The sequence below is a fragment of the Daphnia pulex genome, chromosome 12 (assembly GCF_021134715.1).
Source record: "Daphnia pulex isolate KAP4 chromosome 12, ASM2113471v1".
Taxonomy (NCBI): Eukaryota; Metazoa; Arthropoda; class Branchiopoda; order Diplostraca; family Daphniidae; genus Daphnia; species Daphnia pulex.
Window position 1 is genome coordinate 4,918,343 of NC_060028.1, and position 253,539 is coordinate 5,171,881.

The 253,539-nt window shown below is 40.0% G+C and overlaps 12 protein-coding genes, 8 long non-coding RNA genes, 113 other non-coding genes and 1 pseudogene across 140 annotated transcripts; 91 read left to right on the forward strand and 43 right to left on the reverse strand.

The window, feature by feature from the left end:
* Positions 1 to 19,245: 19,245 nt before the first annotated feature.
* On the forward strand, positions 19,246 to 20,278 carry LOC124209965. The gene is made up of 4 exons (XM_046608216.1): positions 19,246 to 19,327; positions 19,388 to 19,662; positions 19,729 to 19,903; positions 19,972 to 20,278. Exons 1-4 carry the CDS (start codon positions 19,246 to 19,248, stop codon positions 20,223 to 20,225), a joined length of 786 nt encoding a protein of 261 aa, XP_046464172.1. The 3' UTR covers positions 20,226 to 20,278.
* Positions 20,279 to 21,210: 932 nt separating this feature from the next.
* LOC124208770 lies at positions 21,211 to 22,866 on the forward strand. Of its 2 annotated transcripts, XR_006880586.1 has the most exons (7): positions 21,211 to 21,557; positions 21,637 to 21,796; positions 21,857 to 21,923; positions 21,998 to 22,052; positions 22,198 to 22,322; positions 22,381 to 22,603; positions 22,677 to 22,866. It is a non-coding gene; the product is annotated as an uncharacterized LOC124208770 (long non-coding RNA). The 2 variants fall into 2 exon arrangements; XR_006880585.1 differs by having other exon boundaries at positions 21,211 to 21,796.
* An 18,570-nt stretch (positions 22,867 to 41,436) lies between these two features.
* On the forward strand, positions 41,437 to 42,419 carry LOC124208861. Its single transcript, XR_006880665.1, has 3 exons — positions 41,437 to 41,537; positions 41,605 to 41,687; positions 41,750 to 42,419. It is a non-coding gene; the product is annotated as an uncharacterized LOC124208861 (long non-coding RNA).
* A 3,360-nt stretch (positions 42,420 to 45,779) lies between these two features.
* Trnas-gcu lies at positions 45,780 to 45,862 on the forward strand. The gene has a single exon. It is a non-coding gene; the product is annotated as a tRNA-Ser (tRNA).
* A 120-nt stretch (positions 45,863 to 45,982) lies between these two features.
* On the forward strand, positions 45,983 to 46,054 carry Trnaq-cug. Its single transcript has one exon. It is a non-coding gene; the product is annotated as a tRNA-Gln (tRNA).
* Positions 46,055 to 54,977: 8,923 nt separating this feature from the next.
* Trnas-gcu lies at positions 54,978 to 55,059 on the forward strand. The gene has a single exon. It is a non-coding gene; the product is annotated as a tRNA-Ser (tRNA).
* Positions 55,060 to 55,705: 646 nt separating this feature from the next.
* Positions 55,706 to 55,778, reverse strand: Trnam-cau. Its single transcript has one exon. It is a non-coding gene; the product is annotated as a tRNA-Met (tRNA).
* A 436-nt stretch (positions 55,779 to 56,214) lies between these two features.
* Trnak-uuu lies at positions 56,215 to 56,287 on the forward strand. The gene has a single exon. It is a non-coding gene; the product is annotated as a tRNA-Lys (tRNA).
* A 126-nt stretch (positions 56,288 to 56,413) lies between these two features.
* On the forward strand, positions 56,414 to 56,495 carry Trnas-gcu. The gene has a single exon. It is a non-coding gene; the product is annotated as a tRNA-Ser (tRNA).
* A 652-nt stretch (positions 56,496 to 57,147) lies between these two features.
* Positions 57,148 to 57,220, reverse strand: Trnam-cau. Its single transcript has one exon. It is a non-coding gene; the product is annotated as a tRNA-Met (tRNA).
* Positions 57,221 to 57,855: 635 nt separating this feature from the next.
* On the forward strand, positions 57,856 to 57,937 carry Trnas-gcu. The gene has a single exon. It is a non-coding gene; the product is annotated as a tRNA-Ser (tRNA).
* Positions 57,938 to 58,057: 120 nt separating this feature from the next.
* On the forward strand, positions 58,058 to 58,129 carry Trnaq-cug. Its single transcript has one exon. It is a non-coding gene; the product is annotated as a tRNA-Gln (tRNA).
* Positions 58,130 to 58,566: 437 nt separating this feature from the next.
* On the forward strand, positions 58,567 to 62,595 carry LOC124208786 (annotated as a pseudogene).
* Positions 62,596 to 63,170: 575 nt separating this feature from the next.
* On the reverse strand, positions 63,171 to 63,243 carry Trnam-cau. Its single transcript has one exon. It is a non-coding gene; the product is annotated as a tRNA-Met (tRNA).
* A 435-nt stretch (positions 63,244 to 63,678) lies between these two features.
* On the forward strand, positions 63,679 to 63,751 carry Trnak-uuu. The gene has a single exon. It is a non-coding gene; the product is annotated as a tRNA-Lys (tRNA).
* A 126-nt stretch (positions 63,752 to 63,877) lies between these two features.
* Trnas-gcu lies at positions 63,878 to 63,959 on the forward strand. The gene has a single exon. It is a non-coding gene; the product is annotated as a tRNA-Ser (tRNA).
* A 120-nt stretch (positions 63,960 to 64,079) lies between these two features.
* Positions 64,080 to 64,151, forward strand: Trnaq-cug. Its single transcript has one exon. It is a non-coding gene; the product is annotated as a tRNA-Gln (tRNA).
* Positions 64,152 to 64,611: 460 nt separating this feature from the next.
* On the reverse strand, positions 64,612 to 64,684 carry Trnam-cau. The gene has a single exon. It is a non-coding gene; the product is annotated as a tRNA-Met (tRNA).
* Positions 64,685 to 64,748: 64 nt separating this feature from the next.
* Positions 64,749 to 64,821, reverse strand: Trnar-acg. The gene has a single exon. It is a non-coding gene; the product is annotated as a tRNA-Arg (tRNA).
* A 297-nt stretch (positions 64,822 to 65,118) lies between these two features.
* Trnak-uuu lies at positions 65,119 to 65,191 on the forward strand. The gene has a single exon. It is a non-coding gene; the product is annotated as a tRNA-Lys (tRNA).
* A 126-nt stretch (positions 65,192 to 65,317) lies between these two features.
* On the forward strand, positions 65,318 to 65,399 carry Trnas-gcu. Its single transcript has one exon. It is a non-coding gene; the product is annotated as a tRNA-Ser (tRNA).
* Positions 65,400 to 65,519: 120 nt separating this feature from the next.
* On the forward strand, positions 65,520 to 65,591 carry Trnaq-cug. Its single transcript has one exon. It is a non-coding gene; the product is annotated as a tRNA-Gln (tRNA).
* Positions 65,592 to 66,051: 460 nt separating this feature from the next.
* On the reverse strand, positions 66,052 to 66,124 carry Trnam-cau. Its single transcript has one exon. It is a non-coding gene; the product is annotated as a tRNA-Met (tRNA).
* Positions 66,125 to 66,188: 64 nt separating this feature from the next.
* On the reverse strand, positions 66,189 to 66,261 carry Trnar-acg. The gene has a single exon. It is a non-coding gene; the product is annotated as a tRNA-Arg (tRNA).
* A 297-nt stretch (positions 66,262 to 66,558) lies between these two features.
* On the forward strand, positions 66,559 to 66,631 carry Trnak-uuu. The gene has a single exon. It is a non-coding gene; the product is annotated as a tRNA-Lys (tRNA).
* Positions 66,632 to 66,757: 126 nt separating this feature from the next.
* Positions 66,758 to 66,839, forward strand: Trnas-gcu. Its single transcript has one exon. It is a non-coding gene; the product is annotated as a tRNA-Ser (tRNA).
* A 120-nt stretch (positions 66,840 to 66,959) lies between these two features.
* Positions 66,960 to 67,031, forward strand: Trnaq-cug. The gene has a single exon. It is a non-coding gene; the product is annotated as a tRNA-Gln (tRNA).
* Positions 67,032 to 67,491: 460 nt separating this feature from the next.
* Positions 67,492 to 67,564, reverse strand: Trnam-cau. Its single transcript has one exon. It is a non-coding gene; the product is annotated as a tRNA-Met (tRNA).
* Positions 67,565 to 67,628: 64 nt separating this feature from the next.
* Positions 67,629 to 67,701, reverse strand: Trnar-acg. Its single transcript has one exon. It is a non-coding gene; the product is annotated as a tRNA-Arg (tRNA).
* A 297-nt stretch (positions 67,702 to 67,998) lies between these two features.
* Trnak-uuu lies at positions 67,999 to 68,071 on the forward strand. The gene has a single exon. It is a non-coding gene; the product is annotated as a tRNA-Lys (tRNA).
* A 126-nt stretch (positions 68,072 to 68,197) lies between these two features.
* On the forward strand, positions 68,198 to 68,279 carry Trnas-gcu. Its single transcript has one exon. It is a non-coding gene; the product is annotated as a tRNA-Ser (tRNA).
* A 120-nt stretch (positions 68,280 to 68,399) lies between these two features.
* Trnaq-cug lies at positions 68,400 to 68,471 on the forward strand. Its single transcript has one exon. It is a non-coding gene; the product is annotated as a tRNA-Gln (tRNA).
* A 460-nt stretch (positions 68,472 to 68,931) lies between these two features.
* On the reverse strand, positions 68,932 to 69,004 carry Trnam-cau. Its single transcript has one exon. It is a non-coding gene; the product is annotated as a tRNA-Met (tRNA).
* A 64-nt stretch (positions 69,005 to 69,068) lies between these two features.
* Trnar-acg lies at positions 69,069 to 69,141 on the reverse strand. Its single transcript has one exon. It is a non-coding gene; the product is annotated as a tRNA-Arg (tRNA).
* Positions 69,142 to 69,441: 300 nt separating this feature from the next.
* Positions 69,442 to 69,514, forward strand: Trnak-uuu. The gene has a single exon. It is a non-coding gene; the product is annotated as a tRNA-Lys (tRNA).
* Positions 69,515 to 69,640: 126 nt separating this feature from the next.
* Trnas-gcu lies at positions 69,641 to 69,722 on the forward strand. Its single transcript has one exon. It is a non-coding gene; the product is annotated as a tRNA-Ser (tRNA).
* Positions 69,723 to 69,842: 120 nt separating this feature from the next.
* On the forward strand, positions 69,843 to 69,914 carry Trnaq-cug. The gene has a single exon. It is a non-coding gene; the product is annotated as a tRNA-Gln (tRNA).
* A 460-nt stretch (positions 69,915 to 70,374) lies between these two features.
* On the reverse strand, positions 70,375 to 70,447 carry Trnam-cau. Its single transcript has one exon. It is a non-coding gene; the product is annotated as a tRNA-Met (tRNA).
* Positions 70,448 to 70,511: 64 nt separating this feature from the next.
* Positions 70,512 to 70,584, reverse strand: Trnar-acg. The gene has a single exon. It is a non-coding gene; the product is annotated as a tRNA-Arg (tRNA).
* Positions 70,585 to 70,881: 297 nt separating this feature from the next.
* Positions 70,882 to 70,954, forward strand: Trnak-uuu. Its single transcript has one exon. It is a non-coding gene; the product is annotated as a tRNA-Lys (tRNA).
* Positions 70,955 to 71,080: 126 nt separating this feature from the next.
* Trnas-gcu lies at positions 71,081 to 71,162 on the forward strand. Its single transcript has one exon. It is a non-coding gene; the product is annotated as a tRNA-Ser (tRNA).
* A 120-nt stretch (positions 71,163 to 71,282) lies between these two features.
* On the forward strand, positions 71,283 to 71,354 carry Trnaq-cug. The gene has a single exon. It is a non-coding gene; the product is annotated as a tRNA-Gln (tRNA).
* Positions 71,355 to 71,814: 460 nt separating this feature from the next.
* Positions 71,815 to 71,887, reverse strand: Trnam-cau. Its single transcript has one exon. It is a non-coding gene; the product is annotated as a tRNA-Met (tRNA).
* A 64-nt stretch (positions 71,888 to 71,951) lies between these two features.
* Positions 71,952 to 72,024, reverse strand: Trnar-acg. The gene has a single exon. It is a non-coding gene; the product is annotated as a tRNA-Arg (tRNA).
* A 297-nt stretch (positions 72,025 to 72,321) lies between these two features.
* Positions 72,322 to 72,394, forward strand: Trnak-uuu. Its single transcript has one exon. It is a non-coding gene; the product is annotated as a tRNA-Lys (tRNA).
* Positions 72,395 to 72,520: 126 nt separating this feature from the next.
* On the forward strand, positions 72,521 to 72,602 carry Trnas-gcu. The gene has a single exon. It is a non-coding gene; the product is annotated as a tRNA-Ser (tRNA).
* Positions 72,603 to 72,722: 120 nt separating this feature from the next.
* On the forward strand, positions 72,723 to 72,794 carry Trnaq-cug. Its single transcript has one exon. It is a non-coding gene; the product is annotated as a tRNA-Gln (tRNA).
* Positions 72,795 to 73,254: 460 nt separating this feature from the next.
* On the reverse strand, positions 73,255 to 73,327 carry Trnam-cau. Its single transcript has one exon. It is a non-coding gene; the product is annotated as a tRNA-Met (tRNA).
* A 434-nt stretch (positions 73,328 to 73,761) lies between these two features.
* Positions 73,762 to 73,834, forward strand: Trnak-uuu. The gene has a single exon. It is a non-coding gene; the product is annotated as a tRNA-Lys (tRNA).
* Positions 73,835 to 73,960: 126 nt separating this feature from the next.
* On the forward strand, positions 73,961 to 74,042 carry Trnas-gcu. Its single transcript has one exon. It is a non-coding gene; the product is annotated as a tRNA-Ser (tRNA).
* Positions 74,043 to 74,162: 120 nt separating this feature from the next.
* Trnaq-cug lies at positions 74,163 to 74,234 on the forward strand. Its single transcript has one exon. It is a non-coding gene; the product is annotated as a tRNA-Gln (tRNA).
* Positions 74,235 to 74,694: 460 nt separating this feature from the next.
* Trnam-cau lies at positions 74,695 to 74,767 on the reverse strand. The gene has a single exon. It is a non-coding gene; the product is annotated as a tRNA-Met (tRNA).
* Positions 74,768 to 75,201: 434 nt separating this feature from the next.
* Trnak-uuu lies at positions 75,202 to 75,274 on the forward strand. Its single transcript has one exon. It is a non-coding gene; the product is annotated as a tRNA-Lys (tRNA).
* Positions 75,275 to 75,400: 126 nt separating this feature from the next.
* Trnas-gcu lies at positions 75,401 to 75,482 on the forward strand. The gene has a single exon. It is a non-coding gene; the product is annotated as a tRNA-Ser (tRNA).
* A 120-nt stretch (positions 75,483 to 75,602) lies between these two features.
* Positions 75,603 to 75,674, forward strand: Trnaq-cug. The gene has a single exon. It is a non-coding gene; the product is annotated as a tRNA-Gln (tRNA).
* Positions 75,675 to 76,134: 460 nt separating this feature from the next.
* On the reverse strand, positions 76,135 to 76,207 carry Trnam-cau. Its single transcript has one exon. It is a non-coding gene; the product is annotated as a tRNA-Met (tRNA).
* Positions 76,208 to 76,641: 434 nt separating this feature from the next.
* Trnak-uuu lies at positions 76,642 to 76,714 on the forward strand. The gene has a single exon. It is a non-coding gene; the product is annotated as a tRNA-Lys (tRNA).
* A 126-nt stretch (positions 76,715 to 76,840) lies between these two features.
* Positions 76,841 to 76,922, forward strand: Trnas-gcu. Its single transcript has one exon. It is a non-coding gene; the product is annotated as a tRNA-Ser (tRNA).
* A 120-nt stretch (positions 76,923 to 77,042) lies between these two features.
* Positions 77,043 to 77,114, forward strand: Trnaq-cug. Its single transcript has one exon. It is a non-coding gene; the product is annotated as a tRNA-Gln (tRNA).
* A 460-nt stretch (positions 77,115 to 77,574) lies between these two features.
* Positions 77,575 to 77,647, reverse strand: Trnam-cau. Its single transcript has one exon. It is a non-coding gene; the product is annotated as a tRNA-Met (tRNA).
* A 434-nt stretch (positions 77,648 to 78,081) lies between these two features.
* Positions 78,082 to 78,154, forward strand: Trnak-uuu. The gene has a single exon. It is a non-coding gene; the product is annotated as a tRNA-Lys (tRNA).
* Positions 78,155 to 78,280: 126 nt separating this feature from the next.
* Positions 78,281 to 78,362, forward strand: Trnas-gcu. The gene has a single exon. It is a non-coding gene; the product is annotated as a tRNA-Ser (tRNA).
* Positions 78,363 to 78,482: 120 nt separating this feature from the next.
* Positions 78,483 to 78,554, forward strand: Trnaq-cug. The gene has a single exon. It is a non-coding gene; the product is annotated as a tRNA-Gln (tRNA).
* Positions 78,555 to 79,014: 460 nt separating this feature from the next.
* Positions 79,015 to 79,087, reverse strand: Trnam-cau. Its single transcript has one exon. It is a non-coding gene; the product is annotated as a tRNA-Met (tRNA).
* Positions 79,088 to 79,521: 434 nt separating this feature from the next.
* Positions 79,522 to 79,594, forward strand: Trnak-uuu. Its single transcript has one exon. It is a non-coding gene; the product is annotated as a tRNA-Lys (tRNA).
* A 126-nt stretch (positions 79,595 to 79,720) lies between these two features.
* On the forward strand, positions 79,721 to 79,802 carry Trnas-gcu. Its single transcript has one exon. It is a non-coding gene; the product is annotated as a tRNA-Ser (tRNA).
* A 120-nt stretch (positions 79,803 to 79,922) lies between these two features.
* Positions 79,923 to 79,994, forward strand: Trnaq-cug. The gene has a single exon. It is a non-coding gene; the product is annotated as a tRNA-Gln (tRNA).
* Positions 79,995 to 80,455: 461 nt separating this feature from the next.
* Trnam-cau lies at positions 80,456 to 80,528 on the reverse strand. Its single transcript has one exon. It is a non-coding gene; the product is annotated as a tRNA-Met (tRNA).
* Positions 80,529 to 80,962: 434 nt separating this feature from the next.
* Trnak-uuu lies at positions 80,963 to 81,035 on the forward strand. Its single transcript has one exon. It is a non-coding gene; the product is annotated as a tRNA-Lys (tRNA).
* A 126-nt stretch (positions 81,036 to 81,161) lies between these two features.
* Trnas-gcu lies at positions 81,162 to 81,243 on the forward strand. The gene has a single exon. It is a non-coding gene; the product is annotated as a tRNA-Ser (tRNA).
* Positions 81,244 to 81,363: 120 nt separating this feature from the next.
* Trnaq-cug lies at positions 81,364 to 81,435 on the forward strand. Its single transcript has one exon. It is a non-coding gene; the product is annotated as a tRNA-Gln (tRNA).
* Positions 81,436 to 81,895: 460 nt separating this feature from the next.
* Trnam-cau lies at positions 81,896 to 81,968 on the reverse strand. Its single transcript has one exon. It is a non-coding gene; the product is annotated as a tRNA-Met (tRNA).
* A 439-nt stretch (positions 81,969 to 82,407) lies between these two features.
* Trnak-uuu lies at positions 82,408 to 82,480 on the forward strand. Its single transcript has one exon. It is a non-coding gene; the product is annotated as a tRNA-Lys (tRNA).
* A 126-nt stretch (positions 82,481 to 82,606) lies between these two features.
* Trnas-gcu lies at positions 82,607 to 82,688 on the forward strand. Its single transcript has one exon. It is a non-coding gene; the product is annotated as a tRNA-Ser (tRNA).
* A 120-nt stretch (positions 82,689 to 82,808) lies between these two features.
* On the forward strand, positions 82,809 to 82,880 carry Trnaq-cug. The gene has a single exon. It is a non-coding gene; the product is annotated as a tRNA-Gln (tRNA).
* A 461-nt stretch (positions 82,881 to 83,341) lies between these two features.
* On the reverse strand, positions 83,342 to 83,414 carry Trnam-cau. Its single transcript has one exon. It is a non-coding gene; the product is annotated as a tRNA-Met (tRNA).
* Positions 83,415 to 83,814: 400 nt separating this feature from the next.
* On the forward strand, positions 83,815 to 83,887 carry Trnak-uuu. The gene has a single exon. It is a non-coding gene; the product is annotated as a tRNA-Lys (tRNA).
* Positions 83,888 to 84,013: 126 nt separating this feature from the next.
* On the forward strand, positions 84,014 to 84,095 carry Trnas-gcu. Its single transcript has one exon. It is a non-coding gene; the product is annotated as a tRNA-Ser (tRNA).
* A 120-nt stretch (positions 84,096 to 84,215) lies between these two features.
* Trnaq-cug lies at positions 84,216 to 84,287 on the forward strand. Its single transcript has one exon. It is a non-coding gene; the product is annotated as a tRNA-Gln (tRNA).
* A 429-nt stretch (positions 84,288 to 84,716) lies between these two features.
* Trnaq-cug lies at positions 84,717 to 84,788 on the forward strand. Its single transcript has one exon. It is a non-coding gene; the product is annotated as a tRNA-Gln (tRNA).
* A 460-nt stretch (positions 84,789 to 85,248) lies between these two features.
* Positions 85,249 to 85,321, reverse strand: Trnam-cau. Its single transcript has one exon. It is a non-coding gene; the product is annotated as a tRNA-Met (tRNA).
* A 2,027-nt stretch (positions 85,322 to 87,348) lies between these two features.
* Positions 87,349 to 87,430, forward strand: Trnas-gcu. Its single transcript has one exon. It is a non-coding gene; the product is annotated as a tRNA-Ser (tRNA).
* A 120-nt stretch (positions 87,431 to 87,550) lies between these two features.
* Trnaq-uug lies at positions 87,551 to 87,622 on the forward strand. Its single transcript has one exon. It is a non-coding gene; the product is annotated as a tRNA-Gln (tRNA).
* A 1,055-nt stretch (positions 87,623 to 88,677) lies between these two features.
* On the forward strand, positions 88,678 to 88,750 carry Trnak-uuu. Its single transcript has one exon. It is a non-coding gene; the product is annotated as a tRNA-Lys (tRNA).
* Positions 88,751 to 89,078: 328 nt separating this feature from the next.
* On the forward strand, positions 89,079 to 89,150 carry Trnaq-cug. Its single transcript has one exon. It is a non-coding gene; the product is annotated as a tRNA-Gln (tRNA).
* Positions 89,151 to 89,610: 460 nt separating this feature from the next.
* Positions 89,611 to 89,683, reverse strand: Trnam-cau. The gene has a single exon. It is a non-coding gene; the product is annotated as a tRNA-Met (tRNA).
* A 2,027-nt stretch (positions 89,684 to 91,710) lies between these two features.
* Positions 91,711 to 91,792, forward strand: Trnas-gcu. The gene has a single exon. It is a non-coding gene; the product is annotated as a tRNA-Ser (tRNA).
* A 120-nt stretch (positions 91,793 to 91,912) lies between these two features.
* Trnaq-cug lies at positions 91,913 to 91,984 on the forward strand. The gene has a single exon. It is a non-coding gene; the product is annotated as a tRNA-Gln (tRNA).
* A 1,055-nt stretch (positions 91,985 to 93,039) lies between these two features.
* Trnak-uuu lies at positions 93,040 to 93,112 on the forward strand. Its single transcript has one exon. It is a non-coding gene; the product is annotated as a tRNA-Lys (tRNA).
* A 126-nt stretch (positions 93,113 to 93,238) lies between these two features.
* On the forward strand, positions 93,239 to 93,320 carry Trnas-gcu. The gene has a single exon. It is a non-coding gene; the product is annotated as a tRNA-Ser (tRNA).
* A 120-nt stretch (positions 93,321 to 93,440) lies between these two features.
* On the forward strand, positions 93,441 to 93,512 carry Trnaq-cug. Its single transcript has one exon. It is a non-coding gene; the product is annotated as a tRNA-Gln (tRNA).
* A 460-nt stretch (positions 93,513 to 93,972) lies between these two features.
* On the reverse strand, positions 93,973 to 94,045 carry Trnam-cau. The gene has a single exon. It is a non-coding gene; the product is annotated as a tRNA-Met (tRNA).
* A 634-nt stretch (positions 94,046 to 94,679) lies between these two features.
* Trnas-gcu lies at positions 94,680 to 94,761 on the forward strand. Its single transcript has one exon. It is a non-coding gene; the product is annotated as a tRNA-Ser (tRNA).
* Positions 94,762 to 94,881: 120 nt separating this feature from the next.
* Trnaq-cug lies at positions 94,882 to 94,953 on the forward strand. The gene has a single exon. It is a non-coding gene; the product is annotated as a tRNA-Gln (tRNA).
* Positions 94,954 to 95,693: 740 nt separating this feature from the next.
* LOC124208857 lies at positions 95,694 to 96,820 on the forward strand. Its single transcript, XR_006880661.1, has 2 exons — positions 95,694 to 96,281; positions 96,356 to 96,820. It is a non-coding gene; the product is annotated as an uncharacterized LOC124208857 (long non-coding RNA).
* On the reverse strand, positions 96,337 to 98,326 carry LOC124208856. Its single transcript, XR_006880660.1, has 5 exons — positions 97,702 to 98,326; positions 97,465 to 97,627; positions 97,324 to 97,366; positions 96,638 to 97,269; positions 96,337 to 96,563 (listed from the first exon to the last, which is right to left on the reverse strand). It is a non-coding gene; the product is annotated as an uncharacterized LOC124208856 (long non-coding RNA).
* Positions 98,327 to 99,001: 675 nt separating this feature from the next.
* Positions 99,002 to 99,083, forward strand: Trnas-gcu. Its single transcript has one exon. It is a non-coding gene; the product is annotated as a tRNA-Ser (tRNA).
* A 120-nt stretch (positions 99,084 to 99,203) lies between these two features.
* Positions 99,204 to 99,275, forward strand: Trnaq-cug. The gene has a single exon. It is a non-coding gene; the product is annotated as a tRNA-Gln (tRNA).
* Positions 99,276 to 99,735: 460 nt separating this feature from the next.
* Positions 99,736 to 99,808, reverse strand: Trnam-cau. Its single transcript has one exon. It is a non-coding gene; the product is annotated as a tRNA-Met (tRNA).
* Positions 99,809 to 100,242: 434 nt separating this feature from the next.
* On the forward strand, positions 100,243 to 100,315 carry Trnak-uuu. Its single transcript has one exon. It is a non-coding gene; the product is annotated as a tRNA-Lys (tRNA).
* Positions 100,316 to 100,524: 209 nt separating this feature from the next.
* Trnas-gcu lies at positions 100,525 to 100,606 on the forward strand. The gene has a single exon. It is a non-coding gene; the product is annotated as a tRNA-Ser (tRNA).
* Positions 100,607 to 100,726: 120 nt separating this feature from the next.
* Trnaq-uug lies at positions 100,727 to 100,798 on the forward strand. Its single transcript has one exon. It is a non-coding gene; the product is annotated as a tRNA-Gln (tRNA).
* Positions 100,799 to 101,853: 1,055 nt separating this feature from the next.
* Positions 101,854 to 101,926, forward strand: Trnak-uuu. Its single transcript has one exon. It is a non-coding gene; the product is annotated as a tRNA-Lys (tRNA).
* A 328-nt stretch (positions 101,927 to 102,254) lies between these two features.
* Trnaq-cug lies at positions 102,255 to 102,326 on the forward strand. Its single transcript has one exon. It is a non-coding gene; the product is annotated as a tRNA-Gln (tRNA).
* A 460-nt stretch (positions 102,327 to 102,786) lies between these two features.
* On the reverse strand, positions 102,787 to 102,859 carry Trnam-cau. The gene has a single exon. It is a non-coding gene; the product is annotated as a tRNA-Met (tRNA).
* A 2,027-nt stretch (positions 102,860 to 104,886) lies between these two features.
* Positions 104,887 to 104,968, forward strand: Trnas-gcu. The gene has a single exon. It is a non-coding gene; the product is annotated as a tRNA-Ser (tRNA).
* Positions 104,969 to 105,088: 120 nt separating this feature from the next.
* On the forward strand, positions 105,089 to 105,160 carry Trnaq-cug. The gene has a single exon. It is a non-coding gene; the product is annotated as a tRNA-Gln (tRNA).
* Positions 105,161 to 106,215: 1,055 nt separating this feature from the next.
* Trnak-uuu lies at positions 106,216 to 106,288 on the forward strand. Its single transcript has one exon. It is a non-coding gene; the product is annotated as a tRNA-Lys (tRNA).
* A 126-nt stretch (positions 106,289 to 106,414) lies between these two features.
* Trnas-gcu lies at positions 106,415 to 106,496 on the forward strand. Its single transcript has one exon. It is a non-coding gene; the product is annotated as a tRNA-Ser (tRNA).
* Positions 106,497 to 106,616: 120 nt separating this feature from the next.
* Trnaq-cug lies at positions 106,617 to 106,688 on the forward strand. The gene has a single exon. It is a non-coding gene; the product is annotated as a tRNA-Gln (tRNA).
* Positions 106,689 to 107,148: 460 nt separating this feature from the next.
* Positions 107,149 to 107,221, reverse strand: Trnam-cau. Its single transcript has one exon. It is a non-coding gene; the product is annotated as a tRNA-Met (tRNA).
* Positions 107,222 to 107,855: 634 nt separating this feature from the next.
* On the forward strand, positions 107,856 to 107,937 carry Trnas-gcu. Its single transcript has one exon. It is a non-coding gene; the product is annotated as a tRNA-Ser (tRNA).
* Positions 107,938 to 108,057: 120 nt separating this feature from the next.
* Trnaq-cug lies at positions 108,058 to 108,129 on the forward strand. Its single transcript has one exon. It is a non-coding gene; the product is annotated as a tRNA-Gln (tRNA).
* Positions 108,130 to 108,869: 740 nt separating this feature from the next.
* Positions 108,870 to 109,996, forward strand: LOC124208849. The gene is made up of 2 exons (XR_006880654.1): positions 108,870 to 109,457; positions 109,532 to 109,996. It is a non-coding gene; the product is annotated as an uncharacterized LOC124208849 (long non-coding RNA).
* Positions 109,513 to 111,502, reverse strand: LOC124208848. Its single transcript, XR_006880653.1, has 5 exons — positions 110,878 to 111,502; positions 110,641 to 110,803; positions 110,500 to 110,542; positions 109,814 to 110,445; positions 109,513 to 109,739 (listed from the first exon to the last, which is right to left on the reverse strand). It is a non-coding gene; the product is annotated as an uncharacterized LOC124208848 (long non-coding RNA).
* Positions 111,503 to 112,177: 675 nt separating this feature from the next.
* On the forward strand, positions 112,178 to 112,259 carry Trnas-gcu. The gene has a single exon. It is a non-coding gene; the product is annotated as a tRNA-Ser (tRNA).
* A 120-nt stretch (positions 112,260 to 112,379) lies between these two features.
* Positions 112,380 to 112,451, forward strand: Trnaq-cug. Its single transcript has one exon. It is a non-coding gene; the product is annotated as a tRNA-Gln (tRNA).
* Positions 112,452 to 112,911: 460 nt separating this feature from the next.
* Trnam-cau lies at positions 112,912 to 112,984 on the reverse strand. Its single transcript has one exon. It is a non-coding gene; the product is annotated as a tRNA-Met (tRNA).
* A 434-nt stretch (positions 112,985 to 113,418) lies between these two features.
* On the forward strand, positions 113,419 to 113,491 carry Trnak-uuu. The gene has a single exon. It is a non-coding gene; the product is annotated as a tRNA-Lys (tRNA).
* A 284-nt stretch (positions 113,492 to 113,775) lies between these two features.
* Trnaq-cug lies at positions 113,776 to 113,847 on the forward strand. The gene has a single exon. It is a non-coding gene; the product is annotated as a tRNA-Gln (tRNA).
* Positions 113,848 to 114,307: 460 nt separating this feature from the next.
* On the reverse strand, positions 114,308 to 114,380 carry Trnam-cau. The gene has a single exon. It is a non-coding gene; the product is annotated as a tRNA-Met (tRNA).
* Positions 114,381 to 123,412: 9,032 nt separating this feature from the next.
* On the reverse strand, positions 123,413 to 130,314 carry LOC124208771 (chaoptin-like). The gene is made up of 11 exons (XM_046606641.1): positions 130,114 to 130,314; positions 129,008 to 129,335; positions 126,590 to 128,478; positions 126,440 to 126,499; positions 126,051 to 126,353; positions 125,484 to 125,740; positions 125,170 to 125,401; positions 124,970 to 125,095; positions 124,780 to 124,890; positions 124,465 to 124,700; positions 123,413 to 124,189 (listed from the first exon to the last, which is right to left on the reverse strand). Exons 2-11 carry the CDS (start codon positions 129,327 to 129,329, stop codon positions 123,937 to 123,939), a joined length of 3,789 nt encoding a protein of 1,262 aa, XP_046462597.1. The 5' UTR covers positions 129,330 to 129,335; positions 130,114 to 130,314; the 3' UTR covers positions 123,413 to 123,936.
* A 10,302-nt stretch (positions 130,315 to 140,616) lies between these two features.
* On the forward strand, positions 140,617 to 143,083 carry LOC124208772. Its single transcript, XM_046606642.1, has 13 exons — positions 140,617 to 140,840; positions 140,910 to 141,059; positions 141,130 to 141,207; positions 141,291 to 141,316; positions 141,384 to 141,509; positions 141,646 to 141,721; positions 141,824 to 141,898; positions 141,980 to 142,062; positions 142,151 to 142,268; positions 142,404 to 142,491; positions 142,656 to 142,674; positions 142,735 to 142,766; positions 142,848 to 143,083. The coding sequence occupies exons 1-13, from the start codon at positions 140,687 to 140,689 to the stop codon at positions 142,939 to 142,941; spliced, it is 1,119 nt and encodes a 372-aa protein (XP_046462598.1). The 5' UTR covers positions 140,617 to 140,686; the 3' UTR covers positions 142,942 to 143,083.
* Positions 143,084 to 143,708: 625 nt separating this feature from the next.
* LOC124208773 (serine/threonine-protein kinase/endoribonuclease IRE1-like) lies at positions 143,709 to 146,450 on the reverse strand. 4 transcript variants are annotated; one of them, XM_046606646.1, is made up of 5 exons: positions 146,091 to 146,449; positions 145,734 to 146,013; positions 144,938 to 145,663; positions 144,297 to 144,870; positions 143,709 to 144,235 (listed from the first exon to the last, which is right to left on the reverse strand). In XM_046606646.1, exons 4-5 carry the CDS (start codon positions 144,805 to 144,807, stop codon positions 143,796 to 143,798), a joined length of 951 nt encoding a protein of 316 aa, XP_046462602.1. In that variant the 5' UTR covers positions 144,808 to 144,870; positions 144,938 to 145,663; positions 145,734 to 146,013; positions 146,091 to 146,449; the 3' UTR covers positions 143,709 to 143,795. The 4 variants fall into 4 exon arrangements, with proteins under 4 accessions (XP_046462602.1, XP_046462600.1, XP_046462601.1 ...); XM_046606644.1 differs by lacking the exons at positions 143,709 to 144,235; positions 144,297 to 144,870 and having other exon boundaries at positions 146,091 to 146,276; positions 146,337 to 146,448; XM_046606645.1 differs by lacking the exons at positions 143,709 to 144,235; positions 144,297 to 144,870 and having other exon boundaries at positions 146,115 to 146,450.
* Positions 146,451 to 146,569: 119 nt separating this feature from the next.
* On the reverse strand, positions 146,570 to 147,847 carry LOC124209966 (caspase-8-like). The gene is made up of 4 exons (XM_046608217.1): positions 147,837 to 147,847; positions 147,462 to 147,742; positions 147,320 to 147,406; positions 146,570 to 147,250 (listed from the first exon to the last, which is right to left on the reverse strand). Exons 1-4 carry the CDS (start codon positions 147,845 to 147,847, stop codon positions 147,225 to 147,227), a joined length of 405 nt encoding a protein of 134 aa, XP_046464173.1. The 3' UTR covers positions 146,570 to 147,224.
* On the reverse strand, positions 147,660 to 149,319 carry LOC124208775 (serine/threonine-protein kinase/endoribonuclease IRE2-like). 2 transcript variants are annotated; one of them, XM_046606648.1, is made up of 5 exons: positions 149,204 to 149,319; positions 148,878 to 149,071; positions 148,698 to 148,811; positions 147,891 to 148,624; positions 147,660 to 147,819 (listed from the first exon to the last, which is right to left on the reverse strand). In XM_046606648.1, exons 1-4 carry the CDS (start codon positions 149,238 to 149,240, stop codon positions 148,571 to 148,573), a joined length of 399 nt encoding a protein of 132 aa, XP_046462604.1. In that variant the 5' UTR covers positions 149,241 to 149,319; the 3' UTR covers positions 147,660 to 147,819; positions 147,891 to 148,570. The 2 variants fall into 2 exon arrangements, with proteins under 2 accessions (XP_046462604.1, XP_046462603.1); XM_046606647.1 differs by having other exon boundaries at positions 147,665 to 147,819; positions 148,702 to 148,811.
* A 6,250-nt stretch (positions 149,320 to 155,569) lies between these two features.
* On the reverse strand, positions 155,570 to 166,774 carry LOC124208776 (neurogenic locus Notch protein-like). The gene is made up of 14 exons (XM_046606649.1): positions 166,426 to 166,774; positions 165,721 to 165,799; positions 164,870 to 165,340; positions 164,294 to 164,427; positions 163,453 to 163,800; positions 163,024 to 163,371; positions 162,066 to 162,698; positions 161,697 to 161,995; positions 160,533 to 161,625; positions 159,704 to 160,470; positions 158,996 to 159,631; positions 157,534 to 158,925; positions 156,911 to 157,466; positions 155,570 to 156,847 (listed from the first exon to the last, which is right to left on the reverse strand). Exons 1-14 carry the CDS (start codon positions 166,496 to 166,498, stop codon positions 156,015 to 156,017), a joined length of 7,662 nt encoding a protein of 2,553 aa, XP_046462605.1. The 5' UTR covers positions 166,499 to 166,774; the 3' UTR covers positions 155,570 to 156,014.
* Positions 166,775 to 175,808: 9,034 nt separating this feature from the next.
* On the reverse strand, positions 175,809 to 190,059 carry LOC124208777 (WD repeat-containing protein 47-like). Its single transcript, XM_046606650.1, has 14 exons — positions 189,845 to 190,059; positions 189,160 to 189,302; positions 188,587 to 189,091; positions 187,582 to 188,033; positions 187,389 to 187,510; positions 187,135 to 187,245; positions 186,791 to 186,851; positions 177,955 to 178,122; positions 177,783 to 177,886; positions 177,256 to 177,425; positions 176,967 to 177,137; positions 176,747 to 176,892; positions 176,464 to 176,682; positions 175,809 to 176,391 (listed from the first exon to the last, which is right to left on the reverse strand). The coding sequence occupies exons 2-14, from the start codon at positions 189,259 to 189,261 to the stop codon at positions 176,245 to 176,247; spliced, it is 2,478 nt and encodes an 825-aa protein (XP_046462606.1). The 5' UTR covers positions 189,262 to 189,302; positions 189,845 to 190,059; the 3' UTR covers positions 175,809 to 176,244.
* Positions 190,060 to 190,221: 162 nt separating this feature from the next.
* LOC124208778 (selenocysteine-specific elongation factor-like) lies at positions 190,222 to 192,535 on the forward strand. Its single transcript, XM_046606651.1, has 9 exons — positions 190,222 to 190,577; positions 190,636 to 190,680; positions 190,760 to 190,806; positions 190,866 to 190,988; positions 191,050 to 191,313; positions 191,387 to 191,745; positions 191,828 to 192,032; positions 192,095 to 192,269; positions 192,332 to 192,535. Exons 1-9 carry the CDS (start codon positions 190,346 to 190,348, stop codon positions 192,490 to 192,492), a joined length of 1,611 nt encoding a protein of 536 aa, XP_046462607.1. The 5' UTR covers positions 190,222 to 190,345; the 3' UTR covers positions 192,493 to 192,535.
* LOC124208779 (syntaxin-6-like) lies at positions 192,436 to 194,369 on the reverse strand. Its single transcript, XM_046606652.1, has 7 exons — positions 194,163 to 194,369; positions 193,899 to 194,068; positions 193,508 to 193,662; positions 193,349 to 193,426; positions 193,102 to 193,268; positions 192,917 to 193,011; positions 192,436 to 192,836 (listed from the first exon to the last, which is right to left on the reverse strand). The coding sequence occupies exons 1-7, from the start codon at positions 194,195 to 194,197 to the stop codon at positions 192,760 to 192,762; spliced, it is 777 nt and encodes a 258-aa protein (XP_046462608.1). The 5' UTR covers positions 194,198 to 194,369; the 3' UTR covers positions 192,436 to 192,759.
* Positions 194,370 to 230,044: 35,675 nt separating this feature from the next.
* Positions 230,045 to 233,493, reverse strand: LOC124208859. The gene is made up of 4 exons (XR_006880663.1): positions 231,864 to 233,493; positions 231,306 to 231,521; positions 231,008 to 231,135; positions 230,045 to 230,937 (listed from the first exon to the last, which is right to left on the reverse strand). It is a non-coding gene; the product is annotated as an uncharacterized LOC124208859 (long non-coding RNA).
* Positions 233,494 to 233,501: 8 nt separating this feature from the next.
* Positions 233,502 to 236,137, reverse strand: LOC124208858. The gene is made up of 4 exons (XR_006880662.1): positions 235,470 to 236,137; positions 235,154 to 235,359; positions 234,969 to 235,086; positions 233,502 to 234,898 (listed from the first exon to the last, which is right to left on the reverse strand). It is a non-coding gene; the product is annotated as an uncharacterized LOC124208858 (long non-coding RNA).
* Positions 236,138 to 243,973: 7,836 nt separating this feature from the next.
* Positions 243,974 to 251,302, forward strand: LOC124209759. 3 transcript variants are annotated; one of them, XM_046607916.1, is made up of 6 exons: positions 243,974 to 244,220; positions 245,340 to 245,493; positions 245,577 to 247,636; positions 247,714 to 250,208; positions 250,278 to 250,790; positions 250,876 to 251,302. In XM_046607916.1, exons 1-6 carry the CDS (start codon positions 244,193 to 244,195, stop codon positions 251,053 to 251,055), a joined length of 5,430 nt encoding a protein of 1,809 aa, XP_046463872.1. In that variant the 5' UTR covers positions 243,974 to 244,192; the 3' UTR covers positions 251,056 to 251,302. The 3 variants fall into 3 exon arrangements, with proteins under 3 accessions (XP_046463872.1, XP_046463874.1, XP_046463873.1); XM_046607918.1 differs by lacking the exon at positions 243,974 to 244,220 and adding an exon at positions 245,084 to 245,204; XM_046607917.1 differs by lacking the exon at positions 243,974 to 244,220 and adding an exon at positions 245,098 to 245,247.
* On the reverse strand, positions 251,234 to 253,494 carry LOC124209760 (phosphatidylserine lipase ABHD16A-like). The gene is made up of 9 exons (XM_046607919.1): positions 253,229 to 253,494; positions 252,923 to 253,154; positions 252,726 to 252,843; positions 252,503 to 252,644; positions 252,309 to 252,432; positions 252,086 to 252,216; positions 251,915 to 252,009; positions 251,569 to 251,848; positions 251,234 to 251,496 (listed from the first exon to the last, which is right to left on the reverse strand). The coding sequence occupies exons 1-9, from the start codon at positions 253,466 to 253,468 to the stop codon at positions 251,359 to 251,361; spliced, it is 1,500 nt and encodes a 499-aa protein (XP_046463875.1). The 5' UTR covers positions 253,469 to 253,494; the 3' UTR covers positions 251,234 to 251,358.
* Positions 253,495 to 253,539: the final 45 nt, after the last annotated feature.

The following is a 253,539-nucleotide window of genomic DNA, read 5'->3' on the forward strand; positions in this document are numbered from 1 at the left end:
CAAACTACAATAAAATCTCAAAACACGCTGAAAGCTTTCGTTGCCTTTATTGTTATATTTCTGATACCAACTGACACTACCTAATCAATAGCAGATGCTGCTTTTCCTATTTATAAAAATAAAAACAAGAGATTGCGAAAGGAACAGTACTAGCTGTCACAGCACTGTTATTGTTGATAAGTGCAGTGAAGCGTCATAATTTATGTTTTTCTTAAATGTAGCCTATATAAAAAGCAAGTAAAATTGAACGTTACTTTTATTTCACAAGAAAAGTAGAAGCTTCTCTGTCTGCCACGTGGAGTAATCATCATCATGAAGTCTACGCGGGCTTATAGCCCAGCAGCACAGCAGCTTTTTTTTGCCATATAGCTGAGAAAGCGAATAAAAAAGAGTGATTCTCAATCCTATGGTTGTACGTGTGCATTTGCGTGGCTCATCATTCAAGAACGTCAGTCACGGGCTGTCAGTTTTTTTTTCTCTCCGTGCTCTTTTCACGCGAACGTGCGCAATAGGCGTGTAGCGCAGCCAACCCCATCAAATAGAAATTCGACCGTAGTCATCGTTGCGTATCAGTTCATCCATTCCAGTATATACCCAAGTTGCTACTACTGCGCATTGCCATCGCCTACAATCAGCCTACAATTATTTACGTAGGGTGTGTGTGTGTGTGCTGTGCAAATCGTCACTTTTTATTAGACGTTCATTATTGACTCAAAAAAAAATTTACAAGGGTGTCTACAAAAATAATCTTGCACCAATTATTCAATTAGTCTATTTTTGCTAGACTATTCATCCCACAATGGTAGGGAGAGGGGGGGGGAGCGGTACGTGGACACTTTGAAAAGTAAAACAATCGAAACAGTTGAGCGGGAAGAAATGTATTCTGATGCAAATTTTTGATTTTATGTTACCCTTGGTTACCCTTCATTCATCAAGATTTATTCTTTTGTATTTAACAGACTTGTGTGACTATAGAGATGATAATGCATAGAATGCAGAGTATTTCAACGACGTTGAATTATTCAAAGAAAAATACATGAGTGAAAACTGTGGGCCGTCGGGACCTGTTTTCAGAAAGGGTTTCAAAAAAACCCAAATGAAAGAAAAACATACGTAAAAAATCCATCAACGCAAAGGAAAATGTAAAAATAATTTTGAAACACAAGCGTTGTCACATAAACAGCTCTGGAGTACTGCCCTAATGCAGAGGTGATGACAAAATAGAAGTTTCAAACGGCAGAAATGAGGAGAGAATCTCGCACAACACACACACACACTCACTCACACACACACACGCACACAAACAAAAACGAATAAGAATCAGGCGAGAAGTACAATTTGGGACCTATAGTAGGTTTATAGTATAGTGCGAGACACGTGTTGGTAGCAACGATGTGGAAAACACGTTTTGACACGCTATCATAAGTATCATATGCTCGGCGGATGGGTTGGTTCTTCTTTAGGCTAAAAATCATGTACTCCGGCGAAGGGGGCTGTGGATTTATTTATATGTAAAAATAGATTTATGAGGTTTATCCTTACACCGTTACACAATGCGCATACGGTAAGGTACCATGTTTGTGTCTCTCCCCGGCCGAAAAAGAGGAAATGAAACAACAAGAAAAAAAAAGAGAAAAAGAAAAAGGAGGGTGAACACTGTGAACACCAAACAGGCGAGAAACTGGAGGGCGGGAAGTGTGAACTCGACGACAGGCTCATCAGCGTTCCCTAATCGAACCGAACTGGAAAGCTGCAACGCCGTTGTTTGCTGAAACAACCCTTGACAACGAGTAGCCTACTTCATTAAGGCCCCGTGGTAAGGAGGCGGAATGGTAAAAAAAAAAAAAAAAAAAAAAGAGAAACAGAACCGGATGCTGACAAGTTTACAGGAAGGATGTCAGGGAATTGAGTCCACAACACCAGCAGTTGCATCAGCCATCAATACGGGTAAATGTGAAGATATGATGTGCCTATAAAAAAGAAACATAACTCGGTGAGATGTCTCTTCTCTCAACATCAGCAACAAAACAATCTATCAGCAGTTCTGGATATACCTATACACTATATAGGTCAAACACATATAAGTTAAATAACATACCTAGAAAAGTATTTGCATTTATAAAAGTTGGAAAAAAATAATGAAGTAATAAGCGAACTTCAAAGCGGGGTATAGTTTTGTAAACTTGTTTAGTTGTGCAAACTATAGATACGGTACCTACTTCCCGAAAGAATTGATGTTTATTTTTATTAATCATTTATTTATATTTAATATTTAGTAGTGATCAAGTTTTGAATGAAAACACCGTGCTAGAAAAACGGAATGGCTGTAATGATGAAACAGCTCGCTGACGAAAGAATGCTATTTACCGGAAGTAGGAAAGTAACGAGAAGGAAAACAACCAAATTGGGAATTGGGGTACGACTGATGCGAATTATCAGCCGACTTTCTCATCATGGGTCTTGGAAGAGTATTTGACTAACGAAGATGAAATGACAGGATATAGCCTAGAGTAGAGCGGCGAAAAGGACTTAGAAAAAGACGCAGGATATGCCCCACATATGGGATGAACTTGAGAGACTAAGTTGATACTTGAGAATAAGGGTTACAAGTTAGTATGGGGGAAACGAAGAATGTCATACGCAGTTTTGATCGCCAAAGAATTTAGGAATGATGACTTTTGCTTTGGCACCTAATTTATAATTCAACTAATCATTTTTAAAAACAATTTTGATTGCATTTAGAAACATCTTTGAGATTTGTTAGAAGTTACATTACGTCGTGGTAATGCCGGATGGTATTTCAAGGAATAGCGATTGAATCAAATTGTCATCGTAAGCGTTTGTTGAATAGGTGGATTTTGGTTGTTAATCATTGATTTAAATGACTGGAACAGAAAAACCAAATTAAATTACATACATAAGCTATTCTAAGAAGTTATCATGTTTGTTTGTTAAAAACACCGTTAACTTATACATAGTTTTATAGATGCAGTGACCTTTCCATATGGATAGCCGCTATGATGGTGCTCAGATATTTTGGGCGCTATAGGTGTGACCTTTACTTACTATAGCGGAGTTAACTGACGCGTATGCGACCTTCCCCTCCCCTATAAACTATTTTGATACTACCAAATTCAAATTCAAATGTAGGCCTACTCTCCAATGGCTCCACGCAGTGACTCTATACTAGATTGCAGCATTACGGATTTGTAGCATAGCGGAGCATACTAGGATTTGTAGCATTACTAGATTGTAAATTTTCTTGGTTACCCTTAAGTTATGACTTATGTATGACACGCCGAAAATGAAAGTATGGCACGCCGAATCATGGACTACTAAAGCTAGAGGACGGGACTCACGTCCTATCCCGCCGTGTTATAGCTTGTCGGGTGGATTTTTAATCATATTTTTTTAAGAAGGGTCAATCGATAGAGATTTAAAAAGCTATTCTAAGTCTCCAAAGCACCTTTCTTGTGAAGATATTAAATTAAAATATATTTGCGGTTAAATTTTGAGGGGACGGGAGAGGTGTTCGTTGGTTGTCTCCACCTAGCGCTAAGAATTCTAAACTATGGTTTTTAGAAACAAACAGAATCCAGAGAATCACCATAGAATCACAGATAGCAGACGCACCTAATCAAACCAAACCAAAACAAAACCAGAGAATCATAGAGTGGTAAACCAATAATCACCGCTAGGCGGCGACAACTAACGAACACCTACGTCAATTTCTAATTAAAATATCACCGAAATTAAATATTTACCGCATAGGGATAATTTAATAGACTGTAGCTCATTTTTGAAGCTCGATTCATTAAAGTAACAAACAAAAAATGGTAGCCGACATAGGATTTGACGAAGTGACCGTCCTCTAGCTTTAGTAGTCCATGGCCGCATCCGTCACCAAAAAGAAAGAAAAAAGTTTCAGCGCAACGTCATCTAGCGGCTAGAAATATAACTGTACGCAAAAATTTCCTTTTTTTAACCTCCAAAACACGCAAATTTTCTTCGCTTTTTCGTCGGTAAGCTACATGCATCAGAGCTCAAAGGCGTCAAAGCCTCCGAATAAAAAACCTTAATAATTTCATCTGGATTCAAAGGAGATGAAATGGGAAATCAATATAAATAGGCTACGACGGGTACGTGCCTCAGAACTCAGACGACTCAGACTAATAAAAGCGCTTGTAACCTCGAAACTTTTTAAAATTTTTTGGGACCCTTTTGGCGTGCCACATTTTGTTAACTTATCCCCCTAAAAAAATGTTGCTTGAGTAGCCATCTATTGAGAACAACCGACAACCAAACCTCCCCACACACAATAAGAAAGAGCACAATGGGTAATTATACTCACGAAGATAGGTAAGTTTGTCTTATTTTTGTAATGAAGTTCGATCGTTCAATCCTGAAACAACAGGTAAACAATCGTCCTATTAGAACTTTTGTCAAAGTAGAAGTTTTGCCAGGTAAGGGGTTCTGAGATTCCTCACTAGTTTTCTCTAGTTTCAGAGGCCCAACAGGGGAAATAGTAAAAAAAAAACTAGATTTTTCATTTAAAAAATAAAAATAAATTGACAATCAAGGTTCGAGAAATGGGAATGCTTTTAATCTTCTATTCATATGCGATTTTAAGGGAAAAATCATAAAGATAATGTAATTTGGGTATTTGAAAAAATCGTGCTTTTTGAAAATTGCACCTTCCACAACATTGCCTATTTTTTTATTTAATACACCTAATGAAACTAAACCAAAAATACACAAATGCAAATAATTAATTGGTGCTATAAATGAAAATTCCGAATACGGCCTCGGCGAGTCACACAAAAACGTCAAGTCGGTTGACTCAAGCCGTTCGAGTAATGCAAAACATGATGTTGACGACTATAAAATGTCATTAAAGGCGAAATTTTAAAATCATAAGGAATTTTTGCTTTGTATTTCAGAGGCGCAAAAAGAATTTAGAAAATTGGAAAATCTACCTAGTTGTTTAAAGTCAATTTTGTGATATGCGAATAAACTGTTTATTGTAAACACGGTATGTTTACTATAAACATACCGTTGAAGAGGCTGGATGCTAACGTCTCATAGCTTCATATTAATTTTCCCTGAGAGATTTACCTTAGTAAAGCTAGAGGGCTATTAGCCAGTTATTGGGCCCTAAACTGTTTGTCGTCCGTGCGGTTGGTATGGTGAAATCGGGGGTACCTCCTGTGTTTCTAATTTTCCTTTTTTCGATGGAAGTATAGCTCATTCGATTCAGCATGTTGAACTACGTGGTATAGGACAATTGCCATCGTTCAATTTTTCTTTGTAAAAAAGTTCTGGCGGCTGTTGAGCCATAGACTACGAAGTAAAGACAACAATCGGCTCCATAAGCCTGAGAGGAATCGTCTGAAGCGATGCGCGTGCTTGCCGGTAGGGGTCAGGTCGTCCGCCTCTGGAAGGTTATCATTTTTTTTGCCGTTTCCCTACTATACGTGATTCACACACACGTATTTTCGGGCATTTCTAATTCATATGGATTTTTCGATTTTATACCATAATTTTATATAGCCCTTCCCCGTGCCCCGTGAATTTTTAATTAATTTTACTTAAAAGTTCGTTTGCATGAAAAAGTTCTATGTTTCCCTTTTCTGTTTGAATAAAGCCCCCACAGCAGTGTTGCAAGATGGAATATTTGATTTAAAAAAATCACGCAATACTGTTTTGAGGGCTCTATTCATACGGAAAATGGAACGAAAAACGAAAAGAGGTGTATACTATCGAATACAGATTCCATCTACTGATTCAGCTGCGAGTCCATCGAAAACCCCAGCGCATATTCGAAACATGACCAAAGAATGAACCATACCACAGAAAAATACGACAGTTCCTTGCAGAAAAAAACTGACTTCTAACTACGAAACACTGCTGGGACTAAACACATAAATTGACGCAAGCACACAAGCACACAATTTGAAATAAGAAATCTAACCGCAAAACTCTTCCTGCAATCTTCATTAAAGGGTATTGTTTAGGCAATAACAACGGACTCGTATTAAGGGGAACGATATCAACGGTGTCAACGAAACCCTTTTTTCAGACTACAGAATATGAACCACACTTCTCAAAACCAAACCGAACCGAGGTGGTGGATTTCTTCCACCACTCTATACATACTTAAAAAAAAATCTGAAATTGTCAATGTCACAGCAGTGTAGGCCTACTGGGTTACGGCACTGAGGGAGGCAAACACAAATAATACCTCGAAGCTCTAACCAAAACCAACTAAAAGGCAGAAAAGAAAAAAAAAACTAGAAAAGCAAAAAGGACGATCCCCTCAACCCACGCAGTAAAGAAAAAACAGGAAACAATCGCATCACATGTGTCAACTTCAATTGATACTTATAATTGCCATCTTACTCACCTTCAAACAGAAATAAATAAATCTATATCCAAAGGCCACCGTTGACATAGTAGCCAAGAAAAGCATGGGAGTTTATGGTATGACCCAGGTAAACCCCCCTTCACTCACCTCTCTCCCATGGGAACGCGCAATCCCCCTCCCCCCCCCGGCTTAGCAAATGAAATAATGGGAACCCTTCGCACAACGCGATTTGTGTTGTCAGTTAACGAACCTTGTGGATTGAAGCACAGAGAACTTGTGACATTTTCAAACTACTTCCTTAAATGTCACTTCTTCCACATCCAGTCCTTTTTTTTTAAATTTTCGCTTTTGACTGTAAGTTTAGAAGATCATCCAGTTCCTTCTATGACAACGATATTTCAACAAAATTATGATTCATTTTTTACAAGCGATCTTCCAGTTCATGGGGTAACCTAAATTGCCCTATTACGTATTTTTTTGTGATCTGCTAACGCAAAATCCTACCTGAATCACTACTGCGTGACGTTGTAATCAATGAGTCGTATGCGATTGAAGATACCATATCATATTTAGCCGTATTTAGCTTCCTTTTTGGTCAGGAAGATCTTGATATGAACTCAATACAAGTTATAATAAACAGAAGTGTTAAAGCAAACAAAACAAATAGTTAGTAACATTCTTTATATAATTTTTTTTTTGAATTGTCCTAATGTCATTTTACCTTCTTCGTCAACCTGATACCAGTGCAAGTTTTTGAGCAAATAATAAACAGAAGATTGGTTGTTCCAGTGTCTCTCCAACAAGAAGTAATCGACGGCATTCATGATGGCCACTTTGGTGAGGTAAACTGTCTTAAAGGCGCAAAGTCGACCGTTTATTAGCCCGGTAGTGACGCTCAAATCTGGAATATGGTGGCCAGCTGCCCTACATGTTAAACGCATCGTCATCACAATAATCCAACCCAGCCGCTTCGTCCTGTCCAGTTGCCAGTTCAAATGTTCCAGCGGGTGTCAGCCGACATTTTTATGTTCGTAGGAACCAACTACAACTGTTAAGAATGTAAAATGCTTGTGGGGTGTCGACCCTATTACAACCTCAAGTTAAATGCGAGAATAACGACACTTCTAGAATTGGTATTCCTTCCTCTGCGATGGTTTATTGTACACTAAATAATTTACAGCATAAATGCGAATGGTTTAAAATAGGAGGAAAGGAACAATGGCCAAATGGGGGTTAAACGGCGGTACAGGGGGCCACCTATCGGGGCCCCCTAATACAGTAGTCATTTAAATATCGCGGCAATCGAGTTTGCCAGCTGATCCGAGTCGTCGGCTGTTGGGCATCGATTCTATTCCCAACATACTCCCTACCAGAGTCCATGCGATGCGGCTCGACTTCTCCGTCGACTGGATCACCGACGGCTTCGATAGCTGCTGGAATAATTGGAGCTGGATCAACTGGAGTTGGATCTTCTTCCGACTCCGGGTCTCCGTCCACCGCATCAACATCTTCGTCTAAGTCTTCACGTAGCTCTAAATGGTGAAGACATTGAATAGCTCGATTAATTAGATTACCGTTTGGTGTTTTCAGTGTAGCTGAACGGACAAGCCCGTCTCGGCTGGGAATGAGTTCTTTTACGACCCCAGTTTTCCACATCAGACGTTTGGTGAGTTCGTTGTGTATTACGACTACTTCACCGACACGGATTTTTCTTGTTGCTTTTCCTTTTGAATGGAAGTTGTCAAGTTGTAGCAGGTAGTACTTGACGAATCGCTGAAAGATGTTGCTCACATAATCTCTCCTATTCTTGTCGAGTTGTACGAGTGTTGCACTAGTAGAGTTGGGAGTCATCAAATTAATTGCCGGCTCCGGTGTAGCACAATTTGATCGCCGATTGTTTAAGAATTGATTATAAATGATTGGGAGCGGATCGTCAATTCCTTCTCCTACGTAATTGAGTGGTTGCGCGTTGATTACGCTCTCAATCTCAATTAGACTTACTTCAAGTTCGTCATATTCCAGGCAAGATCTTCTATTGGAGCGTCGAAGTAGATCTTTACCGCTCCTCACCATTCTCTCCCAGAATCCTCCCCACCACCCGCAAGGCTTGTAGAAAAGATCCAAAGAGTTCCTCTCATTGCAAGAAGATCGTAAATAGATGGATCTGAACGAAGAACGTTTAAATGGCGAGCTACACAATGGAAGGTTTGGGCGTTGTCAGAGTACATGACGGAAACTGGCCCTCTCCGTGCTGACAATCGACGAAAGGCGAGTAAAAAGGAACGCACTGTCATGTCTTTAGTGAGCTCTAAATGCACTGCTCGCGTAACGGCACAAGTGAATAAACACACAGAACTCTTTAAATGCTTAGAACTCATTACGACTTGCGGCGATAAATCGTCTAGTAACAATTCTTGAAGTTCAACATCCCCCTCCGCTGGAACTGCCGGATCTGGATTTGGATTTGGAGCCTCTTCTACGGCGAGTGGCTCCTCTTCGGAATCTTCTTCGACTACGGCTGGATCAGCAATGATGGGTTGAACTTCGGTCGTCTTTTTTCTCCTCTTCCGCACTTGCGGTGGCTTGTAGTAGAGTGGCCCGGCGAAATCGACTCCAGTTATGTGGAATGCTTGAGCTTGTCGGAGTCGGTTGAGTGGAAGTGGAGCGGATAATTCGTTGAATGGTTGCGAGGTTAACTTCTGACATTTCACACACGCGAACCAAGGTTTTCGAGTCATTTGATGACCCTTGACTATCCAAAAACGCTCCTTGAGTTCCGACAATGTTGTTTTGACTCCAGCATGCTCGAGTTTCTGATGTTTGTCTATAATGAGAAGAGAAACGATAACATGATTACTGGCAACAAGATGATTGGCTCAGTTTCTCGATCTCTCAGGGCGAGTGCTATTCTCCCGCCAATTCGGATGAGTTTGTCCCTTTCATCCCAGATTGGATTAAGCAACGCGATCTTTTCTTTGCAATGAATTGGTAGGTTTGCTTGAAGAGAATTAAATGATTTGGGATACCTATCCCTTTGGAGCTGCCTATAAATAAGTATCTACTGTCATCTGGTCGACTGTAATTTCTTTTCCGTTAACTGGAATTACTTCTTGGAGAATTTCTTCTTGTGGAATCCATTCTCGTTTCCGGATCCTGTTGATAAATCTTAAGATCCAGGCCGTCCGTCGTAGTAGTTTCTGCCACTTGGAAATCTTATCCAGATGCCATTCAATTGGTTGAACTGGATCGATGATGACTGCTGCTACACTGACGATCTTGCCATTCGATTCTGCTTCAATCTCTTCTTGGATTTTGTCTTCTGTCTCTGGAGAATCTGGCCATTCGTTCTCCTTTCTTGAAAGCCACGTTGGGCCGTTCCACCAAAGATTCGAATGTACCAGCGCTGGCGCTGGCGCTCCCCGCGAGGCGAGATCAGCTGGATTTTGGATCCGACAATGACGCCACCAATCCGGATTTGAAGCTTTGCGGATGGATTCAACCTGGTTTCTCACGAATGGCTTCCATCGATTTGGGTCTCCACGAATTCAGCCGAGTGTGACTAAGGAGTCTGACCAATAAACGGTCTTCCAGTGCTCGATATGAAGAGAAGTTCTTACTTTTTCACCTAATCGAATGGCTAAAAGAGAACTTAATAATTCAAGTCTTGGCAATGTTACTTTCTTTTTCGGCAGTGGAGCGACTCTTGTTTTGCTGACTAGCAGAATCACGTAAGGTTCTTCATTTTCCTTTTGGAGCCGGGCGTAAGCAACGACTCCGTAAGCTGACTCCGAGGCGTCTCCAAAGACGTGAAGTTCTGCCGATTTGATCTTGTTTTTTGAATAGCCAATCCAACGTGGAATTTGAAAGATTCTCAAATTCCTTGAGACCACTCATCACCACTTTCCATGACTGTTGGATGTCTAGGGGCGCTTCGTCATCCCAACCTAATTCTTTCTCCCAAAGTTTTTGATAAATAATTTTTAAGAGTAAAACAGTAGGTGATAAAAACCCGATTGGGTCAAAGACTCTGGCTGAAATGCTGAGAATCTTGCGTTTGGTGATGAATTCGCTTAAATCTTCGACTGCGGTGATGATGGTTGATGGATTGAACTTGAAGGTGTCGGATTCCGTATCCCAGGAGATTCCTAGGACCTTTTGCTGGCCATCCAAGGTTGGAGAAAGAATGCCGACTACTTTGTTGCTGAGTCCTTTCTCCGTCAGGAACTGGCGTGTTGTTTCGTCGTTGGTGGCCCAGCTTCGCATGTTAAGTTGAGCCTCCTTGAAAATTTCGTCCGTCTCTTCGACTCGTGTGATCGCGGCTGGTTCGTCGTTGGCTCCTCCAAGATAGTCGTCGACGTAAAGCTGCTCTCTTAACTGCTCCACGGTTTCTGGGAAACGAGATTCGACTGAAAGCAAATGCTTATTAACAGTAACTCCTAATAAAAATGGACTTGAACTGAGGCCAAACGGCACTCTTTTCCATTTGTATGCAATTAAAGGGGAGCCAGGAATAGCTGGCTCCTTTGGCCACATTAATCTGACGGCTTTGGAATCTTACGGCTGCAGCGCGACGTTTAAAAACACTTTTTCGATGTCTGCAATTCACGCAATTCTGTACATACGGAATCTCATCAGCTTGACAAGAGATCCGGGTTTAAATTGGGTCCAGTTTCTAAAACGTCGTTGAGGCTCGGACCGAATTTGGATTGTGCCGCTCCATCAAACACTGGACGAATTTTGGTGGTGTTTTTATCCATCTGGTAGACTGGATGATGTGGAAGGTACGTGTGGAGTCCATCGTAGTTAAAATCGGCTTCTTCAATAAAATATTGATTTTTCAAAAGCTCGATCTCCTTGGTCTTCAAGATCTCCAGGTACTTTTCGTAATTTTCCCACCATACTCTCCAATCTGCCAGCTGCTAAATGAAAATTTCTCTCTAATCTCCACCAATCTGTTGACCATGGAATTGGTGTGCAGTATCTTCCGTCTTCAAGGCGATTGATTTCATCACTGAAGGAGTCGAATCGATTTTCCGGCTCTACTGCTCTTCCATCGTCTAGATTTGCAAAATTTTCTAATCGCCAAAATAAAGATAGATTGAAATTAGTTTGCTGTTTCAATTCAATTTTGAAGCTTTGTCCTTGTCCTTTTTTGTTGTTGGAGTTGCTGAGAAGTTAACATGCTCCTCATTGTAGTTGACTGCTCCAATTTCAGATCTTGAACGTTGGAGACTGTAAATTTCAGTTTCCTCGTGTCCAGGTAGGACTTCGGGCTTTCTAGAATGAACTTTCGTTGAACTGAAACTAGTTGTCGTGAAGGTAGTTACCAGTGGCATCGGATGATTTTGAACTTGAATTAGCTGCTGAATGATTTTCTGTCCTTGAATAGATGGCTTTTCTTTGGAGGGACCGGCAATCATTCGGCCAAGCTTCGTGTTGTAGGCTCTTAAACCACACGGCCTTTGAATGGCAGGTTCGTTGGTAAGAATCTCGAACATTTGATCGATGCCAACCAAAATTTCGACTGTGTCATCCTTTTTTTTTCCTCTCAAAGCGATCGTCCGCCATTTTTTCATCCAGCATCCATAATTTTCTTGCGAAATTTTTCGTTCCGTACGGGCCTGCATCGGCTAAATAATCAGACTCTAATGCAGTGATTTTTATCATTGGGGCTCCGAACCAGGTGCCCCGCACCGACATTTCCACGACGTTTGTGATTTCTGCCGGATTGATTTCCTTTTTCTTGAACACTCGGGTGGCAACATTTTTGACTGCAACAATAATCAGATTTAAACGTCGAGAGATTTCTTTGGTCATCCAGGAGCGATGACTCCCGTCATCCACGAATAAGATGGCGCGGGTTTCCTCTCCGTTCGGCCCAACCACTATCACCGTCGCCGTTTTGACTTTAAAGTCGGAAAATCCGTTGGCACAAGCGGTTGTGGTGATGGCGCTGCTTCCGGTCACTGTTGCGCCTGAAGCTGGCTGGCTGGAAAATCTCGTCTGTTGTTTGTCGCACAGGGCGGTATGATGACTGCCCTTGCATCTTCTGCACTCGTTGGTTGACGTGCAGTTGATTGTTTCATGCGTGTCACTGAAGCATTTGACGCATCTCTTCATGGCTGTGATGATGGCTTTTTTCTCTTTTAAACCCATCGTACAATGGGAAGGGTAGTGAATTTCCCCACAGTAGATGCACGGCCTGCTGCAATCCGGATACAGCTTCGGTCCAGTTTTAAGCGCTGCTGTGTTGTTCCAAGTCTTCTGTTTAAAAGATTTGCTGTTCTGTGGAGCTGGATCTGTTCTGGCTCCTGCCGCCAGTTGCGATGCTTTCGCTGGATGCGATATGACGGGTTTGGGGTGCTGTGGAACTGTGGATGACTTTGTTTTTTTCTGGTTTCATCCTGCTGAGTCTTTCGACTGCCTCCACTTGCTCTCGGATGATTGTTATCACGCTCTCGATGTCCGTTGCGTCGTTGGTTGCTGACTTCACCCATTCCGCTTGAAGGTTTTGGGGGATCAGTTTTATCAACCTTGATCCAAGGAGACCTCCGAAGGTGGCTTTTGCTACTCCTAAAGTTTCCAAAGCATTAATGTTTGATTGAATTTGTAAATAAAACATTCTTAATGCTGCGACGTCCGTTCCATCCTTCACTGGTTGTAAGGAGTCCAGCTTGTTGAAGTGGGCATCAATAAGGACTTTTGGCTGACTTAGTTTCTCTTCAGTTCGGCAATGGCGATCGTGTAATTTGCATCTGTCAGCTCCAGATTTTCTACAATTAAATGGGCCTACCCTTTGAGATACTCCTTCAAATAATCAAACTTTTGCACTGCTGTTAGTGATGAACCGTGAATTGCTGCATTGAATGATTCCCAAAATTGGGTCCACTCAAGAACGTCTCCTTTAAAGTGCTTCATTTGTCTTTGTGGTAATTTCGTGGTGGCTGTTGTTGCTGGAGTGTTTGGCACTCCTGGTGCTGGATTGGCTGTTGGAATGGCGGCGATCAATTGCTGCATAGAAGCTGCATGTTGTTGCTGTTGTAACTGAAGAGCGGCTGCATTCTGCTGTTGTTGTTGTTGGAGAATGTTGAGTAGTCTCTGCTCCCTTCCCTCCTCCTCCCTCTTCTTTTGTTGTTCTTTTTCTTCTTTCCTGGTTCTCTCTTTTTCTTCTCGCCATTCTTTTGGTTTGTAGTCCATTATAACCTTTGCATCGCTTACTTCCTCTTCTGTGGCTGCGACGTAATCGATTTCAGCTTGCAATTCTTGATCTGTTGCTTCTTCCGTCACCATGTCTTCTTGAACCTACAGTGTTAGAGTTTTGAATGATTCAAATTTTTCTCTGAGCCGTTTCTCTTGTTCAGTCAATTCACTCGAGGCTCTTTCCGACATAGGGGTGGATTGGTAAGCTCTGATGAAGTTGATGATGCGGGTTACATGTCATTTTACTCCTTTTCTTGTGTTTTTGGCTGTTGGAGCCATTCTTCGATACGGTGGCTCCTAATTAGCTGATGCGATGAGAAATGTGAGAGAGAATTAGGTTTGATTTCTGACTTTACTGGGTTGATTAGCCTTTTGCTTTGTTGCTCTGCTGAATGCGTGCTGTATGGCGGTCTTCTGTTGGCTGCTTACAACTAGCAATAAGTGGTAGATCAAGCTTCCACACTGAACAAATGGTTGGGTTCTCAGATCAAGCTGCTACTCCAACTGGCCGAGAGATTTGATTTGATTTTGATTTGATTTGATTTGATTGATTTATAACGCGCATTATCCAAATAAAGTTCTAATGACGCGGAAAGTACAGTCAGGCTAAGAGTCACAGAAAAAGCATAAGACACATCAATCGAAAAGGTGCTTGAATAAAAGAGAACGAAACTTGGGGAGTGTGGTGGCATTACGAACAGCAAGAGGGAGTCGGTTCCAGATGGAAGGAGCGACCTTTGCAAAAGATCGATCACCAAGATTAACATGGCGAGTGCGAGGAACGCAAAGTAGAGCAGATGAAGATGAGCGTAGGCTGCGTGAGTTTTCAAGAGGAATGATTAGACGAGTCAGGTAAGTAGGTGCGGAGCCATGTAAACAGCGATAGGTCAGGGTGGCAATACGAAAAGTGATTCTGTCGTTGACACAGAGCCAATTAAGGGAGCGCAGATGGGAACGAATGCTGTCTCTCTTCCTCACACGAAGAATGAGACGAGCGGAAGCATTTATCACGCGCTGCAGCTTAGAGAGCAAAGTGCCAGGAAGACCGGCGAAAAGAGAACAGGCATTCATCAGGCAGATTTAAAAGGAGTCTCATTGAACAGACTCCAGTTAAACTATAACTACAATGTTAGTGAAGACCGGCAAATCCGTGCTCTTTAAAAGAATTTTTTATGTGACACTTATTAAGCTTGAAAGCTAACAAACGTTTTTTTTAGGGAGTTCTATGGGATTTAATGGAAGAGCATAGTACTTTGCCGAAATATCACTTACACGCCAAACTTCTTTTTGTTTACTTAACTCAGAAGCACGATAAATGAAATAATCTGTGCTAACATACGGTTTACGAAAACCAAAATCCAGATTCATAAATTTCCGTCCAACTACTAATAGCGTATTGTTTTGAAACTCGAAGTCGGTACAAACAACCGCTGATCTATTTTTGATCAAACAAACATTGTTCGGAAATTTATTAGAAAGAGAATAGTTTTTGAAAATTAATTTTTTGGGCCATTTGTCACCATTATTCCAATACTTTGGACTGTCATCATCACTGCTGGAAAACCTTTTTGAGGCTTCAAGATCAAGTTTTATTTTGTTGTCGATAATAAGACCACAAGAAGTAGTTGGCAACTGATATTTGGATTTCTCAACTAGTCTATTTTTAATTTGTTCGGGTAGTAAAAATCCATTTCGAATTATTCTACGAAAGAAACTCAAAAATGATTCAAACTCAAATGCACTATTGGCTTCTACTGGGTTCTGAAAATTTGTCAAACCTTCATGTAAATGAATAATTTGGTGACTTACAAATCTGCAAGGAATACCCAGGCCAGTCAATTCCGAAGAATATCTCTTCAAAATAAATTCTGCCTTTTTTTATATCAGAAGGGTTTATTTTTGTGGAAGTTTTGTAAGCACCAAGTAACATCATTGCATATTGAAGAAGCATTATATGCTCTAGTTCGTCTTCTTCAACAATCCCATCAAAAACAGGGTACAACAAGTAATAAAGAAATTGACGTAGGACATGCCCTTTATACTTTCCACTTTGAGAAAATGAACCAACGTAACGATCAAACTCGTACGCTGCGGCAATGGTGATAGAATTTCAATCGCTTTTCTACTTGTGCTAATTGAGTTGAACTCAATTTCCCCTCAAGAGGATTCGATGCGAAACCACCAAGTTTTCTTAAAAATGCCGCAGATATCATAGTGTGCATAGCTTGGATTCTCTACATCTTTGACGTGTTCATCAATAGAAAATTCATTGGTGTGATAACTTAGGAAATCATCATCAGTACGAAGAGGAGCATCTACATCTGTCATTATAATAATTTTTTTAACCATTTCTCCCCTTTGGATGCACCTGTCACAAGCCCAATAACCACTATGGCCTTTGGTACCTTTTAAATAGCTTCTCATTGGGCTGTCGGCTATAACGCATCTTAGGCTGGCAGTGCAAGAACGTAGAGGAATAACATCGTCAATGTCAGGGCAGAGTCTGTCAAATTCATTCAACATTGGTTGCAAAAAAGAATGTACGTTTCGTGGTTTGTCCCGCCCATGATAGAATCCGATAATAAATGGTGTTCGTCTATCGTCATTTGGGTTGCTACCTGAAAGAATATTTAGTCCTTTTTGTTGCTTCAGGTTCATATGATTCAATCTAAAATATAAGTATTTGTAGACTATTTCATCAGACGTATACAGTATTTATGGATTTTTATATTAGCTTATACCTTTTCTCGGAATGGAATCGGTACCAATGGTGGATTTTCTCTGAAAATGCTGACAAACTGAAAGAGATTTGCGTCCTTGTGCAAAACACCCGGAGAATCACAGTTTAATGCGCTTTCTAATCCAAAATGGATGTACTTTCTTCCTTCCTCCAACTCCGTAGATTTAGGCAAAGTTCTAGTATTATTACTGCCATTCAACCAGTCCCGACCATCAATTTTCAACAGTTCTTGTCCAGTACGTGGCAGACAATCATAATTTGCTGGTGGTTTGTAATAGTTCAGTAATTTTAATAAATATGTCAAATGACTGTGTTTTTGATTGATGTATGTGGCAAAATGACGAAGAATTGTAAGCAAAGACAATTTCTCTTTTGTGTTCTCTTGCATTGCAATCAGCTCTTCGTCATCGTTCCAAGCGGTATATCAAAATCCATTAGTTCATCGTCCGAAATTGGCTCTAGCTGGAAAATGTCTTCGGTATTTTATGTTTCAATTAATGGTGATGCACAGGCTTCATTGTTGTTGACGCGAATGCAGATGTTGTAACTACTGAGTAGTGATGGGTATTCCACCAAAAGTACCTCCCATTGGAGTTGCCTCGCCATTTTCACGCCATTCGCCTAGTAAACTTTCTGCCGTCTTGCGAATTTTCGTTTCATAATTAGGCATCAAGCTACCGAGTTTCCGTTTTCGACGACGCTTATTATTTCCACTAGCAATCAAAAATTGCGTTGATCTCTTCATCAAGAAGCTTGCCAGAGGGAAGAGGCATATTAATAGCTTAAGTTAAATTATAACGGTTAGTAAGTTCCTGTCACAGTGGAAGCTTGTTTGTTTAGCTATAATTTACTTCTAAATAACCGATATCCGTAAAAAAAGTTAAAATAAAGATATATTTCGTAACACAAATTTATTTACAATTAATACTAAATAAACTGAGAACAACGTAGAAACAATACGGAATGTTTTTAGATCTGTCAAATATTCACCGTAATATTAGGTTACAAATTGAACTGTTCGGAATTTACTTGATTGTCAAAAGTCAAATAAGGCCCGATAAATATATTTGTAATTAATTGTAAACATAAAGAATAATGCTTCTATCCGCTCCTATTATTGCTCAAATTGATTATGGTGACAATGTGCTACCCTCTATGAGGTATTTTTAAATTTTTTTATGCACCTGCTAAATTTTGTTGTGATTAGACCTAGCTGGGCAATTAGCCTATGTCAGCTAGGCTTCAGTACTTTCTCAGAATCTATCTAAAGAACAGATTAATTACAGTAAACCGGCCGCGTATCAACCATCATCCTATTTATAAGGTAAGCAATTCCCCTTTGATATTTTCTGAATTATTGAAAATTGCCAATATTTGATACCAAGCACATTCTAGTCATAATCATAACTAGTAAACGGGATGGAAACTTTATGGTAGTCGTGGGGCAAATTAAGGTTTCAGGCCGTTTTTTTAAATCAGTTGTCAGGACTAATTTTGCGAATGTATTTTAATTTTCTGAATTAATTCTTTGTAAAACTAATAAGAAAAAAAGATTGCTATTGAAATGCAAATGTCTTTGTATTGAATGATGTCACTGGTTATTAAAAGCATAGCCTATTTCAAACACGTTTTTCTGGTTTACAATGTGGCCAAATGCCGTACAATGCTATCCATGCTATCCTAGTTAGGTCTATCCGATGTCCGATTAATTACTTTTTTCGTCCACAATATTCCAAGTTACCAAAATCAATTGACAGCAGCAGACTACACGACTAATGCACTTATGCAGTCACTCATGAGTGTACACACAGCAGGTAAGGATTAGTTGTTTTCCCTCCCGCTGAGTGACGCATGCATCGTTGTAGTATTATTTGCGTAAACGATTTAATACTGCACCAAACAAACGATTTGAGTACTGCATTGAATTTTATAATGACCTCCACCTAATTTTATTTATATAATGAATGATATGATAAATATGATTTGTGTACTCTAAACAAACTTAAAAAGCCTTTTACAAGTAGTTGCAGAATTCAAAAATGGTGCGCTGGGAAGGAAAATATTATAACGTAGACGGCACTGGGAATGTCAAAGACCCTCTACTCTTTTTTATAGTCAACAGTCCTATTCATACAGCAAGTGCTCGTGGTTCCCATGACCGTCTTTTTTCCATACCCACTACCTGGATGAGCGACGACAAGTCGACTTTTCTACATCCACCAATGGATCTGAAGGTTGGAGGAATCAATTTTTGGGACTGGAGTTTAATAACATTGAAAAAAAGAAGGTTTCCGGAATCCAGGACCGAGCTTCAAATGTCAGACTTTTTAACAGAAGTTGACTTCCCAAGTAAATATTATATTGTATATTATTAGCTTGAGATATTAAAAAAAATAAATATATTTTTTTCAATTTTCACCTAGATTCATTTGAAGATTCGAAAAATGAGATCTCGTCCATATTGAATCTCTCTCCGGTGGAATCAATTATGATTTAAAAGAGCGTACTACAACTCGGGAATACTCCCAAGCGTAAAACCACCAGCCCAGGAAACACCAAAGCCAGTGGAGAAGAGGAAAAACAAATATGAAGTTAACTTAGCTTCTCCTAATCATGGACCTTTGAGCAAGAGATTGGATAACACGTCCACTCCTATATTGGCGATCAAAAATTTTCAGAATCGAATGGCTGCGACATTTAATGCTAATAGTAGCGACTCAGAAGAAGCATACAACGAGGATTCTCAGTTTATTGGTAATTAAATCCTTTTTTGAATGCCTCGATTGCTTCTAGTTGGCTGTGTTTTAATCATATACTTGTATTGTACTTGTCATATTTGTAATTTTTTATCAAGAAAAATCCAAAGGTGAACAAGAGGGTCTCAAATCTGCTGCCAAATCAAAAAACATTTTCACATATCAATAATTCAGGCGATTCGGGTATGTCATCATATTTCGTTGATTTAAACGATCGTGATCTTGATGATATAGGTGATAACATTCTATTGGACCTGAATGTTAAAAGTAAGCAATTATTGTTCAATATTCCATATTGCTTTTTATAATTTTTTTTTCGTTATATAGCTTTACCCTCGGCTTTACCCAAAGAACCGTCGGTGAGTTTGGATGACGGAAACTTGACAAGTTACCGAAAACTCCTGTTTTCTAAATTAGACCTGATTGTAAAGGGGCTAAATAGTTTGCAAAGCGAAAAAACACGCAATGCCGTTATTTTTGAAGGGAATTTAGTCAACTTTACCAAGACTTTCACTGATTCCGTAACTCTGCCTTTGAACGATTATTCCGAACTAGTCGCCTTAGATTTGGCGCTTGGAAGTGTCGAGCTTTCCGTCAGCATGGTATGTTTTCCCTTTTCAATTATTTTCCCACTTCAAATTTCTCATTTTTCTTGTTTTATCTAATAGGTTGGAGTATTCGTCCAACGCTTAAGAACTTACAATACAGAAAGCGGAGTTTCCAAAAAGTTGTGGAGTTCGATTTTGTCCGGAACGTTGGCTATAGGAATTACATGGAAAGTTAGGCTTAATGATGCCCGTCCAGCTTATGGGCACATGATAAATCTCGTTGCCGTCTTAGCTGGTTCGTTTCAGAATTTTATGACTAATAATGTGCTACATCTTAGTATAACCTTTTATTTTTTTTATTAGTAATAATTCAATTGATTATGGAATCAACAGAGAAGACCTTAATTACAATATTGAAGATGATCAAAGTTATCCAAGATGGGCGCAGAAATGTTGCCTGGTCTTTCAATACAAAAATAGGAAACAAGCAGCGTAATGACCCCGTTCCAATGCGGGAGAGTTCTCTCAAAGATCAGCTTGACTCTGATACTGTCACCAAAATAGATGCACGGATTACAAAAATTACAAAATCCTTTAAGACGTTTGGACTAAATTAAATCAAATTATGTCCTACTGTGTTTCTTTGTTTCAATACATATTTGAAACTGAATCTATGTCTGTTCTTTGTGAGTTAACTTTTTTCGGTAAACCTGGCAACCGCGTCAAAACATCTTGAGTGAGTGAAGAACAGACGAATGAAGAAAAAGTGTTACGTTGTTTGATTTTGTGATTGTTTAACAAGCGATCCACGAATCAAGTAGACCAAAATCCCGGAGCGGCTTTCCTGATCTAAATCCGGAAAAGGCATTAAAAATCTAAAAAAAATATAGCCATGTTCGTCTTCGCACGCCGGATTTACCTGCGTTTGCAGAATGACGATTTCCCCCCCCCCCCGCTTAGGAGTTATTTAGCTTTAAAGTTTGGTTTTTTTGAATTTTGTCAGAAAGTGGGGGGCTTTGACATCCATTTTCGAAAAAGTGGGGGAGCTAGGGAAAAAACTAATTTTTTGAAAAGGTTAATTGCAATCTCAACCACCAAAATCCAAAAGGAATTTCCTTTCCGGATTTTATTGGTTGAGATATTGGCCGATGTATAAGACCTTCTGCTGGCTTCCGCCAGGAGCGCAGCGGACCGTACGAAAAAATGGCTGCAAGCCAGGGAGGGAAACTAGCTAAATAATCCTTTCACTAAATTGGTAATATCTCAACCAATAAAATCCGGAAAGGAAATTCCTTTTGGATTTTGGTGGTTGAGATTGCAATAAACCTTTTCAAAAAATTAGTTTTTTCCCTAGCTCCCCCACTTTTTCGAAAATGGATGTCAAAGCCCCCCCACTTTCTGACAAAATTCAAAAAAACCAAACTTTAAAGCTAAATAACTCCTAAACGGGGGGGAAAATCGTCATTCTGCAAACGCAGGTAAATCCGGCGTGCGAAGACGAACATGGCTATATTTTTTTTAGATTTTTAATGCCTTTTCCGGATTTAGATCAGGAAAGCCGCTCCGGGATTTTGGTCTACTTGATTCGTGGATCGCTTGTTAAAGAGCAGAATTATACTAGTTAAAAAAACGAGTGTTTATAAGTTACGCCATAGGTCCCTCGCTATTATTGTCATGAACTTGGGAAAATTTCTTCTTCTCTTTGCTGTTGGGAAATCTGCTGAGAATGGATCTGTTTACATTCAATTCAAAATCTAACTTCATTTTTATTGACCATATTGACATTTCTTTTCTTTTTCATCAAGTTACCCTACCGAACAGGACAACAAACATGACAAGCACGTCAAATGGTGGAACAAAGTAAGGAGTGTCTCATCCAAATCAGCAAATTTAAATTTTCTCTTGTGATATCAGGACTTACAAAGATTTTACAGAGGGTCAATGAATCAGTAAGTTTGACAGATTCTAAATATCACCAAGCTCAGAAAACAAGCAAAGAAATCATGTTAATATGTCTATTTCGAACAGAGAACACATGGTCCTGACTATGAGAAAAATTATTATGAATCATTGCTAATTGTATTAGAAACTTTAGAGAAATTCCTAAGTGGCCAACCAAAAGATACAACAAGATTTGATGAAGCCATGAATGTTAAACTGTTACTGCGATAAATCTGCCAATTAATTGGTAAACAAACTTTGAAATTAAAAAAATATAATAATAATCAAGTTTTAACTATTGATGCAGTTTTGCCAAATGAAAATCCACACTCACCACCAACTTTTCACTATGTCCTTGTTGCTTCCCTCTACAGGTGAGTTCTACCCGTTTTTAGTGTTTTTTGGTTTCGTGCTCATAAAACTAAAATTTCACAAATCTTTTCTGTAGAATTATCACACAACAACTCTTTCATCCATCATGGACATATGTGCAGTTATGCCAGGTAACCGGCTTAATGTTGTAATTTTGTATCAAATTTCATGTGTATTAAAAACACTGTTTATAATACTGTTAATCGATGTAGATACATGCCGTTCATCAATTCACATCATTCAATGTTCACTAATGTTTGTTTTTCGTTTTTACAGAGTTTGACACTAAAAGAAAAAGTAAATCCACTGAAGAACTTCAAGGAGAAAGCGTCGGTTCTTACAAAAACTTGTTATTGTCCATGGTCCGATTGATTCACGCTAATCCACTGCTCATGTTAAACGTAATTTGTCTCATTTAAACTTAATTTAAAGAAATATTTCATTTATGTTATTGTTTAGAACCAAGGGAAAGCTGGACACGAATTTCAGAACTCTACACTAGAATGAATCAATGGTCTATTCTCGCTGGTTCATCAACCTAATATGACTGACATGGCACAGGAGGCCATGGACGCTTTACTAGTGCTTCATCAGCCAGAAAAGATTGAAATGTGGAATCCCACGTCCAGTTTTATCATCAACGTCTAACCCTTCAGGAGGAGTAATTGATCGCAAATCTAATGTATAATTATATAATTTGTTGTAAGATCAAATCAAATTGTATCAATATCAATTAACTTTTCTTTTCGTTCTAGCTTGTGGTGAACAATTTAAGTCAAATGCAAGATAATAATCAGTACTGCCCAGTGACTTCGTTTGTGGGACATCTCTGCGGCAGTTGTTGTGTGCCAACGAAAAATTAGGCAGAAAAATCCTTGAAGACGTTTGGACTAAATTAAACTATAAATGATGTCCTACTGTATTTCTTTTGTTTGAATACATATTTGGAACTGAATTTATGTTTGTTCATAATTTATCAAATTTAATCGTGAAATTCATTCATAATTTTTTATTAAAAAATAATCTTGCATAATGTTTCTAAAATAATAGAAATTAAAAATAACAAATAAGCGAATCATAAAAACTGCGTCCCAAAAATGCATATTTAACGTAATAAAAATTATTTTCGTTAAATAACCACAGCAGGAATTTACGATTAAAAACATAAACTAGTACAATTAATATGAAAATTAAACGGTTTTCTCCTTGAAACCATAAAATGGAATTTTCAAGTATTCGTACCATAAAAAACGGAAATTTTTTTTGAATCACAATGGAAAAATATTTGTCGTTAACGAAGTTAACGAAGTTAACGAGAGAAAAAGAAAAAAATGGCGCGTTTCTGCTGGAAGAAGGGATTTTAACGTTTTCTCTAGACTGAAGGAAAATTTACGCTCTCTAAATGCAATTTAGGGGTAAAGGGAACCCAATGCCAATGCTTTCACGTGATTCCAGAGAAACGAGGTATAAGAAAAAATTAGGCGGCTTTATCAAGGCCGTCTGACACGAGAAGGATGGGACAGAATGCTTGATATTGGTAGACTTTGGCAATATGACAATATTTAACGAATCAGGGCACTCACGTTTCGTGAGAAACGAAAATTCAAATAGCCCTTATTTGTTAGATACACAAAGCTAGCAACTGTGGTCCGTCCGGTGGGTCCGTTGATCTCTGGCAGCGCTTTTGCAGCATCATTTCACGTCCGTAAAAACTCCACGAGCCGAGTAAGCGACTGCTACTACTACTCCAACCACAGCATCCGACCCGGAGCTGCCTATGCGCCTGCCGCAGTCGCTCTGGTCGCCCGTACTTCAAACCTACTTAACGTTAGCAGCATAATCGAATCGACATTTCTTCCTTTCTTTAAAGTTCGTGGTATCGTGAACTTAGGTATCGTATCGTTTCTTTCACTTGTTCTGTCATAACGCAGTTGTTTGCTGGAACCTCTTATTCGTACTTCCACCTATCTTGTTTTTCATCTCTCGTTCCTATCTCCCAATTACCGTAACTCGTCTTTCCGCTTTCAATCCCATACTCACATTCATTTGTCGTCATTCATCTCACATTCATTTGTCGCCATTCATTATTCATTTGCATCAGCATTGTTTATCTTGTTCTTCTCATCCTCATTTCCCTCATGGCTACTGCCTCTCTCATACCTGTGCTTGTTTTCCTCTACTTGTTTTACCTTCACTGTTAAAAAAAACCACATAATACAATAAAACATAAGAATTTATTGATGATCGCCTGTATAGTCGAGTTATGAAACTAAGATACAATTTTCGAAGGCTATACACAATATTGTTTAATTATGGCCTTTTAATCCTGTATCAGCTTATTCATTCTTCAAACCTGTCGGTGTGCTAGTCCGAGAATACAGTGGAAATGGCTCTTAAGCAACTGATTACTTGTAGTAGTTTATTGCAATGTATGGGAAAATGACACATGCTACCTTCGACAACCTCCTACGCATAGATGGTTACACTGGCTACCTCTTGCTCCTTCTCAAAGTATACTTAACACAAGAATCCTATGGCTTTTTATTTTTTGGTTGGCTTCAACACGATTCCGAAATGACCATTTAGATTCTGCTTCACCAAAAATTTAAATTCATTTTCTTTAATTAGCAGGAATCAAGTAGGTTAACATTTTGGAAGGATCGTGTAAAATGATTTGATCTTTATCCAAATAGGTTATGTGGATAGTATGCATGTAGGTTATTTGGCAGTATGCCAACTGAACATACTGCCAATTATTTGAATACGATATCCTTCTTTTATAAAATTATTTGAAGCAAATAAATAAGAAATTCATAGTCAAGTGAAAATATTTTGATATTCATGTACATTTTAAATATTATAGACCAAAACATACTTGGGATATTGAATGCAAACAAGAAGTATAGGGCTATAGGCATACTACCAATTTTTTGAGAGCGGTATTTTAATCAATGATTTGAAGCAATCAAGTAAATTCAAAGCCACGTTAAAATATTTGGCAAAAAGCCTGTTCGTTGGATCGCCAAAATTTCAGCGTTGTTAGCAGCATTGTTCTATTCCGTTGGAGTAGCAGATTCTACGTGATGACAATCACGGCAATTTTAACAGCCAAATTTGGATCGGTGGATTTACATGCTCCACAAGATCAGCAGGATTAACAAGCTCCAAAGAAGGAACATGTCTGGATGAACCAGCTACATGTTGTTATCGCCTAGCCGGTGCCACAGGTTGCACAACACCCTCGAGTTGGTCTTGTTAGACTTAAACAAAGGCTTGGTCAAAGGCTTTCTTTACTGGAGTGGTGATGCAAATAAAAATAAACATTTAAAATAAAAATGCCTTTATATTAACATTTATCATTTGTTATTCACATCAGGTTTCCTGAAAGTTCTATCCCTAACGAGAAATCTACGCAACTTTTCCGCATTTCGATCCGACGCCATGTATACAACCTCTTGTTAGTCAGCAGTTTGGGAATTCCTTCGACGATGAAATGGTGTATTTGGTTTGACGAAATCAGTCCTTTAATTTCGTCTGCATGGTAATCATAATTTTTTTATTTTATAAAAAGTATAGTAGTTCAATAATTGACTTATAAATAAAATCCCGTCTGTTCAAATGGCTACCTCCACAGCGTTTATTAAACCAACGGTGCCATTACTCTACGATACTTTTGGTGTGGTTGGACATTTGGAATAGGCTAAATCCTTTCGGAATAGGCTAAATCCTTTCGGAGTAATGCTGTCAATTCAATAGTTGAATTACTAGTCCGTAAGTCGTTTGACCACTGTCTGGATCTCGATCGATTATCTCCTTAGATCTTCTTTATAAGATATTCTGCAAATAAAAATGCATTGTTGTTGCCGTTGGGATCATGATGCGATGAGTTTCATATCGACAAGTACACACATTCCAGCTATGGCGGAAAAAATGGGAGACTTTTTTTAAAAAAATATGTCTTAACATCATGTTACCAAAGTTTTGGCATTTTTTTAGGGGTAGCAAAGTCAAGAGGAAAGTCGGGAGGTATTTAATTTCGCCATGTATAGGTAGCCAGTGTCGGCTGTATGCGTAGCCAGTGTCGAAGGTAGCGGGAGTGTTTTGGTGTCCAATTCATAGCTATAATTGGCCGTTTCCCGTATCTGGTGCAAACTGTCGGTTAATTTTTCGTTGACTTTTTCACGGAGCAGTCACCATTTGAACGAGATCCACAGTCTAAGGATGCGTCTGGCCATTTCAATGTTACCGTGCTATTTTGCCGGAATGGGATTTGGTGGCCTATCTTAATCGTGGTTTCAAAATTAAAATGTCGGAAGACGGAGAATGAATCTTCTTGAAGGTGATGACGGCTACGAGTATTACGATAATGGTCCACTCCCCCCACCACAAAAAAAAATAAATAAAATGGAGTGGTTCATGAAAAATTGGTTAACCAAAGCCCCATCTCCATCGAAGATGGAATCTCTGAGGACTGGAAAAACAACAGTCACTCAACCGTTAATCCGTTTCCCATTATCTGAGAGAATTCTTTTATAATGTTTAGATGACTGGAGAATTTCTGCTGGCAGCTTGGCTATAAGTTAAACGGTCGACAGCTGTTTAAGCCAGCTGTTAGCCTACAACAAAATTTGTTGACGAGAAGGAAAACAAGGAAGGAGAAAAAAAGAAAGGTAAGTTAAGGCATTAACTTTATTACAAGCAATCACACCATCAATTACTAATTGCATGTAAATCGCTCGACCTTAACTTAGTGATTTCAAAGCCAATCAACCATAAAGTTACTGACAACCGCAAATACTTGGCTTGTCACGCTTTCTTTCTCTACTGGCCGACTGTATAATGTTTGGCGAATACGCTGACCGAGCGTAAAATTGTTTCGATTGATGAGGAGGCGGCGAAGGCATTACAGAGGACGAAATCCTGGCCTAATACAGTTCTTACGTCAAAAGGCAATCATTTCGTTGTAACGTACATAGAAAATATTAGATAACGGTGGCCGGACTTTCGTATATCAGTTTAATTCGCCGTAGTTAGTAACATTTTTGGGCCGAAACATGGGGATTTCGTGCTACTTTCGTAAATTCCACGTGGTGGGATACGCCCCTATAATGCAATATATCTGTGAGTTTCGTTTAATAGTTACTATGCTGGTTCTTTAACCTTGTGGACGACGTGATGTAAAGAGAAAGGCCGCACAAGTTGCGAGGCCGTCTCTAACTGGAACCAATAAAAAATATATAATTATATCCTAATTATATTCTTGCTGTAGTTTGCAACTATTTTGATGAGAAACGAAGTACATGTAAAGTTAATATCTGGGGGTGACCAACTGCACCAGATTTAGACGGATCGTATACCTATGGTTTGAGAGCCATCCACGAATGGTGCTCTGGAACTCAAATTGCAAATGTGAGAATATTGTCACTGTCACCTTACGAGTACACTCTTCGAATAACTAATTCAGTGGAAGTACTCAAACTGGAGGAGAGAATACTTGTATTTACTACTATAACGTTTATAGAGCAACTACAAGAGTATCCTATTGAGGCTAGCGTAGGTCTCGCAAGGCAGTAGGCAATAGGCAGACGTGACTACGAAAGGACCACGTGGTCATTACATGGTCAAACAGATATCCATCTGTTTGACCAACCCAGAAGAAGTGAATCGGAAGTAGACAAAGTCTACTTCTAGGCTGAAAACAACATGTGTTATGCCTGTATTTAAGTAAACTGGCCAGAACTACATAGATAACCACTAAACTCCTTATCCTACATGACAACATTATGTTTAACATTAAAGGTATAAAACTCAGATTATAAGTTGGTTTAAGTTGGCTAGAAATTTTGAAAATTTCTTGTTCATAATTCGAAACCGAAATGCGTGAAAGATCGACTCGATAATGTTAACTCGAAATAAAGCCACATTATAATCGCTTCTGAACGTCGTTCAAATTCAAATCTGCTGATAAATAACCTTCCGACTCGATCAAAAGAGGCAACCGTTGGGATCGTCAACAGGCGATCCTCAGTTGAATCGAAGTATTTTTAATTTTAACTATATGGTCGCTCGGTAATATTAAGAAAACATGTTCGCTTCTCAATATTGTTTTGGAAATTCAAAGCCAAAGGGCAAAGAAGCCAAGGCAACTGAATTTGATTCAGAAAATCGTGGACAGATACCGTAATATCAAGCGAATCTTAAATTCGCTGTGGTAAAATAACCATTTTAGTTTAATCATTCAGTAAATAAATTAACCGGTTTGGTCAACTTATGATTACGCTAAAGGTGTAGCGAATAATAAAGGGAAATGCGATCCAGCGAAAGTGACGCAGGCGCAGTCGATCCTAAAGTTGCCTTTGCAATTTGCACGATGGAGAAACGCGCTCATACCCAAAGAGCAAGTAAACTGAGCTTCTTGATCGAAAAAGCGGCCTCTAATGAAGAAGTGGTGGTAGCTCTAGCTTGTGCTTGAAGAAACCTATGCTGAGGTGACTAAATTGAACGGCAAAAACAAGCAAGCTGGGAACCTGAGCGAGCGAGGAGCAACAATTGGCAGCCACTCAATGGACGGCAGAGGTGTAAGAGCTGTTTAATGGATGCAAACATGTGGCAAAAGAATATATAAGAAAGGAGAAAAGGGACAAGACGACAGATGGCGACGAAAGGGCGATAAATGCCAAGAAAAGAAGAATTGAGTTTCAAAATCAACGCCAAAAAGTGTTTATTAAAGAGCAGTCAGTGTTCATTAAACTGGCGGCGTAAAAGACGTGCGCCAACGAACAAGGGTAAACAATAAGACCATACCTTGCAGATCGAGTTCCAACACCAGCTGGAAGACTTTACGTCCACATTTACGCCGGGGTTATCATCAACCAGACTGCATTTTTAGCCGGATAAAGAGAAGATACCAAGAGGACATTTGCCCAAGACTACTACCAAGCCGTTCAACAGGGACCCTCGGAAATGGCGCGAATTTTCACTGATTTAACGTCATTTAAAAAATAGCGAAACTTTGACGTCATTTAAAGCTATCGTTCATGACAGTTACATGCCTGATGAAAATGATTGCACAGCGGGATTACCAGAGGTTAGGAGGAGAGTGTCAAATATATTCAATACGTCGGTCGTTTATAACGTAATTTAGGAAACACTCATTCGTCGATTCGGTAACGTACAAGGAATCATTCACGAGTACATTCAAGAATTGCTAGCGTTCTAGCCGTTTAATGCAGGAGATTTATGGGCTCTTATTAACATGGCTGCATTGTCAAAGAAGCAGTGACGATTGTTGATCAACAAGGTGGATCATCGTAAAATATTGTCAGCCAGTTGGTGTGAGTACTCCCAAATGAGTTTCAGAGAGAATGGGGCAGATTCGCTTATCCACTTTGACCTAGTATCCCTGGATTGGCAGAATTAGACAGATCAAAGGATCAAAGTAAGGTCCAGTCTATTTCGTGTACGCATGAAAGTGTACGTACCGTCTAAACGCGTGGCAACTACCGTGTATTTTATCATCTCCTCCTTATAGGGCCGTAGGGGAAGGGGATTTACATCACTAGACGACAACAGAAACTGTTTAAATCGTGTACTCTATGTTATGTTCAAGTTATTTAACCAATATTTAGAAGAGATAAACGATTTTTTATTAAAATTTTTAGATAATCGAAATTAATAAATATACAGGGTTTTAATTATACATTAGAGTCCATCTTGCTTTTATATATAATATGTACCATTTATCTATATTATATCCTGTATACGATGTATATAATGTATAAGACGACATATGGAGTTTCATTCTGGAAATGCAGTTCTCTTTGTTGAATGTATTTCCTAAATCCATTTTGTTGAAAGGGAATACAACAAGACAAATCGAAACTCTCTTGAATTGCCGAGTGAAGGCTTTTACAAAAAGAAACTCCAATTTTCTTATATGTCTCTGTTGGTCCACATTTGTCCACGAACCACTTGTAAAGACCCCATTGAGCACACCACCCCAACCTGTGTTTGACGCGTTCAAATAGATAGTCAGATCCGGATCCTTAGCAACATCGGCCTCCCGTTACATTTCTTTAAATTAGAAAACCACATGGCATAAATTTTAGAGCAGTCATCTAACGAAATCAGTGAGTTTAAGTTATTTTTGAACCGGAAGAGACCGTCAATATACAACCTTTGCAATTCTATTTAATGCGGGTGGACAAAAGGAACGTTTGCCCTAATCGCCCAAGCAAAAATACCAATGACTTTGGCTATCTCCCATAGAGGGGACAAATTAAAAAAACATTAAAAAAGACAAATAATTTTGTCCACTTTCTCCGACCACAAGGAAAGTCAAAGGTTTTGATACTGCCATTCTCACAGGATGGCTCACGTTCTCACCATACTGACTTAACTTTATGTTTACCATTTTCCAGAGAGGATGCCAAATATAAACCGCGAGTTTAGTTTTTATCCGCTTTATTCAAGTTTGGTTTAGTTTATGGGAACACTTGAATACACATACTGTGAAAAGGCAAAATTGAAATATAAAATAGTTTCTCATTAATGTTTGTTAAGTAATCTTTTGGTAAATCTTTCTAAAAGTTCCTTGGTAACCAAAAACTCTCGCTTTGCCTCAACTTTGCAAGAATTCAAAAGCAAAATATTGCCCAAATAAATAAAAAGTCAATGACTGTGATTGAAGGAAACTCACAAGGTTTGTATTTTTTTAAATAAAAGGGGGTGGATGCAAGGCTAGCGCTTTGAATTGATAAAGCTTCACCCCACCTGAATTTGATGAATTTTTTGACTTCCTGGTGAAGAGGCACGGTAAGATACGCGTACGTCAGATCAATTTTTGTAAAAAATCCTTGGAACGAATTATCTCCTAATTAACTAACGCCTTCCGTTTGAAAATGAGGCTAACAGAGATATTTGTTTAAAGCCTTTAAATTTACTATCAGCCTTAAACCACCCGATTGCTTGTGATAATTAACACTCCACTGACAAAACACTGCTCTGAGTCCTCGACTGGCTCAATGGCTTCTTTTGTTACAAGGTTCTAAATTTCCTGATTGCAGAGGGCCCATTGACTTTCCGACATTTTTATGTTGATTTGGCTACTAGCCTGAAACGAGCTGACAAAAAATTCTAATTTCGTTCCCTGACTGATGCTCTGTAAGATTAAGGGAACTTTCGACAGTCATTTCCAAGATTCATCAAAATATCGTAATCTACCTCTCATAATAGACGGAGTTCCTAAGGTACATTTCGGAAAAGTTAAAATTACTGGCCTGGTATATGAGTTGTTTTCTCTTTTCCTGTTGAAGGTGAAAGTTTATCCTCCATTATAGCCTTTGCTATAGCTTCCTTGTCCAAAACTTCCTCCACTATGATATCTTTAATTAAGTGCCACATTAACCATTGCCGCTCGCTCAAGGCCTTGATGAGATCCATGGTTGCTACCACTATTACTAATGCTTCTAAGGGTTTTGTTACCTCATTTACCATGCTCTGGATGAAGTGGCGATGATGAAAAGTGAACCGCACTGCTGAGGTTTGAAACGATCGGTCTCTTTCACAAAGAGGAAATTTAAGGTCCAAAACTTTAAGCAAGTTTTCCCGTCGTAAGGGTTCCCATTGGAACTATTTTGAGGCGAAGCCGCAGTATCAAAACGATTATGGACGAGACAATGAGAGGCCTGTCAACTATATCCAACCAGATTCGTTGGACTTTGAGCAGGGAGAAGAAGAAGAAGGGGAGGTGTATGTCGACGAGGAAGAATGGAACTGACAGCGGCAGTCAAGGCGACCGTGGCTACTGAGCAATCAAGGGCAAGACGAAAAGCGGAGCGATCAGCAATCGGAACAGAAGGCAGGAACTTCAACAGAGTAGGATGGTGCAGCTGAAGTCTTCCCTCCGTTAGAAGAGTCAAGTCATTCGAAGCCAAAAAAGTCACGAGCTCAATCCCCGGAAGAAGGCAATGATAATGTCACGTCCCGTTCTGTTTGCCTTACTTTTGCTTACCAGCCTTGTGTCGCTTGGCGTCCTTAGATTTAGTCCAGATCTTACTTCACTTCTCGTCTGCTGAGCACGCTGAGTGGATGCTAGTTCTCTCTTCTCCTGTGTGTGAGTTAATCTCTTGCTTGTGTGCGTGTTAGCTCTAGCTTGTGTCTGAATGTGTTAGTTCCACTAGGGCACTATTGGTTAGGTTAGTGTAGTGTTTAAGACAATTAGTGTAGTTAGCCAATGGTGAAGGCCACCGTCTTGTTCTGTGCCGTGTCGTTGACCAGCATTATGGTGCTTTTTACAAGTGGTTTTCATCAACAAGTGTACTGAACTAGATTACCCGTGACAATGGTGGAGATGCAGGGTACAGTTAAACTCGTTGATTGAGAACAATTTACATTTGATTTTGTGTGTGTGAAACAAAACTTGAACAAATTTGTGTTGGAAGATTGAGGCGTCCCATAGTTAACGTTTATGTTACGTTGCATATATCGTTCGCCCTCAACATAAACACTTCGCTGCTTTTTGTGTTCATGTATCGTTCCAAATTATTTGTGTGGCACGATTATCTGTTTCTTTTTAAATTTTGTAGGTTCGTCATTGTGGAAAATTAAATTGATTGGAAATTTGGGAATCGACGTATCAACGTTGAGTACGTTGGCATGCTGCTGAGTCATCCAAGTGAGTTGGGCCATCCAACGTTTTTCCCAATTACGTCTTGCCGACGTTGGCCTTGTGTTGCGAGCGAAGAATTTTTGATTCATAAATTCTTTGATATTCGTTTATTAATTCTATTCTGCTTTTTATTAAGATTTGAGTCGAAGATTATTGGCTTTTGGGTCTTCTTTTTGGAAGTGGATAATCCCGTTTTGATTTGTTCGTGAACCAGACCCAAGGGCTGGTAAGTTGTGTCCCCTAACCCTCATAGACTTTTTCTTACAGGTACTTGAGGCTTGATAGCCGTTTTGATTGAGAGTGAGAGAGCATTGGTTCCTGTTTTTTTTGTGAGTCTTTGACTCTTCTCTTGTTGATGGCCACTTGTTGAATACCCCCCACAAAACTTATTGATTGCGAGTAGCTTCCTCCCTATTTTCGACTATTAGTTGGGATTGGAATTGGGTGGCGTTCGGGGCGAATATTTGTCACATTTCCTTTGCTACAGTAAACGAATAAAATGACTGGTCAGGACCAAGCGGGTCACGGGGAATTTGTACTACCAGATAACGGGCCAGGCAACGACGTTCACCCTCCAAATCTCGAACAAAACGTTCCGCAAAACGTACTAGGCGCTCCCAACGTATCTCCAGTAATTCATGTGGGAAATTTTAGGGAGCGGGACCCTCCAGTTTTCCGCGGGTTGCCACACGAGGACGTGATGGAGTGGATCCATAAGTTCCAGCGGGTGTCGGCTTTTAATCAGTGGGGCCCTGTCCAACAACTTCGACACATTGAATTCAGTCTAGAAGGGTTGCAGCAACATGGCTATCGGGACTACAACCTCGTCCACAAACGTATGACGGGATGATAGCAGCTTTGCAGGGAGCATTTTGGCACCACAACTATGCGATGGAATTAGAATCCCGATTGCGAGCTAAAAAACCCGATGAGCCGGGTCATACTGTTATGACATGATCTATCTATGCTCAAGAGTCGACCCGGGGATGACCGAAGAGCTTAAACTCCAATTTTTATTCCAAAACATGGAACTGGCGTTGATGCAAAGAGTGTTTCCCCAAATGGACCAGTTAACAACCAATGAGCTGTTCCGGCGTCTTCAAGCTCATTGCCAGGCCTCGCTTATTGCGGAGTGATCCATCCCTGTAAACAATATCGTCCCTGTGCCACCCGTAAACTCAAAGGAGGAAATCGAGAAACTCGTACGGGACGAGGTATCAAAGAGTCTGGATCCAATTGTACGTAGATTGGAGCAGACAACGCGTACAATGGGAACTGCCGGGGGATCGGGATTTAATTCAAGGATGCGGACACCAGAGAAAGGGCGAAATTCGCAGTGGAAAAATCGGGATTGTCCGAATAAACGGACATTAGACGGGCGGCCAATTTGTAACAATTGCGGGAGTCCAGGGCACCTCGCGCGTAGTTATCCAAAAGGGAAAGGCTGTTACAATTGCGGGGATCCCGGGCATTTTTCACGTCAATGCCCCAAACAAAAAAAAGATGGTGGGTCCCCAAACAAGCAATAGCCAAAAGATTTGACCCAAAAACCGGCTAATTCCCCTAAACGTCAGTCAAACTAGAACCGGTGGCAAGGGGGGAGCGTGCCACCGTTGTTTTGAATTTTCCCCAAACTGATTCTCGTCGCCTTATTCTCAAACAAGTTGATTGCCAGGGGCAGGGTGTTAAAGCCATCATTGATACGGGATCCGGAGCTTCGTTAATTTCTCCAAAATTTTTGCCGAGCGTTGGGGATTGAAAATTTTAGAGAATGGCAAGGACCTCGATTGTAACTTATGGATGGGAAGACGTTAGAACCGAGCGGAATGGTCAAGTTGAGAATCCATGTAGAAGGGCGTTTGATTTGGGTCATAGCGGCGGTGAGTGAAATGAATGGGTTTGATCTGTTGTTGGGGAATGACGCGTTATCGCAGTTGGGTTGCTTCTCGGTCCAACACAACGATGCTGGGGTGGGGTCCTTCTCGATAACGCCCACAACTAGCGAAGAGAGTCCAAGGGGGGAGGAAGGCTATATTGTGAATTCTGAAACTCTAAGCATCCCTGCGTTCTCAATGATGCACGTTGACGTTGTCGTTCCACAGTTGGGCGGGCAAAATCTAGGCCATATGGTAGAACCATCTCCGAAAGTGATGGCGGATCAGGGGGTTTCGATTGGGCGGATCTTGCTACCATCGCGTGTAACTGGTGGGACGCATCGTTTTCCCTTAACTAATTTCTCTTCGTCTTCCCAATTCATTCCAGCGGGAATGTTCGTTGGAAAAATCCTGTCCGTTGATCAAGTCTTGGATGAAAATCGTGAAGGTGATCCCACTGCTGTCCCCACCGAACCGTCGTTACCATTCGCGAGTCGAGTCAATAAAAATCTGGGAGATGAGGATCGGGAAAAAACTGTCGCGTTGCTGAATCGATATCTGCGTTGTTTCGCCGCATCACCGCATGAGTTGAGTCGTTCGAACGTATTAGTTAGACACGTAATTGATACTGGGAACCATTTGCCCGTCCATCGGGCCCCTTATGCTAGTGCGTGGCGTGAGCGCGAGTTGATCAACGATCAGACTCAGACCATGATGCGGGGTAATGTTATCGTCCCTTCCAATAGCGCGTGGGCTGCACCAGTCGTTTTGGCCAGAAAGAAAGATGGGGAATGGCGTTTCTGCGTCAATTATCATCGGTTGAATGCGGTCACAAAGAAAGACGTGTATCCCCTCCCAACAATTGATGATGCCCTTAGTCGAATGGAAGGTTCGCGCTATTTCTCCATCCTAGACATGCAGGCGGGGTACTGGCAGGTCGAGGTCGACGAGCAGGATCGGGCTAAAACCGCTTTCATCACCGCGGATGGGCTGTTTGAGTTTCATGTGATGCCGTTCGGGTTAACAAATGCGTCGGCAACGTTCCAACGAATGATGGATGTCGTCTTGGCAGGCCTCAAGTGGAATTCTTGCCTTGTCTATTTAGACGACATCGTCGTCTTCGCGCCCACTGTTTCTCAACATCTAGAGCGTCTGGAGTCGGTCCTCCAACGTATTGAATGGGCGGGGTTGAAACTGAAGTTGTCAAAGTGCTCATTCCTAGAGCAATCTCTTTAAGTCTTGGGCTTTATTGTAAGTGGCGAAGGGATTTCTCCAAATCCCGAAAAGATCTCCGCCGTGCGTGATTTCCCTGTTCCGCAGAGTGTAAAAGAAGTACAAAGCGTCCTTGGTCTTATTACCGGAGATTCGTCCCTAATTTCACTGTCGTGGCCAACCCTCTCTCGAATATGACCAAAAAGAACCAACGTTTCTCCTGGGGGGGGGAAGAGCATCAGCGTAGCTTCGACGCTATGAAAACCATCCTGATTTCCCCTCAAATCTTGGCCCACCCACGGTACGATTTGCCGATGGAAATCAATTGCGATGCCAGTAATTATGGGGTGGGAGCCGTCCTTGTACAAAAAACGGAGATGAAAAACACGTCGTTACGTACGCGAGCCGCCTTCTGAGCAACCCGGAAATTAATTATTCAGTATCCGAGAAAGAGTGTCTCGCTCTTGTCTGGTCCGTCCGTAAATTTCGATCCTACATCTGGGGGCTAAATATAAGAGTGGTGACGGATCATCATTCTCTTTGCTGAATATTGAAGAAACGGGATTCGTCTGGGAGGATTGCGCAGTGGAGCCTTCAGCTCCAAGACCTTGACATTGAAATAATGCACCGTAGCGGGCGCCTTCACTCCGATGCAGATGGGTTGTCACGGGCTCCAACGGGTTGTCCCAAGGAAGAAGAGGAGATTCTTCTCCTGAATGTCACTGTGGTTCCGTTTGCGTTGGATATCGGGTTGGCCCTACGGGAATCTGTGGTGGGAAGGCATCTTAAGAGGGATGAAAGATACACCGCCCACTCTCGGGATTAAAAAATTGATTCAACCCTATGAGCTGAGGGGGGATGTCCTTTATCGTCGTCGAATTCGTGGTGGGGTGGTATCGTATCAACTCTGTCTCCCCAAAAGCCTCATCGAACAAGTGCTTTTAGCCTGCCATAGCGACGTTACCGCTGGACACTTGGGAGTGACGCGCACGACGTATAAAATCCAACAGCGATATTACTGGCCGGGAATGCGACGTCAAATTACTCGTTTTGTGCTCTCATGTGTCGATTGCCAAACGAAAAAAACAGGCTCAGGAAGCGCCTGCTGGTCTTATGCGTCCGATACGCGTTAGTCAGCCGTTTGAGAAAGTGGGGATTGACTTGATAGGCCCTTTCTCTCTCACTAGCGCCGGGAATCGACACGCCATTGTGGCTGTTGATTACTTAACGAAATGGACAATTTGCAAAGCTGTTCCTTCTGCGTCGTTCAAAGAAGTCGTCGACTTCTTTGTACGGAATGTAGTCCTCCAACATGGTGCCGTGCACCTGTGTTCCTAATCTCCGATCGTGGAAAATGTTTGACGGCCGATTTCTCTGAGGAGCTTTTCAAAGCCTTGCAGACCAATCACTTTGTTACGGCTGCGTATCATCCCCAGTGTAATGGGTTGATCGAGCGGTACAACCATACATTGTCGGAAATGCTCTCGATGTACGTAAATTCAGTCCATAACGATTGGGATGGGTTCATTGATTTCGTCACGTTCGCCTACAATACGAGTCGCCAAGAGAAGACTGGGTTTAGTCCATTCTTCCTCTTATATGGGTGGGAGGCCGTACTGCCGATTGATGTTGCGTTAGGAAATAATCCAGAAAAAGATTTAGATGTTGGTGATTCCAGTGACCGTGCCCGTACGCTGACGACGAAGCTCTCCGCTATCCGTGAAAAGGTGAAGAAAAGGATGGCGATTGTTCAATCAAGACAGAAGAAACGGTATGATCGCCACCGCCGACAAGTGAAGTTTGCTGTAGGCGATCCGGTGCTCGTTTATCGCCGTATTCGGAAAAAAGGACGCACGACGAAGTTTCTGCATCGTTATTTTGGCCCCTACCGTATAGTACTGTACGTCGAGTAAGCGATCTCAACTATATCGTAGAGCCACTGTATGGGAAGAAGAAGAATCAAGATTGTGTTCATGTGTCTCAACTAAAGCCGTTTAGGCATAGTGCGCCGAGTGGAAAAGTGAGCGTTAAATCACCTGTAGTCAAGACACCCGTTTCAATTATCAAGAAGCAGACATCGGAAAATCAAGTGAAAGAAAAGACGCCGAAAGTGGTGCGGTGGTATGATTAGCAATCTCGAGCTGTGGATCAAGAGCAGCATTGCAAAAAAGACACTTCATCAACAACTGGATGAAGTGACGAAAGAGTGGGCGGTCATGTTCTCCGCTCCCGCCGAAGATTGAAGTCCCCGACTTGAATTGACCTGTAGTTTGATTGTGTGATTTGTCGTGTGGCCAAATTAACGTGTTGATTGTAGTATCATGTATGTTTGGCTTCTTGAAATAATTTGATTTTGTTGTGTCGTGAAGAGGTTGGACCGTCACGACCGAGTGAAGCTATGCCGTGAAGTGGTTAGACCGTCACGGCATAGGCTTTCACTGTGGGGATCCTGTGAGCGCGCGTGAGAGGTTGGAAGGTGGTTCCTTACAGTAATACTGGGAAGATGGTAACTTCCAACAGTGTGCGGAAGCTTCCGAGGAGGATGTGTCTTCCTGTGTGTGTGTGTCTGTTAAGTAAGATGTGCACTTAGTTTAAGCTAGTTTAAGTTTATGATAATTTCGGTGGTTGGGTAAAAAATCAAAAAAACAAAAAAACAAAAAAATGGGAACTAAGATCATTTGCTTTTCGGTCGTATCCTCTATGTTCAATGATCAGGACGATCATTTTTTCGTAAGGGGGAAAATGCCACGTCCCGTTCTGTTTGCCTTACTTTTGCTTACCAGATGAGCGCTAGATGGCCTTGTGTCGCTTGGCGTCCTTAGATTTAGTCCAGATCTTACTTCACTTCTCGTCTGCTGAGCACGCTGAGTGGATGCTAGTTCTCTCTTCTCCTGTGTGTGAGTTAATCTCTTGCTTGTGTGCGTGTTAGCTCTAGCTTGTGTGTGAATGTGTTAGTTCCACTAGGGCACCATTGGTAAGGTAAGTGTAGTGTTTAAGACAATTAGTGTAGTTAGCCAATGGTGAAGGCCACCGTCTTGTTCTGTGCGTGTCTTTGGCCAGCATTACGGTGCTTTTTACAAGTGGTTTTCATCAACGAGTGTACTGAACTAGATTACCCTTGACAATATTCAAGAACCGTTAATTAATCCGTGGGAGGTCAGTGAATTAGTTGCCGGTTTGATGACGAAAGGTGTCACGACCGAACAGTCAAAAGCTATTTAAAAAAAAACATCCCCTGAATTTCAGCGACGAGTCATTTTCCCTTAGGCCGCCCAAACTCGATGGTTTCATGCAAAGGAGGGCTAAAGACAAAGATAGGCTGAAGGCGGTTTATGCGTCGGAAGAGCCGTTGGTCACGACTCAATTGAAGATCATGGACATTGCGCCTCCGCTGATCGATTTGTACACTCGAGTCTTATCCTTAGACGAAGGTGAAAAGAAGTCTATTGCGACGGAGAGTTTACTGGCCGTGTTGCAGCAGTGGGCACGAGCCTATCACCACATCACTAAGCAAAGAAGACGGGCGGTGGTGTCTTTGATAGAACCCAGCTTTGACTTTTTTTCGGCCGATCCTGAGGCCTTTGCAGCGGAGAGGGAGGCTCAAAAGCTCCTTTTCACCCAGAAATTCTTGGAGAGCATGTTGAGAGAGGCATCCCAGGATGCAACACTGGCCGCCACATCAAGGATTAGATCAGTAAAAAGGAGAATGGCGGGGCCACGTTCGGCCGATCCTGAGGCCTTTGCAGCGGAGAGGGAGGCTCAAAAGCTCCTTTTCACCCAGAAATTCTTGGAGAGCATGTTGAGAGAGGCATCCCAGGATGCAACACTGGCCGCCACATCAAGGATTAGATCAGTAAAAAGGAGAATGGCGGGGCCACCCCAGTCCAATCGTGGTCCGGGATCGAGAAGACCAGTGCAGCCCCAGCAAGACAGTCACGATGGCATTGGCAGCAGAGGGGGACGTCCGCAATACAGCAATTCGTGGTTAAGAGGTGGAAATAGGTAGGTCTTAATTCCCAAAGTAAGAATAGAATCAGTTCCCGTAGAAAAAGTAGGGGCCCGTTTATTGTTTTTTGCGGATCGATGGAAGGAGATAATGGATGACTTGTGGATTTTGGAGGGGTTGTCAGAGGGGGTCAAATTCTATTTTGCTAATTGTCCAGTCCAGCGTAGTGTCCCATGCCCAGTAGCTATGTCAAGGGAAATGAAGAAAGTCTGCGACACGGAAGTAAGGGAGCTACTAGCTAAACAAGCAAAAGTAAAAGTCACAGACGGATCGCATGCGTAATGAAGCGTCCGCTTAGATAGCGCGCGCTGAATTATTATACTATTTTATTTGAATTTTTTTTACACATACCATACATAGTCATGTGCGAAACAAGCACTATAGTTATTTTGGCCAAGCTTTTATTGTATATGCTTCATGTACTGCGTCTTCCATTATTATAATTTTATTGTGCTTAAACCAGCTTAATTAGAATTATGAAGCTAGATTTAGAGCTACAAACACGTTCATTTGAAGCTGCCAATCTGGAATGTTTCTCACCTTTGTTCTCAATTTGCAAACATTTATCTATCTATATATAATAAAAGAACAAGCTTTTTTGGGGAGGAGCTTATTCATGTCACGGATAATGTGTCAACACAGGCTCCTCCCCCCCAAAGCATTTGGGGGAGGAGCCTGTGTCTGTCACGAACATTTGGGGGAGGAGCTTATTCATGTCACAATGCGAACGCTGTGATTGGTCAGTCGCAAAACACCAGATGTCTATAGCATCGCCGTGATGACGCAATCTTTGATGACGCAGCAACCAGCATCACCACCAGATGTCTATAGCATCGCCATGATGACGAAATCTTCAAGTAAGGTACTGGGCAGATTTCCCAAGATAAAATCTATTACGGGCAGATGATTAAGCTACAGAAAAGCGAATAGCAAAACAGTCCGACTTTACGCTAGACCAAAGTTCCCCGGATTTGACCGGGGTTCAGGTTACTCGTCTATATAATAAAAGAACAAGCTTTTGTGGGAGGAGCCTATGTCTGTGTCAACAATGTGTCAACACAGGCTCCTCCTCCAAAATAAAACATGCCCAAACATGCCCAAACAAATCACCACCAGATGTCGTCGCCGTGATGACGAAATCTTCAAGTAAGGTACTGGGAAGTTTTCCCACGATAAAATCTATTACGGGCAGATCGTGCTACAGGAAAGAGAATAGCAAAACAGTCCGATTTTACGCTAGACAACAGTTCCCCGGATTTGACCGGGGCTCAGTCTCTAGTCTATATAATAAAAGAACAAGCTTTTGTTGGAGGAGCCTGTGTCTGTGTCAACAATGTGTCAACACAGGCTCCTCCCCCAAAATGGAACATGCCCAAACATGCCCAAACAAATCACCACCAGATGTCGTCGCCGTGATGACGCAATCTTTGATGACGCAACAACCATCATCACCACCAGATGTCTCGCCGTGATGACGAAATCTTCAAGTAAGGTAGTCACTGGCAGGTTTCCCACGTTACAATCTATTACGGGCAGATGATTAAGCTACAGAAAAGCGAATAGCAAAACAGTCCAACTTTACGCTAGACAAAAGTTCCCCGAATGGACCGGGGCTCAGGTTACTCGCTATTTAGCTATAACTACAGCTATACTATATGTTCCGGAGAAATTCTGTCTTTGAGCCGATTTATTGCAATCTGGCAACGTCCTCGCCTTTATTTCTCGCTATCACTATATTTTCCTATTAGTCGTCTGCTTCTTGCACGTTTTGAAGTCGAGTGTGACATTCTGTTCTCGAAAATCACCGTTACTTGTCTTTCTTTCTGTGATTTCTGTTCGGTCTTTGTCTCACAAGGTTAGTCCAACGTGTTGTGTTGTATGTACATACTATTTATTAATTTCGTGTCATTTTATTATCGCAGTTCACTCTGGAACTATTCTGCCTTGCCTTATTTCTGTGGTCAAATAGCCTGTGAGCCATTTTGTTCTATTTTCTGCTTTGCAGGTATTGCCCTATTCTGTTTATCATGTTAGTCTTATTTTCTAAAATCTGTCTTTGCCTTTCAGGCACCATCGCTTATACCATTGCTACGTCAACATCGTTATCTCATGCATACAAGCATCCTGGCATCAAACATTTAACTCGCAATACATCCATAGAAAACCCCACTGCCATTTCCAGCTCTAATTTAGCTCCCGAACATTTTGGTCCTTCGAACCGGATCTTTAGTGAACCATTTGGAGTGGAGTTGTCACCAAGAAAGTTGATGCCATTCCACATGCTTCTGACTCGTTTACCCTTCTAGTCAAAGCATTCCAATGAGCTTGTTGTCAGCACTTGCAACGTTAGCCAGGCATTCTTCTGCTGTTCAGGTCTTGGTGGTCAGCTTCTTCTTCAGCCAACACCATCATCGTTGGCCAGTCATAATCCCGCTACACGAGTGTCGTAGCCAGCCCTCCACAGCCAACATTTACATAGTTGGCCTGTCATCATCCCGCTGTTCAACTCATCGTGAGCAGCCATTCAACCTTATTCAGCCATCATTTACATAGTTGGCCTGTCATCATCTGCTGTTCAACTCATCGTGAGCAGCCATCCAGCCTTATACAGCCAGCATTTACAACGCTGGCCTGACAACATCCTGCTGTTCAAGTTCATCGTGATTAGCCATCCAGTCCTATTCAACATCCAGCATTTACAACGTTGGCCTGACAACATCCTGCTGTTCAGGTTCATCGTGACAGTCAGCTTATTCAGCCATCATAATCATTGTTGGCCAGCCAGTAATCGTGCTGTTCAAGTTATCGTTGGCAGCTCTCCTCAATATACTCTCCACACAGTTCATCAATATTGAACCAAATGTTTTGACTCGTCTACCTTTCCAGTCAAGGCATTTAGCTCACCGATATTGAAACAATTGCTTTCGGATCGTCTACTCTCCTAGTCGAAGCATTCTATTCAGCATGACACCAGTATTATAAAATTTCAGTTTACTCATTCAGCCGTCTACGCCTCTAGTCATCTGCGGTTCATCTCTATTCGGCTCATCAATATTGAACCACTTGCCTTTCGACTCGTCTACCCTTTTACTCTTCCAGTCAAAGGCATTCAGTCCATCAACTGCTTGACTAGTCTACACTTCTGGTCATCCACAGTCCAGCTCTTCATGTTTCAGCCTCCTGGTTCATCAGTAAACCACTTGCCTTTCGACTCGTCTACTCTTCTAGTCAAGGCATTCAGCTCGTCAATATTGAACCAATGCAGTTGACTCATCCGGTCGTCTACCCTTCTAGTCATCTGCAGTAAAGCTCGTTCAAGTTTCGTCTCGCTTCGTCAGCTCTACTACTTTTACTTCCGTCAACGCAGCTCGAGCTTCATTTTAGTCGTTCCATTCCTCTAGTCAATCGCAGTCTGACTCGTCCTCTCTCCTACTCTACTGCATCTTGACTCGGGAACAATTCACTAGATTATCAGTCTATTATTTTTCTTCTGTCAATATCACCAGTCTATTATCCTACACTTCTGCCAGCGTGATTTGTGTTTTGATTTCAGTCACATGCCTTATTCGATTCAGCCAATTAAATCAGCTCAAGCCCAATCAGCCCAAGCCCAATCAGCCAAAGCCCAATCAGCCATGCCTAGTCCCGGTTTTAGATCCAGCCAAGAAGAAGAAGAAGGCCGAAAGGTTAATCAATCTGCTGGACATGTCGAGCTCACGAAGAGAAGGAGGACAAGCGTTCGCAGTCAGATCACCTCAACGATTCGTCAGATCCGAGCCAACATCGATCAGTGCGGATCACGGGGAGGTATAACCGGTCTAGTCAAACACCTCCAGGATTTAGCAACGACATCTACACTCTTGCATACCCTCTTGCTAACAGTAGAAGATGCAAATGAGAACGACAGGCAAGAGGAGAGGCATCGGTCGTATGTTCAACAGATTGGTGAAGCGGTTGCCGAAGCCGAAGAACACCTGAAGTCCAGAGCTGGGGAATCCCCTTCTGGAGTCAATAACAGTATCAATCAAGATTCGAAACGTGGAGTAAGAGCATCATAAGAAGAAATCCGTGGGGCGCAACAGACCCGCACACAAGCAGAGCAGTCCAGAAGAAAAGCAGAAGATGCTTTACAGAAATTGCAGCCAGCCGATTCCGATCTCGACAAACTCTCTTCAGTCAGCAACGGAGGTCAATTTCAACTCTTTTCAAGATTGGCGGCTGAACCGACACCACCAATTCAGAAAGCCAGCGTATGTTTTGCTGCTCGTGTCAATCAAGTCTCTTCCAAACACTCGTCAATGTCACACATTTCATCTAAATCCGCTTCACACCCGTTCTGTTTCAAGAGTGAAGGGGAGCAAAGCCTGGAGAGCCATGGAGCTTTCAAATCATCTTCTGCAGGAGAACGTGTCAGCTTTCGCGTAAAGCATCGGCTGTGTTTCGGTTGTCTGAAACCAAGTCAGTCGATTCGTGTCTGCCATCCACGGAAGCTCTGCAGTCAATCCGGCCGCGCCTTACTCTGCGACGCGCTACTACCTGACGTCAAGCGAGCTAATTCCCACGCCTCCATCGTGGTATATCCAGCTACTCTACTCAGCTACAACAAAGGCTCTCAACGAGTGGAGATGGAAGCAACTCTACTTTAATGCAGCAAGGATTTCCCAGCCTCTTGAAACTTTGTGATGATCATCTTATTCTTTCCAGTTCGTCTCCTATCCTTAATGTCATCAGAGTTAGAAACGTCATAGACTACCCTTGCAGCGAAGCAGTTTCAGTATGGGAGGCTCAGTTCATCCTACCACATCCATTGTCTGCTCAACTCTGCCAACGGTGGCCACCGATACATCCATCACCGATTGGCCAGTTCCGAAGAAACATTGGAAGGATCATTTCAATCTATCAGTATCAACGACCTGTGGTATGGTAGCCATTTTGATCGGTGATGGTCTTCTTCCCCTAGTCACAGCTGTCAGAGCCAACACAATCATCAGATCAACCCGATTGGTCCAGCCTGCCGACGCGATGAATCAGTCCCGAGAAACAGAAAATTTCGACACCGAATACCAAGTCACGGGAATGTCCGAAGATCATCGAAAGGCCGTCTCAATTTTAGATGGTGGAAACCGAAAGTTCAGTGCCGAGGTTTGCGTCAAGAGAACGCTGTCCGATGACAACCTGCTCCTCCAAGACTGGATTACAAATTAATCCGAGTTCATCCAGTCAGTCGTAAGAGAGCCACACATCCCCTGTGTCTTCTGGAATGTGCGCTGAAGAATTGCTGTGCTGTGCTTTGCTGTGCTTTGCTGTGCTTATCCTTTTCAAAACGAAGCACAGTTTAGTATTTTGCTCTGTCTAAAGTTGGACTTGAATTTTTTCAAGAGGTAAAATGAAACAAATACCCCGAATGAGGTTCGAACTCACGACCTCGTGATTATGAGACTCGCGCGCTGCCTACTGCGCTATCGTGGTGGCCATCGTCCTTGAACGCTATAACAAAGTGGTACCAACTGTCTTCCTTGAAACGCAAGCAAATCGAGCTGCCAGGAGGCGAACCTGGGATCTCCTGATCCGTAGTCAGGCGCGTTATCCATTGCGACACAAACCCATATTTTGCAACGAACAATACTAATTGAAAGAAACAACTACTTGTTTTGGAAAGAAAGCGATCAGGTTTGAATCATGTCTTAACTAGTGAAGTCATGTTTTAAGCCTTTAAACAAACCCCCTGTTACACGACGAACAATACTAATTGTAAGAAACAACTACTTGTTTTGGACAGAAAGTGATCAGGTTTGAATCATGTCTTTACTAGTGAAGTCATGTTTTAAGCCTTTAACAAGAATTGAATTTATTATTACTGTTCATACGATCTTCACTGAATTGTTGATAGGGAGGTAATACAGCCCGGTTAGCTCAGACGGTAGAGCGCGGGACTTTTAATCCTGGGGTCGAGGGTTCAAGTCCCTCAACGGGCGTGAAACGTGGGATACTTGATATGTGGTGGTGTTCGATACGGGATAATTATTCTGTAATTCAATGGTGCAGATAAACTGAGATAATCTGGCTTTAGATGAAAAACGTTAAAGAATATAATGTCGACGTGGTGACCGAGCGGTTAAGGTGATGGACTGCTAATCCATAGTGCATTGCACGCAAGGGGTTCGAATCCCATCCTCGTCGAAAGGAGTAGTTAGGGATATTGGCAACTGTAACGCACTCCAATTGCTATGCAGTGATCAGAGGTTCATAGCATTTCAATGTAGAAACTTAGTCTTCAAGCCACGGTAGGAAAGTTATTAAGGTTCTATGGTGTAATGGTTAGCACTTCAGACTCTGACTCTGACAATCTGAGTTCAAATCTCAGTAGGACCTATTTTACTAGATAGCGAGATCGTTGCAAGAAAGGCCAGTCAAGACTTTTTCCCACAGTGCAACCCTCTCTTTTATAGTTTAAGCACTGCGTTGCTGATGGATTAGGGTACTTGATTATGGTGAGTTATTGTACAACAGTACGTTATTACGCCAGGCTGTTGGAGGGTGCTGTACATGTTCGTTGCAAATCGTTATTTCTTCAAGTCACCGCCATTGCCACTTCAAAGTATGTCTGTTTGCATCCATCCCCAAATACATCCGAGGGACACTATATCTTGCAAACGGCCTACAATTAGCAAACAACACTTTCGTAGTGGCGAGCACAACCCCATCGACGTAAAAACCATAATCGACGTAAACACCACAACCCTTTCTATCCTTTTTAAAACGAAGCACAGTTTAGCATTTTGCTCTTTCTAAAGTTTGACTTGAATTTTTTCAAGAAGTATAATGAAACAAAAGCCCCGAGTGAGGTTCGAACTCACCAACATGTGCTCTCCAACTTAAGACAAAGCTTTGTCTGAAACTTTTTCATGTAACAGACAAAGACATGTCTTAAGTTTTCCTTATTTTTATTACATTGCCTCCTTATATTTGTTATACATTTATTTTATCCCTTTTCAATTCACAGCATAAACGTCCAAACGTTTATATTCCCTTTCATAATTTTCTAAAAAAATTTCTGTTTTAATGGTATGGGTGACATAAAAAATTTCAGACAAAGACATGTCTTAAGTTTTCCTTATTTTTATTACATTGCCTCCTTATATTTGTTATACATTTATTTTATCCCTTTTCAATTCACAGCATAAACGTCCAAACGTTTATATTCCCTTTCATAATTTTATAAAAAAATTTCTGTTTTAATGGTATGGGTGACATAAAAAATTTCAGACAAAGACATGTCTTAAGTTTTCCTTATTTTTATTACATTGCCTCCTTATATTTGTTATACATTTATTTTATCCCTTTTCAATTCACAGCATAAACGTCCAAACGTTTATATTCCCTTTCATAATTTTATAAAAAAATTTCTGTTTTAATGGTATGGGTGACATAAAAAATTTCAGACAAAGACATGTCTTAAGTTTTCCTTATTTTTATTACATTGCATCCTTATATTTGTTATACATTTATTTTATCCCTTTTCAATTCACAGCATAAACGTCCAAACGTTTATATTCCCTTTCATAATTTTCTAAAAAAATTTCTGTTTTAATGGTATGGGTGACATAAAAAATTTCAGACAAAGACATGTCTTAAGTTTTCCTTATTTTTATTACATTGCCTCCTTATATTTGTTATACATTTATTTTATCCCTTTTCAATTCACAGCATAAACGTCCAAACGTTTATATTTCCTTTCATAATTTTCTAAAAAAATTTCTGTTTTAATGGTATGGGTGACAAAAAAAATTTCAGACACAGCCTTATCTTAAGTCGCAGAGCATATGTTGAGGGTTGCACATTTTGAGAATTTTTTTTTCTTTTTACCTTAGCATTTCTTTAAAAAACTTAAACCTTAGCGTAAAGCAATTATCAAGTTTACTTCAAGATTTGAAAAAAAACATTTTTTGAAAATTCTTCCCATTTTCATTGTTGGAGCTTGGATACGTTGCTTAAAAAGTCGGTAAATTTTTAATGTGTAGATATTCACACATGGCCTCCGGCGGTAAATTTTCAGGGTAGAGGCTGTGTTATATTGACTCCGGCGGTAAATTTGCAGGATAGAGGATATTAACGTTTTGCCTCCGGCGGTAAATTAGTAGTGTAGAATATTTCACGCATTGATTCCGGCTGTTTTTTTTTCAATATGTATATTCTTTAATTTTACTGTTTAGTTTTGTGTAAAATTTTTTTTTTCGCGAAATTTTGACTTGTCTGAGTCATGGCTAACAAAAGCATCCGTAAAAAAAAAATTATCCTTATAAAAAGTAAGGCTATAATTTCAATCGAACCATAAATCTGTTTATTTCCAAGCCAGTGCTATAACCATTATGCTATTTCAGATTAAAATTTAACCATTTAAAAAATATATAATACTTTTTCGTCAACGCCGTGTTTTTTGCGAGAAAAATTTTCTATCACGATATATCGTCGGGACCGCACCTTGGCTGCACCTATCCATCCCCTGACACGCCGTTTTTCACGATAATCGATGTAAGCGGGAGTGGGCTTGAACCACCATACTTGACATCTGGAAGCCAGAGCCATAGCCACTACACCGTCAGCTGCTAAGATTCTGTAACCTTTGCTAGATTCAATTGGCCTCCGGCGGTAAATTTGTAGGGTAGAGATGTTCACGCATTGCCTGACATAGGATATTCACGCTTGGCCTCCGGGGGTAAATTCGCAGGGTAGAGCGGCATAGCCTCCGGCGGTATCCTTGTAAGATAGATGTGATGACATATTGCCTCCGGTGGTAAGCTCGACCAATCACAGCGTGCGCTCACACCTACAGACAAACAAACAGACAGATACACAAACAAACTCCTCCCCATTTTAGCCCTTTGCGCTTTATAGACAAGGGACTACAAGGGAATATTATATATATAGCGCTACTAAGCGAAAGGTAAACGCGAAGATTACATATGTGCGATATACAGTGGGTACCTAAAGTATCCGTACGGCTGAGAGGAGCAGTACGGAAAACGCGTTTTTCAAAACGCTCCCATAAATTGAATTCTCGTTGGAATGCAATAAAAATTTTTTGTAAGGTTAAGATTAGGGTGGGGTTTCATCTGATTTTTTTTTGGAATTTTTCAACAACGCGATATGTGGTTTTTATCGCGTTGCGAAAGTATCCGTACGGCCGAGAGGCCTAGTAGGGAAATGGGCTTACTTTGGAGGCCTCTTATTCGGTAAATAAGTAACATTAAAGGGTGGGAAAGTTCTTAAAAAAAAGAGCTGCATTAGCTCTATATGTGATCATAAGATCACATTTTTTAAGTTTCATTTATAGTAATGAAATCAAAAATGAAAACACGAATTATAAGTTTTCCGTTTTCTTCCCCTCGATTCCCCATCACCAGTGTTGCCATATCAAAAAATATTTACCCTTTCTCTTTCTCCCTCTTCCGTCCAAGGGAAGAAAGAGATTTTGGGACATGGCAACACTGGTGATGGGGAATCGAGGGGAAGAAAACGGAAAACTTATAATTCGTGTTTTCATTTTTGATTTCATTACTATAAATGAAACTTAAAAAATGTGATCTTATGATCACATATAGAGCTAATGCAGCTCTTTTTTTTAAGAACTTTCCCACCCTTTAATGTTACTTATTTACCGAATAAGAGGCCTCCAAAGTAAGCCCATTTCCCTACTAGGCCTCTCGGCCGTACGGATACTTTCGCAACGCGATAAAAACCACATATCGCGTTGTTGAAAAATTCCCAAAAAAAATCAGATGAAACCCCACCCTAATCTTAACCTTACAAAAAAATTTTATTGCATTCCAACGAGAATTCAATTTATGGGAGCGTTTTGAAAAACGCGTTTTCCGTACTGCTCCTCTCAGCCGTACGGATACTTTAGGTACCCACTGTATTTTATATCCAGTCAGATTTATTTTAGATATATTTTATTTATGAGAAAATTTATGAATGCTGAAAGTTGTTTTAGATATATATATTCGTTTTAGATCTAGCGCTATATATTAAGCGCGCATGGCGCTAAAAAATAAATTGAAATTATCTTTCGCGCGATGATCTAAATTACGCGCAATTAATTCCATCATATTATAAAAGAGCGATATAAGCGCTAAAATAAATATTTAGCGCTACATATCATACAAACATAACGCGCATCGCAATCAAGTCAATTGCTCTAATAATTTATTTGTACTTAACTTGTGAACGAAGCGCTAAATTCGTAAATTTACGAAACGCACAAGCGCTGAAATAAATAGTTTGCGCTAATAAACGCGCATCGTATCAAATATTATTAAATGGGCGCGACAATGAAAACGATTGCGGTGACTTGTCGGACGAGTACCGAACGCTTGTCCGTTATTTTAGTGCTTATCACGGATCCGGCCATCCATTATTTTAGCGCTAAGTACCGCCCGTCAAAAAAAACAAAGTCAAATATTTCGCGCTAGATCTATATTGCTATCTAAGCGAGCATGGCGCTAATAACGATAAATTTTTCCTTAACTTTTGAGGGATGCGATAAATTAATCGCAATCAAGTTTAATATAGTATAATTTATGAAACGAAGATAAACCGCTATAAAAAATCTTGAGCTCGAAAAATTACGAAGTCAAATAGGCTAATTCGTGCTAGATCTAGTGCTATGTAAGCGCGAATAGTGCTAATGTTTTTTTTATTAACTTGCGCACGTTGCGCTAAATTTATTCTAATTTATTTCATCCTATTATTTATGAAACGCGCAAGCACTGAAATAAATATGTAACGCTGCTTACCGCGCATCATAATCAAGTAGGCTAAATTGAACTGTCGCACTTCTGGCAAATTTTCGGCTGAAATAAATTGCGCCAAATTTTGAGCATCACACGTTACTTTATCGCTAAGCGTCGCCTGTCCACTGTTTCAGAAGCTCGCTCCATGAAAATAATTACGTTAAATATTTCGCGCTAGATTTCTCGCTAATAAGCGTGCATGACGCTTATGATTTAATTAAGATTAACTTACGCACAATTTGCTATTTATTGTTATTTAATATTCTTTGCCATGAATTTTATCATAATAATAAAGAAAAAATTCAATTCTATTAAAAAAATTAATTCATATAGCTACTTAACGCGCATCGAATTAAAGTAAATACAACGGAAGCACATCCCGCAAAGTTTGGGCTGAAATTTATTGCGGTAATATTTCGCCGTTTAATTCCGGGATTGCAGTACTGCCCCTTTGCGACTACATGAACCACATGTGTGTCGTTGCAAGCAAGCGGTAGTCTCACTAGTCTGGCCAGCACGGAATTTAAGGGTAAAATATTATTTTAGCACTTGCTCGTTTCTTAAATTTTATGATGATATTTATCGTGCGCTATTTAGCTTATCGCAAGCAAGTTATCCAGATCATTAGTGCAATGCGCGCTAATGAGCTAGATCTAGCACGATATTTTTGAATTAATTATTTGCGCGGAGTGAGCCGCCTAAAACAGTATAGACAGGTGGTTCTTCGCTCAGAAACGGACATTAGCGCTAAAAAAGTCAAATAATTCGTGCTAGATCTAGCGCTATGTCGCCTGTCCGCTATTTCAGGCTGCTGGCAAAGCGGAAATAACAGCATACACTTTTAAACGCGTAGTAGGCTTCTAATAATTTACTTGCGCTTCACTATAGCACGCGATGCCGGATGCGCTAGGCCTATACTTTATCGAAAATTCATTTCGTCAGATTTATTACGAAACGCGAAAGCGATTAAATAAATATGTTATTGCGCTACCTAACGCGCATCGCACTAAAATTTATTTAACAGGCGAGACAAGGAAAACGATTGTGGCGACAGCGGTCAGACGAGTAGCACACGCACCCGTCCGTTATTTAAGCGTAATCGTCGCCCATCCCGTTCTTGGCGGCTCACTGCACGAAAAATAACGAAGTCAATTATTTCGAGCAAGAATTAGGGATATCTTTCTAAGCGCTCATGGCGCTAATGATTTATTTGTGCTTAACTTTTGCGGGATGCGCTAGACGTAGCGCTATCAAGTTCAATATATAATTTACGAAACCCGGATATCCAGGTAAAAAAATATTTAGCGCGAAATATAGATTAGTCAAATATTTTGCGCTAGATCTATAGACTGGATCTTGCGCGATGTAAGCTCGCATTGCGCTTGTCATTTACTTGTGATAAACTTGTGCACGATAAGCAAAATTTAGCGCGGTAATTTTCATTATTTTATTAGCGAAACGCGCAAGCGCTAAATTAAATATTCTGCGCTACTTAAGGCTAACGCACATCGCATTTAAGTAAATTCAACAAGCGCGCTTCTCGCAAATTTTGGTTTTGAATTATAATTTGTTTTATTTATTGAGTAGCGAGGTCTCTCGGCCGTAAAGAAAAGCCGTCAACGACGGGTAGCCGATCAACCGGGACAGATCGACCGTCGTGAAACCCATAATCGGACTAATCTGTGTACGTGTCGTCGCCAGCAAGTGAATTTTATGGTTAAAATATTAGCGGGATAAATTTCATATGAAAATTGATGAGAGAGCTCGTTTAGTGTGATGCGCGTTAAGTAGCGCACAAAATTTTTTAAATCGCGCGTAAGTTATGTAGAAGAAAAAAATTAGCGCAATGCGCGCTTAGTAGCGCTATAGATCTAGCGCGATATTATTAAATTAATTATTTGTTTAGAGCGAGCCGCCCAAAACAGTAGACAGGCGGTACTTAGCGCTAAAATGGCGAACCGGCCCGCAATAATCGCTAAAAGTAGACATGCGCGTGACTGTACATTTCTATACAGGCCAATAGATCAAATTACAGGCGCATTTTTAGCCTATGTGTATGCGTCTGCAAGATGCGCAAAATTTAGCGCCATTAATTTCAAGCCAAAATTTACGAGAAGTGCGCCCGTTCATTTTACTTAAATGCGATGTGCGTTAAGTGGCGCTAAGCGTTTCGTAAATTATATGTGAAATGTATTGCACAGAATTTAGCGCATCGCGCGTGCGTTAATCTCAATTGAATCATTTTCGACAAGCGCGCTTACATAGCGCTAGATCTAGCACGAAATATTTGACTTATCGATTTTTCGCTGAAAATATTTATTTTAGCTGGTTCTCCTCGTTTAGTAAATGCTATCAATGAACTTAATTGCGCTTCGTTTAGCGCAATTCACAAAAGTTAAACAAAATGCAATCATTATCGCCATGCACGCTTAGATTAGTGCTAGATCTAGCACAAAATATTCAACGAAACTGTTTATTGCTGTGCGAGCCGCTTAAAACAGATGACGGATTTTGCTTAGCGCTAAAATAACGGACGGACCCACAATAAGCACTAAAATAATGAACGATCGTGCGCTACTCGTCTGCCCCGTGACCGCAATCGTATTCGTTGTCGCGTCCGTTTAATTAAATCGTGCGTGAATATCCTATGTCAGGCAATGCGTGAACATCTCTACCCTACAAATTTACCGCCGGAGGCTAATTTAATCTAGCAAAGGTTACACAATCTTAGCATCTGACGGTGTAGTGGCTATAGCTCTGGCTTTCAGATGTCAAGTATGGTGGTTTAAGCCCTAGCCCGCCTACATCGTTTATCGTGAATAACGGCGTTTCAGGGGATGGGTGCGCGCAGCCAAGGTGCGGTCCCGACGATGTATCGTGATCGCAAAAAACACGGCGTTGACGCAAAAGTAATATATATTTGTTAAATTATTAAATTTTAATCTGAAATAGCATAATGGTTACAGCACTGGCTTAATAATAAAGAGATTCATGATTCAATATCATTTATAGTCTTACTTTTTATAAGGATAAATTTTTTTTTTACGGATGCCTTTGTTAGCCATGACTCAGACAAGTCAAAATTTCGCGAAAAAAAAAATTTTTACACAAAACTAAACAGTAAAATTAAAGAATATACATATTGAAAACAGCCGAAAGCAATGCGTGAAAAATTCTACACTACTAATTTACCGCCGGAGGCAAAGCGTTAATCTCCTCTATCCTGCAAATTTACCGCCGGAGTCAATATAACACAACCTCTACCCTGCAAATTTACGCCGGAGGCCATGTGTGAATATCTACACATTAAAAATTTACCGACTTTTTAAGCAACGTATCCAAGCTCCAACAATGAAAATGGGAAGAATCTTCAAAAAATGTTTTTTTCAAATCTTGAAGTAAACTTGATAATTGCTTTACGCTAAGGTTTAAGTTTTTTAAAGAAATGCTAAGATAAAAAGAAAAAAAATTCTCAAAATGTGCAACCCTCAACATGCTCTGCGACTTAAGATAAGGCTGTGTCTGAAATTTTTTATGTAACCCATACCATTGAAACAGAAAATTTTTTAGAAAATAATGAAAGGGAATATAAACGTTTGGACGTTTATGCTGTGAATTGAAAAGGGATAAAATAAATGTATAACAAATATAAGGAGGCAATGTAATAAAAATAAGGAAGACTTAAGACATGTCTTTGTCTGAAATTTTTTATGTCACCCATACCATTAAAACAGAAATTTTTTTAGAAAATTATGAAAGGGAATATAAACGTTTGGACGTTTATGCTGTGAATTGAAAAGAGATAAAATAAATGTATAACAAATATAAGGAGGCAATGTAATAAAAATAAGGAAAACTTAAGACATGTCTTTGTCTGTTACATGAAAAAGTTTCAGACAAAGCCTTGTCTTAAGTCGGAGAGGACATGTTGGAACTCACGACCTCGAGATTATGAGACTCGCGCGCTGCCTACTGCGCTATCGAGGCGGCCATTGGTTTTGAACGCTATAACAAAGTGGTGCCAACTGTCTTCCTTGAAACGCAAGTAAATCGAGCTTGCCAGGAGTCAAACCTGGAATCTCCTGATCCGTAGTCAGGCGCGTTATCCATTGCGCCACAAACCCATGTTATACGACGAACAATACTAATTGAAAAAAAAACAACTACTTGTTTTGAACAGAAAGTGATCAGGTTTGAATCATGTCTTTACTAGTGAAGTCATGTTTTAAGCCTTTAACAAGAATTGAATTTATTATTACTGTTCATACGATCTTCACTTAATTGTTGATAGGGAGGTAATACAGCCCGGTTAGCTCAGACGGTAGAGCGCGGGACTTTAAATCCTGAGGTCGAGGGTTCAAGTCCCTTATCGGGCGTGAAACGTGGGATGTGTACTAGATATGTGGTGGTGTTCGATACGGGATAATTATTCTGTAATTCAATGGTGCAGATAAACTGAGATAATCTGGCTTTAGATGAAAAACGTTAAGGAATAAAATGTCGACGAGGTGACCAAGCGGTTAAGGTGATGGACTGCTAATCCATTGTGCATTGCACGCATGGGTTCGAATCCCATCATCGTCGAAAGGAGTAGTTAGGAATATTGGCAACTGTAACGCACTCCAATTGCTATGCAGTGATCAGAGGTTCATAGCATTTCAATGTAGAAACTTAGTCTTCATGCCACGGTAGGAAATTTATCAAGGTTCTATGGTGTAATGGTTAGCACTACAGACTCTGACAATCTGAGTTCAAATCTCAGTAGGACCTATTTTACTAGATAGCGAGATCGTTGCAAGAAAGGCCAGTCAAGACTTTTTCCCACAGTGCAACCCTCTCTTTTATAGTTTATGCACTGCGTTGCTGATGGATTAGGGTACTTGATTATGGTGAGTTATTGTACAACAGTACGTTATTACGCCAGGCTGTCGGAGGGTGCTGTACATGTTCGTTGCAAATCGTTATTTCTTCAAGTCACCGCCATTGCCACTTCAAAGTATGTCTGTTTGCATCCATCCCCAAATACATCCGAGGGACACTATATCTTGCAAACAGCCTACAATTAGCAAACAACACTTTCGTAGTGGCGAGCACAACCCCATCGACGTAAAAACCATAATCGACGTAAACACCACAACCCTTTCTATCCTTTTCAAAACGAAGCACAGTTTAGTATTTTGCTTTTTCCAAAGTTTGACTTGAATTTTTTCAAGAGGTAAAATGAAACAAATGCCCCGAGTGAGGTTCGAACTCACGACCTCGAGATTATGAGACTCGCGCGCTGCCTACTCCGCTATCGAGGCGGCCATCGCTATTGAACGCTATAACATAATAGTACCAAATGTCTTCCTTGAAACGCAAGTAAATTGAGCTTGCCAGGAGTCGAAACTGGAATCTCCTGATCCGTAGTCAGGCGCGTTATCCATTGCGCCACAAACCCATGTTAGACGACGAACAATACTAATTGAAAAAAAAACAACTACTTGTTTTGAACAGAAAGTGATCAGGTTTGAATCATGTCTTTACTAGTGAAGTCATGTTTTAAGCATTTAAACAAACCCCATGTTACACGACGAACAATACTAATTGTAAGAAACAACTACTTGTTTTGGACAGAAAGTGATCAGGTTTGAATCATGTCTTTACTAGTGAAGTCATGTTTTAAGCCTTTAACAAGAATTGAATTTATTATTACTGTTCATAAGATCTTCACTGAATTGTTGATAGGGAGGTAATACAGCCCGGTTAGCTCAGACGGTAGAGCGCGGGACTTTTAATCCTGAGGTCGAGGGTTCAAGTCCCTCATCGGGCGTGAAACGTGGGATGTGTATTAGATATGTGGTGGTGTTCGATACGGGATAATTATTCTGTACTTCAATGGTGCAGATAAACTGAGATAATCTGGCTTTAGATGAAAAACGTTAAGGAATAAAATGTCGACGAGGTGACCGAGCGGTTAAGGTGATGGACTGCTAATCCTTTATGCATTGCACGCATGGGTTTGAATCCCATCCTCGTCGAAAGGAGTAGTTAGGGATATTGGCAACTGTAACGCACTCCAATTGCTATGCAGTGATCAGAGGTTCATAGCATTTCAATGTAGAAACTTAGTCTTCAAGCCACGGTAGGAAATTTATCAAGGTTCTATGGTGTAATGGTTAGCACTTCAGACTCTGACTCTGACAATCTGAGTTCAAATCTCAGTACGACCTATTTTACTAGATAGCGAGATCGTTGCAAGAAAGGCCAGTCAAGACTTTTTCCCACAGTGCAACCCTCTCTTTTATAGTTTATGCACTGCGTTGCTGATGGATTAGGGTACTTGATTATGGTGAGTTATTGTATAACAGTACGTTATTACGCCAGGCTGTCGGAGGGTGCTGTACATGTTCGTTGCAAATCGTTATTTCTTCAAGTCACCGCCATTGCCACTTCAAAGTATGTCTGTTTGCATCCATCCCCAAATACATCCGAGGGACACTATATCTTGCAAACAGCCTACAATTAGCAAACAACACTTTCGTAGTGGCGAGCACAACCCCATCGACGTAAAAACCATAATCGACGTAAACACCACAACCCTTTCTATCCTTTTCAAAACGAAGCACAGTTTAGTATTTTGCTTTTTCTAAAGTTTGACTTGAATTTTTTCAAGAGGTAAAATGAAACAAATGCCCCGAGTGAGGTTCGAACTCACGACCTCGAGATTATGAGACTCGCGCGCTGCCTACTGCGCTATCGAGGCGGCCAACGCTATTGAACGCTATAACATAATATTACCAAATGTCTTCCTTGAAACGCAAGTAAATTGAGCTTGCCAGGAGTCGAAACTGGAATCTCCTGTTCCGTAGTCAGGCGCATTATCCATTGCGCCACAAACCCATGTTATACGACGAACAATACTAATTGAAAAAAAAACAACTACTTGTTTTGAACAGAAAGTGATCAGGTTTGAATCATGTCTTTACTAGTGAAGTCATGTTTTAAGCCTTTAAACAAACCCCATGTTACACGACGAACAATACTAATTGTAAGAAACAACTACTTGTTTTGGACAGAAAGTGATCAGGTTTGAATCATGTCTTTACTAGTGAAGTCATGTTTTAAGCCTTTAACAAGAAAGGAATTTATTATTACTGTTCATACGATCTTTACTTAATTGTTGATAGGGAGGTAATACAGCCCGGTTAGCTCAGACGGTAGAGCGCGGGACTTTTAATCCTGAGGTCGAGGTTTCAAGTCCTTCATCGGGCGTGAAACGTGGGTTGTGTACTAAATATTTGGTGGTGTTCGATACGGGATAATTATTCTGTAATTCAATGGTGCAGATAAACTGAGATAATCTGGCTTTAGATGAAAAACGTTAAAGAAAAAAATGTCGACGAGGTGACCGAACGGTTAAGGTGATGGACTGCTAATCCATTGTGCATTGCACGCATGGGTTCGAATCCCATCCTCATCGATAGGAGTAGTTAGGGATATTGGCAACTGTAACGCACTCCAACTGCTATGCAGTGATCAGAGGTTCATAGCATTTCAATGTAGAAACTTAGTCTTCAAGCCACGGTAGGAAATTTATCAAGGTTCTATGGTGTAATGGTTAGCACTTCAGACTCTGACTCTGACAATCTGAGTTCAAATCCCAGTAGGACCTATTTTACTAGATAGCGAGATCGTTGCAAGAAAGGCCAGTCAAGAGTTTTTCCCAAAGTGCAACCCTCTCTTTTAGAGTTTATGCACTGCGTTGCTGATGGATTAGGGTACTTGATTATGGTGAGTTATCCCTGAGGTATATTTATATACGAAGGTCCTTAACAATATAGGGTGTGGGGTATAGGGGGTAGGGTAGTAGTAGCTAGTAGTGAAATTCAGAGGGTTTAATGTCCATTTACTAATCCTTTATACGTTTCTTCCCTGAATGACCAATCGTCACCAAATTTTGTACATAATTCTGTCAAAATTTGATACATTGCGTAGCGGGGTTTTCATTTGTTTTTATTACTGTTTTAGAAATTTAATTTGCGTATGTATTACCTAGCTGGTTGCCGAATCCAAGTTAGTGAATTCGCTTTGTTTGCTTAACCTTCTAACTGTCAGTGTAGTGCAGTCAGTTCTCAGTGTCTAGTGTCAACAACTTGAGAAAAATTGTTTTCAGAAGAATTCTTAAAGTGTAGCCTACTGCTGATTAAACTGGAAAACTATTTCGAGCAACATCTAGCAAATTCTTTGAATCATGACAGTAGAAGAAACCCTTCGGGTAATCATTATTATTAGAGTAACTTCATAAGCACAATGCTTTCTCCTTCAATGTGTTTTTATTTTAATACGCAATTCAATACGAGTAAAGAGAACAAAGTGAAGAAGAAAAAGTGAGATTAAAGTGGTTTGTGATAAGTTATTCTTGAATTTTAACAGTTTTGATATATTTTACTAAATTTTACAATGTAGAGGCCAAGTATACCTGCCAAGTCGTCAAAGAATCTGGACCATTTGTCAAATTTCAGCTAGAGTGGCACTTGCCACAGCACAGTACAAATCGGTATGTCAAATTTGCAGACAAAATTCATAGCGCCTGCTCTGCTCAACTTCTAATGCCATATTCTCTTTGAAACACAGCATGCATGATATACTCAACAAGCCAGGAGCTATCAACACCCTTCACCTGACAATCACAAAATTACAGGAGTCTGATAGTGGAAAGTACCGTTGGGTTGCCAGAGGTGAAAAGCTAACACAGCTTCAGCATTCAGTTGATATTAGTATATTGCCAAGTAAGTGTATTAGATTCTTTCTATTTCTAATATATTTTATACTAGATGGTTTATGTTGAATTTTAAAACATTCAGGAAAAGGAACTTGTGGAGATAATATGTTTACGTTTTCTTCCAAATCTTGCATAATTTTACAATGATAGAGGCGGAGTATACCTGCCAAGTCGTCAAAGAATCTGGACCATTTGTCAAAGTTCAGCTAGAGTGGCACTTGCCACAGCACAGTACAAATCGGTATGTCAAATTTGCAGACAACATTCATAGCGCCTGCTCTGCTCAACTCCTAATGCCATATTCTCTCTGAAACACAGCATGCATGATATACTCAACAAGCCAGGAGCTATCAACACCCTTCACCTGACAATCCCAAAGTTACAGGAGTCTGATAGTGGAAAGTATCGTTGGGTTGCCAGAGGTCTATTACTGCCATCAAAGTTTTTAAAATGATTTCATCCGTTTCCAAAAAAACTCTTCATCTTTCATCAGCACAGAGACTTTTTGTTGGGTAAATAAGTTGTAAAAGACTATAAATGAGTTAAAACTAAGCGTACAACATTTATATATACGTTTGCCCGCTTTATAGGAAATCATTTGTTAGATTTTGGGTGGACCATCTATTATTCAAAAACCTATTGCTCAGCCAATTAATTTGGCAAATAAACCTATTTTAGGTAAAAGTTAAAATTACTTATGATTTGATGGTTTCATTATTTGTTTATCATATTTAGGTTATATGAAAAGCAGCGAAGAAAGAGTTGCCTTGGATAATGCATTCCAACATAGGCAATCTGCTGTTGAAGAAATTCCAATTGTTATTGATGGCAAAGAATATTGGACTGATGATGTTCATTTATCAGACAATGGTATTCTATTTCTTCCGTTTTAAACCACATTTATTGACGTGCTTATTGTGTTGTTTTTTTATATATTAAATTGCAGCTTTCTACCCATCAGAAAAAGATCGCGAAATTCTGCTATGCTACTCCCGTAATTTACTATTTTAAAAAGGTGTTATTTTTGTTTCTTAATTTTTTATTTCCATGGAATTAGGAACTACTTCAAAAAGCTATTGGCGTTTCAATTGAAAGCCAGAAGCGCGTGGGAGAAGGTTCCTTTGAATAAAAAAGTTGATATTTTTTTTAAAGCGGGAGATTTGGTTTCCACAAAATATCGTAGTCAACTCAATGCATCTACCATGCTGGGACAAGGCAAAGCAGTTTTTCAAGCTGAACTTGATGCAGCTTGTGAATTAGCCGATTTTTTGCGGTAAAACAAATATAGAACATATTGGTAATCATGACGTTACTTAAGAAGTTTTATCAAAATAGATTTATTGCAGAGTTTGCTCAACGATTGTATGATTATCAACCAGTAAACGTTGATCCTTCGATACAAAATTCGGTAAAATATTTATTTACATTAAAGAAACCATAAACTTCAAGATTAACTTAATTCATGTGTAGATTCGACATAGAGGGTTGGAAGGATTTATCGCCGCTATTTCTCCATTCAATTTCCGAGCCATTGGAGGAAACCTTGCATATGCCCCTGCGATTATGGTACTCTTCAACTATTCTTTATTTAAGAATTTATGGATGTTTTGAATGGTTTTGTGATTAGGGAAATGTTGTTCTGTGGAAACCCTCTGACACAGCATTGTTGTCGAACTATATAGTATTCCGATTGATGGAAGAAAGTGGAATTCCTCCTGGCGTAGTGAATTTCTTGCCTGCAGAAGGTCCTACTTTTGGACGAGCGATTACCAACTCGACGCATCTAAGTGCCATAATTTTCACAGGATCTGTTCTGTAATATTTTTAGATACCTGATGGTACCGACGAAATTCTATTGTTATTTTTGTTTGGAAACAGGACAGTCCACTGGTTGTGGAAGCAAGTAGGAGAAAATGTTGACCGCTTCCGGAATTTGCCGCGTTTGGTTGGCGAGTGCGGAGGGAAGAATTACCATTTGGTTCATTCATCTGCAATTGTGGAGCACGTTGTCAATTCTACCTTTCGTGGCGCTTTTGAGTATTCCGGACAAAAGTGTTCGGCAACGTCAAGGTTATATGTCCCATCCTCATTATGGAAACAGGTTAGATCTATTTAGTGTCACACATTAATTTAATACTCTACGATAAAATCAATTTATTACATTTTCTAGATAAAGGAAGGGCTAATCGAGGGTATGAAGCAAATGAAAATTGGTCCAGTCACCGACTTTGACTCATTTACGTCTTCGGTCATTGATAGTCGAGCTTATGAGCGCATAACCTCTTACAGATAAGCACGCCGAACAGTCACCGGATCTGCAGATTATTGCTGGCGGGTAGCGAAATAAAAGTGTCGGGTATTTTATACATCCAACCCGAGTAGGAACTAAAAATCCTCGTGATCGCATAATGGTGGAAGAAATTTTCGGACCCGCTTTCACCGCCTTCGTTTATGACGACAGCGCACTAGAAGAAACATTAGACCTAATTGATTCTTCTACGTCCTTTGCTTTAACGGGGGCAGTTTTTGCAGAGGATAGAGAATTTCTCGTTCAAGCTGCCGAGCGACTGAAAATGTCCTCTGGAAATTTCTACATTAACGATAAATCGACTGGTGCTGTTGTTGGACAGCAACCTTTTGGAGGAGGTCTATTATCAGGTAAGAAGAGTAAAACTATTACAAATGTATCAACATTTCCTTACTTTTTTAAAATAAATATTTAGGAACCAATGACAAAGCTGGAAGCCCTCACTATTTACTTCGGTGGACAAGCCCACAGTCCATTAAACAATACTTTAATCATTTCTTCTTCTTTCGTTCACTACACACACTCGTACACTTCAGCTCACTGTGTCACAACTGTCTTCTTTACCGTATTAAACCGGTTTCCAATCATGGGTAAATATTCATTTTATTTTTAGTTGTGAATCAATTTTATCTCATTGTTGGTTGTTGACAAGAACATTACATTTTTAAACTGTATTGTTTCATTGATTAGATAGCGCTGATATGTGTTGTATTGTTGAAGGCTGGGTCGACCACGGGTGCACTGATGTCTCCTGGATATGGCCGATACCAAATCACCACAAGCTGCCATACTTCACAACAAGAAGGTCTTCAAGTACTACACCACTGTGGGACGGAATATTACAAGACTATGTATGCTGCTACTTTCTACTACACCAAGGCCCCTAATCCCCTACTGGTTGTCTACTGAAATCACCTCCATACTCAAGTTTGAAAAAATAAGTTTTGATTTTCGCAACAATTTTATTTAATTTTCTAAAAATAAAACATTCATGGTTCCGATGTGTGATAAACTGTTATAATTAAATAAATTGTTTTCTACTGCCAAATAGTGTATTTTTTAATATAATCATGAATGGTGTACAGACCTGAAAAATGTCTGTTTCTAGTCTGTAAAATAGTCAACTCAACGCTGCTTTTTGGGATTGGGAAAATGATGTTGTTCGAGCAAATAGATAATTTTCCATTTCTAGTAGTGTTAATGCAAAAATTACACGTGGAGGTTTTTTTTCGTTAGGATCCACTCCCCGGCGTTTAAAAAATGCCCGAAGGACATTACCGAAGGAATCTTGTTGTACAACAGTACGTTATTACGCCAGGCTGTCGGAGGGTGCTGTACATGTTCGTTGCAAATCGTTATTTCTTCAAGTCACCGCCATTGCCACTTCAAAGTATGTCTGTTTGCATCCATCCCAAATACATCCGAGGGACACTATATCTTGGAAACAGCCTACAATTAGCAAACAACACTTTCGTAGTGGCGAGCACAACCCCATCGACGTAAAAACCATAATCGACGTAAACACCACAACCCTTTCTATCCTTTTCAAAACGAAGCACAGTTTAGTATTTTGCTCTTTCTAAAGTTTGACATGAATTTTTTCAAGAGGTAAAATGAAACAAATGCCCCGAGTGAGGTTCGAACTCACGACCTCGAGATTATGAGACTCGCGCGCTGCCTACTGCGCTATCGTGGCGGCCATCGTCCTTGAACGCTATAACAAAGTGGTACCAACTGTCTTCCTTGAAACGCAAGTAAATCGAGCTTGCCAGTAGTCGAACCTGGAATCTCCTGATCCGTAGTCAGGCGCGTTATCCATTGCGCCGCAAACCCATGTTATACGACGAACGATACTAATTGAAAGAAACAACTACTTGTTTTGAACAGAAAGTGATCAGGTTTGAATCATGTCTTTACTAGTGAAGTCATGTTTTAAGCCTTTAAACAAACCCCATGTTACACGACGAACAATACTAATTGTAAGAAACAACTACTTGTTTTGGACAGAAAGTGATCAGGTTTGAATCATGTCTTTACTAGTGAAGTCATGTTTTAAGCCTTTAACAAGAATTGAATTTATTATTACTGTTCATACGATCTTCACTTGAATTGTTGATAGGGAGGTAATACAGCCCGGTTAGCTCAGACGGTAGAGCGCGGGACTTTTAATCCTGAGGTCGAGGGTTCAAGTCCCTCATCGGGCGTGAAACGTGGGATGTGTACTAGATATGTGGTGGTGTTCGATACGGGATAATTATTCTGTAATTCAATGGTGCAGATAAACTGAGATAATCTGGCTTTAGATGAAAAACGTTAAGGAATAAAATGTCGACGAGGTGACCGAGCGGTTAAGGTGATGGACTGCTAATCCATTGTGCATTGCACGCATGGGTTCGAATCCCATCCTCGTCGAAAGGAGTAGTTAGGGATATTGGCAACTGTAACGCACTCCAATTGCTATGCAGTGATCAGAGGTTCATAGCATTTCAATGTAGAAACTTAGTCTTCAAGCCACGGTAGGAAATTTATCAAGGTTCTATGGTGTAATGGTTAGCACTTCAGACTCTGACTCTGACAATCTGAGTTCAAATCTCAGTAGGACCTATTTTACTAGATAGCGAGATCGTTGCAAGAAAGGCCAGTCAAGACTTTTTCCCACAGTGCAACCCTCTCTTTTATAGTTTATGCACTGCGTTGCTGATGGATTAGGGTACTTGATTATGGTGAGTTATTGTACAACAGTACGTTATTACGCCAGGCTGTCGGAGGGTGCTGTACATGTTCGTTGCAAATCGTTATTTCTTCAAGTCACCGCCATTGCCACTTCAAAGTATGTCTGTTTGCATCCATCCCCAAATACATCCGAGGGACACTATATCTTGCAAACAGCCTACAATTAGCAAACAACACTTTCGTAGTGGCGAGCACAACCCCATCGACGTAAAAACCATAATCGACGTAAACACCACAACCCTTTCTATCCTTTTCAAAACGAAGCACAGTTTAGTATTTTGCTTTTTCTAAAGTTTGACTTGAATTTTTTCAAGAGGTAAAATGAAACAAATGCCCCGAGTGAGGTTCGAACTCACGACCTCGAGATTATGAGACTCGCGCGCTGCCTACTGCGCTATCGAGGCGGCCATCGTCCTTGAACGCTATAACAAAGTGGTACCAACTGTCTTCCTTGAAACGCAAGTAAATCGAGCTTGCCAGGAGTCGAACCTGGAATCTCCTGATCCGTAGTCAGGCGCGTTATCCATTGCGCCACAAACCCATGTTATACGACGAACAATACTAATTGAAAGAAACAACTACTTGTTTTGAACAGAAAGTGATCAGGTTTGAATCATGTCTTTACTAGTGAAGTCATGTTTTAAGCCTTTAAACAAACCCCATGTTACACGACGAACAATACTAATTGTAAGAAACAACTACTTGTTTTGGACAGAAAGTGATCAGGTTTGAATCATGTCTTTACTAGTGAAGTCATGTTTTAAGCCTTTAACAAGAATTGAATTTATTATTACTGTTCATACGATCTTCACTGAATTGTTGATAGGGAGGTAATACAGCCCGGTTAGCTCAGACGGTAGAGCGCGGGACTTTTAATCCTGAGGTCGAGGGTTCAAGTCCCTCATCGGGCGTGAAACGTGGGATGTGTACTAGATATGTGGTGGTGTTCGATACGGGATAATTATTCTGTAATTCAATGGTGCAGATAAACTGAGATAATCTGGCTTTAGATGAAAAACGTTAAGGAATAAAATGTCGACGAGGTGACCGAGCGGTTAAGGTGATGGACTGCTAATCCATTGTGCATTGCACGCATGGGTTCGAATCCCATCCTCGTCGAAAGGAGTAGTTAGGGATATTGGCAACTGTAACGCACTCCAATTGCTATGCAGTGATCAGAGGTTCATAGCATTTCAATGTAGAAACTTAGTCTTCAAGCCACGGTAGGAAATTTATCAAGGTTCTATGGTGTAATGGTTAGCACTTCAGACTCTGACTCTGACAATCTGAGTTCAAATCTCAGTAGGACCTATTTTACTAGATAGCGAGATCGTTGCAAGAAAGGCCAGTCAAGACTTTTTCCCACAGTGCAACCCTCTCTTTTATAGTTTATGCACTGCGTTGCTGATGGATTAGGGTACTTGATTATGGTGAGTTATTGTACAACAGTACGTTATTACGCCAGGCTGTCGGAGGGTGCTGTACATGTTCGTTGCAAATCGTTATTTCTTCAAGTCACCGCCATTGCCACTTCAAAGTATGTCTGTTTGCATCCATCCCCAAATACATCCGAGGGACACTATATCTTGCAAACAGCCTACAATTAGCAAACAACACTTTCGTAGTGGCGAGCACAACCCCATCGACGTAAAAACCATAATCGACGTAAACACCACAACCCTTTCTATCCTTTTCAAAACGAAGCACAGTTTAGTATTTTGCTCTTTCTAAAGTTTGACTTGAATTTTTTCAAGAGGTAAAATGAAACAAATGCCCCGAGTGAGGTTCGAACTCACGACCTCGAGATTATGAGACTCGCGCGCTGCCTACTGCGCTATCGAGGCGGCCATCGTCCTTGAACGCTATAACAAAGTGGTACCAACTGTCTTCCTTGAAACGCAAGTAAATCGAGCTTGCCAGGAGTCGAACCTGGAATCTCCTGATCCGTAGTCAGGCGCGTTATCCATTGCGCCACAAACCCATGTTATACGACGAACAATACTAATTGAAAGAAACAACTACTTGTTTTGAACAGAAAGTGATCAGGTTTGAATCATGTCTTTACTAGTTAAGTCATGTTTTAAGCCTTTAAACAAACCCCATGTTACACGACGAACAATACTAATTGTAAGAAACAACTACTTGTTTTGGACAGAAAGTGATCAGGTTTGAATCATGTCTTTACTAGTGAAGTCATGTTTTAAGCCTTTAACAAGAATTGAATTTATTATTACTGTTCATACGATCTTCACTGAATTGTTGATAGGGAGGTAATACAGCCCGGTTAGCTCAGACGGTAGAGCGCGGGACTTTTAATCCTGAGGTCGAGGGTTCAAGTCCCTCATCGGGCGTGAAACGTGGGATGTGTACTAGATATGTGGTGGTGTTCGATACGGGATAATTATTCTGTAATTCAATGGTGCAGATAAACTGAGATAATCTGGCTTTAGATGAAAAACGTTAAGGAATAAAATGTCGACGAGGTGACCGAGCGGTTAAGGTGATGGACTGCTAATCCATTGTGCATTGCACGCATGGGTTCGAATCCCATCCTCGTCGAAAGGAGTAGTTAGGGATATTGGCAACTGTAACGCACTCCAATTGCTATGCAGTGATCAGAGGTTCATAGCATTTCAATGTAGAAACTTAGTCTTCAAGCCACGGTAGGAAATTTATCAAGGTTCTATGGTGTAATGGTTAGCACTTCAGACTCTGACTCTGACAATCTGAGTTCAAATCTCAGTAGGACCTATTTTACTAGATAGCGAGATCGTTGCAAGAAAGGCCAGTCAAGACTTTTTCCCACAGTGCAACCCTCTCTTTTATAGTTTATGCACTGCGTTGCTGATGGATTAGGGTACTTGATTATGGTGAGTTATTGTACAACAGTACGTTATTACGCCAGGCTGTCGGAGGGTGCTGTACATGTTCGTTGCAAATCGTTATTTCTTCAAGTCACCGCCATTGCCACTTCAAAGTATGTCTGTTTGCATCCATCCCCAAATACATCCGAGGGACACTATATCTTGCAAACAGCCTACAATTAGCAAACAACACTTTCGTAGTGGCGAGCACAACCCCATCGACGTAAAAACCATAATCGACGTAAACACCACAACCCTTTCTATCCTTTTCAAAACGAAGCACAGTTTAGTATTTTGCTCTTTCTAAAGTTTGACTTGAATTTTTTCAAGAGGTAAAATGAAACAAATGCCCCGAGTGAGGTTCGAACTCACGACCTCGAGATTATGAGACTCGCGCGCTGCCTACTGCGCTATCGAGGCGGCCATCGTCCTTGAACGCTATAACAAAGTGGTACCAACTGTCTTCCTTGAAACGCAAGTAAATCGAGCTTGCCAGGAGTCGAACCTGGAATCTCCTGATCCGTAGTCAGGCGCGTTATCCATTGCGCCACAAACCCATGTTATACGACGAACAATACTAATTGAAAAAAAAAACTACTTGTTTTGAACAGAAAGTGATCAGGTTTGAATCATGTCTTTACTAGTGAAGTCATGTTTTAAGCCTTTAAACAAACCCCATGTTACACGACGAACAATACTAATTGTAAGAAACAACTACTTGTTTTGGACAGAAAGTGATCAGGTTTGAATCATGTCTTTACTAGTGAAGTCATGTTTTAAGCCTTTAACAAGAATTGAATTTATTATTACTGTTCATACGATCTTCACTGAATTGTTGATAGGGAGGTAATACAGCCCGGTTAGCTCAGACGGTAGAGCGCGGGACTTTTAATCCTGAGGTCGAGGGTTCAAGTCCCTCATCGGGCGTGAAACGTGGGATGTGTACTAGATATGTGGTGGTGTTCGATACGGGATAATTATTCTGTAATTCAATGGTGCAGATAAACTGAGATAATCTGGCTTTAGATGAAAAACGTTAAGGAATAAAATGTCGACGAGGTGACCGAGCGGTTAAGGTGATGGACTGCTAATCCATTGTGCATTGCACGCATGGGTTCGAATCCCATCCTCGTCGAAAGGAGTAGTTAGGGATATTGGCAACTGTAACGCACTCCAATTGCTATGCAGTGATCAGAGGTTCATAGCATTTCAATGTAGAAACTTAGTCTTCAAGCCACGGTAGGAAATTTATCAAGGTTCTATGGTGTAATGGTTAGCACTTCAGACTCTGACTCTGACAATCTGAGTTCAAATCTCAGTAGGACCTATTTTACTAGATAGCGAGATCGTTGCAAGAAAGGCCAGTCAAGACTTTTTCCCACAGTGCAACCCTCTCTTTTATAGTTTATGCACTGCGTTGCTGATGGATTAGGGTACTTGATTATGGTGAGTTATTGTACAACAGTACGTTATTACGCCAGGCTGTCGGAGGGTGCTGTACATGTTCGTTGCAAATCGTTATTTCTTCAAGTCACCGCCATTGCCACTTCAAAGTATGTCTGTTTGCATCCATCCCCAAATACATCCGAGGGACACTATATCTTGCAAACAGCCTACAATTAGCAAACAACACTTTCGTAGTGGCGAGCACAACCCCATCGACGTAAAAACCATAATCGACGTAAACACCACAACCCTTTCTATCCTTTTCAAAACGAAGCACAGTTTAGTATTTTGCTCTTTCTAAAGTTTGACTTGAATTTTTTCAAGAGGTAAAATGAAACAAATGCCCCGAGTGAGGTTCGAACTCACGACCTCGAGATTATGAGACTCGCGCGCTGCCTACTGCGCTATCGAGGCGGCCATCGTCCTTGAACGCTATAACAAAGTGGTACCAACTGTCTTCCTTGAAACGCAAGTAAATCGAGCTTGCCAGGAGTCGAACCTGGAATCTCCTGATCCGTAGTCAGGCGCGTTATCCATTGCGCCACAAACCCATGTTATACGACGAACAATACTAATTGAAAAAAAAAACAACTACTTGTTTTGAACAGAAAGTGATCAGGTTTGAATCATGTCTTTACTAGTGAAGTCATGTTTTAAGCCTTTAAACAAACCCCATGTTACACGACGAACAATACTAATTGTAAGAAACAACTACTTGTTTTGGACAGAAAGTGATCAGGTTTGAATCATGTCTTTACTAGTGAAGTCATGTTTTAAGCCTTTAACAAGAATTGAATTTATTATTACTGTTCATACGATCTTCACTGAATTGTTGATAGGGAGGTAATACAGCCCGGTTAGCTCAGACGGTAGAGCGCGGGACTTTTAATCCTGAGGTCGAGGGTTCAAGTCCCTCATCGGGCGTGAAACGTGGGATGTGTACTAGATATGTGGTGGTGTTCGATACGGGATAATTATTCTGTAATTCAATGGTGCAGATAAACTGAGATAATCTGGCTTTAGATGAAAAACGTTAAGGAATAAAATGTCGACGAGGTGACCGAGCGGTTAAGGTGATGGACTGCTAATCCATTGTGCATTGCACGCATGGGTTCGAATCCCATCCTCGTCGAAAGGAGTAGTTAGGGATATTGGCAACTGTAACGCACTCCAATTGCTATGCAGTGATCAGAGGTTCATAGCATTTCAATGTAGAAACTTAGTCTTCAAGCCACGGTAGGAAATTTATCAAGGTTCTATGGTGTAATGGTTAGCACTTCAGACTCTGACTCTGACAATCTGAGTTCAAATCTCAGTAGGACCTATTTTACTAGATAGCGAGATCGTTGCAAGAAAGGCCAGTCAAGACTTTTTCCCACAGTGCAACCCTCTCTTTTATAGTTTATGCACTGCGTTGCTGATGGATTAGGGTACTTGATTATGGTGAGTTATTGTACAACAGTACGTTATTACGCCAGGCTGTCGGAGGGTGCTGTACATGTTCGTTGCAAATCGTTATTTCTTCAAGTCACCGCCATTGCCACTTCAAAGTATGTCTGTTTGCATCCATCCCCAAATACATCCGAGGGACACTATATCTTGCAAACAGCCTACAATTAGCAAACAACACTTTCGTAGTGGCGAGCACAACCCCATCGACGTAAAAACCATAATCGACGTAAACACCACAACCCTTTCTATCCTTTTCAAAACGAAGCACAGTTTAGTATTTTGCTCTTTCTAAAGTTTGACTTGAATTTTTTCAAGAGGTAAAATGAAACAAATGCCCCGAGTGAGGTTCGAACTCACGACCTCGAGATTATGAGACTCGCGCGCTGCCTACTGCGCTATCGAGGCGGCCATCGTCCTTGAACGCTATAACAAAGTGGTACCAACTGTCTTCCTTGAAACGCAAGTAAATCGAGCTTGCCAGGAGTCGAACCTGGAATCTCCTGATCCGTAGTCAGGCGCGTTATCCATTGCGCCACAAACCCATGTTATACGACGAACAATACTAATTGAAAGAAACAACTACTTGTTTTGAACAGAAAGTGATCAGGTTTGAATCATGTCTTTACTAGTGAAGTCATGTTTTAAGCCTTTAAACAAACCCCATGTTACACGACGAACAATACTAATTGTAAGAAACAACTACTTGTTTTGGACAGAAAGTGATCAGGTTTGAATCATGTCTTTACTAGTGAAGTCATGTTTTAAGCCTTTAACAAGAATTGAATTTATTATTACTGTTCATACGATCTTCACTGAATTGTTGATAGGGAGGTAATACAGCCCGGTTAGCTCAGACGGTAGAGCGCGGGACTTTTAATCCTGAGGTCGAGGGTTCAAGTCCCTCATCGGGCGTGAAACGTGGGATGTGTACTAGATATGTGGTGGTGTTCGATACGGGATAATTATTCTGTAATTCAATGGTGCAGATAAACTGAGATAATCTGGCTTTAGATGAAAAACGTTAAGGAATAAAATGTCGACGAGGTGACCGAGCGGTTAAGGTGATGGACTGCTAATCCATTGTGCATTGCACGCATGGGTTCGAATCCCATCCTCGTCGAAAGGAGTAGTTAGGGATATTGGCAACTGTAACGCACTCCAATTGCTATGCAGTGATCAGAGGTTCATAGCATTTCAATGTAGAAACTTAGTCTTCAAGCCACGGTAGGAAATTTATCAAGGTTCTATGGTGTAATGGTTAGCACTTCAGACTCTGACTCTGACAATCTGAGTTCAAATCTCAGTAGGACCTATTTTACTAGATAGCGAGATCGTTGCAAGAAAGGCCAGTCAAGACTTTTTCCCACAGTGCAACCCTCTCTTTTATAGTTTATGCACTGCGTTGCTGATGGATTAGGGTACTTGATTATGGTGAGTTATTGTACAACAGTACGTTATTACGCCAGGCTGTCGGAGGGTGCTGTACATGTTCGTTGCAAATCGTTATTTCTTCAAGTCACCGCCATTGCCACTTCAAAGTATGTCTGTTTGCATCCATCCCCAAATACATCCGAGGGACACTATATCTTGCAAACAGCCTACAATTAGCAAACAACACTTTCGTAGTGGCGAGCACAACCCCATCGACGTAAAAACCATAATCGACGTAAACACCACAACCCTTTCTATCCTTTTCAAAACGAAGCACAGTTTAGTATTTTGCTCTTTCTAAAGTTTGACTTGAATTTTTTCAAGAGGTAAAATGAAACAAATGCCCCGAGTGAGGTTCGAACTCACGACCTCGAGATTATGAGACTCGCGCGCTGCCTACTGCGCTATCGAGGCGGCCATCGTCCTTGAACGCTATAACAAAGTGGTACCAACTGTCTTCCTTGAAACGCAAGTAAATCGAGCTTGCCAGGAGTCGAACCTGGAATCTCCTGATCCGTAGTCAGGCGCGTTATCCATTGCGCCACAAACCCATGTTATACGACGAACAATACTAATTGAAAAAAACAACTACTTGTTTTGAACAGAAAGTGATCAGGTTTGAATCATGTCTTTACTAGTGAAGTCATGTTTTAAGCCTTTAAACAAACCCCATGTTACACGACGAACAATACTAATTGTAAGAAACAACTACTTGTTTTGGACAGAAAGTGATCAGGTTTGAATCATGTCTTTACTAGTGAAGTCATGTTTTAAGCCTTTAACAAGAATTGAATTTATTATTACTGTTCATACGATCTTCACTGAATTGTTGATAGGGAGGTAATACAGCCCGGTTAGCTCAGACGGTAGAGCGCGGGACTTTTAATCCTGAGGTCGAGGGTTCAAGTCCCTCATCGGGCGTGAAACGTGGGATGTGTACTAGATATGTGGTGGTGTTCGATACGGGATAATTATTCTGTAATTCAATGGTGCAGATAAACTGAGATAATCTGGCTTTAGATGAAAAACGTTAAGGAATAAAATGTCGACGAGGTGACCGAGCGGTTAAGGTGATGGACTGCTAATCCATTGTGCATTGCACGCATGGGTTCGAATCCCATCCTCGTCGAAAGGAGTAGTTAGGGATATTGGCAACTGTAACGCACTCCAATTGCTATGCAGTGATCAGAGGTTCATAGCATTTCAATGTAGAAACTTAGTCTTCAAGCCACGGTAGGAAATTTATCAAGGTTCTATGGTGTAATGGTTAGCACTTCAGACTCTGACTCTGACAATCTGAGTTCAAATCTCAGTAGGACCTATTTTACTAGATAGCGAGATCGTTGCAAGAAAGGCCAGTCAAGACTTTTTCCCACAGTGCAACCCTCTCTTTTATAGTTTATGCACTGCGTTGCTGATGGATTAGGGTACTTGATTATGGTGAGTTATTGTACAACAGTACGTTATTACGCCAGGCTGTCGGAGGGTGCTGTACATGTTCGTTGCAAATCGTTATTTCTTCAAGTCACCGCCATTGCCACTTCAAAGTATGTCTGTTTGCATCCATCCCCAAATACATCCGAGGGACACTATATCTTGCAAACAGCCTACAATTAGCAAACAACACTTTCGTAGTGGCGAGCACAACCCCATCGACGTAAAAACCATAATCGACGTAAACACCACAACCCTTTCTATCCTTTTCAAAACGAAGCACAGTTTAGTATTTTGCTTTTTCTAAAGTTTGACTTGAATTTTTTCAAGAGGTAAAATGAAACAAATGCCCCGAGTGAGGTTCGAACTCACGACCTCGAGATTATGAGACTCGCGCGCTGCCTACTGCGCTATCGAGGCGGCCATCGTCCTTGAACGCTATAACAAAGTGGTACCAACTGTCTTCCTTGAAACGCAAGTAAATCGAGCTTGCCAGGAGTCGAACCTGGAATCTCCTGATCCGTAGTCAGGCGCGTTATCCATTGCGCCACAAACCCATGTTATACGACGAACAATACTAATTGAAAGAAACAACTACTTGTTTTGAACAGAAAGTGATCAGGTTTGAATCATGTCTTTACTAGTGAAGTCATGTTTTAAGCCTTTAAACAAACCCCATGTTACACGACGAACAATACTAATTGTAAGAAACAACTACTTGTTTTGGACAGAAAGTGATCAGGTTTGAATCATGTCTTTACTAGTGAAGTCATGTTTTAAGCCTTTAACAAGAATTGAATTTATTATTACTGTTCATACGATCTTCACTGAATTGTTGATAGGGAGGTAATACAGCCCGGTTAGCTCAGACGGTAGAGCGCGGGACTTTTAATCCTGAGGTCGAGGGTTCAAGTCCCTCATCGGGCGTGAAACGTGGGATGTGTACTAGATATGTGGTGGTGTTCGATACGGGATAATTATTCTGTAATTCAATGGTGCAGATAAACTGAGATAATCTGGCTTTAGATGAAAAACGTTAAGGAATAAAATGTCGACGAGGTGACCGAGCGGTTAAGGTGATGGACTGCTAATCCATTGTGCATTGCACGCATGGGTTCGAATCCCATCCTCGTCGAAAGGAGTAGTTAGGGATATTGGCAACTGTAACGCACTCCAATTGCTATGCAGTGATCAGAGGTTCATAGCATTTCAATGTAGAAACTTAGTCTTCAAGCCACGGTAGGAAATTTATCAAGGTTCTATGGTGTAATGGTTAGCACTTCAGACTCTGACTCTGACAATCTGAGTTCAAATCTCAGTAGGACCTATTTTACTAGATAGCGAGATCGTTGCAAGAAAGGCCAGTCAAGACTTTTTCCCACAGTGCAACCCTCTCTTTTATAGTTTATGCACTGCGTTGCTGATGGATTAGGGTACTTGATTATGGTGAGTTATTGTACAACAGTACGTTATTACGCCAGGCTGTCGGAGGGTGCTGTACATGTTCGTTGCAAATCGTTATTTCTTCAAGTCACCGCCATTGCCACTTCAAAGTATGTCTGTTTGCATCCATCCCCAAATACATCCGAGGGACACTATATCTTGCAAACAGCCTACAATTAGCAAACAACACTTTCGTAGTGGCGAGCACAACCCCATCGACGTAAAAACCATAATCGACGTAAACACCACAACCCTTTCTATCCTTTTCAAAACGAAGCACAGTTTAGTATTTTGCTTTTTCTAAAGTTTGACTTGAATTTTTTCAAGAGGTAAAATGAAACAAATGCCCCGAGTGAGGTTCGAACTCACGACCTCGAGATTATGAGACTCGCGCGCTGCCTACTGCGCTATCGAGGCGGCCATCGTCCTTGAACGCTATAACAAAGTGGTACCAACTGTCTTCCTTGAAACGCAAGTAAATCGAGCTTGCCAGGAGTCGAACCTGGAATCTCCTGATCCGTAGTCAGGCGCGTTATCCATTGCGCCACAAACCCATGTTATACGACGAACAATACTAATTGAAAGAAACAACTACTTGTTTTGAACAGAAAGTGATCAGGTTTGAATCATGTCTTTACTAGTGAAGTCATGTTTTAAGCCTTTAAACAAACCCCATGTTACACGACGAACAATACTAATTGTAAGAAACAACTACTTGTTTTGGACAGAAAGTGATCAGGTTTGAATCATGTCTTTACTAGTGAAGTCATGTTTTAAGCCTTTAACAAGAATTGAATTTATTATTACTGTTCATACGATCTTCACTGAATTGTTGATAGGGAGGTAATACAGCCCGGTTAGCTCAGACGGTAGAGCGCGGGACTTTTAATCCTGAGGTCGAGGGTTCAAGTCCCTCATCGGGCGTGAAACGTGGGATGTGTACTAGATATGTGGTGGTGTTCGATACGGGATAATTATTCTGTAATTCAATGGTGCAGATAAACTGAGATAATCTGGCTTTAGATGAAAAACGTTAAGGAATAAAATGTCGACGAGGTGACCGAGCGGTTAAGGTGATGGACTGCTAATCCATTGTGCATTGCACGCATGGGTTCGAATCCCATCCTCGTCGAAAGGAGTAGTTAGGGATATTGGCAACTGTAACGCACTCCAATTGCTATGCAGTGATCAGAGGTTCATAGCATTTCAATGTAGAAACTTAGTCTTCAAGCCACGGTAGGAAATTTATCAAGGTTCTATGGTGTAATGGTTAGCACTTCAGACTCTGACTCTGACAATCTGAGTTCAAATCTCAGTAGGACCTATTTTACTAGATAGCGAGATCGTTGCAAGAAAGGCCAGTCAAGACTTTTTCCCACAGTGCAACCCTCTCTTTTATAGTTTATGCACTGCGTTGCTGATGGATTAGGGTACTTGATTATGGTGAGTTATTGTACAACAGTACGTTATTACGCCAGGCTGTCGGAGGGTGCTGTACATGTTCGTTGCAAATCGTTATTTCTTCAAGTCACCGCCATTGCCACTTCAAAGTATGTCTGTTTGCATCCATCCCCAAATACATCCGAGGGACACTATATCTTGCAAACAGCCTACAATTAGCAAACAACACTTTCGTAGTGGCGAGCACAACCCCATCGACGTAAAAACCATAATCGACGTAAACACCACAACCCTTTCTATCCTTTTCAAAACGAAGCACAGTTTAGTATTTTGCTTTTTCTAAAGTTTGACTTGAATTTTTTCAAGAGGTAAAATGAAACAAATGCCCCGAGTGAGGTTCGAACTCACGACCTCGAGATTATGAGACTCGCGCGCTGCCTACTGCGCTATCGAGGCGGCCATCGTCCTTGAACGCTATAACAAAGTGGTACCAACTGTCTTCCTTGAAACGCAAGTAAATCGAGCTTGCCAGGAGTCGAACCTGGAATCTCCTGATCCGTAGTCAGGCGCGTTATCCATTGCGCCACAAACCCATGTTATACGACGAACAATACTAATTGAAAGAAACAACTACTTGTTTTGAACAGAAAGTGATCAGGTTTGAATCATGTCTTTACTAGTGAAGTCATGTTTTAAGCCTTTAAACAAACCCCATGTTACACGACGAACAATACTAATTGTAAGAAACAACTACTTGTTTTGGACAGAAAGTGATCAGGTTTGAATCATGTCTTTACTAGTGAAGTCATGTTTTAAGCCTTTAACAAGAATTGAATTTATTATTACTGTTCATACGATCTTCACTGAATTGTTGATAGGGAGGTAATACAGCCCGGTTAGCTCAGACGGTAGAGCGCGGGACTTTTAATCCTGAGGTCGAGGGTTCAAGTCCCTCATCGGGCGTGAAACGTGGGATGTGTACTAGATATGTGGTGGTGTTCGATACGGGATAATTATTCTGTAATTCAATGGTGCAGATAAACTGAGATAATCTGGCTTTAGATGAAAAACGTTAAGGAATAAAATGTCGACGAGGTGACCGAGCGGTTAAGGTGATGGACTGCTAATCCATTGTGCATTGCACGCATGGGTTCGAATCCCATCCTCGTCGAAAGGAGTAGTTAGGGATATTGGCAACTGTAACGCACTCCAATTGCTATGCAGTGATCAGAGGTTCATAGCATTTCAATGTAGAAACTTAGTCTTCAAGCCACGGTAGGAAATTTATCAAGGTTCTATGGTGTAATGGTTAGCACTTCAGACTCTGACTCTGACAATCTGAGTTCAAATCTCAGTAGGACCTATTTTACTAGATAGCGAGATCGTTGCAAGAAAGGCCAGTCAAGACTTTTTCCCACAGTGCAACCCTCTCTTTTATAGTTTATGCACTGCGTTGCTGATGGATTAGGGTACTTGATTATGGTGAGTTATTGTACAACAGTACGTTATTACGCCAGGCTGTCGGAGGGTGCTGTACATGTTCGTTGCAAATCGTTATTTCTTCAAGTCACCGCCATTGCCACTTCAAAGTATGTCTGTTTGCATCCATCCCCAAATACATCCGAGGGACACTATATCTTGCAAACAGCCTACAATTAGCAAACAACACTTTCGTAGTGGCGAGCACAACCCCATCGACGTAAAAACCATAATCGACGTAAACACCACAACCCTTTCTATCCTTTTCAAAACGAAGCACAGTTTAGTATTTTGCTTTTTCTAAAGTTTGACTTGAATTTTTTCAAGAGGTAAAATGAAACAAATGCCCCGAGTGAGGTTCGAACTCACGACCTCGAGATTATGAGACTCGCGCGCTGCCTACTGCGCTATCGAGGCGGCCATCGTCCTTGAACGCTATAACAAAGTGGTACCAACTGTCTTCCTTGAAACGCAAGTAAATCGAGCTTGCCAGGAGTCGAACCTGGAATCTCCTGATCCGTAGTCAGGCGCGTTATCCATTGCGCCACAAACCCATGTTATACGACGAACAATACTAATTGAAAAAAACAACTACTTGTTTTGAACAGAAAGTGATCAGGTTTGAATCATGTCTTTACTAGTGAAGTCATGTTTTAAGCCTTTAAACAAACCCCATGTTACACGACGAACAATACTAATTGTAAGAAACAACTACTTGTTTTGGACAGAAAGTGATCAGGTTTGAATCATGTCTTTACTAGTGAAGTCATGTTTTAAGCCTTTAACAAGAATTGAATTTATTATTACTGTTCATACGATCTTCACTGAATTGTTGATAGGGAGGTAATACAGCCCGGTTAGCTCAGACGGTAGAGCGCGGGACTTTTAATCCTGAGGTCGAGGGTTCAAGTCCCTCATCGGGCGTGAAACGTGGGATGTGTACTAGATATGTGGTGGTGTTCGATACGGGATAATTATTCTGTAATTCAATGGTGCAGATAAACTGAGATAATCTGGCTTTAGATGAAAAACGTTAAGGAATAAAATGTCGACGAGGTGACCGAGCGGTTAAGGTGATGGACTGCTAATCCATTGTGCATTGCACGCATGGGTTCGAATCCCATCCTCGTCGAAAGGAGTAGTTAGGGATATTGGCAACTGTAACGCACTCCAATTGCTATGCAGTGATCAGAGGTTCATAGCATTTCAATGTAGAAACTTAGTCTTCAAGCCACGGTAGGAAATTTATCAAGGTTCTATGGTGTAATGGTTAGCACTTCAGACTCTGACTCTGACAATCTGAGTTCAAATCTCAGTAGGACCTATTTTACTAGATAGCGAGATCGTTGCAAGAAAGGCCAGTCAAGACTTTTTCCCACAGTGCAACCCTCTCTTTTATAGTTTATGCACTGCGTTGCTGATGGATTAGGGTACTTGATTATGGTGAGTTATTGTACAACAGTACGTTATTACGCCAGGCTGTCGGAGGGTGCTGTACATGTTCGTTGCAAATCGTTATTTCTTCAAGTCACCGCCATTGCCACTTCAAAGTATGTCTGTTTGCATCCATCCCCAAATACATCCGAGGGACACTATATCTTGCAAACAGCCTACAATTAGCAAACAACACTTTCGTAGTGGCGAGCACAACCCCATCGACGTAAAAACCATAATCGACGTAAACACCACAACCCTTTCTATCCTTTTCAAAACGAAGCACAGTTTAGTATTTTGCTTTTTCTAAAGTTTGACTTGAATTTTTTCAAGAGGTAAAATGAAACAAATGCCCCGAGTGAGGTTCGAACTCACGACCTCGAGATTATGAGACTCGCGCGCTGCCTACTGCGCTATCGAGGCGGCCATCGTCCTTGAACGCTATAACAAAGTGGTACCAACTGTCTTCCTTGAAACGCAAGTAAATCGAGCTTGCCAGGAGTCGAACCTGGAATCTCCTGATCCGTAGTCAGGCGCGTTATCCATTGCGCCACAAACCCATGTTATACGACGAACAATACTAATTGAAAGAAACAACTACTTGTTTTGAACAGAAAGTGATCAGGTTTGAATCATGTCTTTACTAGTGAAGTCATGTTTTAAGCCTTTAAACAAACCCCATGTTACACGACGAACAATACTAATTGTAAGAAACAACTACTTGTTTTGGACAGAAAGTGATCAGGTTTGAATCATGTCTTTACTAGTGAAGTCATGTTTTAAGCCTTTAACAAGAATTGAATTTATTATTACTGTTCATACGATCTTCACTGAATTGTTGATAGGGAGGTAATACAGCCCGGTTAGCTCAGACGGTAGAGCGCGGGACTTTTAATCCTGAGGTCGAGGGTTCAAGTCCCTCATCGGGCGTGAAACGTGGGATGTGTACTAGATATGTGGTGGTGTTCGATACGGGATAATTATTCTGTAATTCAATGGTGCAGATAAACTGAGATAATCTGGCTTTAGATGAAAAACGTTAAGGAATAAAATGTCGACGAGGTGACCGAGCGGTTAAGGTGATGGACTGCTAATCCATTGTGCATTGCACGCATGGGTTCGAATCCCATCCTCGTCGAAAGGAGTAGTTAGGGATATTGGCAACTGTAACGCACTCCAATTGCTATGCAGTGATCAGAGGTTCATAGCATTTCAATGTAGAAACTTAGTCTTCAAGCCACGGTAGGAAATTTATCAAGGTTCTATGGTGTAATGGTTAGCACTTCAGACTCTGACTCTGACAATCTGAGTTCAAATCTCAGTAGGACCTATTTTACTAGATAGCGAGATCGTTGCAAGAAAGGCCAGTCAAGACTTTTTCCCACAGTGCAACCCTCTCTTTTATAGTTTATGCACTGCGTTGCTGATGGATTAGGGTACTTGATTATGGTGAGTTATTGTACAACAGTACGTTATTACGCCAGGCTGTCGGAGGGTGCTGTACATGTTCGTTGCAAATCGTTATTTCTTCAAGTCACCGCCATTGCCACTTCAAAGTATGTCTGTTTGCATCCATCCCCAAATACATCCGAGGGACACTATATCTTGCAAACAGCCTACAATTAGCAAACAACACTTTCGTAGTGGCGAGCACAACCCCATCGACGTAAAAACCATAATCGACGTAAACACCACAACCCTTTCTATCCTTTTCAAAACGAAGCACAGTTTAGTATTTTGCTTTTTCTAAAGTTTGACATTGAATTTTTTCAAGAGGTAAAATGAAACAAATGCCCCGAGTGAGGTTCGAACTCACGACCTCGAGATTATGAGACTCGCGCGCTGCCTACTGCGCTATCGAGGCGGCCATCGTCCTTGAACGCTATAACAAAGTGGTACCAACTGTCTTCCTTGAAACGCAAGTAAATCGAGCTTGCCAGGAGTCGAACCTGGAATCTCCTGATCCGTAGTCAGGCGCGTTATCCATTGCGCCACAAACCCATGTTATACGACGAACAATACTAATTGAAAGAAACAACTACTTGTTTTGAACAGAAAGTGATCAGGTTTGAATCATGTCTTTACTAGTGAAGTCATGTTTTAAGCCTTTAAACAAACCCCATGTTACACGACGAACAATACTAATTGTAAGAAACAACTACTTGTTTTGGACAGAAAGTGATCAGGTTTGAATCATGTCTTTACTAGTGAAGTCATGTTTTAAGCCTTTAACAAGAATTGAATTTATTATTACTGTTCATACGATCTTCACTGAATTGTTGATAGGGAGGTAATACAGCCCGGTTAGCTCAGACGGTAGAGCGCGGGACTTTTAATCCTGAGGTCGAGGGTTCAAGTCCCTCATCGGGCGTGAAACGTGGGATGTGTACTAGATATGTGGTGGTGTTCGATACGGGATAATTATTCTGTAATTCAATGGTGCAGATAAACTGAGATAATCTGGCTTTAGATGAAAAACGTTAAGGAATAAAATGTCGACGAGGTGACCGAGCGGTTAAGGTGATGGACTGCTAATCCATTGTGCATTGCACGCATGGGTTCGAATCCCATCCTCGTCGAAAGGAGTAGTTAGGGATATTGGCAACTGTAACGCACTCCAATTGCTATGCAGTGATCAGAGGTTCATAGCATTTCAATGTAGAAACTTAGTCTTCAAGCCACGGTAGGAAATTTATCAAGGTTCTATGGTGTAATGGTTAGCACTTCAGACTCTGACTCTGACAATCTGAGTTCAAATCTCAGTAGGACCTATTTTACTAGATAGCGAGATCGTTGCAAGAAAGGCCAGTCAAGACTTTTTCCCACAGTGCAACCCTCTCTTTTATAGTTTATGCACTGCGTTGCTGATGGATTAGGGTACTTGATTATGGTGAGTTATTGTACAACAGTACGTTATTACGCCAGGCTGTCGGAGGGTGCTGTACATGTTCGTTGCAAATCGTTATTTCTTCAAGTCACCGCCATTGCCACTTCAAAGTATGTCTGTTTGCATCCATCCCCAAATACATCCGAGGGACACTATATCTTGCAAACAGCCTACAATTAGCAAACAACACTTTCGTAGTGGCGAGCACAACCCCATCGACGTAAAAACCATAATCGACGTAAACACCACAACCCTTTCTATCCTTTTCAAAACGAAGCACAGTTTAGTATTTTGCTTTTTCTAAAGTTTGACTTGAATTTTTTCAAGAGGTAAAATGAAACAAATGCCCCGAGTGAGGTTCGAACTCACGACCTCGAGATTATGAGACTCGCGCGCTGCCTACTGCGCTATCGAGGCGGCCATCGTCCTTGAACGCTATAACAAAGTGGTACCAACTGTCTTCCTTGAAACGCAAGTAAATCGAGCTTGCCAGGAGTCGAACCTGGAATCTCCTGATCCGTAGTCAGGCGCGTTATCCATTGCGCCACAAACCCATGTTATACGACGAACAATACTAATTGAAAAAAAAAAAACAACTACTTGTTTTGAACAGAAAGTGATCAGGTTTGAATCATGTCTTTACTAGTGAAGTCATGTTTTAAGCCTTTAAACAAACCCCATGTTACACGACGAACAATACTAATTGTAAGAAACAACTACTTGTTTTGGACAGAAAGTGATCAGGTTTGAATCATGTCTTTACTAGTGAAGTCATGTTTTAAGCCTTTAACAAGAATTGAATTTATTATTACTGTTCATACGATCTTCACTGAATTGTTGATAGGGAGGTAATACAGCCCGGTTAGCTCAGACGGTAGAGCGCGGGACTTTTAATCCTGAGGTCGAGGGTTCAAGTCCCTCATCGGGCGTGAAACGTGGGATGTGTACTAGATATGTGGTGGTGTTCGATACGGGATAATTATTCTGTAATTCAATGGTGCAGATAAACTGAGATAATCTGGCTTTAGATGAAAAACGTTAAGGAATAAAATGTCGACGAGGTGACCGAGCGGTTAAGGTGATGGACTGCTAATCCATTGTGCATTGCACGCATGGGTTCGAATCCCATCCTCGTCGAAAGGAGTAGTTAGGGATATTGGCAACTGTAACGCACTCCAATTGCTATGCAGTGATCAGAGGTTCATAGCATTTCAATGTAGAAACTTAGTCTTCAAGCCACGGTAGGAAATTTATCAAGGTTCTATGGTGTAATGGTTAGCACTTCAGACTCTGACTCTGACAATCTGAGTTCAAATCTCAGTAGGACCTATTTTACTAGATAGCGAGATCGTTGCAAGAAAGGCCAGTCAAGACTTTTTCCCACAGTGCAACCCTCTCTTTTATAGTTTATGCACTGCGTTGCTGATGGATTAGGGTACTTGATTATGGTGAGTTATTGTACAACAGTACGTTATTACGCCAGGCTGTCGGAGGGTGCTGTACATGTTCGTTGCAAATCGTTATTTCTTCAAGTCACCGCCATTGCCACTTCAAAGTATGTCTGTTTGCATCCATCCCCAAATACATCCGAGGGACACTATATCTTGCAAACAGCCTACAATTAGCAAACAACACTTTCGTAGTGGCGAGCACAACCCCATCGACGTAAAAACCATAATCGACGTAAACACCACAACCCTTTCTATCCTTTTCAAAACGAAGCACAGTTTAGTATTTTGCTTTTTCTAAAGTTTGACATTGAATTTTTTCAAGAGGTAAAATGAAACAAATGCCCCGAGTGAGGTTCGAACTCACGACCTCGAGATTATGAGACTCGCGCGCTGCCTACTGCGCTATCGAGGCGGCCATCGTCCTTGAACGCTATAACAAAGTGGTACCAACTGTCTTCCTTGAAACGCAAGTAAATCGAGCTTGCCAGGAGTCGAACCTGGAATCTCCTGATCCGTAGTCAGGCGCGTTATCCATTGCGCCACAAACCCATGTTATACGACGAACAATACTAATTGAAATGTCTTTACTAGTGAAGTCATGTTTTAAGCCTTTAAACAAACCCCATGTTACACGACGAACAATACTAATTGAAACAACTACTTGTTTTGAACAGAAAGTGATCAGGTTTGAATCATGTCTTTACTAGTGAAGTCATGTTTTAAGCCTTTAACAAGAATTGAATTTATTATTACTGTTCATAAGCCTTTAACAAGATCTTCATACGATGAATTGTTGATAGGGAGGTAATACAGCCCGGTTAGCTCAGACGGTAGAGCGCGGGACTTTTAATCCTGAGGTCGAGGGTTCAAGTCCCTCATCGGGCGTGAAACGTGGGATGTGTACTAGATATGTGGTGGTGTTCGATACGGGATAATTATTCTGTAATTCAATGGTGCAGATAAACTGAGATAATCTGGCTTTAGATGAAAAACGTTAAGGAATAAAATGTCGACGAGGTGACCGAGCGGTTAAGGTGATGGACTGCTAATCCATTGTGCATTGCACGCATGGGTTCGAATCCCATCCTCGTCGAAAGGAGTAGTTAGGGATATTGGCAACTGTAACGCACTCCAATTGCTATGCAGTGATCAGAGGTTCATAGCATTTCAATGTAGAAACTTAGTCTTCAAGCCACGGTAGGAAATTTATCAAGGTTCTATGGTGTAATGGTTAGCACTTCAGACTCTGACTCTGACAATCTGAGTTCAAATCTCAGTAGGACCTATTTTACTAGATAGCGAGATCGTTGCAAGAAAGGCCAGTCAAGACTTTTTCCCACAGTGCAACCCTCTCTTTTATAGTTTATGCACTGCGTTGCTGATGGATTAGGGTACTTGATTATGGTGAGTTATTGTACAACAGTACGTTATTACGCCAGGCTGTCGGAGGGTGCTGTACATGTTCGTTGCAAATCGTTATTTCTTCAAGTCACCGCCATTGCCACTTCAAAGTATGTCTGTTTGCATCCATCCCCAAATACATCCGAGGGACACTATATCTTGCAAACAGCCTACAATTAGCAAACAACACTTTCGTAGTGGCGAGCACAACCCCATCGACGTAAAAACCATAATCGACGTAAACACCACAACCCTTTCTATCCTTTTCAAAACGAAGCACTTAGTCTTCAAGCCACGGTAGGAAATTTATCAAGGTTCTATGGTGTAATGGTTAGCACTTCAGACTCTGACTCTGACAATCTGAGTTCAAATCTCAGTAGGACCTATTTTACTAGATAGCGAGATCGTTGCAAGAAAGGCCAGTCAAGACTTTTTCCCACAGTGCAACCCTCTCTTTTAGAGTTTATGCACTGCGTTGCTGATGGATTAGGATACTTGATTATGGTGAGTTATTGTACAACAGTACGTTATTACGCCAGGCTGTCGAAGGGTGCTATACATGTTCGTTGCAAATCGTTATTTCTTCAAGTCACCGCCATTGCCACTTCAAAGTATGTCTGTTTGCATCCATCCCCAAATACATCCGAGGGACACTATATCTTGCAAACGGCCTACAATTAGCAAACAACACTTTCGTAGTGGCGAGCACAACCCCATCGACGTAAAAACCATAATCGACGTAAACACCACAACCCTTTCTATCCTTTTCAAAACGAAGCAAAGTTTAGTATTTTGCTTTTTCTAAAGTTTGACTTGAATTTTTTCAAGAGGAAAAATGAAACAAATGCCCCGAGTGAGGTTCGAACTCACGACCTCGAGATTATGAGACTCGAGCGCTGCCTACTGCGCTATCGAGGCGGCCATCGTCCTTGAACGCTATAACAAAGTGGTGCCAACTGTCTTCCTTGAAACGCAAGTAAATCGAGCTTGCCAGGAGTCGAACCTGGAATCTCCTGATCCGTAGTCAGGCGCGTTATCCATTGCGCCACAAACCCATGTTATACGACGAACAATACTAATTGAAACAATTTAACTACTTGTTTTGAACAGAAAGTGATCAGGTTTGAATCATGTCTTTACTAGTGAAGTCATGTTTTAAGCCTTTAAACAAACCCCATGTTACACGACGAACAATACTAATTGTAAGAAACAACTACTTGTTTTGGACAGAAAGTGATCAGGTTTGAATCATGTCTTTACTAGTGAAGTCATGTTTTAAGCCTTTAACAAGAATGGAATTTATTATTACTGTTCATACGATATTCACTTAATTGTTGATAGGGAGGTAATACAGCCCGGTTAGCTCAGACGGTAGAGCGCGGGACTTTTAATCCTGAGGTCGATGGTTCAAGTCCCTCATCGGGCGTGAAACGTGGGATGTGTACAACATATGTGGTGGTGTTCAATACAGGATAATTATCCCTGAGGTATATTTATATACGAAGGTCCTTAACAATATAGGGTGTGGGGTATAGGGGGTAGGGTAGTAGTAGCTAGTAGTGAAATTCAGAGGGTTTAATGTCCATTTAGTGTTCCTTTATACGTTTCTTCCCTGAATGACCAATCGTCACCAAATTTTGTACATAATTCTGTCAAAATTTGATACATGGCGTAACGGGGTTTTCATTTGTTTTCATTACTGTTTTAAAAATTTAATTTGCGTACTTGTTACCTAGCTGGTTGCCGAATCCTAGGCAGTGAATTCGCTTTTTTTGCGTAACCTTCCAACTGTCAGTGCATGCTCAGCAGTGTAAACAAAAACAAAAAAAAAGTTTGGATCTTCCCTAGCAAGACAAGTTTTCTGCTACGGGAGTGGAGAGTATTTATTATTTGATTTTGTTTTTATGTTCGATTTCGATTTCGTCTTTATTCTTCTTTTTACTTTGTATTTTCCCATTATTACTTTTTTAAATCTTTTGTTTTATTATCACCTCTTTTTGTTTACTGTTTTTTGTCTTGATTTTAATAAATTTTTTGATCAAGTAAAATTTTCTATTCCTCCTTTTTTTAACAGTTAGTCATCAACCAAGAAGTTGAGGAACATTTAAAAATGTTTGATTATACTCATTTTGAAGCTCTGGGTCATCTCTCTCTTCTTCCCTTGTCCTCTTCACAGTCATCAAGATCTTCTGGTGGTCGTGAAGAGTTACCACCGATCTTCCACTTCCATTTACCTCCGAAAGCTTTTTAAGTGTAATTTTTCAAAAATTACAAATTTATTTTTCGAGATCGAGATTCGAACCCTAAACAACACGAGTGGCAGCCCGAGTTGATAACTATTAGACCAACACTGACATTTTTATATAAGGGAATGCTTGGCCCGGTTGGTGAGTACACCAAATAATGTAACAAAAGTCGAAGTAAAGCAATGGTAATATCGCTAGTGACGCTACCATCGGTATCGATTTCGGAACCGGTCGTAAAACACTTAGGTTATATGCCTTAATTATAAAGATTTTTTCAGCGGTGGTTTAATCTAACTGCTAAGAGCACATCCATTTCTTTGTAGTTAATATGTAACTAATAATTTTTCTAATTCCATGTTACTGTAGTAATAAATATTGCTATAACTTAATCTAAACATGAAGTGCGACGTGGGGTGGCGGGGCGAATCCTCCGCCATTCATAATTCGCACCACTCATAATATTACAGATTATTTTTCAATTAGTTATAAAGAATCAATTATGGAAGATAATAAAGGGAAACAGAATTTTCCAAACGTTATAGTATGTATTAATCTACTATAACCTTGATTTTCTGTCTCTTTAACGTTTAAAACAATTACCGAAGGACGTTACCGAAGGAATCTTGTTCTGTAATTAAATATTGCAGATAAACTGAGATAATCTGGATTTAGATGAAAAACGTTAAGGAACAATATGTTGACGAGGTGACCGAGCGGTTAAGGTGATGGACTGCTAATCCATTGTGCATTGCACGCATGGGTTCGAATCCCATCCTCGTCGAAAGGAGTAGTTAGGGATATTGGCAACTGTAACGCACTCCAATTGCTATGCAGTGATCAGAGGTTCATAGCATTTCAATGTAGAAACTTAGTCTTCAAGCCACGGTAGGAAATTTATCAAGGTTCTATGGTGTAATGGTTAGCACTTCAGACTTTGACTCTGACAATCTGAGTTCAAATCTCAGTAGGACCTATTTTACTAGATAGCGAGATCGTTGCAAGAAAGGCCAGTCAAGACTTTTTCCCACAGTGCAACCCTCCCTTTTAGAGTTTATGCACTGCGTTGCTGACGGATTAGGGTACTTGATTATGGTGAGTTATTGTGCAACAGTACGTTATTACGCCAGGCTGTCGGAGGGTGCTGTACAGTACCCACCAAACTATTAGGTACACCCCCCTATTTTCAGTGCATTCTTATGGCACTACGTGTCCTAGATAAAATGCAATAACTCTTGAACCGCTTGGGCTAGATTTTTTTCCCTTTGGCCCTGAGTAGATCTAATGATGATCTACATTTTTTCTACACATGAAGTTGTCGTAGGATTAACCCCCACGGCGCTACGGTATCGTTCAGTTTATTAGGTACACCCGTTTTCCCCCATATGCGCCGTGTTAAATACGGCGTTTTCAAAAATTTATAAAAAATACTAAAAGTAAAGCTAAAATTTTTTTCTTTGTGCCAAAAGAAGCACAATTCTTCACTCTATACGAATATAAAGAATGATTTACACTAAAATTAACTCAGAGAACCCTTCCCTATACCTCAAAGTTTTCCACTTCAAAATTTGTCGAAATTTCTAATGCCTATGGGGGCGACAGTGCAAGTGTGTAGTAAAAAGTAAAAATTTTGAAGTGGAAAACTTTAGGGTATAGGGAAGGGTTCTCTGAGTTGATTTTATTGTAAAACATTCTTTATTTATTGCGCTATCGAGGCGGCCATCGTCCTTGAACGCTTTAACAAAGTGGTACCAACTGTCTTCCTTGAAACGCAAGTAAATCGAGCTTGCCAGGAGTCGAACCTGGAATCTCCTGATCCGTGGTCAGGCGCGTTATCCATTGCGCCACAAAACCACGTTATACGACGAACAATACTAATTTTAAGAAACCACTACTTGTTTTGAACAGAAAGTGATCAGGTTTGAATCATGTCTTTACTAGTGAAGTCATGTTTTAAGCCTTTAACAAGAATTTAATTTATTATTACTGTTCATACGATCTTCACTGAATTGTTGATAGGTAGGTAATACAGCCCGGTTAGCTCAGACGGTAGAGCGTGGGACTTTTAATCCTGAGGTCGAGGGTTCAAGTCCCTCATCGGGCGTGAAACGTGGGATGTGTACTAGATATGTGGTGGTGTTCGATACGGGATAATTATTCTGTAATTCAATGGTGCAGATAAACTGAGATAATCTGGCTTTAGATGAAAAACAATAAGGAATAAAATGTCGACGAGGTGACCGAGCGGTAAAGGGGAAGGACTGCTAATCCATTGTGTATAGCACGCATGGGTTCGAATCCCATCCTCGTCGAAAGGAGTAGTTAGGGATATTGGCAACTGTAACGCACTCCAATTACTATGCAGTGTTCAGAGGTTCATAGCATTTCAATGTAGAAACTTAGTCTTCAAGCCACGGTAGGAAATTTATCAAGGTTCTATGGTGTAATGGTTAGCACTTCAGACTCTGACTCTGACAATCTGAGTTCAAATCTCAGTAGGACCTATTTTACTAGATAGCGAGATCGTTGCAAGAAAGGCCAGTCAAGACTTTTTCCCACAGTGCAACCCTCTCTTTTAGAGTTTATGCACTGCGTTGCTGATGGATTAGGATACTTGATTATGGTGAGTTATTGTACAACAGTACGTTATTACGCCAGGCTGTCGAAGGGTGCTATACATGTTCGTTGCAAATCGTTATTTCTTCAAGTCACCGCCATTGCCACTTCAAAGTATGTCTGTTTGCATCCATCCCCAAATACATCCGAGGGACACTATATCTTGCAAACGGCCTACAATTAGCAAACAACACTTTCGTAGTGGCGAGCACAACCCCATCGACGTAAAAACCATAATCGACGTAAACACCACAACCCTTTCTATCCTTTTCAAAACGAAGCAAAGTTTAGTATTTTGCTTTTTCTAAAGTTTGACTTGAATTTTTTCAAGAGGAAAAATGAAACAAATGCCCCGAGTGAGGTTCGAACTCACGACCTCGAGATTATGAGACTCGAGCGCTGCCTACTGCGCTATCGAGGCGGCCATCGTCCTTGAACGCTATAACAAAGTGGTGCCAACTGTCTTCCTTGAAACGCAAGTAAATCGAGCTTGCCAGGAGTCGAACCTGGAATCTCCTGATCCGTAGTCAGGCGCGTTATCCATTGCGCCACAAACCCATGTTATACGACGAACAATACTAATTGAAACAATTTAACTACTTGTTTTGAACAGAAAGTGATCAGGTTTGAATCATGTCTTTACTAGTGAAGTCATGTTTTAAGCCTTTAAACAAACCCCATGTTACACGACGAACAATACTAATTGTAAGAAACAACTACTTGTTTTGGACAGAAAGTGATCAGGTTTGAATCATGTCTTTACTAGTGAAGTCATGTTTTAAGCCTTTAACAAGAATGGAATTTATTATTACTGTTCATACGATATTCACTTAATTGTTGATAGGGAGGTAATACAGCCCGGTTAGCTCAGACGGTAGAGCGCGGGACTTTTAATCCTGAGGTCGATGGTTCAAGTCCCTCATCGGGCGTGAAACGTGGGATGTGTACAACATATGTGGTGGTGTTCAATACAGGATAATTATCCCTGAGGTATATTTATATACGAAGGTCCTTAACAATATAGGGTGTGGGGTATAGGGGGTAGGGTAGTAGTAGCTAGTAGTGAAATTCAGAGGGTTTAATGTCCATTTAGTGTTCCTTTATACGTTTCTTCCCTGAATGACCAATCGTCACCAAATTTTGTACATAATTCTGTCAAAATTTGATACATGGCGTAACGGGGTTTTCATTTGTTTTCATTACTGTTTTAAAAATTTAATTTGCGTACTTGTTACCTAGCTGGTTGCCGAATCCTAGGCAGTGAATTCGCTTTTTTTGCGTAACCTTCCAACTGTCAGTGCATGCTCAGCAGTGTAAACAAAAACAAAAAAAAAGTTTGGATCTTCCCTAGCAAGACAAGTTTTCTGCTACGGGAGTGGAGAGTATTTATTATTTGATTTTGTTTTTATGTTCGATTTCGATTTCGTCTTTATTCTTCTTTTTACTTTGTATTTTCCCATTATTACTTTTTTAAATCTTTTGTTTTATTATCACCTCTTTTTGTTTACTGTTTTTTGTCTTGATTTTAATAAATTTTTTGATCAAGTAAAATTTTCTATTCCTCCTTTTTTTAACAGTTAGTCATCAACCAAGAAGTTGAGGAACATTTAAAAATGTTTGATTATACTCATTTTGAAGCTCTGGGTCATCTCTCTCTTCTTCCCTTGTCCTCTTCACAGTCATCAAGATCTTCTGGTGGTCGTGAAGAGTTACCACCGATCTTCCACTTCCATTTACCTCCGAAAGCTTTTTAAGTGTAATTTTTCAAAAATTACAAATTTATTTTTCGAGATCGAGATTCGAACCCTAAACAACACGAGTGGCAGCCCGAGTTGATAACTATTAGACCAACACTGACATTTTTATATAAGGGAATGCTTGGCCCGGTTGGTGAGTACACCAAATAATGTAACAAAAGTCGAAGTAAAGCAATGGTAATATCGCTAGTGACGCTACCATCGGTATCGATTTCGGAACCGGTCGTAAAACACTTAGGTTATATGCCTTAATTATAAAGATTTTTTCAGCGGTGGTTTAATCTAACTGCTAAGAGCACATCCATTTCTTTGTAGTTAATATGTAACTAATAATTTTTCTAATTCCATGTTACTATAGTAATAAATATTGCTATAACTTAATCTAAACATGAAGTGCGACGTGGGGTGGCGGGGCGAATCCTCCGCCATTCATAATTCGCACCACTCATAATATTACAGATTATTTTTCAATTAGTTATAAAGAATCAATTATGGAAGATAATAAAGGGAAACAGAATTTTCCAAACGTTATAGTATGTATTAATCTACTATAACCTTGATTTTCTGTCTCTTTAACGTTTAAAACAATTACCGAAGGACGTTACCGAAGGAATCTTGTTCTGTAATTAAATATTGCAGATAAACTGAGATAATCTGGATTTAGATGAAAAACGTTAAGGAACAATATGTTGACGAGGTGACCGAGCGGTTAAGGTGATGGACTGCTAATCCATTGTGCATTGCACGCATGGGTTCGAATCCCATCCTCGTCGAAAGGAGTAGTTAGGGATATTGGCAACTGTAACGCACTCCAATTGCTATGCAGTGATCAGAGGTTCATAGCATTTCAATGTAGAAACTTAGTCTTCAAGCCACGGTAGGAAATTTATCAAGGTTCTATGGTGTAATGGTTAGCACTTCAGACTCTGACTCTGACAATCTGAGTTCAAATCTCAGTAGGACCTATTTTACTAGATAGCGAGATCGTTGCAAGAAAGGCCAGTCAAGACTTTTTCCCACAGTGCAACCCTCCCTTTTAGAGTTTATGCACTGCGTTGCTGACGGATTAGGGTACTTGATTATGGTGAGTTATTGTGCAACAGTACGTTATTACGCCAGGCTGTCGGAGGGTGCTGTACAGTACCCACCAAACTATTAGGTACACCCCCCTATTTTCAGTGCATTCTTATGGCACTACGTGTCCTAGATAAAATGCAATAACTCTTGAACCGCTTGGGCTAGATTTTTTTCCCTTTGGCCCTGAGTAGATCTAATGATGATCTACATTTTTTCTACACATGAAGTTGTCGTAGGATTAACCCCCACGGCGCTACGGTATCGTTCAGTTTATTAGGTACACCCGTTTTCCCCCATATGCGCCGTGTTAAATACGGCGTTTTCAAAAATTTATAAAAAATACTAAAAGTAAAGCTAAAATTTTTTTCTTTGTGCCAAAAGAAGCACAATTCTTCACTCTATACGAATATAAAGAATGATTTACACTAAAATTAACTCAGAGAACCCTTCCCTATACCTCAAAGTTTTCCACTTCAAAATTTGTCGAAATTTCTAATGCCTATGGGGGCGACAGTGCAAGTGTGTAGTAAAAAGTAAAAATTTTGAAGTGGAAAACTTTAGGGTATAGGGAAGGGTTCTCTGAGTTGATTTTATTGTAAAACATTCTTTATTTACTGCGCTATCGAGGCGGCCATCGTCCTTGAACGCTTTAACAAAGTGGTACCAACTGTCTTCCTTGAAACGCAAGTAAATCGAGCTTGCCAGGAGTCGAACCTGGAATCTCCTGATCCGTGGTCAGGCGCGTTATCCATTGCGCCACAAAACCACGTTATACGACGAACAATACTCATTTTAAGAAACCACTACTTGTTTTGAACAGAAAGTGATCAGGTTTGAATCATGTCTTTACTAGTGAAGTCATGTTTTAAGCCTTTAACAAGAATTTAATTTATTATTACTGTTCATACGATCTTCACTGAATTGTTGATAGGTAGGTAATACAGCCCGGTTAGCTCAGACGGTAGAGCGTGGGACTTTTAATCCTGAGGTCGAGGGTTCAAGTCCCTCATCGGGCGTGAAACGTGGGATGTGTACTAGATATGTGGTGGTGTTCGATACGGGATAATTATTCTGTAATTCAATGGTGCAGATAAACTGAGATAATCTGGCTTTAGATGAAAAACAATAAGGAATAAAATGTCGACGAGGTGACCGAGCGGTAAAGGGGAAGGACTGCTAATCCATTGTGCATAGCACGCATGGGTTCGAATCCCATCCTCGTCGAAAGGAGTAGTTAGGGATATTGGCAACTGTAACGCACTCCAATTACTATGCAGTGTTCAGAGGTTCATAGCATTTCAATGTAGAAACTTAGTCTTCAAGCCACGGTAGGAAATTTATCAAGGTTCTATGGTGTAATGGTTAGCACTTCAGACTCTGACTCTGACAATCTGAGTTCAAATCTCAGTAGGACCTATTTTACTAGATAGCGAGATCGTTGCAAGAAAGGCCAGTCAAGACTTTTTCCCACAGTGCAACCCTCTCTTTTAGAGTTTATGCACTGCGTTGCTGATGGATTAGGATACTTGATTATGGTGAGTTATTGTACAACAGTACGTTATTACGCCAGGCTGTCGAAGGGTGCTATACATGTTCGTTGCAAATCGTTATTTCTTCAAGTCACCGCCATTGCCACTTCAAAGTATGTCTGTTTGCATCCATCCCCAAATACATCCGAGGGACACTATATCTTGCAAACGGCCTACAATTAGCAAACAACACTTTCGTAGTGGCGAGCACAACCCCATCGACGTAAAAACCATAATCGACGTAAACACCACAACCCTTTCTATCCTTTTCAAAACGAAGCAAAGTTTAGTATTTTGCTTTTTCTAAAGTTTGACTTGAATTTTTTCAAGAGGTAAAATGAAACAAATGCCCCGAGTGAGGTTCGAACTCACGACCTCGAGAATATGAGACTCGAGCGCTGCCTACTGCGCTATCGAGGCGGCCATCGTCCTTGAACGCTATAACAAAGTGGTGCCAACTGTCTTCCTTGAAACGCAAGTAAATCGAGCTTGCCAGGAGTCGAACCTGGAATCTCCTGATCCGTAGTCAGGCGCGTTATCCATTGCGCCACAAACCCATGTTATACGACGAACAATACTAATTGAAACAATTTAACTACTTGTTTTGAACAGAAAGTGATCAGGTTTGAATCATGTCTTTACTAGTGAAGTCATGTTTTAAGCCTTTAAACAAACCCCATGTTACACGACGAACAATACTAATTGTAAGAAACAACTACTTGTTTTGGACAGAAAGTGATCAGGTTTGAATCATGTCTTTACTAGTGAAGTCATGTTTTAAGCCTTTAACAAGAATGGAATTTATTATTACTGTTCATACGATATTCACTTAATTGTTGATAGGGAGGTAATACAGCCCGGTTAGCTCAGACGGTAGAGCGCGGGACTTTTAATCCTGAGGTCGATGGTTCAAGTCCCTCATCGGGCGTGAAACGTGGGATGTGTACAACATATGTGGTGGTGTTCAATACAGGATAATTATTCTGTAATTAAATATTGCAGATAAACTGAGATAATCTGGATTTAGATGAAAAACGTTAAGGAACAATATGTTGACGAGGTGACCGAGCGGTTAAGGTGATGGACTGCTAATCCATTGTGCATTGCACGCATGGGTTCGAATCCCATCCTCGTCGAAAGGAGTAGTTAGGGATATTGGCAACTGTAACGCACTCCAATTGCTATGCAGTGATCAGAGGTTCATAGCATTTCAATGTAGAAACTTAGTCTTCAAGCCACGGTAGGAAATTTATCAAGGTTCTATGGTGTAATGGTTAGCACTTCAGACTCTGACTCTGACAATCTGAGTTCAAATCTCAGTAGGACCTATTTTACTAGATAGCGAGATCGTTGCAAGAAAGGCCAGTCAAGACTTTTTCCCACAGTGCAACCCTCTCTTTTAGAGTTTATGCACTGCGTTGCTGACGGATTAGGGTACTTGATTATGGTGAGTTATTGTGCAACAGTACGTTATTACGCCAGGCTGTCGGAGGGTGCTGTACAGTACCCACCAAACTATTAGGTACACCCCCCTATTTTCAGTGCATTCTTATGGCACTACGTGTCCTAGATAAAATGCAATAACTCTTGAACCGCTTGGGCTAGATTTTTTTCCCTTTGGCCCTGAGTAGATCTAATGATGATCTACATTTTTTCTACACATGAAGTTGTCGTAGGATTAACCCCCACGGCGCTACGGTATCGTTCAGTTTATTAGGTACACCCGTTTTCCCCCATATGCGCCGTGTTAAATACGGCGTTTTCAAAAATTTATAAAAAATACTAAAAGTAAAGCTAAAATTTTTTTCTTTGTGCCAAAAGAAGCACAATTCTTCACTCTATACGAATATAAAGAATGATTTACACTAAAATCAACTCAGAGAACCCTTCCCTATACCTCAAAGTTTTCCACTTCAAAATTTGTCGAAATTTCTAATGCCTATGGGGGCGACAGTGCAAGTGTGTAGTAAAAAGTAAAAATTTTGAAGTGGAAAACTTTAGGGTATAGGGAAGGGTTCTCTGAGTTGATTTTATTGTAAAACCACGATATATAATAGACAGGTAGAGCTACGGGCTTAAGCCAGCCGGCCCAAAAAACGTCCCAGTTTGCGAAGTTGCCAGATCGCGAAATCCTAATGTCTCGCTTCTCAGCGGAGGGCGATGCTCTGCAGGGCCTTATGGGACTGAAACGGTTTTTGTTGGATATCAAATCCACAAAAGGCGTGTTAACTTGTAGCCCCTCAAAAAAATGATCTTTCTGCCAATGCGGTTCTTTCAAGGCAGTAAGATGATTTTTCCGACATGTCACATTTACGTTATGATTTTTCAAAAAAATTACTTTGGGGGGAACCAATAGCGATTAGCCTGCCCTCACGTGACGTCTGTGTTACACGACTCGTTGAGTTGGGCAAGGTTGGGCAGTCGTGTGTGTTAAGAGCGTCTCAAAAGTTGGCTAAACAGCAGTTCGACCTTTTTTAGAGTTTATTTTGATGTACAATTAAGACTAGCAACGTGGCAGCCTTGAGTTTTAGCAGACTACGAAGTCTCGGCTGTGAGCTGTCAGAAACAGTGACAAAACAGTGTCGACTGTCGAGTCCAGATTTGTAATGCGATCAAATTCGGACTTTTCTCATATATTTTGGATTTGGTTTACATTGTAACTATTCAACATTTTTATAATAAGTTGAATAATGTCTTTTTTTAATCAGTTATCAATTGTTTATTTTTTAGACACCCAATATAATAGAAAATGACCAAAACTTGTTTTGTTTTGTCATTGTCATATTTGAATTGCTATTGCACACCCCAAACCAACCATAACATGTGGGTAAATAGGTTCTACCTTTTCAATGGCATGATTGGATTTAACAACTAGTATGTCATGTACTTTAGGGTGAAATTGAACCACTGGGGGAGAAATCATCTTTATGGAATATTGCTAAATAAGTTAGGTACAATAATAAAAATGATTATATCAGCAAATGATGCATCAAACATAAAATTAATTTTTACCATTGAAAGTGCCTCTTCAATTTCATCTCTAAGAATTTCTTTGCTTGTAGTTACAGTGTTTACTCGAATGATTGTGAAGTGTGAAGCAGTCTTTAAATGTTTCACTAACATTTCTTTTAAAATGGGTTTTTCATGTTCATTCTTCAATTCAGACATACACAATATAAATTCCATGCTAATTAACAGATTTATAAAAATTCCAGAAAATCAAAAATGTTCATTATTAACTAATTGGATTTCGAGAATGATAAACAATACTAAAATATGGTTAATAATTCATGTAACATGGATACCCATTTACTCATGTTGTGTTTGGGCTAAATGAATTTATACACCTACACATTTTTTTAACACACCCGGGAGATATAATATTATACGTGAATCTCAAGGGAGAAAAAGAAATCCTTGTTGCTTATGAACCCCTAGGATGTCCGACCTTCAGGCCCTAATGTTTGTCAGAACTATGACAAACGACAATGACAATATGAAATGACTTTCTTCTGGTACTGTGTCTTCGATAGTTGGAATTGTTAAATGTAGACCAAAACCAGCTTCAGCAGCATTTGGAATTCTTTGCTTTCTTTTTCGGGTATTACAAAGAACTTCTGGGTGGGTATCAATTTTCTCAAGAGCTGCAATCGAGAAAAAGTTAGACAAAAAAATTTTTGAACTTTAATTTTTATCACCTTTTGGTGTTTTAGGTAAGGCACCAGATTTAAGTCTCCACACCTTCAGTAGAACAGCTTGATTAGGTTTGATACATTTCTTAGTTGAAAACTTTATGATGTCTGTCTCGTGAAAATGGTTTGCACGAAAGAAAATATCACCTTTAATCTTTGGAGGTTTCTTCCTACTGACATCTAGCCACTTTTTTAATTGAATTTTATTAGAAGGGGCTTTAAAAAGAGAAATTTTTGTTTGGTCAGTTTTATAACCGGACTTGCAACCCAAACAAAACAACTTTTGGTCATTTCCAATTATATTGGGTGTCTAACAAACAAATAATTGATAACCGATTAAAAAAAGACATTATTCAACTTATTATAAAAATGTTGAATAGTTACAATGTAAACCAAGTCCAAAATATATGAGAAAAGTCCGAATTTGATCGCATTACAAATCTGGACTCGACAGTCGACACTGTTTTGTCACTGTTTCTGACAGCTCACAGCCGAGACTTCGTAGTCTGCTAAAACTCAAGGCTGCCACGTTGCTAGTCTTAATTGTACATCAAAATAAACTCTAAAAAAGGTCGAACTGCTGTTTAGCCAACTTTTGAGACGCTCTTAACACACACGACTGCCCAACCTTGCCCAACTCAACGAGTCGTGTAACACAGACGTCACGTGAGGGCAGGCTAATCGCTATTGGTTCCCCCCAAAGTAATTTTTTTGAAAAATCATAACGTAAATGTGACATGTCGGAAAAATCATCTTACTGCCTTGAAAGAACCGCATTGGCAGAAAGATCATTTTTTTGAGGGGCTACAAGTTAACACGCCTTTTGTGGATTTGATATCCAACAAAAACCGTTTCAGTCCCATAAGGCCCTGCAGAGCATCGCCCTCCGCTGAGAAGCGAGACATTAGGATTTCGCGATCTGGCAACTCCGCAAACTGGGACGCTTTTTGGGCCGTTTTTTAGCCGTATCTCCCCATTGCCGAAGCTCTACCTGTCTATTATATATCGTGGTAAAACATTCTTTATTTTCTGCGCTATCGAGGCGGCCATCGTCCTTGAACGCTTTAACAAAGTGGTACCAACTGTCTTCCTTGAAACGCAAGTAAATCGAGCTTGCCAGGAGTCGAACCTCGAACCTGGAATCTCCTGATCCGCAGTCAGGCGCGTTATCCATTGCGCCACAAAACCATGTTATACGACGAACAATACTAATTGTAAGAAACCACTACTTGTTTTGAACAGAAAGTGATCAGGTTTGAATCATGTCTTTACTAGTGAAGTCATGTTTTAAGCCTTTAAACAAACCCCGTGTTACACGACGAACAATACTAATTGTAAGAAACAACTACTTGTTTTGGACAGAAAGTGATCAGGTTTGAATCATGTCTTTACTAGTGAAGTCATGTTTTAAGCCTTTAACAAGAATGGAATTTATTATTTCTATTCATACGATATTCACTTAATTGTTGATAGGGAGGTATTACAGCCCGGTTAGCTCAGACGGTAGAGCGCGGGACTTTTAATCCTGAGGTCGAGGGTTCAAGTCCCTTATCGGGGGTGAAACGTGGGATGTGTACAAGATATGTGGTGGTGTTCGATACAGGATAATTATTCTGTAATTAAATATTGCAGATAAACTGAGATAATCTGGATTTAGATGAAAAACGTTAAGGAACAATATGTTGACGAGGTGACCGAGCGGTTAAGGTGATGGACTGCTAATCCATTGTGCATTACACGCATGGGTTGGAATCCCATCATCGTCGAAAGGAGTAGTTAGGGATATTGGCAACTGTAAAGCACTTCAATTGCTATGCAGTGATCTGAGGTTCATAGCATTTCAATGTAGAAACTTAGTCTTCAAGCCACGGTAGGAAATTTATCAAGGTTCTATGGTGTAATGGTTAGCACTTCAGACTCTGACTCTGACAATCTGAGTTCAAATCTCAGTAGGACCTATTTTACTAGATAGCGAGATCGTTGCAAGAAAGGCCAGTCAAGACTTTTTCCCACAGTGCAACCCTCTCTTTTAGAGTTTATGCACTGCGTTGCTGACGGATTAGGGTACTTGATTATGGTGAGTTATTGTACAACAGTACGTTATTACGCCAGGCTGTCGGAGGGTGCTGTACATGTTCGTTGCAAATCGTTATTTCTTCAAGTCACCGCCATTGCCACTTCAAAGTATGTCTGTTTGCATCCATCCCCAAATACATCCGAGGGACACTATATCTTGCAAACAGCCTACAATTAGCAAACAACACTTTCGTAGTGGCGAGCACAACCCCATCGACGTAAAAACCATAATCGACGTAATCACCACAACCCTTTCTATCCTTTTCAAAACGAAGCACAGTTTAGTATTTTGCTTTTTCTAAAGTTTGACTTGAATTTTTTCAAGAGGTAAAATTAAACAAATGCCCCGAATGAGGTTCGAACTCACGACCTCGAGATTATGAGACTCGCGCGCTGCCTACTGCGCTATCGAGGCGGCCATCGTCCTTGAACGCTATAACAAAGTGGTACCAACTGTCTTCCTTGAAACGCAAGTCAATCGAGCTTGCCAGGAGTCGAACCTGGAATCTCCTGATCCGTAGTCAGGCGCGTTATCCATTGCGCCACATACCTATGTTATACGACGAACAATACTAATTGAAAAAAACAACTACTTGTTTTGAACAGAAAGTGATCAGGTTTGAATCATGTCTTTACTAGTGAAGTCATGTTTTAAGCCTTTAAATAAACCCCATGTTACACGACCAACAATACTAATTGTAAGAAACAACTACTTGTTTTGGACAGAAAGTGATCAGGTTTGAATCATGTCTTTACTAGTGAAGTCATGTTTTAAGCCTTTAACAAGAATTGAATTTATTATTACTGTTCATACGATCTTCACTGAATTGTTGATAGGGAGGTAATACAGCCCGGTTAGCTCAGACGGTAGAGCGCGGGACTTTTAATCCTGAGGTCGAGGGTTCAAGTCCCTCATCGGGCGTGAAACGTGAGATGTGTACAAGATATGTGGTGGTGTTCGATACGGTATAATTATTCTGTAATTCAATGGTGCAGATAAACTGAGATAATCTGGCTTTAGATGAAAAACGTTAAGGAATAATATGTCGACGAGGTGACCGAGCGGTTAAGGTGATGGACTGAACTGAGATAATCTGGATTTAGATGAAAAACGTTAAGGAACAATATGTTGACGAGGTGACCGAGCGGTTAAGGTGATGGACTGCTAATCCATTGTGCATTGCACGCATGGGTTCGAATCCCATCCTCGTCGAAAGGAGTAGTTAGGGATATTGGCAACTGTAACGCACTCCAATTGCTATGCAGTGATCAGAGGTTCATAGCATTTCAATGTAGAAACTTAGTCTTCAAGCCACGGTAGGAAATTTATCAAGGTTCTATGGTGTAATGGTTAGCACTTCAGACTTTGACTCTGACAATCTGAGTTCAAATCTCAGTAGGACCTATTTTACTAGATAGCGAGATCGTTGCAAGAAAGGCCAGTCAAGACTTTTTCCCACAGTGCAACCCTCCCTTTTAGAGTTTATGCACTGCGTTGCTGACGGATTAGGGTACTTGATTATGGTGAGTTATTGTGCAACAGTACGTTATTACGCCAGGCTGTCGGAGGGTGCTGTACAGTACCCACCAAACTATTAGGTACACCCCCCTATTTTCAGTGCATTCTTATGGCACTACGTGTCCTAGATAAAATGCAATAACTCTTGAACCGCTTGGGCTAGATTTTTTTCCCTTTGGCCCTGAGTAGATCTAATGATGATCTACATTTTTTCTACACATGAAGTTGTCGTAGGATTAACCCCCACGGCGCTACGGTATCGTTCAGTTTATTAGGTACACCCGTTTTCCCCCATATGCGCCGTGTTAAATACGGCGTTTTCAAAAATTTATAAAAAATACTAAAAGTAAAGCTAAAATTTTTTTCTTTGTGCCAAAAGAAGCACAATTCTTCACTCTATACGAATATAAAGAATGATTTACACTAAAATTAACTCAGAGAACCCTTCCCTATACCTCAAAGTTTTCCACTTCAAAATTTGTCGAAATTTCTAATGCCTATGGGGGCGACAGTGCAAGTGTGTAGTAAAAAGTAAAAATTTTGAAGTGGAAAACTTTAGGGTATAGGGAAGGGTTCTCTGAGTTGATTTTATTGTAAAACATTCTTTATTTATTGCGCTATCGAGGCGGCCATCGTCCTTGAACGCTTTAACAAAGTGGTACCAACTGTCTTCCTTGAAACGCAAGTAAATCGAGCTTGCCAGGAGTCGAACCTGGAATCTCCTGATCCGTGGTCAGGCGCGTTATCCATTGCGCCACAAAACCACGTTATACGACGAACAATACTAATTTTAAGAAACCACTACTTGTTTTGAACAGAAAGTGATCAGGTTTGAATCATGTCTTTACTAGTGAAGTCATGTTTTAAGCCTTTAACAAGAATTTAATTTATTATTACTGTTCATACGATCTTCACTGAATTGTTGATAGGTAGGTAATACAGCCCGGTTAGCTCAGACGGTAGAGCGTGGGACTTTTAATCCTGAGGTCGAGGGTTCAAGTCCCTCATCGGGCGTGAAACGTGGGATGTGTACTAGATATGTGGTGGTGTTCGATACGGGATAATTATTCTGTAATTCAATGGTGCAGATAAACTGAGATAATCTGGCTTTAGATGAAAAACAATAAGGAATAAAATGTCGACGAGGTGACCGAGCGGTAAAGGGGAAGGACTGCTAATCCATTGTGTATAGCACGCATGGGTTCGAATCCCATCCTCGTCGAAAGGAGTAGTTAGGGATATTGGCAACTGTAACGCACTCCAATTACTATGCAGTGTTCAGAGGTTCATAGCATTTCAATGTAGAAACTTAGTCTTCAAGCCACGGTAGGAAATTTATCAAGGTTCTATGGTGTAATGGTTAGCACTTCAGACTCTGACTCTGACAATCTGAGTTCAAATCTCAGTAGGACCTATTTTACTAGATAGCGAGATCGTTGCAAGAAAGGCCAGTCAAGACTTTTTCCCACAGTGCAACCCTCTCTTTTAGAGTTTATGCACTGCGTTGCTGATGGATTAGGATACTTGATTATGGTGAGTTATTGTACAACAGTACGTTATTACGCCAGGCTGTCGAAGGGTGCTATACATGTTCGTTGCAAATCGTTATTTCTTCAAGTCACCGCCATTGCCACTTCAAAGTATGTCTGTTTGCATCCATCCCCAAATACATCCGAGGGACACTATATCTTGCAAACGGCCTACAATTAGCAAACAACACTTTCGTAGTGGCGAGCACAACCCCATCGACGTAAAAACCATAATCGACGTAAACACCACAACCCTTTCTATCCTTTTCAAAACGAAGCAAAGTTTAGTATTTTGCTTTTTCTAAAGTTTGACTTGAATTTTTTCAAGAGGAAAAATGAAACAAATGCCCCGAGTGAGGTTCGAACTCACGACCTCGAGATTATGAGACTCGAGCGCTGCCTACTGCGCTATCGAGGCGGCCATCGTCCTTGAACGCTATAACAAAGTGGTGCCAACTGTCTTCCTTGAAACGCAAGTAAATCGAGCTTGCCAGGAGTCGAACCTGGAATCTCCTGATCCGTAGTCAGGCGCGTTATCCATTGCGCCACAAACCCATGTTATACGACGAACAATACTAATTGAAACAATTTAACTACTTGTTTTGAACAGAAAGTGATCAGGTTTGAATCATGTCTTTACTAGTGAAGTCATGTTTTAAGCCTTTAAACAAACCCCATGTTACACGACGAACAATACTAATTGTAAGAAACAACTACTTGTTTTGGACAGAAAGTGATCAGGTTTGAATCATGTCTTTACTAGTGAAGTCATGTTTTAAGCCTTTAACAAGAATGGAATTTATTATTACTGTTCATACGATATTCACTTAATTGTTGATAGGGAGGTAATACAGCCCGGTTAGCTCAGACGGTAGAGCGCGGGACTTTTAATCCTGAGGTCGATGGTTCAAGTCCCTCATCGGGCGTGAAACGTGGGATGTGTACAACATATGTGGTGGTGTTCAATACAGGATAATTATCCCTGAGGTATATTTATATACGAAGGTCCTTAACAATATAGGGTGTGGGGTATAGGGGGTAGGGTAGTAGTAGCTAGTAGTGAAATTCAGAGGGTTTAATGTCCATTTAGTGTTCCTTTATACGTTTCTTCCCTGAATGACCAATCGTCACCAAATTTTGTACATAATTCTGTCAAAATTTGATACATGGCGTAACGGGGTTTTCATTTGTTTTCATTACTGTTTTAAAAATTTAATTTGCGTACTTGTTACCTAGCTGGTTGCCGAATCCTAGGCAGTGAATTCGCTTTTTTTGCGTAACCTTCCAACTGTCAGTGCATGCTCAGCAGTGTAAACAAAAACAAAAAAAAAGTTTGGATCTTCCCTAGCAAGACAAGTTTTCTGCTACGGGAGTGGAGAGTATTTATTATTTGATTTTGTTTTTATGTTCGATTTCGATTTCGTCTTTATTCTTCTTTTTACTTTGTATTTTCCCATTATTACTTTTTTAAATCTTTTGTTTTATTATCACCTCTTTTTGTTTACTGTTTTTTGTCTTGATTTTAATAAATTTTTTGATCAAGTAAAATTTTCTATTCCTCCTTTTTTTAACAGTTAGTCATCAACCAAGAAGTTGAGGAACATTTAAAAATGTTTGATTATACTCATTTTGAAGCTCTGGGTCATCTCTCTCTTCTTCCCTTGTCCTCTTCACAGTCATCAAGATCTTCTGGTGGTCGTGAAGAGTTACCACCGATCTTCCACTTCCATTTACCTCCGAAAGCTTTTTAAGTGTAATTTTTCAAAAATTACAAATTTATTTTTCGAGATCGAGATTCGAACCCTAAACAACACGAGTGGCAGCCCGAGTTGATAACTATTAGACCAACACTGACATTTTTATATAAGGGAATGCTTGGCCCGGTTGGTGAGTACACCAAATAATGTAACAAAAGTCGAAGTAAAGCAATGGTAATATCGCTAGTGACGCTACCATCGGTATCGATTTCGGAACCGGTCGTAAAACACTTAGGTTATATGCCTTAATTATAAAGATTTTTTCAGCGGTGGTTTAATCTAACTGCTAAGAGCACATCCATTTCTTTGTAGTTAATATGTAACTAATAATTTTTCTAATTCCATGTTACTATAGTAATAAATATTGCTATAACTTAATCTAAACATGAAGTGCGACGTGGGGTGGCGGGGCGAATCCTCCGCCATTCATAATTCGCACCACTCATAATATTACAGATTATTTTTCAATTAGTTATAAAGAATCAATTATGGAAGATAATAAAGGGAAACAGAATTTTCCAAACGTTATAGTATGTATTAATCTACTATAACCTTGATTTTCTGTCTCTTTAACGTTTAAAACAATTACCGAAGGACGTTACCGAAGGAATCTTGTTCTGTAATTAAATATTGCAGATAAACTGAGATAATCTGGATTTAGATGAAAAACGTTAAGGAACAATATGTTGACGAGGTGACCGAGCGGTTAAGGTGATGGACTGCTAATCCATTGTGCATTGCACGCATGGGTTCGAATCCCATCCTCGTCGAAAGGAGTAGTTAGGGATATTGGCAACTGTAACGCACTCCAATTGCTATGCAGTGATCAGAGGTTCATAGCATTTCAATGTAGAAACTTAGTCTTCAAGCCACGGTAGGAAATTTATCAAGGTTCTATGGTGTAATGGTTAGCACTTCAGACTCTGACTCTGACAATCTGAGTTCAAATCTCAGTAGGACCTATTTTACTAGATAGCGAGATCGTTGCAAGAAAGGCCAGTCAAGACTTTTTCCCACAGTGCAACCCTCCCTTTTAGAGTTTATGCACTGCGTTGCTGACGGATTAGGGTACTTGATTATGGTGAGTTATTGTGCAACAGTACGTTATTACGCCAGGCTGTCGGAGGGTGCTGTACAGTACCCACCAAACTATTAGGTACACCCCCCTATTTTCAGTGCATTCTTATGGCACTACGTGTCCTAGATAAAATGCAATAACTCTTGAACCGCTTGGGCTAGATTTTTTTCCCTTTGGCCCTGAGTAGATCTAATGATGATCTACATTTTTTCTACACATGAAGTTGTCGTAGGATTAACCCCCACGGCGCTACGGTATCGTTCAGTTTATTAGGTACACCCGTTTTCCCCCATATGCGCCGTGTTAAATACGGCGTTTTCAAAAATTTATAAAAAATACTAAAAGTAAAGCTAAAATTTTTTTCTTTGTGCCAAAAGAAGCACAATTCTTCACTCTATACGAATATAAAGAATGATTTACACTAAAATTAACTCAGAGAACCCTTCCCTATACCTCAAAGTTTTCCACTTCAAAATTTGTCGAAATTTCTAATGCCTATGGGGGCGACAGTGCAAGTGTGTAGTAAAAAGTAAAAATTTTGAAGTGGAAAACTTTAGGGTATAGGGAAGGGTTCTCTGAGTTGATTTTATTGTAAAACATTCTTTATTTACTGCGCTATCGAGGCGGCCATCGTCCTTGAACGCTTTAACAAAGTGGTACCAACTGTCTTCCTTGAAACGCAAGTAAATCGAGCTTGCCAGGAGTCGAACCTGGAATCTCCTGATCCGTGGTCAGGCGCGTTATCCATTGCGCCACAAAACCACGTTATACGACGAACAATACTCATTTTAAGAAACCACTACTTGTTTTGAACAGAAAGTGATCAGGTTTGAATCATGTCTTTACTAGTGAAGTCATGTTTTAAGCCTTTAACAAGAATTTAATTTATTATTACTGTTCATACGATCTTCACTGAATTGTTGATAGGTAGGTAATACAGCCCGGTTAGCTCAGACGGTAGAGCGTGGGACTTTTAATCCTGAGGTCGAGGGTTCAAGTCCCTCATCGGGCGTGAAACGTGGGATGTGTACTAGATATGTGGTGGTGTTCGATACGGGATAATTATTCTGTAATTCAATGGTGCAGATAAACTGAGATAATCTGGCTTTAGATGAAAAACAATAAGGAATAAAATGTCGACGAGGTGACCGAGCGGTAAAGGGGAAGGACTGCTAATCCATTGTGCATAGCACGCATGGGTTCGAATCCCATCCTCGTCGAAAGGAGTAGTTAGGGATATTGGCAACTGTAACGCACTCCAATTACTATGCAGTGTTCAGAGGTTCATAGCATTTCAATGTAGAAACTTAGTCTTCAAGCCACGGTAGGAAATTTATCAAGGTTCTATGGTGTAATGGTTAGCACTTCAGACTCTGACTCTGACAATCTGAGTTCAAATCTCAGTAGGACCTATTTTACTAGATAGCGAGATCGTTGCAAGAAAGGCCAGTCAAGACTTTTTCCCACAGTGCAACCCTCTCTTTTAGAGTTTATGCACTGCGTTGCTGATGGATTAGGATACTTGATTATGGTGAGTTATTGTACAACAGTACGTTATTACGCCAGGCTGTCGAAGGGTGCTATACATGTTCGTTGCAAATCGTTATTTCTTCAAGTCACCGCCATTGCCACTTCAAAGTATGTCTGTTTGCATCCATCCCCAAATACATCCGAGGGACACTATATCTTGCAAACGGCCTACAATTAGCAAACAACACTTTCGTAGTGGCGAGCACAACCCCATCGACGTAAAAACCATAATCGACGTAAACACCACAACCCTTTCTATCCTTTTCAAAACGAAGCAAAGTTTAGTATTTTGCTTTTTCTAAAGTTTGACTTGAATTTTTTCAAGAGGTAAAATGAAACAAATGCCCCGAGTGAGGTTCGAACTCACGACCTCGAGAATATGAGACTCGAGCGCTGCCTACTGCGCTATCGAGGCGGCCATCGTCCTTGAACGCTATAACAAAGTGGTGCCAACTGTCTTCCTTGAAACGCAAGTAAATCGAGCTTGCCAGGAGTCGAACCTGGAATCTCCTGATCCGTAGTCAGGCGCGTTATCCATTGCGCCACAAACCCATGTTATACGACGAACAATACTAATTGAAACAATTTAACTACTTGTTTTGAACAGAAAGTGATCAGGTTTGAATCATGTCTTTACTAGTGAAGTCATGTTTTAAGCCTTTAAACAAACCCCATGTTACACGACGAACAATACTAATTGTAAGAAACAACTACTTGTTTTGGACAGAAAGTGATCAGGTTTGAATCATGTCTTTACTAGTGAAGTCATGTTTTAAGCCTTTAACAAGAATGGAATTTATTATTACTGTTCATACGATATTCACTTAATTGTTGATAGGGAGGTAATACAGCCCGGTTAGCTCAGACGGTAGAGCGCGGGACTTTTAATCCTGAGGTCGATGGTTCAAGTCCCTCATCGGGCGTGAAACGTGGGATGTGTACAACATATGTGGTGGTGTTCAATACAGGATAATTATTCTGTAATTAAATATTGCAGATAAACTGAGATAATCTGGATTTAGATGAAAAACGTTAAGGAACAATATGTTGACGAGGTGACCGAGCGGTTAAGGTGATGGACTGCTAATCCATTGTGCATTGCACGCATGGGTTCGAATCCCATCCTCGTCGAAAGGAGTAGTTAGGGATATTGGCAACTGTAACGCACTCCAATTGCTATGCAGTGATCAGAGGTTCATAGCATTTCAATGTAGAAACTTAGTCTTCAAGCCACGGTAGGAAATTTATCAAGGTTCTATGGTGTAATGGTTAGCACTTCAGACTCTGACTCTGACAATCTGAGTTCAAATCTCAGTAGGACCTATTTTACTAGATAGCGAGATCGTTGCAAGAAAGGCCAGTCAAGACTTTTTCCCACAGTGCAACCCTCTCTTTTAGAGTTTATGCACTGCGTTGCTGACGGATTAGGGTACTTGATTATGGTGAGTTATTGTGCAACAGTACGTTATTACGCCAGGCTGTCGGAGGGTGCTGTACAGTACCCACCAAACTATTAGGTACACCCCCCTATTTTCAGTGCATTCTTATGGCACTACGTGTCCTAGATAAAATGCAATAACTCTTGAACCGCTTGGGCTAGATTTTTTTCCCTTTGGCCCTGAGTAGATCTAATGATGATCTACATTTTTTCTACACATGAAGTTGTCGTAGGATTAACCCCCACGGCGCTACGGTATCGTTCAGTTTATTAGGTACACCCGTTTTCCCCCATATGCGCCGTGTTAAATACGGCGTTTTCAAAAATTTATAAAAAATACTAAAAGTAAAGCTAAAATTTTTTTCTTTGTGCCAAAAGAAGCACAATTCTTCACTCTATACGAATATAAAGAATGATTTACACTAAAATCAACTCAGAGAACCCTTCCCTATACCTCAAAGTTTTCCACTTCAAAATTTGTCGAAATTTCTAATGCCTATGGGGGCGACAGTGCAAGTGTGTAGTAAAAAGTAAAAATTTTGAAGTGGAAAACTTTAGGGTATAGGGAAGGGTTCTCTGAGTTGATTTTATTGTAAAACCACGATATATAATAGACAGGTAGAGCTACGGGCTTAAGCCAGCCGGCCCAAAAAACGTCCCAGTTTGCGAAGTTGCCAGATCGCGAAATCCTAATGTCTCGCTTCTCAGCGGAGGGCGATGCTCTGCAGGGCCTTATGGGACTGAAACGGTTTTTGTTGGATATCAAATCCACAAAAGGCGTGTTAACTTGTAGCCCCTCAAAAAAATGATCTTTCTGCCAATGCGGTTCTTTCAAGGCAGTAAGATGATTTTTCCGACATGTCACATTTACGTTATGATTTTTCAAAAAAATTACTTTGGGGGGAACCAATAGCGATTAGCCTGCCCTCACGTGACGTCTGTGTTACACGACTCGTTGAGTTGGGCAAGGTTGGGCAGTCGTGTGTGTTAAGAGCGTCTCAAAAGTTGGCTAAACAGCAGTTCGACCTTTTTTAGAGTTTATTTTGATGTACAATTAAGACTAGCAACGTGGCAGCCTTGAGTTTTAGCAGACTACGAAGTCTCGGCTGTGAGCTGTCAGAAACAGTGACAAAACAGTGTCGACTGTCGAGTCCAGATTTGTAATGCGATCAAATTCGGACTTTTCTCATATATTTTGGATTTGGTTTACATTGTAACTATTCAACATTTTTATAATAAGTTGAATAATGTCTTTTTTTAATCAGTTATCAATTGTTTATTTTTTAGACACCCAATATAATAGAAAATGACCAAAACTTGTTTTGTTTTGTCATTGTCATATTTGAATTGCTATTGCACACCCCAAACCAACCATAACATGTGGGTAAATAGGTTCTACCTTTTCAATGGCATGATTGGATTTAACAACTAGTATGTCATGTACTTTAGGGTGAAATTGAACCACTGGGGGAGAAATCATCTTTATGGAATATTGCTAAATAAGTTAGGTACAATAATAAAAATGATTATATCAGCAAATGATGCATCAAACATAAAATTAATTTTTACCATTGAAAGTGCCTCTTCAATTTCATCTCTAAGAATTTCTTTGCTTGTAGTTACAGTGTTTACTCGAATGATTGTGAAGTGTGAAGCAGTCTTTAAATGTTTCACTAACATTTCTTTTAAAATGGGTTTTTCATGTTCATTCTTCAATTCAGACATACACAATATAAATTCCATGCTAATTAACAGATTTATAAAAATTCCAGAAAATCAAAAATGTTCATTATTAACTAATTGGATTTCGAGAATGATAAACAATACTAAAATATGGTTAATAATTCATGTAACATGGATACCCATTTACTCATGTTGTGTTTGGGCTAAATGAATTTATACACCTACACATTTTTTTAACACACCCGGGAGATATAATATTATACGTGAATCTCAAGGGAGAAAAAGAAATCCTTGTTGCTTATGAACCCCTAGGATGTCCGACCTTCAGGCCCTAATGTTTGTCAGAACTATGACAAACGACAATGACAATATGAAATGACTTTCTTCTGGTACTGTGTCTTCGATAGTTGGAATTGTTAAATGTAGACCAAAACCAGCTTCAGCAGCATTTGGAATTCTTTGCTTTCTTTTTCGGGTATTACAAAGAACTTCTGGGTGGGTATCAATTTTCTCAAGAGCTGCAATCGAGAAAAAGTTAGACAAAAAAATTTTTGAACTTTAATTTTTATCACCTTTTGGTGTTTTAGGTAAGGCACCAGATTTAAGTCTCCACACCTTCAGTAGAACAGCTTGATTAGGTTTGATACATTTCTTAGTTGAAAACTTTATGATGTCTGTCTCGTGAAAATGGTTTGCACGAAAGAAAATATCACCTTTAATCTTTGGAGGTTTCTTCCTACTGACATCTAGCCACTTTTTTAATTGAATTTTATTAGAAGGGGCTTTAAAAAGAGAAATTTTTGTTTGGTCAGTTTTATAACCGGACTTGCAACCCAAACAAAACAACTTTTGGTCATTTCCAATTATATTGGGTGTCTAACAAACAAATAATTGATAACCGATTAAAAAAAGACATTATTCAACTTATTATAAAAATGTTGAATAGTTACAATGTAAACCAAGTCCAAAATATATGAGAAAAGTCCGAATTTGATCGCATTACAAATCTGGACTCGACAGTCGACACTGTTTTGTCACTGTTTCTGACAGCTCACAGCCGAGACTTCGTAGTCTGCTAAAACTCAAGGCTGCCACGTTGCTAGTCTTAATTGTACATCAAAATAAACTCTAAAAAAGGTCGAACTGCTGTTTAGCCAACTTTTGAGACGCTCTTAACACACACGACTGCCCAACCTTGCCCAACTCAACGAGTCGTGTAACACAGACGTCACGTGAGGGCAGGCTAATCGCTATTGGTTCCCCCCAAAGTAATTTTTTTGAAAAATCATAACGTAAATGTGACATGTCGGAAAAATCATCTTACTGCCTTGAAAGAACCGCATTGGCAGAAAGATCATTTTTTTGAGGGGCTACAAGTTAACACGCCTTTTGTGGATTTGATATCCAACAAAAACCGTTTCAGTCCCATAAGGCCCTGCAGAGCATCGCCCTCCGCTGAGAAGCGAGACATTAGGATTTCGCGATCTGGCAACTCCGCAAACTGGGACGCTTTTTGGGCCGTTTTTTAGCCGTATCTCCCCATTGCCGAAGCTCTACCTGTCTATTATATATCGTGGTAAAACATTCTTTATTTTCTGCGCTATCGAGGCGGCCATCGTCCTTGAACGCTTTAACAAAGTGGTACCAACTGTCTTCCTTGAAACGCAAGTAAATCGAGCTTGCCAGGAGTCGAACCTCGAACCTGGAATCTCCTGATCCGCAGTCAGGCGCGTTATCCATTGCGCCACAAAACCATGTTATACGACGAACAATACTAATTGTAAGAAACCACTACTTGTTTTGAACAGAAAGTGATCAGGTTTGAATCATGTCTTTACTAGTGAAGTCATGTTTTAAGCCTTTAAACAAACCCCGTGTTACACGACGAACAATACTAATTGTAAGAAACAACTACTTGTTTTGGACAGAAAGTGATCAGGTTTGAATCATGTCTTTACTAGTGAAGTCATGTTTTAAGCCTTTAACAAGAATGGAATTTATTATTTCTATTCATACGATATTCACTTAATTGTTGATAGGGAGGTATTACAGCCCGGTTAGCTCAGACGGTAGAGCGCGGGACTTTTAATCCTGAGGTCGAGGGTTCAAGTCCCTTATCGGGGGTGAAACGTGGGATGTGTACAAGATATGTGGTGGTGTTCGATACAGGATAATTATTCTGTAATTAAATATTGCAGATAAACTGAGATAATCTGGATTTAGATGAAAAACGTTAAGGAACAATATGTTGACGAGGTGACCGAGCGGTTAAGGTGATGGACTGCTAATCCATTGTGCATTACACGCATGGGTTGGAATCCCATCATCGTCGAAAGGAGTAGTTAGGGATATTGGCAACTGTAAAGCACTTCAATTGCTATGCAGTGATCTGAGGTTCATAGCATTTCAATGTAGAAACTTAGTCTTCAAGCCACGGTAGGAAATTTATCAAGGTTCTATGGTGTAATGGTTAGCACTTCAGACTCTGACTCTGACAATCTGAGTTCAAATCTCAGTAGGACCTATTTTACTAGATAGCGAGATCGTTGCAAGAAAGGCCAGTCAAGACTTTTTCCCACAGTGCAACCCTCTCTTTTAGAGTTTATGCACTGCGTTGCTGACGGATTAGGGTACTTGATTATGGTGAGTTATTGTACAACAGTACGTTATTACGCCAGGCTGTCGGAGGGTGCTGTACATGTTCGTTGCAAATCGTTATTTCTTCAAGTCACCGCCATTGCCACTTCAAAGTATGTCTGTTTGCATCCATCCCCAAATACATCCGAGGGACACTATATCTTGCAAACAGCCTACAATTAGCAAACAACACTTTCGTAGTGGCGAGCACAACCCCATCGACGTAAAAACCATAATCGACGTAATCACCACAACCCTTTCTATCCTTTTCAAAACGAAGCACAGTTTAGTATTTTGCTTTTTCTAAAGTTTGACTTGAATTTTTTCAAGAGGTAAAATTAAACAAATGCCCCGAATGAGGTTCGAACTCACGACCTCGAGATTATGAGACTCGCGCGCTGCCTACTGCGCTATCGAGGCGGCCATCGTCCTTGAACGCTATAACAAAGTGGTACCAACTGTCTTCCTTGAAACGCAAGTCAATCGAGCTTGCCAGGAGTCGAACCTGGAATCTCCTGATCCGTAGTCAGGCGCGTTATCCATTGCGCCACATACCTATGTTATACGACGAACAATACTAATTGAAAAAAACAACTACTTGTTTTGAACAGAAAGTGATCAGGTTTGAATCATGTCTTTACTAGTGAAGTCATGTTTTAAGCCTTTAAATAAACCCCATGTTACACGACCAACAATACTAATTGTAAGAAACAACTACTTGTTTTGGACAGAAAGTGATCAGGTTTGAATCATGTCTTTACTAGTGAAGTCATGTTTTAAGCCTTTAACAAGAATTGAATTTATTATTACTGTTCATACGATCTTCACTGAATTGTTGATAGGGAGGTAATACAGCCCGGTTAGCTCAGACGGTAGAGCGCGGGACTTTTAATCCTGAGGTCGAGGGTTCAAGTCCCTCATCGGGCGTGAAACGTGAGATGTGTACAAGATATGTGGTGGTGTTCGATACGGTATAATTATTCTGTAATTCAATGGTGCAGATAAACTGAGATAATCTGGCTTTAGATGAAAAACGTTAAGGAATAATATGTCGACGAGGTGACCGAGCGGTTAAGGTGATGGACTCGTCGAAAGGAGTAGTTAGGGATATTGGCAACTGTAACGCACTCCAATTGCTATGCAGTGATCAGAGGTTCATAGCATTTCAATGTAGAAACTTAGTCTTCAAGCCACGGTAAGATAGTTATCAAGGTTCTATGGTGTAATGGTTAGCACTTCAGACTCTGACTCTGACAATCTGAGTTCAAATCTCAGTAGGACCTATTTTACTAGATAGCGAGATCGTTGCAAGAATGGCCAGTCAAGACTTTTCCCCACAGTGCAACCCTCTCTTTTAGAGTTTATGCACTGCGTTGCTGATGGATTAGGGTACTTGATTATGGTGAGTTATTGTACAACAGTACGTTATTACGCCAGGCTGTCGGAGGGTGCTGTACATGTTCGTTGCAAATCGTTATTTCTTCAAGTCACCGCCATTGCCACTTCAAAGTATGTCTGTTTGCATCCATCCCCAAATACATACGAGGGACACTATATCTTGCAAACAGCCTACAATTAGCAAACAACACTTTCGTAGTGGCGAGCACAACCCCATCGACGTAAAAACCATAATCGACGTAAACACCACAACCCTTTCTATCCTTTTCAAAACGAAGCACAGTTTAGTATTTTGCTCTTTCTAAAGTTTGACTTTAATTTTTTCAAGAGGTAAAATGAAACAAATGCCCCGAGTGAGGTTCGAACTCACGACCTCGAGATTATGAGACTCGCGCGCTGCCTACTGCGCTATCAAGGCGGCCATCGTCCTTAAACGCTATAACAAAGTGGTACCAACTGTCTTCCTTGAAACGCAAGTAAAACGAGCTTGCCAGTAGTCGAACCTGGAATCTCCTGATCCGTAGTCAGGCGCGTTATCCATTGCGCCACAAACCCATGTTATACGACGAACGATACTAATTGAAAGAAACAACTACTTGTTTTGAACAGAAAGTGATCAGGTTTGAATCATGTCTTTACTAGTGAAGTCATGTTTTAAGCCTTTAAACAAACCCCATGTTACACGACGAACAATACTAATTGTAAGAAACAACTACTTGTTTTGGACAGAAAGTGATCAGGTTTGAATCATGTCTTTACTAGTGAAGTCATTAACATGAATTGAATTTATTATTACTTTTTAGCGCTCCCACTCGTTTCGCGTCAAAAATCGCGATTCGAGCTGAATTGCTTTTTTGAAAACGCAATTTGAGTTGAATATGAATTGATTTAAATTGCCATGAACTCAATTCAAATCGATTCGAATGAAATGAAGAAAAATTTAAAAAAAAAAATTTGTTTTTTAGGCAAGATATATTACACTAAAACATCGATAATTTTTTGTTTTAATTAATTGCAGTAGAATATCACTTAAATCGACTGGATTTAGTTATAATTCAATAATAATAGAATACTTGTCCATTTGAAAGAACCCAAACAATACCCATCCCCTCCGTTTATCGAAAAAAGAGTCGGCTCATCTAGTGGTCGAAATTGAAACTATAAATATTTGCAAAAATGTTGTCAAATTTGACACGAATTGACCCAAATATTCGTGAATATTTACAATGAATATTCATGAATCGGGAAATGAATATTTAGGTAAATTTCCATGAATATTTACCCAAAAATATCACAATTCAAATGAATATGAATTTGGATTTTTTCAATTCGAGTTGAACTGAATATTCGAAAAATCTCAAAAAACGCAATTCAAGTTGAATCGATTCGAATCATTTCGAATTGATTCCAATCAAACGCAATCCGGGTGGGAGCGCTAATTAGTGTTTAACACACTCGCTTGGTGCGTCACATATATAGAGTGGTTCGAGGTTGCCATCTTGGATGGGTTTTAGCCCAGTTTGGTGGAACCTCAAACAAAAAAGCATTGACGTTGTCCATAAGAAACTGTACGAATGGAAAGACAAAGGGAGAGTGAAAAAAGAGGGACCGACCTCTTTCTTCCCCACTCCATTCTTCCCTTCCTTGACTTTTCTTCTTTTCGTACTCTTTTCTTATGGACAACGTCAATGCTTTTGGGTTGCGGTTGCACCAAACTGGGCTAAAACCCATCCAAGATGGCAACCTCGAACCACTCTATATGCTTCTGCTTTGTTTACTTCATTGGTGTCATTTCAAAACCAAGCGGGTGTGTTCAACACTAATACTGAACACTTGAGAAAATGTGAAAACGTAGGGTATATAATAAATTGCAACGGCAATGACTAGAAGCCCCCAGCGGGTGTGTTGATTACTAAAACTGAAATTGACGATTGGATTGAAACCTATAAGAAAGTGAACGAATGGAAAGAAAAAAAGGAGAGTGAAAAAAAGAGGGACCAACCCCTCTCTTCCCCACTCTATTCATCCCTTCCTTGACTGTCCTTCTTTTCGTACCCTTTTCTTATGGACAACGTCAAAGATTTTTTGTTTGAAGTTGCACAAAACCGGGGGTAAAAGCTAACCAAGATGGCAACCTCGAACCACTCTATAAAAACATGAATAACTAAATCGATCCCGCCTTCAAAAAACTTATATAAACTTGAAATAGAAGAAATAATGAATTAAACGAGACTAAGATTGTATTTTTAGGTTGTTTAGGTTACAAATGGGAGAGATTTAAAACTTTTCGTTTCCCCATAAGCGCAATGTTAAAACGCGCAAAGAAATTTTCGACGGTTCACCGATTTTTCAATAGATTTTGTTTAAAATACTAAATTACATTGAAATTAAACAGAAATAGGATCCCTTTATTTTTTCTTGAGTGGGTTTTACACAGAGTAAGAAAACATTATTGGTATTAATAAAGCTCATTAAAAATCGCTTTTAACAATTTGTTTTAGGTGTAATGCCAAAAAACCATACTAAGTCTGCAATGCTTAACCTACTCCACCAAATGTAGTATGCTATGGTGCAATGCAATTATTAACAAAACAGCCATAATTAGTTAATAGATTTTGCCTGGCTGCCATCAGGCATCTATCATCATATTGTTGCAAAGTTCCAATCTGTTGATTGATTGTTTGATGGTAGTGAGCAGTTGACAAACGAATCTTTTCATAGAAAAATTTGCTTTTGTTTCTCGATTTGCTATAACCTGTGCCACCTAGGGGTGTCCCGTAACTCCCTTGAGTGGTTGAAACGAAGCAGTCAAATCAAGGAAATGTAAAAAACAGCCCATTTGACCATATCACATTGGCGCAAAAAAAAATGTAAGGCATTGTTTTCTCAACATTGAATTTTTCAATCGTTCCTTTGTTAAAAGCACATATGAGTGCTACAATTGTTGTGTTTGTTCTTATTAAATCAAAATCACCCCACCACTAAGCTCCAGTAGTACAACAACAAGAAGTAAAGGGTTTTCAGTGCGGTGTGATTTTTGAAGTTACTTCTGCTCGTGAAAAATCCAAAAATGTAAAACAAGTACAAAATGAACTTAAACATTGGGTGACAGCAACAGCAATCTTTGTAAACTGCCTGACACAATTGTTATGATCTTGAATTATAGGGGAGGCTGGGTTCTAGGAAGGGAAATTTGGGTGAAGGAATCAACGTGATGTGGCCTCGAGTTTACGACGGAGGTTGGCCATCGAATGGAAATAGGGGAGAGAAAAAGGGCAGTAAGGGGCACGAAGGCAAGAAGAACGGTCGAACGAAGAGAGCTGAGATCTGGCTTGTGGGTCAGGACAGGGCCGAGCGTAACGCAATGTTTAACTAATTTATTGACATAAGAGGAATTCCAATTTCCAACAGTCTACATGGGGATTGGCATAATGGATTACAATTCCACACAGGCCGATGCGACGGCCTCTTTTGACATTCAGACGGAGAGAGCGCGCTTGACGTTGAAATAACTCCTCCTTTATACACACACACACACACACACACACATATTCCGTCTCTTAACCATCTTTTGTATTTCTCCCACGCGATGAACGGCAGAGTATGAAATGAAAGACTGTTCCCACAAGTCAACTTCTAAATATTATGCAGCTTTACACAAGAAGACTCACAACCCGTATGTTTATTTTAGTTGTTTTTTAATATCTATATATATCTGAGTTTGAAATTTAGTGAAATTTGTCAATGTCGAGCCTCATTTGTTTCCAAACAAACTATGAGGAAACACCAGAAAGAAAGTTGTCTTTTACGTCCTATGGGATCGCCAGGGTCTGGTCATTTCTCCACGCCGGTGTCTGGGCTTCCCTTTAAATTGGTTTGCTGAAAATGGTTTCATGATTTTAATTCTGAGAATTAAAGAATCGGAAATCGAAAATGCCTCAAAGCAAGAAACAATCACTGTGTTAGACTGTACCATCCTCGAGCAACAAAATTTTGACTTAAAAATGAGTTATATTGTTCTATATTTTATTTCTCTTACTAATAAAATTTTTTTAGGAGGATATATTCAAGTTTGTTGCAGAATTCGACCCATGATTTCCGTAATCTTTGGGAGGCTAAGAGCCTTTTAGGAGGATCCCAGGAGGGAGGTGTGATGTGAGGGAGGAGGTCTCTATTGGACTTTTTTTCTTCTTCCCTTCTTTTTTTTCAGATGAAGGATAGGAGGTTGTGATCTTGTTAAGTGACTTCAGTTACTGCTGGAAAAAAGTGCTCTTTTCCGTCTGAATCAAATCCATAACGCGCAAAAAAAGGCAGCAGAGATCGAGAAAAATGGCAATGTTTGATGGGATTAGTTTGATGGGGATCGTATTATACTTAATATTCGTTCCCAACCTGCGCTCTCAGCTATTTCCTTTCTACCGAAATAAAAAACGATCAATTTTTTTTCGTTTCTTTTCTTCGTCGGGCTCGATTCGTTTCGGGTGGGTTCGAAGAGGGAACGGTAATGATCAACTGTCGTTTCGTTACTCACCTTTTTGGCTGGCCCGAGAGCTTGCCAGCTTGTCCGTCTATAGTCTTTATGAATATATGATAGCTCGCTCTTTCCCTAGATTTTCTACAATATGGCCGAAGCTGTGGTCAACAAGTTTGTAGGGGCCAAAGAAGTCGATAACATGGTAAAAAAATTTAACCTTTTTTTCTTAAAGGTTTTAATCCACTTTCACATTAAATCAAATTTAGGTATGTTGTTTAATTGATAATGATGATGGAACGATCTGCGACGTGAAATATCCTAAAGGACTCGAGGGGAAAGGTGAAATGAAGGATCACCGACTAGCAATACATAAAATGTAAAGGATCCGATATCCTTTATCGTCATTTCAATTAATTAAATTTTGTTTTTTTTCAGATTTCAATGCCCATTGACATCAAATGGTTGGTGTTACGTAACATTCCAACACAAACGTAACATAAAAAGGCACATCAACAAATATCATACAGGAGAAACTGAGCCCGAGACTGAGCCTAAGCCTAAGCCTAAGCCTAAGAGAAGGAAGGCACTTGGCGATGTGACCGATAGTAACACGAACAAAAACCTTAAGTACCAGACTAAGGAGAGAAAAGTGCAGTAAACACTTTGTCGGACGAAACGGATCATTCAAAGAGTAAAACTAGGTAATTTATTAAGCTTTTTCTTTGTTGTTGTTAATAATAATGTCTTTTCCTATTTGCATTTCAAGTGCCACTCAAATAGCACTGCTCGGCGCTTACGAGTCCGGCGCTTACCCCATAGCTGTTGCTACCCAAAAAGGGGATAAACAGGAAGGGGATAAGATAATCAATTTTAGCTTTTGGCTTGAAATATTAACAAAGGTTCAAATTTAGGTAGCATGTTGGATTCTGAAAGAAGGGAGAAATTGCGAAGTAAAATTAGAGAACGGGCTCGCGGGAAAGGAGAAAATGAGGATCCACCGAGTCCATGGACATACGAGGTAAATCGTTAACGGCCTGTACTTGCCATCGTTAATCAATTTTTTTTTTCGTAAAAGGTATCAGTGCGAGAGCAAAGATACAAAATGCTATCTTTATTCTAGCCTACACGACCATGTCCAACCCCACCCGATAGATAAACATGAAGATGAGCCAACACCCACCAAGAAAACGAGTCCCTTCTGGCCGACGTGCCTCGTCAGGGGGCGGCACGGGCGGACGAAACTGCTGACAAGTCGAAGTATTTGTAAAAATTTCGTATTTAATTTCGTATTATTCCGTATTATTAATTTCGTATATTTCGTAAAAGGTATCAGTGCGAGAGCAAAGATACAAAATGCTATCTCCATTATAGCCGACACGACAATGTCAAACCCCACATGATAGATAAACATGAGGAATTCGTATTATTTCGTATTATTAATTTCGTATATTTCGTAAAAGGTATCAGTGCGAGAGCAAAGATACAAAATGCTATCTCCATTATAGCTGAGACCATGTCAAACCCCACGTGATAGATAAACATGAGGAAGAGCCAACACCCACCAAGAAAACGAGGCCCCCTCTGGCCGACGTGCCACGTCAGGGGGCGGCACGGACGGACGAAACTGTCGACAAGTCGAAGTATTTGTCAAAATTTGTCTTTGTTTACGCGTTAATAAAAATCTCATCCTATTTGCAGCAGTTTAGATATTTTGAGTGCCACTGAAAAATCTGTACTAGAAAATCAAATTCGAGAATCGGAGGTCGAAATAGTTTAAAAACATTTTTTTTTGTAATAGGTATCAGTGCGAGAGCCAAGATCCAACATGCTATCGACATTATAATCGACCGGACAATGTTGGCGGCCATATGAAAGAAAAACATCAGGAAGAAGCTAGACAGACCATCATCACCATTCAATCAAATTGTTTTTCTTCTTCTTCTTCTTCCCCCCTCTTTGTCTTATCATTACTCTCTCGCTACGTTCTCCGTCTGCTGTTGGCTCTTACAGGTGTAGCAAACACAGCCAGAGGGTTTCTCTCAGGTCTCCCCTATGGACCCCTCCTTCCCCTATGAACTTTTTTTTGTTTTTTGGCTTTTTTGATTGCGATTCTTTTATTTTATCCCATGTGAAAACAACGGAACTGATCGAATTAGTCATCTCTGGAAATCAAATCGAAATCAAGAGCGGGAGAGAAAAAAATGGCGGGGCGGAGATTTCGATATCAAACGCGTGTGTACACTCGATTTTTTCCCTATCAGTTATCGGCCGTAGCCGACATTATTGGCATTTCGTGTGTATAGAGAGAGAGATGAAAAAATTCTCGGCTGGAATCTCTTCTTTCATTTGGCCCGTCCGTCCGTCCGTCTCACTGTCGAAGAAACGAATCGCTATTGGAAATGATTGGGACCTTTGGGGACGGGGCGCGCTGAGTCCAGTCATTTTTCACTGCCCAGTTTCCGTGACGTTCATTTAGGAAACGGACAGAGAGCCCTGCAGCTCTTTTTTCTTCCTTTCTTTTTTTCGACGGGCTCGATCCGTTTCGGGTGTGTTCGAGGAGGGAACAGCAATGATCACCTGTCGGGTCGTTACTCACCTTTTTCGGCTGGCCCGAAAGCTTGCCAGCTTGCCCGTCTATACTCTATAGTCTCTCTCTCTATGAATATACGATAGCTCGCTCTTTCCCTGGATTTGCTACAACATGACGGAAGCTGAGGAAAAAAAGTTGGTAGGGGCAATCCTAGAGGTCACCATGGTAATTAAATTTTACCTTTTTTTGTTAAAGGTTTTAATAATAATCAACTTTCTCATTTTAGAATATTTAGGTTCGTTGTGACTGGACAATAAAGAAGGGGCAGAAAGGCGACACAACGCACAAAATGGGACGCGACAGGAAAAAAGCGATGAAAATCCACCGTCGGAAAATTCATGGAAGGTAAGATCCTTTATAATCATGGTATAGGAGCTTAAGGGTAGGATCACTCCTCTTGGATACCCCTATACCTGAAGTGTTGTTTTCAGGATTGTAGTTGGCGCTGCAAAACAGAAATTCCTGAAAACGACAACACTTCTCAGGGATAGGAGTGTCCCTACCATTAAGCTCTTATACCATGCTTTAACTATAAATTAATCATGCCATCTCTTAAACTGTTGTATTTTTTTTCAACAAGATATCAATGCACCTCATCTTATGAGTGGTGCTTTAGAACCTACGTACTTGTCACATTCAAACGCCCGTGCTCATTTCCTGAGGAAGCATTTGGAAGAACATGAATCCACTGAAGATCCTGATATGGATAGAACCGCACTGGAAGACGTGAGTGACAAAAAGGCGGCCAGGAAAAAACGTCTTGGTCACCGATGCCTTCAAAAGTGAAATTATGTAATATGGCTCATCATCTGAAAGGGGAGCTAGTCGCCTCTAGAGGTATCAGTGCGAGAGCAATAACACGTATTGTCATTGAGATTTGGTCTCCCGGAAAGAAGAAAATGAGGATCCACCAACTCGAACATAAGAGGTAGATACAAACTCTTAGTCCGAAACATTCCGAAACAGTGGTTACAACAGATAATGGATAAATTTTTTAAAGATGAACGTTTCAAGCCAAGTATTTCTATTGCCCCTAAGTTAACAGGTAAGCTTCTACTAGTTTTTTTTTTCTTCTTCTTGTCCCCTTGACTTTTTTAAAACATATTTCTTTCAAGTATTTCTTTTGCACCTAATTTAACAGGTAAGCTTCTACTAGTTTTGTTTCTTCTTCTTGTCCCCCAGACCAAGGTCTGCCTCAAAAAGCTTTTGCAAGATAGGGAGCTGTTGCATGTAAAGGAGCTTTTATTGCCTTTTATTTTTATTTCCCCCTTCATAAATCAGGAAATTAAGACGAGGGAGAGGGAAAGACAGCTATCTGTCGATGCGAGAGCTGGACGTGTTCTGCCGTTTCTAGAACAAAGAAAAGGTGGATGTTGAAAATTGGGGGCTGAGAAAGGTATGCAAAAAAATGAGGGGGGGTGCAACATTGCAACATAAATTTTTGTAAGAAAATTTGGCAGGCAGGCACGTTGACGTGTACGGCGAATTGACTAAAAAATAAATGAAAACTAAATAGCCCTGTTTACACGCGAAAATTCTTTCCTTTTTGTAGCCAATCACAGACCCGCTGGAACCCGATAACAAATTTCATTAGCAACTTCATGGCTCTGGCAAAGCTATAGACTCCTGGTCGCTTCACGGCTGTGTTGCTTCCCCATCTCGGTTTTAGGGTAAAAGTAAGCCGATTTTCAGAGATTTTCGGGTGGGGCCTGTTAGAATTGTGAAGTGGAAACTTTAACAAGCAATCTCCCACTCAACCGCACCGAAAAACCCCATTTTTTCCGGAGGTCGTTTTCGGATTGTAATCCGGAAAAGGACTCTAAAAATCCGGATTAGATCAATTCTGCTCAGAATCGCAAGGCGATTCCAACGGAATAAAGTCCGTATTTTTATCTTGTTTCGTTCCCGAGATAATCGGGATTGAAAATCGTGAAATATCACGAAAACCCAAAGTCTTCCCCTCCGATTGCATCGCTTTTAGCCGTATATTCGGCTTCTACACAAAAACTAATTGATACAAAATGTAGCCCTTCTATCCTTCTTTCAGAATCCATAGGGATTTTAAATAATTCTTTAAGATGTCCGAGATATCACGATTTTCGTGATACCCCCATTTCGACACATTTTTCAGGCATTTTATTCGGCGTTGCCGATTGCCGTATATGAGACTTCGCCCCCACTCCTTCGCTTTTTCCATTGTTTCCTATGTATCAAGTCCCATCTGTATCGATGTACAAGGCCTTTATACATAGGAAACAGGGAAAAAGCGAAGGAATGGACAGAAAAGGGGGCGAAAAGCACAAGAAGGAGAGGAATGTCTTATTGCCTCACAAGTTCAAATTAAGGCATAGAGTGCTATTTGCCAACTGTACAAAATTCCAAGCGCTAGAGGTACTTGTACTGTATTTTCAGTTTGCACCATCAGAAATAATAATAATGGCTTAATTCCTTTTTTATTATCTTTGGACAAGGTTGAGTCAAAATAATAATTTGGATAATTGAACAATAACTGGGAAGTTAGCTAACAAAGCCTTCTTATAACGAGACAAAACAAATCCCTTTCATCGCTAGCAGCGTCTTCTTACGTCCTTTTGTAGAATTTCTCCATTTATCATTTTAGCATTTACACGAAAATCATTTTATCATCATGAAAACCAAAAGCATACGTGACAACCACTTCGAGGAGCTTCATATTTGAGATAAATCTAGAGAGGCTTTCGGTTGATAACATGGTGCCGTTTGAGAGAGGGAAAGATGATAAAGTGTTTTCGTGGATAGCCAGGCACACAGTTAAAACATATTAAATATGAATTATTAACGCCGCTAATTTATTGAATAGTTCGCTTTGGCATGAGAAGCTTGTTGGTAGTTTAAATAGTCAAAGCTTACAACCAAAATTATATTTCAATGCTAAAAAGATTTTAGTTGTTGAACGAATGCCATGCCAAAGGCGACAACAAGGGTCCATTGGAACCAACTGCTGGTAACAGTGCTTGAGGAGGACCAGCCACATTCCAAATCGTTTTTCAGTACTGTTATGAAAGGTTTTTCACCTTTGTTGCGGCAACTTGCTGCACGGAGATCTCTGATAATGGTTTGATAGCTGCTGCATCGATCTTTACACATTGATTGACGCCATTTGCGCATCCAAAATTCCACCCATCTGCGAAATTACCATAAAGTTAAATTAAAATCTCACTATGATGATCTGACGGGATTTACAACTAAATTTAAATGTATCATTGGCAATAAAATTTTAATTAATAAGTTAATATCTTATTTAGTAAGTTTGTTCTATAAGTCAAGTAGGATTACATAATTTGTTAACATCCTAAACCAGTTTTTTTTTTAAAGTTTCTGAATGTCTGTTAGTTTCCACCAGTCACAAATTCGTAATGTTAAGCCAATAACGTGTGAACATAGAAAGAAAAAACTAACCCTACGCTGCAGTCACAGCTCCAAGGGTTGTCCGCCATATGTAATTGAGTTAGGAAAACTGAACCGCTGGTTCCGGGATGAATAGTGGTTGATGGCTCTGCCACAGATGATAATTTATTATGGCGTATGTCGAGTTGGAGCCAACGAACATTGCCAAGATTTTGGAAAAGTGCCCTACTCAATTCTGTTACACTGTTATCTCGCAATGTAAGAGTCAACGATTTGCCTTGAATATCCTTTACAATGGAAGGTCGAACGGTGGGACAAAAATTGCTTCAGCGATGTTAACTTACATTATGGTTTTATTATAGTCACCTTAAGAGCGTTGCCTCCAATGGTTTTTAATTTATTGCCACTGATTGTAATATTACCTAGTTTAAATGGTAACTTTCCTCTTAACTGATTTTCGAATGTTCCAGCTTCAACCTGTAGCAAAAATTTCATATGTAAGTCACGCTTAAAACTCACGAACTAATCCGTCAGAAATGTTTTCTTCCGCATTTACATCGATTTCAAGATGCTTGATGGCATGGTTGAAATCCAAAAGTTTAGGAATATCCATGCCCTTGACTCTCTCATATGTCCCAATTGCCAAGTGCCGAAGATTGGTCATCTGGAAAAGGCTTCCCTCCTTTTGAAGAAAAATTTTATTATGTGACAATTACATGAGGACTTGAGGTGGCCGGCATAGCGAAAGTAGTATACCTCAAATGTATGCAGTGGAAGATTTTTAATGTTCAAATATTCCAGACTTTTCATGCTCGCTAGTGTTCCATTTGCCATAACTGTTAAATTGTTACCACTTAGATTGAGTGATCTTAGTTTTGACGCTGTGGACCATGGCGATTCTGGCAGTACTGTTAGCTGGCAATAGCTTATGTCAAAATCTTTGAGATTGGCGTATCGAGTAAAGAAATCTGAGGGCAAATTCTCCACCCTTCAATACCAACAGTAGTTTCAATAGATTAAAGGAAAAAATTTTACATTTTTTTTTCTTTTGTTAATTATGTTATACTTACGTATTGTAAGAAATGTTGAGTGAAAGTAACTCCGGTAGATGGAAATCACCGAGATTTATACTTCCTATATCTGCCAAGTTAAGATGCACCAATGATTGAAGGAGGTTATCGAATATGTGATCGGCAACTGTTTGAATGGGATTGCTGCTTAAATCCAGATAAGATAACCGGTTCAGTGAAGAAAAGGTTTTCTCGCTCAATGTTGAAATCGCGTTGTTGGAAAGGTCCAAATATACTAGGTCAGTTAATTTCTTCAACTACATAAAAAAAAATATAAAAAATATACTTGTTTGGATTAGGGTAAAAATAGTTGTACTTTTAAGTATTAATTTTATTAATTATTTTTAGTAATATTTTTCAATTAAACAAAATGTTACTTTATCAATTAAACAAAATATCACTTTAGATTTAGCGCAACCATCCGGTGACACACGATGAACCAATGTTACAGCAATTGGATGCATTTTTGCTACATTATGACTTATGACAGTGAAAACATTCACTGAGTCGTTTTTCGACTCTCTTTTCAACTAAAATCTACAAAACTAAGGATTCAGCGCTAGTTACCTGATCTGGGGTGATTGAGGTGATTTCATTATGAGAAGCATCAAGGTGTCGGAGAGTAGTAGCGATGCGACTGAGACATCCGTCAGGGATTTTGCTTATCTGATTATGTGAGACATCGAGGATTTCCAGCTGAGTATCTTTAAACAGTGTGTCGGGCAAAAATCGGAGCCTATTGTGTGAAATATTGATAACACGAAGCGTCGATGAACGACTCAACATGTCTTGATATATTTCACTAATATCATTGTGGTCAAGTAAAAGTACTTGGAGACTCTTTGCATTAGCAAAAGCATCTGAATCAACCTACAATGAAAAATATTTGCGATTTCAGTTATCCTATTTTAGCTGTCCTTTTTTTCTGTTGCAAATTTTTTTATAATATTTTATACCAGTTGGATATTGTTGTCTGAGATATCCAGCCATAGTAAATGCTGCATATCACTATATACCTAAACAAATGGATGAAAAATATTTAAAGATTACTTTGAAAAATAGCTTCAAAAAAATAGCTAATAAATGATACAAAAATTTTTATTTACATCTCTGGAAATATTTCGAAGTTGATTGTGCTGCAGGACTAAGTGAGTCAATGAGCTGCGGATAGGCTCAAAGTAATTGCGGGAAATGAAAGATATGTTATTATAACCCAAATCCAGGGAACGGATGCTAGAATATGACGACCATCCTGTCCGATTCGAAGACAGCTGCTGAATAAGATTGTGACTGACATCAAGTTTGATAGCAGACAATGTGCCAACCTGATCCAACCAGTCAAATGACAACTTTTCCAAGTTGTTATGACCGAGATTGAGGGTTTCTAACTTGGGCAAATTGTGAAAAGCTTCTGCTTCGATAGTGTTAATCATATTTCCTTCTAGTGAAATGTACTCCAGACTTTCGATATTTTGAAATGCTCCCTTGGCAATGCGGTTGATCTTATTGTCTTCAAGATTCAAAATTTTCAAATGCGGCAAGTCAGAAAATGTTTGCGCTTCAATAGCGTTGATAAAATTAAAGTTCAAGGAGATGTTAACCAAGTTTGGTGTATGCTCATTATCGAACATTTGTTGTGGAACTTTCTCTATTGAGTTATCTTGCAGGTTGATGGATCGAATTTCTTTCATGGAATGGAAAAAGTCGTCCGGCAGATTAGTAATGCGATTGTTGCTAAGATCGATTGACTGAAGAGCGATGAGTTTTTTGAACGGATCTGATGACAAAGTTCCAACTCCGATACCATTCGTCAAATGGAGATGAGTGAGAGATGTCCCCACATCTGCAAAAGCGTCCGCTTCGATCTGAGAAATGCGATTTTCGGACAGATCTAAAACCTTGAGACCTGGTACGTGTCGGAAAGAATTAGACGAAATAGTCTTCAGTTTGTTTTTCGACAAACTCAAATGTTCTAGGGCAGCGCCGAAGCCTTCAAAGTCACCAATGGAGACGCGGTCATTCAACGAACTCAAACCCAGCGACCGTAAGTTGCGGATGTCGTTCATTTGCTTGACGGGTATCTGACCCATTTTTTCTCCAACCAGATTGATTGTTTGCAAGGTGTAACGAAATCCGCTGAGAACTTCCTCAGCTTTGAAAGTAAGCGGATTGTCATTCAAAATGAGCGCTTTCAAAAAGTCGAATTTGTCGAGTAAGTTTTCGGGCAGTGTGCTTAGGTTGTTGTAACTCAGATCGAGTCGCTGCAATGAAGATTCTAGCCCACGGAAGGATCTCGCGTCGACGCCGTGAACGGAGCAGTCACTAAGACTCAAGTCTCGAATTTTGGCATCTTTGAAGGCATCCTCTGCAATTTCTCTGATCAAGTTGCCGTTAAGCGAAGTCTTGTTAATGAGATTGAAATTTTGAAACGCGAACGGAGGTAAGTTGCCGATCATGTTGTTGTCAAGAATAAGTGTGTCGATGGAGATGCGACCTTGGAAGAAGACGTCGAATGTGGTGCTGATGCGATTGTTGGCAAGATTGATGGTATTAAGGGATCTCATCTGTGCCAAACTGATGAAAGGAATATGCTCGAGAGCATTGTCGGCTAGATTGAGATGAGAGAGCTTTAAGGTGCCACTACTACCGAGTGGAGCAACAGTGAGAATGCTATTTCCGCGTAAGTCGAGACGTTCGAGCCGCTGAAAGCCGGTGAAGGACTCCAGCTGCAGTGTAACCAGATAATTATCGGCCAGTGACAAATGCTGGAGTGAATCTTCTACGCCAGAAAAATCTTCGCGATTCACTTCGACGATGAGATTGGCCCCAAGATCCAGTACTTTCAATTTCTCCAAGTTCTGTAAAGCCTTTTGCGGCACGCGTTGCAAGCGGTTGAATGGCAAGTACAGTTCTCCCAGTGAACGTTCGAGACCGGCAAAAGCCATCTCCGGGACACTGTACAAATGATTATTGCGAATATCTATCCGCCACAAGCCTAAAAATCAAAGATATTGCATTTGTCTTAGTTTTTTTTTACTTTTTCCATGACATTAAATAAAATTGCAATTTAGGAAGTTAATTTGATAGTAGCCAACAGGCAACAGCACATATTTATGTATAGCAGTTTCGTATACATCAAAAGTATAATTTGTATACGTAGATAATATGTATCATGTATTAAATATTAGATAAGCCTACCATCAACTAGATATGTTATATGTATAAATCTATTTTTCTTACACACGATCCCCCATAAAAATCATTATAAAGGTGCTGCTAAATAATGTATCATAATATTCATTATTCTATCTAAGCAGATTCTTTTTTATTAAATACAAGCGAATCCCCATCATTTTATAGGAACATGCACACAAAGGTCGTATGTTGCTAGTTGCTACTATACACATTAGTAAATTCTCGTTGTCAATTGCTTTCTTAACTAGGCTAGTTATGCATTCTCTACATAGAGTAAATACAAGTAAATACGATTACACAACCGAAAATCAGACGAGTCTTGCTCTTACCTGTTCGATGGAATGCATTTTCTTCTACTCTGCGAAGCCCATTGCGTCTGAGATTGAGGGCGAAAGCTTTGGTGTTGTTGATTCCCACCGGGACGTTGGCCAAAGGAATATCCTCACAATAAATCAATCCTACTTCAGGTCCTCCTCTCGAGCATCGACACAGCAAGTTGAACGGGCAGGGCTGCAGATTCTTCGTCTCATCTTCTAGGATGCCGGTGGTAGCCCCCACGAAGATGGCACAAGTGACCAGTAGCGAAGCGATTACCATGATGGAATGACCAGTGTTGGTCACTTCCCTGCAGTACATTCGTCTGGGGAGCATCGTTTTCTATACAAAATTGAATGAGTATAACTGAGGGTGGCGTTGCTTGGTAGGTAGCCTACGTCGAATTTCCTGCAAAGCCAGGTGCGTGTCCCTTTCCTCGCCCAACACCCCATTCACCTCCCTTTCATTAGACTTTTTCAAGCTTATTATACACATCTAAAAGGATTACGTCGACCAAGGCTGTCTCCCTGCTCTTATGGCTTCTCAAATGCGGTGCCAGACAACGGTTCTCTAAAGGTTGGGCCATCATCGAATAGAACAACTTTGTTTGAAGGAAGACTATCAAATGAGCTTGTATGGTAGACGTGTGCCTTATAACTTTCCAGGGAGCTTTTTTTATACGCATCAAACCCTCTCAAATATGAAATTTAGATAACTCGCTCATCTTTACAATTCAACGCCTGAAACTCATAGGGAACGGTATCGACCGATATAAAGATCAGCTGCATAAATTTGGTTCATTGATGGAAGAGACATTTCGGTGCAGTATTTTAATTGCAAGATGGCGCTAATAGAAAAATGTTCAAAATCGTGTTTTAGGATAGGTTTTTGGTTCTAGTACCGGTAATGTCAATTGTGTTACAGTTTTTTTTTTCTTTTGAATCATTTGAAAAATTTCTTTAAAAAAAAAAATTACCAACAATTTATCCGTATACGTTTAAACATAGCTACACGGATAAAGTCATTTCGATTTAACAATAAAACTGTGTTCTCGCCGACTCGCCGACAAATTTGTTAGCAATCAAATCTATTTCAGTATTTCTATAGATGAATCACTCACCGTTCAACAAACGCGCTTCCTTTGGCATCAACCAAGAAAAAGAAAAGTGAGAAAATCTCTGAACCGACTCGGGCTCTCTTTCCACACTTTCAACTGATGAATATACTGGTGGTAATATTGTGCAACGTTGTTGGAAATAAATAGAAGAGAAAACGCTCCCCCGAACTCCAAACTAGTATTGAACTTGAAGGTTTATATACTGTTCATAAAAGTCAGGGGACCGTGGCTTAAGTAGGCACGGCTGCTCATGCTTTGTCGGCTTCTTCGGGTCTGACAAAAATCCCTCTCTATATACTTGAAAGGAGTGGGCTATGGAGGGCGCGAATAAACACCGAGCCTGTAAACACTTTCTTTGCCAACTCGAGTCGTACGTATCAATACCGGTATGGACTATTGTTCAAGTTGAAAAAGAGAGTATACTAACGGAGAGCTGCATAATGGGATTAAGTGATTTGGGGGTGTTACCTACCGTCGTTGTAATTTGCAAGGCTGGATAACATTCGCCGCTAATCATCGCGGCTTTGACCTTGCAAATGAGGACGCATTGCATATACTATACTGTATACACACTATGGGGAGTAATGATCGCCAACAGGAAGGAAGGGTGCAGTCGTGTAGTACCTATATGCACATTGTGTGTATGTGTGAGTGAGAGAGAGAGAGATCAACGATGACGGGAGAAGGGGAGAAATTGGATGCTGATTGCGCAGCACAACTCCGCGGCATGCTACTTCCCTCGTGATTGGTGGTACTCTCCATTGCTTGCTCTATTATTTGGGCGCTTTAATCCTCCCCGCTCCTCTTCTCTCTGTGATGGTGCGGTTTTACCAAGGGAATTACATGCGTACGAATAGAGCAGGAATAGAGAGTACAGAGTACAGACGATACACACGACACGTGAAACATCACCGATGAGTGACTACTGCTGTACATTATCAAGGAACCAACGACAAGGACTAAATTGAGCTAACTTTGGTAGCATGGCGCAGCAACAGCGTCATATTGTCAACGGTCTTTAATCAACATGCTCTCCTATCATCTCGGCAATTTAGTGCACAATCGCAGCTTATTGCTACGAGTGTTGCACTGCACGATGACAACGAGAACGCCGACAGGAATCAAAAAGAGGAAGAGAGCAGTGACTATATATTATAACGAGAGTGAGATCGTGTACAGAAAAAGTATACCAGTTTCATTTTGCATATTCTGGCTTGAAATCAACCCAAATCGTTTTAATGTCCACTGTAAAAACCTCATTATTTTTGGGGAGCAGCTAACCTAACCCACATTGACTATAGAATAGTTGTTTTAGAAAGCAATTTCATTTCAATGGAAGGATTACAAATAAGGATGCTTGGCGAATAAAGCAACGACAAATTGAAGTGTGTGTTTTTTTTGTTTTGTTTTGTTTTTGTTTTCTTTTTTATTTTATTTTGTTCCATTCGCGACTAGAAAGTAAAAGAAAAAACAAAAATGTACATGCCTTTGGGTGTTTTATGGTTTTGGGGTCACGTCTTGTCTAAGAGGTTTGCAAGTGAGGCCCTCCATGTTGATGTTCCAAACCGTGCTGTGGTAGGAGAACTATTATAATTCAATGGGATCGACGCCAGCACAGTGCAGCAGCAGGAGCTAGACTCTCGCTTAACAAGGCAAATGCCCACAGCAAGGGACAACTTAAAGACTTCATTATAGTCCACAATGACGAAACACGGCCACCGTCTGTGCCTTTGTTATACGGGTGGTTTTTCCGTCCTATATGTCCAAGGGAGACCGAGCGGCAACACCGGACGGCCTCTTCAGCACGCGTCGTCCTCCACTAACGACCTGACAAAACGCTTCACTGGACACCACTAGCTGGTCTTCTTCTTCTTTTCTATACTCCTCGACTTTCTCGGTAATGCTCGCGAGCTTAAGTTTTATGAGGCACGAAATATAATTCAAATAACTTGACCTAAGAGATGCCAGCTAAATAATGCATCACTCGAGGACGAATCATTCAAGAGTCATTATCAGTCATGATATTCCAACATTCATTTCAAGAGCACCCAGGCAAAGACGATGCACACAAAATGAAGGACTTTGCACAAAGCCGACACATTTGCCATGTATCGCAATCTTTAAAAGAAGCCCCATTAGTTTTTTATTTTTTTTTTATTTTATATGTAATGGTAACGGGTGAATACCATAACTACACGCTAGGGAAGAATTGTTTCATTTGACGCTGATTTGGACTTGGCGGTAAACTTATACTGACATTGTATTCATTTTTCTTGTTCTTGTTTGAGATTTATTCCTAAAATGACTTATGCTTTTGGCGCAGAGCGTAATCCAATGGAAGCAATGACATTTTCTCGCTCGGTTGCAGTAAGCAATAGAGCTAGGCCTACTTCAATATCTGATACTGGTAGACACATATCTCTCGATGGGGAGTTGTTTTTGAAATTCGTTGATTCCAGTTAGCTGCATTTTTCAGTCATTTTTGACGTAACCGCTTTCTCTCAGCCTCAGGATTTCATTTCCCGTCCGTGCAGCAATTCGATTCCATCGTGCCGAGAGAATTTCTCAATCTCTCACGTAAACGTCGATGAGTAGGCGGCCCGGCCGACTGGCTATATTTAAATATACATTGCACAATGCGCGTCGGAGCCTGTCAAAGCAAATTGACAATCCCTGCTGTAAAGTGATCTGATTTCCATTGTGAACACTTCATTTCGATTGCGTAGATTTGTTGGTTTTGAGGGGGGTTGGAAGCCTAGAAAGCCGGAACAAAAATAAGAACCAAGCATATAGAATCAATAAAAGAAAATCGCATTTGATGGCTGTTTGAATGTTAATGTATACAGTAACGTCGGCAATATCTCAATGCATAATACCATTCTCCGACCTTTTTTTTGGGTGGCTGGAAGATGATATTATATTGTCAAATTTTTTGCCCCCATGCAAGTCTCTGTTGCTTCGGCGCAGATGTGGTAGCTGGAAACCTCGGGACAATTCAGTTATAACCTTGGCGACCAATCAGCTTCGTTTGCTGCATCTAACTGGGTTGAGAGACTGCTCAGCATCTTTCGGCTTGCTTCCTCCCATCGCCGCTCGACTGTCAACTCACCGCCACATTCTATAAGCATACGTGTAAATACACGTGAATACCTAGTCAATCAACCAATCTCACAGTCAGACTCACACTCGCTCTCGCTCTCGTCTAGCAGCTTCCCACTTTACCGAGCTCAACAGTTGAACAAAACAGTGAAAACCTATTGTTTCAATGTCTACCAACACAATTTGACGGCAATTTGATTCCAAATTAAAACCACGAGTAACGAAAAAGGCTGGGATAATCGCGAACATTCCATTCGAATTTTGAAAAAATGGCTGGAAAGTTGCGATCTTTCTTTATTCGTGATTTGCTCGGTGAGACGATTTCAGCCCCCAAATCTAATATCGGTAAGTTTCGATTCACTATATTTTATATAGGTATTTTTACCTAATAGTTTAGGCTATACTACGACTTTGCCTAAAAGTTGTCTTATTATTTCGAACCTTATGTGTTGCTTGTCAGCCCGTGATGGTAATGACGGGCTGACACTATTAATAACGCATACCGTACGATACCTAAGTGAGGTAGGTACTAGGTAGTATTATATGAGCTATCACATCGCAATTAACAAAGAGAAATGGGTGACTGTAAGAGCCGTCAAGTGCTGCGCAGAGAAAACAGTGCAGCTAATGAGAGATCAAAGACTTGTTGGCATAGAATATTTCTGATAAAAATGAATATTGTTAATTGGACTGAATCGCTGGAGGTTCTTTGAACTGAACACTTGAGAGACTTGAGATGATGAGTAATCGCGCTGCTGCAAGGTGGGGATTTCCTCGGGTGTTGAGTAGACAATTCGTCTCGAAGATAACAAACACTGAGTGCACAAGTAAGAAAACGAGTAAAAAAGTCTCTAATGACTCCAAGACCAAGGTGTAAGATCAAGAAGCTGAAACTTCAAAGAAAAGCGGAATCCTTTGTTTGCTCTACACACTTCATCTTTCCCTCTTTCAACGACAAGTCCTTTGTTTTCTGCTATTTCATTCAGCGTCTTGACACTAAATTCGTAAGTGTTATCACGTTTGCAGCTTGGGCTTTTCTACAGACATGTTATATAACCTGTATAGTCGCTCTAACTTTCTAGTTTCTAACCTATTAGTGCATGAAATACAAGCAAGATCAGTATCATCATTTATCATGAGAGAATATTTTCACAAATCTTATTTCCCATAATTATAAAATTGCACATAAAAGGTAAACACATTTTAACATATGGAAGACGCGACGCATAGTGGACGATATTCGTAGCATCAAATGCGCACCTATAGAAAACGACAATGTAGCCCCGCCCCCTGTAAAAGGACTATGTAAGAATTTAAACGATTCTAGTTACTGGTGCTGGTGGAGGGATATAGTCATTAGCAATCGTTAGCTACGCAATATCTTTAAAAAAATACCTGGTGTGATTATACCAAAAGAGATCTATTTTATAGACTGCATGTGTCAATCTTTTTGAAAGTTAAAGCCTGATACAGAAGTATCAACGCATTGATAATTACTAGCAAATTTGTCGTAGCTTTACACGAGAAAGAGCTTAATGAGAAACAAATGAGCCGGGTTAGTTTATTGGTGTATAGAGTCATTAGGAAGGCTGACGCGCTAGCTTGTTTAAAAGGAAAGTAAAAAAAGGAAGAAAAAAAATGATAAAAAGACCCGACGTCTGATGTACGGATGTTAGGACGATTAGAGGTAATTGAGACACACAAAAGAGGAATAATTGCCATGCTGTGAATTGGTATTTTTCAAAACATCAAAGAGTCACCCCTCTTTCTCTTTCCTCGACAAACGGCACAGCTTGGCTGCTTGGCGCTTCTTCATCCTAGTTACCCCTCGACTCTCTCGAGCTCTAACAGTATAACGTTCTCAATCTCCTAACAGTCTCGCAGTTTCGCTCTCTCTCCCCTCCTCCATAGAATTCCTTATATACTCGCTCTTGATTTCTCTGTCGGTGTGTGTGTGTGCGCGTGCATGGCATCCACTTGACTCTTTCTCAAGCGATAACTTGTTAGACCAATCTCCTTACACCCCACATGACAAACAGATTCGTTTGTCTATTTCAGATCAGTTCTATCGTTGTTATTCGTTTAGATTTTCATTTTTTTCATTTTCATTTTTGTTGATTTCGCAGAATAAATTTTGAAGCCATTATTACTAAGCGGCCGTATTTATGACAGTCAATTTAAGCTTATTTTAGCTTCCGATGATGGTTACTTTGCTTGCTTGAAAAATCGTTCATCTGTAGTCATACACAAACTTTATAGTTCAAAGCGAATGATACGTCGATAAGCGGTATCATCGTCCTCGTGTTTTTCATTCTAGTCATTAGAACTGGCAGTCCGATCATGAACATGGTTCAATTCACTAATTGACTTAAATGGTCGTGTTCCTATATCTGCACACCAAAAATCAATTTCACTTTCAATTAATTTATCAGCCAATATTTTCGCTTTTTGAATTTTCGTCACCTTGTAACACTTGTACAGTTCAATTTCAATCTTTGATCTTCTTTACCATTTTCCTGGTTGTTTTTCTTAAATGAACGCACATTTCCATGGTTTTCATTAATCTTACAACTTCTTTAGCTAAAATAATTTTTTGGGATTAAAATGTTAAGTTGAAGCTCTTAAATAATTTTAAAAAAAATCCCCGTAAAATGTTAATAACATAAGACTAAAAGTGAACTCAATAATGAGCAATAAAAACAATTTTAACATGACTGATGACTTAACTACGTAGCTCGCAATCGCAACAAGTAAAAATAACAATATGCGGTGGAATCAATAACTTGAGCCGGCAATTCTTGTATGCATACCAAATTCTCGCCTTTAAATACTAAAATATTTAGGCCTAATCGACCATCTGTTTTTGTGGGTCATATTTGTATTTTCAAAATTTACAGATGAAGACGATTTGAACTCGTCTAGCAACGACGAAAAACTCTTCAGCAAAACTACCTCTCCCTTGTTCGTTAACGAGTCTTCCCAGAATGGACAGCACAACTTTAAGAAAGAAGAAAGCCAATTCAGCCGTGTTCATCGTCGGAGCTCTGAGCTGGAGGGGAGCATGCTCTGCAGCAACAAGAAACCTCGTCGTCGCCGAACTGCTTTCACCCATGCCCAGCTGGCATTTCTTGAGCGCAGATTTCGATCGCAAAAATATCTTTCAGTCGCAGACAGAGGAAACGTTGCAGAGCTTCTAAATCTCACTGAAACCCAAGTGAAAACCTGGTATCAAAACAGAAGGTATGTTCAACAAATGAAATTATGGCCTATAAGTCAATATGCCAGGGAGGTTTCCAGCGGCAATTGACCATTCTGAAATGGGTATAGAAAGGTTGACCATAAATATCACCATTTCGGTACAATCGGCGATGTCCGGAAAACGTGCTCTCTCCATCGCGTTATTCCAGCGTTATTCATGAAATCCACTTTTTCTATCACGCATTGCTTAGTTATGAAAGGCTTCTTAGTTCTTGCACATAAATACCTTTAATAAGACAAATTTGACACAAATAAATGTTGGTAGTCATTTCCAGCGATGGTTGCACATTTCCTAAATATGTCACAATATAGACCTGATTGATTTTTTATGGATTTGCATATTGGCATCTATTACAAACATATAGCCTATGTGTATATTTTGTCGTATCTAAGCGAATGGAGGGGAATGGGCCGTAAGTGTAACATCCAATTTAGGATACGGTATGTTTTCGTTCGTTGCTTCCGTTATGACATAGAAATAGAACTAGAGATTTCAAAAGGTGAGGAAGAACACTGAATGGCTTCTCGTTAGTGTAGGATTTCAATAGCTAGGCGGTTCGAAGGGAGACGTCACCTTAGTGTTTGCGTTCCTCTTCCGCCTTCCTTCCTCTGCCAACGATATCTGCATTCGTATGTCTTTACGGATGACCAGCGAGTTGTCTGATAGAAAAGTTTAGCGTATTTCCCAGATGCACAGTATTTGATGCGATTATTATTCGTTAGTATGTACTATGTGTATCCCTATATATACCGTATGGGTTACGTTTCTTTAATCCTATCTATAATATAGATCTTATCTATTTTTGGTTGGGTTTCATTGTTTTGCCAGTTCATACGTGTAAAATGTATGGGATTGAATACGGCATCTGAGTTACAAATATCCAAAGGAACAAGTAAATAGCCTAAACAAATTTATTTGAAATCAATTCGGCTGCGCAGTTTACAAGTCGAGACTGTCGTAGCCTATCTGCTTGTTGCGTCCTTTTGCGCCTATAGTCCAAGCCAGCCTTGACAACTTTAGAGAAGCAGCTAGCAGCTAGCTAGTTGTTTTTATGTTTCAGAAAAATGCATAATTATAAAACTGTTATTAAAATATGTACAATTCACACCCTTTGCCCTTTCTTTCGCCGGCTGGAAACAGAAGTTAAAAAACTCATTTATCGTAAGAACTACAACTCAAAACCGTGCACCGGTGCACAACGATTCGTACCAAAATTGTTTTACATACATTATACCACAAATTTTCTACATTACGGAAATCTATCTAAAATTATAACTGAAAAATCCAGCCGAAATGTTGTGAAACACAATTGGATGCAGGCACTCATAAATGGCCCATTTAAAATGGGCAAATATAAATACGATCTACATATTTAGTTCTATTGATAGAATTGCATAATAAGATACGTAAGCCGCGTATAAGCCTCATTCATTTGCTTCATGTAGTGTGTTCCGGACTCACTACCTAACAAATTACATTAAAAACTAATTGTTTGTTTGCTGTAAGACTAATCTCTTCAATTTTCTTTTGCGTTACATAGCCAACGTTCAAGTGTTATTGAAAAGAAGTAAAATATATTTTTGTTTGGGTTATGCATCCCTCTTTATACATTAAACAATTATACTTAAAAAAAGCAATTGAAAAATAATCATGGGATAGCCGCTAGTGGAATATATGAGCAAACAAACATTTTAAAAGTTACACAAATTCGTGGCTGCTGTTCAGTTAGCTTGCGGACATGCCCCTTTTTCCCCAGTCCCAGCCCCTTTCCCTTTCCGCATTCTTGACATGCGCTGACTATCTCTAACGACTGGTATAATGATGTGATAAGGTTTCAAGGGATGAAACAATTCGATTCTTATAGAAATTTATAGTAGACCCATCTAGTTTCTTTTTTAATGCAATGGAAAATGGAATCGATCTGCGGCTTTAAGTAACGTTGTATTATAGACGGACGGCCATAGAACTCGAAGCTGAATTAATTGGTATAACTCGTCAAAAGAGCCGTGAAATATACTGTATTTCAGAACTGACTTGACATAGCTGACCGCTGACCTACTACAAATCCGCAACGTGTGTTGTTGATTTACGTCGAACTTTTTCTTGACAGAACTAAATGGAAAAGACAAGCTCAGCAGCAACAGCAGACAGACCCAAGTATGGCTTCCTCCTATTCTGTTTCTGCAACACTGCCTCCGATGCCCGACAGCCGATCACCAGCTGCTTATTGCCAACCTTTATTATGCAGTAACGATCTCAACAGAAATCCGGAATCCTTTTTTCCCTACATTCGGGCCATTCCAACTGTATTCTCCACTAGCTGCCATTTCTCTTAACCACTCAGCAAATGAATTTTAATGAATAAAGCAATGATGTATTGATATATATATGAGTTTGTGTCGTATTATGGTATACCAATATCCCGACGTGTGCTCCACAGTGTAGTACGTACGTGTTCTCTCTCTTGCAATTTTCCGTTCTTTTTTCTGTCAAATTGTTATCGTGTGAGACTTTCTTATTTTAAAAATGGTATACCACTGAATACTGTAAAACTGCTAAACCTTCATTGTTGTGATTTTTGCTTATCACCTCAGCTTTGATTCGTTTTTTGAAACCAAATTTTATTCACGATCACACTGTATAATATTGGTGTTAACAGTGCGAATTTGACGATATGCATAAAATTATATTTCATTGTTATTACTTTTGGGTTTGGTTTGATTATTTTGTTTGAAGGGGGTGCGGGTCACGAGAAGCAACTAATAAAGCCAATAAGAGTTTTGAATTGCCGGAGGTTGTTGACTGGAGAAATACAAATGCAGAGGTAGACATTTTGTAGGGCATATGAGTGTGACTAGGTGTGTAAAGCCGGTTTAAAAAATCGATGACTGACATTTTACATTCACTGACCGGCGTCTGCCCAGCTAGTCGTGGACTCGTGGCTGCCGGCCCATAAACCACCGTTAATAGGTGCAGAGCCGACGGTAGGGAGAGCGCGGGGAAGTAGATGGGATTTTCTAGGTGAAATATATTTATTATAAACCATGAGCTTGGCGGGTGTTGTAGTATGTACTATGTAGCGAGGATTTGTATTGGAAGACAAGCGGAGCATGGCGCCGCTTACAGACGGAGCTCCGATTCCTGCCCTATTTGACACTTGTTATTTTATTACGAACGATACTATTTTATTTGCAAACAATTGCCAGTGAAGTAGTAAGTATGTGAAATATAGACCTGCTGTGCATGCTTAATAAACCGTTTAAACATAATTATCACGCTCAACCACTGCAAAACGTCAGCGACATCTGTTACTGGATAGAGAAGGCTTTACCAACCCATTTATCACTAAAAAGGTTTGCACTTTGCATGCAGATACATTGCTTACATTGTTTCGAGTATCTATCATTTATCAAGCGATTAAATCAACTGAAAATGGGGCATGAGAAAATAAATGTCAACTTGAAAATTTGTTCTGCTGTAACGATTTCTTTCTCTCGTATTTTTCTACTTGTTTATTTTTCGCTTCCGATGTAAGGTTTCTTTTCCCTGCATTCGGCTATCTACCACAAGGCAAATTCGGTCACTCCCATTTCTCCTCCTCTCTCGACGAATGGCGATGAGCAGGGCAAACGTAGCCCCTACCGTAGCCTAGTCGAGCCTAGTAGTACATTCAGTACAATGAAAATCAGCGGTCAGCGGTCATAAAAATATTACTTCAACTGAGCTTTAGATTTCTTCGGAGATACTTTATGAAGTACTTTATTAAGTAAAATTTGCAATAGTACCGTTAGAAGTAAGTTTTTTAAATAAAAATTTGCGCAAAGTAAAATGCACGCGCAACATGTGACTTACACGATTTAAAAATGATGATTTTTAAAATGAAAAACCAGACAAAAATAAGTTTTATACAAAGCACATAACCATCATAGCATAGGCGCTGATCGGCGCTGATAAACTTTCGTATAGACAGGTCTACTATAGTTGAGACATGAAAGATACTTGCAATCACCTATCTCACAATTTTGCATTGTCAGTTAGTAATATTTGTTTACCCAATGTCGTCAGCAATAATATGTTATTGATATCACGAGATCGTATTTGAGCCGTCCCACTGATAAGATGGTCAAATTGAGAGATGTCCTTCATGATTTCGATCTCGTACTGCTGTTAAAAATAAAGGACAGTGCGCGCTAGAATTTTTAGTACAACACAATCAATATGGAAGTGTCGGTGGCATTCATTTTATTTTTTTCATTTCCCCTACTGTCGACTTCTTTCCGATTAAGTGATGGAGAAAAGTTGAATGAAGTTTCCAACGCATTTCCACATCGTGCAAGCGAACGCGTACTCCAGCTGAGTGATTTTGAATCAGGTATAGCGAAATGTTATTGAAATATTTGTAAGGCTGTTGCTCTTTAAAGAAACAATTTATATTCAAAAGGAACCATGTCACCATGGATAGATGAATCAGCAGCTGATGCAAGATGGAATATAGAAGATTTGAGTACGCCCTTTGATCCCACGCAACCTGCTCCTACACCACCATCGGGTACAAAATACCTCCGCGTTAACCGTCCGACTGACACTTCTGGTTTGTTATTTTATGTTATAATCGTTTCCAATTTGAAATACAGATGCAAATCTTTTTATCTTTGAATAAGGTCAAGCTGTTTTACGATCAGAACAATTCACTGTTGATCCGGGAGATCAGCTTCGTCTATCCTTCTGGATACGATCAGGTTTTTGTGTTGACAATAACAATAACTTTTTGTGATTATTTAATTGATTGTGTTTTAAATGGTTTTAATTCTTTCTGCCTCAGATCCAACTCAAGTTAACAATATTCAAGTATATACGTTATTAATCTGTTTAAAAGGAATAACATGTTCATTATGTTAGTCTCTCATTTTCAAAGGTCTATTGGTCAAATAACGGTATTCAAGAGAGGATATTAAGTTTGGTAGAATATTCAACACCAACCAACTTTGAATGGCGTAGTATATCTGTTTTGATTCCAGCCACTCAATCCGCTCAAACGAGAGTGAGTTTTAATTAATTAAATCGTGTTTTCTTTTTTTTTTTTTACTTTTATTTCTTTTTGTCATTTTATAATTAGTATTATTTAAGGATAATTTTAATAATTTTAATTTAAAACAAACATCTTACGAGTTATTTAGATTTCGATATATGGGTTCTGTAATTCTGGCAATTCGGACGCTGTGGCAATCGATAATCTCGTTGTCGAATCATCAGGTAGGGCTGTCTTGAAGCGGAGAATTTTCCTTTTTATTTTATTTAAATTTCGTGGTTTTGTTTGTCATTTTGAAACGTGTTCCACATAATATTTTTAAATAGATCAAACGGTAACCCCACCGTTGTCAACACAAAGCACCGGTTCCACTTCTTCTTCATCAACGACTCCGCTTCCAGGTATTTATTTACCTTGCCACATTTACAATTTAAAAAGTGTTTTATGTAGACTTTCTCTTCTCTGCCCTGTTTCCTTTATAGGCTCTTGTCCCTCGAACCTCGGCTCGGAATCAGTCAGGTGTGAAACATTGAACGGAAAGTGTTACTGTTTCTCGCTTTACAAGGTAACTAAAACTTATACAAAATTAGGCATTCTTCTGCAAACATGATTTAAAATGATGAATACATTTATTATCCCGCCTTTCTTCCAAGGTTGACAGTTGGTATATTGGCGATTCGTATTGTCGAAGCAACGGAGCAACTTTACTCGGTTTAGAAACACAGACAGAAATTTCACTCATTGACAACTATATTACGAGTGCAAGTTCTGGTATCCACTATCCAGCACTTTTGATCTGCTTTTTTGCCGTTTCCATATTTTTATTTTTATTTATTATATTCAGATTAATATAAAGAGTTTCTTCTTCAGTTTTACTTATACTTTTTAATTCTTATTAAATTATAGGTCTAGATAAATATGCTTACTGGACTTCAGGGCAATGGGGAGGAACCGGTTACGTATGGACTGGATCTAACCAACCCTTTACTGCCACGTAAGCGTAGCCTCAATAACACTATAGCTATGTATAATCAGGACTAATATGCGCCAAATTTTTTTTTTTGCACAATACTAATCTCGTCAACAAATTTTGGCAACAAATACTTTGCTCGTGACGCGAACCGTGCTATTCTCTGTTTACTTCCTTGTTTTTCAAAGGAACTGGTATCCTGGTCAGGTAGTTCATTTAACTTTGGTACTAAAATGAACGTTATTTATTTTTATTTTTTTTTTATAGCCTGATGACATGGCCACTGGTTACTGCGTCAGGTGATATATATATTTTTTTCCTACGATAATTAGTAAATTGTTAAGAGTGATTCAAAGTTCCATGATTAAATTAAATTTCAGATTGTTTTATGGGACCGACTATGCTGGACGTTGGAGTGACATCATTTGTAGTGGCGAAGGCTATACCCCTTTCTATTTTATTTGTGAACTGTAAGGAAATTTAACAGTATAACGGCGGTTATTTAAACTTCCCTTTGATGTAAAGTTCCCTGCGTGAATGTTCCCTATAAAATTGAAATACCGTATGCCACTAAATTTATAGTAACATTAACAATAAATGTATTAGCTAAGCAAAAGCTATTGGTGATAATTTATTAAAAGAGAAATTAAATTTTGTAACCAAGTACCAAGAAGTACTTATTGTAGCAACTTGTAGTCTAGTAGTAGAAAGCAAAGGAGATAAATTTTAATCTGTATTTACAAATTTTTTTTTCTAAATTAATTATGAACGCCGAAGAAGAAATTTTTTTGGAAGAATCCACGCTGAAAAGAATTGAACATCTCAGCCTTGCTTAATGGAATTGAATAATTTAACTTAATATTATAGTATTTGAATAAATAATATAATAATTTAATCTTTTACAGGAAATTTTGTAAGAGAAAATTCTTTCCGTACAAAAAGTCATTATGTTCGTCAAGAAATAAAAAATACGAATAAATGTTTCGTTTAGATGGTGTGGTTCTTATTGAAGGGCGTTTGTTGATGTCTCTCTTTCTCTTTGGCTTTCATCAATAACATAACATCCAGCTTTACTCATTAATAATAAAATCATAATTAATAATCTAAGTACCGGTAGGCGTTGGCCTATAGTAAAAACTTGAAAATTAAATTTAGTACCGGTAGTTACTTAAATATCTACAGTATTTACTCTTATTTTTTTATCCATCGCTCATTTGGTCTTGATCATAATTAAGAGAATGTATAACCAATCTGAATGTATTGTATATCAAACCTGACTATATTGCGAAACTTTTACAGGAAAAGAAAACGATCGAGAAAAATTCCCGTTATTTTTTTTCAAACCTAATAAAATTCATCAAAGTAGAACGCCACTCGATGGTCTGATGACATGGACGAACAAATATTGATTTTCGTTTTTCTTCATCAAAAATTTTTTTGAATGTAAGATTGATTTTGTTTCCGCTTTCTGTTACATCTTTTTCAGTAACATCCTTTTTAGTAAGTTTATTTTTTTCTGCTTTAATTCTTTCTTCCATGTTCGTTGCTTTTTCCTCTTCAAGAATTTTGATGTTATCTTCGATTCGCTTTTTCATGGCGTCTAAGCTTTCCCAATCAATTTTGGTGGCCGGCAACCAACCAATTTCTTTACTAATCGATTTCTGGACCATTTTAAGTACATCTTCTAGATGGCGATTCGATTGTTCGCCGTCCTCTTTCAAGAATGCCGCTCGCAGTTGCTTGCAAAGGTTTCGTATCAAGGTACTACCTGATCATATTTATTTTAAAAAAATAGATTAATAAATAAAGGCGATTTTTTTTCTTCTTACCTGTGTTTGCGTTACGGTAACTTAAGAATCCAGGTACAGTGGCTCTTATATCAAGAACATCCGACACAGAAGGTCGTGGAATATCTGGGGGTTTTAAAATAACTTGTTGACGTTGAATTTCTTGTTTGACGCTATTATTAAAGAAATAATTGGTTATGCGGGTTAGTATCAGCCAAACTAAATTTCCTATTGATTCAGGCTTCTTTGGTGTAAGTGACTTTATTGATTTTTCCAAATCTTCTTGCAGTTGATTTCCCTGACAAGCTTGAATGATCCAAATTTTGGGCTTGTCAATAAGATCACGGCAATTGAAATTGTTAAATTGTTTCTTGACATCTTCAATCGACACCTGATCGCCGTCTGTGCCAAAAACTGTTCCTTCATCGCCGTGCGAGAGAATGCACACAACAAGAGAAGCATAATTGGAAAAATTTTTTTCTCTCAACTTTTCTATTTCATTGCAAAGTTGTTTCGCCGTTAAGTTTTTGTGGTTTTCCACGTCAAAGCCCATTTCTTTGAAAACGTCGTTTAATTCTTCTGCGTCTTTATTGGTACCTTCGCGGTTGTCGTCTTTCTGCAAATATTTATATGACAATTTTAAAATAATAATTCGATTTAGCCAGCAAATAAAACATTTTTACATTATCAAAAGTCTCTTGGTTGAAGATAACGCAGAGTCCCGGTTTTACTTCAGCTTGTAAGTCGTAAAGCTTGTAGTGTAATCATCGGGTAAAAAGTAAGCCCGACCAAGAATTGTTTTGAGAGCTGGTCTTTCTTCTGGGTCGTATTTAATCATATCCTTTACAAGACTAATAGCTTGTATTTCTTCAATTTCTGGTTTCCATTTGGCAAGATAGACTTCATAATAATGTGTTTTTACGTTAAGCTCTCGTTCGATTCCGTTGTCTCCAAATGGATGTTTGCCATTGGTCAAAACGTAGTGGAAAAAGCAGCCGAGAATAAACACATCTTCGGACGGATGTGTTTTAATCTCCTGAGGATCATTCTTGGGGGGATAGGGAGAAATCCATCCATCTGATCCTCTTTGGCCAGAATGATTAGGCTGCTTTCCTAAATGTTTACTCATTCGAAAGTCCGACACTTTGACCAGGTATTTAAAGCCTTCGCGATCAAGCCGTGAAAGCTGAGCGATCAAAAAGTTACTTGGCTTTAGGTTTCGGTGGACAAAGCCCATCGCATGTAAAAATGCAACTCCTTCTGTAGCTTGTCGTAATAATTCTTTTTTTCCTCCCAGTGATTCCTTGATTAATTTCGTGTCAATCTCATTCCCTTCCCAATTGTGTCCATTCCTTCTAATATCGTAAAGATCTTCTACGGAGCAAATGCACCATTCAGTAGCGACATAGCTATTTGAAATTTTTGAAACATTATTTTAAAAAATTACAGACTCGAGCGATAATATATAAATCTGCTTACTAAAACTCGCCATGCTTTATGAAGCAGAAGTAATGAATGAAACTTTTGTGCATGTGTGATGTTCTTTCTGGCTCACGGAGGAGTTCGATGTCTCGTTGGAACTCTAAATCTTTCTGTTGAACTCTTGCTACCTCAAACTTTCGAATGAAGGCCTTTGTTCCGTTTTCTAACTTACCACGGAAAATTTGACAAGTTGTATTTGGTTTTTTAGAGAACTTACTTTGATTTTTTGATTCGAAATATGTTATGTTTTCAACTTGGATGGAATTCTCGTCCGATTCTTAAAAAATACAGATAAGAAAATAATTAATTTGCAGCTAGCTGATATGTGGTGCTATATAGCAAAAAAAAAGTTACCATTAAAGTTTCGCTTCCTCTTATCTGATTCCCCAGAGGCCATGCTTAATTAACTCACTTTCTCGCTCTTTTAGATATTAATCACACTAGAACAGGTACGATTATAGAGAAATGTTTTTCAGCAGATCAAGACTTCAAAATATAATCGTAAGTGAGAGATGCGTGAATGAGAAAAGAGGGTGATCTCTATTTTCAATTTAGAAATAACGGAGGAAATATTGAACTTAAGGATATTCGATATATTACGATTATTTAAATTTTGACCGCACTATTGACTCCTTTTTATGCTCCCAGAACGTTACTTGATGTGTTGTGGATACTGCTCTTAAGTGAGAACTACTTATTGCAAGCAGCTCCCAAATCATGGGATAGCGAAGGCAGCTATCTCAGAACCCACAGAATAAAAAGATAGTGCTGAGATAGTATATATTTCAAAACATGTTAAAAGTTGCAACGCATTGAATCGATGCCACACTGAATGAAACATTATATTAGATGGAATTTGAACGAAAACCAGTCTTATCTTATCTTTAAAGTATAAGGTTAAAATGGTTTTTCTTACTCAGGCTACGTTATTCCACACTTGTGTCAGTTAATACAAAAATTGGGCCAAAAAGGAATATGAAAAGAAATATTTAAATATTCTTTCTAGCCTACTTGTAATTTATATTAAGGTTATAAACTTATATGAACTATTAACGTTCTAAGCTAGTAAAGCTTGCAACACCCGGTGTATCGGCTTTCTTAAATGCAATTCGGCACTCATAGACGCTCTCCATTCCATAGTCTGCTTGACTTCAGTATTTTCCCCATTTTCGTCTTTCCATATAATATTTGCAGAACTTATATGGTTTTGCACGTTTTTGAGAATATCTTTTAATGATTTTAGTTCCCGGTTTAATGTGTTGCTGTTCAAATATTCCTCTTCCATTTCTCTGCACAGATATACATAATCATGTGAGATCTTGGATTACATAAGTTGACAAATCATAAGCTATACTAATGACAAACTGAAATAAGAAAAGAACACGAGTATCAAAATTATACCAACGTCTCCGCGACGATATGTGATACATAACCAAGAATAGAGGCTCTTACATCAAGAAAATCCATCAATTAAGGTGGCCGTTTTTTTTAGTTTTCTGCTTTCGGTGATTCTACTTTATGTAGATAATTCATTGTTCAAATTACGATCCTAATTTATAACATTTACCTCAAATTTAATTAACCTTTCCGTTGCTTAATCGGGACTGGCATTCCAGTAAAACCTTGTTGCGAAACGTTCGTTCCACTATCTGAACTTGAGGATGTGTAACCTATAAAAAAATTTTCAATTATTCGTTGCAAACAAAATCGTATAATTTTTCCCACCTTGGCAACTATTTGGTTGTATGGGATATTGAATGCCACTACCCTGACACGCTTGTATAATCCAAATTTTCGGCTTGCCGTTCAGGGTGGGGCAGTGGTTGCTGTTGAATTTATACTTGAGTTCATTGATCTTAATTATTTTACCATCAACTCCTGCAACGGCACCTTCATTTCTATGCGAAAGGATGCAAACAACGAGGCTGGCGTAGGAAGAGAAATCATACTTTGCCAAATCTTCGATGCTATAGCAAAGATTTTTAACTTTCAAGTCCTCAAAAATTCTTACGTCAAATCAAAATTCTTTAAACACACGCCTTAGGGACTCTTTGTCAACATGACTTCCATCGCGAAAGGATTTCTGAAAATAATTATTACACATGCTTCATTATTGCATTATTCAAATAAATTGTAGATCAATAAGAAATTTACATTTTCAAATTTCTCCTGGTTAAATATGACGCACAGCCCCGGTTTGACACCCGGTAGACCGTATAGCTTGTAAAATTATGCGGTAAAGAATAACGCGATCCAAAGATTTTGTCTAGAGCACATATGTCATTCAGATTGAATTTAATCATATCCTTTAGAAGAGTGACGGCTCGTCGGTCATCATTCTCTCCGAAAATGTTTGGATTCCAATCATTGCGATACACAAAATGATTAGGATCATTGATTTTTCTTTCGCGGATGGAGGTGGTATCTCCGAATGGATGTTTGCCTTTGGTTAAAACGTAATGAAAAAAGCAACCAAGGAAAAATACATCCCCGCGCTGGTATAGGTCGACGTTTTTGCTTCGGTATTCAGTGTTGCCGGTTTCGGGTAGGTCCATCCTTTCGACCCTTTCGTGTCAGAAACAATGGGACAATCAATCGGTTTTTTACTCATACGAAAATCCGAGAGTTTGACCAAGTAGTGAAATCGATCGCAACGAAACTGTTGAAGCTGGGCGATCAGAAAGTTGCTGGGCTTTAGGTTTCGGTGGACAAACCCCAGCGCATGTAAAAATGCAAGTCCTTCGGCCGCTTGTCGTAATATTTCTTTTTCTCCCAGTGATTCCTTGATTAGTTCCTTGTCAATCTTCTCCTTCGCCCAGTTGAATCCGTTGCCTTTACCTTCGTAGAGGTCTTCCACGGAACAGATGCACCACTCTGTGGCGACATAACTGGGAATTATTTGTGAAAAATATTTGTTATCTTTCGTGAAATTTTTTAAAAAGAGCAAATTATGTACGGTACTTGCAAAAAGTCGTCATCTTTTTCACTACATAAATAACGAATGAAATTTTCTTGTAGATGCTTTGGTTGTTGAAGGACGTCGATGTCTCTTTGGATTTCATCGATCGCTTTACCCTTGTGAAATTGTCACAATTAATGGAAAAATTTCAAAAGTGCCATATATGCGAATGAGAGACTTACTTCTCCTGGTGGGGTTTCTCTTGTGTGACACATAAGATTCAATTTCAAACTGTCTTTTTCATACCGTCGTATACAGGCAAACATCTTGTTTTCAAAAGTCCCTCGAAAAACGTGAGTTTTGAATGTAGTGGGATTTTCTCCGGTTTCGTTTGGACAGCTTAGTGATTTATCAAAACTTAGTTTCCCTTTGCGCTCTAAATGTTGAATCGAAATAAACGAAATAATGCAATTTTCGAACTTCAACTACATGTGCCAGTTATTACATATTTATCTTGCTTTGTACGATAAAATATTCCATAATATTCAAGATGAAAATTTGTATTTACCTAAATTTGTATTCGAGTTCTCAGGTTTTGCGGCCATTTTGCTGGAGTTCTGCTTCGGAAAACTGGGAAATTTATAATTAAGGGTCTGGTTTTTGTAGCTAGACTGAATATGTTGCAACAATCTCAAGTGGAATATATATAGTAGACTGTCCTATATAGCGTCAATGGGTTGAAACCAAAGCGGCTGTCCCGCCTTGTATCAGCACACCCTTAGATGTTTTTGTCGTCTTGTCCTTGATGCAACGAATGAGTGCTTGATTCCTAGTGACATACGAATCTTTTAATATGGCAAGCCGCCGATTTCCCAGCCTGAGGTATTTTTTCGCATTCGCATAAACCCGTTTGTGACAGTGAAAAACTCCGAAATTCACTTTAGGATTTTGGCACACGTTCCTACAGTCTTCCGTCTCAGCAGTATACTAAACTGTATATTGTTCAGATATTGTTAAGCTAATTAAATCCTAAAGCCCTAAAGGTATTGCAAAGCGAAAGTTCTTACCGGTACTAAGTTACAATTGACTAAAAGCGCTGCAACTGCTTATAAAAGAAATACGGTACAGACCATTGAAAACCTTTTTTTTTAATAACCATGAAAAGATATACTGATCACACTTCAATATGTTTCGTCTGAGTCGTTAAGGAGCGAGTTAAGAAGCTAAAGAAGTAAAGTAAAACCATGGTAGTAATAAACAACCCAAAACTCAAATATTAATCAGCTTTACGTTATTAGTGAGTAATGTAATACTAATGCTGAGCCGTGCTGAGCCATGAACAATTTCATTTGTAAAACAACTAATAGAAGAGATCTGTAAGAGAAATTTCGTTAATTTTTTCTATTTCGTTAATTCGCGATAGGCCTAGTTTCCGTCCATGCTGTGCTACTATACTTGCCGTGTGCTGTGCAATGCGGCAGAACGTATAAATAAAGCAAAGCAAAACAAAAATTTGCCATAAAAAAAATATTTGATTAAAGTTCGGAGGTAACTCACGATCGATGCCAATTTATCGTAGTCACGCTCACGCATACATTATATTATCTAATATCTTACGTTTAATTTTTCTGCGGTTTGTTACGTTTTTGTCTTAATAGACTACTCTCGTCGTTTTAATACAAAAATCATTCTCCGTCTTTTCTTTCCTTCCCCTCCCTTTATCATATCCAAAATAACAGTACATGGGTGGATCGTCGGGTGGATCACGCATCTCTTTTACATAGCCGAAGGCACTTCCAACACCCTTAGCGATTGTAGTATGCTGACGTCCCTGTCATCATTCATATTTTTTCTCTCGTTGGTACTTCCGACTTTAGTATAACCATTAGTCCATTACCATTTGGCGAAAATTTTGTTGACCCTCCCTTTTCTCCAATGCCGTAGTCAAATCAATACGGTTTAAAAATTCGAATTTGTCGATATAAGTTAGTGTAGGCTACTAGTGTTGAGTCATGAATAATTTCATTTGCAAAACAATTTGGTATAAAATCTAGAAATATTTCGTTATACAGTGGGTACCGAAAGTATCCGTACGGCTGAGAGGATCAGTAGGGAAAACGCGTTTTTCAAAACGCTCCCAAAAATAGAATTCTCGGTGGAATTCAATAAAAATTTTTTCAAAGGTTAACATTAAGGCGGGGTATCATGTGATTTTTTTGGGGAATTTTTCAACAATGCGATAGGTGGTTTTTATCGCGTTGCGTAAGTATCCGTACGGCCGAGAGGCCCAGTAGGGAATGGGCTTACTTTGGAGGCCTGTTATTCAGTAACTACGTAATATTATAGGGTGGGAAATTTCTTAAAAAAAAGAGCTGCATTAGCTCTATCTGTGGTCATAAGATCACATTTTTTAAGTTTCATTTATAGTAATGAAATCAAAAATGAAAACACGAATTATAAGTTTTCCGTTTTCTTCCCCTCGATTCCCCATCACCAGTGTTGCCATATCCCAAAATCTCTTTCTTCCCTTGGACGGAAGAGGGAGAAAGAGAAAGGGTAAATATTTTTTGATATGGCAACACTGGTGATGGGGAATCGAGGGGAAGAAAACGGAAAACTTATAATTCGTGTTTTCATTTTTGATTTCATTACTATAAATGAAACTTAAAAAATGTGATCTTATGACCACAGATAGAGCTAATGCAGCTCTTTTTTTTAAGAAATTTCCCACCCTATAATATTACGTAGTTACTGAATAACAGGCCTCCAAAGTAAGCCCATTCCCTACTGGGCCTCTCGGCCGTACGGATACTTACGCAACGCGATAAAAACCACCTATCGCATTGTTGAAAAATTCCCCAAAAAAATCACATGATACCCCGCCTTAATGTTAACCTTTGAAAAAAATTTTATTGAATTCCACCGAGAATTCTATTTTTGGGAGCGTTTTGAAAAACGCGTTTTCCCTACTGATCCTCTCAGCCGTACGGATACTTTCGGTACCCACTGTATTTTTTCACCTTTTGTGACCCACGAACATGGATTTATTCATGCCAATTTATCGTTGTCACGTTTACTTTAGCGTAATAGCGTACGATCATTTTTCCCGTTTGTTTCAATAATGTTGTTTTACATATCTACCTCGTTTCAATGTTCCTCCTGCTCCTCCTTTTTTTTTGCGCTTGCACTATACATGTCAGTGATTCGTTTTTAACACTGCCGAAGGCACTTCCTAACTCCCTCCTTAACCCTGAGGCAATTTCCCCCTCCCCTTTAGAACCCTTTCCTTTTGATTTGTCTCTTTTCAAATTTACAAGGAAAATTTACCGTTAATCAACTACGATGATTAACGTATCTAACATCTTCGGAAGGATGTGTTTTAATCTCCTGAGCATCATTCTTGGGGGGATAGGGAGAAATCCATCCATATGATCCTCTTTGGCCAGAATGATTAGGCTGCTTTCCTAAATGTTTACTCATTCGAAAGTCCCGACACTTTGACCAGGTATTTAAAGCCTTCGCGATCAAACCGTGAAAGCTGAGCGATCAAAAATTTACTTAATCAGATTGATCTTGTAAACAAAATAGCCCTAAGTTTACAAAGTTGAACAGTACATCCATTGAATCAAATTTTTCGAGTAATTAGCCTATAAGAATCTCATTAGCTATTTTCCAGTGGGCATGTATGACGACTCGTCATCCAGCAAGAAAGAGAATGGACGGGAATTCTAGTTGTGCTTGAACTATTTCTTCAAATTTGCTGACGAATCATCCTCATCTGTAGAATAAGACATGATATTAGAAAAAATTTAGTTGAAATCACACATACCATACTATACTTACCAGAGCTACATTGCTCATCAAAAGTTTTAGCCAGAGAATTGACATCGTCAGTTACTTTCTTTTTCTCCTCCTCACGCCTCATTCTCTCCCTCTCCTTGTAAGTCCGGCGTTTAGCCTCCTTTTTGAGAATTTCCTTCGGCTTACTCGGACCGGCGACTGCTTCCTCGTTCTCGACCGGGACAACTTCTTCTTGTTCTTCGATCTCTTCTTCTTCTTCTACTTCTATCTCCGCTTCATCTTCTCCTCCATAATAATCAAATTGGAAGAAAGAATCGGGGCAGATACTTTCTGAAGAGTCCACATCGGTTTCTAAAAAAAAAAAAAAAAAAAAAAAAAAAGATGATTAGAATTAAACTAAATAGGTTAGGTTAGGTTAAGTTAGGTTAAGACTTAAGCGCGCAGGTATTTCGTGCAAATTAGGGACTCCCCATTTTGCAGCCTCACTTACCGCATCTAAAACACCTTTGGCAAAATTTAAAATTGCGATCGTTTTTTGCCCCACATCTAGAAAAATATGCAATTGAAAAATTTAAAACATGGAATTGAAACAATAGACAGATTAATAAAATTACTTGAAGCAGTCCCATTCTTCTTTCGCATCCAATTCAGGAGCATCATCATTGGCATCCAATCCTGGCGCATCATCAGCCATCTAAAAGAAATAACATTGATTAGTAAAACTACCATATCTTCAAACTAGTTGGATCAAATTTTCATAGATTGTTTTATAAAACATGAGAAGTTTGTTTTAATGAATGGTGTTGGGGCGTAGAAGGAAAGTTAAAAATTTGGTTGACGAGTGGAGGGAAGTTGATCAATTACATGTGTTCAATGTTCAACGATAGTTTCTTGAACTAGCTTGAAATTGTTGCATCTCATTTTGAGGTATACGTACGATTCGGCCAATAATTTTAGCCGAATCATGTAATTATTTTTATATGATTCGGCCGTTGGCCGAATTCTACATTTTTTAATGTTGTATTTGGCCAAAGGCCGAATCAAACAATGAAATAAAATCGCATTCGGCTAAAAACTTTTGTATTTTATTTATTCGGCCACGGTATTTTTTTTGTATGATTTCGGCCAAAACAAAAAAATATGTAATTCGGCCAAAAAATTATCACCCTAATTCCAGAGTTAAAGTTTTGTGCAAACCAAAATAAGAAAAGTATTCTTAAAGTTGAAGAAAAAGGTCGCAAACCTCAAAATTGGTTTGCTGGACAAATTCTTTAACTACATAGACAATAACTGGATGCAGCCAGGTATTTGGTCACCAGAAGCATGGTCCGTATTCTTTCAAATAATTCGGACCAATAATGATGCTGAAGGCTGGCACAATAAACTAAACAAGAAGGGAAAAGGCGCAGGGCTGCATTTCTATAAACTTGTGCAAATGCTCTATTTGGAATCCGAGTTCGTTGAGGTAGAGGAAGCTTTAATATTTAAAGCAAAATCAGACCACTCGCCACACAAGACTTGATCAGAAATTGATGCAAGCCAAACTTTTTCGTTTGTGGGAAAATTACGATGAAAAGAGAGAAAAGAATGGGAGCTACAAGTTGCTGAAAAGAGTAGCTATTCTTTACACCAAAAAAATTGTCGTTGTTGAATTAGAAACTAATCGAATGTAAAAATATGTGTAAAAAATAAAATCACTTAATGGCTAACTTTTTCACTTTCAATTATTCAAATACTTGAACCCCAGCCACTTCATGGCTAACTTTTCACTTTCAATTATTCAAATACTCGAACCCCGGTCACAAGCCGAATCCGGCCGAATCTTACAAATTTTAATATACGATTCGGCCAGTTGCATTTTTCAACGTCCCCGAAATTATTTTTTTGGCCGAAAAACTTGTGCTGGCCGAAAAAAAGGATGGCCGAATCATATAAATTTTTATGTGTAATTTGGCCATTGGCCGAAACATACAAATTTTTGTGTACTTTTATCGTAGTTTTATGTGACACCCTTTTCCCTATGAATAAAGCCCCCACTACAGTGTTGCACGATTGAATTAAACAAATCGCGCAACACTGTTGTGAGGGCTCTATTCACACGGCGCCAGTATATTTCCTATTATTCAGTATAACCATCCGAGGAAAATGACGTAGACCCTCCCTTTTCTGATTTTCTCTGGACAGCGCAGTTAGCCAAATTTGGCTGCGTACAGCTCGACTCCACCCACATCACAGTAGAAGACTAGAAGAGGCACCGCCTCCTCTTCTTTTGATTCTCCCTCCTATTCTACGGTAGAAAAGGAGAAAGAATGGGACTTGGGAGGTAGAAGTAGAATAAGCGGTCATTTTTACTCCGCTTTAGTGTGGAACCAAACGCTTTAGACAGCTTTGAAATATTTAAGTGAAGAAAGCATATTACAATCTGAGATATCAAGGCTAACCTCCAGTGACATGCGTGACAAATTAATCGGTCATGAAAACGACCTAGCTCATGCAATATTGCCACTGCAATGCCAACTGCCGCGCTAGAACAGCTGACCACGAAAGAGCGATCGCTACCGCTCAATATGATGGTTGCCGCTTGCCGGTTAATGATTAGCTCATTTTCTCTTCAGTCCCACTAGCTAACATCAATCTACAAGAATCGCACTCAGAAATTGATCCTGGGTTACGGGCAAGTTACGGGACGGAATCCAAAGCATCCGAGGTTGATGTTGGTGATGGAACTATCAAACGAAACGTGTTGGCTACATTGTGACGAAGTGTGTAGCAGTGTAGCTACTAGCTAGGCTATTTAACATGAGCAATTTGAATTACACCTTTTGCGATGTTAAAACATTAATATTTGTTACTCAAAAATTATTCTGAACCATATAAAAGTCTTTGACACATAAAGTCTGCAAGTTAAAAAGTTGAGCTTAAAAATAATTTCACCGACAATTGTCAGTTGAGAAGCCAAGACACTAACAGCAAACAAGCAACAGTACCTTTCGAGAGGAAAAGTCATAATTAAGAAAAACCAATTAGATTTTTAGTAATTATTGAAAAAATGTCAGAATGAATTAAATTCAGTTACTGCTGTATTGAGACGCTAAATATTAATAAAAACAAACATCGGTAAAATCCGAATGCATTATTTAAAAATTGAAACTGTATTTCACCAACTGGACAGTCTATTACAGTTTGAAACGTTTGGGGGGTACAAATTGCATAAAACACGAGGTTAAGTTGACAAGTAGAGAAAGGTCGCATCGCTTAAACGATGGCGATGCCAGCTTGCACGCACGTCATGGGCGGGGCTAATGTACAACACACACAACAGAAAAAAAAAATCGGCACGACAATGGATGTTTCCCCTGGTTTTTCCCCCCACGAAAAAACAGGCAGACGATGGAAGCTGGAAGTTGGTAATTAACAGGAACAGTAATTAATTTAAAGGTCATTTTCAATCGGGGTACACTTGGTTTTCAATCAAATGATGGTAGTATGTACAACGAAAATAAAAGAGCGGTTGCATAAAATGAAAAACAAGAAAGAGATCACTCTCACACACTTTTCTTTTTCTTTTATATCGGCACTTAAATGTAAATGCCTTCCGTGTGTTTCGCGTGTGAAGGTGGTACAAACGACATGTTGGGATTGGGTGGGCTGGACATGCCTTCCGACCAGTCAGAGGTCGAATGAGGCGAAGCTGAGCTCCACTGTCCTGGAGATTCTGGTGAAGGGGTCAAATAAGCTTCGGGTGGATGCAAAGCATGCTGTGAAGGCGAAGGATCCATGTGCGAGTGTGGTGGCGTCGGGTAGTGCTGCTGGTAGTACTGCGGCATTCCGCCCGTATTGGTATTCCGGTAACTCATCATCGTCTCGGGGAATTCGAAGCCCGTCCGCTGTTGAGCCGCTGCTCTCATCGCCGCTATGTGAGTGGGAGAAGTGGGCAGAGACGGCCGACTGCCTCCTTTGGATGGCGACGTGATGCCATTCTGGACCAGGTTCTGTTGAGGAGGCGAACCTGCGTAACTACTCGCTGGCGGCGACAGAGCAAACTGCGGGGGCGATAACGACGACTGGTAAGCCGTATTGACAGCCAGGACATTGTAGGACATGGCCTGTTGCTGGAGGTTGGTATTCATGGCTGACGAGACGGTCGAGGCCGGCAATGAAGTCTGTCGCTGATGGATGGTCGATTGCTGTTGATGCTGTTGCTGAGGAAGGTGATTCCGGTAGTCGTAGTGGACGTAACCGTAGTTGGTGGAAGGATCCATGTTGGACATGTGAATCGCCTGCATCGAAGCGGCTGTTTTCATGCACTCGTCATAAGGAGGCGGCTGCGGTGGATTGCCGGAAGGCATGTGTGGGTGACTTCCGCCGTACGTCATGACGCTGTAAGGGCTAGGAGTTGCGCCCATGTCAACTGGAAGAGAAATTTCAAAATTGAAGATACCAGTTATCAATCGATTGACAAAATTAATCTTACCAGTTGGAGGAGATTCCAAAGAATGAGAATTGGCTGGTGAGAGAGTCAACGACACAGTGGAGATGCTGTCGACGCTTTGAACGGTGTTGGTACTTCCGGCATTATCGCTCTTCTTCTTGCGGCTGTTGGTATTGGTCCGCCGCTTGGTGGCCGTGTTGGTGGCCGCAGCGACTGGAGCCTCTTCTAAATTAGAAACGCTGCTACCGAGATGGCGCTGAGTTTCGCGAGCAGCGGCCACAGTGGACTTTGGACGCTTCTTGGGTTTGGGTGGTCGTCCAGTCGTTCCGGTCAGAACCGGCTCATTCTGAGCAGCGACATCATTGTTCCTGTTGGCACTGCTCGCCTGGGAGCTACTCATTGGCATGACATGGTGATTACTTCTGGGAATGTGCTCGTCCAAGAGACGAACGATGTCGTGGTGAAGTCGCTCCTGAGCCACATCGCGTGGAAGTCTGTCCATGTGATCTGGAATATCTCTGTTGGCATGGTGATCCAGCATGGAACGAACGGCTTCAAAGGAGCCTTCCCGAGCAGCCAGAAACAATGGGGTCTCGTCCTAATATCAAATAAATGATTAGTTTAAATCCTCCCTAAAGCAAAAACCAAAACAAGAATGAACTAACCTTGTTGTCCTGTGCGTCTTTATTGGCACCATGGGAGAGCAAAATGTTGACAGCTTCGATATTGTTAACGGCAGCAGCCCAATGAAGGGCCGTCTTTCCTTGATCATCAGCCGAGTTGATATCAACGTCAGCGTTGATCAAGTCTTCAACCATTCCTTCGATTGCCAGACGAGCTGCAAGGATGAGCGGAGTGGTGCCGTCGTGCATCCGGGAATTCAAATTAGTGGCACGATTGCGGAGCAATATTTGGAAGACTCCTTGAGCATCAGAAGCAACAGCAGCGTGGAGTGGGGTGCGGCCGGTGTTATCTTGAGAGTTGGCGTCGGCTCCAGCTTCCAGCAAACGCTTGGCAGCATCAGCCCTGGCGTATCTGGCGGCCAAATGAAGGGATGTCTCGCCTGTTTTGTCCATGGTGGCGTTGGGTTTGGCACCTTGCATCAAAAGGTCTTGGATAATCGCAGCTGAACCATCTTCTTCGTCATCTTCGCCCGTGTCAAGGCCGTTGCCGCGGTAAGAGGCAATCATCAACGGTGTGAATCCGTAAGGTCCGCGGACGTCAACTTCAACGCCCGAGATATCTGGTGACCCGTACTGATTGGGTGGAGTGAAAGCCACACCGGAAGACATGTCCGGTCGAACGTCAGCTGCATCCAAATGCTGTTGAGTCCAAGGGCGTGGGTCGTTCTCATCGTATTCCGTCATGGCTGTTTGATCACTGGAATAGCCACCTTCAGAGGAACGGATGCGCTTCATCGGTGGTCGGTCCATCGAGTCTTCATCATCAGACCAGCGGGACCCATCCATGCCCATGTTGCCGTGATCCATATAACCGGACATGTCGGGAGGCATTCCCATGCCCATGGAGGGATCAATGTCCAGTCGGTTGGTCGACGGTTGTTTGTGCAAATTGCGCATCTCCTGGCCATCGGGTCCCCGACGGCGGGATGTTCTCCGCTGGACACTGACGCTGTTACTCAGGAATCCGTCAGGGAACCAAGTGATGCCTCGCTGTCGCTTGCGAGACGTTGTGACCATCACGCCGACTGCAATGGCAACAAATACCACGAGGGCGGCGCCGGCGATGACGTAAGTCAATTTGGTGTTTGTCGGATCGACAGGCGCTTCAGAGGGTCCGGCATCGAGTGCCAACACTCGGTGGATAGGGAAATCGGCATCCAAAGAATGATCGGAAGCCGATGCGGCTAAAAATTGAGCGACTTGACTGGCCCGGGCAAAACATTCCCCACCGAGAATCTGGCTGCATTTCCGGTTATCAATTTCAATAAAGACAATGACTCCTGGGGCTCCGTGCGGATAAATGTGTGAAGATCCAGACGAAAGGGCTTTGGACGGTTCATCGCCCAAATTCCATGGATAGACCATTTCGTAACCCTATAAATAAATAAATAAAGTTGTTGGTTAACGCTTTCACAAATTAAATAAATCAAAGACAAAAAATTACCTGCTGATCGAGTTTAATGCGGACAGTGGTGCGAAGCTGTCGCCCGATAGAGCGAACAAAGGCGACGCTCATATTTTTAAAAGTGGGCAAATCCATTTCGAGAACCATGGAGACGGAACCGAGGGCTAAAATCGATGGCTCATTTTCGCAATCAAGTCCGTCCCAGTTGCATTCGGCGTTGTTACAACCATCGTCACATCGCCCGTTGGCGTAATGGCTCTGGCAATAGGCGTCGTAGATGGGGTTGCATGGTTGCACATCACCTCGTACGTCGCAGTCATGGCCATCGAAAAGGCATTCCGGATTGTTGCATTCTTCGTCGCATATTTTGTTCTTGAACAGTTCCCAGCATCGTAGTGGGGAAGTGCAATTAGCCCAGGGGCTGACACCCAGAGAACAATCGCCTCCGTCGAAATCACATCCGGGCGTGTTGCAATCCTCATCGCAAATGCCGTTGCCAGCCTTGTCGTGGCATCCTTGGCTGGCACACTGAATCTTATCCCGGAGCAATTCTTCTGAAATGCCATTTGGAGCTGCTTTACGACCGACGCCGCCCATGAACCGCGGGTCATACGAATCACATTGCTGGCCATTCCAAGTAGCCGGACAGTGGCATTCAAACTTGCCCATTCGATTCTATTTCAAATAATTTCGATTCATTAAAACAACATTCAAATTTTAACAAGAATTAAAAAAAAGTAAACTTACCCGACAAACTCCGTTGTTTTTGCAAGGATTAGATTGGCATTCATCGTATGAATCCAACTCACACCGAGCGCCACTAATGCCGGGCGGACAGGTGCAGAGGAATCCTTGTTGGTAGGGTCGACAAGTTCCGCCATTCTGACAGGGTGTCGAGTCACATTCGGAGCTGGAATCGCAATTCTTCCCGGAGAAGCCTGCCGGGCAGACGCAGGTGTGACCCAGTTCTCCGTTGACGCACATGCCTCCATTGTTGCACGGAGAGATTTCGCAGAAATTGATTTTGAGCTCGCAATGTCGGCCCATGTAGCCCGGCTTGCAATGGCAGCTGTAGTTGTTGACGAGCTGTACGCAGTTGAGGGTTCCAGTAGCCGAGCAAGGATCGGATAGACATTCATTGACGTCACCTTCGCAGCGTGGTCCAACAAAACCAGGTGGGCATTGACATTCGAAGGCACCGATCTTGTCGATACAGGCGCCGCCGTGATGGCAGGCTCCTTCGAAACATTCATTGACGTTGATCTCACAGAGAATGCCCAGCGTGCCGTGCGGACAAGAACAGGAAAAGGCGTTGACCAAGTCGTGGCAGACACCACCGTTCTGGCATGGATTCGAATAGCAGTCGTTGATGTTGTATTCGCAATTGGGACCCTGGAAACCAGGCGGACAGGTGCACGAGTGGGAGCCGATCAGATCTTTGCAGGTGGCTCCATTTTGACAGGGAGCGGAATCACACTCGTTGATTTCGTGTTGACAGTAACTACCCGTGTAACCTGTGACCGAAAATCCAGTATTAATTGATGAGTATTGAAAAACAACAAATGATGAATCTTACCTTCAGAGCAGACACAACGATGGCTGTTGCCAATATCTTCACACTTGCCGCCGTGACGACAGAGTTCGGAAACGGCGGATCCTTTGCGAAGAGCAGCGTCCTTGCAGGAAACCATTTCAACGTCGCATAGAATTCCCGTCCAACCAGGTGCGCAGGTACACTGGTAAGTTTGATTGACCTGTTTGCAAGTGGCCCCATTAAAGCAAGGCCCTTGACCAGGCTGACCTGGCAGCAGTTGTGATCCCGTGTGCGAGATGCCACCCATAGAGCACCAGTCGACGAAGCTTTCACAGCGCGTTCCAGTGAATCCATACGGGCAATGACAGAGGTAAGATCCAAGTCGATCGCTGCAAGTGGCGCCATTGAGGCAAGGATTTGAGTCGCATTCGTTGATCCGGAACTGACAGTTGGATCCAGTGTATCCGGGTGGGCAGAGGCAAGTGTAGGTATTGATGCCGTCGACGCAAGTTCCGTTATTCATGCACGAGCTGGTGGTGCAATCCTCGTCGTTGGTCTGGCAATTGGTGCTGGAGAAACCCAAGGGACAAGTGCAAGTGTACGAGTTGACGTAGTCGCGACAAGTGGCTCCGTTTCGGCACGGACTGGAAGCACATTCGTCCATGTCGGCCTCGCAATGTTTGCCACCAAATCCATCGACGCAGAGACACGTGTACTCGCCGATGCCATCCAGGCAAGTTCCGCCGTTCTTGCAGGGAAATGTAGCACAATCGTCCGTGTTGGTCAAGCAATCGCGGCCTTCGTAGCCTTTGGCGCAAAGACAAACGTAAGATCCGTTGGTATTTTGACATGTGGCTCCGTTACGACAAGGTGACGAAATGGCGCACTCGTCAATGTCTTCATCGCACAAACGCCCAGTGTAGCCCAACTCGCAAGTGCAAGCGAAATCCAGGAAATTACTGGACGGTGTGCATTTGGCTCCATTGCGACACTTGTTGGGCGCACACGGATCCAATTCCGCGTCGCAATTGCGGCCAGTGTAAGGCAGGTCGCAAACGCATTGGTAATCATGGACCAAATCGATGCACGAACCTCCGTGACGACAAGGTGTCGAGGCGCAATCGTCAACGTTGAGCTACAAAAAGAAATGAAATAATTTTTAAAAAAACTACTCTATAATCATTTTAAGTTTGAGAAAAATCCTACCTCGCAGTTTCGTCCGCTGTAACCTTTGGTGCACGTGCATGTGTAGTTATTGAGGGCGTCACGGCATGTGCCTCCGTGTTGGCACGGGTTGGATTGGCACTCGTCAATGTTGAGTTCGCATCTTCTGCCGCCGTATCCTTTAGGGCAATTGCAAATGAATTGGCTGACGCCATCTTCACAGCTTCCTCCATTCATGCAAGGATTCGACTCGCATTCGTTGACGTCACTCAAACAGCGGGCGTCGAAATAACCGCGAGGGCAGTCACATTTGAAGCCGTTGACCAAGTCCGTGCATTTACCTAGAAAAACCGAGCATTAAATACCAAATTTGATTTAAAAATAAATAAAGGAATAAATATAACCAGTTACCTCCATTTGAGCAGGGATTGCTGGCACATTCGTTAATGTTAGTCTCGCAATGTTGTCCGGTGAATCCTGGCACACAGTCGCAAGTGTATCGGTTGATTCCGTCGATACAAGTGGCTCCATTACGACAAGGATTACTGAAACATTCATTGACGTTGTACTCGCAATTACGGCCCGATGTTCCAGGCTGGCATCGGCATTGATAGCCACCAATAAGGTCTTCGCAATGGCCGCCGAATTGGCAAGGATTGGATTCGCATTCATTGATTTGCGTCTGGCACAAGAGTCCGTTGTAGCCTGGATGACATTGGCAGGTGAAGGAATTGACGCCGTCGACGCAATCTCCATGATGGCAGGGTGAGCTCTGGCAATCGTTGATGTTGACTTCGCAGTTGAGTCCGGTGAATCCCTGAGGACAGTTGCAAGTGTAGCCGGCCACCGAGTCTCTGCAAACGCCTCCGTTTTGGCATGGCGAGCTGACGCAATCGTCGATGTTGATGTGGCATTTCTTGCCGGAGAAACCGGGCGGACAGACACATTTGTAGCCATTAATCATGTCGGTACAGATGCCACCGTTGATGCAAGGGCTGGAAGCGCACTCGTCGATGTCAACTTCGCAATGGACACCCGTGTAGCCTACAGAAAATGAGAAAAAAGTGTCAATGATGCATCGGGGCCTTTTCCTCCTGCAGGCAGCTGTTGGATCTCTCTCTCTATCGACATCGGCACTCGTGATGGATTGCGTCGAGTGAAACTGGACCGGAGCGGGGTGGTTTATCTCAAATTACCAACTGCCACTTAAGGCCCAACTTGAGAATTTGAGACAAACACATGGTTTTTGAGAAGCTCATATGGTTTCCCACGCCAAGCTAACCTTCACTTTCCCAACGGAAGGGGGGAAAAAGTCTCACGAACTTTGACCTCTTATTGCCACACCCGGAAGAGATCAAGAATCACATACCTGGCATGCAGACACAGCGGAAGGCTCCACGTTCATCCAGACAAGTGCCGTCATTTTGGCAGGGGTTGGAATCGCATTCATTGATGTTGATCTCGCAGCGAGGGCCGGTGAAACCCCGCGTGCAATTGCAGCGGAATGAGCCGGGCGTGTTGACGCAGAGTCCGTCGTGCTCGCAAGGCGATCCGGCTTCGCATTCGTCGATATCTTCAGTGCAGTCGACTCCTTTGTAGCCGTTGGGGCAGGAACACATGTAGGTGCCGTCGATGGGACTAGTATCACAAATGGCTCCGGCGTGACAAGGGTTTGAAGCGCAGGCATCGTCCAAATGGCACAACAATCCGGTTTTGCCTTGAATTGAATAAACCATTTTGATGGAATTAATAAAGAAGAACCGGTTTTTAAGTTTAAGTTATTCTCTCTCGGCAGTACCTGGAGCGCATTGGCAAAAGAAACTGCCGACTCGATCGTGACAAGTGGCGCCATTGAAGCAAGCGGCACCGGCGCAATCATCGATATTCTCCGAGCAGTCGGATCCAGTCCAGCCGTTGACGCAAATGCAGGAGAATCCACCGTGGGTGTTGGTACAAGTAGCGCCGTTCTTGCAGACGCTAGGCCTCAAAGCACATTCATCGACGTCTTGATTACAATAAGGCCCCGTAAAGGATGGTGGACACTGGCATGTGTAGGAATTGACGCCATCGACGCAAGTGGCTCCATTCTGGCATAAATGACCGGGGCAGTCGTTGACATTTTCTTGGCAATTGGTACCAGCAAAGCCTAGAATTTTGATAATCAGAAGAAAGGGGGGAAATATTAGATTCGTGTTAAAGGGAAAATGGCAACGCTGTAAGTAGACAGGAAAGAATTCTTTGTTGGTCATCGCCCAGGTGTTCTTTTTTTTAGAGAAAGGTGGAGGGGTCGGAACATAAAAGAGCCTGGAGAGATTTGAGAGAGAGAGAGAGAGGGGCTCGGATATTTATATTCAAGTCTCTCTGGATGGACGAGGTTTGCCCCGAGGGTATAACAAGTTTTGGCTTTCTTGTGTGTGTGGGAATGTTCCCACCGATGGAAACCAAGCACATCCGAAATCTGATGACTTTAGATTTAAACTTCATTTTAACAGCCGACAATGACTTTATGGCTACTCTAACCAGATTCAATGTTGTTGTTGTTTCTTTTTGGTTGTTGGGACCAACAATTCGTTTCAGTTGTCATAAATTTACCGGAAAGAAGAGGAATAAAAGGTTCAATCAAATTTTATGAGACTTACCAGGCGGACAACGGCATTCGTAGTTGAGAGAATCGATGGCTTTGCACGCACCACCATTCTGGCATGGAGACGGACTGCATGGCACATACTGATTTTCGCAATTCTGGCCAGTATAACCCGTGTGGCAGTTACATCTGGAAAATAAAAAAAGTAAACGGATACAAACGGATGATTAGCGCCCGGCATGATACAAACATGAGACGAGACACACACAGACACGTGACGAGAAAGTACAAATAAATTCAATCTGGTGTCTACTGACCACGGCGATTTAATGGACTTGTTTTCGCCTCGGCCGTTCCCACGCTAACTCGACAATGAAAGCCTTGAAAAATTTAATTTCTTTTTTGTCCTCTTTTAATATTTTTGGAAGGAAACTACATTTTTAAAAAAATGTTGAATAGAAGATAATAATAAAGATGTGACGAAAAAATTTCCCCTCGGACTTTCTTTGGTCGGCGTCAACAACTTTGTTGAGTCAGCTTGGTAATCATTTGACAATCATGACGTCGAGATAAGGATGCCAAGAAAGATCAACAGATGGTTGACGACAAGAGTCAATACGACTGGACTCACTTGTATGATCCGTGGGTGTTGACACAGCGACCGTGGATGCACGGGTTGCGTTTACACTCGTCAATGTCCACAGCGCACGTCGGGCCAGCGAATCCAGGAGCGCAAGTGCAGCGGTGAGAGTCCGACAAAGACGTGCACTGGGCACCGTTTTTGCACGGATGCAGGGCGCAGTGGTCGACAGCTTCGCATTTGGCGCCGCGGAATCCCGACGAGCAGGCGCAGGTGTAGTTATCCAGCGTGCGGAGTAGACACGTTCCGCCGTGTTGGCACGGCCCAGTGTCGCAGGCGTTGGGCACGGGAATCTCGCACAGCGAGGCCGAGTAACCCAGCGGACACGAACAGGAGAAGCTGGGCACGGCATTAGTCGACATTTTGACGGCGCAAGTGCCGCCATTTTGGCACCGAGGTCCGGGTCCCGTATGGCAGGGGTTGGCAAATTGGCAGTACTCGCCCACGTATTGCGGCGGACAGCTGTAAAAAATAAAAATAAAAAGAGTTAATCATTTGTTTCACAAGTGATTGGAGCAACTGGACCATGTGTATCAAAGCATAATCCCCAAAAATAAAAAATCAACGTTCCCCCCCTTCTACTACCACCTCCACTACCAGACAAAGAAAAAGAGCTGGAGGCAGTACGTGAGCAGCTCGGGCCCAAACCGGATGGAACAAAAAAAAAAAGTGGACAAGGTGGTGGTGGTAGGGTGGCTGACGGTAGGTGGTTTCAATAGCCCAAACTATGCAGACCAGCTTGTTTCCCACGCTTCTGAGCGAGAGAGACTCTACCATTGGAGAGAGAGAGAGAGGGGGGGGGGGATAGATCTCCCCTGTAGACTTTCAACAATGGACGTTACCTGCAGTAAGACTCGCCGCGCGGGTTGGAGACGCACGACGCTCCATTCTTGCAGGGATTGGGCGAACACGAAACGAATCCTGGAATAAATAAAAAAAAAAGAAAAAAAATTACAGTTAATTATTATTATTGATTTGAGTGAATGATAATACACACACACAAAAAGAGCAACGGAAACGGGTCCACTATCATGCACTTCCGCCCTGATAGAGGATACGATTCAATGGACATACGACGCTATTGTCTAACATCATTAACTCATGACTATCAAATAACATGTGGCCTAACGCTATGTGACACCACCAAAATGTCTTGGCTGATGAAAATGTCTTGAAACTTAATCATCTCACGATGTCTTTATTCGCCGGATATGTTGGTCATCACCATATTCTTTTTTTAATTTTAAAAAATAAATAAAATGATTTGCTGAGATCTCGGCAACGTCGATCAACAGGTCGGAGAGGGGGGGGGGGGGGGGGAGAGAGAAGGACAATGAGAGCGTCGGTTGGAGGGGGGATTTAAATGCGTGGGAAATGTAAAGCCCTACGGGGCCCGGCGTCTTTTTTTGAAAAGAAGAGCAGATGCAACAAAACTCTAACCGTCATCCCAACTACTTTTTTCAGACTCCCCCCTACCTTTAATGAAACAATCGTCATGAGGTAATTTTAAGCCACACGAATATTCGAGACAAAAACGTCAAGGTTACCTTGAACTGAAGCTGAGAAGAAGACGAGAATGCCCAGCAACAGCATCAGTAATCCACTGCGGTCGGTCCCCATTTTTAATGGCAGCAACAAAAACAGGGACTCACACACACTTAACGTTTCTTTCTTTCTTCTCTCCCTCTTTGTGTTGAATAGATGAAAAATTAAATCACTCAAAACACCAACACTTTCAGCCACTGGGTCATGGTGATGCACTTTTTCTCTTGTTTTTACACACTTTTCCAGTAAAGAGATTTTTTGTTAAACTCAGATGCACACAGAGAAAAATGGAAGAAATTCAAGCAGCAGCGACACAGTACATCCTTCCCGTTCAACGGACGCTTCTCGACTGGCCGGAGGGAGTCGCTCTATCAGAATAACTGGCCTCGAGGCAAAACCACCGACAACCAATCAGAGTCCGACTTGTTCTCTTCCTTTCTCCTTGCAATCTCCGCGGGTTTTCTTGCTGCACACAGAGAAGAAAAATTATAATACACAAGAACAAAATTGAAATTGCGCCTATTCTTCTTCCAGTATTCTGTCACTCGGCCAAACGTGTCGCCTATAATAACGATTTTTCTCAACCACAGAGTTATTTGTATTTGTGGTATATTCTAGATGAAACTTTGATTGCGAGTCTAACAAGTTCATGACTTGGTTTCTTCTATTTCACAAACATGTAGAATAGAATTCCCCGAAGAAAGTAATTAAAGCCGAAAGAAGGGAGCTTCTCAAAGAATTTTGGGGCCGATCATAAAAGACCCAAGAGGAATACTAGGCCTAGAAATATATTTTTATATTGTCTGATTTCCGTAGGGATGAAATATCCCCCCATCCATCATACAGGGGAAAAAGTGACATCGTCCAAATCTTTCCAGCAACTTTCCCTTTTAGTGAAGCCGATTGGAAAAAGGACCTGTCGATTTGTTTTTGACTGGGATCGTGACGCCTTTAAGCTCCTCATCCAGTTGACATGTCCGTCCATTGTTTTTCTGCCATTCCGCGCATGGTATAATCAGCCGTAAAAGTGGGCTACATCACGAAAGCAGCTCGTTGTCGAGCCCACAAAAAAATAATGCAATTGAGAAAGAAACAGTCTGATGCACCATACGAAAAACGGAAAAAGAAGGTAGAAACTAGATGACCGGCAATCATCATCAAGCTCCAGGAATCCGAAGGCCGCATCATGTAGACCGTGATTGATCATTCAACTGGCGCCGCCGGAATCATCTTCTGCGTTCTACCCATTGCGTGATGCGCCTTTCATCATATTTATATTCATTTCTTCTTCTGCCTATGGCTCTGCATCATTCATATTTTTATTTGTGTCATATACGCCTCGAACCGAAATTTCCTTTTTTTTTCCCCATTTTACATTCGATCCGCGCTGATTGGTTCTCATCATCTACCGTGCAGTTAGACACGAAAATCATCAGGTCTTTCCCGTTGGGATAAAAGGGTTAACGAGATACCCAAACTTAGAACTAAACCAACTTGTTCCTGCATTGACTTGTTCGTATTCCTCGAGCGTAAAACCCAAACAATCAACTCAATGCTCTATCGATGGTCACGTGACCAAACCCCCTTCACCACAAGTGGTGGTGGGGTAGTTGCGACAGATTGGCAGCAACTGTTGCACATGTAAACCACTCAAACGGATCACAAAAAGTAGGGGGGAATTGAATCAAACGATCAAATGGAGAGGGGTGAAATGGTTATCCGTGGGAACGGAATAAAAAAAAAAAACTCGTTTCTAGGCCTCTAAAAAAGAAAAGGAAAATTCGCTTCGTGATAAATCGATCCAACCTATTTCTCCAGTCGTGTGGAGCGCAACCGTTGACCCCGTGTCTAGATCTGTCAAAAATGATAATCGGGACAATGAAATCATTTGTCGTTCGTGAGTAGATGCAAACACCGGACAGAGCCAATGCGTCGACGTCGTCGTCGTATAGGTTTTGAAAACTTGTTATCAACAAGTTTTAGATATTAATTTTTTTTTTTTCTTTTTTTCTAAATCACGGTGATTATCAGTGGTCATTGGCAAGTGCACCTGGCTTTCCAGATAATACCACGACAATGGCAAGCGTGGGAATGTTCCGGCCGTTAGTTTTTGAGTTAAAAAATGAAAAAAAAAAAAAAATCTTATTTTGCGGTCAAAAAAACGCAACCCGACCCAACACGGAGGTATCCCGCCCTCGGTAGTACCACAGATATCAACCTTGAAACACACTCTTTTTTCGTCTTTTTTAATTATTATGAACTTGATGAATCCCAAAGTGGTGGTGAACAAAGATGGCGCCAAAGCCCCAGGGGCAGGTGGTTTCGAATATGAATTTTTTTACTGCTTTTTTTCTTCTTCTTCTTCTTCTTCCCTTTTGTTTATTGCTTCAGAAGAGAGAGGGGAGAAAGAAACGAGTACAGATGTTTCCATCCAGTGGCGCCAGAGTTGGTGTGGCGGAGAAGAGGTCAACGTCGAGGTCAGCCCATGGGGAGGAATGCCATAGCCAGAGGCTTGGTTGTTTTTTCGTAGGGGAGATGTTGTTGGACGGACACAACACGAAAGATAAGAGAAGAAAAGCCTCGAAGGTTGTTTGCCTTAAAACCCGCATCATCTTTGTTGGTGTTGCAGCCGCACTGATCTTGGCAGAGGCCGATGGTGTTCAAGTGCGTGGTCTGTTTTTCCTTGTCAAAATGGATCGAAAAATCGTCGTCAAATCTTTTCTAAAATATCAATGTCCCGGTGTCCCCCCTTCCTACTACCACCAGACAAAGAAAAAGAGCTGGAGGCAGTAGAGTTCTATAGTATAGATTTGTATAGTTGTCTGGTTGTGCTCAAAATTCACCAAACTGCTAATAAGACATTTCAATGTTGATTTGTCGAAACCACATATTAGCTTATCCAATATTTTTTAAGAACCTGCATAGAATAGATATTATATTAGATCACAAATAAATAAGTCATAACTTGGTCATAACTCTGTTTTTCAGAACTAAACAAGGAGAAGAAGCAAGGGCATTTAAAGCATTAGATTATTTCGAATTTGAATTTAATCGAATCAAACGTCTCGTCCATTGAAAATGCAATTTCTGTTGCAGAAAGTAATTCTACACTAGAATGTATTACTTTGAGACCGGCTTAAACAAGGAAGATCTTCTTAGGAATATGATACGACATATAGGATGTAGCCTAATGAGGGTTGAGATTTACAAATGACTATAGCCAGACGAATTCGATTCCTGAAAAATCTTTCACAATCCTCATTTATATTCGAGATGTGATTGATGAGTTCGTCGAAAGCTCAACTGAATACTTCATGGAACTCATGACATTGTGTAATATGATTTTAATTATTGACATGTTGCGTAGAAAACCAATAGCGATGTGCTTCTCTAATATGCTTTATGTTAAGGGTTTAGGTAGCCAAACTCGATCCAACAAATTCAGCAGTGAATCTACAGTTTCAAATAATAGGTCCATTTATTTTCTTTAGCATTCGTGCGCATTCGTGTGAACTTCTTTAGCAACGTGCGAACTTGCTGATCTCAGCTGTTTATATCTATGCGTTTTTTTTTCTTGCTTTCGTTTTACTGATTCGTTTTCTTATTATCTTATTTTCCTACAACATAATGAAATAAAAAATACTATAGGTAAAATTCCTATCAGACTAGGCGTCTTCTAACACAATTTTTAAATTTTAGTTTCATCAATCTAGGAACTTCGAAGAGCAACCAGAGTTTGTCAGTCGCAAAGTCTAGATGACCATATTTTTGGATTTAACTATTTTACTCAGCAAATGTAACTTTGTTACATTGTTAAACCGGTTTTAACACACCATCGGGGGAAATGCGACTTTTGGCAAATAACGCAAGTGTGCTAAGATTCCTATTTGAATTTGAAAGTTTAATGGTCTTTGTTGGAGAAATACAATTCTACATCGTGAATTAACACAAGGTTATTTATTGCGTCAAAAATGTTGAAACTGGTTGAAACTTGAAACTTGCCGGTCTCGGGCTCTTATGCAGCCCCCTATCGGTCGTGGTCTGTACTGCATATTTGCTTTGTTGCAAACCCTGGTAATTCGAAGAATGAATTAGTGACTAACGAGTAACGAGACGAGGAAAATTCAAGCAAACGAAACTATTAATTATTTATTGTAGTAATATTGCAACTATTGGCAGTCGTGTCAATATTTAGTCAGTTTTATGGAAAATGATGAAGTTTCAAGGATTTAATCTATATCTGTTTTGATTGATATAATACTGATTGGAACTTAAATAAATAAATGAAGAAAGAAATTTATGTTCTTATTGATGGTCAGTCAGTCATAAAATATGTGTGCGCATACCCACGCATGTTAAGTTTCGTTTAGACATGCAGGCTATCTATTTTATGCATTTTTGGCATCTAAGATTATCGAGTACTGACGTAATGACATATATTCAAATAAGAGCAATTGAGAATTCAGAATAGGCAATGCGACGAGTGAAAAGTTGAAAAAAAACTTAAACGTCATATTTCTACCATTATTGAACGTCGAAAACGTATTAAGCTACATTCTTTTAAATGGTGCCGCCAATAGTGACGTAAGAATAAAATATTCGTTGTTTTCCGTATGGAACATAAAACTTGGTCAAAGTTTACGCCACGAATATTTACTGAGACGGTTTTCATCCTAACAGAGATTTTCGTTCTCACCGTTCACTGAAGCGATGACAATGAAACTGAAGTGAATTTCTTATCACTCTATTGTATGATTCATGGGGTCGCATCTTTGAAAGCATTATGATGTAGCCACTTAGTAACTAATGGTGAGAATACCCCCCAAAACAATAGTTGCCTCAATAAGGTAGAGGAGCTACTTATTCGTGCGTATTCATGGTTCACTTTTTTTCTGGATTAATAACCTGGTTGCTTTGTTACAGTCGCCTATACAAGTCCTTGTCAAAACAAAACATGATAAACAGGACAGATTTCTCTTCATATCGTGAACACGAAAATCGTAGTAGTTGTGACATTTATGATTTCCACTTCAGAGAAGAACGTGAACCGCACTCACATTAGGTTTGTAACTAGCCTACTCTTATCTTTCCGCTGACCTCTATCATGTTTCAACGCATCTTGACGATCATATTTTATGGGATTTTTTTCCCGTTAATAATTTCATTTCTAATAAATGCTTTTGAAGCCAGTCCTATTATTAAAAGTAAAAAAAAAATGAGCAATGCGCCAAAACAACTGAATTTCTGGATCGCTGAAATTCTTCCACAGGGGGTACAGAATAATATAAATAATATAACTTCTAAACTACAGCCCCCTGTTTAATCAACAATAAAGCATTAAGAAAATATAAATATCAATGTCATAGCTCATAGGACTTTTAAGAGGGAGGGGTCGAAAGATGTGTTTGAATGAACAATCTTAATTACTGCAAAGTTATAGTAAAAAATTTAAACCTAATTTATAACAAAAGAAAACAAAAAAAGAAATATAGAAGTCGTCTTTGAATAGGCTAGATAAATGTCACATATGGGGTGCCGTTGTACCTTTTTACCAACAAAGAAATATTAAACAATAAATTAAACATTATAATAACTTAAATCAATCGTCATCTTATATTCTAACAGAAATCTAACATTCATTACACAATTCTAACATTCATTTAACATTCATTAAACACCAATAACGCCGAGGTAACACTCTTTTAATTCAAATAAAACATACAAAATTAAATGTAAAATTAATCAAACCATCTATCGATTAACATTAGAGAAAACAAACAATCTTTCGGGTAAGCTATTATTTAATGATGGCAAACCTAACATTAAATCAAACATCATTCGCAATCTAAAAGATAAATTAATTGCTATAAATTGATCAATCATGTAAACAAACAGTTTATTTTAATAACAATTTAAAGGAAATGGATATGGTTAACATTTTGAAAATGAATATTTAATTCTATTCCTTGAATCAATGAATAAACAAATGAAGTGTAGAGGTTAAGCTAAAAATTAGAAATAAAGAATCATTAAACTTGTAATGTAATTGAAGTTTGAAAAACAATTAAGGAATCAGCAAAGCGTTTATTTGTTGGGTAATAGACTCATTGGCTTTGTAGAATACTTCTCTGTCAGGCCACTAGAGGCATCATAAATAACAGAAGTCCGCAGAAGTACTCATACGCACGTAGTAGTCTACTCATATTAATATACGCAACCGTCCGCAACAAGCAAAATTTGTCCCGCTCATATATAGGGCGAATTAAAATAAACGTGGAAACTCAGCGAGAGGACTCCAACAACAACAAAAAAACGAACGAACTTGGCTCACAACATAGTTCCACAAAATTGTAGGAAAATGCATTCATGCATTTTTGCCGTGCCGATATCGAAAGCTATCACCGGAAATCTGGAGAAATTGTCCCATCACAGTTGCGCATATTGGTTGCATTTATTCGTTTTTATATCACGATTTCTGATACAAAATATATATTTGGGAACATGGATTAAAAATTTTTATTTGTTATCAGAAAATAATTTTCATATTAAAAGGAATGTGAACCAACACGCGCGAATCCCGGGACACGTTCCACCAGCGCATTTTCAAAAATAAAAAAAATTTGTTTGATGACTAACTTTTGAATTTGTTTGCTACTTTAAAAGTTGTCCCTGATCTCTGCGTGAAGCCAGTCAATTTCCCGATTCCTTATTTCTGGTACATGTATACGATCTGAAATAATTTTTCGTAAAAATGATGGGGGCGAATGGGGATGCTGATGGTAGATCGCCATTCTAGATATAACGTAATGGCATGAACTATAATGAAAATCAAGTACAGAAATTAAATTACAAAATTAGAAGTGCAACAGCATCATAATTGGTGTTTTGTGTTGCGTGATTCTGACCGCTAGATGACAAAGTTTAAAAAAGGGGCGGGGAGAAAAGAATGGAGGCAAAACCATTTGCCATATCCCATATGAGTTGTTAATGCTCCGGGGTTAGTATAGGCTACATTACTATAATATACACTAATTCTACTATACTATAAATAATATACACTAGTTCACTAATAACTATAATACATACTACCAATTATATCTGAATTTTTGTTTTATTTTTTAATTTGCCCGATTGAATGATAGATAATAGGTTTGATGCAGGTTTACGGAGCTATTATTTTACATTTGATTTTAAGGTTAGGTTTGATTGCAAGTTAGATTTCATAAATCTAATATCCCAGGTTTGACGCTATGTTACCCTTTGATGTTTGATTAGATCAGTGTTTTATATAATGTTGTTTGTTTAATTATAGATTGATGTTAAATGATAGGTTTGTTGTTAAAAAGGTACAACGGCACCCCATAGTCACAGCCATCTATGTATAAATCTAATAACTGAAGGGAATAGGCCACACAAAAAAAGAGACGGAACTAGCGGCTTGTAGTATAGCAAATAAAAACTTCGGCCAGTAACCTTTCGGCTTCGGCCTTGCGGGTAACGGAAATGCAAATATGCTGGCATCCGACTACGAGACAGCTATCAAATCATGTCAAACCTAAGGGCAAATGGTTTGGAGACTTTCACCGGTAAATGGAGGTTGGGGTGAACTAAAACACGGGATGGTGGGTGGCAGCGGTTGCGCTCACTCGTGAGGCGTCGTCAAAATTGACGTGAAAGACGGCTTTTATTAAACTGAGGGCAGGAATATATAATTAGCCTACATGATTAGACCAAGAAACATATCGGGAACGTTGAGGTACAAGACCAGACGCTTTTTGGGTTGTTTAAGTCCAACCAGACGTCCATGAAAGTCGACCAATTTGACGTTTTTTGTCAAATTTGTGAGCAGCAATGAGCAAATCCAATCCACCCAAAAATAGTTACATTTTTTTATGACATCATCAGACTTAGCATGACATCAGACGTGACCATTTATTCGTATAATTTTAACCAGACCCGAATGCAATATCATATTTCCACCGGGATTCCCCCGTCATACCGTTAGTAGTATTTTCTACATTGGCAACGTTGGCGGAAGCTCCCGCCAATTCGAAACATATTGCTTTTGCCAGGAATGATTCGCTTTATTCTCTGACTTACTGTATTATTCGAATGATCCCGTCCTGTGATGTTCGCTGGATAGCCAGTCTTATCATCAACTGGACCCTGAACTGAATGACCATCAAAATCTGATCGGAATCAAACTTTTTCTATGCCATCCAGATTTCCAGATCCATCCGCCTGAATTTCCTTTTCGAGCCTCGCCCCTTCCTAACCAGTCAAGCTGTCAAACTATACCATCGCTGATCATGATTTTTTTACTTTGTAAACAAACGACGCTCCTTTTTGTATGAGTTATGGGCTTAATAAAAACGCCACCATCGGCTCATCGGCGAAGAGGATGACTTTCGCGATACTCCGATTCCAGTAAGCCAAATACGCAGAATAGCGATTGATATTCCATTGATATTCCTATGGCAAACTGATTTCCCATATTCAAGTGGTGATAGGCCAACGTTTTGATTTGATTTCATAATTGGATACTGCCAATACGACGACATATTTCTCATTTTGAGATTCGTTTTCTTCGCCATGCTCGATCGGCTATGCTATGTGGCGTCCCCGTATTGTTTATTGGAAGGTTTTATTGGCTGAACTAAAAATACGAATTACGACATGTAAAAATCTTATTGTCTTTTACAAGATGTCCAGAAATTGAAAAGTGACGCGTAACAAGCGGTGTTTATAAGACGGAGAAACCGTCCTTTAACAGGACGGGGTCATAAAAGAAATGGTACGCTAATTCGATCGAGGGAAAATTTCGATAAATGTCGTGATAATTAGCTTGTTTGATTCAAATGGAGCTGCAACAACTAAACAAAAAAAGAGATTTAGAGATTTCGAAGCTGGAAAGCTGAATGGGTGGAAAAGAGCATTGATTGTAACGACTTTTTCTTAGTTCAATTTCAAAGTAGTAAAGCAAAAAGTAAAGAGATTCTACAAAAATTGCGACTTACATGTGACGGGGCCCTACCATACCACGTCGCACTTTGTAAGCTCAAGTTGCAGTAATTATTCCATCAGATTTTAAGATTATCTATTAAAACTGATCATTGACGAAATCATAAAAACTCTGCCAAAAATCCAAACCAATCTATTTATAATGTACAGTAAATGATGCAACTTAGGTCGCTTCGCCACGCCCCCACAAGGACAGAGCCTTTCATTCTTTGTCCATTTAGTCTTTTACTGCAATATCTTATCAAACATCATACGGAAGTAATAGTCATTGCATCAATGAGCTTCGCCTTAAAAAGAGAAAAGAAAAATCTTGATTTTAATTTAATCATCAAACTCCACAGCTCTGAATACGAATTGTATGTGATTGCAGATCAACAAATTGTATTAAATCCATCCGATATTCTGTGGACGGTAACGAACCTTCCCAAGTCCAAAGAAGATGACAAAACAGATAGGGCGCGAGGGTACAACAAGAAAGGATCGTCCTTATTACATTAAGGTTCGGTTAAGGCGTCGAAATATCTAAAATATATAAAGGAATAAGCCAACTTGTAAAAACAACGGAAAATGCAACAAATTGGAAGCACAAACGGGATTGCTGTTTTCATTCTTTTTCAAAAAGCTAAACTTTTTAAAGCAGAAAAAATAAGTTTAAATATCAATGCGTATGGGTTTAACAATTCATATTATTATTAGTCCTGTCCCATCATCATTCTTTCACAACGGGCAGAAGCTCTTCGTCTTCCAACTCATTTGCAATTTGTACAAAAGCAAACAATCTGTGGATTATTAAATATTATTTAAAGTGGAGGCAATGCCCATAAAGCACTCGTTTTATCGGCGCTTGAACTGATGAACGAAAATTCGTTGGGATGCCAGCGGCCCGATATGACCTTATCCTGATGTTGCGCTACGACTATGCTCGGTAAAGACATGGTTAAATCTCCCTAAATAAAACCAGAAAAAAAAGAAGTAAGTAAAATCACACAGCCAATTAACAATTCAAACAATCAACCCACCTGTAAATCTGTCAGCACCAATTTGTTGTCATAACCTCCCGTCAAAAGATAGTAAGCGGACGGCGAAAAACGGACCGAACGGACATCAGCTGAATGAGGTTTAAAGCTCTGAATAGTCCGATTGCCTCGAATATCGTAGAGGATGCACGAGGCATCTTCGTGGCCGGAAACCATCAGACGTCCCGACGGATCAACGGCGACCGAAGCAACAGGAGAACCCTATTTCAATATGATTCATTTCTGTGACACATGAGCTGTCAGATCAGTTCAGTAACGAGTGTACCTTGTTGACAGGGGAGCTGGGCGTAGTTAGCGGCGTAATCATGTTAACACAGCCCCTGGTTCGCAAGTCCCACATGCGGACTGTTTTATCTTGAGAGCCGCTAATAAACATGGCACCGCCCCAAGTGTAAAGAGACAAGACGTGTCCTGTTAAAAGAAAGTGACACCCAGGTTAAGCGTTGTAAATCGTGTTCAATGTTTCAAAAGTTTAACAAACGCACCAGAGTGTCCGGTTAGCGCTTGAAAAGGTGTTCCGGTAACGCAATCCGTCACGTAGATTTTACAATCTCCAGCTCCTCCGCTGACGAGCAAACTGGATTTGTTACTCATATCCTCAATAAAACAAACGTCTCTGACTGTTCCGTCGTGCATTGCCAATTCAATTTCTTGCCCTGTTTTTTTTTTTTTTTTTTTTTTTTTTTTTTTTTTTTTTTTTTTTTTTTTTAAAGAATGATCAGTTATTTTCCAGTAAATATAAACCAATTAAAAAAAAAAGTCGTTTAGATTTACCTTCCATATTGCAGGTATCGGCATTGAATCTCATCAATTTGACCGTTTTGTCGTTGCTCCCCGTGGCGATCAAATCACCTGCCGGGCTCCAGGCAAGACAGTAAATCGATCCTTTATGATGTTTGGTACGCTTGAAGAGAACGGTGGACTGGCACGTAGTGTGGTCATCCCTGTGACAAAAGACCCCCCAAAAAAGAAAGAAAAAAGAAAGAAAAAATGAAATGAAGCGCATTGGAGCGAATCTAAACGACGTCGAAATCATATTTTTCGGCTGGAAATAAACAACAAACAGGACGCTATGCTGTAATGATAATGTTAAAGAGGTGGTTTCGGACGCCGACGACTGAAATAGGGTTGGAATAGTGTTAACGAAAGCGGACATGTATCAAGGCGTTGACGGAGATGAAATGCGCAGAGAACAAAAGAGGGAGACACAGATGAACGGACGGGCGAGAAGGAGAAAGAGAGTAACAGCTGTGCAGAACATGTGTCTGACGTCCTTGAACGTCAAAGGACTATGGACATACCTCAGGTCCGACAACTTTGGATAGGAGCAGATGCGTAACGTCTTTGAGTTGGAGCCTACCGCATAAAGTCGGCCGCTAGGATGAAATTCGGCACAACGTACGGCCTAAATTCAGAAAATAATGATTGGTTACAGAACCAAACCAGATCCATCAGTCGACCGGTAAGTTTCACCTGAACATCGTCCAATGACGTGACGGCTATGAAACGAGGTTTGCCCGACAAACCGCTACCGGGCATTGCGGTCGACGCAGATACTGATCCCGATCCCAGCGATCCCGAGCCTGATGTTGGGCCCGATGTTGAAGCGGCTGACCCATTCTGGTTGGCCGGTAATTGAGGCTGCAATAGGAAAGGAAAAGAAAACAAAAAAGAAATTTCCAGTTAGATTTTCTATTGACCACCATGGGTATAACAGTAGCAGGAGAAACGCATTGTCTCTCGTAGGCATCCCACAGTTGTAATAAAAATAACAACAATCTTTCCTGCTGGATAAAATAAACCCACAACTGCGGCGCTCTCAACTGTGACTTATATTCAGATTTGCTATTCGCTTAGCGGAACCCAACGGCATCTCGCCTTTGATTCCGTAAAAATACTCAACAGGTTTCTAACAACTGGAAAAAGGAGAACATTTCTACTTCAAATTCAAACTTTCTCGGTTGAAAAATATAATAAAATGATGCACAATAAACAGAGGACGGTTATGAAATGAAATTTCTTCGCTTCTCAAAGGGCCTTAATTGCGATGCCGAAACGTCAGCAAATGAGATTAAAGTGTGAAAAGTTAAGTGGTACAATTGGTGGCGCTGGTCGTTTGGTGTTGCGAAGCACTGCCGGACGGTGGGCTGATGTGTTCACCATGACGTCAGAGCATAATAGCTCATTGTTGTTCCAATCAACAAAAACGCACAGCCAATCAACAAACTCGAAACGAATAAATGGCAAAAACACGGCAGCATCAAACGTAGTGCTCCAATCGAGAGCTACGACGCGACTGACCACAATGGCCGGTACCCAGTCCCGCGCTATCGACACGAGGCGGCCCCGTTTCTATACATGGGAAGCGAAGGGAATTTTTCTGGTGATAACACCAGATACACACAAATGAGCCTGGGCTATGGGTGAGCGACGGCGGAAATCACTCCACCAAAAAAACCAATTTAAAATAAAGAAAAGAAAAAACCCCAGAAACATTCACGTACACAGCCATCGACAGTTGTGACGTTGAATTGCAAACTGGCGCACGCGCTTCCTTATTGACCATTTTGGGGCTCACAAGCGAAACAACTGGAATTTCTAGTTTTCTGGCATTTAAATGGTATGCTGGAAGATCGAAGCCAAAATAGAAAAGTTGCTTTTCAATCATGCAAAGGTAAAGGCAAAGATTTTTCAAAGGCCGTTCACCAACTATTCTAGGAAAACAAATAAGGGACGGTGGGGTTAATGGCAGACACTTGTCGTCATAATACACCATATGGTGGTAAGAAATCCGGCAATAAGATTTTTTTTTTTTTTTTTTTAAATCCGGAAGAGAGCGGAAATGTGTAATAACAAGCCGAATTGATAAAACGGAGAAGAACCTCAAACGACCTGAGAACCAAACGTGTTATAAAAATAAAGTCCGAAAGGCGTTAACAATTATCACGCTACATGAAAAAACATTTGGGGGGTTTCACTTTTCTCTCAAAAGACGAATAAAAGTAATTGATTTTCACGATTGTACTACGGATTACATTTTCGAAGCAAATAGATTCGAATTGAAGTTCTTAACAGATTTAGCGCATTTTTTCCTTTTTCTTTTGTCTTAACAAAGAGCAGATGGCCAAACACTTTCTCGTTACGAATTCGCGTTCCACAAGTTTATTTCGAGAATGCCAAAAGTGGGTTGATCTCAATATCATAAAATATTGACGCAATGTCAACGTCGACATTTTAAAAATAAAATTTACAGAACTTTCGAAATCAGGAAAAAAAATGCGAAAGAAAGAAATGTGTCGTATACGTGGCGAATATTCGAAACGCCTTTCTAGTTTCTACATTTCATTTTTTTCCTTATACACGCGCGTTTTCCCTCGATGATGACCGTACGTACACAGCCAAACAGATGGCGTGACTTTTCTTCTATCTTTCCTCCATCCACTGGATGGAATTCTCAAAAAGTGTATGATTCAGCGAAAAGTAACTAAAAGTTCACATCACGGCCATACGGTGTTGAAAAGACATTCCAACCAGCGAAACAACATAGGGCCTTGCACGAGGTGTTGAATGGCACGGTCGTTACTCGTGCCCATCGAAATGCGCTTGCCACGACGGTACCAACAGGTTGCAATGGTTGCAACAGTGTCGTATCGCTACCGGAACAAAAGCCATCACGGCGAGTAAAATGTGATCAAGTCGACAGGTATAATGAGAGAGACTGGTAACAATGTTCCGGGGGGGACTGTCTTTATGGCCCCGGATGGAGAAACAGGGCAAACCGCATTAGAAATACCCGACCGAAAAATAGGAAAGAGCAGAGGTTACATAGTCATTATCAAGAGATTGCGCTACACGAAGCAAAACGTGAAAGGTCAGGTCGGGCTACACGTCGTTGGCCTATTTTCAGAGAGAACATTTTCTTCTGTCTTTCCTAACGGTGAATACGTCGAGCCATGTTTTTGTCTCGAGACAGAGAGACAGAGAGATGAGGGTCTATTAGTTACCGAGGATTGGCGCGGAGATTCAAAGGACGAAGCCGAATGGGCAGGCGAACGGCTATAACGGCCGTCGTCACTCAAATCGCTCATGGATCTCGCTTTACGCATTTGTTCTTTGCTAAATCTTCGCTGAGATTGTTGGAAATCGACTTTGTCGTAATCCACCGGCGGATCGGTAGGTGTCGCCGATTTGAAGGTGCTCATGGGGCGGGGCTGCTGAGGATTTTGGTAAATCGAGTGGAGTGGAATGGCCCGGCCGTTCTCTTTGTTGACCAAAACAAATTCCGGCGTCGAACTCCGCTTTCTAGCGTTCCGAACATCTTCGACGACAATGTAGCGACCTCGTTGCGGAACGTGTATTTCTAGTCCCGGTCTAACAGCCGCCGAATGAGGCTTTGAACTCGAACTTGATCTGGGCCCACGACGAATGACTTCCCGCGTTCGCGACCGCGATCGTGATCGCATATGACCCGGCCCAATCAGATCGTCTTCAACAGTAGCGTGCACAAATTCAGAGCGTTTCGCTGTATACTTGTCATTGTGACACAGCAGCGATTCCATGGAATTCTTTCGGTCATTTTGCGCAATTTGGTTTAACACTGGATAACGCCGGGGAATGAACTGATTGCGATGCATCTCGAATGAGGAACTAATCACTTGGCTGAATCAACGATTAAACTGCCATCGCGTATGCTTAGCACAATTCAAACGCCCAACACAAAAACAACTACTCTTTTCCCTTTGGGTAAAACACCCAGAGCATCTGAACGTACGAGGCTGACTGACGCAGCCTTACACCTGCACTCGAGTACACCAACTTTTAAAAAGCCGAAAGAAAAAAAGAGGCGAAGTCTTTTCAAGACCTGAAGCAATTTGGTATGGTAGTAGTAGCAGCAGCAGCAGCAGCAGCAGCAACAGAAGCATAAAGGAGGAAGCCAGAAGAGAGAAACAACATTCCCGCTATTTCCTTCCCTCCCTCAGTCCTCATTTTGAGCCAGTACCATTGAGGTTTCAAAAACCGAAAAAAACAAAAAACAAAAAAAAAGTTTTCTCCAGCCAATGCATTGCCCTTTGCCATCAAAAGAGAGCCGGGTGGGAGGAGTTGTTTTTCTCGAGTCGTTATTCACCTTTCCAACGGATTTCTAGTTCGGAAGAAAAGACTTGAAGTTCCTGTTTTCTATTTTTTGTTGTTGATCGCTGGCAATCATTTCGAGCAACTCTCTCTTGATCAAGCGCAAGGCCCTTTGTGTGACAAGACGAAAAGGGAAACGTTATGTCAACGAAACGGGGTTATCTTTCCTTGACAAAATAACGGATGCAACAACATTTTGCTAACCATTCGAGACGGAAGATGATGCTCACCTCATTACATATTCACGACTCTCACACAGACACGGAAGTTGTCATACACATGGCTGTACATTCCTTCCAAGCCTTTTGTACCTTATTATTAAGCGATATTATTATTCAAAGTGTGAAGGTGGAATGCAAATGACACACAGAATATAGGAAATCTAAATGAGAACGCTACAACTGCAATTTGTGTGGACCATTTGGGAGATTGGTGTTTTCTTACTCTACTTCTATTTTTAAATACCACGATCATTAGAGCTGCCCAATTTCTGGTAGAAAAAAGGAATAAAATCAGTTTATCGCAACCCTTAATTTAAAACGCTGCACGCGGGCAACAACCTTACGGTTGGCTAACATTTTGTTCAAAATAGAAGTGAAAAAAAAAAGAAAAGAAACCTGTCTGAAGAATTGGTAATAATCAATAATCAATCAGCGTTTGAGACTTTGAGCCAATTTGAAATTGCGTTGAAAATAGTCATTAATCCTGTTTGACGTCTGGTTTGCGTCCAGCACCAAAACGAATTGAAAATCATAAAAGAAATAGCCCTTAGTCAGGCGACAGTGTGGCGCCACACGGGTTCGCCAAGGAGAGAAAAAACAAAACAAAACAAAGCCACAAGAATGACGGCTGGAATATCTGTCGGGCAAGCGGCATTTCCAAGGCGGGAATTGCAGTTCCTTTTTAAAACCGAAAATCCAACAAAATTTGTCTACGAAAGCTACGTTGTCATTAAAAAATCGGGACGGCCATGACCCCTTAAAAATTTCCAACAATTTTCGGCTCTCTAAAGACCAGCATCGACCTAGGACCATCTACGTTGATACAAGGACTGAATCGAGTTTGGTATTCAAGCAGATGGCAGCAAAGGCTCAAGAAAGAGAAGGCTGCTGCTCCCTCTGCTGCTGCTGCTGCTGCCACTCGATTTCGCCACATGCTTTGAGTTGTTTGCTCATTCATCCAAAAGACGGTAAACGACTGGCCTCGAGGTATTCATTCCTTTACGACGCTACAAACAAAAAGACTACAATGCTTCTCCAAAACGAGCTAAAGAAGGACTGGCTATCCGGATGAATCACCAATAGGCGCCATTCCGAACCGATCCACATGGCCGAGTCGAGTGGCTGTTGCTGTTGCTGTACAGGATTCGAAGTTTAACCAAACATAAAGAGATGCGTGGGAATATCGTTTTCTTCATTTTCGTCTTAAGATTCTAAACCAGAATGAAAAGGGGAACGCAGAAGAGAGAACAATTTCTCACTTGTACGACTTGTTTGGCCGACCACGATTTTACATGTAAGTCATCATCATCACGCTCATCTTGTATGTTTTTCCGGTAAAACAACAACAACAACAACAACAACAACAACAAAAAGATGGGCCCAAATCCGCGTTCCATATTTGAAAGAAAAAACGACCAAGAGAAATAAACGGGATGCGAATCGTATGCAAAAACACGAAATAAATGTGAAAAGCAGCGGGAATGTTACAATGATGTATACACGTACCCAAGACGTATATCCATGAGACCACCTGGGCATGGTGACGGAACGATATTGAGGAACGCACACTACGTACACCAAACGCATTCGAAAACGGCGGGACGGTTAATGACGACGGTGAAGTTTGCGTTGCTGCGCCAATCAAATTCAAATTTCGCGTCAACGTCAAAATACTTTGCATGTCCGTACGGTCGGAGAGAAGTGGCAAGACTACGGATAAGGACGAAAAAAGAAGAATCAGAGCCACTTGTTTGTAGGTCGTTAAAAGGTAAACAATGCAACATATGGTCAACCCCTTTTTAGGTGCCTTACAAGACGTACGCGGCTGTAACCTACTTCACGATCGACGGCATTTCGGTTCTATTTGAAAAGAGACCGTTTCTAACGCTAGTTGGCGTTCACCAAAAAGTTTCATTGAAAGAACCAACTCAGAGAATAGCAACATTCCGTAAAGACGCGGATCATTACGACGTACAATAAAAAGCTAATGGCTAATGGCAAATACTGATCGGATTTGTGATGAAGCCATTGCGATTGGCAGTTTTGCTGATCCGCGTACAACGCCCATTTGGCATAATTCCGAGTGATCCAGATATACATAACTTGACATCCCTTCAAATTGAGGACCATAACACGAAACAAAACAAAACAAAAAAAAAATAATAATTAAAAAAAAAGACAATTTCAATCAGATACACGGGGACTCGACCATTTTGGACATGCAACATTTCCTTAATTTTCTTTCTCGACTCGATTGAGAAACAAGAAATATGAGAATGTCAATACCGCCAGACATGCAAAGAAAAAGAAGGGCATATTGTGAATAAATAGTTCCAATAAAAACTGGACAGTGATTCGTGTTCGTGCGTCAATAAAACCGTGAAAAGGTGGGAATTTCGAGGACGCCTCCAGCAAAATAAAAACTTGCAAATAACATCGCTAGATGGGAGTAGTTACAAGCTAGTCTACAATAACTGTGATTCATTGGCATTACGATGAGAAGTAAAAAAAAGTAAAAAAATAAATAAAAATAAATAACATCAATCGAAAAACCACGATTTAGTAGCCTAGTCTGCAAGAAATCGTGAGAAGACGGCGATAAAGGGATCGGCCACAATGCCGTTAAAACAAACGAGATAAGGCAGCGATCATCAAACGACTCACGACAACCATAAAATCAGAGTGCCAAAAGAAACCCGACGTAATTGCACCTTTTTTCTTTTCTCTCCTCTCTGCAATGACAAGCTGACGTGGCTCAATTATAATATTTCAACGGAAGAAAAATGAGAGAAAAAAAAAACATAATAAGAGAAACCATTCATAAAAAGACATACCTCAGCGTCTACTTCTTCGTCTTCCTCGACTATGATCGAATTGTTGTAATCAGAGTCGGCATCCGCTTCGGAAGCGTCTTCAATAACCAAATCTAGGTCAAGAGAATCACGAGAGAATCTCCGGGCGTTGGGCGATTCGCGGTGCTGCGGTGGCAATTCAACCGACGAACGCCGAGCAGGGAAAGTGGGCAGACTAGACCGGCGTACGTCAACTTCAATGGGAAGCGATCCGCGTCTAACGGACGACGTCGCCGGCGACACCAACTTGGCGGGCATTGACACTCGTCGGCCTGACGTGACGTGGGTCGGCAGTGACTGCCGTCTACCGATATTCAAATTAGAACTGGATCGAGACGAAAGACAGTGCCCTTGGTGTTGCTGTTGCTCCTTTTGTTGGTGCACTTTCTGCAAATGATTTTCCTTGATTTCCTGCCGCAATTCGCTGAACATTTCATCCAACTTGCGAAGAGTGGCTTCCTCCATTTTCTCGCTGGCACTATCAAAGTATCAAGGCAGACAATAAATGTTGGAGAAAGCTTTGGCGCTGTAACCAATCTGACACGCGTCAAGTGGGACGACTGGCTGATGACTGAGACCTGTTTTGAGCCGTATGTGGTGTTGGAGGTCTTTCCTTCCTGACTGGCGAAGCCGCAATAGGTGTGCGCCAGCTCACGCTAGCGGGAATACTTCTCAAACAACACAGCATGCACACATGCGCACACAAAAGAGGAGGAGAAATACAAAATAATAAAAAAGAAGGAACCACGCCATATTAGGCCAAAAAAGGAAACCAAGAGCAGCCCCCGACCAATGTAAAGTTTGTACCAATCTAAACTAACCCCCTCCCACTAAGAAAAGAAAATTTCAATTCCTTCCAATTCCTTCTGAACACATTTGCGTAAATATGCTATTCATTCACCAAGACGGTAATGAAAGATAGGCAGTAGTATCTCCGATTTTCAATATCTTTCTTTTCTTGACGAAGCTACAAGTCACAACACGAATTCATTAGTACGCGATTATCGGCGATTATGTATTTCCCAAAAGTAAAAAAACGCACCGATGGAAAATTGGAAACTTGATTAAAGATGAGCGAGCTAACACCCTTTTCTCCCCATTCGGAATGTGACGTGTGGCAAGGTAAGGGCGTCACCCAGAAAAATCATCATCAAACCCAACCATGAGGTTAGGTGTAAATCAAAATAGAAGCCGGGATATTCTCTAGCTTTTTTGGGTACGTGGAAGAAATATAGTGGGGCAAACAAACAAGGATATTGGCCACTCCACCCTAGGTCGATTGCCTGCAGACTATCTTGATCATGCATAGTTGAAATAAGCTCCGAGAAGAAAGCTTACAGTGCACATCATCCAGCACTGTATATGGCTCTATTTACAACGTACAAGTATGCCAAGGGCTCTCCCTGTGTGGTTCAGCCCCCATCCATCAAGATGACAACAAGAGAGGAGAGAGATCAATTTAGACTCGGCTATTGCGTATATCTCATACACGAGCTTTTCTGCTGTCCTAACTGGGCTCTTTTTGAGCCTTTGCTCGCATCAAGGTTGGAAATGACGACGAAGAGACAAGGCGTAAAATAAAATAAAAAAGGTACCACGCCCGCAACCGCGGCAAAGTCGGGCGCCATCTCACACCAATCTCTGAAACACTCTCAAATGGATTTATTCATAAAGAATAAATTTTTGAAAACAGAAAAGAAACCTGTTGACCAATGGCCAAGTAACACACAGAGCAGCGACGGCCAAATGTAACGAAACCTGCCAGCGGAACGCGCTTGCTTGTTGATACCATCGACACACTAAATTCCATTTTAGGTAATCGACATTAAACCACAATGTAGTTGAGTATTCATTATTCAATGGCTGTTTTCAACTCGACAAGTCCAGCGACAGGATCCGGGTTACCCGAAACACTTACGGAACTTATGGGTATTCAACTAAATCATTCCGCTCATCTTTCGTACCATCCGCCAGCATTCCTGAACCATCATTCGATTTCGCTTAGGCGAATCATGACAATTGTGTTTCGATGACGACGAACAGCCGTGATGAAAATGGTTACGCCCATCGATCAGCAGCTTTTTCTGTGAATAAATAGCGTCTTACCTTATCCTCGGCTGGCTCGTTGGTCGGATCAGACAACGCTTGGGGCGGCGGCGCTGCCAACCTGTACGCACATACAAAATGAAAGATTAGCTGTCACCTTCTCGCCAACAATTTTGATAGCAATCAAAAAGGAGCACTCCGTAAAAGGTAAAAAGCGTTTCCACCTATTCCCAATCAGGAAGAATTTCCAAACAAAAGGGAGGGGGGTCCTGTTCAACTCCACTCATTGCGTGCCAATGGGCATAAAACACTGAGTCTACGCCGTCGACTCGTGGAAACCGTGGACGCTATTTAAAGCAGCTGCCCTTAATATTATACCGCATATGTATGCACCGGGTACTTACTTATTGGCGGACGCACTCGGAGAATGTTTTAACCGCTGGAATTCACGCAGTAAATCTCCACTAGCTGGTTCAGCCCGCGGGGGTTTCTCCGGAATGTCGGATGCGATTACTCTATCATAAAAGAAAATAATGCATGACCATCCATCGTAAGCTGACGATATTCTCAAATAAATCTTATAATCTTCTTCACTGTTGCACGGAGCAACATTAAAAAAATTCTTGTTAAAATCACATAATATTAACAACATACAAACCTTTTATTATCTTCCGTTTCATTAAAAGGGCTGTGTTCCTTAGCAAGTTCATTCACCGTACTAACAGAAGGCGGTTGGACAGTCTTCGATCCTTTCTCGTCACTTTCAAAGAGTCGATCCACCTTTAATAAAATAGAATGATTTAATACAACGAGATATTCAAAAATTGTAATAGAAAAAAAAAGTCTCAAACCGATGTCGTCATGGATTTTTTCCCAGTCAGATGAAAGCTGGCTAGGCTAGAGCGCCACATTGTCCCGCTGCCAAACGGTAGACCATCCAGGGAAGGGTTCAGAGAGCGAGACATGAGATCAACAGAGCGGGGTCTTCCAAAAGGCATGGCTGAGTAGGGGAAAAGTTTGGGCTTGATGGGTGTAACCAGCATGTGCTCGGTCCATGACGTTTCCAGCGATGGCTTATCCAATCTCTCCACGTCAACATCCAACGTTCGCTGCTCGAAGGGATGAGCAAAAGTTTGCGCTGGAATGCTCTGGAGCCAGGACAATAGACTCAAATCCGAATCGTGGAATTTTTTGCTAGAACTCAGAAGCGAGCCAAATCGCAATTGAGGAGGAGACCGCTCCTTGACGCTACCCGATAAGGCTCGACGCTGACAGAATTCCACACACGATTCGTATAAAAGACCTAAATAGATGCAACAATTTTGCGTTAGCATATATCTTTCACCTACAATTGTCAGGAGGATATGGTCATAAAACACTCTCGTCTTTATTTTATCGCTACTTAATGACAATTCAGACGATATACGACAAAAGTCCTATCTTTATAGCAATTTCAAGCAAACAGGACAATCAGTATTTAAAATTGGGCGGGTTGTTTTACAGTTAAATTTCAAAGAAAAAAATTAAGGAATGAATCTGGCCCTATTTTTAGGCCAAGTATTTCGATATTTTCTCTACTTTAAAAATTTGTCTTTCCCTTGGACAATATCCAAACTTATCCAATTTTCACAAGGTACTCAATCAGAATGGTGTGCTGATAATAGGGTACCGTAGAATTTGGGCTAAATCACATTGATATTTCAACATAAATGGTAAATCTAACATATTATACGATAGATTATAATTTCATCTACTTATAAAAGACCAACATCAAAATAAATTTCTGTTGCACGTGTGTAAAGAATAAATGCCTTTAACACCTGAGAATGAATAGCATATTAATCGTATTTTCTGACCTTTGATAAGTAGATGGATTAGTCGATCGTTTGTGGCTTCCTGCAAGGCATGTCGGTCCTTGGCTGGTTTCTCGTAAGGCAAAAATTTCTCCACCAACGGGTAGATGTCCTGGAAGCAACGAACCCGAGCACTGGAAGGGTTCCAGTCGTGATAGTCAGCGTGATCGATCAATTTCGGCAAGGTCAACAGGAGACAGAGATGGTTGTAAACTTCTCTGGACGGGCACAATTTCTCCAAGTCGCTGAGGACTTTGACCACTTCTTCGACAGCGGCATCGACATTGGCGATTAACCCCGCTTCAGACTTGATGCAGAGAAGCTCGATATATTTTTGACGGAGAATGAGGTAGTGAAAAGTATGTGCGTCGAAGGTGGCAATGGCTTCCAACGGTTGAATAAATTCTGTAACATCATCCCATTGGCCGTCCAAGATGAGTTGGCGCAGAAACAGAACATCATCCGAATAGATGCCATTAATCACTCCCGTCTCTCGTTCCAGGCTCAACTGGAATTTTTTTTTAAAGAAAAAGCTACACATTCTGTTGACATAAAAACGATGATATTTTTACACACCTGGCTGATGTGGAATTGACGACTGCAGATGAATTCCAAGACAAGTCGAACCACATCGTCTTCTCGTAAATGCAGTCGTGGGACACTGCTTCCCACCGACATTATGTCCGACGAAGCTTTCCTATTTTAATACTTTTATTTTCCTGTCCAGACAAAAAGGAAGTTAAACACTGTTACAGTTAGGCCAAGCAAAAGGACGTAAAGACATTTTCGGTCAAGAAAATGATACCGGAGCGAAACCCGACAGCAGTTTCTCATCGTTCTCTGTACTGCCCAACTCAAGTAGCCCCCGGCTAAAAAAATTTCATCTGCTGTTCTTGTACGCTCAAGCCCCAAAGTGAAATGCAACAGATAAGTTAACGTAACACTCTCAGTTTCTTTCCCCACGGTTGCGTCGGAAAATTTCAAAGTTTTAGTTTAGCTCCCTGAGTTCCATTGAACTAACCCGTTTCACAATACACGAATATTAAGTACAGAATAATCTTAAAGCCCTAATTTCTGCGTTGACTATCGCTTCACTTAATTTCCACTTTCACATTACTCTTTCTCGAATTGTTCACCCCTTCTTCCCACGTTTACAAATAATGGCGATTCCATTGAATCATGTATTTATTTTGATTTTTTTAAATTGGTGATGTCAAAACAAACGAAATGTAGCAAGAAAGTAGAATCTTTGGCTACTCACTAAATAAACTGCTTTATGATGGCACAAACACCTTCTTTTTGCAATTTCCAAATATAGATTTGTTTAGATGAAAATGAAAGCCACAATATCGGCCATGACAGACGAGACTGGACTGAGTGAAACTGCACTGTTCTCGCAGACACAAACAACTGCTGGGCTTGCCCTTGCCGGTTGACCAATGGATTGATTGAGAGAGAATTTATCTAAAAAAAAATATACTGTCTAAGCCACGAAAGAACATTTTTAACAAAAATCTTGACAACAAAATATTTAACTACTTTGTTGCTACTCTTTTCTGTTATCAATTTTTTCATTTTTGAGCCAATAAAGCCGAATATAATAATATATACATTTATCAATTGTATATTTTTTATCGTGCAACGTAGCTGTATGCAGAAATAATTTCAAGGGAAGATAATAATAAAAAAACAAAACAAAAAAAATAAATAAGAAAAAAAAAGTTATGAGTATATTTCTTTGCCGGTCTTGTGAACGGAAGAAATGTCTACCCTTAATATCAATTTAGGAGTTTTAGGTCATGTTGACAGTGGGAAGACTACTTTGGTGAAAGCTTTGAGTTCGATTGCAAGCACAGCATGTTTCGATAAAAATCCTCAATCAAAAGAAAGAGGAATCACACTTGATTTAGGTTTCAGTTCGTTTTCTGTTGATTTACCTGATCATGTCAAATGTGATATTTCATCACTCTACACCAAACTTCAATTTACCCTTGGTAATTTAACTCTTGTAAATTTGTGTATAATACAATATTTATTTTATAATGGTTATAGTTGACTGCCCAGGACATGCATCTCTCATCAAAACAATTATAGGAGGTTTGTTTTGCTTCTTTGTTTTAAATTTTACTTCTAAAGGAGTATATCATAACAAATTGCAATCTTTATTCTTACTTAGGTGCCCAAATTATCGATTTGATGTTATTAGTAATTGATATTACAAAGGTATCTTATTTATCAACCATTCTTAAATTGTAAGATAATGAATTCTCAATTTCCCAAAGGGAATGCAAACACAAACAGCTGAGTGCCTTGTTATAGGAGAAATCACATGTAATCAAATGATAGTTGTTCTGAACAAAATTGATTTGATTCCCAATGAAAAACGCCAGCTTACAATAGAAAAGGTATTATCAGTTTTTAATGAATTGTGTTTGATAGCTTTCTAAATCTTAATCATATTATTAGATGACTAAAAAAATTCAACTGACTCTAAAGAATACTAAATTCCATAGTTGTACCATTGTTGCTGTTTCAGCGTGTTCCGATACTTCAGAATTGGCATCTAATGGGATATCTAATCTCATTGAAATTCTTAAACAGTTGGTGTTCATTCCAAAACGTGATACATCTGGTAGTTTCTTATTTTCAGTTGACCATTGCTTTCCTATAAAAGGGCAAGGAACTGTGATGACTGGAACAGTTCTTCAAGGAAAAATATCGATCAATGATGTGAGAATTTCACTGTGATATCCAGCGTTTCCAGATTAGAAAATAATACCACATTTTATTTTATTATTTCCAGGCTATCGAAATACCAATGCTAAAGTTAACGCGGAAAGTCAAATCTATGCAAATGTTTCATCAAGGTGTAGAAAGCGCATTTCAAGGCGATCGATTGGGCATATGTGTTACACAGTTTGATCCCAAACTATTGGAAAGAGGAATGGCATGCTCACCTGGATCCTTGCCGATGGCTTACGGGTTGATAGTGAATGTGGATAAAGTTGTTTACTACAAACAAACCATTAAAAACAAGACAAAGTATCATATTACTTTGGGGCACGAGACTGTAATGGCTCGAATACATTTATTCCAATCGGCCGTTCCAGAGCTGAATTTTGACATCGATTACAAATATTGTGATGAAATTGCAGAGAAAACGTAACTAAGCACTGTTTAAATTAAATTTGTTTTTTATTCTTTTTTTTAATGACCCATTTTTTTTAATGATCCATTTTTTTAGAGGGGATTTTTTCTTTGCTGTTTTAGAATTTGACCATCCGGTCCCTGTGGTTCCCAGAGGCTTGATAATAGGTTCTAAGTTTGACACTGATATCCACAGTAATACATGTCGCATTGCCTTTAAAGGAAATGTTCTTTTCGTGTTTGGGGACGAAAATTACAGAGGAGATCTTGTACGGTTGAAAGTTTATAAAACAAAAGTCAGAGTAAGTACATTCGTTTACACTTCAAGTAATCTCCAATCAAATAAAACCATATCTATGAACAGGAAGGTGTCGTTGAACGGATGACTTCGTCGTGCGAAGTTATTGGAAAGAACTTAGTTAAAAAAGAAACTAATGTTCAGCCGTTCATTAACCTAAAGGTTACTTTGTCAACTGGGGAAATAGGAATAATTGAAGGATCATTTGGTCAGAGTGGCAAAATCAAAATTCGTTTCATGGGTAATAATTTTCATATTTTGAACTTGAATTGTAATAAAATATCCCGATTGTTTTCTCTTAAGATGGTTTAAAAGACAACACACAACTACTTTTAGCTGCCCTCAACAAGAAAAAGAAACCGCAGGAATCGTCGGCATCTGATGAAAAAAATGTGCAAGTAAAAATATTTCTTTCGTTTAAACGATATATATACGATCCTCACAAAAAGATGATTCAGACATAAACAGTAAAATCGTGCAAATGGAAAAATACAAAATTGAAATTTACAAGTGGAATGCAGAATGAATTGCTCGCAGCCTTTTTTTTCTTGATGCACTCTACTATATAACACACGTGTCCACGTGGCCTTTAGGAAAAAAGTGGTACTCTTTAAAATATAGCCTCAAATAAATAGAATTTTGAAAGACAACAAATTTGGACACATGCAAAAGCTTAAAATAAAATACTTCTAGATAGTGACAAAAGATAAAGTTATAGAAAAAAAAACCCGTTACAAAACATAAAATAGTATAATCACGATAACCATCAGCCCAGTTAAAATTCCTATAGCAATCCATTGGCGGCGATCTAAAAGAATATTTTGAAAATGAATTTATATAAAGCATACGAAAACATAAGAACAATCAAAATAATATTGTTGTGATTACCGTTAGACATACGTAGAACCTTTGCCATTTTTTTTAAAGTGGAGTCCATTTTTGTTTCTGTGTTTTCCATTTCGTGTCCCATATCATCAAGTATTCTAAAATTTTAAAAGTAAGGAATATAAAGATTCAGGAAGAAAGGTAATAAACTAAATCCACATTAGTTTACTGGAATAGTCTTAACTCACAGTGCTTGTTCATCAAGTTCGCTACCGATCCGTCGCGACATACTTTTCAAAGTACCAACAGATCCTGATATTAGAACTAGCTGTTCATCCTGTTGTTTTACTAATGAGGCCTGCTGCTGCAATACACTTTTCATTTGTCTATCATCATCTCCATCTTCTTGATCACCCTTTAATATATGTAAAACAGCATAATCAATTTTATTGTATCTTAAAGGTAGGCAGTACAATCGCGGTAAAGGATTGGTACTTGAATTGGGATCCGAACATAGCCTGCAGATGAATTCTTGGGGGCATGTCGAATAGGACTCGAATTTTCAAGCAGTGGCTTTATTGCGAAGTAAACAAATGTAAAAAAAAACGAAGTTTAACGCAACTTTTAACTATGCATGGTAACGAGAAAAATTACCTTTTTCGCAGATTGATCAAAGTCTTGGCCTCTCATGATTTGTAGCTTTTCTTTTATATTCCCGATTTCGTCTCTGGTTTGCTGGACAAAAAATCTTCGTTGGACAACTTCGGCACTATTAAGTCGGAATCGGCTAGGATTTTTTTCCACAATTGCTGCAATAAACATGTTCACACAAGAAATTTATATTTTGTACCTAAACTGCTAAATGATACAGCTATTATAAGCAGAAACAAGTGTAAATGAACAATAACTATACTGCCACAATTAAAGACATGGAAGGGCTTCTTAGTACGTATCTCTAGTTAACTTATTATTAAAATTAATTAATGCAAAGATATCTAGTATTACTTTTGTGTAAATAGGGAATATATAAAATAGACATATTTACCAATGGTGTCTTCCAGGTCTTCTAGATCCCACTCTATGCTCCTGATTGAATTTCTTAATTCTGCTGTTGTTTTCTGAACTTCGTCTTTAGAAAATACAATTCCCTCTTTTCGAAGATGCTGCCAATGTTGATACAGCCCCCTTGTGCGATTCAAAGCTTTCGTAACTTCACTTTAGTGGGTAAATAAAAGTTTTCTGAAGGTTAATAAATTTGTCTGCAAAAAAAATGATCTTTCGTGCATAAAATAGTGATTAGAAATCTTACTCCTTTACAACAAAAAATGGATCTTCCAGAGACATGACACAATTAACATCTCACGATAAGCTGACTGTTAAAATAAACTATTACTATTCGCTATTTATACTGTTTATACGTCCAGTTATTGATCCGTCTGGCAGCCTTCAGTCCTTCACCTTCGATCTGTCACTTCTGACTTCTCACTTGTGTCTTGCTCAGTGCTGCCACTTTCGGAGGTTGGATCCGATGGAACCCTAGAACGTTGCCAGTTTAGAGAAGTTAGGCTCGTTGCATGAAATTTAGATTTGTTTGAAACATACATCAGAGCTATAGAATACTATTCTATAGCGTATTCTATAGCTCTGCATACACGGTTAGAACATGGGTATGGAGAGATGGTTGCCAATGACCATGTTAAATTTCCCATAAGGGGTTTCGACGAGAAGCAACTTTTTTACTAGCGACATTTGTATGGACATGATACGGACAGAGCTATAGACCTTATTCCAATGAAAAGGTATGGGTCAAGCCGACCCCTTTGCGTCGCGTTGCAGTGTGAAGGGGTGCCGTGGACAGGAGATTTTATTTTGGCTCCCGCCATGTGGCATGGGACTAGGCTTGTCGGGTTAATCGTGCCCGAGGGAAGAATAGGGAGGAAAGTCTGGTCCCCTCTTTTTTTCATTCTTTCCTTTCCTCCCTTTCCTTCCCTCGGGCATTATAAGTTTTCCGTTTTCTTCCCCTCGATTCCCCATCACCAGTGTTGCCATATCTCAAAATCTCTTTCTTCCCTTGGACGGAAGAGGGAGAAAGAGAAAGGATAAATATTTTTTGATATGGCAACACTGGTGATGGGGAATCGAGGGGAAGAAAACGGAAAACTTATAATTCGTGTTTTCAATTTCGATTTCATTACTATAAATGAAAATTGAAAAATGTGATCTTATGACCACACATAGAGCTAATGCAGCTCTTTTTTTTAAGAACTTTCCCACCCTATAATATTACGTAGATACCGAATGACAGGCCTCCAAAGTAAGCCCATTCCCTACTAGGCCTCTCGGCCGTACGGATACTTACGCAACGCGATAAAAACCACATATCGCGTTGTCGAAAAATTCCCAAAAAAAATCACATGATACCCCGCCCTAATATTAACCTTTGAAAAAAATTTTATCGAATTCCACCGAGAATTCTATTTTTGGGAGCGTTTTGAAAAACGCGTTTTCCCTACTGATCCTCTCAGCCGTACGGATACTTTCGGTACCCACTGTAGATTTACACGAAACTATAGGGCTCTTAGGGATCAGTTTTCTTTAGCCATTTTATCTGACAACGCAGCATGGCTTTGCACTTTTTCAGCGCGAGAACGGGGAGTAGAGGGAAAATGGGAAGAATAGGGGAGAAGAGGAAACGTGGGTCCCCTTTTTTCGTACGCCCTCCTCCCTCCCATTGGTCCCATTCTTTCCTTTCCTCCCTTTTCTTCCCTCGGGCACGATTAATCCGAAAAGCCCTGCGAGCAACATTATCGGTCGAGCCAAATAAAAATCTCCTGTTCACGGCACCCCTTCACACTGCAACGCGCCGCTAAGGGGTCGGCTTGACCCATACCTTTGGATCTTAATAAGGTCTATAACTGGTAAAATTTTAAACAAAATCGGCGACTTGGTCGCAACACGCTTTGGTCGATTTCGCATGGATTGACCCCATGTTAAATTTCCCATAAGGGGTTGTCCGCTTCTTTTACTAAAAGGTCTCTCGGTATGTCCATATGCCGCGAGAGCCTAGATGGCGCCACCGTCGGAGAGACCTCCCTATGCCTCCATGTAAAAGTCGTTAGTAAAAAAATAGTAGCTTCCCGTCGAATCCCCTTATGGGAAATTTTACAGTCATTGGGAACCACCTCTCCATACCCCTGCGCAAATTAATGTTTCAAATACAGTAAGCACCAAAAATATATGGACCCCCGAGAAACCCTAATGGGAAAACGCTGTATTCGCAATGCGATAAAATAATAAAATTTTCATTCCATTTGATTGAAAAAAAAACAACATAATAATACAAATTCTTTTGAAGGTACCACTAGCCTCCATTCTAATGTCGCATAAGAGAAAACGAAAAGAGGGGTTACGGAGCCGGAAAATAACTACGCCCTAAAGTGAATCTCACTTTGAAAAGGCTGTGTGGGCCAGCCTTAGAAATTTTCTACTTCGAGTAGAAATGAAAGGATGTAGCTTTCACTTGAATCAAGCTATCAACCGGAATATTAAGAAAATTGGATTGAGGTCCCAATATAGAAATAACAAAACAAACAAGGATTGTGTAACTTCCGAGTTTAAATTTTCTTCCCGTGGAAAAAAATTGATAAAAGGTTCAACGGAATTGTAGAAGAAGAAGTAACTATGACGCGCGATAACTTATTGCTTGAGAAATTCTGCAATTACATTGAACGGACATGGATTAACAGCACGGTATGACCGCCACAATCGTCAAAGTTCATGCAACATGGACGGACCAACAACAATGTAGAAGGTAAACAGCAATGCTAAGCAAAATAAATAAAAATACCAAATAATTTTTTATTGATAGGAAATCATAACCATCTTAAGCTGGAAGTCGCCTCTAGCTGCTCTAACCTCATAAATATTTTGAAGATAAAGGAAGAGTCGGACAACATCGAATTTTCGATCAGCTGATTTTCACAGTAATAGGTGGTTCCACTTGCGACTAATATTTCAGTAACACCATTGGTTGTCGGAAATCATGTGATCGAAATTAAGAATAGAATACCGTCTGCTGGACACAGCCTCTGTTAAGTCCCTGTAGGTCTAGAAGCTTCCATAAAAAATAAATGGATAAAACTAAAATTTACTCAGAATTTTAGAACTCATATGTAAATGCTTATCTAGTCAAATCAAAATGAAATTGCTAAACTGATTTAAACGAAAAGTGAAATTCAATGAAAAACGATAAAGATTTTCAGGTAGCCTATGTGACCCTTTATATTTAGCATATTTATAACAAGCCTGACTTACAGTATGGCAACAGTGCCATACTAAAAAAGAAAAGGGAGGTGTGGGTAAAGCCTATGAAGCTCGCAACGCGCTTACACTAATAAGAATTTAGAAGCAATGAATATAAATCAACACGGAGCAAAGATAACGAAGAGAGGAAACATTATAAATTCTTGTTGAGACTTGAGTTGTTGTTGGTAAAGTTGCTCGAATTGTTGTTGTTGTCTCGACCCTTCTTTCGGCCGCAGTAATTGTTATTACTTCCGCTGTAAAATAACAAAGATTTGGATAATTTTATAATTATTAATACACAATACTAAAAAACAGCGGTGGGCGGTTGGAAGAGACGGTCCTGTCTCTCTTTTCATTTGAGTAAATAATCCCGATTGTTCAGCGCTAGCGCTCGAACAATTTTAGAATTATTAAGTAAAATTCGTTCGAGCACTATGTATTTAAAGCAAAAAAGATGACGAGTTACGGAAGGCAGCGGGAAAACCACCACACACCAGAAGGTTGAGGAGTTCGTTTCCTGATCACGACCGGGTATTAGCAGAACACCACAATAATTGATTCCTTCTATAATTGCCGGCATTGAAATCGGGCGTGACGGTCTTGGCAAACCGGAAGTTGTAGGCTATTCTGGCTTAACCTACAAAGCCGCTCGATCCAAAAAACATTCTTCCTCGACTACCTTATTACCTTCGATTACCTTCAACCGGGTACTGAAGCTGCCTCAGTTTGATTCACATCACGTCCTCCCAAAAAGTGGATAGGAAAAATTAGTGAAGGGAGTTTTTTTACCGTCTATGGCGGCCCAGATGAGAAAATACCGTTATCAAAAAGTCACACTAATAACAATTCATCAGTTGTTGAAGCAAATTTTGGAAGCTATGTTTGTCACTTCAAATGCCCCTGGTCGAAGCGTATACAACCGAATGGAGTGAAAATGGCCCCGCTCAGTAGAGAGCTGTTTGGATTAATATTACATTGGGTCACAGCTTGATGCCGACTTGGAACACAAACATTTTTGTTTTGTTGAGCAGGAAGTTATTTCTGGTCTTTGGTTTGAAATTGACCGCTTTCCAACTGTGGCGGAGTATATTGTTTCCTCTAAATCTTAACTCAATTTGGAAATTTTGAAATCTAAAGATCAAAAGTGGTTCGCCGAGCATGTTTATACGTCAAAATATTTTACATAAATAGTAAAATGTTAAGATCCGTCATGCTGTATGGCTACTAGGAGTTCTTATTTCACTATTTTCCCGTCAAGATTCTTACCTCACTCATTCCTTTGTTTCAAACTCAAGACGGACCAAAAACGTACAGATTTTTTTATATTCGTAGTAAATTCACATCATTATGTGTAGTTCTCAAAAACTAAATCGCAACGTATTGCCTAGATCCATTAGAGGACTTGAGGATTTGCCGTATGCCTTGTACTGTTCTTCAGTTCAGTCAAAACTACATGAGCAAAGGTGCAAAGAATGTTCACTATATTCTACATCTAAGTTTTTGCTAAAGAGTCACATGGTCGTTCACGTTCACCCGTCATCGTTTTAACAAGGATAATAACTTTTCGTGTGGCAACCAAACGCCATAGAGAAATGATGGTCAGTATTTGTTACGCAGTAATCAAAGTGGGATTCAAACTTTTGTTACAATTTGTAACAATGGGGGAGGGGGTTAAAAAACATTAAAAACACGATAAATATTTTATGAAAGCTACCTTTACGGATTAATCCAACACCTCGAAGTGAAGGTAAAAAAACAGCAAAAAATGCCTTCTTCGACGCGTCTGAAAACACAATGAAGTCCGTGGCCCTTTCGTGTTACGTCCGTTGTTGAATAGATGAATTTGTGGAACCAGGGAATAGTGATTTGGGCTGTCAAACTGTAGCTGATGCTGAACATGGATTACTCTCTATTAAGGACCGGGCTCAGTACTATTTAGTTGATGTCTTAAAAGCCTATCAGGTAGGCCATTTTACTTAAAAATTAAAAAAAAATACAAGTTTAATAGATTTTCTAAGGTGATTTCAGCTACGTCGAATTTATTGTAAGGAATGCACTAGCTTACTCTTTCTTGGAAAAATATCCTCCCCCTCTTTTCTTGAAACAAGTCATTTGCCTTTTTCATTCTTTCATAACGCTCACCTTGCGTTGGTGATCGCGTTGACTTTGTTTGTCGTATAAAACCCCATCAATTGCAGTTCTTTCTTCAGTCAAAGCTGGGCTGTTCACCCAGTTTAGTGTTGATTCACCCTTTCGCGAGTCAAGTGTCAGGCAGTTCATTCGACCTTCTACTGGCCTGCTCGTTCCCCGTTTTTAACTTGTTGTATTTGTGTCTTTCTTGTGCTTGACGCTGGCTATACGGCTACGGCTGTGTGAATGCCTCCAACCTTTTGAGGCATGTATCGACGCTGTTGTTTAAATTATGTTGACGTTGTACGGGAATATACCATCTGTAATAGAACGGCGTGTGCGTCATTTGGCCTACGGCTATGGTGACGCATCACACCTGTACAGCTTCCGGTGCAACCCCTTTTCCTTTTCTGCCGTCGCCGGGTTCTTGACCCTTTCTAGATTGCATCTTCACGCATAAATTACGCGTCCTCAACGCATATTTCAAACCCCTTTTACCCCATTTAAATGCTCTTTAAACCCCAATTAAGTGAGTTGACAGAACTGTCAACTCACTCTGGGGTGGGTTTTACATGGGATACTTTTCCTATCGTTTTCTTTATACAATGCCGCATCCTTCCTCTTTTCGTATAAAAGGGTGCGATATTCTTCTCTTCTGGGCGCAGAAGTAGCGCCTTTCTGTAGTTTGACCGATCGGGTGTTTCCGATTCAGTTCAAGTAATACAACTCTCTTTCAATTGTGTGTGTTAATTGTGTTGTGCAACTCGTCAACTACAACTGAGTAAAGGTACTGTCTCTCATTCCTTATTCTTCCTCTCCTATTTAGTTATATCCTTTTCTATCAATTGTACTTCTGGACTGATATTAATAAACATTCTCATTGTTGAGTCACGCCTCATATTTTATACATTCGTTCCCGTAAGAGACAAGATGCACGCGCTGTGTAGTCTCTTACACATCGAACGAAGACTGCAGCTTCCCTGTGAGAAAGTTTCTCACATTATAATGAAAAAAATGTTAATCAAATTGTTGGTCGATGCTGTGTTTTTCATTTGCTGCGACTGGGATCGAGTCGTTTAACTTTAATCTGAAGAAATGCACACGTAAGTTTATTATGGACTGCTTTTTTTGGTGTTTCGTCGTTCTTCTCTTTTATATTACCCTAAATCTAATAAGGGGAGAACGGAGTCATCGTGGACAAAATTTTATTTTTCAGTTATCTCTAGTTGTATTTCTTTTTTCTAAATTATTTTTACGTAAATGGTGTAGTATTCTTTTGTTTACTTCCCCATTTTTTTTTAAATTTTACTTTTAAAAATAAGGGAGTTGTTATGGTTGTTGGTTTGATGATGATGATATTTGTTTTAACGGTGCCACCGAAGGGGGCTGCTAAGGCGCAGCCCATCTCTTCGGATTACGGGCAAGTATGAACGAGCCCTTTGCGCACCGACCGATTGACTGAGATCTTCTTGTAGAATCACATGTCATAGTCAAAAGACTATGAAAGAGAGTAAACACATAGATAGTTTAGGGGGGAGGGAGAAAGGGTGAAATGGAATTTAAATTCGACTAATGAGGCCAGACTGAGTTAGAAATTTTACTAAACCGTCTCTGATTTTAAATTGACTATTAGAAGGAATGTTTTCACAAATGCCAATAAGGACTGGGAGGACAAAATCAAGTTTGAGACCGGATACGAGAGATCTTAGGGGCTCCCGAAAGATTTCATAAGTTGGACATACGGTAAGAACGTGGTTAGAGTCTTCTAAATTGGGGCAACCATTGGGGCAAAAACCATCATTGTCCGCGTCAAAATGTCTCAACGTTTTATTTAGGCGATTTTGACCGCTCCTGAGCCTGTGAAGGATTCTCGAAATAACTCTCGACTTGTGGACCTGCCACGGTCTAAGACCCATACGACACCTCGATGAGGGAAGGAGAGTAGGACAGGCCAGTCTAAGGGAACGGCTGAGGTTAGAAATTCTAACAGAGTGGATAACGTTCAAAAATTCTGATGTTGAAGGCGTGATTGATAAAACCGGGCTAACGGGATCAGACAAGCATTGAGTAGCGAGCTCATCGGCGCGTTCATTACCAGGGATGGTTACGTGGCTCGGTATCCAAATAAAGTTAGTACGGGTGCCGGAACTCAAAAGGTTAGATACAGTCTGACGGATATCTTTAATAAGGTGATGGGGATCGAAACGCTGACTATGGATAGCCATAACACTTGCAAGGGAGTCGCTGAAAATATTAACCATTGCACAAAAAGTGCTACTGCTATCGGGAAGTTTCCAAGCTTTATTTACATCACGGGAAGGGATGGTAAACGCACAAGCAGCACGGTTGTCTCTTAAGGCTCCATCCGTGAACACATTTATGGTATTCGCTGGTAAAGTTCCAAGAAAGTGGCCCGGGCCAGGCCCGGATTCTGAACGGACATCTTTTTCGTTATGGGAAATTTAGAAAACTCGGAGTGGGGTGTTTGCCACGGCGGGGGCGGGAGAGGCCTAACAGTTGACGCGCTATTATTGAAGATGTTGAGATTGTCGATTAAGTTAAGATTTTTACAGAGAGGGACGATGGCCGGGGTACTACGAGGTTTCCATTTAATATTTCCGTAAACAAGAGAGCTGGCAGTGTGGTAGGTCATGTTAAACGGTTTGGCGTTAAGGTTCAGCAAGTAATTGATCGCCAGCGATTTCCACCGGAAATCGATAGGTTCAATGTTAAGTTCCCAATTCAAAAGAGCGACTGCAGTGGACTTAAAAGCACCGATAATAGATCTCATTGCAGCATTCTGGAGCACTTCAAATGAGTAAGTCTGGGACTTAGAGAGAGACGATAAGACTACAGCGCCATATTCAAGTCTACTTCGAATAAGAGATTTATAAAGGCGGACTAGAGACCTGAAATTAAGGCCGATCTTACCTCTCGCAAGAATTTTAATGGCATTCAGATTACGAGACGCCTTGGCGAGCGTCATGCTGACATGCGCGTTCCAGCTAAGTTTTTTATCAAAATGGACTCCAAGAAATTTAAATGTGGTTTCAATGGGAATAGGCAGATTGTTTAGGGTTAAGGTTAAATCCTGATTCATAGTGCGTCTTCTCGAGAAAATGAGAAGGACACATTTGTCAATTGAAAAGACTAGGCACCAATCTGTGGCCCAGAGGCCAATACGATTAAGATACGGTTGCAACACCTCGGCCGCCCGCACGTTAGAGTTTGACGACGTATGAAGCTCAATATCGTCTGCAAAGAGCGCTGTGTGGCACAGAGGAGCCGGAATCGGGAAATCGTACATATAGGCTAGCCAAAGTGTGGGACTGAGAACTCCACCTTGGGGGACACCACGCTTGAGGGCTGCCGGTGAAGATAGGTTGTTATTAATTCTTACGGTAAAGGAACGGTTAGTAAGAAAGTGTTTGAGCCAATTCAATATAGAACCAGAAATTTTCAATTTAGATAATTTGTACAAGAGGGCTGGGATCCAGACTGAATCATACGCCTTGGAAATGTCTAGAAAAACTGCATAAGTATTCTGGCCTTTATTAAAGCTTTCCTTTATGTGGGACTCGAGTCTGGCTATATGGTCGAACGTGGAAAAACCTGGTCGGAAGCCAGCTTGGAATTTCGGGATGCAATTGAAGTGTTCAAAGTGCCATTGGAGCCAAAATTTTACAACGCGTTCAAAAACGACGTAAGGGAGATCGGACGGTACGAATTTACGTCATTTGGAGGCTTACCTGGTTTAAGGAGAGGGACAACAATAGCAGTTTTCCAATGATTTGGACTGAAGCCGGATACGAAAAACAGATTAAATAAATGTAAAAGGGACCTGCGGTTAACTGGACTGAGCTGTTTAAGCATTTCATTATGGATCAGATCGGGGCCTAACGCTCTACTTTTTAGGTTCTGAAGGCCCGACGACAGTTCAGACAAAGTTATTTTACTGTTAAGAGGGTTCGGAACCTCAGAGAAAATAGCGGCATCTGTTTTACTAGTAAAGAATTTCTCCTTGTCCGCAGCTCCTGTGCAGGAGGGGGGTGTAGAGGTATGGGCAGACAATGTGTGTAAGAACAGTTCCGCTTTCTCCTGGGTGGAAATCAAAGGTGCGCCAGAAGAATCAACTACTGGGTAATTGGAGGAGGGTGACGGAGCTGAACCGATCATTTTATTAGTGAAGCGCCAGCTATCATTTGATTTGCTTGCATCCAGAGCTGTAATAAAATTATTCCACGAATCAGACTTAGCTTTGGCTATAGCCTTTTTTTTCAAAGCATCATAACGATTGAGCTCGATTTTGTTTTCAATACAAGGAGAATTTAGCCAACGTAGCTTGGCGCGCCTAGCTAAGGCAATCGATTTTTTAATATCAGCTGACCACCAAGGCCTACTTGGTTCCTTAGCTTGGTTATTCCTGGGGGGAAATTTAAACGTCGTGTTACTAGCATTCACAATGGAATCATACCACGTTTGGTACGCTACGACCGGGTCAGTCAAAGAAGAAACATTTTAGTTAGTAAGGTTGCTTTTAATAAGGTTATTCCACCCTAACCACTTGTTGGGGTCAAACTTCCAGGTAGACGGAAGGTCGGAAATGAAATCCATTTTCATATTTAGAGAAATACGGATGGGGACGTGATCACTGTCCCATGTAGTTGGACCAAGAGAGATTTGAGTCAAATGCGCTAAATCTGGAGTGGCGAAAGTGAGGTCAATTGTGGAGCAATGATTAGTAGAGGGATCAATTCTAGTCGGGAGATTTGGGGGCGTACACAACACCATATTAGAATTAGAACTGAGATATTGGACAATCGACCACCCACATCTATTGTTAGCCCGTGAGTTCTCCCACGCACGGTGATGGGCATTAAAATCGCCGCCAATAACACACAAATTATTAGACTGGTCAAGCAACGAGGCGATTTCCGACGGTTCTGCATCCCCTTTGGGGCAGTACGCCAAAATCAGGACAAGGTTTTTGCCATCGGGTAGTAAAATCGAAACACCGATACACTCTATATGGGCAAGAACAGGAGAAGGAATTAAAGACGCAGAGATGGACTTCTTAACGAGAATGGCTACTCCGCCACCGTTTTTATCTGTGCGATTTTTAACAAAACAATTATAGGCATCAAAAGCAACAGGGTGAGAATCGACCCAATGGGTCTCGCTCAACAAAACAATTGAGGGATTAGAACTTCTGAGATTATTTTTAAATAAATCCAACTTAGCACGGTATAAACTTCTAGCGTTCCATTGAATAATATTAAGATGAGGGATTGTTTTATTCATTTGTTGTTTTGGGGAGACTTATCATAAGGCGTTTTATGGAAACGGGACTGGGGCTGGCTCTGAGATGACGACACGTTCACAGACTTCATGAAGGTTGCCATCTCGCAAATTGGTTCTGCAGACCTTGAATCGCACCGGGTACTCCTGACAATGTCTCGATTTTCTCGTGAATAGCTTCAAAGGAATCAACTATTTTTTCAACGTTGCTTTTCAAAGTGAAGAGAGGTTGGATATCTACCACTAACTGGGAAAGTTTAGAGTCCAACAGTTTTACTTTCAAATGGAGCCTATCAATTTCTTTCTGATGGGCGAGTTCGATCGCCGAGGGCGCGGCTGGGCCTGAGGCAGAAGGAGGCGTTTGTGTGGAACTACGGAGAGTGGATAAACGCTGTTTAGCTTCGAACATCGAGACATTGTTAGCCCTGGCAAACTTGAGCGCATTCAAATGTGAAATGTACGCAGGGCATAGGGGGCTTCCCGTAAGATGGATATCTTTCTGACAATTTAAACACTTGGCCTTGCTTTCACAGTTGGCTGCCGGTGGGTGACTGCCAGCGCAGCTGGGACATCTAGCTGGAAACTTACAATGCGCGGCGGTGTGCCCAATGCGGTGGCATTTTGAACATTGCATGGGCTTGGGAGAGTATGCACGAACCACAAAGTTTCTATAGCCCAATCTTACTCTGTAAGGAAACGGTTGCGAAAAGGTGAGCACGACAACAGTGGATGGAGACTGAACCCCATCAACGAATTTGTTAACCCGATGCACGTGGGTAACGTGTTGGTCTTTCAAGAGATCTAACAGAGCCTCGCTATCCGATTCCGACACAGGGACTCCTCTAAATTCAGATTCAGATTTGGTTAGTTTACAAGAGACCTTAAGGTTGTTAATGCAGTTTAAATTCAAAATAGCCTGTTTTTGTTCCAAATCGAACGGGAAAACAAAAAGGTCTCCCCCTGACGCGAATTCGACATTCTTAACAGGCTTGACTAAGCGTGCAAGATCATCAACAAAGGAATTAGTGTCAGCAAATTTGAGAGACAGGAAAAACCCGGGTTTATCAATCGCGGAGACAACTACTGGGGCAATTTTACTAAGGCTGCTTATGCAAAGTGATGGCTGCACGGGATTATCATGGTCGACTGAGACTTTTGGTGGGCGACTAGGTGAATCCTCATCATCTCCTTCGCTCATCTCTGGGATACTACGTCTACGATCAAAGATCTTGAAAATTACTAGACAAACGAGAACCACGCGGGTCGAGAGCGGTTTTAGATACAGACGGACAATGAGGTTAGGTGGACTTACGTACGAGAGACGGCGTGGGTCGAAAAAGTAGCTGGAGGCGAAAATAGTCCTAGAAGGAGAGGTATGAGACACACACAAAAAGGAAAAAAGAAGAAGAGACTTAACGCGCGTCCGACTGCCGTGAAAGCTCAAGGCGAACTCGGTTGTTGGTTTGAAAAAAGTCAATTTTTTGTTTTCTCGTCGAAAAAGGTGGGGCAAAACTGGACAACCTCAGTATGAGATTCGACAGTGCTAGTTATAGGCATAATGGTCCATGACAAAAATCTTAAAAAAATATTGTTGAATTCTCCGTCCATTCTTTAATCATCCACGGAAAAAGGGATAAAGTCATGTAAAAAAACTTATGAGTTATGAGTATTTTCGTAAAGAGGGTGGGTAAATTGGACATTTAACGGTAATTTAGGCCCTTCGGCTTCTAAGCTCCTCCCGCTGCGATAGTTAGCGTGGTCCAAACTCACCCCCTTGAGTGCTGTCCAATTTGACCCAGCCCTATACTTGTTTGTATTTTGCTTATAAATTTTAATGTAATTGACATAATTTTTTTACGGGAAAAATTAAGGGAATGAATACTCTAATGATGTTAGTAATTATTTTAATAATATTTTTTGTTTTTATGTAATTTTTTAACGGTCGTAATGAAAAGAAAAATTACATGAAATGTGTTGATTATTTTTATTTTGCGATTACATCAGAAATAATAGTGATATCTTAATAAAAATGTATTCTATGATGTAATACACTGACATCCGCATAAAATTTAAAAAAATTTTATCCATGAACTGAAGCATTTATGACACTTGTCCAATATGACCCGTGTCCATGATGTTCTCCCCTACACCTATTTCTTTAAAGAAAACCCATAAGATGACTGTAGATGTTTTTCTTGACATTTTCATTAAAGCCTTGACAATGCTTATGCAAATTTTCCACAAACATGTGAACAACTCAACGTCGTCAGCCTCATAATGGCTCATAGAAAACTGAAGAAGGTACCAACAATTCTATATTCATTTTATCAGCGCATTGTATTTCCTATTGCTAATCTTATTTTTTGAACAGTTGAAGCCTTCATTTAAAAATCAGTTGTTGTTGCTGCAGCTGCGTAACTGCCCGTGGAATTCTAACTGTGGCTTAAAGTCAAGTTTAAGTTTTAAGTTAAAGTAAGAAAATTTTATACTTAACTAAGTATTACTTTTTTTAAAGACAAACCCGAATTCTAACATGTTCTCAACTAAATTTTTTTCCTTTACTTAGTTAAGTACTTGGTAGCAAAAGTCGACTTAGACTTCAGTGGGGAGGAGCTTATTTCAATTTGTATAAGCCAATGAAAAACTTCATTACAAGCACATAAGGAATTCCGAATAGCAGACTAAATTAACAAGTGATTTTTTTTAACGAAAATTCTTCTAGTTTTTAATTCGATTTTTCTTCATTGAACGGATTAATTGGTAATAATGGTACGTTGTCTACCCATGGCCTTGCTTTTTTTATATGACATCAATTGCACCAATCATACCACGAAAACCAGCAAATTCTTAAAACTCAAGACCTATCTATAAATTAATGTCAATAAGATTGGAATGAGAAACCATATAATAATTTCATATTTAAATTGTCTGGGAAAGAAATCCATTCTCTTGCTATAGAACTAAGCTAAGAACATGTCCAACCTCTTTTTGAAAAGTTCCAGTGGCATAAAAATTTAGTGCAGCAAGAATTTGCTGCATCGGTGTAAGGAACTTTCGACCATTTAACTTTCTTTCGAGTTTATCATTTATCAATCCTGTATTAACTAGAAATATTTTGTACGCTCATTAACATTAGTGTGATAAAATTGGAGTGACGCTTTATCAAAACGAAAGGTTTTGCATAACTCATCGTCATTAAAAAACTCGTTGTACATATCGGTACGTCTAGAATAAAAAAGGAACCATTCTTCTGCGTACTTCAATGAGTCTTTCACGCAGAACTTCTTCGTCAACACTACTTGTTAATTCGTAGTTCATTTCGTCTAAGTCGTTTAAATAGAACTCTAGCTCTTCGTTGAAACCTCTATCGTCATTCATTTTAATAGAAACTGTCAAAAAACAATAACGCATGTTAAATAGCGCCACCTTAATATGGAGAACATTAATCGGGTTTAGTTTTTAAGTTACTTTATTGCGTTTAAGCCAAGAAATACAGTCCCCTCCATAAGTATGGGATCACCCCGCGCCGTTCCATAAGGCGGCGTGTATTTTTCATATGGGTTTTTCGGGTGGCAAAAATCGAAAAAATGACATAAATTCACCAAACTTGGGATTTATGTCACTTTACGTCTTTTCTATTGTCTGAATTTTTTTCAGATTTTTCCCCCTATTTTTTATGCCTAGAAAAGTGGCGCACAAAGTATCGGATCACTCCAACGCCCCCCGTGTTATCTTATGGGCCACTTTTGTTTTTCACATTGCTCTTTATACATTTAATTTTCAAGGTGGAATTTTTATTTTCAAACCCTATTTACATTTCCCTTTCATAAATCAACTGTGAGTTTTTCATGGTTATCTGATTCATTTTCGAATTTTCCCAGATTTATTCATTTTTCGAGTTTCTGAAATCAGAGACTGCAGAAGACTTCATTTAAGGTTTACAACCTCTATCAGCTGGCGTAGGCAGGAAAATTAGTGTCGTTTTTATACGCCCCTTAAGTTAAAAAGGTAGCAGAGCGCCAGTGGTGTATAGAAACGACACTAATTTTCCTGCCTACGCCAGCTGATAGAGGTTGTAAACCTTAAATGAAGTCTTCTGCAGTCTCTGATTTCAGAAACTCGAAAAATGAATAAATCTGGGAAAATTCGAAAATGAATCAGATAACCATGAAAAACTCACAGTTGATTTATGAAAGGGAAATGTAAATAGGGTTTGAAAATAAAAATTCCACCTTGAAAATTAAATGTATAAAGAGCAATGTGAAAAACAAGTGTGGCCCATAAGATAACACGGGGGGCGTTGGAGTGATCCGATACTTTGTGCGCCACTTTTAGAGGCCTAAAAAATAGGCGAAAAAATCTGAAAAAAATTCAGACAATAGAAAAGACGTAAAATGACATAAATCCCAAGTTTGGTGAATTTATGTCATTTTTTCGATTTTTGCCACCCGAAAACCCCATCTGAAAAATACACGCCGCCTTATGGAACGGCGCGGGGTGATCCCATACTTATGGAGGGGACTGTAGTTAAATTTAAAAATTGATTACTTTTGCTTAAACTTAAGAGTCCTTTGTCTCCTTAAAAACTTTCGAGTAGGAGTTAGAATTCAATATTTCAGTAAAGTACAGAAATAAGTACAAAACTTTGCACTTAAAGTACATACTTCTACTTTTAGCAACAGATAGAATGCCTGTTGAGCATAGGACTTATGAACTACAAAACTAGAATTGCAAGCTGCTCATTAAGTTTTAATGCAGGAGGTAGTTGTTTTCCATGCAAACAGCAAAACGTCGAACAACCAGTAATATTTGGCACAAGGAAAGTGACGATATTTTCGTGAATCTTCTTTGTGTTGTGTAATTTTTTCATTTTAATTTCAACGAATGAGTAAATGTTCCACATCCGTTCCACGAACTCCTCCGAAGCTTTATTAAGTCCGCATCAACGATCTAATATTATAGTTAGAAATAATTCAGAGGACAACTTAATATAATTTTTGTAATTTCTAGACACTCATTTAAAGTGTTGACAGCGTCTGCTTCCGGATCTTTAATTCTGGTGTGCCTAAGACCTTCTTTCATTCTATACATATTTCTCGTTTCTCGAGAACTAACAAGAGAAATCCAATGATCACCACAGTCGCATTCTCTACCTGTCTAGTAAACTAAAGTAAACTATCAAGATTGCTCACGTTAATTATTTTTCTAAGAATATGCTGATCACGGTCTACCAGGAGAGGTAGTCAAACGCCCTATCCCTGTCATCAGCCAGAATATTGAAGCTCCCTTGCTTATTCTGCTTACATGGCGTTTGTCTACCTCTCCTGGTAGACTGTGATATTATGGTTCGAACTGAAGGACCTGCTGGAGGTTTCAATTCATCCTTTTTCGGCAAGAGCTTCGGTTTCAAGTTGATAAACGACGTCCAGAGCTCTCTTCTTAGGTACTTTCACGGAATTTCTACGTAAAATTTTATTGTTGGCTGTTTGTTGCTTCTCTCGTGCCAGTGGTACTTTACAATTAATCACACAGTAGGTTTTTTTTCCGTTCGACGCAATTTATCGACTCCGTAAATCGCCACTTTGGCTTCCATGTTGTAATATCCTCTGATTGCCTGAAGTGCTAAACTTTAAATCAAGGTTATCGCTATTGAATTTCCGAGTCGGAGGAAAAATTAAAATCTGGCAGTATTCAGCAAATAGGAAATTTTTTTAGATGATTGATTTTGTTTTCATTATTATCACTGTGAACGTTTCTGTAGAAAGGAAATGTTCTTTGTCGGTTATTTTTTTTTTAGAATTTTTTAGGTCATTGTAAAAAGTCTAGTAGTAATTTTTGTCTCGCGTCAGCACTTGAATAAAGAAGGTGCTTTATTTGGAAGCCTTTGATGTTTTGCTTGCGTAAGGTTCGATATGTCGTGTATTTTAAACCACTTTTTCATCTTGCACATGATTCTTGCAAGTCCAGAAATCCAGATGCCTTTCTTCTGCGTAGCGCTTCTAGCACTGATACTGTGGGCCTGCTAAAAATGTCAAGTTCCCTTTGAACGTTTTGGCGTTCAATTGTAGTGGGTTTTTGAAGTAGGCCTTTTACTTTTCTTCACAAATTTTTTTACATGAGTTTTATTTATAGTATCATCTTTTGATGAAGTAAAACCATATTTGTTTTCCATTTCTTTGAAGGGAGCGAATTATAAACTGATTCCGCACATTTTTATAATATGCACAGTGAAAGCATGTTACCAATGAGAGGTATAAGTTCCGTAGTCGATATCTTCGCAGCGTTCAACATCAGTAGGCATTTCACGTTGAAGAAGGCTCTATCTTCATCATCTTCAAAGACCAGTCTAAAAAACTTGGAAGAAGAGTAAAAAGAAACTAAGCGTTGTTAAGGTATACAAACATTTTTTTCCAAATTGCCATTGTGTGGTCCCACAGTTCCCTGTTCAGCTGAACTAACTTGATCTGTGACCGACCAAAGCCACGGGAGCGCACAAATACCCAGCCAGGAAGTGGCGCATCTACAGTTGCGTGCGCATGGACAGCACACTTGCGCAGTTCAAAGGGCGGCGCATCGTCGAGTCTGGCCAGTAATACGGTTCATAACCTTCAAAGCGACGATGTCGACACAAGCGTGACCTGAATTCCCACACGCTGACTCACGCGTTCACGGCAGAATAAAAGCCCCGTGTTTCCCCCTTACAAGGCTTCTCCACCGGGCTCCTCCACTCTGTTCCGACTTTGCTTACCTCTTAACTATACTGTGTTGTCACTGTGCATGTATAATTGTACTGTACTGGCTAGTGTTTATTGCAATAAATAAGCGTCATCTTCTGAGGATACCTTGTGTGTTCATTTCACACGAGTAAAGCATGGTCTGGAACGAGCCTTACAGCCCCTTTTAATTGTTTATGCCTTAACAAATTTTTGGGGTGTAGCACAACATGCTCTAACGTTGCCTTTCATTCAAACGACTGTATGTTAAAAAAAAGTCACAGAAAGAACTGCGAGTGGCAAGGGCTTATTTGTGTGATTCAACAAGAAGAAATAAATTATCTCAATTAGCAAACTTCTACAAGGACTTGAGTAACAAAGTGCCAAAGTGTTGATGAAGTGTCTTTCTCCAACTCGTCGTAGCTTGCAACGATTTAATTTTGCTGTTGTTGATCATACGATTGCATTCATTCTAGGATCAGACCACGTTTGCTACACATCATGGGGAACAAAAATAATAGTGGTAGATGGTATTCCCCGTGAATTTCCATTAGTGATGCGGAAAATTTCTCGTACAAATAGGTATGGCAACTATACAGAAACAAAAACAGTCCCGGAAAACAAATTAAAGCGAAGCAGCTTCTTCAGTTTACCGTCAAATATGAAAATCAATCCGCACTGAAAAAGGTCGTTGATTTTGTCACTGGGTTTCTTTTAAATTATAGCTTTTCAATTATTAAAAAACTAATCGAAAATTTCACTAATGCTGGGCCCGAAAGGCAACTTTTGTTGAGTGAACTAGAAGCCGCCAATTTATATTTGAATTATGGGTTTCAGGCAGATAACAATCAGGTCTGCATTGTCCTTAACATATCCGTTGGCCTCGTTTGAGAATAGGCACCAGCAGCCACGTCCACAACACCGCCTTGCAGTAATTACTGGAAACTATTCCACTTCTTTCATTGTCTGAAGGAAAAATCCTAAACTCAAGCGTTTCGAAAGTATTAGCATTAATCGCCTTGGATGGGTGCTTACAGTTTTTTATGGACCATCTCCTCAGAATGCTAGACCCTAAAATGCAATAAAAAAGATATAGGAAGAAATGAAAATCAATTGCCTTCAGAATAAGACTGTAAATGAGTGCGTAATTCATCTGGATTATAACATGAAATTTGAACCTGTTTACTTTCGGGAAAAAACAGTCGACCACTATGGAAAGCGGCAAAGAAGTTGGCACGGAGCCATGATAACTTTTTACACTGACGGAGTTCGTACAACATTGCAAAACATGTACTACATGGATCATGTAGTGAAGAATGAAAGTAAACAGGACATAACGTCAGTTATTTCCATTCTAGAGGCAGTGATTATAGGCCTTAAAATAATATTTTCTCACCTAACGATGATGCATCCGCAATCAGATAACGCAAGCTGCTATCAAAACATCACGCTCTTGCTTCTAATTCCCTACCTTGCATTTAATTATTCTTTATGCATTCGGTTATACATCCATACCGAAACCCAAGAAGGAAAATCTGTGTTGGATCATTTCGCAAGCTGTACCCAAAAAGTATATGGATACTGCAAAGAAGGTAATTATCTTTCTTTAATGAACTTACTTTAACAGCTCCATGTTTAAATTGTGTTTTCATAGGGAATGACGTTGTTACGCCAAGCCATCTAGTTACGGCTTTCAAACACTATGGGTTGCCTAATTCTATAACTGAGCTAATCAAGCTAACGAGAGTCGGTAACAAAGGTTGGAATTTCCTGCTCAGCCGAGAAAAGATGAAAAAATGCCAGAAACGAATGAACGACGGGTTTTGAAACACATTGACTGGCCAAAGCATAGAGAAATGTCTAATTTGTCGGATAAAGAAGAAAGCTATCGGAATATGCCATGCTTTTTCCATGAAAGGATTTGAATACTCAGGTATTTTGTTGATTTCCCAATATCCCTAGTGTTTACAAATTTACATAATATTCTTGTCTGTTAGGGATAGGCTATTCAACTAGTTTTATTATAACTACCACCGAAAAAACTGTGGTGATAGACAATGATAGTTCAAACGATCTGAACGACAACTCCATAACTGATTCGGAAGACGATCTAGATTCTGATTGCAATGAAGAAGTTGAAATAATGAAATCAGGTGCTGACTGTAAGAATAAAATAATATCTTCAATTGACTGTGAGTCATCAACTGACGGGGTGTACTCGTAAGAATGTCTGGTGACTGCGAATACACAGATCAACAGCAAAGAGTGTTTATTTATATACGGATTCACAATTTTTGAGATAAGTAAATTAGTAAAGAACATTAGTGTTGTATAATATGTATTTGAACTTGAGGTGTACGACTATACGACGATATACAATACATGTCAATGATACAGTGGCTGTCAAAAGAGAGAGAGGGTTTTTCCTAAACAGTAGACAGACAAAGACTATACAGAGATCCAACCTCATAGTCAACGCCATCTAGATGTCATTATAATACAACACAATTGGAGAGGGAGAATGGGACGAGTGGGAGGGAGGAGGGCGTACGAAAAAAAGGGGACCCACGTTTCCTCTTCTCCCCCATTCGTCCCATTCTCCCTCTTCTCCCCGTTCTTCCCTCAAATAAGTCTAGAGCCATGCTGCGTTGCCAGATAAATCGGCTAAATAAAACAGATGTGAAAGAGCCCTATATCTCCCAATTTCCCAATTTAATCACCCTATTTTATTTTTATTTACATTTTTATGTATTTCACATGTAAAGGTACCTTCCATATTTTTTTATTTAATTTCAGGGTAAACCGTTTACCCGTAGGAGACGGCCAAAGTTTTCAAAAATTTGGGTTGGGGTGGGGACGTTTTTTTTATAAGCCTTAAAATTTGTTAAAATAAAAAAAAATTGAAATCGTGTTTCCCTATATCGATTCTATATGTCTGTAAAAAAATTTATGAATTATCGTGTAAACTGAGATTTGCATTTTATGAAAAAATAGCTTAGCTACGCCCGATTTGAGGGCGGAGTTCCCTGCCCATGTCAACTGCAGCAAAATTTGCTGCAGTGCTTTTTAAAATGTCCATATTTCCTAAAATAATGGGTCTAAAATTCCAATTTTCTTTTAAACGATAAAGAAATTAACAAAGTTTCTTTCCATGTAAATATAGCTTGAATTTTTTTTTATTTTTTCCCTTTTTTTATAACCTTTTATGGTGGCGAAAAATTTTTACATCGAAAAGCCGTTTTTTTCTCAATTATTAGAGATTTATAGATTTTTTTACTACAGTTATTGACAAAAACACACCAAACTTCAACCCCGATTAGATAACATGTTTTTACATGTTACACTAAAAAAATTTAAATTAATTAATATTTTCTATTTTTCTCCGCACTGTCCCTCTTGACCATCGGTCTCGGCATACTCCAGTCTCCCCTATATTATTTCCAACAACAATTACGTATCAGGCAACAAAGATAGACAAAAAATGTTCGCAAATCAACTGATTCTGAAAAATGTCTGGTAAGGAAGACAAATCTGTTTAGCTACGCATTAGAAACTGAATGGAATATGAAATTAAATGGTGTAATGCAATTGGATCGGACAGATGGCTCCTTGGAAGAACTGTCTTTTTTTCTGAAGATTCTACTGTGCCGTAAATTTCGAAGAGGATGGGCTTAAAGGCCCAAGAATGGACAAATATACAGACGGAAGCTTGTGCTAAATTACCGCGCAGATTTATTTGAATTGTATAAGATAGGAGAAGAAGAAAAAATTATAAACAAAGTTCAGCTAAAATGCGAGAAGCAATATAGATGGAATATCTGCAAGAACTTGGTCTCCCGATATAAACGACACAAATGTCGAAATAAATAGGCTACAAACGAAACAAAAATCACCGAAATCCGCTTCAAGATAAGAAAAAATAACGGATCTGTACAGTGTGTACATTTGGAACATAGCGGCAAAAAATTTGTAACTGAAACCAAAAGAAACTGTTAAGATTATTAACGAAAACTTCCCCAGCGAAGATCACCCTAATTTGCCATCTGATTCTCAGTTATCGAGCAAATTTTCTTACCGAAAGAGAAGTGCGAAATTGCAAAAAAAATATCAATATCAATCAAACTTTCGTGCATAGTTACTTTATTATGAGTTCTCAATTTCCATGGAGAGAGCAAGAGTTGTAACCACTGATGCTGATGCCGCAGATGCTAATAAAGGATGATGATTTTCATCTTGGTTGTATTGTATTGTATTGTATTGTAATATTTATATAGCGCACTATCCATAATGAAAGATCTAATGACGCTCATAAGTATAGACACACAATTTAACAAATTTATCAGCGGGGAAAAGCCAGAGAAAATAAGTGAGTCTTTAGACGAGACTTGAATAGTCGCTGGTTAGTCTCAGATCTCACTGAAAGAGGGAGCGCATTCCAAATGGACGGGGCAGCACATGTAAAGGACCTCCCCCCATACTTCGCAAGTCGAAAAGGTGGAGATACAATGGTACGGGAATTATCAGACCTAAGATCACGTGTGGGCTTGTACAATTTGACCAAATCAGACAGATAAACTGGGGCAGAATCATTCAGGCAACGAAACGTCAAAACCGCCGTCTTGAAAACAACCCGCTGCTCGACCGGCAGCCAATGAAGGTTCTTGATATGATCAGAAACTCGACCATATCTACCCGCACCGACAACTAGCCTAGCAGCAGCGTTCTGAACGCGCTGCAGTTTCACCATCAGAGTTTTCGGGAGGCCAAACAAAAGAGAATTTGCATAATCAAGTCTACTAAGCACAAGAGCATGAACTAAGGACTTGGCTGATTTTGTATCAAGGTACTTCCTTATCCGACCAATAAGGGTGAGATGGAAGAAAGCACATTTACAAATGCCATTTACATGAGGGACCATTGTGAGTTCACTATCAAAAGTTACACCCAAATTGCGAGCTTGATTAGAAGGGGGAAGAACAGAGTCACCAACAACAAGTGGAGAGAGTACAATGGCCGAGGCTTTACGTGGTGGAATGGTATAAAGTAGCAGACTCTTTCCGAAGTTAAGCTTCACCCGATTGGCGGTAAACCAGTCCTCGATATCCGCAGAACAGGCGGAGAGAGATCCAAGAGCCATAGTCTGATGATGAGAATCAAGGTGGAAGTGGACGTACCCTTGGGTGTCGTCAGAAAACTGCTTGAGTTTAACCCCGTGGACAGCAGCAATGGCGGGAACCGGACTGGTGTAGATGTTAAAAAGACATGGACCCAGAACAGATCCTTGTGGAACGCCAAACGGAAGAGGTACCGGGAATGATGTAACTCCAAGCGCCTTCACCGATTGGGTTCTGCCAAAGAGGTAGGACCGGAACCAGTTTAAGTCAGATCCAGAGACACCGAAAGTTGTAGCCATCCTCTCAATCAGAATATGGTGGTCAACCGTGTCGAATGCGGCGCTGAGATCCAAGAGGAGGAGCGCACTACCCAAACCAGCATCCGCAGCGACTAGTAGGTCGTTCTGGATGGAAAGCAGGGAAGTCTCAGTCGAGTAGTTCTTCCGATACGCAGATTGACTAGGAGACAGCAGATTGAATTCCGCGACATGCGATGAGAGGCGAAAAAGAACTACACGTTCAATAAGCTTCGAGAGGAATGAAAGGCCAGACACCGGGCGGTAGCTGGCCATATCTTGGGGATCCAGTGACGGTTTCTTAAGAAGAGGCGTGATGACAGCATGCTTCAGCGAATCAGGAAACCAACCAGATGCCAGCGAAGAGTTTACAATTCTCGTTATTGGAGCGGCCAAGGTACTTACAAACTTCTTTAGCAAATGAGTAGGAAGTGGGTCCATGCAGCAGGACTTTGCAGGTGAAGACAGAATGAGATTTATCACAAACTCAGCTGTTACCGGCAATAGCCTATCCAAACAACAACTTTCGCCATAGAGCGAAAGGAAGGACTCCTCTTCAACGGCACTGTCAGAATTCCTAGATTTGGCCAAAGAGTCAAGGGATGAGCGGATATCCGCTATCTTGGTGGAGAAATAGACACTGAACTCCTCCGCAACACTCCGATCAGGAAGCTTTTGTTTCGGTAATGTGGGCACATCAGATTTACCCATCATGTTGTTGACAAGACGATAGAGAGCCCTAGCGTCACTGCCACACTCCAAAATTTTGTTGCTGTAGAATAACTTCTTCGCTGCCTTAAGTCGACGAGAATACTTCATCTGTGTCTCCCGGTAGGTCTGAAAGTCGACGTATAGCCTCCTCATCCTCCATATTCGTTCTCTTTTCCGAAGCTCTCTCCTCAGAACTCGCACATCATCGCTCATCCAGGGATTAGCGGGGCGAAGGACCATCAGTTTCTCTTTCAATGGGGCGTGCTTGTCAATCACTTGACTAACACCCACGTTATACTGATCAATAAGACCATCGATAGTAGTAGCCGGATCAGTGAACAAGTCCAGACCAATCAGGTCCGCAACAAAGAGATCACTATCAATTGACTTAAACGATCGAAAGAGCGTACGGCCGATAGGCCACCTAGGTGTGCGCACGGCCAGACAACATTGAACAGCATAGTGATCACTTATGAGGGAGCTAACACATGTATTTGAGACAAAATTGTCTACATCCCGAGTAAATACCAGATCAAGTGTATGGCCCTTGATATGGGTGGGAGAAGGAACACACTGCGTAAGACCAAACGCCTCCATGAGACCGAGAAATGACTGTGCCACCGAGTTTTCCACCAGATCAACATGAAAGTTGAAATCCCCAACGACGACTAGCTTATCACGAGTAGAGCAGACAGCTTCCATAGTCAAAGAAAATTCATCAAAGAAACGAGAAGGTAGAGAGGAAGGCGGTCTATAGATGATCAATAGTCTAACACGTTGCGACCGAAAACAAAGCAACAGATCCATGCACTCATAGGCCTCATGAATGGTCACAGGAAGTCGTTTAGCCTCAATAGAGAATTTATGGATCAGAGCCAGACCACCACCCTTTCGATTCAGACGAGGGAGCTGAACAGCGGTGTAGCCATCCGGACATGCCGCTTTTATAGTAGAGTCACCAATGTCGCTGTTAAGCCAGGTTTCAGTCACTGCCAGCAGATCAAGACGGGCATCAATTAAGTGATTAGAAATCAGTTCACACTTGTAGATGGCATGGGGCAATGAAGTAAGGCTACGTGTTCTCTTGGGAGGTTACATTCCTTCTTGTGACAATAACATGTGCATTTTAATTCTGAAACAGAAAACATAAAGAATATGGCAAAAAAAACAAATGTCAGTAGACTGATACAGAATGACTACAATAAGAACTACATGGTTGCAACTGGTTGCAACATGGTTAGGTTACCATGTGTAATGCTGTCACTTATCGGAAAGTATGAATGTTTATCAATAAGAGGAGATGAACTCGTAGCTTCAATCCCAAGGAACACGGCTCGAGCAAAATCCTTTGATAAACAATGATGCCGACAAAAAACACCACTCTACAGGGTTTTATACTTAATCACTTTCATAATTTTTTTCCTCCTTATAACTGGGGAAAAAATATCCATATGTATCCTTTCAACTAAAACCAATACACAATTGAGTACCACAACTTTAAAGAAATACGAAAACTGAGATAATGTACCTTTAACTTTGAGTTGGAGCTACACAAAAGCACAAAAGATTCTGGCTTCCGCCAGAATCATCATATGAAACTTAAGTTAAGGTCTATGAAATTTTTGTCACTTCTACGGCAGTATGTTGGAATTTGCGGAATTGTTGGTTTTAAGTCAATTTCAGATAAAAGTCCATTCCAATTCCAATGAATTTGAATTTGGGCCCTAACTATAAAAAAGGTGAAATCGCATCGAAACTGATCAGCGAAAATACAATTTTTCCTAAATTGCGCATGTTTCGAACTTTTGTTGTTTGGTTTCGTTGTGATTTTACCTTTTTTTATAGTTACAATACAAAACTTGGTGAAAATATATCTACAAATTAAAGTTTCTCACAAACAAAACAATAACTAGGAAAGTAGGAATGCAGTAAAAAAATCGCTTGTTTTATTTTGTTACTTTCGAAATTATCGCTGTATGTCGATGCAAACAAAACTTTTTGAACTATCAAAATTTTCATAACTTTCGAAAATATTAATTTTTTAGCATTCACTGCCTCTTTCAGAACATTAAAATTTGCTTTTTTTATAAAAAATTTATTTTTCTGATATTGTTCCATTACAATTAAAAGGTTAAATTAAATTAAAAAGCTGAATTCTGCAGTGTGTAAATAGAGCACACGAAATCAAGGTAAATTTATTTCCATGGTTTTGTGTTTTTTTACTATGATGTCGGTGGAAAGTTTTTGGATAATTGGACATAACATTACTAGACATGACGTTGAAGGGAGTTTAATTGTCTGTTATCGCTAATTCAGAGCGTTTTTCGGAACCTCGTCGGCTGTATGTGTTGTGGCTTGGGACATTTTGGCTAGTGTTCGTCTAAATAACTCGAATCCAAATCATCTTCTGTGGGCCTTGATGCTCTTAAAAATATATTGCATTGATTTGTTCAATGCAGCCCTCGTAAAAAACTCCAGAGAAACCTCGTAAATGGTCTCTCCTTTTTTTGACTTATTAGCAAACATTCCAGTGGTAAAAAACTAATTAATTTTGTAAAAGTCAGATTTGTATATTTATTATTTGATATTTTAAATCAAGCTTAACTGGGACAATCGTTATCGTCGTGCATCAAGAGGAACAATCACTTATATTTCACTTGACGGGACAGACTTTCGAATTATGGAACCAAGCGAATTTTCTCCAAAATGGTATTCAACCAAATTCCATGGACCTGGTTTGCGATATGAATTAGGGTTGTGTATCCGCACTAGGGAAATAGTCTGGGTTCATGTGGGTATACCTTGCGGATGATTGGCCTGATCTTCTTCTCGCTTGAGATGCAATTATACATGTCCTTGACTAGGTGAAAGAATTAGTGCTGATCGAGGTTACCGAGACCAAACTTTTTTCGCGCGACTGATTTTCACGCAAGTATTCGAGGGTATATTTTCCTTTTTCTTCTAATGCGATGGCTAGATAGGAGAACATCCATCATTTTTGCATTTTATTACGCATTTCGATTTGGGACGTGAATTACTGTTCAAAAAAGAGTTCTTTTTCATTCAAATGAAAAAGAACTCTTTATGCAATCATTGATGTAATTCATTCCAAGAAGGCCTCTTAGATGCATTACTGTTGTCAAGCTACTCATTCATACGTTAACATAGATTTACGATAACACGAATCAGTTTACAATGACCTATTATAATGCCTATTTTGCGATTGTTTTTCTTTTTGTTTACAAATACTCTGTGCTGGACCTGTGCAATTTTTTTTAATATTAAAGGATAAAGGTACAAATACCGATAACCAAGCGACACTCTCAGTGTCTCTCTTCCATTTGTTAGTTGCATCAAGAAAAGGTTGTAATGTGATATGTAATATTGTAATATGTATATTGTATTATATTGTAATATGAAACATATAACATTCTCCTTCTTTTATCTCTCTTGTTGAAAATTTTTCGTGCTCGTTAAACGCTTGGAATTTGTCTTGTAAACTTGGTCCTAGCTTTAGACCTTTAAGAAAAACATTAATACAACATGGTCGCACATCTTGATGATGCTTATTGTGCCGGTATATTTTCCCTAGTTGATGGCGATGCTTATTGACTAGATGATGCTTATCGCTTAGTTTGGTAACCATAGCAACCGGGGAAAATACATTCTCACTTGGCAACGTTGCCTATACCACGCGAGCTCCACTCTTTTGCATAAATACGCAGCCGCTTGCATCGGCAAACTTAAATAAAAGCAATGTCGGATCCGGAGATTGAACCTCCTACCTTTAGAGTCAACGGCTCACTAATCACTTCACCAATGGCTACTTTGGGCCCATTGGCAATATGGGTGTTTTATCAAAGGGCCATTCCATGGTATTTATTTTTTTGTCGCGGTACCTCACCGATTTTGATGAAAAAATACTTTGTGTTGTAAGTCACGATTATATAATACTGTGAAAATTTCAATTTTTTGGATCAGTGTTTGAGCGTGATAGATAACCCTATCTTTTAACACAGGCAACATCGCACCTTACACTTCTCCCAGAGGGAGAGGTGCGCATCGTTTACAGCTCTCCTAGGTGAAGAGTTAGGGATAACGAACAAATTTAAATAATTCATAACTAAAACATGAAGAGTAGAAGGATAGAAATTTTTACAGAATAAGTAAAAATGAAGATGGGCTATCGAATGGCGCAAGTCACGACCCACTTCGCCGTTCAGGAATGGAGATATTAGCAATTAAAGTTTTTTTCTCTAAATGATGATTACGTAACCTTGCTAATGACTAATCAAACTGGAAAAAAACCAAAAAATTACATTTTTTCCCTTTTTTCCGATCTCAATTGTTCAATCCGCCGACGTTTTATTTAAGTTTTAGAGAAAATTCCGCCCTACGCTTCAGCAAAAACCGTAAATTTAGAACACCAATTCACGCTCAACCACTGATGCAAAAAATTTGAAATTTTCACAGTATTACATAATCATGACTTACAAGACAGTAATTTTTTTCATCAAAATCGGTAGAGTACCGTGACAAAAAAATGAAATACCACCGAATGGCCCAAAGTGTTTTGTCAAACGTGTTTTCTCCTTTGGTCGTTCGGTGGCACCACCAGGGGCGCCAACAGGTGGGAGCCAATAAGAATGCGGGGACTAAGTGCCGGCACAGCTTCGCAATAAGTATCATCTACTTTGTGCCCGACCAGCCTGCTTTAATACTAGTAAGTTGAAAGTTCAAGCGTTACGCGTTAGCTGAAATCTTCAGAACATCTTTTGTTACCAACTATAATTCATGAGATGTGCAACCATTTCTCAGAGTAATGTCTAAGAGAATTGCAGTAATAGGTGATATCTGACCAGTAGCTGCGTTTCTTTCTTCCAGGGACTGAAAAGCTTCATCAAGCTTCAGATTAAATTCATGAAAATTCTTCTCCTAAAATTCATAAACTTTAGTTTCTGCAGTTAGTTCAGCCTAGTCTGAATTATCTAAATTGGCCTGAAATTCCCGTTCGTATTCTTTATCTTCGTTGAAGTCTTGGTCAATCCTAGTAGAATATTCAGTGGTAGGAATTTCGCTATAATCGGGGAAGAGACATAGCGAGAATCATATGGTTTCTCATGCACTCGTATGAAGGTATTTTTTACCACGTGGTTACCACGTAGGTTTATTTTGGCATACCTTTACAAATTCTCTGGACCCTTTTTGCCCAAGAACAGGAAACGGATGGTTATCTGTGACAATCATGGTCACCAGAACTTCATGTATATGAATTTATGAGTTTTTTGGCTTTGCGAGAGGAAACAGAGATATCTTTTCAACTCGTCGGGATGGTTTTGCTCCAAATTGCGTTACAAAATTTCAGTTAATACTAGCGTAAACAACTCAATTTTTAGTCGCACTAGCTTTACACAATATACAATATGCATAATAACTGATATTGCATATTTTCGGGTCGATGTAGGTTTTCAAAATATTTCAAAACATTTTCACTCCATGCTTCTCTGGAGGAGCACTACCTTCCTTCGTTTTACCATTTTCTTTGTCTTTCTCATCACAATCATATTGACCAGCTACTGGTAGATAATCATTATCTCTCTTTGACCAATCATGTTTGTTTCTGATTCAGACATACCTACTGGCTCACTGAAATTTTGGCATTTGACACTTGTCACTGTACCAAAGTAACACATAATAGCAGGCCCTAATACAAATCACGTAGAGATTGGGTTATGCAACAGGATAAAAAAGCATAAACTTTTTACTCGATTTTACTTAGTTCCATTAAAATTGAATCCAATTCCAGTTCCTCATTTGAAAACAGAATTGAAATCAAGAATTGAAATCAATTTCTCAATTCCAACATACTGTTGCTGTTCACAGCGTGTCCCGATTCCTGGACTGCCACGCGCAAAAGTATAGGCATCCGCGACATAGATAAGAATATGGAATTGTTTGCATCACTCCGTTTCTTTCGGTCCAGCAGATCATCCATACACCCCACAGTGAAAAATCCGCAAGGGCCAGCGAGTGGTCACTCAACAACCATTCCTCGATTCGAAAGTGGCATTGTTTGATATTGTGTGGTCGATCTGTGCACACACCAGGCGCATCCTGTACAGCCATCGACCGAAGTTCTGATAGTGCTTATCATTTTTCCTCTTTTCTTTTACTGGGAGAAATTCAAAGCCGTGAAAAATTCATCGCCTCAAAGAGAACCTTTTACCATTCGCTTTCATAAATATCTGGCGAAAGAGTAAAAGGAACACCATTCCTGACAAATTCTCCCGGGCCTACGACCAGTTGAAAGAAGGCGACGCAACCAACGTTGATGTCACATCATTTTCCCCCAACATCATTGTTCGCCGTATTGCTGGCATCGGTTCCGACGACAAAAGCAGTGTAGTTGGTGATAAGGAGGAGGCGAACTAAAAAACTCAGTTACCCGACCACTTACTAGAGGAGCTGCAAGCGGCTGCTCTGGCCGATCAAGATTACAAAGCCCTTGTCTTAAGGGCTGATCGAATATGGATCCAGATCAGAGGAAAACAAAATTCACAGATAAAAATATCTAGAAATAAACCTGAATCTCAAAACATTTCATTTCTAGTTGAATCAAAATGGGATTTGATCAATTTGAGTTGAAATTAATTTTTAAAATCTAAAAAAATTAAAAAATTTCCATCGAGTTCCAATTGGTGGGGTAGAATAACGATAGGATTTAGACGCGTAGATAAAATAACTGACGATGGATTACCTATAACAGGATAATTCAATTACATGAATTTGTCATGGGTTTTTCTTCCATTTCTACGGCAAGGTTTGTTAAACTATTGAAAAAACTAGTTTGCGCGCTGTTAGTGAACTGAAGCTTTACAGACAAAGGCTGTGTTTTTTAAGCTTTTTTGAAAGCTGAAAGGCCAAAAGGAGAAAAATAAAAAACGTTGTCGCTGGTTGGTGGGAAAAAGTATGCCTAGGTTTTGTGAAACTGAATCATAGTAAAATATAGAGAAATCAAGAAAGTTAAGTCTTACTAAAAAGCATATTGTGAGAAATCAATACCATTATTTTTTTGTCAAACAACGTTCTTTCTCAAATGGTTCAAATCTCTTTTTTTTCTTTTAAACACTCAAAACCTGGTTAAAACGAAAGGGTGCCTGTATGTGTTTGTTTCTTCAAATTTTAAAAACAATTTTGAGGTAAAAAAATACATGTTTTTCAAGTGGTGGGGTATGAGCAATTTTTTTTTTAATTTAATTTTTTGGATTTGGATTTCTTATTAAGAAACGCAACCCAATTTCAAAGGCCGTAAAAGAATTTAAAAAAAACTTAAAGCGGGACAGAATAGGTGGGGAAATTTATTAGGTTTCGGGGTATTGAACATTTTATGAGCGAGGATAAATCATGTAGTATCTGACAAGTTTTCATTGAAAATACACAACACAACAAGTTCTTCGGCTAGATAGCATAAATGACGCTTACATGACATGATAGCAGCATCGGCGATTTCCTTGAATTCCTTTTCATACGAAGGCTTTGCGCCGATAAACTTAAGATCGTCAATTGTAGCAAAACGAGCCATACGTGACCGAAGAAAAAAATTGTGTCAAACATCAAAACAAAAAGACCCATTTTTTGTATTTTTAAATACTCTTTGTCATCCAATTTCATATGATCTGATAAGAGATACATTTTGAAACAGTCTATATCCTGCTCATAAACCTGGCGTGGTGCACAACCGGCTTGGAGGCATAAAATTTACGGAAGCCGGGAAGTTAACCCCCGAGAATAATGACTATGTCTAATAGTTCCCAGTAGTCAGCCCTGGGAAAGGAATCGTTTGCAAGACATTCTTATGCCCATTGAAGTACCTCTGTAGCTTCGATTTGGATGCTACCTTTTTCTTATCCGATTGAAAATTTGGAGACAAGGTTGGCATGATCAAGATGTTCTCACTGACACTTCAAGCCTTTGAATAGTAACTCGTCAGGGCCGGATGTCGCTCCAGTAATTGTTTTTTTAATATATTCTTTATATGCGTCTCGTAAATATGCTGAAGGCAGGCGAGCCATAGAAATGAGTGTTTCAGTTCATGCTCGATCAAGACAGATAATTTATTTCTTATTCCAGTGTTGCTAGCTGTCTTAAGTCAAAAACTCGAAAACCATAGCAATTGCATTATCCGTCAATTGTCCAGTTCCCAACACATTAATCTTTTGCGCTTTTGCGAAAGGCCAATAGAGTTTTTTATGAACGGAATCCTAATAATCTTAGGTCTATTTTAAACAAATAAGTCATTTAGTTTCCTTATGAAAAATTAATCTAAGCTGGAAAAACGATGAATTTTTCTACCCAGAAGAAGCACCGCTGGCAATGATCGCAACTCGCTCCTCCTTTTTCCCTGAGACGAACTCAATCATTTTCCAATCCCAGTGGATGACAGCATACTTGATCTTTTCTTTTAACCAACATTTTATTAGTTCCTTTGCTTATTTATCACGTTCATATGCACCTTGTCGCCCAATATTTGATGTCGATAAGGAGAACTAAAGGCATGAAAGCAGAGGAGATTTCATGAAATATTCTGAAATTGACTTTTCCATTAAAAACTTCGAAGGTTTTCATCAGTTATTCCCTGATCGTTCGAACATCACATGAAGAACATAACTTTTGTTGAAGGCACAACGCCATGCCACAGTGGATGGTTAAACCAGTCTGACGTTGCGCTATCCTCACGCAACGGAGCAACTCGTGGCTAATCCACCTGTTTTTGAGATAATATAATTTGCAGATATCCATAGACGTTGCGCAATCCTATCACAACTATGAGCAGTGTGCAATCCACCGTGGGTGCTGCAGTGTGACGTTGTGCTATCCTTGCGCACCCAAGTCCATCATTTTAGCTTTATTCTTGTACTAGAAAAAAAAGCTACTGGATTGAGAAACATATAGGTACTGATTATTAAAATATAAAAATATATTTTTATTTTCTCTAGAGAATATTGTCACGGATGGAATATTGACGTTGATGAAGGGACGTCACCGTGGCATCCTAGTTGAAGGTCTTTCGCTGGAAATTATTGTGATCGACCTTGTTGTTGATTTAGTCAACGTTGGTCTCGTTGACTAGGAACTAAGATAGCTATGATTGTCATCGTTCCTAAGAATTATTTGTTACTTGCATACGTAGAATTGTTTTTCGCAACTTGTCTTCCTCGTTAATCTAGACTCACTTGGACGGCAGATTCGTCCCAGACTCTCTAGAACGCACACGCTTTCTTCTTTTGTTGTCCACTTTTGTTCTCTTTCATTATGTTTGTGAATTGCGTGTATCGATTTACTGGTTATTGTGCCAGTAGTGGCGATTCCGCTCCTTTTCTGTGTTTATCTGACCAGCATGGAGTTGTTTTCCCATCTATTGTGTACCAATTTTGCCGAGTAGTGTAATCAGAATAAACCAGCCATTACAATATCTATAAATCTGATTTCAATACCGTTATCGAATATAACCAATATCAGATTATAATATTTATAGATAAACACACGATTTCTAAATATTTTTCATTTGGTGCGTAATAAAGAGTGAAAGAAAAAAATGATCTTGTCTTACTTTACCTTACTTTAATGAAACCTTTAAAATATCTTGGGATGATTAACTTAACTTAAATTTAAATGAATGACGCAACATCTGCGGAATAGATAAAAATACATACTAACGGTAATGTATGTAACAGTACAAATAGAATAAAGAGCATTAACATGCTTAATACATTTTTATTAGGAAATAGCTAAAAAGTAGTATATTACTACAAAAATATGCAGCGTTTTTGCAGGCCTATAAAGGCATATAGTTGATCACTTTTTACTTTTTTCTTTATATCATAAAAGATACAAGATCAATTTACCAATTTGCTAGGGTGTAGAGTACATACACATAATAACACGTTACACGCATAGTCACTTATATAAGGTGACAGTAATACAACTATACTACCTTTGCCAGCAGCGACTGTGACGACAGATGGTCTTGCAAGTATCGTACCAAGCAGAATATACAAGTCTGCTGTTCTACCATGAGTAGTTTACAATCAGTATAACTATAGGGATAATATCTTCAGTTGTTATAGAAACAAAAAAAAACACCAAAAACTTTTTTGTTTTAGCCTGCCAAATATTTTCTGGATTTTATTTCTCAAACAAATTGCGTCATTTCTCGCTTACTCTCATCTATCCTAGAAAAACAGGGCAAAATAAAGAAATGGCACGCAGGCACCTTTGTCTAAACTTAACTGAGCTAACTTTTATATTTATAAGCTTTTTCGTACATTCTGGGTCACCTATCCAATTGCTGATGTGATGAGCGGATGCTACGTTCCTTGTTGATGGTCGCCGTTCGTCCTGTTGTGGCATTATTTCATGTGTTAAGTTTTCAATAATGAATACTATCGAAATAGCACCAGATATATTTTTCTCTTCTCTTCTTTTTCTCTTTCCCTTAATCCTTTTAATGCATCGTTATCACTTATGAAAATTACTTTTAACATTTTTTATTGAATATATTACTCGATGTATATTAAGCCTAAGTTTATATGGCTTGCATGTTTTTATTAAAAATACTTGCAATTTATATACGTATTTTATTTTTTATTTATAGAAAAAAGCGCAGGGTATACCCGTAAGAAATTACAGTGTAAAATAGTCAATTTATCGTGAAAAATAATAATTTTCATTATAAAACCTAGATCAAGAGAGCAGATGTTATATTGATTGCAGCAATCTGCTGATTAATTTGAGAAAAGTTAGCTGTTTTCAGCTTATAAAATCGTTACTTTTCTAATCATAGCATAGAATAAGCTTTCATTATATTCAGAATTATATAGCAAAAAATTAAAAAGAAAATATTGCTGTTTTCATCTTATTTTTTCCCTAGATTGCCCAAGCTTTTTTTCATTACTTTTATTATTTCAAGTAACTTTAAGGTGAATCAAAACCTAGGAAGAAAAAGTAAAAGTAAGTTCAAGCTTACTAAAAAAAAGTATGACCTGAGAAAAAAGCTGCCTGGTAAAATAGAAGTTATTTTCAGCTGAATAAAGCTTGACAGAAAAAATCATCGAGGGAATAAAAAAAATATAGCTACGTCAATCAAAACAAACCTAACTCTTTGGCTACTATATACAATATAAGCTAATGTAAGCTAACGTAAGCTTGGGAAACGGGGAAAAACATAAAAAAAGCACTTTTAAGCGATCTGTCGCGTATTCACTTTTACTGCTTCTTTTGCTATTTTTGGAGACAGGTCAGGTGAAAAATAAGATGCTATAACTTAAGGCATTTAACATTTGTCTATTGTTTTTTTTTATGGCGAGGGAACACTAAATTTAAACTATAATAAAAAACTCGTATAAAATGTAACGGATAATCATTACTTACATATAACATATATTATTATACTTTTATGTATATTTACATATATTATAGAATGAATGACACAACTTTTTGCATTATACTTTATTATATTGCATGTTATTTTTTAGCTTTGAATAGAAAAATTTACCTGGGATAATTTCGTAGTTAAATATTTTTAAACTAGATATTTTCGCTAGTTAAATTGCGAGGTAACTCTGCTAGTTTTAACTTTCCACTGTTTTCATGTAAGGGCACTTTGCGCATGCCGGAGCATATCAGCTTCTTAGGAACCAGCCCACAAAGCGGCATGACTCAGATTCGCGATGAACTTATTACGTATGAAGTTATGCACGTCAACCAGTTCGGGGAGATTATCAACACAGGGCCACGTCAACCCAAACGGCTACGTGTAATCCGTAAACTTTTCCGGTTTATCTCCAACGCTACACCATCTTCACGTACCAAACTATAGGTATATAAGGACGACATACCAAAAACCTTGAGCGAAGAAGCAGAGTGAGATCGAAGGGGGAGAAAAGGACAACGAGGGGTATAATAAGAGTTAGAACGGGAAGTAGACGCAAGTCAAGAATCCCTTCCCCGTTTCTATTCTTTCAATCCCATTTGTGCAGTATCTTTTTCCGTCTGTTATTCAATAAACTTTATTTCAACAATACAAGTTCGTTCTTCATCTTTTTAGAACCCTTACACTGTAATTTTCCATGAAGTTCATATGTTTGCCACATGGAAAAATATTTTCATAATTTGAATGATCAAGAATGTGATTAACATGTTGCAAATTGGGTATGACTTTCGTTTCTCTGATTTAGTTTTTTCTGTCGCAGCAGAAATCTGAACAGTTTTAGCAATTCTATATTCCTATAATCACTAATTATTTTGGGATAAAGAGGGCTTCACAAATCTGAATGTGTTCTAGCTGACTGTATTGTTTGTTTGTTTTTTTTTACGCAAGTGGCTTCGGTTTCGAGTTTCGATTTAAAGTTCATTGTTCCTCCACTTTAAATAGCTAATTTCTTCTAAGTCAAGTTTCTTCTTTTCAACCGTGCCAAACAAAAGGTTACCATCACTTAGGGAACAATCGAAACCACAGCTATGGTACATTTCAAAAATCACTAACTCTCTTTCTAATTGACCTGGTAAGAGTGAACCCAAAAAAAGAGTTGAACCCCCCCTCCCCCCCCCGGTCACCTCCTCACCTAGAAATTCATAACGTTGACTCATGGTTGGTAGTTTGTTAGACCAATAGCAAAAGTCTACTTGTCTTGGATATTCATAATTTGGTTTCTAAACTTTCGACGCCATGGTGTTTTTGTCATCTTAGCCTAGACAGGTTTTGCTGTTTCGGCAAACATTGCAGCACAACAAACCCGCCTTTTTAAAAAGAAACCAATGAATTGTTACTGCTACTACTGAAAGAAGTAAACCAAAAACAAAAAACCTCACTTTTCTACAAAAATACAGAGAATAAAAAGAATTTTTAACGGAGAAGTAAAAAAATGCAAAAGCTTTTATAATGTAAATTAATAACTCTAAAACCTTTTTTATCTTCGAATGCTAATGCCTACAAAACAACGATTAACAAAATATGTGACCCTCCTAAGCGCAGAACTGGCTTGCAGAGGACACGAGCTCAAAAGTTGTGATGATCGCAATCGTTTGATCGCACGATCACGACCGCGGTATTTTTTAGTGATCGCGACCTCGATCAGGAAAAGTTCAGGAGTCGACTTCCATTCGAATGACAAGCGTAGGTAGTGGTATTGACTTTTTGGTGCTGCCATAGTGCACAAATGCTGAATTGGACTACGGAATCTCATAGAAACTCCAAGCCTGCAAAAATGACGTGTTTTACTTTATTTGCTAAATAGTGCTCAACGGTAGGGCACGACAGTGTTGTCTTTTAATGATTGAGTTCAGCCAGGTTTAAGCAAATCTGAACCTTTCCATCTGGTTTTCCCACCACCATCATGCGGCTTACCCACTCCGTGGGCTACTGAGTGGGGGGCAATAATTATCATCCACCATTTCATCGAACTTTTTGAAGACGTTACCTTCCAGGTGAAACGGTAGGTGACTAGCTGCAGATACAACTAGACCAACATGTTAAAAAACGTCAGTTAATAAACGGATGTCACACTCTACTGGAAGTTTAAATATCACCGTGAAGACATCTATGAACCCCATCATGATTGGTGGATACACAGGTGTTGCCGTAAACTGGACAGCATCAATTCTGCAAATGAGGTTGAGCTTGTCACACGAGGGAAGTCCCAGAATGGACGACATTCCTGACTCAATAATAATAACAAGGTCAACAATAAACACTTTGCTAATAGTGCAAGTTGCAAGTTAACAGTTATGGAAGATATTTGTAGAAGACTTTTTTATTTCTTTTCAATTTTGTATACGTAACGCTGACTTTTAACGTGGTTTTAGATTTTTAAAAGTTGTCGCTTACCCCAAAACAAATCATGATAAGTTTTCATCTTTGAAAACCTTAATGGATTTTGATATTTTAAATATCTCTCCGTTTTCCTCTTCAAAATGTGTGTATTTTTTCCGTATGATGCGACTGTAAACCTTTTTTCTTTTTTTCTTGTAGAGCCGTTTATAATCGGATCGTTTATTTTATTACGTTTTTTCCTAACTTCCTTTTAATGATGATGTCTGAATTCTTAATTTTACAAAATAGAAAAATAGATAAAAGTTATTCAGTAAAAATACTTATCTTAGTAGAAAAAGAATTCAAGTCTGAGTAGGCCTAGTAACAAAAAAAAATATGTTGAGTCATTTGAGACTGAAAAACTGTTAAAAAAAACAATTTAAAAATAAAACAAAGTAAATTCAGATTTTCCTTCGTTTCGAAGCTCTACCGCTTTGAAATAGAAAAATATAACAGTTAAAATTGTAATAAGGGGTGTAACAGAAAAAATTTAAATTTTCTACAAAAACCGTGAGATGCAAAGACCAAACACAAAACTTGTTAAAAAGTATGATTAACAAAATCTTCGTGTACTTTTTTAGGGATATTGTCACTAGTGGTTTTTAACGTGGGTTTCACGCCGGGAGCTGGAGTAAAACGTACTTTAGGACGCATTAAAAAACCTGAAGTAAGAAAAGATGAAGTAAAATCGGAATTTATAAACATAAATAGACGACTAAAGCCTCGTTTATTCCACTACTGGCTCAACTTCACAAACTTGTGGGGTTGTCCCAAAAAATACTCTAAATAAACGATAACCCATACTACGGCTCCCATAAAAATTATGACCAGTAATGTTATGGCCAAAATTCCAAATTATTTCACTCGATTCCATTACTGAAAGTTAACAGAAAACGAACTGGGTAAATAGTACGTCGTCTGCCCAGTTGTTGCCAGATTTGATAAAATAACAAAAAATATTTTTTTATTCAACATGTCTAAAACTTAAGAGTAACCAGACAAAATATAAGTTTAAGTATTTTTAAAACTAAACTTGAATGTAATAATATCGAGAAAAAAACAATGTGTGTTGTTGTTTTTTTATTAATTTGTTGTGGGTACGCCAAAAGTTTGTTCTCCTCGTCGACTTACGCCTGTAAACACAATCGTGCGCCTTAAAATTAATCCACACTATAATTGGTGCTCTTGCAGCAACAGCAAAAGTAGAGAACGAGAGGGTTTTGCTGCGTTTGGTTGGATTAATTTTAAGGTGCAAGATTATGTTTACAGGCGTAAGTTGGCCAGGAGAACAAACTTTTGTGACGAAGAACACTGATGTGACCAGTTCGTCTCTTCGTTTGACTGATTAGTTTCACATGTTGGTTCGATTCGCACGACAACGATATTTTGGCGTAGTTCTCAAATTGAAAAAATCATCACTCCCGTGGCGCTATGAAACTCCACGATGAAATCTTTTTTCTAGTCCGACTTTACGATACTCTACTGTTTTAAAATATATTTTCGTACGACGCGCTTGTATATTTTTTTCTTCCGACGTGCACGTGCTGTAGCTACAGTCCTTGCAATTTCATCGGCGACCTGACCGCATTTCAACGATCTTAAATTCGGGTTTTTGTTTCCAATGCGCAGGGTGGTCACTGTCTCGTGTGACCTCTAATCTTTGTACTCAATTCTCTACTCAAGTTCCGAGATAAGTGTTCCGCTCTGCTATGCGCTATGCTATGCGCTCTCTATGCGCTCTACACTATGCTCCAACACGAACTTCAATCAATTCAAATCGACTACCACCTTTTGGGGGGGGGGGGTTTCAAAATTACCCGTCGACGAATAACCTCACCAAAGATCCTTGGTTCATTCATTCTGGATATCGTTAGACGTCCTCAGGGATTACCTCAGGTAACAATCGTCCGTAAGTCGTCCAGATCTGACTCCTTCAGATTACCTGAAACAGAATCAACAATAACACTGTCGTTTTGATTAGTATAGCTAATCAAGTCCTACACGATATCAAATCAGTCTTTCGTTTGGTCGAATCCTTATTTTAAACTTTTCGAGAACATAAACGCTATGGCCAACTCGGACCATACATCAGCTTCACAGTTCAGTCGCGCGTTTATTATCTTAGACAATAAAAAATGGATGGAGCTCCAGGCTTTCCCTATCGGTAAAGCTGAAAAGTATTTTCACTCTGCCTCTTCCTTATAAGATGACAATCCCAACAGCGGCTGCCGCACGAAATTCCCCCCCCCCCCTAAACTAGAAGAAAGTCTTTTTTTCACTTTTCCTAGCGACAATAGAGCTTGGTTCTACACCAAAATATAGTCGTTTTTTCCAACTTATTTTGCCAAATATTTTGCTCACTTTCAAGCAAAAAAATGTAAAAGGCAGAGAATATGCCGACCTTGCTTTTTTCTTTCTGTAACTTAAGACATTTACCGCTCAAATTTAACTTTTATTTTCTTTTGTCAAAGGCTCTGTCAGGTTTTTTACAACATTTTTCAATTTTTATCAGTGTTATCATTTCACCCGATGGCAGAATTTTAACTCCAAATGGATATTTTAGAAGAAATTGACCATTTTGCATCAATTAGCAAGAACCAAAATTCTTCCGTAATACTAGCAGGAACTAGGTTAACGCGAGGGATTAAGAGATTTTTGTAAACCTTCGCCAAGCCTTCCAGCACGAATTCTCGTCCTTGAAAATAAGTCTACCGTTTCAGCAACGAACAAAATCAAGTGACTTTGTATGGATAGCATTCCTTACGAGTTTGGTATTTACCCGCCTAACAAAATTTCGCACAGTTTATGAACAGACAGTGAACAAAGAGAACAGACATGAACAATGTTCACTCACAGGGAGGGTATAATTTCCTCCCTATTTACGTCCTCATTGCATGAAGATTTCACGAACAAAATTGAACAAAAAAACTTACAAGTTCTTGAACGGGGTCAATTTGGTTCATTGGCAGTGAATTAAATATGAATTAATATAAAGCTATTATGTTTTTCTTTGCTACTTGCCGTTAAAATTTTAAATAAATAATCCGTAAAGTGTAATAAACTTGCCCATAATGGACCACTAGAACACATGACATATTTCTTTTTAAGGATAACACAAGGCATTGTGAACATGAAGAAGACACAACGACGAAAACAAATAGGTAAAACAAATGAATGATTAACATGCAATGTTTTACGATCTTCCAGACATGCGGGATTGCCATGATTAATGAAATGATTGCCGGTCTTTTCCCTGTCTACCTCGTCACTTCTATCTAGCAGCTTGAGTCTCCTCTCTATTGAAACGTTGATTAAATTAAATCGATTGATATAGTTCATAGTATCTCCTTCAACTTGCTTTCTCGTGGCATACGGCTACAGCAGAGATTGATCCACCTAAGCTAAATCGATATTAAATGATTTTATGAAAGCATACACACGTGTAAACTAATTTATTATAAAAAATTAGGTTAAGAAGCTTTTTGTTCTAAACACAGTATATTTGCCATGCTGTCCCATCCATCCAACATAACTAGCATCAAATTCGTCTGTCACGACTCCCCTCATAATGCGTTTCACAATTTTGGCTAGGTCACTTCCACTTTTGTCTTAAAAAATTGGGACTTAGTACTTAGTTTTAGCGCTATTAGGAATTGAATAATTAATATTTGGACTTACGATTATTTGCTTGTTTGATTCTGATTTAAGAACTTCCATCAGAATATTCCATTCTGTAACACAAGTCGCAGGTTACTGAACGAGACCCGCCTCGTAGTAGTCGGAGTTTTGATTGCACCTGTATTATAAGATAAGAAAAATTAAAAAGTATCTGATGCTAATGTGTGATTTAAAACAAGAATTACGGGAATAGATTGCGAGAGATTTTTCATCAGTTCTCCGTCGTGAATACTTGAGAGATGGGAAAAAACAGCTCTTGAATCCTTAAAGGAGGGTATTTTACAGGTTGTCTCAACTACCTCTTCTTCCTTGGTTCCTGCATTGTTTTCTTGTCGTCTTATTCATCGTCTACCTCCACGTCTCTTCATTTACTTATCTTGTTTCTATTCACCTTAAGTGAAATAATTAAAAGGTGTTCATTAAAAAAATCAGATCAACACAGATTAAACCATGAGAAAATTAAGATCATATCGTTAATGCAAAATCAGAGAAAGAACTTACCGCAGACTTTAAGCCTCTTTTGGAACGAAGCAAAAGGTGGGGAGAAAGAACCCCCCAAATTCAAAGGAATTGCCTTTATTCACTAGTCCAATAATCTGCAATGAGCTTTTAAGTAGGTAGCCTTATTGAATTTTCTCGTGCCATGAAAATTCCAGACAGCCTGTCTGATTTTATTCATGTTTTGTTTTTTTTGGCGGGGGGAGAGGGGGAAGACATGACCAGTGGCCAATTGCTCCTTTTTCTTTTTTTGCCACCTTTCCCCCTGGTAGCACACTTACATCCATCGTCTATCATATAGATGTCTTAATGTCTAAATCAAATCTGATCTATCTGCAACCTAAATTGGATATCACATGGATACTCAATTTACTACGGCCTTATGCTATCTTCGTATAGATGTCCTATGGATCTACGTTTCTCATACGATCACGGACATCCATTTGTGTCTAGAAATTAGACGCTTAACAGACAGACGTAACATGACGTCTGTGAGATGTCTAAATTATCTGTCCACAGGATAGATGAGGAAGACAAGGACTTTACATTTTCATAATTTTAACTGCTAGTATTAATTTAAAGCCGTTGAACAAAACACAGTAAAATAGCAATATAGAGTGGTGTAGTGGGTAGAGCACTGGAGTACCACTCCAAAGAACGTGGTTTCGCGCCCAGAGAGAAACGTTTCTTTTTTTCTTTTTGCTTAAATTTAAGTCTTTTGAAGACGGCTGTAAGCCGTACCCATTTGGATGTCTTACAGCGCGACATTAGTATAGACATAGGCAATCCTATGGACGTCGGGTTAAGACATCTCACTCGGCTGCAAAAGATGGGCGACGTACATCCTATAGATAGAGGCGTGCTACCAGGGCCCTTTGTTCCTTACCCCCTTCCTAAAATTCGGCCTAAAAGCCAAACTCAGTTCCCCGCGATATGGATAAGTTGTGGTCCAACTTGTTGAACTTAGAAGTCCAACTTTTGTCTAGTCCAACTTTTGTTGTCCATAGAACTATCAATGGATTATGTTCCAACAACAATGGTTGACGCAATATGTCAATATCATGATTTAATTTATGGAAAAAGACCTAATTCTTTGGAAAGAGATGATGATAATGAATTTAACTAAATATTAAATAACTGGGCTAAAGCCATTGCAGAAGATGGATGGATTGGTCCTACATATTATGAAAAAAACATGTCATCACATTTATTAAAGGCATCTTTGCTATGAAAGATGGTATAAGTAATGAAAAAAATTATGTGTCTAATTTTAAACAATCCTTAACTAATTGGATGTGAATTTCTAAATTCAAAAGAGCGAAAGAAAGTCCATTAGTATCAATTTAAAATAAGTCTCTACTAGCACAGTGATGTACCTAGGATATGACTGCAGTGTACTCCAAGGATAAGGGGAGATACAAACAGCATATCCATGGAATGCTTCATGTTTTTCCTAATTTCCCCTTCCCCGTACGTACCATCTGTATGTCCCTTGGATATACCTGTTTGCGTATACACAGTATCCATAAATTTCATCCATCTCTGGAAATTATTTCTGTTAGAGATAAAAGATTCACCCCAGGATCGAACTACTGATCTTCAATTATGTAGCCCACATCTCCCACCACTTATCCAACTGTTTCTACAATAATGACCCAAATCTTTAGCAGTAATGGAAATTGAGATATTTTTAGCAGTTACGTCCACATTGTAGTATCCTGCACAAAAATCCGAATGCGATTTTTTTAAAGCCAAATTCAATGTAATTTTCTTTTTTTAACTTTCAAATTTTGTTATTATGTGTAGAATTAATAACTTAACAAAGTTCTGTTATTAATGTTAAGAAAAAATGCCGAAATATTAAAAAAAAAGAAAAAGAATTTGACGAAAGCTTTCGTCTTTTTCTGCAGGATACACCTAAGATGGTTGTACTGTAATGCACATTCTGTGTGTGTACCAAATGGTATCACAACAAGATCATACCCCTGGGTACATTACTTTGACGTACAATCAGTACATTAATGAATATAAGCTGGTGAATCTACGATGAATATTCTTTATTTGATTCCATCCTAGATTCGAATAAATATATACCTACGTAATACTACGGCCACCCAATAGCGACCTGGATCTATTCATCCCATATTTACTTACATCTTACATAAAGTGGATGAGCCGTGTTAGTAGGAATATGGTATGTCCCTCCTTCACTCACCCCTCTCCTATGGGTGCGTGCAGTCCCTCCCACCTCCCTGCTCAATCCCCTTTCTGGCCGGCTTGCGCTGCGCATCAGCCCCGTTAAACTCGAAACTTTGAATGCGTTTTAGGGGTACTCCTACTCATTTGCACACCTAAACCCTATGTTAAAAATGATCCGCGTGACAAGATCTACAATATGATTTGGCCAATTCATTTCGTAAATGCTGATCGTCCGGGTTATAGAGTTCCCGAATTTCTATGGTCATTTAGAATTTATTATTTGAAAATAAATCACGGCTCGTATTTTTGTTCAAGGATACTTACTTGAGACATATCACATTCCCAAGTTTACATTCGTCCTAGAACGTCTTTTACGAATAATGACTCAGACATTATCCGTCTTTTACGGGTAATTTCTGCATCAGAAAAAATGCAATACCCGTATATCTACCCATCCCATTGGATTGACCTTGGACGTACTTGGGACGAACAAAATTAAATCAAAAGTCATTAACAATGAATATTTTTCTTGACTCTGAATTTTGATTTCCTTTTCTTAACTCTTCTTTCTTTGATAGGCTTTTCCTTTTCTGATTGTGATTGTGGTGTTGATACGATTATATGTAAGAACGCTGATCCGAATATCCGGACAAACATCATTAATCATTAGTAAGACTACAGCAAGGGCACCTGGACAAACAAATTAGGCAGACAACAGAAAGGATTCAAACATTATGTTTGCTTAAATATGTTACCTGAAACAGGGGTCTAACCCAAATCGTCGTAGTATGCTGCCAGTACTATATACAGATATGCCACGAATACTTATTTACTGAATGGAAGGTAAAGGTAATAATTAGATTTAGAATCTATCTTTGCCGCGAAAAGACAAATACGATTTCTCTGCAATTTTCAAAGTGTCGAGAAGGAGCCAAAATCTAAAAATGGGGCGCATCAGAGACTCCTGAGAGAGAGTAAAAAATGTCGTTTACGACAAGATGAAAACGACAACGTGTTAAAATAATGGCTCACAATACAACATCTTAGAAATTCCTCTGTACCCTTCGTCCCATCCGCAAGGCTTTGGTCCAGCGTTGGGACAACAATTTATAACTTCCTATTTGCCCAACATTACGAATCTTGACATATTAGACTATTTTTGTTCTACACTAGAAGACGCGCGAAGATAATGGATATGGAAATCTTAAAATTTGGACAGCTAAAAAGAATATTTAGAAGTCTATGTTATATACAAAGCCTTTATTACTATTTTAAACCACAGGTTTTGGGATGTTGTCCATTTTACCGAGACCCTGTCATCTTTGTATGGCTCTTAATAAAGATGGCGGTGTAATTACAGCACAATTTGATTGTTCAGGGTTTTTAAGAAATATCGTCCATCGATATCCATCGATATCCATCGATAACTTTTGGTGAATTGATTTAGATTAATTTTGAAATGTTCTCATGTTGGAACCTACTGGACACCATCGATTACTTTCAAATCTGCTTTCGTAAGAGTTTGTTTAGTTTGTGAGCGCGATCTTGGTCTCTTTCGTCCCAGATGGGGAGAAGAGCTGCTATCTTCTCCCTGGGCTGTATTTCATTGTCCAGCTACAGAGTTTTGGAGGCTTTGGTGTATCTCAATCGTTGACACTGTTGTATTAGCTTCACTTCATCCAATTATTATCGGAATAATCTGGGAATTCTAAAAACTTTGCGCCCATTTCTCTAGATCTATTCTGACAGAGCAGCAAGTTAAAGAAGCTGTAAGTGCCAAACTCATTGCGGTCCAAACAAGAGAGAAAAAGCAGAAAAACAAGATGCTGGCCAACGAGGCATCGTCACCCCTTACTGCAGGAGTTCCTTCGAAAGTCAAAAGTTTGTTATTTGTATTATTCTATTGTCTACTCTTAGTTGTGTTGAGTGATGTTTATGTCTGTTCGTTAGAGTGCGTGATTATGCCCAACATTATATGTCGTGTTTTGAAATGCAAAGTCGAATTCAACTCAAAATTTTAACATGTTTAGTTTGTTTAATTTGCCCGACCCTCCGCCTCAAGTTAACTGACAAAAACAAGTTAACTAAAATCGGCTTGTTAAAAGCTAGATTTTGGTCAGCTAGTTATTGGTTGAATTAACTAAGCTTGAAAAAAGCTCAAATAATTAAGCTTATTTTAAGCTTAACCTAAACAACTAAAAATCAGTTTATAAATAGAAGGATAATATCGTCCATTTTCAGCCTAAACTTTATCAGCTAATTGCAAGCTTGGCGGTCCAAATTGTCAAACTAAGACAAGCTGGAAACTAGCGGTTTTTTTCGTAAGGGTAGAACCACTGCCTGTTAAATTTTCCTCTCGGGAATTTTTTCTAAAGTTGCAGCAAATATCGCGAATCGAAAGTGGAAACATGAGCTTAAGTATCGATTTAGACCTAATTGTCAGCGCCAACAGCTGCCATCTACTGAAACTTTGTTCATTTTGGTACTTGGAAAAAATGTGTTTCCCAACACACCCGCTGTGGCTCTGTAACTAAGGTCTCCAGCCAGACCACTTCCAGAAGGAAAAGACAATGGAAGGCCTTTCAATATAAATGGTTCTACCATACATCTATAACTCTGAACCGGTAGTTGGTCTTGCACGGCGGCTTATGGAGTTTTCGCCGGTGTCATTATTACATTACTTGTTTTATTTCATTCAGTCATCTTCAGTTCTCCTTTAGAATTAGATAACTACATTCCTTAGTTATCAGGTGAAATTTTAAGATTAATTTTGTCTCGATTTCCATTGTAAATTATTTATCGTTAATTTTTTAGAAAAAGGCATTTTGTTTGCAAAGACTATTCCTGCCCCGAGGAAAGAGAGAACCCCGCGCGTCCCTTTGTCTTATCTTATTTTCTTCTTCGTCTCTTCTTTCCATTCTTCCCTTGGGCAGAGATATAGAATACTGGTACCGCCACTCATATGGCGAGCCCTTCCATTGCTTTTTTTCTCTGGAAGTGAAGCCTGCTTGCCTGCCCTGCTCCTTAGCTACAAGCGCCATGGCGGGTGTGTGGGGAAGTAGGGTATAGGCATGGTAATAGGGATGGAGGGAAAAGTGGAGGAGTGGCAAGGAGCGAGATCGATATCTTAGCTCTGATTTTCACTATCGATTGCTAAAGTTGGCTTCAACCCCAGAGAAAATTTCCGAGTGGAATTAACATGGCAGTGGCGCTACCAGTATTCTATAGCTCTGCCTTGGGGCAGGAAATGGCGGTTTTTTGTTGGAAACACGGTAGGGACGTTTACAAAAAAAAATAGCGATAAATAAACTACAATGAATATCGAGGTAAAATAAATCTTAAAATGTCACCTGATAACTAAGGAATGTAGTTATATAATTCTAAATGGGAACTGAAGATGACTGAATGGGGAAAAAACAACTAATAATGACACCGGCGAAAACTCCAAAAGCCGCCATGCAAGACCAACTACCGGTTAGTACGCAAATTTTTGGGGTAGCTTTAATAGAACTAGCAACTTCGGATGTTTACCTAGTCTATTCATTAATCATAATGTTGAAACCATGGACTACTCTAACTAAAGGACGGGACTCTTCGTCGTTTCCTATATCGGTCATGTAAATTTTTTTCCAAAAAAATCGGAATCAGATTTTAAGATAATTATTGAAATTAATTTTAGCATGGTAGAAGAGGGGATGGTATGTTCACGCACTAGAATTTTCCCATAAGGCTTGATTCCAGGTTGCCCCGGTATATGGAGTGACACCAAGCGGATTTTCTCCAGAACTATGTCTGAACACGTTTTTTTCTATGTCCTAGCGAAAAAAAACAATTAGGATTTTGTAAAAAAAAATGTGAAAAAACTCGAATTTTTTACATAATCTAGGTATTCTATCAATTTCGCTTTAAAAATATAGAAAACAAAAAAATATGACTGCTGATTTGTTCATTTTGGTACTTGGAAAAAAAAATTTTCCCAACACACCCGCTGTGGCTCGGATTGCCTATCCGGTTGGCTATTATTGCCAATAATAAAGCCCCTTGGGCACCTTCGGGATTTAAAGTTAGTTTAAGTTTAGTTGAATACAGTGTTAAGAACTTTAGGAAATGTTTCATTTGCAGAAAGTCCTGTAATGAAAGCATGGCCTACTACCATCACGGCCTACATACTGGCTATATATCCCTCTGTTTCCGAATTTCCCAGCCTTTCCCATCCCTTTCTCTGACTCATCATAGCCAGTGCCGAAAGTAGTAAAATGTTCCACTTTCCAAAGCTTGTTTCCACCGTTTGAAACTTACAATTCAGTCTAGTTACTATTGTTTACTTAGCAAGTGGTGCCATCTATGTTTGAAATGCTGAAATGCTGAAATTTTTTTTCAAAATGGCCGACGATTATTTTTTAAAAAGCAAATAGACAAGTTCCGGATGCTGAGTTGCACAACCGCTAAATTAGGATCGTGCGCCAACGTATCCTTTTAACGTTGTGGGGATAGTAGAAAGCGGGTTTTTTATTATTTAAGCATAGAATTACTTATCTAATCTTAGAAATGTTCAGGATTATCGTTGTTTAGAACATTCTGCTTTTATAGAGTAATTTTAAATGTATAATTCAGCTTAGTTTACCCATTAAAATTAAAGAAAGTCCAAGCCTGGGATGCTGTTTAGTCTTTTCTTGTGTTTTTTGACAGATCTGCTGACAAGTGACAAGCTCAAACACACAAGAAAAGACTAAACAGCATCCCAGGCTTGGACTTTCTTTAATTTTAATGGGTAAACTAAGCTGAATTATACATTTAAAATTACTCTATAAAAAGCAGAATGTTCTAAACAACGATAATCCTGAACATTTCTAAGAATAGATAAGTAATTCTATGCTTAAATAATAAAAAACCCGCTTTCTACTATCCCCACAACGTTAAAAGGATACGTTGGCGCACGATCCTAATTTAGCGGTTGTGCAACTCAGCATCCGGAACTTGTCTATAAAAGATAAGAATGTCACATGGGTTCATGTTTAAAGCATAAAAAGGATGCGAACCATCGTTAGTTACATTTCCTATAATGTAAATCTACCAGTTTTAGCTTGGAAATATGATGAATTCGTCATTACTGACCATTTTCATTTACCACGATTCCTATTGGTTGAAAAAAAAATCCCAATAAAGCTTTTCAGGTCGACCGATGGAGGAGGAGCCTATGCTGCTATAAAGACCTCTAAACCTTCGGTTATTTAGTGAACTAAATCCCTCAGGGAAAACCCTTTTTGGAAGCACAATTCAAGAAAACACGATTCAGTAACGCTACGCTAGGTGGCAGCACGATTTACCAGGGCCAAGGACTTTGAAAAAAAAACCTGAAAAACCGAGGATCTAGCCTTATGGGAAAATTCTAGTGCGTGAACATACCACCCCCTCTTCTACCATGATTTTAGGTAATTATTGAATTACCTAATGTTCCTAGCTATACCTAAAATGTATTGTTACAGAGATATTTAAATTTGTTATACGGAAATTTTGAAATAGGGGGAAACACCTGTGCCATCTGGGAACCAAACCTTTTTTAAGCTCTTGCAGAGCTATAGCTCTGGCTCTTGTAAGTTTGCAGCGTGGATACTGGATACCAAGAGAAAGAGAGACCACTCTCTTTTCTCTACTCCGTCTGACAGCTGCCTAACTCTATTTTACCTTTGTTGCGTATATTGGAAAAAGCTTAGGGTGCTTGGTTGCTAGATGGCACCGGCGTTTCCCCCTTTTCCCCTTGCTGCTCGAATTATAATTAAAATATCTTTTTGATTATCTAATTTCACTAAGATGTGTATACATGGTTGGAAATAGCATAAAAAATTGAATTTATTGATACTTTTTACTAATTTTTTCATGAAAATACCCCACCCGACAAGCTTTAACACGGCAAGATAGGCGAAGAGTCCCGTCCTTTAGTGAGAGTAGTCCATGGTTGAAACTATCCAATAACCGAGAAAATATTTCAGCAATAAGCTTTGAAATGACAAAAAATCAATATTGTTAGTCTATCTGCTATTCCATTTACACCTTTTGACAAGTTGTATTGCTTATTATAGTTATTAAATACCATGGAAATAATTTTTTTTTATTTGTGGTCATTCATTTCGACGAGTAAAATTATTGTTAACAACTTAATTTGTCTTTCACTTTTATTATTTCAATGTTAAAATACCGGTTACTTTATAATCATAGCTATAAAATATTACAGACGAATATTTCTTTTGACTAAAGAAGCGCTTAATGCATATTTAGAGTGTCATAAACGTTTGCCAAATTGTTACAAGGCTGATACAGGTGTGCACTACTCAAATTTGATTGTGTTTGATTCTGGAGTGAAAGTGTCAGTATGCGGCAGGTCGGCGATTACACCAGACGTCGATCCTGTTCCCTTGGAAATACTTGGTAGGCACTACTTGTAAACTAGCGGTGTTGCGGTGGAAACGAGTCCAACAATAGCATAGCCTACCTACCTTGAGAAACAGCAAACTCGATTTTTTCTTCGAATGAGTCTCGAACGTCCGCATAGTCGAGGTAAATATGGAATTTCAATCCTAGATATTTTTTACATTTTTTCGAACTCTGTCAATGTTTTCTATTGCTTTGTTTTGTTTGTTTTTTCCTGTTTATGTCCTGTTTTCATAAATGAAGGTTTGCATTGATAATCATGACTTTCAGCAAGACTTTCAGATAGTTTCTTGGGATTCTGATCGCGTTCGTGATTCCGTAACATGGGTTTCTAGTACGTTATTCGAGATCAAACGGGAAAACAAAAACAAAACAATGCTAGTCAATGTTAGAAGAAAATCACAGAAGCACTTCAGTTTAAGGTGTAAGGCACGAAATAAAAATTCACTTGGGTAAATCCGTCATCCCTTCGGATAACCGGGAAAAGGTAGTAGAAACTAGAAAGGGAAAGGGTATAATCTTTATTTAAAGGAACCTCAGCTGATGTTGCCAACTTTATTTTCGGACCGACATTTTTATTGGCTATGGCTGGCGCTCTGTAACTCTCAACAACACCCAATATTTTTTTGGCAAAGAAGCCAAATTTTACTTGACGAGGATAAAAAAAAGAGGGGTTTAGGAAAAAAAAAGAAAAGCAACGAACCTTGGGTTTGGGAGTTGTAGGATCTATTTTTAGGTGCCTTGGTTTTAATAGATTGGAAAGGAAATTAGTATTCAAGTTTGATGTAATATTTTAAGTTCTAAAAGTTATTTTGATTTTAAAGAGCAATCGAGACAAATTCTAGGGCCCGTAAGTTTTTATTTGTAGATGTACCATTTGCATGTGATGTAGGTTTGTGAGCATCGCAACGAGGAAAGGGAGAAAGGGAAGGATAGATAAGGTTGTCCACCGGGAGCCATAGATTTCACCAGAAATAGATGAGCCAGAGCAAAGCTTAGCGATCGTAGAATTAGTCAGTCTGTCTCCGCACTCTGTGCCATGTCATTGTGTGTGTGAGCTGCAGACCTGCTGACAGGCCCGGCAATGCTCGCTAAAGATTTGACTGCAATGTACTAATACTATACTGTACTTCACAAGTCAAACAGCCAAAGGGTGGGCGAGTGATCAATTTCCCCCGCCTTTTTAAGATTATTAACCGGTGAATTGTGCTTTGATTGCCGTTGCTTTTCTCTATTTGACTCCAGCATCATCTGGAAGTAGGGGTCCACCACCAACGCCCCCGCCAACCTACCTGTGGGAGGAAGTGCGACGGAGCAAGAGCAGAGGGGGCTATCCTTGGACTATTCTGTATAAGCCTCCTCTTCCAGACTACCTTGACATTGAATTGCTCTTGAAAGGGTGAGTGGCTTCATTATCAAATTTAAATTATAATCAGTAATAATTCATTCGCTACAGTAATGTCAATGTCATCCTTCTTTTAGGGAGATTTCGAATGAAAGATTTGCGGGCGACAAAATCAGAGGGCGGTCTGCTTACGGAACTGACAAGAGAACACGCATTCGCAATCGACTGCAAGAAAGAGAGAGGACTAGAAGAGCAAGAAGCGAGCCGACGCCTAGTTTGCCAAGCAGCAGCACCATTTCTTTATCGGCGGCCATGGATCAGGCCATGGCTGTCGATCCGTCGGTGCAGTCGGATGAGCTAGAAGATTTCCCGCTGCCCGACGAGGACATACCGGATTTTGTAATGGCTTACTTGCAGTCGGACAAGGGAAACCTGGATGAGGATATTCCTGATCACATTCTGGAATACATCCAGAGCCGTGCGGCTATTTTGGAAAAAAATCAGCTCCAGCAGGCGAAGCAAACCGACGACGACATCTTTTACACCAAAGAAGAATTGCGGATCATTGATGAAGCTCGCAAGCGACTGGAAGAACAGGGAGAGTTGGACATCGATCCTTCGGCGACCATTGACGAGGACATGAACGCCTTCGATCATTTTTTTCAACGCACAACCGCGGGACAGGAGTCCGCTGCGGCTTTTCAAGAAAACGCAAGTCAAATTCAACGGAAAGAAACGAGGCCAGAACCAGCACCCACAAGTAAAAAATCCAGTAAAGGAGGGAAATTTAATTTTTCAAACATAACTATACCCAATAAGGCGCAGTTAAACATTAAACTACCTAAATTTGGACCTGGTAGAAAAAAAGTCAAGGATGCCAATAACACGGAGCTGGACCAGCAAGAACCTGAAGAGGGTGTAGTAAGCCCCGGTAAACCAACTAAGCCTCGGCGGCCCCACAGTTCTAGCCCGATGAGACAAAAGATTAACCAACAGTTTGAAAGCTGGAACAACAGTTTAAAGAAATTCAAGGCATCAAGGAGCGGCCGTAATAATGGCGATGGTCAAATCAAAAGCTTCGTAGCTCTCCTGCCGGGACGCTCCTCGAAGGCAACCAAATCGAAGGAACCCGAGAATCAATACGAAGAAGTTGGACCCCCACGCTCGGATCCAGCTTCTCCAACGGCGACCGAGTGCAACCCGCCAGATAATTCATGCTTAAAGGCTACCGTCGACAGCGCCGAAGAAAAAGCCCGGCTCTCTCCTAGCCATGAAAACAATGAAGCCGAAGAAACAATGGACGATATTGAAAACCTGCCGGAATCGGAAGAAGCCGAAGTCATAAGGGGTGATGGAATCGTTGTCGACAGAGAAGTCGTCGACGTGATAGTGACCCGTGGAGAGTTTGTCGACATAGACATCGACGAAAACTTTGAAGACGACAATGAAGCCATGGACGGCCCGACAGAAATCGAGCAGGTCGACGGAGAAGATAAAACTGCCGTTGCAGAGCCCACGGGATTCGCCGCGCGCAGTCGAAAAGCTTACGAACTTACCAAGTCGAAAATTCAAACAAGTTTGTCTAAAGAGCAGCTTCAGGCAACTCGAAATAAACTCCAGTCGACCCTGTCCAAGCAGAACCTGCAAGCCACCCGCAAAAAAGTGCAGTCGACTTTGTCGAAGCGAAATCTGCAAGCCACTCGCGATAAATTACAGTCAACCCTATCGAAGGAGAATTTCCAAGCGACTCGCAACAAACTTCAAACGTCTTTGAACAGCACTTTGAACCGGAAGAAGAACAAGACTCAAGAGCCAGCGCCTCAGTCGGTTCCTCAGGACAGCATTTTCCCCACTTTCACTCAGGGAGACGAAAGGGAATACGAAACTTCAACACCTGTTGAAAGGAAAACAAAGGATTCAATCATCCAACACAACAACCAGCCAATGCCTGAGGAGGAGGAATTCGATTCCGAACCTCCGACTGTTAAACAGAGAGCTAAGCACAGGGAGACGACTATTCAGCCGGTGGAAAATTCGCCTGTGCAGTTGACTCATGGCAATGAATGTGAAAATATCGAAGAAGAAACAGAAGAGGATCTGGAGGACGAACTGGAACCTAAATTAGAATTCTCAATCCACGGCTCTGATAGGCCGCAACCATCTTCCGTGAGTCAGTCGACAGAAACACTTCCTGAGGGTAATTTAATGATATGCCAAATTTACGGATGAAAGTGTCATATACTATTAACTCCAATATGTTTTTCCTTGTGACAGATGAAGCCGAATCAGACAAGGAGAACGTGGTGGTTCGTCCAAAACGCCAGCGTTACCGCAATCGCCGTCACGGTTTCCATGAAGAATTCGGTCGCCCACAAAGCGCCCACGTCGAATCTAATATTAGATCGTCTTGGGTTGAGAAGACAAATGCTTATCCGACAATCAGTCAAGAAATGCTATCAGCTTTCTGTGCTCCTGTCAACTCGCTAGAAGCTGTCGACAACAGCTGGGGATCCGGACGCAAACCCGACAGGCCAGTTCGATCACGATCCAAGAAGGAACTCAACTCGGCATCGGACGACCATTTCTATTCGAATGTCCCTCCTCGGCATAACAAACGCGGCCACAAAAAAGGTTCAATTGAACCTTCGAACGAGGATAATCATGTGAAAACGTGGCCCCGTAAGGCGCTGGCAACTGAGAAACCGGTTGTCCCCAAGCGCTGCAAATCGAAAATGGCGAAGAAGCCGCTTTTCCCCGTGTGCAGCAATTATCAAACTTGGCCGAGGCGATCGATGGTTCATAGTCCTCCGACCGCTCCTAAACGCGCTCGCTCCAGGAGGAAAGTGAACGAGCAAGACGTTTCCGATGTGCGAGACATAGAAGGACAAATCGAGAACGCTGCTAGTAACATCCTTATTGACGCTGATACGCTCTTTGGTGCCGAATCGCGTTTTATTGACGAAGATGGCACAGATTTGGATCGGACGCAATCACCCCACAATGAGCAAATGGCCATCATAGAAAGTGGCACATTAAACTATAATCTTCCAGGAGAATCGCCCAGTGAAACCAAAATTCTCAACAGCAATAAAATTCCAAAACCATTGGCACCGAACAGGCGCAAGAATAACAAGAGTGACTCTCTGCGTAAGGCGAAACACTCGGCGGCTGTTAACTACTCGGACGCTACATGGCCAAGAATGTCGAGAACAATGCCGTCCGTTCCACAGCGCCGCAAGCCCAGCGTCAAGAAAACAGAGAAAACGGAAACCGTGGTTCACTTGGATCTCGAGAAACCGTCTAAGAAATTGCCGACAGTCCCCGCTTCAACGCCTTCGGAAGATCACGAAACCAACGAACACGGAGACGGGGAAAGCGCCTCTTCCGTCCAAGCGGATTTAGATCAAATTTTGGAAATTTTGGCCTCCACTTTCCCCCAAGAAGCCACTCCCCAAGAGCTCAAAGACAACGAAAAAACTGGAGAAATAGCCGCAGAGCCGGTGGTCAATAGCAATGTCGTCACCGATGTTGACGATATCATCGATGAGAACCCTTATGCGGAAATTAAACAATTTCAAAAGAGAACTCCTCCGCCACGACCTCCTCCACCGATTTACGCACCTGCTAGTACTTCGTCGTATTCTTACATTTACACTGTTCCACGTCGAAAGAAAGGAATCAGCAACAGCGTTTCTCCGGAGAGACCGCCCAGGACATACTGCACTATTCGACCGCATCGACCGCCACGAAAACATCGACCGCGTACTCCAAACGAGATCGTTTTTGAATCGACAGATCAACCCGAATCAAGTCTCGCTAGAAGGCATTCATTTTCGGGTGGCGATGAAGCCAATAAAGAAGAGAGGGACTTGCAATCGGCTCCGATTGTTGAGCGAATGCGAGCACGACCCTTGCCGGCCCCACCCAGAACAAAGCGGCAGAGAAGTCGCAGTCCTCCGCACAAGCCGCCTCGAAGTCGTACATCGTCTTTGAAGCGCCACAATCCTACGCAACTGGAAGACACTTGCATACCGAACGAGGAAGTTGCAGCGCCAGAAAACGCGACTAATCAACTGCAGGCCAGTAACATAGATGAATACGAGCCAATTGAAAATCCCGCTCAAATAGAGGAAATATCAGTGGGTATTCAAACTGATCCATTGCCAGAGTACGACGAGTCGGTCATCATCGCCGAACCAAATGAAATACAGTTGGACGAGACACCAGAGATTAACAATAACCTAATATACGAACAACAGCAACAAGTGAACGCACCAGCGAGAGACGAAAGACTTCCGCAAGAGCAAGTCGAACCACCTCCTCTGCTTGAACCGGCAATAATGAACGAACAGGAAGACAATTCTTGCCCGCAAATCATTTGGTCAGCTGCGAATTCTCCCGACCCTGATCCCGACCCAATCCGTGATCCTACTCCTGTTCCCGAGCCCGTTTTGCTTCGCGAGCCCGTTCCTGAATCGATTGTTGCTCCATCCCACCAGCAACAACAAGTCCGGGCTACTCAAGTGACGAAAGAAACGCCGAATAAGAGTAGCACTACTACCTCATCTCGAAACGGAGAGGATGAGGAGGCCGACTCTTTCTCACAGATCCCGGCACATTTTCACCGTTCAATTGCTCCGTTGCCTCCGATACATATCGATTTCCCCACTCGCCTGCAATTATCTGATCTTGATGTTGAGCGCTTAAACGTACGGGAAGTCATGGCTGAGCGCCTGATCGTTTCCTCCGTTGACACAAACTCGCTACAGGTATGTACCTCAAAGTGAAATCTTACTAATGTAAACATCACATTACGCCAATGACTTAATTTTGCTCAGGTGTGTCAAATGACGACATCAAACGCTTCCGGTCAGCTCATGTTCAACATCGGACCTGGGGTAACCATCCCGTTATTGACCAATCATCGAGAGACGAATGAAGTTGACACAGAAAGGAGGAGTTTGCAAACCCAAACTTCTGAACCGTTTCCATCGGACGTTCAAGTGATACCGGATGTGACAGTAAATCGACAGGACGGAACGAATCCTAGCACGTCAACACCACCTGACAAATTGGAAACGTCAGTTCCACAAGAAATCGTCTCACAACGTGAAGAAGAGCCAATAACTTTCATGGAAACTCCTACTCCTTCGCGTGGTAATGTGAGGGCTCCAGTGGCTCATTCCAGCGAGGAAACTGGTGATCGGACGATCGGACCAACTGAAGGTTCAAGTAATCCGTCAGTTAGTGATTTGGCAATGCAACTTGCAAATTTATCGGCCCGGAACATAATGAGTGGTGTCTGCGTTGCGGCTACAGAAACATATTCAATGGCACAGCGAGTAGCTGAAGTAGGTGTTTTTTTAATTATTGGCTTATTGTTTTATTATTATTATTCTAACTTAATTGATTAAAAAATTCACCTTGATCATTCAGTTAGGACTGCAACAGTTTAGCGACCACCTTCAACGCCGAGGAATTCAATTCGATGATAAGGAAAAGGAAGACTTGAAAGCTGTGTTACTTATGTTATTGATTGTTGTGTGTGCTATTTTCCTGCTCGGAATGGGAAAACAAAGAATAAGCAATCACTGGGACTTTTACTTTCCCAATTAAAACTTTTGACATTTTCTTCCGCTTCTCTGACTATAATACTGCCAAATGACAAATTGTGCCTAACTTGAGACGAAGCATTTCAGTCTACTTGGTGCAACCAAGAAAGACTTGTGCTTCAAAACTATTATTTAAATCTATCATATATACGCAACATTAGACGTTAAACACTGTGTGTGAGTTTTGGTTTCATTCTAGCAAGTGTGTATCAATTATATAAGCTTATGAATACAAACGTTAAAAGGCCAAACGGTAACATCAAACCCTAAATTTGCTTCTCCAATATACTGCGCACGTTTTTACAAGTTACTGGGCTGTGATTACTTCGAAATCAGAGATCGTCACCAAATCAGTTTCTGATCCTATTTCCTGAGGCGAACGGAACATTTCGGCTGGCAGCGGCGTACAATGTGTACTATCATAATCTACCATGTATCGGTTTGCCTAAATGAAATACAATAAATTGGGAGATAAATTGGTAAATTATAATTAAGTTCGTTTTGTATACACACTAACCAAAAATATTGCCATTTGCGATTTCTGTTTTTCCGTCCAGTTTTGACCGATGAGCATTGGGAACGAGTTGGAGTTGTCTTTAATGTACTGTTTTAAAAGACTGGGACATGGGCTGTTGACGACTTCATGTTTTCGTATCATCTTTTCGCGTTCTGATGCATCAGCGTTTAGCCACAATTGTAAAGTGGGAATTGTGGTGGAGTCGATGATTTGTGGATAGCGGAATTTTAAAAGTTTGATCAGGAGATCATTACCCCTGTTGGTCGACAATGTGCCAGGTCTAAATTGTGAGAAAAAGAAATACATACACTGAACTAGGTAATTTATCGATACTAAAATTCATTACTCCAAAGCAATAACTTCGTCGCGCATTCGTCTGAAGAGGACAACTGGCCCATTATATTTGATCAGCTGTTCTGCGACGTTAAGATTTAGGTTGTACTTAAAACGATAAATAAAAAAAATTGTTAATATGTATAAATATGAGAAATAAAAGTGTAACTTTTTATCTTTCTACTTTAACAGTTGTCGCCACAATTGAATTCCAGGAAGCAGGCATCACATTTGCAGCTAATGGAAGAACATGATCGAAAGTTGCATCCAGCATAACTGCTTTTACATTTGGGTAATTCATGGCAGCCCACGACGCTGTTTAATTTTAAATTACAGAATATATTAGAATTCTGTCACTTAAATCGGCAAATACGTCAATATAGAATCGTTGTATATAGATTACTAACCAGTAAAGCCGCCAATGCTCCAACCGTATATAATGATGCGTTCAGCCGGGAAGTTCAGTTTATTTAAAGCAAACTGAATAACAATATCGACTGCATTTTGATCTTGTCGTGGAAAAGGTTTCCCCTATAGAGTTTGAGATGGGACATAATAATACCTTCCATTTAATCAACTTTGGACAATATTATAAACAAACCGAACTGCCTCCAAATCCGGGGTGATTCCATCCGAGAACCGAGTACCCAGCCTCCAAAGGGGTTCCAATCATTCCCACTTCATAAAATCCAGCGTTTCCTTCACAGCAAATAACAAGAAAGTCTCCATTTGAGTGTTGTGGTCTACAAGTGAAATGATAACGTGAGCATATGCAGAGCAACGTAACAGTCATCGCTGACGCAAGTAACATATTTGACACATACCTGCCTCTTCTATCAACAGAAATACAGTCAATAGCGTTTCCATCTCGAGTCACCAATTTATGTCTTTCTCCTTGAAGATCTTCAATTAACCGTGATCTACCATCAATCAAATGTGACTCTATAGAAACAACACATTCATTCAATTTAAACACATATATTTAATGAAACTTCTTCAGAACTCAGAAGTATTTATTTACCAATGAAATGCTGTATTATTGTTCCTGGATATAGCAGGCGAATGCCAATAGAGTGAGCGACCATGTAACCAAGGATCCTACAAGGCAGTATTTTGGCAATCTCTGTTATTGATCTTGTTTTGCTCTCTTCATCAACAAATGTTCTTGGTTTATCTGAATCTTTGTCTATCTCTTTGGCATCATAATCTACTGGCCATGCTGAAAAGTCAAAATCATGCTGTGACAGGGACTTCTAAAGAAGTGAAAAAATATATATTCATCATAAAAAAATTATTGAATATTAAAATATAAATATTATTTTTTCACCTTCATATCAGGTTTGTTCTCTACTCTTGCCACCTCCAGATGGTTAATGAATTTGATATAATGGGGATTGTTAAGCCGTCCAAATGCTCTTGCTGTTAATGAGCTGGCACACAAAAAGGTACAGATGGCTGTGAAGCGCATCAAAGAATGGATTCCATCATAGCAGAAAAAATTTTTCTTGTGTAAGATCCAAATAACAAAGGGAGAAGTGTAGATGCCTAATTGTATGGACCAATTCATCTGTTAAAAAGAATTACAGATTCATATAGTTTACCAGTTTTTTAAATAAAATTACATCGTTTGGGGTTAAG

Excerpts from the sequence above, each read along its gene's own strand:
- LOC124209965 (XM_046608216.1), top strand. The coding sequence starts at position 19,246 with ATGTCATCATATTTCGTTGATTTAAACGATCGTGATCTTGATGATATA. Across the intron at positions 19,328-19,387 it reads ATTGGACCTGAATGTTAAAA|CTTTACCCTCGGCTTTACCC; the intron begins GTAAGCAATTAT and ends TTCGTTATATAG. Across the intron at positions 19,904-19,971 it reads TCTCGTTGCCGTCTTAGCTG|TAATAATTCAATTGATTATG; the intron begins GTTCGTTTCAGA and ends TTTTTTTATTAG.
- LOC124208771 (XM_046606641.1), bottom strand. The coding sequence starts at position 129,329 with ATGCTCCCCAGACGAATGTACTGCAGGGAAGTGACCAACACTGGTCAT. Across the intron at positions 126,500-126,589 it reads TTCGAAATATTTCCAGAGAT|GTATATAGTGATATGCAGCA; the intron begins GTAAATAAAAAT and ends CCATTTGTTTAG. Across the intron at positions 125,096-125,169 it reads TTCCACTGCATACATTTGAG|GAGGGAAGCCTTTTCCAGAT; the intron begins GTATACTACTTT and ends TTTCTTCAAAAG.
- LOC124208772 (XM_046606642.1), top strand. The coding sequence starts at position 140,687 with ATGGAAGTGTCGGTGGCATTCATTTTATTTTTTTCATTTCCCCTACTG. Across the intron at positions 141,060-141,129 it reads CCGTCCGACTGACACTTCTG|GTCAAGCTGTTTTACGATCA; the intron begins GTTTGTTATTTT and ends TCTTTGAATAAG. Across the intron at positions 141,208-141,290 it reads ATCCTTCTGGATACGATCAG|ATCCAACTCAAGTTAACAAT; the intron begins GTTTTTGTGTTG and ends TTTCTGCCTCAG.
- LOC124208773 (XM_046606643.1), bottom strand. The coding sequence starts at position 146,133 with ATGGCCTCTGGGGAATCAGATAAGAGGAAGCGAAACTTTAATG. Across the intron at positions 146,014-146,090 it reads GAGGAAGCGAAACTTTAATG|AATCGGACGAGAATTCCATC; the intron begins GTAACTTTTTTT and ends GTATTTTTTAAG. Across the intron at positions 145,664-145,733 it reads ATAAAGCATGGCGAGTTTTA|CTATGTCGCTACTGAATGGT; the intron begins GTAAGCAGATTT and ends AATTTCAAATAG.
- LOC124209966 (XM_046608217.1), bottom strand. Across the intron at positions 147,407-147,461 it reads ACAACCAAATAGTTGCCAAG|GTTACACATCCTCAAGTTCA; the intron begins GTGGGAAAAATT and ends ATTTTTTTATAG. Across the intron at positions 147,251-147,319 it reads CCCGATTAAGCAACGGAAAG|TAGAATCACCGAAAGCAGAA; the intron begins GTTAATTAAATT and ends ATCTACATAAAG.
- LOC124208775 (XM_046606647.1), bottom strand. The coding sequence starts at position 149,240 with ATGGCCGCAAAACCTGAGAACTCGAATACAAATTTAG. Across the intron at positions 149,072-149,203 it reads GAACTCGAATACAAATTTAG|AGCGCAAAGGGAAACTAAGT; the intron begins GTAAATACAAAT and ends TTCAACATTTAG. Across the intron at positions 148,812-148,877 it reads GAGAAACCCCACCAGGAGAA|GGTAAAGCGATCGATGAAAT; the intron begins GTAAGTCTCTCA and ends CAATTTCACAAG.
- LOC124208776 (XM_046606649.1), bottom strand. The coding sequence starts at position 166,498 with ATGGGGACCGACCGCAGTGGATTACTGATGCTGTTGCTGGGCATTCTC. Across the intron at positions 165,800-166,425 it reads CTTCTCAGCTTCAGTTCAAG|GATTCGTTTCGTGTTCGCCC; the intron begins GTAACCTTGACG and ends TATTTATTCCAG. Across the intron at positions 161,626-161,696 it reads ACAGCGGACGAAACTGCGAG|CTCAACGTTGACGATTGCGC; the intron begins GTAGGATTTTTC and ends TTCTTTTTGTAG.
- LOC124208777 (XM_046606650.1), bottom strand. The coding sequence starts at position 189,261 with ATGTCGGTGGGAAGCAGTGTCCCACGACTGCATTTACGAGAAGACGAT. Across the intron at positions 189,092-189,159 it reads GTCAATTCCACATCAGCCAG|TTGAGCCTGGAACGAGAGAC; the intron begins GTGTGTAAAAAT and ends AAAAAATTCCAG. Across the intron at positions 176,392-176,463 it reads TGGTGCTGACAGATTTACAG|GGAGATTTAACCATGTCTTT; the intron begins GTGGGTTGATTG and ends GGTTTTATTTAG.
- LOC124208778 (XM_046606651.1), top strand. The coding sequence starts at position 190,346 with ATGTCTACCCTTAATATCAATTTAGGAGTTTTAGGTCATGTTGACAGT. Across the intron at positions 191,746-191,827 it reads GATGAAATTGCAGAGAAAAC|AGGGGATTTTTTCTTTGCTG; the intron begins GTAACTAAGCAC and ends CCATTTTTTTAG. Across the intron at positions 192,270-192,331 it reads AATCAAAATTCGTTTCATGG|ATGGTTTAAAAGACAACACA; the intron begins GTAATAATTTTC and ends TTTTCTCTTAAG.
- LOC124208779 (XM_046606652.1), bottom strand. The coding sequence starts at position 194,197 with ATGTCTCTGGAAGATCCATTTTTTGTTGTAAAGGA. Across the intron at positions 193,663-193,898 it reads AGACCTGGAAGACACCATTG|CAATTGTGGAAAAAAATCCT; the intron begins GTAAATATGTCT and ends TGTTTATTGCAG. Across the intron at positions 193,269-193,348 it reads ATGTTCGGATCCCAATTCAA|GGTGATCAAGAAGATGGAGA; the intron begins GTACCAATCCTT and ends CATATATTAAAG.
- LOC124209759 (XM_046607916.1), top strand. The coding sequence starts at position 244,193 with ATGAGTCTCGAACGTCCGCATAGTCGAG. Across the intron at positions 244,221-245,339 it reads CGAACGTCCGCATAGTCGAG|CATCATCTGGAAGTAGGGGT; the intron begins GTAAATATGGAA and ends ATTTGACTCCAG. Across the intron at positions 250,209-250,277 it reads TTGACACAAACTCGCTACAG|GTGTGTCAAATGACGACATC; the intron begins GTATGTACCTCA and ends AATTTTGCTCAG.
- LOC124209760 (XM_046607919.1), bottom strand. The coding sequence starts at position 253,468 with ATGAATTGGTCCATACAATTAGGCATCTACACTTCTCCCTTTGTTATT. Across the intron at positions 253,155-253,228 it reads AGAACAAACCTGATATGAAG|AAGTCCCTGTCACAGCATGA; the intron begins GTGAAAAAATAA and ends TCACTTCTTTAG. Across the intron at positions 252,433-252,502 it reads CCGGATTTGGAGGCAGTTCG|GGGAAACCTTTTCCACGACA; the intron begins GTTTGTTTATAA and ends CAAACTCTATAG.